General features: G+C 39.9%; 1 protein-coding gene across 2 annotated transcripts; it reads right to left on the reverse strand.

The window, feature by feature from the left end:
- Positions 1-69,430: 69,430 nt before the first annotated feature.
- On the reverse strand, positions 69,431-231,076 carry si (sucrase-isomaltase (alpha-glucosidase)). 2 transcript variants are annotated; one of them, XM_052017236.1, is made up of 49 exons: positions 230,856-231,076; positions 215,082-215,189; positions 209,192-209,338; positions 208,706-208,794; positions 196,389-196,509; positions 196,178-196,287; positions 195,573-195,724; positions 192,143-192,314; positions 185,652-185,751; positions 175,841-175,953; positions 175,515-175,640; positions 173,639-173,770; positions 168,688-168,804; positions 168,273-168,386; positions 168,089-168,173; positions 163,617-163,734; positions 161,406-161,577; positions 161,050-161,166; positions 160,759-160,913; positions 159,173-159,257; positions 157,878-157,934; positions 156,188-156,312; positions 155,982-156,070; positions 155,445-155,494; positions 148,162-148,335; positions 146,658-146,801; positions 139,003-139,218; positions 136,921-137,075; positions 134,783-134,951; positions 131,174-131,270; positions 129,255-129,367; positions 127,286-127,411; positions 126,158-126,289; positions 125,954-126,064; positions 125,713-125,775; positions 121,038-121,172; positions 120,859-120,943; positions 119,663-119,801; positions 118,223-118,356; positions 116,998-117,032; positions 116,770-116,886; positions 90,314-90,462; positions 90,138-90,222; positions 89,988-90,044; positions 86,506-86,630; positions 85,575-85,663; positions 83,983-84,032; positions 74,036-74,209; positions 69,431-69,633 (listed from the first exon to the last, which is right to left on the reverse strand). In XM_052017236.1, the coding sequence occupies exons 3-49, from the start codon at positions 209,316-209,318 to the stop codon at positions 69,556-69,558; spliced, it is 5,478 nt and encodes a 1,825-aa protein (XP_051873196.1). In that variant the 5' UTR covers positions 209,319-209,338; positions 215,082-215,189; positions 230,856-231,076; the 3' UTR covers positions 69,431-69,555. The 2 variants fall into 2 exon arrangements, 1 of the variants encoding a protein (XP_051873196.1); XR_007956451.1 differs by lacking the exon at positions 69,431-69,633 and adding an exon at positions 84,294-84,365 and having other exon boundaries at positions 74,134-74,209.
- Positions 231,077-288,358: the final 57,282 nt, after the last annotated feature.

The following is a 288,358-nucleotide window of genomic DNA, read 5'->3' on the forward strand; positions in this document are numbered from 1 at the left end:
CACAGCCCAGCACATCACAGAAACTGGCCTCCCGCCAAGGACTCTGTCTATACCTCTCGTTGCCTTGGTGAAGCAGCCAGCATAATCAAAGACCCCACCCACCCTGGTCATTCTCTTCTCTCCCCTCTCCCATCAGGCAGAAGATACAGGAGCCTGAGTGCACATACCACCAGGCTCAAGGATAGCTTTTATTCCACTGTGATAAGACTATTGAACGGTTCTCTTATATGATGAGATGGACTTTTGACCTCACAATCTACCTTGTTATGATCTTGCACCTTATTGTTTACCTGCAATGCACTTCGCTGTAGCTGTGACACTTTACTCTGTACTATGTTTTTTTACCTGTATTACCTCAATACACTCTGTGCTAACTCAATGTATCTGCAGTGTGTAATGAATTGATCCGTATGAATGGTATGCGAGACAAGTTTTTTGCTGTACCTCGGTACAAGTGACAATAATAAACCAATACCAATACCATGTTGTAACCTTTTTGATTCTGTGAGTAAGTGAATATGAGAGTGACTTAATGAATGAGAGTTTGAATAAGTAAATGAAGAAGAGTGTGAGTGAGTGTGTGTGCTCAAAGGAATGAATACAAGTGTAATTGATAGAGCCATTAACCAGGAAATAAAGAGAAGGCTGCAGTGGGTTCCAACCTGAGTTCTCATCTACTTACTCTTTGGAAAGGTGGTGAGCTGGTTCTTTTGATATTTTGTTTGGCTTCACTGCTTAACACATTTCTGAGCTGCCTTACAGTCTGCACATTGGCTATTCGAGACCATCATAGGAACAGCCTTCTCTTGTACTTTATTAGATCACGGCTGATCTGTAATACACTCCATTTAGCTAGCCTTGTTCTTCTGATTTGATAATTTTACTTAACAAATATCTACCAACAATTATAACAACTTACATTTATATTGCACCTGCAATATAATGAAAAGTTCCAGAGTGTGCAACACAGGTATAATAAGCTATAACTGGATAAAATTTGATATTAAATCATAGAAAGGAATGATCTAGACAAATGACTAAACACTCGGTCAAAGAAGTTTTAAGAGATGGAGATTTTGCTGGAGGGAATTCCAGAGCTTCTCAGCAGATAAAACCATTAAGACTGTGGAGGAGGATGGAATAGTGGGAGCAAGAAATGTAAAAGGTTTGTTGGGATGGAAGAGATTTCAGGGATAGGGTGGGCACATGGAGGGCTGCAGGGATGGTTGGGGAAGTGAGGCTGTTCAGCAAAATTAGGGTGAGGGGTTGTGTATGAGGACTTTAAAACTGAGGTGTTGTTGAAATGGGAGTCAATAGAAACACAGAACACAGAACTGCACAACATGGGAAAAGGCCTTTCAGCCCACAATGTCTGTGCTGACCAATGATGCCAATCCAAGCTAATCCGATCTTCCTACACATGGTCTATATACCTCCATTCCCTGCCTGTTTATGTGCCTGTCTAACTGCCTCCAGAACATTGCATTGTACCTGTGTCCAGTACTTCCCCTGGAAGCATGTTCCAGGCACCTACAGGTAAGATAAGATATCTTTATTAGTCACATGTACATTGAAACACACAGTGAAATACATCTTTTAGCGTAGTGTTCTGGGGGCAGCCCGCTAGTGTCGTCATGCTTCCAACGCCAACATAGCATGCCTACAACTTCCTAACCTGTATGTCTTTGGAACGTGGGAGGAAACCGGAGCACCTGGAGGAAACCCACACAGGCACGGGGAGAATGGACAAACTCCTTACAGACAGTGGCCGGATTTGAACCTGGGTCGCTGGCGCTGTAATAGCGTTATGCTAACCGCTACACTACTGTGCCTGCCCCTTATCTTATCTTATCTTATCTTATCTTAAAGATCTTATCTTATCTCCTTGCAGAGTTCCAGAAAAATACAACATAGGATTAGGAAGATGTTTTTTGCATGAGATTCATAGGTTGTGATTTGATAAAGAATGGAATTAAGCAAGGGCAGTACCACCTATCTGGACAATACTTAGCTGGTGTTGAAGGTGGATGATGTGGTCAATCCTGTTGACAGGGATAATTAAGTATGAATGAGGAGGGAAAGTTTACCACAGTCAATGTTGTAAAGAATGCCATTTGGGACATTGATAAGGGATATTCCAGCAGCAGAAGAACCATTATCCAGTTTGGGAGGATTCAAATATGGAATTGGAGAGAAAATGAGCATGGGCTTCGGACATCACCTTTAAGTCTTTGGATAAGAAAAGGGATGATAATTGTCAAGGGTATTGGGTTAAACTGTTTTGGTTTTGAATTAGAGTGGTGATGATGAGAGACCTGAAAACGAGGGAAATTGCCTGAGATGAGGGAACTGTTAACGTTACCAATTAACATCGACCCAGCTGGAGTCATTGAGTGGTCAACTGATAGGGCAGAATAGTGTTGAACAAAGTAGGCAGAGTCAACAATTAGTGGGCTGACCTCATGATGCAAGAGATTTATTCACATGCATGTAGGGAAATAGCTTGCAGGCTTTCCCACTGAATTACAAGTGGTTATGGTTTTTATACAGAAGATATAGATACACACCCCATACAGGTGGACAACTGGCATTTGATACAACTATTGCCTCCTGAAGGTTGATTGTCCATTTGGTCAATTGCTCCTTGTCATTTTGTATATTTATTTTCCTGTATCCTGTCTTCTGCATGGCCTAGAAGTCAAACTTCACATGTGTCCTTCTATTACCACATTCTCTTCAATATTCTTTGCTTCAGTGCTCTGTTAATCCCTTCAATCTCTTGTTCAAATGAACTGATTTTTCATCCCTATGTAGCATAAAAAGAACAAAGGACATAATCTCATGAAAGACAAGATAAAGATAAGATCTCTGAGAGACAAAACAGGAGAAAAAGAGTTGATTTCAAAACCAGCTAACCTTTCAACAGGGAACAATTAATCCAGTTGGAAAACAGCAAAGGCAGATGAGTCTTTCATTTGCATGACAAAGAGAAGTCCATGTGTTTCCCATACTTGTTATTGGAGATGAGGGATGAATAAAGAAGGATTGTTGCGTGGGTAAGAGGGTGGATAATGGCAGTTTAAGAAGAAGGGTTATGGTAGAGATGAGAAGCTGAAGTTTCATTCTTTGAAACATGATCAAATTTGGTGATTATCCACATGAAGTAATAATATGGTAACTAAACCACATCTTCTTCCCTTGGAGCAAACCTTGGTGACCTACCATGAAGAAAGACCAAGAAAAAGAGAATGGCCTTAAAAGGTTTAAGAACAACACCTGTCTCAGAAAGTATGCAAATTAGCAGGTCAATAGAAATGGAAATGTCATGATTAATGAAAGGTTAGAAGCTGGATAGATTGGACTTTGGCATTGCAGTAGAGAACATATTAAGAGGAAGTTTTTTTTCCCCATGGATGACTACTGAAAGAGCTGGGCTTTGCAGTGGAAAGGCAATGTGGGTAGAATAAGAAACATGTAATTGATCAGAAATATCCTAATCAATGATCGTTACGGTAGGTTAAGAATCGGCAAGATTGAGGGAATGGCCATGAAACAAGACCAGAAAGTTTATATGTAGAGGGAGATTTAAGGAGGAAAGGTAAGCAGTGAATTTAGAGGAGTGGGTAAATTCAGTTGACGGGAATCTCAGAATCAAAATTTGCAACTGAGCCATTATCTGCAGTCTTTGTCTTTTGGAGGTGGTTTCCAAAATGCCTTCATCGTTTGATTAAAAGCTTACTTTGATTTCATTCTAAATATCCTAGGTCGAACTTTAAGATTTGATCTTTTCTTCTGAATTCCCTGACCAGAAAAAATGGTTCCTCCATAGACACTCTTAAATTCTTTAATCATTTTAAATTTCTTGATTAAATTGCTCTTTAACATTGTGAACTTAAAGGTTTGCAAACTACGTTTATGCAAACTCTCCTTATATTGTTCTGTGCTATGTGCATTGTGAAGCTCCTGTCCTGATATGTCTTTCCTAAATTATCTTTGAATTATGATTCACTTGAGAGAAATTCCACCATTCTATTAGCTTTTTTGATTACTTTTTGTATTTGAGAAGTAGCACTTGGTGATTTCTGTATATGCACATCTAAATCCCTTTGTTTCTCCGTAGTCTCTCATCTCCAACATTAAGGAAATATTCTAATTTACTTATTTTCAGATCCAGAGTGGTACTCCTGACTCTTTCCTCATTGAACTCTACCTTCTGAGTTTTGTCAACTCACAGATTCTGTTTATATCATCGGACAAATTCTTGTTCCCGTTCAGACAACTTACTGTGCTTCCTAACTCAGCATTATTGACAAAACTTGAATATGTAATTCTTATTCCTTATTTATATTGATTTATCTAAGTTACTAATGTATATAATAAAAAGCTAAGGGCCAGTGCAAATGTTTGGGGGATATCCCCTGTCAGAAACCACCAACTATGAAGAAACAATTTACTTCTATCATCTGACACAAATCAGGTTGTTTTATGAGTAATTTCATATGATTTCTTATTTTCTAATAATCTTGTGTATGGTAACTTGCCAAAATGCTTTCTGTAATTCCTGATGAATAACATCCAGAAACACTTCTTTATCCCCATGTTAGTGACCTCCTCAAAAAATGACTTACTTTTCACAGTTTACCCACTTCTGGATTAACTGATGTTTGCCCAAGTAAGCTAACAGCTGACTCCAATAATAAATAGTGACCTCAATGAGATATACCAAATTATAACAGGTCCTGGTAGAGTAGATGCAGAACTAGTGTCTATAACTAGGGATCACAATTTCAAAATAAGGGATCAGTCCTTCAGGACAGAGATGAGAGACAATTCTCCATCCAATGGTGAACCCTTAGAATTCACTACTCAAGGGGCTGTGGAAACTCAGTGGCTGAGTATTTTCAAGTTAGATATTAAACGCTTTTTATATATAATGGGGAACCAGAGAAATGGGATTAATGCAGGCAAATGGTGCTGAGACAAAAGATCAGCCATGATCTTGTTGAATGGTGGAGCAAGCATGAGGGGCTGAATGGCCTCATCCTGCATCTCCTTCCTACTTTTAAAGCAGATATTGGTAACCTCCACACAACTGATGCCAAATCAACAAATCAAAAGTTTTCTGGTTTCTCCCTTCCTTCTTTCTTAATTAAGAGTGTGGTATTGCATGTTTTTAATTTCTGGGTACATTTCCTGAATGTGAGGAGTATCAGAAAAGTGAAAAGTGATGAAAGATGTTGTCAACAGTGATATCGAGCACTGTTTACTGACCAATAACCTGTCAGGATCAACTCACACTGGACCTCATCATAGCCTTGGTCCAAACATGGATTCCAGTGATGAGCTGAGAGTCACTGTCCCTGAGGCAACATTTGACTAAGTGCAGCATCAAGGCATCCGGTAAAACTGAAGTGAATGGGCATCATATGGGAAGCACTTCAATAGCTGGAATCATACGTTGTCCGAAGGAAGATGGCTGTGGTTGCTGGAGATCAATCAACCAAGCCCAAGTGTGCCACTGCTGCACTTCCTCAGAGCAATGACCTAGGCTCAAGCATCTTCAGTTGCTTTACTAATGACATTCTTTCCATCATAAGCTCGGAAGTAGAGAAGTTTGTTAATGATTATACAATATTCAATTTCATTTGCAACTCCTCCGCAAAAGAATCAGCCCATACCCGCTGGCAGCAAAATAGAGACAACAGTCAGGCGTGGGCTGATCAATGGCAAATAACATTTGTGCCAGACAAGTACCAGGCAATGACCATACAAGAGAGATTCTATCCACCGATATTATTATCACTAAGTCCTCCACCATCAAGATCATGAGGGGCACCATTTACCAGAAACTAAACTGAACCATCCACTTAAATATTCTGGCTACAAAATCAAGAGTGACTCACCTCCTGATACACTCAAGCCTTTCCATGATCTACAAGGCATAAATCATTTTTCATCATGAAATAATCTCCATTTACCCGGATGAGTGCAATTCTAATGACTTTCAAAAAACGTGATGCCATCCTGGACAAAACAGCCCAATGGATTGCTATCCTATCCCTATTATAAATATTTTTCTCTCCATCCTCAGTGCCTCATGGCTACAGTGTGTGCTATCTACAAAATGCACTGGCAGTATTTGCCCAGGCTGCTCTAAAAGCAACTTGCAGACCTGCAACCTCAAACACCATGAAGGACAATGAAGTGGATGCATGGAGATATACCATCCTTCCTTTATGATTGCCGACTCTAAATCCTGGAGCTCCTTACCCAACAGCATTATGGGAGTACCCTCATCAGAACTGCAATGGTGCAAGAAGCTGGCTTGCCATCACCTACTCAAGGGTAGTTAGGGCTGGGGAATGAATATTGGCTTTGCCAGGAATGCTCGTACCTGAAAAATAAGTTGAAATATCCAAGAAAATTTAATCTGGAATTTCCAGTTTTATTGCAGAATCCTGCATTGAAATCATCAGCTCCTGAGGAAATTTTTGCTCTAAATCCTTTTATTTATGCCATTAACATTTTTTTATTTTTCCTAAGTTGACTAAACCCCTACTTAAATCATTACAATTACTTGTTGTGGCTCACTCTCGCATTTTCCACAGTATCACTTCTTCCACTGCTTTCTATTCTATATTTCTGTATGTCATTTCACAACCATAAAAGTGTAAGCTGACATCAGATTAAATAGATTATTTCTGGCATCACTATCAAATAAAATGTACTGTATACAAAGTGTACTAACCTTAATCTTTACATCGGGCCTGAGAGCAAATATCTGAGAAAAGATTTCATTCATCGTCTACGCTCCTTTCCGACAGGAGAAAACAGGCCAGCATTGCTGCATTGTAACAAATGAGCAATATTAGTAACGTTCATTTACATTTATTGAGTGGGCACAGACAGAAGAAAGAAAGAACAAATTGAATAGAATTCAGCCTGTCCTTGATATTTGATAGGCTTAAAAGCACATCTATTGTCTCAAGGACCAGCTGTGTGGATTAACTGCAGAGTACGCAAAAAGACAGCAGGTTTCCAGAAAGAAGATCAGTAAATTACACAATCCAGTGGCACTGAACCTTGAGATGAAATCCACAGTTAATCCATCTCTGCCCGCATGCTCCTAAAGTGCTCACATTCCGAATTTATAAGGATCGGGGTCACTCCAAGCTTGGATAGGTTGGGTGACTGGAGTGGATCATTACTCAGAGTGGTGCTGCAGCCTGAATTTCAACTTTGCCTCTGCTAAAGCATGTACTGTAGTTTGAATACTTTGGCACCTATCCATGGCAACAGACATCGAGACATCAAAGGCTCTTTGAAATAGTTCATTTCCCTACTGTGCAGAGTATCATGAATCGTAAATGTATGGTAATTCAGGGAAAACATCAGTGGTAGACAAGAACATCAGTCAATTAATATACAAACTAATATGCAAATATCAAACCAAGTATCCACTGTTGTAGTGTCAAAAATGTGAAATGGTTATTACGTTCAAGATTTATTCCACAGAAGTAGCAAAGTTAAAGACCTCCACAGGGATTCTGGTTACTTTCAACTTTTACTGCGTCATCCAACAGGGTAAAAAAGCACTTTAGTAGCTTCTTGCAAAAACTGGGGTGTATAATTAACAAGTGTTTATCAAATATCAAGTCAGTAATATTGTTGCTGGATCAGTGATGGTATGCTGTATACTCCATTGCCAATGAGGGAGACATAAACAAGTGGTACACCAGTGAGTACCAGTCACCAAGGAATGGGAAAATGAAGAGGGATTTGAAATATAGCCATTGAAGAGGAGGTGTTGCTGGCAGGCAGACAGCAGAATCAAGAATTAATTGACACATTCTTCAGGTGAACTGGAGCACTGTCACTTGTGAAATATCTTGAGATAAGTGATGACTGTACCTTTTGCTTTTGCTGTGCTATTGCTTCCCTTTGGCTAACTGAAAAGCTTTAATATTTTACAGGAACTGAGGGTTAACAAGCATTTTCTAGCAATTGGAAACAAACATTTATGGTAGTAAGGGTGCTACTGTTGTTATTATTTTACTTAATTCTACTATGGTATCCACTCTGCTGAATGTAGGCATCTCTACATAGGTAATCTGCATCTCTCAGAAAGGCACAGTTTCATACATGGATGACTATAAAAGCAAGTCGAAATACTATTGTGTACATAGGACAACCAATTGGTCAATGAGCTATGCATTTAACAGGAGGTTTTCTGAGGTAGCCTGTTTTGGTATATACTTGGAAGAATATATACTCCAAACATAAAAAGCAAGATGGCGCCAGAATGTGGTGACTCATTGCAAGCTGCTCTCTGCAGATCTACTCATTACTTTTACTAATAATTGTTCTATATTTTAAAATTCAAATTCTATGTCACTAACTATTACTACTAATGTTCTTTTAAATCTTACGTTGAGATGGACTCTTGACCTCACAAACTACCTTGTTACGACCTTGCACCTTATTGTCTACCTGCAATGCACTTACCTGTAGCTGTGACTCTTTACTCTGTATTCTGTTATTGTTTTTACCCTGTACTACCTCAATGCACTGTGTCAAGAATCGATCTGTATGAAGGGTATGCAAGACAAGTTTTTCACTGTACCTCGGTACAAATGACAATAATAAACCAATACCAGTACCAATACTTCTATGTACTCCTCAGTCTAAGGATATAAAACAAAGTAGTGTGATGCCACTTTTGCTTCAGTTTGAGGTTTGCCATTTAGTCTCTTGCATCAGTTCAAGAATTATCTGTTGGTGTTTTTGCTTCACTTTGTGAAGATTCTGAGAATATTGAGTTTTTCAAGGTTCACAGCTACTTAGGAAACTGACCAACAGGGACACTTGTGATGTCGACCTAGCATTGGGGGTAAATATTGATAATTTCCTCATGCGTGTCTCTTTTCTTGCTTTCTTTCAGCTTTTCAATAAAATCTCTGGTTCAAAGCAGTTGTTACTTGTGGAAAATAAGCCTCATGAATCTTCTATTTAAAATACTCACACTATTCAATGTCAGCTTTTCCAATACTGTATCCCATTCCCCTCCTCCCAACATTTTCTGATCCAGATAGAGTACCCTTCTCCAAAACTCCTGGTAGACATTGTCAAGGCCAGGATTTAATGACTTTCTCTAATTGCCTTAAGCTACCACCTTCAATCATTGTTATCCTTGTGATGAAGATAATCCACAGTGCAGTTAGATAACAAGTTCTAGGATATTAGGTGTAGGATGTGGACAGTTGTGTAGGATGTGGAGTGTGGGAGCTGAAGGGTGGAATTTGCGATTGGTAGTATTCCTATGTCACCAGTGCCTTTACTTTCTAGGTGGCAGAGGTCTGATTTTGGGGTTCAGCACATCAGACGAGCGGAAGGCTTGGTATTGCACAAAGTTATAGATTAACACAGATCACAAGAAGCCACAAATTAAACATACGTAGGCACCAATCACTCAAACAAGCAACCTTTTAAGCCTTTCTGGAAAAGGAAACAGGATTGATGTGGTTGATATTAGAAATGAAACACAGGAATAGTGAGTGACAACATGATTTCATCAAAGAGAGAAAGGCCCTGTATATGGAAAAAAACCTGCAGATTATGTGTAAATTCAGCCACTGGGAGAAGATGTGCAAAGCAAAACTGGAAGCATATAGAAGAAGTGTGAAAGGAAGAATATTGGGATTAATGGAAAAGAAACAAAATCAGAACATTCATACAGCAGAAGATGACAGAGAGCTTGTGATGCACTACATATTGGAACTATATATCTGTGTGGACTGAGTGGATATGACAGTTCCCAGAATGTTGAAATGCACTCTATCATCCAGATGAGAAAAAGGATGAGAAACAAACCTGTACCATTTGTGCCTTAAGTAATAATCGGGTTGAGATCAACTCGGGAAGTGAGCCAAAGAACGGCAGATGAAATTTTATAACTCGGGCAAGTGCGAGGTGTTGCACTTTGGTAAGTTAAACCAGGGCAGGACTTATACAGTAAATGATAGGGCCCTGGAGAGTGTTGCTGAATAGAGAGACCCAGGGGTACAGGTACATGGTTCCCTGAAAGTGGAGACACAGGTAGACAGGGTGGTGAAGGAGGCATTCGGCATGTTTGCCATCATTGGTCAAGGCATTGAGTACCAGGAGTTGGGATGTCATGTTGCAACTGTATAAGTCATTGGTGAGACCACACTTGGAGTAATGTGTGCAGTTCCAGTCAACCAGCTTTCGGAAGGATGTCATTAACCTGGAAAGGGTGCAGAAAAGATTCACAAGGATGTAACTGGAACTGAAGGACTTAAGTTATAAGGAGAGGCTGGATAGGCTGAAACTTTTTCCCCTGGAGTACAGAAGGTTGAGGGGTGCCTTATAGAGGGATATAAAATGATGAGGGACATAGATAAGGTGAATGGTCTTTTCCCCAGGATGGGGGAGCCTAAAAGTGGAGGGCATAGGTTTAAGGTAAGATGGGAAAGATTTAAGAGGAACCTGAGGGGCAACCTTTTCCACACAGAGGGTGGTGGTTACATGGAACGAGCTGCCAGAGGAAGCTGTAGAGGTGAGTACAATTATAATATTTAAAGGACATTTTGACAGGTTCATGGATAAGAAAGATTTAGGGAGATATGGGCCAAATGCAGGCAAATGGGACTAGCTCAGGTAGACCACTTGGAAGGAATGAATGAGTTGGGCCAGAGGCCCTGTTTCTGTGCTGCATAACTCTGTGACTCTAATATTGGTTACACCTTGAAGAATTGTATCTTTGATCACAAATGAATAGAATCCAGCCTCATCATTCACAAAGGTCAACATCAACCTTCTCTCACAGTCTTACCACCACGCTGGGTTAAAGTTTTTAACTAGGCAAAATTTGAAATGCCAGATATTGCACTTTGAAGTGTATTGCTTAAAGGTGGATGTCATCCCAGGCCAATGGAGGCAAGTTCTGATTCTACAAATACAAATGTCTCCATGTCAATATGACTAGATCTACATGCAGCACAGATGGTACTGTAAGTTTTTGTTCTTTGAATGTCAGATTACCTTGTATTGTCAATACATCATAAAAATCAAAGTGAGGATGGAGATATTCGGGCTCTTCTAACCCCTGCTGAATAACAACAAACAGTTGTTTCTGAACTGGATCTTCTATAGCTGTGTGTTAAAGCTGTTTTTAATGTGCATTTCCGACTGAAAGCATTTCACACGAACACATAATCTAAATACATACTAATTTCTGGCAGATATGCCCTGCTTAGAGTATCTTAGTACCATCTTTTGTCTTCTATTGTGCAGTATTTTCAAATAAATCTTAGCAGCATTCTCTGAAGTCTCTCAGATGGAATGTTTGATAGTTTGAGAACAATTGGTTCCCACATTCCATTTCAACATTAAGCAATGTTTGTCTATATGTCGTTCATAATTGCCACAAGATTGTTCTCAAGTTTTGTGTTTTTCATCTGAGTTTCTGTAAATATCCCTGAAGAAAGAACAACAGGTGGTCCATTCTTTATTATTCTTCTCTAACTCCAAAGTGAGACGCATCATATTCCAAAATACTTCTTCCTTAAAATTGTAGTAGCTACAAACTGGTGGACAAATGACTACTACTTTAAGTCTTTCAGTGCTATTTTTTGGGATTCTTTCCAATAAGACTTACTATCTTTGCTCGCTAAATCTGTGTCACTTCACTGTATTTGATTGATGAGGGAAAGACTTACTCAGATATTGAGCAAGTCCCAACAAACATTGAACCCCTGCCACATCTGTTGATGTTGGCATCTCCAAAACAGTTTTAACTTTGGCTGGATCTGCATAAAATCCTTGGCAACATGTCCAAAAAGAGCAATTTCTTACCTCTGAAGTTTCACTTAATCTTTATTTAACAAAACACCATGCTACCTGTACCCTTTGAAGAAATGTTTACCATGGTGTTCAACTTTTCCTTCCAGCTTTTCTCCAAAAACACCAGCAATTACTTTTATTCCCTATAGTCCTTCTGCCTTCTCAGGTATTTGCCTATGGAAAACTTCTAATTTAGAACTGATCCCAAATGCATATTCTTCCAGTGGTGCTTCCCAATAGGTGTATGGAATGTAGTTAAATAAGATCTAAACACACACACAAAAACCCATTTTGAACATTTACAAACATAAAAAAAGGACCATACTGACATGTAGCTATATCTTCTATTGTTGTCAGTGAATAACTACATTCTTTTAATCTTTAACTATCTTTTAATAACTTCAGGATCTAAGCACAGTGATTCATTTGTCTTTGATATTGCTACTGTTAAATTCATCCATGCAGTTACTGTTGTTACTAGAACAGGAATACCTTGTCTGCCCAGACCATTTAGTGTTTACTTCAGTTTATCCCTTAAAGCCACTTGCAACTGACAAGATAAATGTGGCATCTGATTTACTGTTTCATCAAGCTTGACTTGGTAATCTTCATAAATTGAACAAGTCTATCACCAAACAGCTGTAGATATTTCTGAATCAATCACTTTTAGCTACTACATTATAATCACAATGCATGTATCAATACTCCAGCAGATAGTGTTCTATTAACTGCAGTATCATTAATTTACTTGATAATTTTTATGTTCATACTTGCCTTTCTGCCCAACAGAGGTCTTATAGTGATGTTATCCACAAGCTTGCATTTGCAGTTGCCACAATAATTCAACAAATGTACCTGCACATGTACAGGAACAGGTTCCATCATGAGCTATTACCACAGGCATAAATAATTCCACTTTTGCATGTTTAAAATCTTTGGTTGAATTTGTCTTGTGGAAAGTGCAGCAGAATTACAATAGATTGGAATCCTGGATGTATTTGAAACCTCAGGTAGTTGCCTGACACAAATTTAAGTGTAACGTGTTCCTCATCATCCAAACCATTGGCATTGACCTGAATTAAAACAAGCACTGTAGCTCTTGGTTCATCATCAATTGTTCTGTCTTTCTTTTTTTGTGCAAAGGATTATTTTCCATTGCATTTATTTGCAAATTGATTGCTATTTCTACAATTTTAACAAAATTTCCCAAGGTACGGACACAATTCGTTTTTGTGGAACTTGTGTTTCCTCCCACAGTTCTAGCACTCTTGTTTCCTTGCAACTTCTTTGGCCTGTTTGAAACTTTGTTTTGTCATCACTGGGATTTTATTGGGTTTATGTCCTGCACTCCCACTCTATCCTGATAATTTGCTAATTACTTTAAGTAGTATTATCACCTGACAATTTTTTTTTCTGTTTTGTGTAATGTCAGATTAGTTTTGTGAAGCAAACTTCCTCATATCCTCTACCCTGTAATTCCAAACATAAGGTGGTTTTTGAGTGTTTCTTTCCATGTAATTGCTTAAAACTTCCACTCTTCACAACACCATTCTGAATCGACCATGCAATTCACCAACCTTTAGCCTTCTTCCGTTAGACTTACTCCCCTCAAAGTGAATAGGTATTCGTGGTTGGCAGTACTGAGAAAATGTCTACATTTACCCATTCTTCAACTGAGACTGCTAAGTAGAATAAATTTCACAAACTTTTACCCCTATCCTGATAAAGAGTTTTCTACCTGGACTTGTCTAATCATCTGTTCCAGCTTCATTGCTACTGGAATTTTTTGACCAAGCTAACTTGAATATCCTCCATTTTTATGCAACACTTCCCCCTTATGTTTCAAGAGCTGGTGTAGTGATAGAGTTCGATTAATTTTCAAAGAATTCAACCAGTTCCAAGAAATTCATCAAAACAAAGTGAAAGTTGTTTCGAGCAATGACCATCACTCCAACCGTGTATCAATTCTTCCATTGCCACCATACCAAAGTTTGTAACAAAGAGTAATTCTTTCTACCATTAAAGTGAAATAAAATATCTAGTAGAAGTCAGGGATGAGAGGATATTGCAGATTGCTTACTTTGCTGCACCAGAGTGACAGAGCCCAGAACTCTGAAGGAAAGTGTAAATAAGCAAAATCTACATGTAACCAAACTGACCACTGCAACAGTCCTTACTCTGTGAGGTCATAACTCTCTTTACAGTGACTATTGACTCTGAGAGCAAATTTATAAGAGAAGCCAACGTAGAGCACCAGCAAGACAGCAAAGATTACTCTTGGGACTTTGGAGTTATGATTACACTCTGAACTACAAACCAGGAAAAGAAATGGTGAAGCAGATGCAGTGTTTCATCTGTTGTCACAGGAGAAGCAAGAGATGAGAGATTTAGCTATGAAGATATACTACCTAGGGAATGTAACACCAACAAAACTGAGTAAGATCAGAGAAGTGACTGACAAAGATGAGGAGTTACAAATGCTTTTTCAGTTACTGATACAGTGGTAACCTGAGAAGGTCACAGAATGGTTACAGCAGGAAAGGAGGCTATTTGGTATATCGAGACAGCACTGGTTCTGTTCAAGAGCAATCTAGCTAGTCCTTTCAGATATATTTCAAGCCAAAATGGGTCTTTACTGCTTGGCAAAATGTAACGAGCGGCATGGCACAGGGATTGGTGCTGGGGCCTCAACTTCTTGCAATTTATATTAATGAAGGTTTTGAAAGCATGGCCGCTAAACTTTGATTGACACAAAGACAGGGAGGAAATTAAGTTGTGAAGAGGACATAAGGAGGCTACAAAGTGACATGGAAACGTTACGTGAGTTGGTAAATGGAATATAATGTCGGAAAATGTGTAATTGTCATTTTAGCAAGGAAAATAGAACAGAAGATTCATATTAAATAAATAGGGAGAGATGGTTGAGCTCTGAATGCCAAGGATCTGAATGTCCTAGTGTGTTAGTGAGAGCTAACAGAATATTGTTTATTGCTGGAGAATTGAATGCAAAAGTAGGCAGGTTATGTTTCAATGATATTGTGCATTGGTGAAATCATAACATCAGTACAGTATTGGTCTCCTTATTTAAGAAAGAATGTTAGTGCTTTAGAAGCAGTTCAGAGAATGTTTGCTAGACTAATACCAAGAATGGATGGGATGTCTTTGCAGGATAGGTTCAAAAGGCTAAGCTTGTATCTGCTGGAGTTTAGAGGAATGAGAGGGAGTGTGACAGAGTAGATGTAGAGACTATGTTTACTTTTGTAAGAATATCTGAAATTAGCGGTCACTCTTTATAAATAAAGGACCACCTACTTAAGAATGAAATGAAACTTTTTTCCTCTTGAGGTGGGAAGTCTTCACAGCACACTTCTTGAAAGGGTAGTGGAAGTAAAATCTTTGAATATTTTTAAGGCAGAGGTAGATAGGTTCTTGATAGGCATGTGGTGGAAGATTACTGTGGGTAGATAGGAATGTGGAATTCAGGTTTCAATCAGTTCCATCATAATCATATTGAAAGGTGGAGCAGCCTTGAGGGACTAAATAGCCTATACTTGCTCCTAATTCATATTCTTGTATATTTCCTCAGCTCCCTTTTGAGTACTACAATTAATTTACCTCCACTACGAGTGCTGGTAGTGCATTCCAAACCCTCACAGCTCTCTGCATAAAATCATTTTTACTCATGTAATTTATTTCCTCATTGCCTTCATTTTCTGTCCCTTAGTTCTTGATCCTATTGACACTGGGAACAGTTTCTTTCTGTCTACCATATCTGTTCCCTCCATGATTTTCAATATCTTTATAACAACTCCTTCCAACCTCCTTCTGTTTCAAGAAAAACAACTTCAGATTATCCAGCCTATTCACATAACTCACATCCCCCGTCCTGGAATCATTTTAATAAATCTCTTTCAAGTCGTCTCTGAAGCTTTAACATATTTCTTGAAGTGTGATATTCAGAACTGGACACTATTATGGTCAAATCAATGTTTTAGAACGGTTCATTATGACTTTCTCTCTCTTGTACATTGTGTCTCTGTTTATAAATACAAGGACCCAAGTGCTTTTCGTTGACCAGTTTTTCAGCCTGATCTGCCATTTTCAAGGAGCAGTGAACCTCCACCCCCAGCTCTCTCTCTGTTCTTGTACCTCTTTTAGAATTGTGCTCTCAAGATTGTATTGTCTCTTCCACTTCATACCGAAGTGCATTATTCTAATTCCTCAGAATCAAATTTCATCTGTCAGCTATTCCACTCCTTCCCCCCCCCCCCAGCCATGACTCTTTGAAGCCTCCTCACAGTTCACTACTCCTCCAAAATTTTGCATCATCTGCAAAGTTGGAAATTGTGCCCCGTGCATCTAAATCAAAGTCATTAATAGATATTAAGAAAAACAGAGCTTTCCAAGCCCTGGGAAACACCACTGTACACTTGCCTTCAGTTGGATAAAACGGCCTTTCACTACTACTCCCTACTTCCTGTTGCTTAGTTAACATTTCCCATGTTGTTACAGTCCCTTTAATTCCATCGCCTTCAATATTAATGACAGGCCTACTTTGTGGCACTTTATCAAAGACCTTTTGAAGGTCATATACTACATCAACCACAGTTTTCTCAGTGACTCTCTGCTACTGCATCAAAAAACGCTTTCAAATCTGTTAGACATATTAGACATGCTGGCCTTCTTTAATCAGTCTGCACTTGGTACAAATGACTGATAATTCTGTTCCTGTTTCTAGAACTTATTCCATCATAGAGGTCAAACTAACTGGTCTGTAGCCACTGAGTTTATCTCTACACTCTTTTTATGTGCAAGAATGTAACAATTGCAGTTCTCCAAAAATTTCTGAAAAAGTGAAACAATCACAGCCAGCAATAGATGTCACTATGAATAAGAGATGACATTGCATAGGAAGATGGTTCCCGCTTGGCTGGGTGCAGAATTATCATATCCAAGAAGATGAAAGGAGAACTATTCCAGAAGTTACACGAAGGCCAAATGAAATTCAAGCTGAGAGCTTGATCAGCTGTACATTGTTTCAACTTCTACAAAAGTATAGAGGGAATGATGTTCAATAGGACATGTAAGCCAGAAACACAGAATTATTCCACATAAAAGAGGTAATAGCTACAAGCAAAATATATCCACTGCAGATTGTATAGTGAAGGTACAGCCATTGAGCTGTTAGCTGGGAATATCCAGAATTTTGAACCAGCAGCAATAAATGAAGTGTAGTATATTGCAGGTCAGAATGGTGTGTGAATTAAAGGGAAATTGAAAAAGGTGGTGTTCACATAAGCTTATTATCTTTTGCCTTCTAAATAGCAAAAGTCATGTGTTTGAGAGGCATTGTTAAAGAAGCCTTGCTAAGTTGCTGTAGTGCAACTTGCAGATGGTACACAGTGCATGTATGATGGATGCGGTAAATGTATCGTGGGATTATCTGCTTTCTTCTGGTTGGAATGTAGTGTTGCTGGGGCTGAGTTCATCCACACTGGTGCAGAATATTCCATCACATTCCTGAAACACTGTGATGATCAGGAAAAAAAGGCTTCGAGGAATCAGAAGGTGTGTCAGTTACTTCAGAAAATCCAGTGTCTAATGTTTTATATTTACCTGGGTTATCCATCTAAGATGTGGATTAATGATGACACTCAGAATGTTGATAATAGTGCCATTAAATATCAAGCATAAACAGACTGTTATCTGAGGTGGTCATTGGCTTGAACTTGTGGGTTCCAATTTACTGCTTATTTATCAACTCAGGCTATTTATCAACTCAGCTTATTGTCCAGGTCTTACAAAATTATCTGAGATGTTTTGAGGGTAAATAAAGATTGTACAATCATCAGGGAACATCTCTGCTTTTGAAATGATGGAGAGGTGGTCATTGATAGTATATAGATTATGCCACGTACGACAGTGCTGGATAAAACCCCAGCTTATTCCCCTGTCCCCCTGACTCCTAGTGACATCAGCTTAAGTAGATCTCCTTGACACCATACTTAGTCAAACATTACCTCAATTTGAGAGAAAATATTTCCACTTTATTTTTAGAAATCTGCTCTTCCTCCCAAGGCTGTACTTAAGTCTGAAGCCATGTGGTCCTGATGGGACTCAGTGAGCACTTTAAACAAGCTATTAGTGACACAGCACTGCTTAATAAAAGTATTAATGACATCTTCCATTAGTGTGATAAAGGTTTAGAGAAGTCTGATGGTGCCGCTATTGGTCTGATTGGGATTTGTCCCACATTTCATGGATATTTCTACCTGTTCAATCCTTCACTTTGTCAGGTAAATTCCAGTGTTGTATCTGTACTAGAACAGCTTGCCTTAAGGTGAAAATAGTTTTTCAGTGCATATCTTCTTTAGGAGAACCAGGATATTGTCAGCTTTAAACGACTATATCTCTTGTGTATTCAGCTGTTGCTTGATTTCACAGGGAATGAACTGAATTGGATGAAGCATCTAAGATGGCAGAGACTTTAGGAGAAGACTAAGATGAATCATCCACTTCTGTTGAAAATGATTGTGAATGCTTAAGTCATATCTACTATCCTCTTATGCTTGGTTTGACTATCATTGGTAATGTTTACGGAGCCTCCTCCACCTGCTCTTTGCTGATTTATTGTCCACAGCCATGTGCAATAGCAGGTGGCATGACTGCAGAGTTTTGAACTGATGTATTGGTTATGGGATAGTTTATCACTGTCTGAAGGAGGTTGCTTGCATGTAAAGGATTTGCCATATCATGAGGTTATGGATTGTGATGGAATACAATTTTGTGGATGCTAGTTCTAAGCTGCTAGATCTGATCTGAATCTTTCTCATAAGCCACCATGGTTATACTGCATCCTTGGAGTAAAGAAGGACTTTTTCTCCAGCAAGTATAATGGTAACTCCCACAACTACTGTCATGGACGGGTGCATCTGTAACAGGAGATTGGTGATGCTGAGGCTCTTTTTCTTCACTTGCTGCAAGCCCAATTTGGTAACAGTCCTTCAGTTCACCCAGGACACATTTTGTGTGAATTTCAAATGATGCTTAACTGGGAATATTAATTTATAGGAGATGGTAATCTTTACCTATGTTTGGTTTTAAAGTTCATGCAGTTCAGAATCAATGTTGAGGATACTCAGGGGTTCTCCCTCCTGATTTTGTTACTGAACCATAACAGCACTATTGAAGATCCCAGTCTACGTAGGAGCTAACTATCGTAAAGGGTTTGGGAGAAAGATATGATTCTCTGAATGTTTGATTATTCTGTGTATTAGTTCTTTCAATTTTGGCACATTACCAGATTTTACTGAAGAAGACTATGCAGTGCAGTTACTTTGTTGTGTCCAAATCCAACACCCAAGCCAATGCTGAATTAGTTCTTGTATTACTTTCTGGATCAGCTTGATACAATTATGTGGCTTGCCCATTTCAGAGAGTAATTAAAAGCTCACTAACGCACATAGACCAGGCTATGGAAAGATGGCAAATTTTGCTTCCCTTAAGCACATAACTATCTGGTAGATTCATGGACATGATTGCAAATAGAACATTTTTGTTCCAAACTATGCTTAATTCAATTCAAAAACTACTTTGATGGGATTTGAACTCTCAGCTCCAGAGTACTATTCTACTAATATAGCCACTGCACTATCACAGCTAAATGAAGATTTAGTTCAATGTTTTGGATTATTGGTATCGGTTACAGGCTTGTTAAACCCAAGCCAATTATTGCTTATTTCCTCTTCAATATGTATTATTGTGTGACTTTTTAAACTTCTATCATATTAATGTAACCTGTATATTTATGCATGCAGAAAATTATGCTGCAACATTTAGGATTCTTGTCTTTAGAATGAAGGTCAGTTTGTGCATTTTATGCAAGTCCATCAAAGTTATTTGCTTTTGATGTTTATTTTTCAGTTCCAATTGTGCTTTGCAAACATCTAAAAAGTTGCATCTTACAACATTTAATGTCATTCGTAGGTAACTATTTGAATGTAAGGTATTTGAAAGAAAACACTGAGCAGTAAAAACAACTAGCAAATCTTTATATTTAATTGAAGTACCTCTTCTGCATCAGTGCAAAGAGGTTTCAGGTGCACATCAAATCAAAATTAGCAGTAAACAACTCAAGAGTCAGGTATCAATTTGACTTCAGAGTACAATAATGTCAAATGGGGTTGGACCTCTCCAGAAGTTATTCCTGTTGGAGTTCAGTGTGAAGATGGAATTTTGCAAGTAATAATGTTTTGAAATTCTTAAAGATTAGTTAACAATTATTGGAACAATATTCCTTTTAATTTCAATAGTCATTTGTAATGGCACAGTCATTAATATAACTCCAGGATAAAAGAATCCCAAGGCATAATGGTGTGTGTGCTGAAAAAGTATTTTTACTGGTTTTATTTATTTGTTCTGCTGTTGCTAGGGTAAATAATGATTTAATTCAATTTTTTGGCTACATCCCTGACTTTACAATATAGATGTGTAGAAGCTAGCTTCACTTCTGACATTTTTTAAAATCATCAGCTGGTGATTGGTAGAGGACACAAAACTGCTGGATTTTCAGTTGATCTCATGAGAAGGAAGGGTTAAAATGGCAGAATTATTTTGGGTAGTTCCCACCCATACCACACCATCCTGATTTTGTAAATAGCTTGGAGTTAAAATCAGGGCTGCAATTTTGCAAAAATTCATTTTGCTTACTTTGGTTAAATATTAACAATGTGAAGTGCCTAGTTTTCAATGTGCAAGATGCTGACAATACAGCTCCTCTTAAAGAGTACAAGTGGAACTAATGAGCGCAGGTTTCACACCCCCAGATGTCTGCATGAAATTAGATTTTTACGTCAAGCAGCAACTAAATATCATGCTGAGTTTGTTAAATTAATTTGAATTTTTTTTTCATAAAACTATAGATTATTTTGAGTTTGGAAAGTCAAGTGACAAATAGATGAGCTAATTGATCAAGAAAGACAAAAAAAAAGTGAAGAGGAGGTTTTTAAGACATTTTATAATTTCCCTGCATTGACAACAATGAGGCAATGATGCTCTGATATTTCCTTCAGTGATTCCTCTTTTCTTTCATCTGTCCAAGGTTTCTCTATTTCTTGCAAAGAAATCTGCCGTGCTTTGATTTAAAACAAATGATACTGTGCTGTATTGCATTGGATTTTAATTATTAAAATAACTCTCTAAAAATAGAATATTTGGAGGCACTTGTTGAGTGAGACCTAACCATATTACATAATGACACATTCTACAGGAGGGAAATTTGGATTCTGTTAGGATTGTGATGCCTGAATAGCCAGTACCATTTTGAGCTGTTACACCAAAAAAAAAATTGAGATATCACCTCAAATATGATCAGAGCTTTCAGCCAGCACCAAGCATGTTGTTTATTCAATTACCACTTACTCACAATGTCGAATTTTGGGAGTCACCAATGCAAACTGAAATTAGCAGGTGCTGACTGAGTCACACACACACACACCTCCTGACTTTCAGTAGCAATCTGAAGCTTTGGGAAAACTTGCTGGAAATCAGAGAGTAGATACCTTTGACTTTTTTTGATGCTGCACTGAATGTGAAGTGTAGGAGAAAGGTCTTGTATGTCCATGAATTTCCAAAGGCATGGAATGACATGAGATCAATGCAAGGAGTAATATAATAGAAACTGAATGCAAAACCAAGAAAATGTCTGATAACTGTGCATACATGGTCAATGCCAGTAAAAACATCGGCAAATCCTCCTTGCTTGTCTTGTACACTGTTCTAATGCAACAAACCCCATCAGTCAGCTAATGACAATATCTATAAAAGACGTGTTTAAGAGGCTCTTAGACAGACACATAAATATGCAGAGAATGAAAAGATATGGACCATCGGCAGACAGAAGGGATTAGGTGTCATTAGCTTAATTAGTTCTGTAGAACATCATGGGCCAAAGGGCCTGTTCCTGTCCTGTACTGTTCTATAAATCATGATCCCTACTTCATACTCTGCACCAGCTGCTTCTCCACACTCATAGAGTTATACAGCATGGAAACAGACCCTTTTGCCCAATTTGTATATGCTGACTAAGATGCCTATCTAAGCTAGACCCATATTCTTGCATGTGGCCGTATCTCTCTCAATCTTTCTTGTACCTGTCCAAATGTTTTTTTGTTAAATATTATAATTGTACCCACCCCTACCACTTCCTTGGGCAGCTTGTTCTATATACTCGCCATGAGGGGGGGGGGGGTGTGTGAAGAAACTTGCCCCTCGGCTGCCCTTTTTAAACCTTTCCCCTCTCTCGTTAAATCTAGTTTTGGACCCTCCCTACCCTGGCAGAAAGATTGCGACTGTCTCTCCTATCTATGTCCCTCATAATTTTATAAGCCTCTGAGGTCATTCCTGAACCTGCCTCGCTCCAAGGAAAACACTCCCAGCCTATCCAATCTCTCCTCATAACTCAAGCCCTCCAGTCCAGGCAACATCCTTGAGAATCTTTTCTGCATCCTTTCTCGCTTAATCACATCTTTCCTACAGCATAGCAACCAGAACTGCACACAATACTCCAGATGCAGTCGAACTAATGTTTTATACAACTGTAATGTGGCATCCCAACTCCTGTACTCACTGCCACGGCTAATGAAGACAAGCATGCCCTATGTCATCTTCACCACTTTCAGGGTGTCCCTTTCACTTCCTGGGCACCAACATCTCCGAGGATCTATCCTGGATCCAACACTGCTACAATCATGAAGAAGGCATGCTAGTGGCTCTAGTTCATTGGAAGTTTGAGGAGATTTGGTATGTCACCAAAGACACTTGCAAATTTCTATAGATACGTGGTGGAGAGCATCCTGACTGGTTGCATCACAGCTTGGTATGGAGTTCCAATGCAAAGGGCTGCAGAGTGTTATAGACTCAGTCAGCTCCATCATGGGCACAACCCTCCCCACTATCGAAGAGCGGTGCTTCAAGAAGACAACATCTATCATTAAGGACCCTCGCCATCCAAGACCTGCCCTCTTCTCGTTAGAACTGTCAGGGAGGAGGTACAGGAGGCTGAAGACCAAAACTCAACAATTCAGAAACAGCTTCTTCTCCTCCACCATCAGACTTTGGAACGAGTGATGAACTCATGAACGCTGCCCCGTTATACCTTTTGTTTGCACTAATTTATTTTTGTAATTTATAGATTTAATGTCTTTGCATTGCACTACTGCCACAAAACAACAAATTTCCCGTCATATGTCACTGATAATAATTCTGATCCTGGAACTATCTACTTGTATCCTTAAGTCTCTCTGTTCCAGAACACACCTGGGTGCCCAGACACTGTGTATGGCTTGATCTGGTTTAACTTGCCAAATTACATCACTTCACACCTGTCTGAGTTGAATTCAATCTGCCATACCTTTACCCACTTTCCCAGTAGATCAATCTCCTGTTGTAAATTTGGACAACTTTCTTCACTGTCCACTGTACCATCAAATTTGGTGTCACCAGCAAACTTGCTAAGGTCCGCATAGACAACATCTGCTACCCTGCCCTCATTGATTATCCTATCTCTTAGTCACCTTTTTAAAAAAATCTCAATCAAATCTGTGAGACACTATTTCCCACACACAAAGCCACACTGACTATCCCTTGTCTTTCCAGTCCTTGACTTTCCAAAAGCAAATAAATCCTGTCTTTCAGAATCCCTTCCAGTAAGTTTGCCACCGATGTTAGGTTCAGTGGCTTGTCCTTGCAGCCCTTCTTAAATAAAGGCACAATTTTAGCCATCCTCCCGTCTTCTGATTCTTCACCTATGATCAAGGAAGATTCAAAAATCTTTGCCAGGGCCCCAGCAATCTCCTCCCTTGTCCAGGGATATACTTGGTCACACACTGGGGATTTATCCACCTTTGTGCTCTTCAAGACTGTCAGAAGTTCTTATTTCATAATGTCGATATGTTTCAGGATATCCTTCCCCTGAATTCAATAGCTTCCACAACCTTCTCCACTGTAAGTACAGACGAGAAGTATTAATTTAAGACCTCGCCCATTTCCTGCGGCTCCACACATAGATTACTTCAGAGATCCTTAAGGGGACCTAGTCTCTCCCTAATTACCCTTTTGCTCTTAATATACTCATAGAATCGTTTAGAATTCGCCTTTACCTTATCTGCCAAGGATATTTCATGCCTTTTTGATCTTCTAATTTCCTTCAGACCCACATCTCGCAATATCTGCGCATTGCCAGTTATTCAACCACAGCGGGAATGTCATCCAGATACGTCGTCAAACACTTTTTTTACATGCTTCTCTTGCTTATGGATGCAACAACAGACTGATGCTGGACAATGATGTGTCTATTGGTTTAGTAGGATGGAAAGAGACCATAATTAGAAAGCCCAGAAGGGGCACAGAGTTTGTGAAGATGGCAGTATGCTCACATCACCCTACTTGTGTCTTCCATCCCCTACCTCACAATCTCTTCTGATTTACAAGATACAGTTGATGCAAGATTGAATCTCTTATTTGTAACCTGCCATTTTTATCTTGACTGCCTTTGATTTGTCTCGGAACTAACCGTGTAAAATATGGTTGCCGAGCAACAAGAGAGTGCAGAAGAAAGCACTCCAACACTGACTCTGGCATTCACAAGCACCACCAGCACTCCACACACTGTAGAGGGTAGTTTAGATGTAGGATGTACATGTGGTGTGTCCCAGTATGTCCAGCCCTCAGCCAGGAGAGGGGTAAGGAAGCCCAAATACCAGCTTTCCAGTGGGTGAGGTGACACCCACTGGAAATTCTGCATTAGGTCTTTCAAAAGAGGGACCACTTTCAGACCAAAGTTATGGGCTTGTTGCATACCCATCAGCTTGCCCTCAAAGCCAAATACTGTAACCACATGGCAAGTCCATCTCCTATCTTGCTCAGGACTTTGCATGCAGCCTGGAGCCCATCCCTTCTGATATGGAAAAGATGGGCAGCTCCCTTTCAACACTTGGTGGATGCATCATCTGATGGTCAATGCCACAGATAAAAACCACCCAGTGTTTGAGCACTGCACTGGATACTCAGATTATTGTCAAATCATCCAATGTGGCCCTAGATACCAGTGTTCAAAGAGGCTTTGAGGATGATGCAACACCAAATGTCATTCAAGAGATTAAACGTCTGTTTTTTCAGCTAACTAAGGTAACCTTTTTCAGGATGATGACATCCATGATACCAGTACAGCTACCCTTCTAGAATCTTCACTGTCAGCCATCCCTGACTGCAGCCACTTAAAGTAGGGTGGTGCAGATAGAAAGTGGATCCTCCTGGACTGAAGATGTAGGAATGCTATTATTCCAGTACATGTGAACAGCTGTCAAGCAATGGGACAACCAAAGGTGCTAAGGATATGCATAGTGTAATGAACTGGTACTTTTCTATGGTGATAGTAAATAAAATGTTGACTGTTGATTTGGATTGGTTTTATATTCTTGTGGTCAAGCAAAGACTTAGTCAATCAACAGCAAGAAGAAAGTAAGATAGGGATCATGAAACAGTAAGAAACTTTTTCTTTCACTCAAGGATGTGGGCAGTTTTGGTAGGTAAATGTTTAATGATTTCTTGTAATTCTCCTTGAGGAAGTGGCAGCAGTCCTGTGTGTAATACCTTGGGTGTTTTTGCTGTGTTAAAAGCACTATGTAAAGGGAGGTTGTCATCGCTGCTATTCACATAGTGCTGATGGCTACTGTGTTGCAAAATTTTGCCCCTTCAGCAAATGAGATTGGCAGATGTATTTCCAAGTCAGAATGGAGTGGGAAGCAAAGGTGCAAGTGGTGATGATTCTTTGTTTACTCATCATATGAGACATTTTAGATTTTTCCAAGAATTTTCAAAAAACCTTTTTCAATATGCTACAGTGCATTTTGTACACATAGTATTCATGATGCTCTGATTGTGAAGGGAATGAATGTTTAGATTATTTGGTTCAGTGTCGATCAAGAAGGCTGTTTTGACCTATAGTTGTTGAGCTTAGGTGTGCACTACTTATTGAGTGGTGACAATCTATAATAAAGCTGCAGTCAGCCAATGGAGGAGACTGGTATGACTTGTAAATGATGGAAAAGATTTTGGGAAGTCAGGTACCTGAGATCCACTCTGCAAAATACCCAACCTCTGATGTGGTCTTGCAACCACAATAATGATGTGACGGACTTCACTTGCCCATTCTGTAAATGGCCCCATCCACCACTAATGTGTCAATCCTTTTGTAGGACAGATGTGGAGGACATAGAGGGCAGGCACAGTAGTGTAGCAGTTAGCGCAATGCTATTACAGTGCCAGTGACCCGGGTTCAATTCCCGAGTTTGTGCGTTCTCCCCATGGCTGTGTGGGTTTCCTCTGGGTGCTCCGGTTTCCTCCCACATTCCAAAGACGTACGGGTTAGGAAGTTGTGGGCATGCTATGTTGGCGCCGGAAGCATGGCGACACTTGTGGGCTGCCCCCAGCGCATTCTCAGTAACGCAAAAAGATGCATTTCACTGTGTGTTTTGATGTACATGTGACAAATAAAGATACCTTATATCTTACTGGAGTTCAGCAGCATGGTCCAGCACATCTTGAGGAGGTGCTTCCCTGAACATTACTAATAATGAAGGACTGATGCTTTGCTGATTATAATTGCTGCAATTGATTTTGGTTTTTTTTAAATTTCTTCTCAATGATAGTCAAAAATGTAACTGAAAGCATAAACAAGTTTTGGAAAAAACTGAAAAAACCATGCCTTCCCACTTTCATCTTAATGTTTAATCCTACAATTTCTATTGAAGGCCTCAAGATCTTGGACTGATGCCAGATTTAAGAGGGCTTTTTACTCCTGGCAGTTACTCTTCCTCAGTATTGATCCTGTGGAATCACGACTAGACTGGGCTCTGTTACTGCAGCGATCCCTATGGAGTTCACCAGAGTGGAAGGAAGGGGCTTTCCAAAAGTGACTGTTTGTCAGATGATGGGAAGCCCACGGCTTTTTGCATTCCAATGGCTAAATGTTGGTGGCTTGAATTGGATTGTTGCTGATAGTCCCTGACATACAATTGACCAGAAATGTTGGGCTGCTTGTTTTATCCTCCATGATTTTAACATGGAGGTTTGGTGAGATTAAAGCTATTGAATGATTAAGGGAAGTATTTAATCCTAAACTAATTGGGCATGGTCATTGCCTGGTGCCCTGTGGCATAAGTACTGCTTGCCAATTATCAGCACAGCCCTGAATGTTGCCCAGAACTTTGTTCATGCTGGCATGAACTGCCTTGTTCTCTCAGCTGTGCAGAGGGTGATCAAACTCCTTTGGTGAAGTAATGTTCTTTTTTAAACTGCATCCTTGCAGAATATTCAGAGAAGGCTTCTTATTTTTGCCTCCTGCCTTGATCCTCCTCATATCCTCCTGATCCCCATGGTTGGGCGAAGCTCCCATCGTGACTTGATTGTGCAGGTCACAACTAGCAATGTCAAAATGAGACCTGGCCCTGTCTTCACTTCTCACACTGGATGTCCAGGCATGGGAACCAGTCATAGAAACATAGAAAACCTACAGCACAATACAGGCCCTTCGGCCCACAAAGTTGTGCTGAACATGTCCCTACCTTAGAAATTACTAGGCTTACCCATAGCCCTCTATTTTTCTAAGCTCCATGGTGATGGTCTCTAATATGTTGTGGATAGCTCTCATTGTAGGTGCTCACTGATTGCAGTATCCTTTAATGCCAAAGAGACAACGATTGAAGGGATAGTCATGTTCTCCAAGAGCTCAGCATGCCATCTGATGTGGTGGGATGAATATGACAGATACATGAGACTACCTCATGTCATGGAACTTTCCACATGCAAAGCACTCACCACAGTGATTATCTGCCGATGCAAGGCAATAATATCCCCAGTATGAATGTTTAAGGAGTGACGTGGTTCAGGTACAGATCAAGGTTCCAATGTGAAAAATAGCATAGATTTGTTCTCAATCAATCTTGGCAATGAGGAAGCTAATAATATCAATACAGAGGCAGGCCTGCTGTTCTTGTACCATGCATATGAATGTGATTTTCTTGATCTTAAGTAAAATGGCTTTCATCACCTTTTTGACCTGAGCAGTGGGCAGTAGACAGAAAACAAACATCTGACGATTGTAGGTCTGAAGAAAATGACAGGCAAAGCAGGCGGAATTAGTATTGTGGTGTTGTTTTAATACCATGCAAATGGTCCACGTTGAATACTAATGGTGCAAAAATATTGTGCTTTTGGTTTTTAGAATGAATTTTGCTAAGTTATTCATTAATGGGGATTGTGAAAAGATATGTGTGATGGTTTTGGTAAATGATCATAATAGCTTTGTGTTTAAAATTGCCACTGGGCAGTTAGCATTAACACTGTGGCAGCATTAGAAAATAGAAGTGAGTTTGAAGCTATAGCAATGGGATTTGAAATGATAGCAATGAGCAAAGGAAACAGTAAATATGAAACAAACAACTAGAAATCAAGGGAGCAGAGCAGGTTTGAAAACCAAGAGAACAAAGGGGTAGCAGATGCTATCTACACCATGTTCATATGTCACAATTAAATTGCATCAAGTCACCTTAATCTAATGTGAACCTTTCATATTGGGCAACAATTACATTTTGTCCAATATTTCCTTCTCTTTTTTAATCAAATCTTTTCGTTGGAAGAAATGTTGAGACAGAAGCTATGAAAATGTTACTCTGGTAAATTGTTAAACTGCAGCTCTGCTGGATCCCCAACTAGCAATGTTGCTATAATTCTTGAGGCTTTTTTTTCCCTTGTTGGGAGATTCTGGGAATGGGAAGACGTGTTTAAAAGGTGGAAGTTAGGTGGTGGATTGGAAGCAGTTTCCTGGTGTTGGGTTCAAAGAAATTTGAATGAGAAATTAGTACCAGAAATTGTATTGATTTGCTGAGGGCATCAAGCACTTTTTTTCTTGCTTTGAAATTTAAGTGCTTATAATTATTTACTAAATGTTTAAATTGTTCTAAATCTGGTTTGGGTTAACTTATAACCTCTCCATTGTTCAGTCAAGCTTCAACCTAAACTGGATGAATTTTAAACAAAAGTGTTTTTGAAACTTAAATTTCAGTGAATTGAACATAACCTCCAATTTTATCAAACTTCAGTTTTTTAGATTTTGGTTAGATTTTTCACCCCAGTTTTAAGTCTATGTCACTGCTCTGTGCTCTTTTCCCACATGCTTTGATTGACATTGTTGGAATGGTGAATCTTTAGCCTCAAGCTCGTGAATTGTAATAGAATTAAAGGATCGATTTTTAGGGTATCCCACATTTGCAACATATTGACCATGATGGTGGTTTCAAAAGATATCCAACCCTGAATTTATGCATAGGAATTGTTCCAAGCTATATAGGGCAGGTGTTGCTTTTAAAGAAAATAAAGAATTTAAACATCATTTACTGTCCCTGCCTTTGGGAAGAATGCATCTTTGATGTTTATTGTTCAGTAAATGTTTATTCGCTGAACATATCTGTCAATTTATCTTTCTATCTTTTATTAAGTTTTGACCATCCATCTGGAAAGGATTGAGTAAATAAGCAACTATTACATTAGCAGTATTAAACATTGCAGAGAGAGTCTGCAGTCTTGACCTTGTCTCTGAGTGGGTGCTCAGTCCTGGATTGAGACAAGTATCCCAATTTGCCAGTTTTCAGTGTCATGGTCCAGGGTCTGACTAAACTTGTGAAACTGGCAGAGAGGGCAGGATTATTCATTCCAAGAAAGGAGAATCCCAGAAGAGTCTGAACATTCTCCCCAAAGAAACATTGTCCCTGTCCTAAATTTAAGTAGAACAATATTTTGCCTTTCTTAAAATTACTAATTCTTCGTTGTTGCCATTTTTGTAGATTTTAACTGGAGTAATTCCTGAGGGTCTGGAGGTTCTATTAAACACCATTACTGCTTAACGCATCCTACAGTTTTATTTGAATCACTTCTAAGTTTGCCTGTATACCCAAGACTGTTCATTTCTTTCCTGGAGAAACTTTGACAGAAACAATAGACCTAGGCATTACCTCATTAACACCTGTTTTAGGAAGTTAAAATCATCTTAATATTTCAACAAGGCATGTTGTGCAAGGCAATACCATCTCCAGCTGCATGTAATTGTACTCCTCTGACAATACCAAAGAGCATGAATCTGGAGCAGTATTATAGATAGACCAACTCTTCTGGCTGGTTTATTTGGCACTTTTCCAGTGGTTCTTGTTCAAGTGATGATTGTGAGCAATGAAATTTCTCCTGAGATTGAAGTCTTTACATTCTTTGCTCTATATAAGGCAGGTTATGATGCCATTTTGGATATTTCCCAAACAGGTAGCAGAAATTGAAAAAAACATTCTAAACCTTTTGGAATATATCTTTTAAAAGTACTTGATATACTCTCCATGGATCTGACTCTGGATTAGGGACCAAAAGAAAATGAACATTTGAAATTATTGTTTCATCTTTAGACACAAACCTTTATACAAGTTCAAATGAGAGAACGTTATAATTTTTGTACCAAACAATGAATATTGCAGGAAAATCTCTATCAACTGAACCACACAAATCAATTCTGCTGTTAATATGAAGCTAAAAGCAAAATACTGCAGTTGCTGGAAATACTCTTTTTTTTAATCTTATTTCAGAACCTCATAATTTCACAAAATGAATGCATATAAAATATTCATTCCACTGTTAATGCCATTCCTCTTTCCTCAGATGCCACCTGTCTTGCCAAGTGTTGCCAGCATTTTCTGTTTTTATTTATATGAATCAATTTGATTCATGATTTATTTTTCTCTAATGGAATCCAGACCAAATCAAATCATTAGAGTTTTGTTATTGTAATTGTGTGGGATTTAGTTTAAAGTAATAAAAAAAAACAAATCTTTCTGAAAATAGGATTTACAACAAAATTACTCCATTTTTGTTTTAAAATATCAAGGCTGAAGAATAAAATCTGTCCCCACTTGGCATCAGATAAAATTTCATCCATGACTTGTGCTGTTAAAAAAAACCTATTGGGTTGAGATTTTTGCACAGCTTTATTGTTGAGATATTTCTGGATGAATGTGGTATTGAGGGGAGGGTGGAACTACCAAAGTGTTTTTTTTAATGTTATTTTCATTTATTGCTAGTAGTCCTGTAAGGCCTCCTCCTAATTCCCCTTGTGAAGGGGATAGTGTGGTTAAGCGGTTAAATTACTGTGCAACATACCCTGAGGCTTGGACCAACAATCCAGAGAAGTGTGTTCAAATCCTACCATAGAAGCTGTGGGACTTAAATTTAGTTAAAAGTTACCTGGAATTTAATAATGATCTTAGTCTCTGTGATGGTGATGGCAAGCCTATTGGTTTTATTCTCATCAATCAGAGGAAATTTTCCATGTTTGCCCAGTATGGGCAAAATGTGAGGCACCTTGCACTTAACTATGCCAGACTCTTAAGTATCCTTTAAAATGGTTTAGCGGTTGGATTATAATTGCTATGTTCACTAGAAAAATGGGGAAAAAAAGAACACAAAGAGCATCAAACAGGAAGCAAGGCAATGAATTTGGACACAGCACAATCATTCCTGGCACTGCTAACCTTGCAAAGCCCTCTACATGTATAAGTAAAAGTTTGATCTAGTCATATTCACAGCCTAGTGCCTTACAGCTAATGTCCCAGAACCTTGCTTCCCAATCCTTGGGTAATTCATATCATGCTGCCAGGACAGCCCCACCACTGTGGGAAGGAGTAACTGTGGGAGCCGAGTAACTGTGGGACCACAGAAACTGACTCTAGATGCCTTGAAATCTCAGAGTATCAGGTGAAACATAAGGCTAGGAAACATTTTCCTGATTAACCCTCGGCAGACAAATCAGTGCTCCTGAAGCTGAACAATAGTTGGAGTAAGAACTGAATAATAAGGGCATAGAATGTTCTTTGGCTCGGAGAACTTTAATGTCTATCACTAAGAGTGGCATGGTAGCATCACCACTGGCCAAGTCTTGAAGGGTGTAGCTGCTAGACCAGGTCTGCAGCAGGTTGTGAACACACCAATATGAGGTTTAAATTTGCTTGACATCATCCTCACCAAGTTATATATTGCAGATACATCTATCCATGAAAGCATTATTAGGAGTGATCGCCATGCCATCCTTGTGGAGACAAAGTCCTATCTCTGCATTGAGTATACACCATGTTTGGCACAATAATCATTCCCAATACTCATTCCCTACTCAAGATAGATCTGGCAGCTTGCATCTCGGAGTGCTGTGGAGCATTAGCAGCAGCAGAAATGTATTGCAGCAGAAATGTATTGCAGCAGAAATGTATTGCAGCAGAAATGTCACCTTAACCATTCAAACCAAGCCAAGGGATCAATCCTAAGGTGCCAGCCTGATGAACGTGCAACACAGGACTACTTGCATACTAAATCACAAACCCAACATGAGACAAACACAGCTGAGCAATCCTGCAACCAACCTCACAGCTCTGTCATCATGCCACACCATTTCCCAAATGATAGGGGGCAATTACACAACTAGTGGAGGAGGAGGCACTGAGAAAGCCTTGACCTTCTATGACAGTAAAATCCAGCACATGAGCTCTCAAGGCAAAGTCAAGGATGCAGTTGAAACATTCATAATGCTATTCAACCAGAAATGCCAACTAGATGATCCATTTTAGTTTCCAGCTGAGATCACCATGATTACAGACTGCAATCTTTCAGTAACTCTATACCCTCCACATGAAATGGCTGAGTGCTGCCCAATCCGTTGATATTGTCATCAGCAAAATAATGGAAGCTGTCACTGACAATGGTATCAAGTGGTGCTTGATCACAAATCGCCTGCTCTCTGACGATAAGTTTGAGTTTGGCAAGTTTACATTTTGCCAGACCCACTTGTCTTCAGACCTCATCACACCTAAATTCTAAAAGTGACTTGAGAATGATATTAAGGGTGGCATTTGATTGCCCTGATAAAACTGAAGTCAATGAGCACCAAAGGGAGAATATTCCAATAGAAGAAGGTGTGGTTGTTGGAGGCAAATCAACTCGGCCATCGGACATTGTTGCATGAGTTCCTTAGGGTAGCATCCTGGGTCCAACTATCTTCTTCAGCTCCTTCATAATGACCTTCCTTCCATCAAGAGCTCTGAACACTGTGTTCTATTCCATTTGCAGCTCATCGAAATGAAGCAGCCCTTGCCTGAATAGAGTAGTCCCTGCCTGCATAAAGCAAATTCTGAACAATGTTTCGGTAATGAGCTAATAACTGGCAAGCAATATTCCTGCCACAAGATTGCCGGACAAATATGATCTCCAAAAAGAATTTAACCACCTACCCTTGACATTCAATGGCATCACTCACTGAGTCCCCCACCATAATAATGGGGAGGGGAGGGGAGGGGAGGGGAGGGGATGCTCCTTTTGATAAGGATCTCATCTGGACAAACCACATAAATGCTAGCTACAACAGCAGATCAGAGGCTGGGTATCCTGCAATGTCACTCACTTCTTTACTCTACAAAAGCTTTTCACTATCTACAAAGCACCTGTCAAAGGCATGATGAATTATTATTTATGGACTTGGATGAGTGCAGCTCAAAAAGCACGAGATCCTTAACATTTCCTGGACAAAGTAGCTTGTTTCATTGGCATCCCACATCACACCCCAAACTTTCATTCCCTCCACCAACAGCATTCAGTGGTTTTGGTGTGTGTCTTGACATAATACACTGCAGTTACTCAGCCTTGAATACTCTGACAGCACCTCCAAACTCTCAGGCTATACCATCAAGAAGGGTAAGGGCATCTGAAACATAGGAATACCACTCCTTCAGCTTCTCCCAAAGTCACGGATAATCCTGACCAAGAACGGAATTGCCATAATTTTGTTGTTACTGAACCCAGATCCTGGAGCTCCCTGCCCAATAACTTCACCAGAAGGACTCCAGTGGATCAAGGCGGTTCACCTCCATCACTTGTTTTTACTGTTACCAAGTTAATGATTTTCTAAAATCTTATGGATGAATTGAGTTGAATTTTATTATAGTAGTTAACATAGACTTACTGGTACTGAAAAGAATTTGCATTTTCAATGTTGGTTTATATTTCAGCACAAAGGTCATTAACATTGGGTAAAAGAAAAATTACGTTAATGGAGATGTGTAGAGTGCTTGTCACCCATCTTGATGACTAAAATTTCAATTGTTTTTTCACTTCATTTTTAAGTGAACAATGACTCAAAGCAGACAGAGGAAACTAGAGTAAAAATGTGCCATTTTAATCTGTGAGGTTTCTCTTTTTCATTGTCTGCCATTATTTCAGAGGAAGATCTTTTGAAACACCAGGTAAACAGGATAAATGTCTCTGAATATTTATTCACATCATATGGGCTTTATGATACCTTGATCCAAAGTAACCCCTCATTAACATTGCAGCCATAGTTTAGCCTTTGCAATATAATAACAACTGTAGAATGAAGATCAAAATCTGGTGTATGTAGGAAACAATATTCATGGGAATGCAAAGAAGTGCTGCCTTGCTATTACTTTACATTATTTTACACAGCCTATATCAATCCCGCTGCTTATTGAAAGAAACACTGGGAGTAGAAAGAAGGATTGACTTTTATGCTTCAGGGATAAAGGAAGTACATATTAGAAACTTTAGATGCAGTGGTGTTTGATTTTCTAATCACTTTAATTGTCAAGTAGTTGTGCAGAAAACCTGTTTAAATTTCAGATGTATAATCTCAGTGGCCAAAAGTCAATATGGTGAAATGTCTGTCCCTGCTGGTGCATGCTTGTACCAATTTAGACCTTTTCTGTACAAAATCTTGTCACATCTGTAGAATTACAGGCCAAGAATTTTGTGTGATAGTCTTCTGCATAAATTAGTTTGTTTTGTGCTGCACTGCACACAGATTATTCTGAAGGTGATTTCACTCTGTGTTTTGATTTCTACCCTGAATCTGAGCAAAGGATAATGTTGATCCTAAGTATAATGCCTTTGTATTATATGGTTCAATTATCCAATTCTTTCAGGATTTCTCTTTATATAGCTCTACTAAAGTAGGTGATATTGAGACTGCTGTGTGCAGCTTTCATGCACTGAGCTGAATTTGTGGCATAATGCGTGGTTGTGTTTTTATTAATACCCTTTCAGTGCACCATGCACAGCCTACTCAAAGTAAATGGTATCAAAGGGTTGGGATATAAGTGCAAGATCTCTTGTCATTTGCTCAGAAAGCTGTCTAGAGGAAGAAGTGGCAAGAACAAGTTGTTTTTCCTTTTCAATAAAACTGATTTGGAGACCTTGCTGGAAACAGGCTGGTTCTTGGTGCAGCTAAAAGTCAGTTTGCAGACAGAAATCAATGGCGCCTCAGTTATATTGAAGCTAAGTGCAGTGGAGCAAAATAATTGTTAATCTATAGGCAGTTGTTAAGGTAACTACTATTCAGATCTTCCTTCACCTGACCACATTTGCCTTACAATGCACTCTAACAGTATTTGCATGAAGCTTAAAACAGGAATACAGAAGGATGATAGATAGCACTCTGCTAACAGTCAATGTTCTTCCTAATGTAGAATCATGTGTACTTTTAACATGAGTATCCAATATTGCTGTTATGACAAAATGTTTTTCGATGTTACATTAATTGTGAGAAGCAACAAAACACAAAAACATTGTTTTGACTTGTATTTAATGTCCCTAATGCATAATAATTTCATATTTCTACATATTCCTGGATTAATATGACAGGAATTTTGTGTTGGATATTTAGTTGTCAACTATCCCCTCTGCAGATTTGTGTCAACAATTTTCTTTCCCTTTTCTATCATATAGGAGAAAGCTGTAGTAGCAAACCAGATGAATGACCCTTGACTCCTGGTGAACAAATGGACTCTAACATTTCTACTATGGAAGTGAGCAAGGACGGAGGAAGTTGGAGATTGCCCACAAGATTGAAGCTAAAAAGACTTTAGGGAAATGTTCTTGCTGCATTCCTGTGAAAAGGAGCTGGGACTATTTCCAGTTGGAGCAGGGATCACCTAAGATAAAAGGTCGGTACTTGGAATATTATTTGGGGCCAGAACGGTCTCCTGCTCTGTTTTGATGGGAGGGAAATGTCCAAGATTGATTTCTGCTGATCCTAGGGATCATAATGCTCTATGATGGGGTGTGGTAGGCATGCCTCATCTGTATTGGGTGAGATTTTGGACTACAAACACTGTTGTTTGCATTATTGGTTTAAATTATGATCTACATTCCTCAAATGTCATTGATTTATTTCTTTTTAAGGTTGAATTGAACTTATTGGTGCAATTTTTAATGTGAATTAACACATTCTACTCAAGTCAAAAATTCTGATGCCAAAAACAAACTGCTGGAGGAACTTGGTGGAATGAGCAGTATCTGATGTGTGTCCTTAAGTTTAGTTTTTTGGGCAGGTATTTTCTTTAATCTGACATAATATGTAACAGAAATTAACACAATTGCAAATATCAGCTGGCATTTGTAGCAGCTGCATTGTCTTGTGTATTTGAGTTCTTTAAACAATAAGCATTGCTTAGAAATAGCAACAATCTAGTTTCCATTGCATCTTGCTTTGCATTTAAGTTGTTGATTTTTTTTCTGGAAAAATATAAAACTAAGGAACCAATTCTATAGAGATGTTCAGAGATTTGGGAAAAATTGTATTTGAATGTGAACATTTTCTGACTTGTTTAATCGGTGTTTCCTGGAATCTGCCAGCTTATTCCGGTATACTTTTCTACATGCCTGCATTCTCAGTTTTACTCAATTTTAAGCCTTTTGCAGCACAGTTATTTGGCATCAAACACTGCCCACAGGATTTGTGATGAATGATTGGTTAATGCAGCCTGAGGGCTGACTTCAAGTTTTTATACTCCGCTTGCTTCAGTCAGCCAAGTGTACTGAGAAGTAAGGTTCTTCATTGCTTCTCATACACAGTTCTGCTTTTCAAATGTTGTAAATCACCAATGCAGCTGGTTACATAAACTTGGAATTCAGATCGATTTGACATTCTCTCTTGTGCTCTGCAGGTTGATGTAGAATTGCTTCCCCAGTTGCTTCACATCATGCTTGATTTCTATCCAAAATTTCTTCTTTCTTGTCGCCTTCAAGGCTAAACCAGAGCAGTTGGAAAACAGTTCATTAGAGACTGTCTAAAATAATTCAAAAACTGTAATTATTTTATAATTATTTCAATTCCTCACTGTCATTCAAAGATATCTGACCTTTTTATTTGTTAAGTCCCATGTTTCAGTAATTTGACATCTGTTAGAAATTTACTGATCCACCTTTTCTCAGTCTCCTGATTCAAATTGGATTGTTGCCTTTTGAGGGCGCAATTAGAAAGTTATTGCACCCACCTACCTTTCCCCCCCCCCCCCCACCTCACCTGAATTCACCTGTCACCCACCAGCTTGTACTCCTCCCTGTCCCCCCCCACCCTTTTATTCTGGCTCTGCCCTCTTCCTTCCAGTCCTGATGAAGGGTCTTGGCCCAAAATATTGACTGTCCATTTTCCTCCATGGATGCTGCTGGACCTGCTGTGTTCCTCCAGCATCTTGTGTGTGGCTCCAGACTTACAGCATCTGAAGTCTTTCTTGTGTCACAATTAGAAAATTTCTCTTTTCATAATTTTTCTTGAGGTTTTTTTATTTTGTGTCTGCTTAGAGCCAATGGTGATGGACTCTTGTGAACAGCACACTGTTTCTGAAGCAGGCAGATTGTTATTGAAGCATTTCTTGTCATTTTAAGATTTAATGTAGAATCTTCCATCCAAAAGTTCAAGACAAACAAGATGAGTGTTAATATATTAGGCAAAAAGTATATAATCTGAACAGCAGGATAATACCAGATTTCAAACACTGCATTGACATAGGTTTGGTGGGGGAGAACAGAGGAAATGTATCATTTTCCATTTCATCATAATTTCCACTTCTGTGTATTCTGTAAGTATTCCCGTAACTTGTATATCAGAAAATGCAACACTATCCAGAGCAGAAAGCTTGATTCTGATGTTCTTGTTGTTGGTCTAATGACATTCAATTTTTGTTGCAGTGAGACCCACATATGGATCTAAACATTTATAACCCATTCTGCTTTTCAAACATCAAGATAATACTCAGGAATGTTTCTGGTTTTTCACCAGGGCTCCAACCTCTTGGATTTGCTGTCTGTAAAGTAAATAACACTCAACTACTTTTCCTAATATCTACAAAGGTTGGAGTACAACAGTAAATATATTGATCTTAAAGCCAATTCCCTTGGATACCTGCCTTCAGTCTGAAAAATTACTATGCACCATAGCCAATATTATATCAACATTATCATTGCCTCTTCAGTCCCATGGGCCTTAATTTTGCTCACAATTCAATTACAAAGTACCTTTCCAAATCTCTATTAGTCCCAATGTATATTAACCACAGTAATTCATCAATTCTTTTTGTTAATTCATCAAAAAAATCTAATTGTTAGGTGAGCGTATTACCTTTAGCAAATCTGTGCTAGTTTTCATCTTGTTCTATACTTTTTGAAGTGCCATCTGATTCCTACTTTTGAGAATGTGCCCCTTTTCTGAAGGCCTCCTATTGTTCAATTTATACTTCTGCCTACCAACATTTAATTCCAATCCACCTGGTTGGGCCAGGTCTGTTCTGCCATTCATCAAGATCATGGCTGATTTTCTACCTCAAACATCAACTTCCTGTCATATCCTCTTATCCCTAGACTCCATTTTATATCCAGAAATTTATCAATCTCTGTTTTGAATTCAATCAATGACTAACCATTCACAGCCCTATGGAGTACAGAATTGCAAAGATTCACCACCCCTTGTCTGAAGAAAGTACTTCTTGTTTCAGACCAAAGTTTCTGACCTCTAGTTCTGGATTTCTTAACCAGAGGAAACATCTTCCTTGCATCTACCCTCTTGAGCCTTCTAATAATTTTGAACATTTCAATGAGGTCAACTCTCATCTAAACTGCAGAGAATAGAGGCCTGTTCAATCTCCCCTCATTTGACAGACCTGTCATTCCAGGAACCAGTCTGGTGTATCTTTACTGTATTCTCTCTATAGCAAGTGTAGCCTTTTTTAAGATAAGGAGACTAACATTGTACTCAATAATCCCATGTGTGACCTTGCTAAGGTCCTGATATAATTGCAGGAAGATTTCTGTACTCTCGTACTCACATCCTCCTGCAATAAAGGCCAGGATACCATTTACCTTCCTAATTGCCTGTGGGATCTTCATGTTAGCATTATTTGCCAGTTGAAGTTTCCCTATACTCATTGCACAGAGATTTTTGTCTGCAACTTCTACTTCAGCAAAGGGGTTATATTAAACAATACACACAAAATGTTGGAGGAACTCAGCAGGTCAGGCAGCATTTCAGTAAGATATCACTGAGCTTGAAAGAGTGCAGAGAAAATTTACAAAGACGTTGGCGGGGCTTGAGGGCCTGAGTCATAGGAAAAGGTTGATTAGGTTAGGACTTTATTCCCTGGAGCGCAGGAGAATGAGGGGAGACCTCATAGAGGTCAGACATCATCTATGGAGGGAAATAAATAGTCGATGTTTCAGCTCGAGACCCTCCACTAGTCCTTTTTACAATATTTTTATTAAATCCACGAAAAAAAATACAGAGTACATGTATCGAAAAAGAGGATAAAAATACTACTGAATACATTGTGTTAAATCATACTTAAGATCACAATACTCTAAATTAATTATCACATGTGATAGTTAATACAGAAAAAAATTGGAATATTTTTATATAAAAAAAAATCTACCCCCACTACCAAAAACCGAAGCTGTTTGATTTAAAAAAAAACAAGGAAAAACCCTTGAAACATAACAATGTCAGCCAATGTTTGTATTTTAGTCACCAAATCAAAGGCTTTGAAAATAGTGCAAAAAAGGACCCCACAGGGTTACTAGTCCTGATGAATGGTCTCGACCCGAAATGTCCACTGTTTATTTCCCTCCATAGACAGTCATAGAGCACTACAGCACAGAAACAGGCCCTTCGGCCCATCTAGTCCATGCTGACCTGATCTTCTGCCTAGTTCCACCTACCTGCACCCGAAGCATATCCCTCCAAACCCCTCCCATCCATGTACCTGTCCAAACTTCTCTTAAATGTTACAATTGAACCTGCATCTACCACTTCCACTGGCAGCTTGTTCCACACTTGCACCACCCTCTGAGTGAAAAAGTTCCCCTCCAGGTTCCCCTAAAATATTTCACCTTTCACCCTAAACCTATGTCCCCTAGTTCTAGTCTCACCCAACCTAAGGGGAAAAAGCCCGTATGCATTCACCTTATCTCGACCCTTCATAATTTTGTACACCTCTATAAGGTCTCCCCTCATTTTTTTGTGCTCCAGGGAATAAAGTCCTAACCTAATCAACCTTTCCCTACGACTCAAGTCCTCAAGTCCCAGCAACATCTTTGTAAGTTTTCTCTGCACTCTTTCAAGCTTAGTGATATCTTATTGAAATGCTACCTGAACTGCTGAGTTCCTCTAGCATGTTGTGCGTGTTGCTTTATACTCCAGCATCTGCAGAATCTCTTGTGTTGGCGTTGTATTAAATTTCTTTTTATATAATAAAGACATTGTCTCAGCTGCATTTAGAGTATTGCATCTGCTTCTGGTGACTGAATGATAAGAAAGAACTATAAAGACTGGAGAAGATGGAATTACTCTTCTTGGAGCAGAAATAGTGAGAGGTGATTTGATAGAAATCTTCAAAATCATCGTGTGAAGACTAAGATATCTTTATTAGTCACATGTACATCAAAACACACAGTGAAATGCATCTTTTGCGTAGAGTGTTCTGGGGGCAGCCCGCAAGTGTCGCCACTCTCTCAGCAGCAACATAGCATGCCCGCAACTTCCTAACCCATGCGTCTTTGGAATGTAGGAGGAAACCAGAGCACCAGGAGGAAACCCACGCATTCACAGGGAGAACATACAAACTCCTTACAGACAGTGGCCGGAATTGAACTGGGGTCGCTGGCACTGTAATAGCGTTACGCTAACCGTCACACTACCAAACTGTCTCCATGACAAAAGGAGTTGTAAACAGAGATTTAAGTTTCTTTTGTCAGAAAGGAAAATTGCTTTCAGGTAGTGGCAACTCCTGATCTGGAATTCTGTGCTTGGAAGGGTGGTGGAAGCAGGCTTGATAAAATCTCCCAAAACTAAATTGAGAGAGAGACAATTTTAGGTCTATGGAAAGAGCTGGAAATCCCCCTGGATTTCTCATGCAGACTGCTTTTATGGGTCTAATGGGCTAACTCGCCTCGTGTGGCAACAGTTTTATGGTATGTATATAATATTTAGAGTTTTGCCATTGTTTACTTCTATTGGTATTGGTTTATTATTGTCACTTGTACCGAGGTACAGTGAAAAGCTTGTCTTACAAACCGATCGTACGGGTCAATTCATTACATAGTGCAGTTACACTGAGTTAGTACAAAGTGCATTGATGTAGTACTGGTAAAAACAGTAACAGTACAGAGTAAAGTGTCACAGCTACAGAGAAAGTGCAGTGCAATAAGGTGCAAGGTCCCAACAAGGTAGATCGTGAGGTCATAGTCCATCTCATGGTGGAAGGGAACCATTCAATAGTCTTATCACAGTGAGGTAGAAGCTGTCCTTAATTATGGTGGTACATGACCTCAGGCTCCTGTATCTTCTACCCGATGGAAGAGGAGAGAAGCGAGAGTGTCCCGGGTGGGTGGGGTCTTTGATTATGCTGGCTGCTACACCAAGACAATGAGAGGTAAAGACAGAGTCCAAGGAGGGGAGGCTGGTGTCCGTGATGCACTGGGCTGTGTCCACAACTCTCTGCAGCTTCTTGCGGTCCTGGGCAGGGCAGTTTCTGTACCAAGCCATGATACATCCAGATAGGATGCTTTCTATGATGCATTGGTAAAAGTTGGTGAGAGTCAAAGGGGAATTTTCTAAAGCAAAAGCTATTGGCTTTGCTCCTCAAATTTATCATCACCGTCCAGTGCTACAGTAGTTTTAAGCTAGGTCTTGGTTATTGTTCATAGCAATAGCAACTGGTGTCTGAACCTCACCAACCTTATTTACCACATTGCCTGCAATTGTGCACATGCATTGCAAAAATCGCCCCAGACTGTCTCACAGTTCCACCACCACCACCAACTCCCCATCTAATCCTGTCTTGGTATCTTTGCTCATTCAGTCTCTGTACAGATTTTAAAGATCTACCTCTGCTAAAGTGCTCTCTGACTATCCCAGTTGTTTCCTTGTAGTCATTCTCCTAATGCTCTAGCCAAGCTCTCGTCACCATAAATTTTATTTACAGCGTGGTAACAAGTCCGCGCTGTACATTTTAAACCCCAAATTAACCTACCCGTACGTCTTTGGAATGTGGGAGGAAACCGGAGCACCCGGCAGAAACCCACGCAGACATGGGAGAATGTACAAACTCCTTACAGACAGCGATGGGAATCGAACCCCGATCGCTGACGCTGTAATAGCGTCGCGCTAACCGCTATGCTACTGTGCCGCCCTTTAGAAAAGGAAAAGGGCATGCATTAAACATCTCGAGGACATTGGTTCCAGCTCCACTGAAGTTCAACCTGTCCCATTTGAAGCAGCTCTGTCCTGTGCTGGAAACGGTTCCCATGAGTCCTCCCTTCTAGACCTTAACTCCAGTCAAGGGTTAATGATTTTTTTATTCCTCTGTTCTCCCCCACTTCAGGAATTAAAGGTTTTGGGTCCTGGCTGTCCTATTATTTTAAGTATAGGTATCTATAGATTTTTAATTTAATACAGTTTTTATGTTTTATTTACTTCATTTCCAGTTTACCCCTTCTAGATCTAATTAATTACTCTATAACTTGTATTTGTTGCAGATGTTCTTGCTTTAAAATTGCCTTTCTGTTTAGGTACACACAGCTCTGGAGCTTCTAACAATGATTTCTATGAGAAGCTTGTGCCTATTTGAAAAAGCCTGAATATGATGTATGTGGGAGGTCCAAAGCTATTTGTCTCAGCTGGTGATATAAAAGTAGCAGACCATAGCTTCCAGCAGGTGTTTGTGCCTATAACAGCAAGATTTCTTTTTAGGAGTGAACATAATATTGGCTATTCACAGCAAGTATCTGGACATTTTGTTGTATTTCACTTTGCAGTCTCCATTTCTGTGCATCAATGAGATTTTACAGTGGCAGAATATCCATAGAAACCATTTTTAAGAAATTAATTACATTTTGCTTCAAATCAAAAACAAGATAAGCCATAAATTCTTCAGGTTTTTATGAAGAAAGTCCCCTGTAAGCCAGAAGTATATTGTACCAGCTGATCTCCTGCAAGCACATTGTTGGGCTCTGAAAGAGAAGTAAACAGCTTACACAGCTGATGGAGACAAAGGATAGGCCTTGAAAAATGTCTTTTTTTTTACAGAAAATAGTTGTAATGGCAAGTTTTAGTATTGTACCATTATTTGTTCGGAAGGAAGTTCAGAAAAAACTATTAATGTTGTAAATTCATGGGGATTTTGTCAATCTCCCTGTTACAGTTTAGGTTACTATTTGGTGAATGTCCCTTTAAAACATAGTACAGTAGTGTGTGTGTGTGTGTGTGTGTGTGGCGTGATTATGACAACAACAGGAAATAACGATGTGCTGACGTTTTGGTTCAGTCAGAAAAGAGAGAGAGGGAGAGAGACACCCTGCCTGCTGATCCCTGTATCGATGGATGAAAAACAGTAACTGTGTCTGTCACTACAATCCATGTATGGAATTTTGGAATAATCCAGTGGAGTCCACTTTGTCGTTAACCTGCAGAGGAAAACAGGTATTTGTGTGGATAGCCATGTCTCGAATGCCTTTCAGGGTGGCAGATACTTCGGAACAAAGGAATGGAGATCATTAAGGACTGAGGTGTTGTATGGGTTCCACCGTGGAACATTTGGATTTCGTAATTTCTCTCTATTCTCTCTCTACATCTTCTCTTCAGTCAACAGTCGTTTTGAAAAAGCCCTTGCTCATGGTTCACCTTATGACTTGCTGAACTGAACTTTGAGAACTATTCCTGAACTTGGAGTTTGGGAATTTGCCACACACACACTTCGAGTTTATTTTGGGGTTAATGTTTAAGATCTAACATTTTTAATTCTAACATTCTAACATTTTTACTTTTACTTATTATCATAAGTAGTTACTAGTAAAATAGTTTCTGACACTTATACATGACTCAGTGTGTTTCTTTTGTTGCTGGTACGTAACGTCCCTAAGCAGCACAGGATATTTGGGAGATAAATTAGACCTGTCACGTACCAGCAACAAAAGAAACCCACTGAGTCATGTATAAGTGTTAAAAACTATTTTATTAATAACTACTAATGATAATAAGAAAAAATAAAAGTAAAAATGTTAGAATGTTAGAAGTAAAAATGTTAGATCTTAAACATTAACCCCAAAACTAAACTCGAAGTGTATGAGTAGCAAATTCCCAAACTCCAAGTCCAGGAATAGTTCTCAAAGTTCAGTTCAGCAAGCCATAAGGTGAAACGTGAGCAAAGGCTTCTGCAAAACCATCGTTGACTGAAGAGGAAATGTAGAGAGAAAATAGAGAGAAGTTATGAAATCCAAATGTTCCACAATGGAACTCATATGACACTTCAATCACTGATGATCTCCATTCCTTTGTTCCAACGTATCTGCCACCTCGAAAAGCATTCGAGACGTGGCCATCCACACAAATACCTGTTTCCGTCTGCAGGTTAACGACAAAGTGGACTCCCGGATTATTCCAAAAATCCATACGTGGATTGTAGTGACAGACACAGTTATTGTTTTTCATCCATCGATACAGAGACCAGCAGGTAGGTTTCCCCCTCCCCCTCCCTCTCCCCCTCTGACTGACTGCTCCAAAAACGTCATCACGTCCTTATCTCCTGTTGTCGTAATCACACCACACACACACACACACACACACACACACACACACACACACACACACACACACACACACTACTGTGCTATGTCTTAAAGGGACATTCACCAGTAGTAACCTAATCCGTAACAGACTGCTTTCCTGGAGGCTATGTCTGTCTCTCATCTGAATTATGGAGGAAACAATTAAGAAATCTTGGAATTTGAGGGCTATTATGGTGAATATTTTAATCACTGTATTGTGAACAATGTTTGACAAAGTGACAAATTTGACAGTATTTTCAGTCATTCATGCATTTAAACTTAATTAGGTGTATTATAAAGGCCCAGTACTACAGATATCTGTATTTATTTCTCATATGAGAGAGGGAGGATTCTGTGAGTTTAACTGCCAATAATGACAATTTTTAAACATTATTTCACTTCCTCAACAAATATCTCCTGATTCTAATTCCAACACTACCATTCCTTGTAGTAGCAGGTTTTCTGAATTTATCTCCAGCGTGTTCATGGATGATCTTGTGCTTTTAAAAATATTGAAAAATTGCTCAGTTATGAAGCCAAGATTTAAATAAAGGAGTTGTTACCTTTTGGATGTGCAATGATTTGTTTCCCTTTCTTGAATCTATTTTGTTGATTCTTAATTATAAGGATTATGTTGCTCTTGAGATTTTGTTTTATACCCCTGCCTCTTGTCATTTTTTATAATTTTCTGAAAATTTCAATATATTGAGAGCAGGGATGGGAATCTTGTGCGTCTTTCCAAGTACAGCATAGTTAACACCATCTCTACCTAGGAATCTTCCACCATTCCGCTGAGTTAGGGCTGACCCCAGATTTGGAAACTGCATTGTAAGCCAAGAGTTTACATTGGTTTCTGTTTAACAACAGACTTCAAGACTTTAAAATGTGTCATGTGATAATGTTGAGCCTTTCTGAAGGCATTCATTTTTGTAATAAGTTCTGATTTACTCTCATAACAATGCATTGGTTTTCCAGAGGGTGTTGGAGACTGAGGTAATGATCTTTTATTATTTGAGAAATTAACTTAGTGCCAATTATATTTGATGGCTCAAACAGTTTTTGGGATGTGAATGTGCAGATAGCAAAGCCACTCATGGATCATGGAACTGTGGATATTGCTGACTAGAGTCACATTTTCTTTTATGCCATGGCAATATTAAGATGATCAGCAATAACCTGAGTAGTTTTAGTTTAGTGACTTGACTTGGAATGAATTGGTAGCACACTGACTTGCTGCTTGGTCACTCATTTTGATCAAAATCTTGGAATTCATAGTGAAGGCTCCAAATTCAGCTCTTTTAATTTCTTTCCAGACACTGTTGGCCTGCTGGTATTTTCAACATTTTCTCTTTTCAGGTTTCCAGCATCCAAAATATTTGGTTGTTTCTTTAATTATGTATGCTTTGACATTTAATAACATTGAATCTTAACTGGAAAATGCCACCTTGTATTTTTTGTTTAATTATTGAAATTATGGTAGCAATATTTTGGCCATTGACTCCATTGTTCCAGAATTATCCTTGCCATCAGAATCAGGTTTATTATCACTGTTATATGACATGATTTTTTTTGTTTTGCAGCAGCAGTACAATGCAAAGACATTTAAAAAAAACTAAATTACAAAATAGTGCAAAAAAAGAAAAGATGAGGTTGTGTTCATGGATTCATGGACTGTTCAGAAATCTGATGACAGGGGAAGAAGCTGTTCCTGAAACACTGAGTGTGGGTCTTCAGGCTCCTGTACCTCCTCCCTGATGGTAGTAACATGAAGAGGGCATGTCCTGGAAGGTGAGGGTCCTTAATAATGGTTGCCACCTTCTTAAGGCACCGCCTCTTGAAGATGCCCTTGATGGCAGGGTGGGTTGTGCCCGTGATGAAGCTGGCTGAGTCTACAACCCTCTGCAGCCTCTTGCAATCCTGTACATAGCAGGCTGTGATGCAACCCATCAGAATGCTCTCCACCCTACATCTATAGAAATTTGCAAGAGTCTTTGGTGACATACCAAATCTCTTCAAACTTCTAATAAAGTAGAGCTGCTGGTATACCTTCTTCATGATTGCATCAGTGTGTTGGGCCCAGGGCAGATCCTTGGAGATGTTGACACCCTGGAACTTAAAGCTGCTCACTCTTTCCACCACTGACCCTTCAATGAGGACTGGTGTATGTTCTCCTGATGTCCCCTTTCTGAAGTCCACAATCAATTCCTTAGTCTTGCCGACATTAAGTACGAGGTTGTTGTTGTGACACCATTCAACCAGCTGATCTATCTCACTCCTGTATGCCTCCTCAAGCTGTGCTTAGCCACACAGTAATGAGTGTAGAGAGAATAGAGGAGAGGGTTAAGCACGCATCCTTGAGGTGCACCTGTGTTGATTGTCAATATACTTGCTGCAATATATTTAAGTTCTCCAGTAAAATATGCTATAACTTTACCAATGCAGCAATCTGACTGATCTTGGCCAATTGTACCATTGGAGAAATATCTGGAACAAGAATTGACTCAAATTGTATGCAGTTCTTAGATTCATAGAGTTGTACAGCATGGAAATGGGCCCTTTGGCCCAACTCATCCATGCTGACCATGATGTCTTCCTGAGCTAGTCCCATTTGCCTGCATTTGACCCCTGTCCCCCTAAACCATTCTTATCCATGTACCTGTCCAAATGGCTTTTAAGCATTGTAATTATATCCACCTCTATCACTTCCTCTGGCAGCTTGTTCAATACTATACCACCTCCCTCTGTGGAAAAATCTGCTCATCAGATCCTTTTTTAAATCTTTCCCTTCTCACTTTAAATGTATATCCTCTAGTTTTTAGACTCCTCTACCCTGGGAAAACAACTGTGACCTTGTCTACACCCCTCATAATTTTATAAACCTCCTGTAATGTCAGCCCTCAGCCTCCTTCACTCGAGGGAAAACAGTCCCAGTTTATCCAGTCTCTCCTTATGATTCAAGCCCTCCTGTCCCAAGAACATTCTGTGAATCTTTTCTGCACCCTCTCTAGCTTAAGCACATCATTCCTGTAGTAAGGTCACCAGAACGGCACATAGGTGCAGTCTCACCAATCGTCTTCTACTGCTGTAACATGACGTACTGACTTTTGTACTCAGTGTCCCATCTGATGAAGACAAGTGTGCCATATGGCTTCTTTCCCACCTTGTCTAGCTGTGTCACCACTTTCAGGGAACTATGTACTTGTATCCCTAGGTCTCTCCATTCTACAAAATTCTCTCCAGGGCCCTGTTATTCACTAGATACTGTGCAAGTAGTTCTGCTGCAGCAAAAAAAGTCCTATCATAGAAGATTGCTAAGCTATATGAAAATATTCCAATACAAAATACTGAGCAAAATTTGTTCCTGAGTGATCTTCCTGTTATTATTCAACATTTATCTGCTACAAATTTCACTTGAATATTAAACTAATAAGTTACATGTACAATAATCCTTATGATAAAGAAAAATGCCTCTGATGTGATGCCATTTAATTATCAGTGTTTTATCAATGTCCCCCATTTACTATTTTTTAGAATTTTAAAATCATAGCTGCAATGGGATTGAGATGTAATTGGTAGAAATCTCCCCATTCTGACCATAAAAAGTTTTGCTGGTAATATATTGTGAATTGGATGGAGAGATTTGGGTTGTATTACTGATGTCATGTAAATAGCCTGAATATTAGAAGAAGAAATTGGATTTCGACACAATGTTATTTTGCTTCCTACAGCCAACCCTTTAAACTCCTGTTTCAAACATTTACTAATAGTATAGCAATTAAAAATATTGGCTTCCTTCACAACAACAATCAAATTTTATCTATTCAACTTTACCCTGATGCAAACAAAATACAGGCTGCTCATATACAAACCTTTTCTTTCCTGACATTGTGCTAACAAGTCTGGAATCACTTGAGATAAAACATAAGTTTACATAAGCCATCTGGTCAATTTGTAAACTTGCAATTTCTGGCACTTCCATCGTGGCTGGCATTTTAACATGATTGCCACTTCAATGCCTGATTTTATTTGCATTGTGTAGAGCCTTTACATGTTATAAAGCTAAATTGAGTCAAACAAAATCTTCAACCTTTATACAGCATAGGAGTTATTCCTGTAATCTTCATTTAAGAACCTTGGTCAAAAAAAAGTCAAAACTCAAGCTTCATCTTGTATTGGCTAAACTTTGAGTAGATGCTATAAGCTAATACTTTTTCCTTTTTGTTCTAAAATGTAAAGGAATTTCCACACTAGACACTGCTCTTAACAAAAATGAAATGTTTAGAGCCTGAACATTGTATATTGATGAAATGGCAGAAATATGTTAACCTAAATAGACAATTACTTTTTAAAAATATAACTAATGTTTATTTAAATGGCAGAACATTGTCCTTAATTAGGCATGATACCTTTTTTTTAAAATACCACTTTATTAGAACAATATACTAGGTTCTGTTTATCTGCCACAGTAAGATCAGAGTGTAAATCACAATCAAAGGTGATCAAAAAAATACTGATCTTGTTTGTATTTGGACATGAAAATTGAAATGCTAAGTCCAGTGGAAACTCATTAACAACACAGGTTAAAAAAAAATCTTCTTTCCTCTGCCTTCTCACACGGTGTTCTCAACAAATCAGTCCTTGCAAATGGTTTGAGAAAGTGGAATGAGAATGACTTTGGAAACCTCCTGCAAATTTATGGCTGCCAACCATTTCTTTACATAGCCCAACATTTGAAACTTCACAATGAATGCAGAATTAGCTTCATTCACACATCCTTTTTATATTATGCCATTCATGTCCTCTGTACATTCCAAAGCTGATGAAGCATTTTGAAGTGCAGACTGCACGCAATTTGGAGGAATGCAGCAGCTTATTTGCACTCAATAATGTTTCACAAACTGCAGTGAGATAAATAACCAATTTGTTTTCATGAAGATGGTTGAGATGTAAATGCATACTGCCAGACTTGTTGGATATAAAAGGTATCATTGAACTTTTCAAAGAAAACCAGAGAAGATTCCCTATTGTAAGCGTGCTTTTCATCAGTTTCTTCTGCCTCAAAATTTGAGTGCATTGCACCAAAAAATAAAACCAGAAAATAATAATAACCCAGAATAAATCATGTATGCAATTAGTTTTGGTGAAATAAAAATTAAGTGCTTCTGCGTTCTATGGCAAAGATATGATGTCATTCCTCGTGCACTATGAACATACAAATTAGGAATACCTGTCTGTGGCTGGGTGAGTTTCCCACCACATCCAAAAGACAGGTTGATAGATTAATTGTCAACTGTACAATGTCTCTAGTGTAGTGAATGACAGGAAAGTTGGGGAGAGTTAATGGGCATGTGAGAGAGAATAAGCTGCAGGGAAATAAAAGGGGAAAGGTCTGAGAGCTAGCATAGACCCAATGGGCCAAATGGTCACCTCCTATGTCATAAAATCAGGATGAAAACTTAAATCCTGATTTTACATCCCACCTTTGTAATTCGTGGTATTAGAAGATGTGTAAATGTCTTGTATGTCTCTGGCCCTCCTTCTGGCATGTTTGCATATGGCTACATTTCTCTGTTCTGCATTCTTGCATGAGGATTCAATATTTCCACTGATTTCACAGATGGGACAAATAGCTGAGTATGTTGACATTGTTTGAGCTTGCCAAAATATCCATCATGTCCACTACCTGCCATCATCACTGCTCTACTTCCAAAAACCTGTTCTCACTGTCCTTCACACTGGGTCACTGTCCTGCTGCTCCCTCAAGCAGCAACATCCCAAAATCACAGCCAATGTGACGTCTGTTGGCTCTCTTGCGTTGCTGTTTCCAAAGGAAATAAAAACAGAGTTATCAACAGGATATCCTCTACTGAAGACAGTGATTCACAACAAATAATTGTGTCAGATCTAGCACGAATCTAGTCATACCACTTAGTGCTATCAGTTATTCAATATACAATTATACCTTGTACTTCTCATTTGAGATTTATAATTGTATTTGTTCACTGGATGTGGGAATTAGCAGATTGGCATTTATTGCCCATCCCTGATTGTCTCTGAACTGAGGAGCTCAGAAGATGATTTCAGAGCCAATTACATGGGTAAATGTGCAGTCACACACAGACCAGACCAGGTGAGGGTGGTAAATTTCCTTTCCCGAAAGATATTAGTGAAAGAGATGGATTTGATGCCAATCTGGTAGTTGTGTGGTCACAATTATTGACACTAAATTTTTATTCTTGATTTATTTACTTGGATTTAAATCCCATAACTGTTCTGGTGGGATTTGAACTGTCATCTCAAAATCAATAGTCCAGGGTTTGTGGATACTATAATGTACTTTGTACTTCAGAATGCTTTTATTAGCTTTGGGATGAACTGAGGAGAATTTTGGCTGTATTTTGTGACTTACTGCAGATACTGGAAAAACACTATTTAGTTTTGTACTCCAGGTTTTCCCTTGGAAAACATTCTATTTCAAGAGAAGTACTGATCTTGGGGTTGAGAACTTGGCAGTCCCATTTTGTATGATCTATACTGGAGGAGGAGGAGGAACTGCTGGAGGGCTCAGGGAACTAGATTAATTGGAAACACAAGGAGGGAAGCAGGTTCTTTCACCATCACCCTCTAATGGGATGTATGGACACATTTTAAATATCACTAATTTTTTTTAGGAGCTTTTGTCACAGAGTTTGTGTATCAGTCTTGAAGTTATTGGAAACATTGTTAGTTGCAGTTAGGTCAGCCAACCATGCAGGCAGCAAATGTAGAATTATAGCACAGAAACGTATCACTCAGTACAGTCAATGCACACCAACGATTTTACTCCATACAAGCCTCTTCCCACCCCACTATCATCTAACCCAATCAGCTCAAACTTTCTTCCTAATTTGTTTAAATGTTTCCATTATATTAACCTTAATGTTTCTATTATATTTGAGCAAGAAATTGGTTCATTGAAAAATATGGTTGACGGTATCTTCAAAATTTCCTTGAGAAAAGCACCTGAGTTTCCAAACCAGTGTGTCCTAATGTTGTGTTTCCCTTAGAAGAGGTGCTTTGGAAGTCCTCTTTCAAATGTTCTAACTATCTTTATTTCTGGCTGCCATCAGTATTTTGAATGCTCCATTAGGAGTCATTATTTCTTATGCTGATGACCTTATCTCCCTTCATTATTGCCTCAATTTAAATCCTGAGGTTATTGGATGCTTTTGTGGGCTGTTTTCTGCTGGAGGGAGAAATTCTCATGAGTGCAACAGTTTCCCGTTTCCAGTTTACAAAAGTTGGAATCTTCCACACACAGGTACGTGGACACGCTGTGAAGACCAAGAAGAAATGGTAATGGTAATATCTGGCAATGTTAAGAGAAGGTTAAGCAGGAGAAGCAAATTGTATCAAGGAAGAGACAAGTGAAAAAGGAATGGATGACAATGGAGGGAGAGGAAGTAAGAATGGATATTGATGGTGATTGGGTAGAGGCAATAAAGGAGAAAGGAAGGCTGAAATGAGAAGTTGTGGAATGAGCCTGAAACTGGGTACAAAATTTTGGATGAACTATGTCTGCATTAACTGAAAAGACTTGTGTGGGGAGAAAGGAAGCTTGCAATAACTGGAAGTGGAATAATGCTGGTTTTATTTATATAAAAAGGTTGGCAGTTTTGCTTTTATAGAAGAAACAGTATAAACAATCAACTGGATATTGTCCAATGGAGTCCTGTTGGATCCTACCTTCATTTATCTGAGCTGATTTTGTATTTAAACTTGCTCATCATCCTTCCCACAGATTAACATAAAGCAGTCAATACTTTGCCCTCAGCACAGTTTCAACCAGGATTTCTGATTGTATTAATGCCTTTGTTGATATTCTGATGTTTTATTTATCTGTGAGGCTGCTTTGTCTACCAGAGAATGATTCCTAATGTTTTTGATGGACAGCATTGGACAGAAAGAGATCAAAATATGTTAGCAAATGCCAGGCTTGTCAGTGATGTGCTGATAATCGGGATGTTCAGTGATCCACTGTATTGACAAATCAAGCTTTTTCAATCAAATAGGATTTAGTGTACTCTCAAACCTCTCAAATTGTCCGAAAGATCTTTGCAATGCACTTCATTTTCCCACCTCCAGTCATAGCAGAATATTTCCTCAGGGCAAAAAGTGATTGGAACGCAATCTACCTGTGCATCATTGAATGGCAACTTCTGACAACCTCCACAATTACAACAATCTTGGCCTCCTGTGGAGTCAACTCAACCATGAAAACCTACACTCACTTGTAAGTCCCACTGAGAGCCACAACAGACAACCACAGTGTAACTTACGATTCCTTCCTAATATATCACATAAATGAATGACAGACCTGATTATGTAATGCACAGAGTAGATGCTTGTTTCATCTCACTTATGTTTAACCTGTGGATTAAGTAATAGAGGTGATTTATAACTCTTACTCACTCACTACTTAACCTGAAAAACAGTCAGCAGTTGAGAATTTGCCTCCCAATAGATGCCTAATGCTGGTCTGTTGTAGTTTTAAGACTGGCTTGCAACTGGACAAGTAGAATGCTTCTGTATTTCAAGAAAGACACTCCTTTTCAACAGGATTGTCTTTGGAAATTTTATCTTATCAAGCAAGGTATTCTTTGCCCATACCCAGGGGCTGTAGAGAGATTCATGCTATAGAACTCCAGTAACATAGATTGTTTTTATATAAGATATTTATTTATTAGTCACGTGTACATTGAAAAACACAGTGAAATGCATCTTTTTGGCAATACTGAGAATGCGCTGGGTGCAGCCCGCAAATGTCGCCATTCTTTCCGGCACCAACATAGCATGCCTACAGCTCCTAACTTGTATGTCTTTGGAATGTGGGAGGAAACTGGAGCACCTGGAGGAAACCCACACAAACACACGAGGAGAACGTACAACCTCCTTACAGACAGCAGCGGGAATTGAACCTGGGGTCACTGGTGCTGTAATAGTGTTACGCTAACCGCTACACTACTATGCCGCTGTACATCCAGACCCTGGTTGCTGCCTGTATGGAGTTTGCACATTCCACCTGTGAGCCTGTAGGTTTTGCCTGGGTTTTTTTTGTTTCCTCCCATACCCCAAAGACATGATGGTAGATTAATAAGCCACTACAAGTTACATCTTGGTTCTTATACCTTGCACTGCTCAGCTGTGACTTCTAACTGTACTTGTTCACTGGATGCAGGTATTGCTAGACCAGCACTTATTTATTGCCCATGCCTGATATGGTTCTGAACTGAGAGCTCAAAAGGTGATTTCAGAGCCAAACATATAAATGAATCTGCATTTATTTACATGCCAAACCAAATAAGGTTGGCAAATCTTTTTATGAAAGACATCAGAATAACAAATGGATTTTGATGTCATTCTGGTAGTTGAGTTGTCATATTACTGACACTAAATTTAGAAGGGTCCTGACCTGAAACATTGACTGCCTGCTTTTCTCCAGGGATGGTGCCTGGCCTGCTGTGTTCCTCCAGCATCATCGTGTTTTTCAACTAAATTTTCAACTCCTGATTTATTTAGACTCACAGAGTTAATACTGCACAGGAACTGGCCCTTCGGCCCAACTCATCCATTCTGACCAATTTGCCTCCTGAGCTAGTCCCATTTGCCTGTGTTTGTCCCAAATCCCTGTAAACCTTGACTTGAACTTATTTGAATTTGAATCCCACAAATGTTCAAGTGGGATTTGAACTGCCATCTCAAAATAAATAGGCCAGGGATTGTGGATGATACAATGCAGTATCAAAATGTTTTGATGAGCTTTGGGATGAAATGAGGAGACTTTGGCTATATTTTGAGACTTGCTGCAAATATTGGAAAAATATATATTTAGTTCTGTACTCCACAGTTGGATGGCAGAAGAGCCAGTGGGGAGTTAATGAGCATGTGAGAGAGAGAATGGGTTACAGTGAAATAAGTTGGACATGGGATTGGTAGGTAGCATAGACCTGATCAAATGGAAGGCCTCCACTGTTGTCAGAAAGAAATATAATAACACCAGCTGATAAGGGCACAACTAATGATTTTGGAAATGCCATCTAAATGTTACTTGAGCAAGGCTTCGAGCATTTTCAGAGAAAACTGTAGCTGGGGGATCAAAAGCTGTTTGCATCTTGCTCCAAGTATATTGTGTACTGCCCCCTCTGAGATTTGCTGTTAATTTTTCATCTCTCTCTACTCCAAATCCCTCACCCACCCCCTCAACTTAATTGTTGGATCAAGAGTGGGTAAACATCTAATTTTTCATTCCACATGCAAATGCTGAGATGTAGCATTTTGATGCCTCCAAATTAAGTCAACTTAAACCATGCCATACTTGAAAATGTTTCTGGGGTCCCGAAGTCTTGTTGACTCATGGACTTTCCAATCATCTTACCTGGAAGCTGACACTTTCCATGGGGCTGCTGTGGGGTGTTAGCAGTTAGATGCAAATTACTGTTTGTGCTGCAGTACAAAATGGAAGACAGTCAACTTCACTGGACCTTTTCTCCTCATTTACATTTCAAAATTAAAAGATACGTATATGCAGTATCTTTGAAAAAAATGACAATAATATTGGACTTGTTAATGTTATTATTGTTCAAAATTTATCAAACTGTTGACCCAATGTTAATAAGAATCTTTATGTAAGCTCTATGTTTGAATACTAGAAGACCTAAATAACTGATGTTTGCAGATTGGGAAGAAAATACTTGGAACATATGGTCTAAGGATTGTCAATCAATGACTGGCATTGGGGCAAATCTGGCAGCCCATCTACAGAGCCAAATCACCAGGAGAACGTCACACAGAACACAAGGTACTGCACATGCTAGAATCTGGAGCAATAAACAATCTGGAGGAACTCAGCAGGTTGAGCAGCATCGGTGGGGGGGGAGGAGGTGGGTAAGGAATTGTCGATGTTTTGGGCCAAAACTCTGCAACAGGATGGAGTGTGAAGAGGGAAGATAGACGGTATAAAAAGGAGAAGGGGAGTGGTGAGACAGGTGATTGGTGGATCGAGGAAGGGTGGGAAGAGGGGACAATGAAGGTGGAGACAGCAGCTGGAGGGTGATAAGCAGGAACACAAAGGTTACTAATGCTGGAATGTGATAAGTAAGGAAGGTGATAATAAGACAGAAAGTTAAGACAATATAACAAAGAACATTACAGCACAGTACAGGCCCTTCACAAATGTTGTGCTGACATTTTATCCTGCTCTAAGAGCTATCTAACCCTTCCCTCTCACATACCCATCCATTTTTCTATCATTCGTGTGGCTATCTAAGAGTGTCTTAAATGTCCCTAATGTATCTGCCCCCACCACCTCTGCCAGCAGTGTGTTCCATGGACCCACCACTCTGTGTTTAAAATAACTTACCTTTGAGATCCCCTTATACCTTCCTAGATGTTAGCCACTTACGTCCCGAGAAAATGTCTCTGACTGTCCACTCGATCTGTGCCTCATCATCTTGTACACCTCTATCATGTCAGCTCTCATCCTCCTCCTCTCCAAAGAGAAAAGCCCTAGCTCGCTCAACCACTCCTCATAAGACATGCTCTCCAATCCAGGCAGCATTCTGGTAAATCTTCTCTGCACCCTCTCTAAAGCTTCCACATCCTTCCTATAATGAGGCAACCGGAACTGAACACAATATTCCATGTGTGGTCCAACCAGAGTTCTATAGAGCTGCAACATTACCTTGCGGCTCTTGAACTCAGTGCCCCAACTAATGAATGCCAACACAATATACGTCTTCTTAACAACCCTATCGACCTGTGTGGAAACCTAGAGGGATCTATGAACGTGGACCCCAAGATCCCTCTGTTCCTCCACACTGCTAAGAGTCCTGCCATTAACCTTCAGCCTTCAAATTCGATCTTCCAAAGTGTATCACTTCACACTTTACCAGGTTAAACTCCATCTGCCACTTCTCAGCCCAGCTCTGCATTCTATCAATGTCCTGTTGTAACCTACAGCAACCTTCTACACTATCCACAACACCACCAACCTTTGTGTCATTAACAAACTTACTAACCCACCCTTCCATATCCTCATCCAAGTCATTTATAAAAATCACAAAGAGCAGGGGTCCCAGAACAGATCCCTGTAGAACGCCACTGGTCACTGACTTCCAGGAAGAACACTCTCCATCTACCACCACACTGTCTTCTATGAGCGAACCAATTCTGAATTCACATAGCCAAGGTTCCCTGGATCCCATGCCTCCTGATTTTCTGAATGAGCCTTCCATGAGGAACCTTATCAAACACCTTACTAAAAATCCATGTACACCACATCCACTGCCCTACCTTCATCAATGTGCTTTGTCACATCCTCAAAAAATTCAATCAGGCTCGTGAGGCACAACCTGCCCCTCACAAAGCCATGCTGACTGTCCCTAATCAGTTTGTGCTTCTCTAAATGCCCGTAACTCCTGTCTCGAAGAATCTTCTCCAGTAATTTGCCCACCACTGAAGTAAGACTCACTGGTCTGTAATTCCCAGGGTTATCCCTACTCCCCTTCTTAAACAAAGGAGAACATTTGCCACCCTCTAATCATTTGGCACTACTCCTGTGGCCAGTGAGGACGCAAAGATCAATGCCAAAGGTACAACAATCTCTTCCCTCACTTCCTGCAGTAACTTTGGATATATCCGGTCCAGCCTCGGTAACTTATCTATCCTAATGTTTTTCAAATGTTCCAGCACATCCTCTTTCCTCACATTGACATGCTGTAGCGTATCAGCCTGTCAAGGTCTCCCTCACTGGTGAACACTGAAGCAAAGTATTCATTAAGGGCCTCCCCTACCTCTTCCAACTCCAGGCACATGTTTCCTCTTTTATCCCTGATCGGTCCAACCCTCACTCTTATTCTTCACATACGTGTGGAGCGCCTTGGGGTTTTCCTTGATCCTACTCACCAAGGACTTCTCATGCCCCCCTCTAGCTCTCCTAAGTCCATTCTTAAGCTCCCTCCTGGCTACCTTGTAACTCTCCAGAGCCCTGCCTGATCCATGCTTTCTAAACCTTAGGTAAGCCTGTCTGATCCATGCTTTCTAAACCTTAGGTAAGCCAGAATGCTGAAGATTTCAGATTTTATTCACATTTTATAGCCCCCACCACCTTCTTTTAGCCAATCCCATCAGCACATTTGAGATTCGAACTTTCCCGTCAACACCCTTTCGCAGACCTTTCTTCCCCACATCTCCCCCACTTTTCCACAACTTCAAACCTTTTTTTTTAATACTAACTCTTTCCAGATCTGATGAAAGATCACCTACGTGATACATTAACTCTGTTTCTTTCTCAATGGATGCCGCCTGAGCTGCTGTTTATTTTCAGCATTTTCGGTTATTACTTTGGTTTCCAGCACTTGTAGACTTTTGTTTCTAGATTACATTCAAGATGACATGGTTTGTAAGGGACAGGGAGGCAAGGCAAGAATCTGGAGTTCTTTTTTTTGAAGGTATAAGAAGTGTTACCAAAAATGTTTCCATAAAACTTACTTTCCACTTTGACTGGCTGCCAGCAATTGCATGCTTAGCTGCTAACTCTGCATTCTGGTTTATAAATGAAATTGAAAAATTACCTTGATTAGCATGTGATGTCTCTATTTCAGTAGGACATTGGTACCAATGTTGGGGTCTTTTTAAAACTGCTCACTGTTGGGATGGAAGACGAGTTGGTGTTTGTTAGGTTATTTTTATTATCTTAATGTTGCCTTGTTGCCATCAAGTCCTTAAACCACCATCAGATCACAGGTGGAATCATGAACTATGAAATTACTGTTTAAAAAAATTACTTCAAAACGTATTGGTGTCAGAAGGAAGTATGATTTGGATTTAGAATGCATGTGCATGGGTTTTCTGTATAGAAAATGTGTGATTGTGATCATAACCACTAACTAGAAACCTCTCACAAACTGAAATCTATTCAAGCCTCTTGCTACCCATAACTTAAAGAGTGTTATTCAATGTTTTACTTTGAAAGATGCAAAACATTTGCAGAACTAATTTTTCAACTGAAAATACTTGAAGTGTTTAAAAGCAGACTTAGACACATTCAATGGCAACCCATTCTTTTCCTCTGACAAATTATTTCTAGCCGTAAACAAACCAAGGCTAAGATGAGAGTACAGAAATCCATAAACGAATGAATGAATACAAGTAATTTGAGTGCTGGTGAAGCAGCAACATTAACAATAACAGTGTTAGCCAATACGTTTGGTAAGACGTTTATCTAATCACTGATGGCGCGTTAGCACATGAGTCTTTTTGCTACAATTGCTGCATGGTATTCACGTGGCTAGGAGGTGGTGAGGTAGTGTGGATGAGAAGAGCAGGAAGCAGCTGCAGTGACGATGAAAGCTGATTTCAGAAGGCAGATGTGTGGCTGCTGCTCAGCTTTATTTCTTCGACAAATGCTGTCTGTCAATACTGATGGGACAAGAATGTGAGACGTCACTTGACAATGTCCTCAAGGTATTCATGTTCTCATGGAAAATTTACTGAACTGAAAGAAGAATAAAACAAAAGCATAGGCTGTGAATTTGCACATAGACAACTCTTCATTCGTTAAACTGTGACCCTTCAATGAAAGATATGGCAGATAAGTAGAAGAGTATTCACTGGAATTCATTTGTGGATCTAATGAGAAAGTTCACCGAATGATTACTTTGAATCATGGGTCACGTATCTCCTTCAAGTTGGAGGTTTCTCCTTTGCTCCATTAAATAATATTGAATTCTCTAAGAGGAAATACATGTGAGATTCCTACATCTGTCCTTCTTGCATTCCCACAGGTGTAAAATTGGTACAAAACATATATGTATAAATGAACTGGCCGGAAACTGATTTGCAGACTTTGGCTGTTCAATAGCCCTCTTAGCAGCAGACTAGGTAGAATCAGAAAAGAACATTTATACTAATGCTTTCGCAATAATTTTCATGTTGTTGAGACATAGTTTTTTTTCAAGATCATGACTGTGCATCTATGATTAGAGGGGAGTGTAGTATCAAGGAACCCTGACCCAAACACATAATTTTCTTTGTTTGAAGTACCAAACCCTCTTCTGGCCAATTGAAGTCTCTATTATGTGAAGCACTGCATGATTGAACCTTTTACCTTTTTGATCTGCCCCATTAATTCCAATGAACTATAATTCACCCATCATTACCTTTTAACCTTCCCTGCTAGTCGCCCACAGCAATAAGAGCAAAGGAGAAGGATAAGGAGTCACTTTGAAAACTTTGCATTGATACAAGGACAAGGACTTTTCAAAAGTTATGGGAAATATGGAGATTTCTTTGTTATTAGATGTAATACAAATTGATAGAAAGAAAATACCAGGAAGGTTGGATGCCTTATTCAGAAGAGATGTGTCAGAGTGTTATGCTGAATTAAGTAACTAGAAATTGAGGAAGTGCTCACCATTGTCTTTCCCACAGATCTGGGGCTGTTACCCCAGAGCCGCAGACTTCAAATATCAAGTGAAAACTTGGTGGTAATAAATCAGCCTGTTTAATGAAGGTGGCAAGAAGCTTTTTAGAAACCATAATCTGGAGAAATTTGGATAGACATGGATTAATAAAAGTAGAGTGAGCATGGTTTTGTATGCACATTGTGTTTGACTAATTCAGTTGAGCTTGTTGATCAGTCCGGTTTCAAAAGGTGTTTGATGAAATACCACACATGAAGATGATCAAGAATGAAGCCATGAGATACAAGTGACTGTAGTATGTAGAAACAGAATTGATTGGGGATGGAAATCAGAATGGTGATGAACAGCTTTTTTTTAGACCAGCTGGAAATATACAGCAACATTCTCAAACTCTCAGTGCTAGAACATTTTCAGTCTTTTATAGACATTCATGAATTCAGGACATGATTTCTAACTTTGCAGCTGAGATGTAATTTTGAGGTGAGGTAAGGAATGAAGAAATTAATTGCAGGTCAAAAAGACACACGCAGGAGGAAGATAGGTTTAAATCAGAAAGATTTTGACCTATTTCTGGAGTAAGTGGATTTTTGGAGATCAAGTTCAACATAAAAGCATGAGGTAAAAATGAACAATAAAAGCTAAATGCTGCAATTTTAAAGGCAAGAGCAGAGTGATCTGGAAGTGTTTGGGCAAAAACCTTTGAATGTGTTGGGATGGGTTAATGAAACAATAAATAAAGCACACAGAATCCTGGGCTTTATGGACAGCTGTAAAAAGGGCTAATTTGGAGAACACCAAAAAATGGGCTCGGAGATTTTGATGTGTAATTAACCCAGGTTTATTTTAGCCAATACAGACAGTGCAGCAAGCTTGTGCTGTCTGCTGTTTAGTGATCTTAGAATCAAGGCAGGGTTAACGGTGCTGCTGTTTTAATTTTGGCCAAGCACAGTTCAGTTTAGCCTGCGCCTTTTATAGGGCATGTATTGGATCTTCAGAGGATGCTAAAAGTATTTGTGCAGATGATTACAGACTGGTAGAAGATTCAACATACTATGGGATAATGTGGGCTCCATATTTTCAGAAGCTGTATTGGAGTTCTGGGTGGATGTGAGACATCCATCCTCAGAAGATAAAGCATATATTCAAAGAGCTATTTGTGGAGACTTCTGTCTGGTATCGGATCCGGTTATTTTCGAATCCGCAGGTTCTTTCAGGAGTCTAAGAATGTGTTGAAAACAACTTGGTGCTTCACAAAGTTTTATTGGAAAAATTTAAAACAAAGAAACAGTCACAGAGCACATGGTACTAGCTTTACTACTGGGAGATAAACTGGAATAAATGGAACTAAAGATGAGCTAGGGGTGGGGGTGGGGGGGCCGTGGAAGAGAGCAAGAGAGAGATTAACAAAAAAAATGACACCTTTTATACCTGAGATAAGAGCTACTCCTTAGCTAACAATAGTCCAATCAGGAAACCTATTAGATACCTGTGGCCAAACCAACCAATGAGAACACACATATTCACCTGACGGATGAACCAATAAACTAGGAAGCGGCCATCCTTTGTGCAGCCACTTGACGTGTATTAAACATTATATATGTTAAAAAACTAACTAAAACAGTTGAATCCAACACTAGGTAATGGATAGAAGAATTCAAGCCCGAAGGACCTGGATGCAAAGCTGCAAGAAGTTTGTTGACCCCACGTGTGTAGTCAAGATCAATGATTGCATCTTTTTACCCCATCTTCCTTTGCACTTCATCTATTACTATTTCTTCCTCACTCTCAAGCAGCAGCTCAAATTCCTTCACCTGGGGAAGTTGAGTAGAATTAGTTTGACCAGGCACTCAGCATAGGAACCAAATGACTAGTAGGTGAGTCTAGTGTTAGTGGTGTGCCTTCTTTATAGCAGAAGCTGATAAAAATGCTGGCCATGGATTAGAAATCATAGGGCACAAAATTCAGCTCTGCTTGCAATGGAGGATTTTAAAGTGCTGGATATTATTATTAAGGCTACTGTTCTCCTCTGCAGAAGATTTTGGTTTCCTTATCGTTACCAATGGAATGATCAGCAGATTCTTTGCAATCTGCAGCAGATTCCTCGCGGTAAGGCAACAGTCATAATCCCCACCTCTGCTTCTGGTGATAAGTCTTCAAAAATGTTTCCAATATTTTTTTGTATTCATTATTTTACCTACTGCATTACATAAATATTTCAATTTGAAATTAAGACAACACTTGGCATTCCCTTTTTCTCTGAAACTAGATTCTCATTGCCTCAAATTGTTTTGGCCTCTGACAACAGAAAAACATATTCAGATAATGAGAGGGGAGCAACAAAGTCTACTTATTGAATGCAGAGCACAATCAAATTGTATAGTGATATAACCACAGCTTGCATTTTTATGACATCTTCAACATGGCAAAATATCCCAAGGAACTTCACAGGAGAATTATCACGTACAATTTTTCATTGTTACATTTTTAAGATATTAAAACAAATAAACCTTGACCTAGGATATATGTTTAAGGAGCATCTTCAGAGGAGGAAAGAGAGGCAGGAAGATTTAGGAAGGAATATCCAATGTTTTAGGTCCCTGAAGGAGCAATCGGGAATGGTGAAGCATTTAATTTGGAGAAGAACGAAAGGCCTGAATTGGCAGAGTACAAATATTTTGGAGGGTTATTAGAAAGTACGGAGATGGGTGAAAGTGACATCATGGAGGGATTTGACAACAAGAGTGAGAATTTTAATGTCTGGCCAACACAGATCAGCAAACTTAGCTTTGGAATTGTAGCAACCTTAGAAGTGATGGATAAACATAACTTACTATGTTAGGATTTAGATGGAGTTTTGGATGACCTTGTTTGCAGATGATTAACTGAAGGAGGTAGGCCAAGTATGTGTTGGAATAGTTTACTCAACAGATAATAAAGATTGTGATGAGTGTTTCTGCAGTGGATGACCTCAAGAAGGGCAAACTCAGACAATTTTGCAGAGAATACTAGTGATTGCTTGCATGTGTGATCTGTAGCTCATGTTGGAGTCAAATGTGACACCAGTGATGTGAATAGTTTCAGGGCGAAGCTAGCAAGAGAAAATGAGTCAGTGGATAGGGATCAGACTTTATGATAGTAGAGTTTGATCTCAATATTCAGTCGGGGTAAATTTCTGCTCATCTAGTGCAAGGTGTCAGAGAAGCAGTCTGATAATTTAGCACCAGTAGATTAAATTCTGAGACTATAGATTTAAGACAAGCGGAAATGTTACTAGAACCTTTTTAAATAATAAAACATTTGTGCTGTAATATTTATTGTAATTTAACATTATATCAAAGTTGCAGCAGATATTACTCTCAAAATGGTAATTTCACAGTGAGGCTCAAGTACATCTTGTGTGATAAATAGAAAATTTCACACTGGTGTGTTGGCAAAAAAGGATAATAGGCTATTACCTGCAAATCCTTAACAATTTCTCTCAGTTGTTCTCTACCGATTTTCGGTTTATCTAAATGGATATTATCAATTTCAATACATTTGTAACAGATTTGGAAAGAGATTGCAAATAATTCAACATTACAGAAAGAGTTCAAGTTTTCAGACAATCATGGCGTGGTAACAGGTTTTATCTATTTCATTCACCGGTTGCAGTGTTCCTCTAATTGTAGTGGCCTGGATTTTGCTGAGTGTGGTTTGCCACCTGATCTAGCTGCTGAAGATGCACAATTGCTCTAAACAGGACTGCACCAACACACGCAAAATGCCGGAGGAACTCAGCAGGTCAGGCAGCATCTATGGAGGGAAATAAACAGTTGACGTTTTGGGCCGAGACTCATCATCAGGACTGGAAAGGAAGAGGGCAGAAGCCGGAATAAGAAGGTCGGGGGAGGGGGAGGAACACAGGCTGGCAGGTGGCAGGTGAGTCCAGGTGAGGGGGGAAGGTAGGTGGGGGGGGGGAATGAAAGGGAGTGACGAAAGAAACTGAGAGGTGATAGAAGAGGCAAAGGAATGAAGAAGAAGGAATCTTGTTGAAGAGGGCAGTAGACCATGGATAAGAGGAAGGAGGTGAGGAATAGATGGTTAGTTCATGAGGGTAGGGGAGGGGAAGGAGAAGAGATAAGGGGGCCACAGGGAATGAGGGAAGACAAACACCAGCCACATCCATGACATTGCTGAGGAAAGCTTGACCAATGGCAAATCACAGCCTCTATTTACTTTTAAAAAGCTGTTAAGCTTTTTGGTGCCTCTGAATAAGAATAGTTTAAAACAATTAAGATATCTTTATTAGTCACATGTACATCGAAACACACAGTGAAATGAACATTTTCCATTGAGTGTTCTGGGAGCAGCCTCAAGTGTCGCCATAACTGAATTCAGAATCAGAATCGGATTTATTATCACTGACACATGACGTGAAATTTGTTGTTTTGCGGCAACAATACAATGCAAAGACGTAAAAATCTATAAATTACAAAAATAAATATAGGGCAAAAAAAGCAATAACAAGGTAGGGTCCATGGGTTACCACGATACCACAAAGTCCTAATGAAGTAGAGCTGCTGGCGTGCCTTCTTCATGATTGCATCAATATGTTGGGTCCAGGCTAGATCCTCTGAGATGTTGACACCCAGGAGCTTGAAGCTGCTCACCCTTTCCTCTGCTGACCCTTCAATGAAGACTGGTGTGTGTTCTCCTGACTTCCCCTTCCTGAAGTCTATGATCAGCTGCTTGGTCTTGCTGACGTTAAGTGCGAGGTTGTTGTTGTGACACCACTCAACCAGCAGATCTACCTCACTCCTGTATGCCTCCTCATCGCCAGCTAAGATTTGACCAACAACAGTAGTGTCATTGGCAAATTTTTAGATGGATGCTTAGCCACACAGTCATGAGCGTAGGGAGAGTAGAACAGTGGGCTAAGCATGCATTCTTGAGGTGCGCCTGTGTTGATAGTCAGCGAGGAGGAGATGTTATTACCAATCTGCATTGACTGAGGTCTCCCTATAGGGAAGTCGAGGATCCAGTTGCAGAGCGAGATACTGAGGCCAAGGTTTTGAAGCTTGGTTATTAGTACTGAGGGAATGATGATTTTGAATGCCAAGCTGTAATCAATAAACAGTAGCCTGATGTATGTCTTGAGGTTGTCTAGGTACTCCAAAGCAGAGAAGTAAGCCAGTGAGATTGCATCTGCTGTAGACCTGTTGTGACGTTAGGCGAATTGCAACAGGTCCAGGTCCTTGCTCAGGCAGGAGTTAATTCTAGCCATAACCAACCTCTTGAAGCACTTCTTCACAGTAGATGTGAGTGCTACTGGGCCATAGTTATTGAGGCAGCTCACCCTGCTCTTCTTGGGCACTGGAATGATTGCTGCCCTTTTGAAGCAGATGGGAACCTCAGATTGCAGCAGTGAGAGGTTGAAGGTGTCCTTGAACATGCCAGCCAGTTGGTCGGCACAGGTTTTCAGTCCCTGGCCAAGTACACCATTGAGGCCTGACACCTTGTGCGGTTCACCTTCTTGAAGGATGTTAGGACATCAGCTCCAAGACAGTGATGACAGGGTCGCCAGTTGCTCTGGGTGTAGTAGTGTTCTCCCTTTCAAAGCGTGCATAAAGGGCATTGAGCTTGTCAGGGAGTGAAGTATCACTGGCATTTATGCTGTTATTTTTCGCCTTATGGGAAGTAATGGCAGGCAAACCCTGCCACAGCTGTCGAGTGTACGATTGTGCCTCTAGCTTCACTCGGAATTGCCTTTTTTGCTCTCAATGGCCTTCCGTCGGTCGTACCTGGACTTCTTGTAGGATTCTGGATTGCTGGTCTTGAATGTCACAGATCTAGCCCCCAGCAGACTGTGAATCTCCTGGTTCGTCCAGGGCTTCTGGTTTGGGAAAATTCGGTAGATTGTCAAAGGCACACACTCATCCACGCAGATCTTGATGAAGTCAGTGTTGGCTGTGGCATAATCATTCAGATCTGAAAATGAATCCCTGAATATGGTCCAGTCCACCCCTTCAAAGCAGTCCTGTAAACGTTCCTCCACCTCTCTTGACCATACCTTCGCGGTGCTCACCACTGGTGCTGAGGTCCTCAGTCTCTGCCTATATGCTGGGAGTAGAAGTACAGCCAGGTGATCGGACTTGCCAAAGTGTGAGCGTGGGATGGCATGGTAAGCGTTCTTGATGGTGGTGTGACAGTGATCAAGTGTGTTGTCTCCTCTGGTTCTGCAGGTGACATGTTGGTGGTAGTTGGACAGAGACTTCTTCAAGTTAGCCTGGTTGAAGTCCCCCACAATGATCAGGAAGGCATCAGGGTGCACTGTCTCATGACTGTTGATCACGGTGCTCAGCTCCCCCAGTACCAGCTTGACGTTTGCCATGGGTGGAATATACACTGCTACGTGTGTGTGTGTGCGCACTAATTTCAAAGTAAAAGGTGTGTTTGACACGAGCATATAACCTAAATATAACTTGACTTTCCTACTTTTCTTCCTTGAGGCAGTAGCAACATCTGCTTTCATGTGATTGGGTTCATATATCCTGTGCAGGTCTGAGCTGGCACAGGATGTTCAGCAGATACCCGTGTGTGAATGTATATTGCAGCAAAGTGTGCAGATTTAATATTTGTGACCAAAGGTAAAAAGAGAATGAAAGGAAGATATTCTTTCACTCAATTCACTGTGATCTGGAATTCATTGCTGGTAAAGATGGTGAAAATGGAAATGATCAGTGCTTTCAAGAGAGAATTGGATAGGCATTTGAGAGTGAATCATTTGCAGGCAATGGGACTGCTGTTTTCAGAGCTGGCAAGGCATCAACATGCCAAATGGCCTCCACCTATGCTATAATGATACTCTGATAGGAACATCAAAGCTGATATTTATCACTCAGTTAGTCAATGTCACCAAACCATGTTATCTGGTCAATATATAACATGGTTTGTCATATATTTGCTGCATGCAATTCCGTACAACAGTGACTGCATTTCAAAATCAATGGTTATAATCATGCTTTGGAATTTACCTGAAAAGACTATGTAACAGTCAATCTGCCTTTTCCTTTAAGGACACTTTAGAAATGAAGTCAGTTCCAGGAAAACAGAGTATAACAGAGAATATGAGGAAATATAAGGAATACTTTATTTGATTTTGTGAAAAATACTGATCATAGGAAAGTATATTTTGGTTAGAGGGAAGAATTTACAAACTGGATATGTTTGAGTTGACTTTAGCTGGTGCAGAATCATTTTCATGAGCCAATAAGAATGCACTAATTTACTCAGTAGGTTAGTGGTGGTGCTTGTACTGATAATTCTTGTTGGGATAGTGAAGAAAATGCACCAGTTTGTTGAATGTTAGTGAGTGTCAAGAAAGCACTCAAAACACTTCAGGGTAGACAGTTTGCATCATTACCAGCCTTAAAACAGAAAAATAACTGGTAGTAAAAATTGAAAGAGGGCCCTTTGTTGGTCTGCAATAATTTCCAATTTATCAACAAGTCAATATAACTACAAAGCTAGGTCCTAAAATGGCTCTAGGATATACTGAGGAGTAACATCATCTCAAGACGATAGTCTCTCACTACTCATCTTCTGTTCCATATGTAATATAACAACACTCAGCGGCTAGGTCACATATTAACTGTCCAGAAATTCCAATAGACATTAGAGCATCCAACGCTAACCATATCCATGCAATTCTGTTATCTTGTCTTTTCCTTTTTTTTATTTTCAGTGTTTGAAAATATTTAATATGAAATTGATTTGATGGCACATTAAAATTAAATGCTGACTTGAATTTGAGCAAAATGTCCAACAGAGAGTCTAACCACAACCCTTTGACATTTGTCATTGTCTAATCTGTCATTGTCAGTTATATAGGGGTGAACACTGACCACAAACTTAACTGAGACAATTGTGTAAATACTATGGCTGTAGTAACACACTAGGATTTATATATTTTGCAACAAGGGACTCCAGTCCTGACTTTCCAAAGTCTTTGCATCATCCAGAAAAGACTCTCCATTTACCTGGATTAGTGCAGATCCAACAAAATTCAAGAAGCTTGGCATCATTCGGGACTATGCACTACCCTGAAGGATCCTCCACATCCTGTGCACCGTGATGGCATAGTGTGCCAGATCCAAAAGCATGACTGTAGCTCACCAAAGCTTCATTGAAAGTGCATGTAAAGTCTGATATCTCAGGGTGGTAAAGTATAAGTGGACTGCAGTAGTTCAAGAAGGCAGTTCACTTAAATTCTCAAGAGGGATTGGGGATGTGTAAGAAATATTGGCCTTGGCAGAAACTCCTAATGCATTAATGAATAGATAGTAATTCTAATTTGTTAGACAATTTTTCTGACTGTAATCTCACTGTTGGCTATTTCTGTATCTTTTCAATGGCTCTCATATCCTTGCTGATATATATTTTCCTTGCTTTATATTTTATGCCCATAACTGATGAAATCCAGAATCCCATTTCCCTCTTCCAATGTGCTTTTCTATCTTCAACCTTTGTGCATCTGGACCCTCAGAGATTTCTGCATTTCAGTTTAAGAATATCATTTAGGGTGTTTCTTGTGCCATTGTATTATCCTTCATAAATACATTGCTTCATGTTTTTCTCCATGGAAGTGTATTCTACTACTAAACAGCTGTATTCAGCATTTCTTCTCATGTTTGATAACATTAGCAAACTGCTTTTTGTACTTAGACTTTAGAAAATGTATATAACTTAGTATAGCTCTTAGTATAGTTGTGGTTACATGATGGTACCCTTTCTCTTAAAAACTGATACTAAAGCACTTTTTACTTCTAAAGGACCAAGCCATTAAGAGAAAGCCGAATTTCTCTTGAACAGCTCTGACCAACTGTCATTCCTCCCACATGCACAGCCAACAAAATATCATCATATTTATGTACACAACACTGCTGAAATAACTACAACTTTGCAGACAAACTTGTTGTAGCAATGCAAGCATAAAAACAATTCTGGTGAAATTCCAGTAATGATGATGAACTCCCTATTTCAAAAGTGCAATAAAAGAAAGCTTATTTACAATCATTAAAAAAAATTCCAACAGTTAATTATTGTACTCTGTTTATTTTCTTCACAAAGTTCCTTGTAAGTCTTCATTCATCAAAATGTAATAATGAAATTTTTCCAAAAAAATTATCTGCATGCCAATAGTGCTCCTTAATGTTTACTAAATTAATATTCATGGTTCTGTTTTCCAAATAATTGTTAATGGCTTATCGATGCAGAAGACTTCGTCTATCATTTCAATAGAGAGTTCCTGTCAATGAAAAAGGACAGTTAAATGAGATTAGCTGTTTTCTTTAAAGTGTAAAGTCCATTATTTGAGTGATATTGAATACTTTTTTAAAATGCTCCCATTAAAGAATTAGTGAAGGAAGAGGAATGTGTTAATGCAGAGCAGATACCAAAAATTGGTACTTTTAATTTTCAGTGTAATCATTACTTTAAGAGATTCTTTTGTTGAAATTGCATGAGGAATATCCCAGCATAATGGGGGCAAGCTTTGGTTCAATTAAAGCCTACTCCATCATTTCATATTCTTTCCCTTTACTATACAGTCTTTGCATTATTGGCTTTAATTGGCAGAATATTTCATGTGACAGACAGAAATGAAAGGGATTATTGCCATTTCCTGTCATTCCTCCAAAAGACACGTGGCTTTTTGGAGTATTGGACAGGAACTTGAATGACCTTGTCCTGGGAGTGCAAAGTTCTATTGGGACAAAGTGGTTTTTCCAGCACAATGCTGCAATGGGGTGCCTACCAGGTAAGTCAATATCTTCATCTCTCAGGTCCACTCACCCATCATCTTTGTGGTGCTGGAATTCTGATCTGTTTCCTGTCTGAATTCTGAGACCACCCCTCAACCACTCCCACCAGTGGCACAGTAAGGCCCATTATCATCCTCAACCTGCCCTTCAAAAGTAATACTTCAAGAGGGAGGAATGTGGAGAGACTGTCAGCAATCAAAAGTCATTGGCATCTTGCTCCTGTGCTCACCTAGTAAATTCATCATGGTGCATTAGACTTCTCTGAGTGTTAGCTTGGTCATGGCATCATCCACCAAAATGCCCCTGTTTTGGCATGTGCATGCACGGCTTAAGTCATAGAGTCATAGAAGAGGCAGAGAGTTATACAGCACAGAAGCAGGCCTTTGGTCCAACTCGCTGACTGAGGTGACTACCTGAGCTAGTCACATTTGCCCATATCTTTCTAAAAACTTTCCTATCCATGCACCTGTCCAAATATTGTAATTGTACCCACCCTACTACTTCCTCTGGCAGCTTGTTCCACATACCCACCACCCTCAGTGTGAAAAGTTGCCCCTCAGGACCCCTCTAAATCTTTACCTGCTCACCTTAAATCTATGCCTTAGTTTTAGACTCTTCTACCCTGGGGAAATGATTGTGACTCTACCCTATCTATGTCCTTTATGATTTTATAAACCACTATAAGGTCACCCTTCAGCATCCTTCAAAACAGTCTTCACCTATCCAATTTCTCCATATAACTCAAACCCTCCAGACCCGGCAACATCCTTGTGAATCTTTTCTGCACTCTCTCTAGCTTAATCACATCCTCCCTGTAGCATGGCAACCAGAACGGCACACAATTCTCCAAGTGCAGTCTCACCAATGTCTTGTACAGCTGTAACATGGCATCCCAACTCTTGTACTGAATGCCCTGACCGATGAAGGCAAACGTGCCATGTGCCTCCTTCACCGCCCTGTCCAACCATGTCACCACTTTCAGGGAACTAAGTACTTGTACCCTTAGATCTCCTCTGTTCTGCAACACTCTCCAGGGCCCCGATCAGCCATTCACTATATATGTCCTTCCCTGGTTTAACTTCCCAAAATCCATCACTCTGTACTTGTCTGAGTTAAATTCCATCTACTATTCCTTTGCCCACTTTCCCAAAATCCTGTTGTAATCTTTCATAATCACCTTCACTGTCCACTATACCACCAATTTTGGTCATCCACAAACTTACTCATTATGCCACCTACGTGGCACCAACACTGTCTTCAAGGCAGACTTCTCTGCAGCTGTCAATTGCAAAGTGATCGGTTACCATTAATATCTTCAGCTGCCACATCTGGCACCCTAACACTGTGGTGTGGGAAGATGCAGAAGCTAGTTTCTTCCTGAATCTCAGCTGTGCCACAAATGGTAAGCTTCCTGGAAGTTCAGTGTCAGGGTGCCTGGTCAATGGGCAGAGCACTGAGGGGACATGGAGCCTGACATACAGAAGCTGGGAAAGGCCATTTCATTCCACCTGCCTGCTCTGTCATTCAGTAAGATGATAGCTGATTGTCTTGTGTTGGTAGTACTTTTCTGTATCAACTCTATAACCCTTGAGTCCTTTAATATATGAAAACCTTTCAATCTTTTTCTTGAATATAATCAGTGACTGAATCTCCACAGCCCTCTCGCATAGTGAAGTCCGATGATTCACTAGCCTCTGAGCGAAGAATTTCTTTCCCATCCAGGCTATTTTGAGACTGTGACCCTTGGTTCCTACTTCCCAGCCAGGGGAAACCTTATCCCTGCAACCAACCACCATAAGAATTTTACACATTTCAACGAAATCAAATTTGAATGAATGTTAGTCAAGCCTTGATCCTCTGGTTCTGTCATGTGCCATCTTGTGGCTAGAAACATGCCAAAATGAATTTTTAACACTATTTGTGCTAATTGCACAAGATTCAGATAAATGTTAATTGACTCACAACCTAAGACAACAATTACTCCCAAAATCCCTTAATTACGTAAAGGATTATGATTAACTGCATTCATTATCACGGTTTGTCACATAGATCTATTATCCATTAATGTACATTGGACTTGATTTGTTTTATATGAATTTATTACTTGTGACATCATCTATTTTCTATAAAAAGATAGTAAGATCCTGATATTTATAATTGTAGGTCCAGAGAGAGCAAATTATGCGTGAAAGTTGATACCAACTCAGTTGCATCTCTAATTCACAAAGCCTCTATTTCAGATTCTAGCAGCATTCTGCTTTTTATTTTTTTATAGAATTCTTTGACTCTCTTTTGTTTCGAAAGTTACTTTCTTTCTCACAATGTATCTGAAACATTATATTCCTATACTCCAGTCAACAGCAGTTAAAAGGGACAAATAATTGTAGCATTCAAATAAGTTAGAAATTTTCCCCAAAAAATAATTTTGAATTCATTCAAATCGATGCTAATTAGTTTTGCTCAATGGGGTTAATTTGGTAAATGGGAATGATTTTATTTTATGAGGAATATATAATTAATAGGCTTTACCTGCATTCCCTTTACCACTTACTACTATATAGTTATCAGCATCTCATCCTTTCCCTTTGTTACTGTATTTTGTATTTCAAAACTAATGGCTAGCTTGCCAGCAGTCCAGAATGGGTGGACAGTGTGGTAATATTTTCTACTGGAAACATCAGTGAATTGGAATCGCATGGTGTCACAACAGGGTAAGCTCTGCACAATGAAGTAAAAGTTCAAATTCAACATGTGTAACTGAATCAGCAGCAGCCTGTTTTTATGTCCAACCTAACAATCTTTTCAATTGACATCTAGGCTGGCCAGACTCTGTCCATTGGACAACTTAAGTCAAGGCTCCAGCACTACCTGGATAGGAGATGTGAATAACTTTGTTGCAGATACTGGGAGAACAGGAGATATGGATTACTCTTCAACCATCTGTTGTTATTAGCATTGAAACTTATGACACAATTTGATAGAATTTAAAGATCAATAAGAGAAGTTTTACTGTTGGTTATAGCTTTAAAATAAATTGTTACAAAGAAATCTAATTAATATCATCTATTTTGTTCTGTCAAGATATGAGTATCTTGTTTAAAAAATGAGTGCTGGGATATTAAAGTGTTGTTTGGAATGATTTACTGAAGCTACCTGTAGGAGGCTGATAGAACATGAGAAGAAATATAGTAACAAACTGAGGTTGGATTCAGTATGAATTCTGTGTGTTTAATGAATGTCCACCACATTGCTAAACTAAGTCATTATCCACTGGGGAAGATAATAGGGTGAATTTTGAGATTTCGCTGCTAGCTTGGTATATCACATCATGGGAATAAAAAGTGTAAGTCTGCCGTTCATTCAAATTACTGAATTTAAAATCCAAAACCTGCAACCAGATGCACTGACTTCTATAATAAAAACAGAAACTGCTGGAAAAGTGCTCAGCAGGTCAAGGCAGCATCTGTGGAAACAGTTCTGAGACCCTTCAGCACTGATTTCTGTGTCTGTCTTCCAAATCTGTGTTTCTGTAAATCAGGACTACAACACAGGGAAGAACGTCCCATAAAAAAGATCATTTATTTTTAAAATGAACAGTATAAGAATTTGCATAGTTTACTTTTTATCTGGATGGAATTACATATTCATGTTAACTGAGAATCTTAGCATTTATTTGCCTTTAAAAGTTGGCTTAATATTAAAACACATTGAACATCACAATATTATACTAAGTACTGCTCTCTTTTGCTTTCATATGATAAAAGCATGTAATCATAGGTCTATATGGATGGATAATTTATCAGTATATCATGAATGGTCAATTAAAATCTAAATAATGTTATGCACAGTGAGAGGCTATATGAACATATGGCAGTTTTGTTTCCTTACCTGTGACTGAGGTTCATACTGAAAGTTGATGTTAGTATATGTTACATTTTCATAAGTTACAGTGACATTTTTGATTGGAATAGTTCCTGCTCCCCAGACCTGAAGATAACCCAGTTTCAGCTCATTTGCTGTACTCGTTTGATTGAAGTGCAATATTTTAGTTTTCAGAGTATTCTGTAATTGGACAAACAAACAAAAAATCGCAGGTTTCATACCAAAAATTAGATTTTGACATAGCAGCAACGGTATTGGATGTAAGACACCTAACATTATTTCATGAAACTTAGACAAGGTAGTGAAGGATTAGTCATTCAAGACTCCTACAATGTAACATTAAGATAAATCCATGAACTTAATTTCAGTGCTAACAGAACATACAGCATAGAACAGTACAGTTCTATGTATAGAAGGTCCTTCGGCCCACAATGTTGTGCCGACCTTTAGACCTCGTCTAAGACTATCTAACCCCTTCCTCCCACATATCCCTCTATTTTAAATTCCTCCATATGCTTATCTAAATTATACACTTAGCTAGAAATACAACATGTGGAATCAGTGATAAATAAATATATGGGGAATAATTTTCTACAGATTAATGACAAAATATCAAGATTAATTTAATAGATTCTAAAAGAAAAATACTTTAACTGGTGTGCAAAAGTCAGAAAATCAGGCCTATGTTGCAGCTCCATCTCTGGCAGTGTCCCTCAATACCAATGCTATGCAGAAACACCAACTTGCAAAATTACACTTTTTTTATACTATCAATAATGAGAGTTGTAAATGATACTAATAAAGTTTAGCATTTAAAATACAGTTGTACTAATTTATATATTTAAAGAATATGGATGGACAGAGATAACGAGTCATTGGGGGTAGGTCTTCAGATATTTGGAATAACTGGAATCTTTTCTAGGGCAGGAGTGACCTGTACAAGAAAAACAGGTTGTACCTAAACTGGACGGGGACCAGGGTGATTTTTAACTTTCCCAGTATTGACTGGAATTGCCTTAGTGTAAGGGGACTAAATGGACTAGAATCTATTAAACGCATCCAAGGAAGGTTTTAAAGCAGTATGTAGAGTGTCCTACTAGGGAGGGAGCTGTATGCAATCTTAATTTAGGGAATGAGGACGGGCACGTGGTGGTAGTGTCTGTGGTGGTAGTGTCTGTAGAGGTACCCTTTGTGAACAGTGACTACAATTTGATATGCAGTAACGTAGCCATGGAAAATGATAAGGTTGGACCTAGAGGGAAAAACAACATCCGATAAGTGGGAAGTGTTTAAAAGCAAATTGGTAAGAGTTCAGATTCGACATGTCCCTGTAAGGATAAGAAGCAAAGATGGTAAGATTAGGGAACCTTGGTTAACAAAGGATATTGAACATTTGATTAGGAAAATGAAGGAAGCGTATGTCAGGTATAGGAAACTATATCAAGTGAGTCCTTTGAGGTTTATAGAGGATTAGAATTAGAAATGGAATCAGGTTTATTATCACTGATGTATGTTATGAAATTTGTTGTTTTGTGGCAAATAGGAGATATACTAAGAAAGCAGTAAGGAGGTCAAAATGGAGACATAAAACATCCCTGGCCAACAGAACAAAGAGAATTCCAAAATCTTTTATGAAGGGGAGGGAGCTAGGGAAAGAGTAGGTCTTCTCAATGACCAAAAGGGAAGTATTTGAATGGAATGGTGGATATGTGTGGTGTCCTGAATGAATACTTTGTGTCAGTTTTCACCAGGAAGAAGGATGGAGAGTTATGGGAGGTGTGTGCTGATAGTTTGCAACATGTGTGTATCAGGAAGGAGGAAGTGTTTGAGATAGTGTCGGTGCACATTAAGGTGGATATATCCCCAGGGCCCGGTGAAATCTAATACAGGGTGTTATAGGAAGCAAGAGGGGAAATTGCTAGGACTCTGACAGCCTCTTGCATCATCTTTAGCCACAGGTGAGGTATCAGAAGACTGGAGGGTAGCTAAAGTTATTCCAACATTCAAGAAGGGTGGTAGGGATAAGCCATTAATAGGCTGCCGAGCGTTATGTCAGTAGTAGGAAAACTTTTGGAAAATATTCTTAACGATAATGTTTATGATCACTTGAAAAGGCACGAACTGATTATGGGTATGGGAAAACCTGCCTCACAAATCTTGTTGAATTTTTGAGGAGCTTACTAAAAACAAATGATGAAAGCAAGGCAGTAGATGTGGTGTACGTGGACTTGCACAGTAGGGTGGTGCAGAAAGTTAGGCTACATAGGGTCCAAGGTGTTTTGGCAATTTGGATCCAAAATTGGCTTGGCGATAGGAGGCAGAGAGTAGTGGCGGAGGGTTGTTTTTCTGACTGGAAGTCCGTGGCCAGTGATATACTGTGGGGATTTGGGCTGGGATTGTTGTTATTTATCACACACACACACATATATATATATATGATTTGGATGAGAATGATCTGTAGTCTGATATGTAAGTTTGCTGGTGACACGAAGATTGGTGGAGTTGCAGATAGTGAGGGTGGTTGCCCAAGGATACAGAGGAACATAGAACAGCTGGAAGATTGTGCAGAGCAGTAGCATAAGGGAATTCATAGACAGGGGTATTGAGTATTGCAGCTGTACAAGACACTGGTTAGCCCACACATGGAATACTGTGTACGGTTCTGGTCACCACACTCCAGGAGGGAAGTGGTAGCACTGAAAAGAGTGCAGAAGAGATTCACCAGGATGTTGCCTGAAATGGAGGGCTTTAGTTACAAGGAGAGACCAAATAGGCTGGGAATGTTTTCACTGGAGCACAGGAGGCTGAGGGGTGACCTTATAGAGGTTTATAAAATTATGAGTGGCACAGATAGGGTAGATAATCAGTCTTTTACCAAAGGCATGGGAGTCTACAACTGGAAGACATAGAGTTAAGGTGAGAGGGGAAATATTTAAAGGAGCTCTGAGGGGCAAGCTTTTCCACACAGAGGGTGGTTAGTGTATGGAACGAGCTGCCAGAAGAGGTGGTAGAGGAAAGTACAATCACAGCATTTAAAAAGCATTTGGACAGGTACATGGAGTGTGGAGGGATATGAGCCACATGCAGGAAAATGTGATGAGCATAGAAAAGTGTGCCTAAGTTGGGTGGAAAGGCCTATTTCCGTGCTGTACAAGACATTGACTCTGGCTCTGTTATGATAACTGGATGTTTTTTGTCTTCTTTGTATTTGTGTACATTTGGGGGATGCAAAGTTCCTCTGGCCATTATTTAGCACACCAGCAACCTCTATTGATGGTGTCCTCTCACTGAGTTAAAAGTACCCTAAGTGCATGAGTACTCTTTTAACTTACTGACTCTGATATATAAATTCAGAAGCAGTGAAGTGTTGTTTTCTGTGTAATCATTGTCTTGAAAGAAAATGAGAAAATATGTTTATTCCAGATAATTGAAGACTCTGTGAAGACGGCATAGCTTTTGTTCCTACTGGGAAGGGGGAGATTGGACTGCGAGTTATTGTATAACTACCTTCAATTAATATTACTCTACAGTCACCTGGCAGTGCACGTTTCAACTGTGTTTGAGGGTTAAAGTTTGCTTGACCAAATTTATGGATTAAAATCAATACTGCAGCTGGTTGCTCGGAAAAAACAGTTCAGCTACTGGAAGGAAGAAGCAGTTATAGACAGCAAAGCAGTCATGGTTTTGGACAGCACAGCAAAGTAAAAGCTGGGCACTAAAATTTGTTTTATTCATTTACAAAATGTGGGCATCATTGGCCAGACCTGCATGTAGTGCCCTTAAGGAGCTAGTGAGCCATTTTCTTGAATTGCTGTTTCTTCCTGATTAAGGTTCTCTCCCCATAGTTTTGTTCAGAAGGGAGTTGCAGGAGGAAGATAAGATTTCTTTATTAGTACGTGTACATCGAAACACACAGTGAAATGCATCTTTTGCATAGAGTGTTCTGGGGGCAGCCTGCAAATGTCGCCACGCTTCCGGCACCAACATAGCATGCCCACAACTTCTTAACCTGTACGTCTTTGGAAAGTGGGAGGAAACCACAGCACCCCGAGGAAACCCATGCGGACACGGGGAGAATGTACAAACTCCTTACAGACAGTGGCTGGAATTGAACCCGGGTCGCTGGTGCTGTAATAGCGTTACGCTAACCGCCACACTACTGTGCCTGCCACAACACCTAGCAACGATAAAAGAACAAGGAAACCTGCAGGTTGTGGTGTTCCTTGATACCTTTGTCCTTCTTGGTGCAGAGGTTGTGGGTTTGGGAGGTACTGTTGGAACAGCCCAGGTGAATAGCTGGAATCCTTTTGGATGCTATACACCACAGCCGCAATTCAAGGGTGGTGGAGTGAATGAATATTTAGTTACAGATGGGTGCAATCAAATGGGCTGCACCTTGAGTCTTATTGTTGCTGCACTCATCCAGTGAAGTGGAGAGTATTTCATTCTACTCCTGCTCTGAACATGGTGGAAAGGCTTTTTGGTGTCAGGAGTTTGAGTCACTAGTTGCAAGATACGGAATCTCTGACCAATTCTTGAGGCGACAGTATTTACAGTACATAGCTGGGCCAGTTCAGTTTTGACTACTGATGCCTCCAGGATAAAACCATTGAATGTCAAGGGGAGGTGGGGATGGTGACTGCCTATCAAGGGTGTGGTGTGAATGTTACTTGTTAGCCCATGCCTGAATGTTGACTGGGTTGGCTGCACACAGACATTGGATCGCTTCATTTTCTGAGAAGTTATGAATGACATTATGGAATCATCAGTGAATATCTCCACTTCTGACCTTGTGCTGGAAGGGAGGTCATTGATAAAGCAGCTGACGATGACTGGGCCAAGGACACTGCCTCGAGGGCTGCCGGGAACGACAAGCCTCCAACAATCACCGCCACCATCTTCCTTTGTGAAAGATGTGATTTTTGGAGTGTTTTCCTCCTTGACACCCATTCAGTTTTACCGGGGCTGTTTATCCCACACCAGTCAACAGCTGCCTTGAGCTGGAATTTAGTTATTTGTTCCATGTTTGGACCAAGATCATGATGAGATCTGGAGCAGATTGGTTCTAGTAAAACCCAAATTGAGCATTGAAAAACAATTTGTTGGTTGATGGGACTGTTGCTGACAACTTCCATCACTTTGCTTATGATTGAGAGTTGACTGATTGGGTAGTAATTAGTCAGATGGGATTTTTTGTGTTTTTTGTGGACAAGACACACCTTGGCAATATTCTGTATTGTTATGACGAAAAACACGATGATGCTGGAGGAACTCAGCAGGCCAGCCAGCATCCGTGGAGAAAAGCAGGTGGTCAATGTTTCGGGTCAGGACCCTTCTTCAGGACTGAAGATAAGAAAAGGGGAAGCACAATATATAGGAGGGAAAAGCCGAGCAGTGATAGGTGGACAAAAGAGGGGAGACGGGGTGGGCACAAGGTGGTGATAGGTAGATGCAGGTAAGAGAGAGTGATAGGCAGGTGCAGGGGAGGAGGGGAGAGCAGATCCACTGGGGGATGGGTCAAAGGTAAAGTGAGAGAGAAAAGGGGGTTAGAAAAAAGAGAGGCTAGGAAAGGGAATAAAAGAAGAGGCATGTTGGGGGAGCATTGAGGGCGGAGGAAGGGGTGTGGGGATTACTTAAAGTGGGAGAATTCAATATTCATGCTGTTAGGCTGCAAGGTTCCAAGACGGAAAATGAGATGCTGTTCCTCCAGTTTGTGCTTGGAATTCTCCTGGCAGTGGAGGAGACCGAGGACTGATATATCTGTGATCATGTGGGAGGGGGAGTTGAAGTGACTGGCAACGGGGAGATGTAGATCATGGTTACGGACAGAGCGCAGGTGTTCTGCGAAATGGTCACTTAGTCTGTGTTTGGTTTCACCAATGTGGAGGAGGCCACACTTGGAGCACCAAATGCAGTAGATGATATTAAGGGAGGAGAAGGTGAGTCTCTGTCTCACCTGAAAGGACTGTTTGGGTCCCTGGATGGAGGTGGTGTAGGGACAGGTGTTGCACCTATCGCAGGGGCAGTGGAAAGTTCTCGGGGTGGGAGCAGGATTTGGGGGGGGGGGGGGGGGGGTGGGGGGTGGTGGGAAGATATGCTTGGTGGTGGGGTACTGTTGGAGATGGCGGAAGTGGTGGAGAATGATGTGTTGGATACGGAGGCTGGTAGGATGAAATGTGAGGACAAGGGGGACCCTATCCCTGTTGGGTCTGGGAGGGGTGGGGCTGAGAGCTCTTTAATATTGACCGTTGAAATGTTGACCGCCTGCTTTTCTCCACGGATGCTGCCTGGCCTGCTGAGTTCCTTCAGCATCATTGTGTCTTTCATCTAGATCCCAGCATCTGCAGTGCTTTGTTTCTCTTCCATATTGTTGGGTTGATGTCAATATAGTAATTGTGCTACTTCTGGAGTGCAAGTCTGCAGTACTCTAACCTGCATACTTTCTGTCCCTGTAACCTTTCCTGTACCTGGTGCCCTATCACTTCTTGATATCACTTGGAGTTATTTGAATAGGTTGACTACCAGCTTCTGTGATGGTGGGGATCTCAGAATGAAACTGAATTGGATCATCCAGTTGGCAGTAAATACTTCTGCCTTGTCTTTTGAACTCTCAGGGGGCTATGCATTGACTAAGGATGGGGGTGCTTTTGGAGCCATTTCTTCCCATTAACTGTTAATTGTTGAACACCATTTGTAACTGGATGTGTCAGGATTGTATTGCTGTAATCAGATCCATTGGTTCTGGGATCACTTGCACTACCTAGCAGGCAGCTTTTGCTGTTTAGCACATGTGTAGTCCTGAGGTGCAGTTTCATTATTTTGGAGCCCATAACTCCTGCACTCCTCTCTCAACCAGGGTTGGTCCTCTGCCTTGATTGTAATGGCAAAGCGAGTGATATGCCATGCCACGAGATTACAGGTTCTGATGGAAACATTTCGGCTGTTACTTGCCCACAGTGCTGAATAGATGCCTAGTTTTGAACTCCCAGATCTGTTCTGAGTCTAATCTCATTTAGCAAGATTACAGTGTGACACGGCATGATGGCTGGTGTTCCCATGTGAAGACAGGACTTTGTCTCCAAGGACCATGTATTTATAGCTCCTACTGATGCTGCCATAGATAGATGCATGTGCAACAGATAGACCAACGAAGACAATAGTAAGTAAGTTTATCTCTTATTTTGGTTCACTCACCACCTACTGCAGACCCGTTCTGGCAAATAATTTCCTTCAGGATTTGGCAATTTGGTCAGTGATGTTTTTAGTCAGCTGCTCTCTGTGGTGGATATTAAAGTACCATCCTCCTCCCTGTACGTATGTGTACACACACAGACACACATGCGCACTCTCCTCCAGCTTGTATACCCCTGTACCATACCCTCTGGTGAGCTTGTCCTCAGTCCTCCCAGTATAACAGGACATACTCGGACATTGTGACAGAGGAGTCAGGCTTGATGGCTGGAGGAAGTGATTCTGTGATGTTCAACCATTATTTGACTAGTCTGTGGGACAACTCTCCCAATTTATACAGCAGTCCCCAGATGTTTGTAAATAGGATTTTGCAAGTTTGACTAGACGGTTGGTAAAGTTACCAAGTATGAATTTGGTGCCTGGGTTGATACTGGGAGATCTGTTCAGTTTTATTCTTGTTGATTTAATGTTGCAGTTTTGATGCAATTGAATGGATCAGGAGTTGCATGTGGGCAGACTAGCGAAAGGAATTTTCATCTACACAATGCATGCCTGCATCGTATGTAGGACATTAATGAAACTCGGTAGGTTTTTATGACTAACCTCATCATTACTGAGACAATCTTTTTATTAATTCCAGAATATTAAATGTATTTAAATTCCACACTTTTGTGGTATAATTTAAATTCATGTCTCTTGATTAATGGTCCAGTAACAACATCTCAAATTGTTCAAATTTCCCTTAAAATTATGTATTAATGTGTTGCTGTGTTGTCACTGGAACTTAGTTTTCTGTCAGATTTCTTGTGGAACATGTCTTAAATGCATGATGCATTGTTGTTTTCTGTCATTGCAGATTATGTACTTGTTCATAAGTGAAACTGCGCACCTATGGTACCAGTGGTTCTTGCTCTTTGCCACCCGGTACCCGAAGCATACCTCTAATGGAGCACTGAAACACCCATGACAAAGTCAAAACTGGATAGTTTGACACCAGAATTCATTTTTGCAGCCTTTAACTCCAATACTGTGCCTCCTAACAACGTCCAAGTCTAGGGTTAAATAACTTCCCGATAAAAGTAGAAGTGATTATCCCCTTTAAATAGTGCAGGTGCAATGTATGGAGCAATGTGCAAAAAGCTCATTCCCTCATTTCCTAATAAGAAAATTGTGAGAGAATTTCAACAGGGGATTAATGTCCACTTGCATGTTCTGCTGTGTGTTCTATTGCACCACGTCCTGCTGTGTGTTCTATTGCACCACGTCCATGAAGGTGCTGGGAAGAGTTTTGTGTGCTGCACAGTGTACATTTCAAACAAGTTAGCACTATGTATGCACAAAATGGAGAAATTCAACAGAATTTTTAATCCTGTGTATTCATTTAAGGCAAAACTTCCACATTGTGGATAGACAGTGAAGGGACCTGCACTATTGGCTGAAGGAGGAATAGGCTGCACAGCAATACGGAAGGAGCAGGGGAATTGTCCCCTAGCAGAATAGCAGCGGATAAGGGAAGTGGGGCATGTGAGGGAGAAAAATAACACATGATAAGGCACAGTGGAGAAAACAAGCAATGGAGATTAGCAAACATGAAGAACATATGAACCGGGAACAGGAGTAGGCCATTCGGCCCCTCAACACTGGTTTGCCATTGAAGAAAACTATGGCTGATCTGATTGTAATCTCAACTCTGATTGCTACCTACCCTTAGTTAACCTATCACCATCAAGAATCTTTTTACCCATGCCTTAAAAAATACTCAAGGACTGTTTCCTTTGTCCTTTGAGGAAGAGGGTTCCAAAGAGTCATGACCTTCTGATAGAAGAAAATCTTTGGCTCATGTCTGTCTTAAGAGGGTGACCCCTCTTTCTTAAACAGTGATTCCCTCCCAATTTCTAGAAAGACACAAGAAGAGCATGCACACGAATGGTGGGGATCATGACAAACTGAGAACATGAGTAGAAGACTGTGATCTAGTAGATGAAGAGAGTGGAATAGCTCACTCTTATGCCCTCTGCACCTGAAATGAAAAAATCTTGTCGTCTTTTGTCAGTCTTTCGCTTTCCAAGGAATCAGATACACTGGTAATATAAGCAGGATGATCTGGTGCCATAGTACAGTGAGACTGTTCTCCTCCCCTCTGATTGCAATGTCCTTTTCCCTTGCTATTGGCTGGAATATTTTATTTTTGGAAAAAGCCAATGATATAAATTCACTTGAAGGAGGTGCAAGACATCGCTAGAACTCCATCTCATAAGCTAAGGGATCTGAACAATTGAACTTGCAACCATATTAATATTTACAGAGAGGATTAATCAATGTTTATGTGCAGAGAACATTAGAGAAAATTTGCGCTGCATATTTTCACAGACTTGAAAACAAATAAGTTGCGCCATCCTGAAACATTACTTATCACGACACATCATTAAGTAATTTACCCAACTCAAGTAATTTATATGAATAAGTACAATAATAATGCTTTATGACCACCCTGGTGATATGGTATGCCATACAGCTAGCTATGTGAAAAATAATTAGCCCTCATAATTCTATGAACAAAAATTAATCATTTTATGAAACCTGGAACAATTCAATAAAATAATGGATCAAGAGTTAAGATTAAAATTATTATGTATCCCATTAAATAAGGCTTTCTGGCATATGAGTGGTTTTGTAAGAAAAATGTTCCCGTTGTATAAATTCTCTACTTCAGCCGATTGAAACAACATTGGGAATACTGAAAAGCAAAATGTGGCACATACCTTATCAACAGTGAATTCAGCCAGGAAGTACTCATTTCTTTCAACTGTATCTGCAGTGTAGAAGTAAAATATTGATAGAAGTAATATCAATGGAACTTCAGATGTTTATGAGGATTATAAACAGCAAATGGTACTGATAACTGTGCACTACTGATTTTCTTTGAGATTCAAACATTCCCATATGTTATAAAGTTAATTGGCATGGCTGAAACAACTTCAATAATACATCACTGTTATGTTGCAGATTATATCTAAACAATGACAGTGAGCTACTGCCCTTCCTTCACAAGCGTGAAGGACCCATTACTCACAAGCACAGCAGTCACGAGTGAGTTATGATGGCTTTCCACAAGTGAAGGAGAGTCTGAAAGCACTCAGGGATCCTACAGAAATAAAATAATCACTGGAAAATTTGCCCAGTTCAAAGGAGTCATAGAATGCGTTGCTTTGTTGCTAAATCTGTATAAAAGTTGATGACTTGCATTTCTATGCACTGTTAAATAGTTTGTGGCAATGATAATCTCCTGCAGCTCATTCTTGAACACATATGATCATCACATATAATTCAATGAACTATAAAACGTGGCAATTTGAATGAATGCGGCATCAACAAGAATAAGCAAAATTGAAGTTATTGTGAAGTGGGGAGAATGCTTGTGATTTAAAGAGACAGCTCAGGCCCAGTAATCTTCATCTGTGCAGATGTCAAATACACAGAGGAACAAAGCTGAATTTACAGAAGTGCACTGTGCTGACAGAAAGGAACAGATCACATTAGGCAATCAGGCTTCAGGTGAAAATCAGTTGGGTTGTGCTGGACAAGAGAATTCCTACTCAATTTTAAAGTGAAACATGACAAAAGATGCAAGTCATTTGTTTACACGCACAATATTATATTGAAATTGTTCAGAAAATATGACAAATATGTAAATTGAAAATGCCATCTACAAGCCCAAGTCTGATGGTAGACAAGGTGGCATTTGGTTTATCAGCTTGTATCAACATCTCTGGTCTAGAGGGGTCACAACTTCTCAGGTTCCTGAGTAGTAATCAGTGACTTCTACAGTTTAATGGGTATTGATGTCATTTGAGCTTGGTATTAAGTGACTGCAATAGCTGTCAATACTAGTTTTTGAGTCACCTAAGAAGATTTGCCATTGGTTAAGGTTCTTGTGTCAATGGAATAAACTCTGCAAGAAGTCTTCAGGGAAGAAAAATAAATTACAGCAAAATTGTTCAAATTTGCTACCAAAGGAAATAAGCAGCACCGGAAAACCATCCAGGCTTTCCCCACCAAGCAGGGGCAGGGCAGATCTGCCGCTTGAGGACTAATACTTCTGATGGCGCCGATGTGGACTTAAGCCAGCAGCAATGGCATCTTCTGTACCCCACACCTCACTCGTGGACTCCCCGAAGGAGTGCAGTGGGGTATCACAAACCTCCGTAGACTTCCCAGCTCTCAAGACGGATGGAAAAATATTATTGTCCAATACCCTGTGGCCAATGATCTTGGGGCAGTGGAAGATCTGTCTGAAGACTTCCATGGTACATTTAACAAAGAATTTGGAGTGAAGAATTAAAAACTGTCATACCTATGCTCTGACCATCATCCCAGTAAAGGCGACCTTTAGCAGCTTGATTGTCATCCAAAGCAACAACTAATCCTAGGAAGTTCTTGCGGCTGCAAAATATTTTTTGTTGGTTTTAGTTACATCTGCAGTTTGTGGATTGTTGTGTATATATTCTCAAAGATCAGTAACCAGCAAACAAATGTGCCTCCTTCAAAATGCATTAATACCAACAAAAACTCCACTCTAATTTACAAAGTACAGTTAGGTTCTCAAACACATTCCCTCCCATCCTGCTCATGCCTCATCAAGTTGTCCAAATTCATTCATTCATTCATTTCATAACCCATGGTCATGGTGTAAAAAGGACACGGTTGCTCTGGAGAGGGTGCAGAGGGGAATTGCCTGGATGTTGCCTGGGATGGAGTGTCGCATCTATAAGGAGAGACTCCATCCCAGGTTAGATTGGGTTTGTTTCTTGGAGCAGGGAAGGCTGCAGGGGTCCTGATAGAGGTGTGCAAAATCATGAGGGTAGGCAGTAGTAAACTTTTCCTCATAAGTAGAGTTGTCTATAACCAGAGGACATAGGTTTAAGGTAAAAAATTGAGAGGGGATATAGAGAAGAATTTTTTTCACCCAGAAGGTGGTTGGAATTTGGATTGCAGTGCCCGAGAGGGTGATGGAGGCAGGTAATCTCAACATTTAAGAAGTAAATAGATTAGTACTGGAATAGCCAAGGTTTAGAAGGCTATGAACCAAATGCTGTTAAATGAAATTAGCATTGATGGGTACTTGATGGTCAGCATGAAGGGCCTGTTTCTGTGCTATTTGAATCCATGACTGTTTCCCAAAACTCACTTTGTTGAAGATCTACCCCGCCAATAGTGTACAGTTGAAAAACTATCAGAGATTTGTTTGCATATTTATTAATCTATCCTGTAATTCACACTCTTACCTGTAATACGTAGTGTTCCCTGGTACCTGCCAGGGAATAATGGAGCCTCCTCTGACATGAACATTGATATGATCAAGTGGCGTTGACATTTTAATCCACTTCCTTCTTTGGAGGATTCTTTTTCCCTTTAGGAAATAAGCATTACTAGTAAAGGCTGCTATTTTGATACTATTGTTGGCATTAAGAATTATTCTGAATATCATAACTATCAGTTTTTGCTTCTGATTTTCTGAACAAATTACAAAGATGCAAACTAGATCTTTCAATTTCTCAGTTACCAACAAATACCTTTGTTTGGGAGACTGGCATAAAATAACTGTTGTATCTGGAAATTAAAACAGCTACCAAATCCCAATCAGGCTATGTTTACTTAAAAAAAAAAGCAAGTCAAAAGATATTGATCAATGGCTGTGGTACAAATTGAACTACTAGAGAATTGTTGGGCCTTCTTACAGTGCCTTTTACGTATGGCAATGTTTTTATTCCCAGTCAATAATTTATAGTATTAGCTACTTCCAATTTCTCAGTTTCATTAAATGACAGTATAACGATGGGTGACAGTCGTATGGGCTTTGTATATATTTGATTATAAATAGGCAGTGCACAGGTTATCACAGGGATTGAATCCAGCACAGAATATTGGCATGAAATAAAATAGGGTTGAACAGTTTTAACAAGCAAGAGTTCAAAGCATAAAATGGCCCAAAACATACAGTACCATTTAATGCCGAAAAAGAGGTAAACAAAACAAAAAGGCTATAAACTATTAATGCAATGAAGCTGGAATAGAGACCTAAGCCTCAAATATGTAATTTCATGAATATAGATATAGATAAATTAATAAAAATAATCAATAATATATAAATTAGAATAAAGCCATAATAAATGTGTATATGGTAATGTCTAGCCATTGTCTGGAATACATTGTGCAGTTAATGGCATAAAGAACAATACCAAGATGAGGACATGATGAGCAGCAGTTATTATGAAAGTACTTGATGTACCATCACTCTTTGATCTGGGCCAAGAAAGGTATGGAAAAGGCTTTGGAGATTTTGTTTTAAAGTTTGTCTTGCATAGCCATTTTCCTCACAACAAGTTCGGATAAAGAACAAGAGCCTGCTGTTCCATTCTTTGATACTGTCAGTTGGGCAGAGAAAAGTAACCAGGTTGATGGGAGATACCAATTTTTTATGAACAGTAGCAGAATTATGGTCCATGCACACTTCATGGAATCAAATCAGTGACAATGAGTCTGTTGGAGATTGAAATTCACTGCAGTTTGCATAATGGACCAGATCACACGAATGGTTAGCTTGGAAAAGAACTGGCTACTACAATGCATCCATCAACATGTTCTGGACTTCTAGCCTGCTGCAGTGTGCAGGCACAATATAGAATATGCTGGAGGTCATATGGTGACATATTTGACCCGTTCTGTCTGTGGATTCACCGCAGAGTTGAGGGTGTTCTATAATGCACTGGCTGGGGTATCATTTCCAGCCCCATGGCTATATGGCAGTGATGTCTGATGTACCTGTGGGTTCACCAGCTTTCACTAAAAGAAAGTTGAAGGTAAGTGCTTTGTTTTTAACCTTATTTTAATGTATTGATATTTGGTATTTATATAATAAATTTAAATTCACATTCATGCAAGCATACAAATTATAAACTGTTTATTACTAGTTATCTGATATTCAATTGATTTACATTTTATTTTTTAATCCCATGAGAGATGAATGCAAAATGTAGACTGGGTCAACTGTAACCTAGCCCTGTATCTCTCAATGTTCACCTTGAATCACCAGAATGTACATGGGCCTCAAGTAAATGCAGTATCAGACATCAAAATATGCTTGGTACATCTCGGGACTGTCATTCTAAGTCACACATTTTAATTGTGGAGTGAGTACTGAAGCACTTTATCTCATGATCCAGTGGAAAGAGAGATCCAACCAAGCAATTCTTTCAGATTAGTGTAATTGCTGCCTTTTTCCTCCCTATTTGGAAATAAATGTCCTTTAATAAGTAATATGCCTTGGGTGAAACCTCGAAGGATTAAATATAAAGACTGGCACAATCACAGCTATTGGAGTCACTCCCTCACAGTTTCAGCAACCCGGGTTCCATCTTGACCCCCGCTGCGATGTGGAGTTTACTATGTGGGTTTCCTCTGGGTGCTCAACTTTCCTCCCACACTACAAAGACATGCGGGTTAACTGACCACTGTAAATTGCCCTTGGTGTGTCGGTGAGCGGTAGAATCTTGGCTAGTTGAGGGATGTGAGAGGAGAATAAAATTGAATAATTGTACATGGGTGCTTAATGGTCAGCACAGACTCAGTGGGCCAAAGGGCCTGTTTCCAAGCTACATGGCCTTGACCTATTTGTGCAACTAATGTTAACAATTATGGGCATAGCACGCATGGGGTCTGGCAAAGGCTTTTATTAAAAGACATTAAAAAGGACCAGCTATTCCTAGTCAAAGTGATTGTTCAGCTTTGCCACCACCTACACAATTTCTACGTTGAAGGTAAGATCAGATAATGTGAGAAAACAATGTTTAATTCTGGATAGACTGTGGTAGCCTTCTCTTTCTTTCACACCATATTATCATCCACCCATTGACTCTTGTAAATTAAAAGCAAATTCCAGGCCCAAATTGTCTACATCTTGCATGCAAACATGTTTTGTCACATTAATATGTTAACCTACATAATATAACTTGTGCATGATTTTATATGGAAAAAAGATCTCCTGTCTCTTGACCACGAACAAGGGAATGAAGGTAACAATTCAGATTTTAAAGTAATCAGATTGACAGTTCCTTTCTGAAGATGGGGAAATCCAATCCAAAGAATGTATCCAAAAATTAGAACATGGATCACTTTGACAAAAAGGAATGATCTATTACATCAGCTTATAGATACTAGGTAACATTTGGTCAGTATGTTTGTGTCTTTCATGATTCCAGGGCTGTTCTTGGAAGGCAAGTGCTAAAATATTCCTGTTTGAACAGAAATTTAAGTAAAAAGACTATTTGGCAAAACATCAATAAAATTAGTTAGAGTTTAGAAAAAATGATTTTTCTTTGGAAATTTTTATAGAATTTCTATACAGATGTTGAACTATATCAGAGAGATCTAAAATTATTGTTTCTGGATCAAGTGGCTTTACACATTCTTTAAGCAAGTTAACTATGGAAAAAATATGATGCATGTCATGGAAATGCAATCAACCCACCAGTCAGTAACTATTTGGGTCTCACTGCACTGCATTATCTCTCATCCGGATTATCATTGTATCTTCATTGCTGTGACAGTAACATTTTTGCTTTGTTTTCTAGTTTGAAATAACAGCAGTTTTGCATAATTTGTAGATCACACAAAAGAATACTTTGATGTTTTATGGTCTAAACTTTTGAAAATTCTTCTGAATTTTATTCTGTATACTATTACCAAATATAATGTCAAAATAACTTACTGTGAACCAATCATACCAGCGAGAGTCAGGGATATATGCATGCACAGTGGTTACCCCCTGAAAAAGAGTATGTTTGTGAAATATTACTTCTATGCATAATTAAAAATAATGAATTTGTGAGTGTACAATAAAACAAATCTAGATTACTACCTCCTCCAATGCAGGAGTAATCATCAATGCTCCACCCCAAAGGAATTGCCGATCAATATCCCATGTTGTTCTATCCTCAAAAAACCTTCATTAGTAGACAAAATAATATCTTTAATTATGGTAAAACTAAGCAATTTTCAAATCAGTCGATATTGGATTCTTTTAAATTGACATACTCATGAAGCAGTGGTCTTATTACTGTTGTACCATTATGATGAGCTTCATACATCAGTGTGTAGAGAAATGGCAGTAATTTGTAACGTGTTAAAAGAATATCCCTTGAGATATTTTGGAATGTTTCATTCCAGGCCACAGGATCTTGTCTCTGAAAAATAAATAAATAACTGCATTAGCAGCTAAGTTATAGTCACACCTTATTTAGTCAACATTTTGTCTTTTCTCCAAGAATTGTTTTGGCTGTCTTGTTTCCTTTCACAATCCATGGGAGAGTGGGGTAAAATCCTCTTAAAAGTCCTGCATAACCACTTGGTGTAACCATTGATTTCACTGATACAAAAATTACAATTGAATCATCCACTTAGATTGGTTGCAAGTTTGGAGTGAATTTCCTCAAGGTCTCCCTTGTTTTCTATATCTTTCAAAGAAGAGCTGTAGAAAAGATGGAAATAGCACAACTATCCAAGGACAATGTAGATAGTCTTTCACATTTTTCAATGACTTCTGTAGTTTAGAGAGACCCAGTTGGATCTTAATATGCCCATATTGGGGGTACAGAGCAATAACAGACAACATATTTATGCAGGGGATCCTGATGCACTTCAGAGGTAATGAGGTACTTCTGAAGCACAGTTATGTTTGCCAACAAAACAACTTGAACACACGCCATGTCCTGGATGCACTAAGGATGCAAATAATACACATAACCTTATTTCAGGTGGTGTCAATTGAGATGTAAATGTTTTTTTGAATGTTGCTATCTGATCATTTACATCAACTCCAGAGAGAAGGCAAGGTCCCAGTTCAATATCTCATCTGAAAGATGGCATCTCTGGTGCAGCTGCCCCTCAGTAATGTACTGATTTCCATTAATTTTACTTAGTTAATTTTTTCCTAAAGATGATAATTTCTGCTGAGTCTTCAATAATGTCCTCAGCAGGGCAATCAACAACTCAACACCAGAGGCATCAAACTGAAATGCAAAATCGTTAAACACACAAATGCAGCTGTTTCAATTATTTTCTGAAGCCTGTTGGCTGAGATCATCTAAATGAGCCCAAGATTATCAACTAGGCTACAGGTAGAATGTGTTCCGGATTGGCCTTGATACTAAAATTTAAAAATTGATAAATTGGTTTACTATTGTCACATGTACCGGAGTACAGTGAAAAACTTGTTTTGCATGCTGTCCGTACAGATCATTTAAATACAACAGTGCATTGAGATAGTACAAGGGAAAACAATAATAGAATGCAGAATAAAGTGTAACAGTTACAGAGAAAGTGTAGTGCATGTAGACAATAAGGTGCAAGGCTGTAACGAGGTAGAATGTGAGGTCATGAGTCCATTTTATCGTACTAGGCGATTATTGAATAGTCATAACAGTAGGATAGAAGCTGTCCTTGAGCCTGGTGGTATGTGCTTTCAGGCTTCTGTATCTTCTGCCCGATGGGAGGCAGGAGAAGAGAGAATGTCCCAGGTGGGTGGGGTCTTTGATTATGTTGGTTGCTTTACCGAGGCAGCAAGAAGTGTAGACAGAGTCCATGGAGGGGAGGCTGGTTTCCGTGATGGCTGAGCTGTGTCCACAACTCTCTGCAGTTTCCAGCAGTCATGGGCAGAGTACTTGTCATACCAAGCTGTGATGCATCCGGATAGGATGCTTTCTATGCTGCATCGATAAAAATTGGTGAGGATCAAAGGGGACATGCCAAATTTCTTTAGCCTCCTGAGGAAGTAGAGGCGCTGGTGAGATTCCTTGGCCATGGTGTCTTCGTGGTTAGAACAGGACAGGCTATTGTTCACTCCTAGGAACTTGAAGCTCTCAACCTTCTCGACCTCAGTACCAATGATGTAGACAGGTGCATGTACACCGCCCCCTTTCCTGAAGTCAGTGACTGGCTCTTTTGATTTGCTGACATTGAGGGAAAGGTTGTTGTCATGACACCACGTCACTAGGCTCTCTATCTCCTTCCTGTACTCCGACTCATTGTTATTTGAGATACAGCCCACTATGGTGGTTATCATTTGCAAACTTGTAGATGGAGTTAGAGAAAATTCTGGCCAAATGATCATAAGTGTATAGGGAGTAGAGTAGGGGGCTAAGGATGCACCATTGTTGAGAATAATCATGGGGGGGGAAGGTGTTGCTGCCTATCCTTACTGATTGAGGTCTGTTGGTCAGGATATCAAGGATCCAGTTGCAAAGGGAGGTGTTGTCCCAGGTATAGGAGTTTGGAGATGAGTTTGCTTGGAATTATAGTATTGAAGGTGGAGCTGTAGTCAATAATCCAACACAAGTGTCTTTACTGTCCACATGCTCCAGAGATGAGTGTAGGGCCAGGGAGATGGTGTCCGCCGTAGACCTGTTTCAGCAGTAGGCGAATTGCAGTGGGTCAAGGTTGTCAGGGAGGCTGGAGCTGATGTGTGCAAGTGGCCAGCCTCTAGAAGCACTTCATGATGGTGGATGTCAGAGCCACCGGGTGGTAGTCATTAAGGCACGTTACCTTATTTTTTCTTAGTGTTACGGACTCAGTGAAAGTCCCTTTAAGATAGAGAGTGTGTGTGTGTGGGGCGTGCTTACGTCAATAGAAGATAAAGGACGTAATGACGTTGTTGACGAAGGAGAGAGAGAGAGAGAAGGGAGAGAGACACCAGCCTGCTAGTGTTCTCTATCGATGGATGAGAAACAATAACTGTGTTTGCCACTGAAATCCATGTATGGAAGTTGGAAGTAATCCGGTGGAGTTCACTTTGTTGCTGACCTGTAGAAGGAAACAGGTATTTGTGTGTGGACGACCACGATTCGGATGCTTTTCGGGGTGAGGAAGTCACTACCGAGTAAACACTGAAGTGTCGTTTGGGTTCCATCGTGGAACATTTGGATTTCGTATGTACTCTCTCTCTGTTTCTCTATGTCTACATCTTATCTTCAGACAACGGTGGTTGTTGAAGAAGCCCTTGCTCATGTTTCACCTTATGGCTTGCGGAACTGAACTTTAAGAACCATTCCGGAACTGGGAGTTTTGGACTTTGTCACACACACATGAAGAGTTTAGTTTTGGGGTTAACGTTCAAGGTTTAACATTTTTGAATTCTAACATACTAACATTTTTACTTTTATTTTACGTATTATCATAAGTAGTGATTAATAAAATAGTTTTTAACACTAAATCATGCTCAGTGTGTTTCTTTTGTTGCTGGTTCGTGACATTAGGTACTGGGATGATAGTGGTCTTCTTAAAGTAGGTGGGAAGCTCAGATTGAAGCAGGGAGAAGTTACAATCTCAGTGTTTCTAATGCACTTTTACAAATATATGGGGGTAAATTTTGTTGGCCAGATGTGCAGCCTGCATTACCATCAAGCTCCCACTTAGCAAACCTAATACGATGGGCCAACTGACCTTGAGTATGTCTGATTCCAACAACATACCTAACCAACAACATTCCCACCCCACCCCCACCGCAGAAGAGCACTGGAGAAGACCTTCCCTGCGACAGCTCTAAACATTTTGCCACATGGCAAAGCTGCAATGAATTTATAACTGTTTATAAGTGTATCTGAAAACTCAATAATGAATTACATAAAGAAAAATATCTTTTTTTTTTAAAGTAAAATGACCCAAAACATCTATTAGGCCAGTTGCCTTAATATGTGTCATTGGGAAAATGTTACATAATCAAATGCATTTTAGTAGAGCATGTAGAAAAATACAAAATTATCAGGCCAAGTGAAAGTGATTTTATGAGAGGTAAATCATATATAATCAATTTACTGGAGTTCTTTGAAGAAGTAAAATGTTCTATGGATAAGGGGAATCAGTAGATGTACTGTTCTTAGTTTTCTAGAAAACGTTTGATAAGGTGAATCAAAGATTATTGCAGAAAATAAAAGCTCACAGTGTAGGAGGTATGGATAGAAGATTGGCAGGCTAACAAGAAACAGAACACGGATAAATGGATCTTTTTTTCTGGTTGGCGAGTTGTAACAAATGGTGTGCCAATAGGATCTGTGCTGAAGCTTCGGTTTCTTGCAAATCATTGAAATGACTTGGATGAAAGCATCAAAGGAATGCTGATGATACAAAGATAGGTAGTAAAGTAAGTTGTAAGGAGGAAAAAAAATAGGCCACAATGGGATATAGATAGAATGAGTGGACATAGATCTGGTAAATAGAGTATAATGTGGGAAAATGAGAAATTGTTTATTTTGGCAGTAAAATATATGGGAAAAGAAAAGCATGTTTTTTAAATGATAGGAAATTCCACAGCATTGAGTTCCGTGATCTGCAAAAGGCAGTATTGAGAACAAACCTGGAGTGCTGTGTACGGTCTTGGTCTCCTGAAGGGATGATGTAAATGGGTTAGGAGCACTTCTAAGAAGTTTTACTTGAAGTAATACCTGGAACTGGTGGGTTGTGTGAGGAGGAAAGGTTACAGACTAGGCTATCAGCTAGATTTTAGAAGAATTACATGTTTGCTCATCGGAGAATCCAGAACAATGAGTCATTGTTCAGGTTATAAGAGTTGCCCATGCGTATCAGATAAGGCAAAATTATTTTCTTTTAAGGTAACAGGAGAGGTTCCGGAGGATTGGAGGGTTGCGGATGTTGTTCCCTTATTCAAGAAAGGGAGTAGAGATAGCCCAGGAAATTACAGACTAGTGAGTCTTACTTCAGTGGTTGTTAAGTTGATAGAGAAGATCCTGAGAGGCAGGATTTATGAAGATTTGGAGAGGTATAATATGATTAGGAATAGTCAGCATGGCTTTGTCAAGGGCAGGCCCTGCCTTACAAGCCTGATTGAATTTTTTGAGGATGTGAAAGTAAGGAGGCATGGGATCCAAGGGGACATTGCAATGTGGATCTAGAACTGGCTGGCCCACAGAAGGCAAAGAGTGGTTATTGAAGGGTCGTATTCTGCATGGAGGTCGGTGACCAGTGGTGTACCTCAGGGATCTGTTCTGGGACCCTTACTCTTTGTGATTTTTATAAACGATCTGGATGAGGAAGTGGAGGGATGGGTTAGTAAGTTTGTGGATGACACAAAGGTTGGATGTGTTGTTAATAGTATAGAGGGCTGTCAGAGGTTACAGCGGGAAATAGATAAGATGCAAAACTGGGCTGAGAAGTGGCAGATGGAGCTCAACCCAAATAAGTGTGAAGTGGCTATAGAGGAGATGTCAGGAGTAAGTTTTTTTTACTCAGAGTGGTGAGTACGTGGAATGGGCTGCCGGCAATGGTGGTGGAAGCGGATACGATAGGGTCTTTTAAGACACTTTTGGATAGGTACATGGAGCTGAGAAAAATTGAGGGCTAGGGGTAAGCCTAGTAATTTCTAAGGTAGGGACATGTTCGGCACAGCTTTGTGGGCCAAAGGGCCTGAATTGTGCTGTAGGTTTTCTATGTTTCTATGTAACAAATAGAACATAGAATATAAAAACACAGCACAGGGATAGGCCCTTTGTTTCACCATGTCTGCACCAACCATGATGCCAAATTAAACTAATCCCATCTGACTGTATATGGTCTGTATCCTTCTGTTTCCTGCCTGTTCATATGTATGACAAATAACCCTCTTAAATGATGTTACAGTATCTGCTTTTACCACCTCCCCTGGTAGCATGTTCTGGGCTCCTACCACTCTGTGTAGAAAAGTGTTAATGAGCAAGGGAATGAAAGGTTACCATGGTTAGAAAGGGATTGGGAGCTGAGATTACAATCAGATCAGCTACAAACTTATTCAATGGTGGATCACACTCAAGAGGTGATTGGACTAGTAGAAGTCCTGATCCTAATATATATGCATGATTATATAAATATATAAACATTAGAATAGCTTTTCCTTTGTAACCATAGCCCTACAATCCCTATTGAAATCAATGGGGACTTTGATTGAACTGGGGAATCTCAGCAAAATGAATTTCTGCCTCTGGAGTCTTTGGGAAGTCCAGTGACAAAGGTTCTTGACAGATATGGTGCCCAGTATCATTAAATAAATTTGGGACTTATGAGTAAGCATGACTGTGCGTGTGTGGAAATCCTGGACTTTGTGCCACTCAAATAACAAAACATTGGCAGTTCTGTTCATAACTTTAAGCATTTGGCATCAATCGTCCTGTCTTTTTTTCTCAGACTGCATTCGAATCAATAAACCTCTCCCTGGAGCTGTAATCTGGTGTCCAAGGTACATTGGTTTAAAATCGATATGCATCAATTTAAAGTAATGCTTCTATTGAAAAAAGTGGTATTTTGAATTGGACAGTTTTACAATGACTTTCATCAATTGAAACTAGTTTGGTGATCTGTTGTTACAGATTTTTAAAAATTCTACTTGACGTGATTCAAGTCATTTGATTTATTCAGATTCACAACCACTTGAACCTTTGCTAGTTTAACTTATTATTAGTCAAATTAAATATATAATATACTAAAAATCATTTCAGTTAAACAGTATGTGAAAGGAAAGTACTGTAGATAAAGCAAGATTTATCAATATAGAAAACTTAGCCAGAAGGCAATGTGTGTTTGTGTATCTTTATATTCTTTCAAAGGCTATTGTAATGCCATTAACAGAACATTCATTCATCAAAGTATATTATTTTACTGACAAGGCCAACAGAAAGGCCAGTAAACAAATCCATGGATTGCTTCTTGGAGGCTATGCTCCTCAAATTACTTGTTTTCTGTTACTGGTTGCTATGGAATTACAAAAATCCATGATTGTCATTGGTTTAAACTAGCACTCCCTTTCTTCTGAGTAAGGAACAATGTGCTATATTAGACGTCCTTTGCAATTTTATTATATTTGAAATAGAAATAGATTACGTGTTACTTAACGTAGCATGTTATTTATTTAACATTACCTGTTCAGGCAAAAGCTAATTAATATCTGTGTGTATAAAGGGACTAGGGAGGTATTTATAAATTAACTGTTTCTCTAAAGATGCTTCATGTGGCCTTACAAAAAATTAGGAGCCTACTTGGAAAAAAAAATTAAGTTCATTGATGATGATCTTAAGTTAATGCATCCTACATATTAATATTGCTAATAGGACTGGCACCATATTGTGAGGGGTTAGTAAGTAATAACCCATCTCAGGCAGTGGGTCAACACAGAAAATGAGGGATTGAGGATCACATTACCAATTTAGGTTGCAACTGGTTGGAGTGAGCACACCTTACCAGCGTTGATAACTACCGATAGGGCGATAGAGCTGGAGACTCAGCAAAAGCAAGTTCTAACCCTCATTGATACAGAAGTGTTTGTCTGACTTCTGCACAATATTCTAGGTTACAGTGGCCCCAGGCTTCCATCAGCTGGCACACAGCACCAGTTGGCACAATTTCTGGGCCAGTACACTTGAACGGTCAAGGACAAAAAAATTAAATCAACTGCATTACGGTTCCTAAACAATAGATCATTATACCTTAATTCATTTTTTGGTATCTGACCACAGCATAAGTGGCCACTGAGTACAGTGCCTATGAAATGTGGATTTTGGTAAAGGGGGCGGGGGATGCAATTTGATTGAAATATTTATGAGTTCTATTTCATTTTATTGTTGGATTTTCTCAACCTTGTAACTTTTATTTACAATGGTAAACTAGTAGTATATAGTTATAAAGCTGTAATCTGCCAGTCTCCCAGGTTATGAGGTAACCAACTAGAACTGGCTAATTCAGAACTTATAGCTGGGAATATAAGATTGTGGGTTTTTCTAAAGCAAAGCAGTGCCCACAGGGTCCATACAAGGTATGGACTTGGGTGAGTAAGGTTGCTTTATATTTAAATAACTGTGTTAAGAAAAGTATGGCAGGGCAAGTTATGTGACAGAGCTGTAGTCTGTGGGATCCATGGCAACTACATCAGCAATAAGTGGCAATTGCAATATATAAGTGGCCATGGATCAGCCAACTCCAGTACAGAATTGATGTCCGAGTTGCATTGGGTGGGGGGCTGGAATTTGCCTTTATTTCAAGAGACAGTCTCACCCTTTAGATAAGGTATTACAGAATTGGTCAGTCAAGAGAGGCTGGAGAGTAGATATAAGTAAGGAAGGTATGGGGATTTGTTGAGATGGTTTCAGGTGATTTGGGCTAGAATCAATGTCAGTGAATTGAATAACTAAATAATTTAAACTATATGTTTGGGAGAAGGTCCTGATGAGGGGAAATTTAGGAAGTTAAAATGGGAAAAGCAATAGTTTAGGATAACAAAATGAGCCATGACAACCAGAATTAGGAAGGTCCAGTGCATAGGAAAATCCATAAAACTACTGATGCTAAAATAAAAACAGATCATCATGGAAATAATCATCAAATCAGGCCCCATCTATGGTAAGCGAAACAGAGTTAATGTTTCAGATCAAAGACCCTTCATCAGAGCATGAACATGACTGTACACCTCCAATTAAAGTCAGAGGAGGGAAAATGGAAAACTGAAAGCTCTTAATGCACATGGTGTTCATAACTAGATATTATTGGATCAAATACTAATAAATGGGCGCAAACAATTCACAGTAATGATATTGTTAGTAGGTTAATTGTCCTCTGCAAGTTGCCCTTGTTGTGTAGCTGAGTGGTAGTATATGGAAGTGTCGATGGGAATTTGGGAAGAATTAACAAAAATAGGTGTTGAAGATCACCACAGATTCAGTAGGCCGAAGGCCTGCATCTGTGCTGTACGATTTCAGGACTCTATCACTCTGAGTTGTCGGTGCAACATGATGAAAGTGGGAAATTAAATATTCCAGGATGCCTAATTTTCCCAAGAAATGCACTAAATGGAAACGAAGGAAGGCTAGCCCTGATGATTAAGGATGGTATAAAAGAAGCAGAGACAAATGTCCTTAGCTCTGAAAAATGAGAAGTAGATTCAGTTTGGAGAGACCTAATCTACAGGCTGACCAACTGCAGTGGTGGCATTTAAATCAGCAAATTAAGGCACATGTAACAAAACATTGGGACTTGACATTGGCTGTACCCACCAAATTATTAGTCTGTATTATTAGTCAGAGTAGAGGAGGGTACACACAGTTTTACCCAAGCACAATACTCTACAAAATGTAGATATAGTATTGTTTAATGAGAAAGGTTATTTTGGAAGCAGTGTTGTGCAATGAAAAAGGTTAATTAAACTCATAGTTAAGTGGCATTAAGAGTGACCTTGACAAGACAGCATTCGGAATAAAATGAATGGCTCTGGTCTCCTTAGCTAAGGAAGGATATACTTGCAACTGAGGGAGTACAATGAAGGTTCAACAGGTTGATTTCTGAGATGGGGAGGATGGAGTTTGTTTGTTTTATGAGGAGAGATTAAGCAGGCTGAGTCCATGCTCTCAAGTGTAGAAGAATGAGCAGTGATCTGATTGAAATGTACAAAATTCTTGAGGCTTGACAATGTATGTACAAGGGATAATGTTTCTCCAGTCTGGGGTCTCAAAAAAAGGAGGCTATCCATTCAAGACTGAGACAGGAAGACACTTCTGGTAGTGAATCTCTGGAACTTGTTGTGGAGACTTGGATGCTGAGTATATTTCAGACAGAGATAGATTGATTTTCAGATATGAGAGTTAATGAAAGAAAATGTCAGCTCTTATCAAATGGTGGAGCAGTCTTGAGGGACCAAATGTCCTATTCATGCTTTTATTTAATTATTGCCCATCTGTAATTGTCCATGAGATGGTGGTGATGAACTGCCTTCTTGAAAGGCCTACCGTACTTCCCAAAATGTTGCTGGATTGGTCGTTTCAGGACCTGGATCCAGCATCAAAATAGGAATAGAATATCTCATGAAATTCTGCCGATGCTGGAATCTGGAGCAATACACAAATAGGAATGGTTATGTATTTCTAAGGGCCTTGTTGTGATGTAATGGCACAACAGTCGGTGCTGCTGTCTCAAACTTCTGGCATCCAGTATACAATCTGGACCTTGGGGTGCACTTGGTGTGGAGTTTGCATGTTCTCCATGTGACTGCAAAGGTTAACTCCCACATCCCAAAAATATGCTGGTATGTTAATTGGCTACTGTAAGTTACCCCCTTAATGTACGTAAGTGACAAAAGAATCAAAGGGAAGGTGATGGACATGTGAAAGAGAAAAAGTTGTAGGGTAATAGGAAAATAAGAGGGAGAAATGGGAATATGGGAATGATCTGATGGCAGTTGGCATGGACTGAGTGGATTCCTGTATTGTAACAAGTATTTAAGTCAGGATGGTTTGGTGTATATGTAATGAATATCTATAGCCTATATAATACAGGAGAAAGCCAATATTAGCATTTCCTGGGGCTAGAATTGTCCTTTTCCTTCACTTAGTCGCATTGTTTTCTGCATAATATCAGAAGCTGAATTACAGTTTGAATTCTCCAATTGGTTATTCTATTGAAATTGTTAGTGTTGCATTCAATGATTACTTCAACAAAGTACAAAACATTTTCTCCAATTAGTCATTTTCATCAGTTCACTCTAAACTTAGATGTCTGACTAATTTCAAAAGAATATGAGAGTTCAGAATCTCAACATCTGAAAAAAAACAAAATATTATGAGAAATTTCAAAGTTTAAAAACAATAGCCGATTGAATCTTTTTTGTCTTTGGAACATTGTACAAAGACATTTTTATTTTTACAGATTTCGCTGAATTGTCTCCAGGCTGCCTTTATATTTCTACTTGATTAAGTTGGAGGTTTATAAGAGATACACAGGAATATAATAGTCTTAATTTTATTTCTTAATGTAACTCACAGGTACTTGGATGATTTTATTTGTCATCGGGGGCTAAAAACTTGTGATGCTGAATTGGCTGTCCATTGTATAGCAAATTCTAAAATTAGTCCCCCATTTGCTATCACCATTTCTTATTTGATGATATAAATTAATGTCCCATTTATTACTTTTAATATCCTATTTGTGGGATTGAGGGTAATATGTTAGCATTAGCGCTGAATGAATATTGAAGACAAGGAATGTGTGGATCATATCTGCATGAGGAGGGTGTTACCAGTGGGGTACCTCAGTGGGTTGGATCACTGTGTAATGGCTTGCTGGAAAACTGAATTACTTGCATTGGTGTGTTCCCAACTTCTGCAGCCATGCTCTGAGGTGTGGAAGTGCACACTGGAAGTTGGATGTGGGCATTAGGGTGCTCTTGGACTTACCACCAAGACCAGGTGAATTTCACAACTTAGATGAGTGGATGGATATATTGTGTCGGTCTGCTCAGCTTTATGCCAGTAATAGCTGGCACATCTAGCATAGCTTGATTGTCAGCCTTAATTAAAGGTGTTTTGCTGTTTATTAATTTTTTTCTTGATTTCTCTGTGCATATATTGAGAACATTTAAACCAATTAAATTAAAATTATTAAAAACAATCAACCAACATTAATTTAAGAAATCAAAAAAAAATTAAAATTTAATCTCAACTATTTTTAAATGTTCTTGATAATCAGAACAGTAAAAGAGGCCTTTAACAGCACCAGTAAAGTTCAACAGGGCAGTGCTGGGGTGGACCTCTGGATGTATTAACTCGAGGCCTGATCACCACCTGTCATCCAATCCACTCACTGGATGGCTGCAGAATCAAAGTCTTTTCGTTGGGAGATTTGTGGCTGCAAAAAGCAAACAGGGATGTGAGACTAACATATAGGGCAAGTGTGACTGAGTATTACTTTGGCCTCAGCTGCTTACAGAGTGGTCTGTACCCACACTACAAAGCTAGCTAAGAAAGTAAACTGTATGATGCAGGGAGATTTCAAAAGGGCTATAGGTTAAAAGTGTCTGAGATAGAATATGCTGTGGAGATATGTGATGTTATTGACTTTGTAAGGAAAAATAAAAGGAAATGTTGGTGACCTTGTACACAAATCACAGGATGTTAACAATAGATCCCAAATGTTGCAGGTTCAGCAAGCAATTAGGAAAGTAAATGAGATGTTAGTGCTTACTGCTACAAAAGAATTGGAATGCAAGAATAAAGAAATTTTGTTCTAACTCACATAGGATGTTGGCATAATCATACCAGGAGCACTGTATACAGTTTTGGTCTCATTATGTGTTAGAGGGAGTGCAATACAAATTTGCTAGATTTGACAGCTGGCATGGATGTGGTCACTGCAGGGACTGTTCCTCTGCTCTATGACTCTGACGCTACGAGATTGATTCCTGGGATGTGGGAGTTGGATTTTCCAGGAGAGATTGACTATCTCTGTTTATCAAGAACATGTAAAAATAGTTGAGATTAATTTAAACTTAATGAAATAATAGGTTCAATCTTATTAAAACATAAAAATTTGCAATGTGCTTTACAGGGTATTTACTGGGTAGCTGCTTCCTGTGGGTGGAGTCCAAAACTTTGGATAGCAATCTCATTTAGTATCAAGACAAGATCACTTGAATCCTTGATTGTTAATCCTTGGAATTCTCCACATAGAGGTCTGTGGCTGTTCAGTCAATGGAGAATTATAGATTGAACATCAGGGGAATCAAGAGATATAATGATCATACTGAAAGACAGCATAGTCTTGAAGAAACACATTGGCTCATCCATACTGTATTTGTTAACATAATGTTGCTTACACAAGAAATAAAGTATGTGTAAACTATGTAGAATTCCCCTTGCCATCCTTTCTGCTTCTTTTCTAAGAATGTTTGGGAACACTTTTGTCTGTATCATTTCAAATGAATGCATAAGCAAGGTCAAGAGGAGAGTACTGCAGACTCATTGGATTATTGAAAGGAATGATCTTCTCCACCCAGTTTTTAATTCGGCATCTTCACCAGATATTTTCGATTTGGCTTGTTCAGGCAAAAAAATCTACCACGTCATAGATCTCAATATTTATTTCTCAGAAATGCCTAGTTCCAATTAAGACAATTGCCCACATAATATAAACACTGACAGTAAGAGCCTCTACAGGTAATCTATTCTCTTCCTTTTTATATTAAGTATTAGTCCCACAGAGGATGAGACTGGGAAATTAATAAGTGGAACTAGGGAGAAGACATATATTCTAAACAAGTACTTTCAATCAGTCTTCACAGACGAATACATCATAAACTTTCTGATAATAATAGATCATCAAGGGGCTGAAGGGAGGGATGAACAGGCTGATTACAAAAGGATCAGACGGGATGTGAAAATTAAAGAAAGAAATATAAAGAGAGAGTATGAGAAAAGATTAGCTGCCAACATCAATGGGAATCCAGAAATATTCAAAGACATTTAAATAGTAAAAGGGTAGTACATGGTGGAATGTAGAAGGAGCTAAATTAATCTATCTTCCACAGGGAAGAAGTTTCTTCCAAGATGAAGGAGGAGATAGAAGAGACATTGGATATGTTAAAAATTGATAGCATGGAAGTGTTAGAAAACTTGGCAGAACTTGAGTCAGGAAGTCATCAGAACCAGATAGAATACATCCCAAGATATTGAGGGAAGTACAGGAGGAAATTGTGGGGGGGCACTGATTATGATTTCCAGAGCTCTTTTGATACAGGGAGTGGTTCAAGGGAACGTAGAATAGCAAATCTTACTTCCTTATTCAAAAGATGGAGTAAGGTTGAGCAGAGCAACTACAGGCTAGTCAGTTTAACTTCACTGGAGGGAAAACTTATAAAAATATTGATCCAGGGCAGAATTAATTGCCATTTGGATGAAAATTGATTAATTAAGGCAAATCTGCATGGATTTGTTGACAGCAAATGGTGTTAAACAATTTAATAGAGTTATTGACATAGTGTATGCAGACTTCCAGATGGCTTTTGATAAGAGGCTTCATGACAGACTCATCAGCAAAGTTGAAGCTCATGGCATAAAAGGGACATTGATTGCACGGAATGTGAAACTGGCAAACTAACAAGACAATAAAGGGTCATGGTGAGTGGTTGTTTTTCAGACTGGAAGATGGTGAATAGTAGTGTTCCCCAGGAATCTGTGTTGGAGGCCATTGTTTTTGTTTGATCAATATTAATGACCTGGACTTAGGCAAGCCACAATTTCTAAATATGTGGATGACAGAACTTAGCAGTATTCTGAACCGTGAAGAGGACAGTGATGGATTGCAGGAGGATATAAACAAACTGGTTCAATGTAAAGCAGATGACATTTAATATGGAGAAATGAAAGGTGTGCAATTCGGTAGGAAGAAAGAGGAGAGACAATATTCAATACAGGATATTATTCTAAAAGGGGTGCAGGAGCACAAGAGCCTGGGTGTATGTATGCATAAGTCATTGCAACTGGCAGGCAGACTGAGAAAGCAGTAAATAAGGTGTACACAATTCTTTCCTTGTTAATAAAGTATAAAGTCACCCCTCATTCCTTTAAACTCCAAGGAATACAAACCAAGACATTCATTTCGAGAGGACTAGAACATCAAATCAAGGATGTAATGCTGAGGCTTTATAAGGCATTAGACCACATTTGGAGTATTGTGAGCAGTTTTGGGCCCCGTATTCAAGGAAGGATGTGCTGCCATTGGAGAGGGTCAAGAGGAGGTTTACGAGAATGACCTGAGGATGAAAGGGTTAATGTATGAGGAGCATTTGATGGCTGTGGGCCTGTGCTTGCTGGAGTTTAAAAATTTAAAAGGATGAGGGGGGAATCTCATTTGAAACGTATTGAAAGGCCTGGATAGAGTGGACATTGAGAGGATGTTTCCATTCATGGGAGAGTCTGGGACCAGAGGGCACAGCCTCAGAATAAAAGGACATCCCTTTAGAAGACAAGATTTCTTTATTAGTCACATGTACATTGAATCACACAGTGAAATACATCTTTTGAACAGAGATGAGGAGGAATTTCTTTAACCAGAGGGTGGTGAATCTGTGGAATTCATTGCCACAGACGGCTGTGGAGGCCATGTCACTGAGTATAGTTAAAGTGGAGGTTGATAGGCTCTTGATTAGTAAGGGCATCAAATTTACCGGGAGAAGGCAGGAGAATGGGATTGAGAGGGAAAAATAAATCAGCCATGATCGAATGGCAGAGCAGATTCAATGGGCTGAATGGCCTAATTCTGCTCCTATGTCTTATGATAATCTACGATAACCTTCTTCACTATCAACAATACCTCCTAATTTCATGTCATCAGCAAACTTGCTGATCAAGCCTTGTGCATTCACATCAAAAGCATTAATATAAATAAGAATAATAAGGGTCACAACACAGACCCCTGTGGCACACCACTAGTCACCGGTCTCTATTCTGAGAAACAACCTTCAACCACCACCTTCTGCTTCCCAGCTCTGAGCCACTTTTGAATCCACCTAACTAGCTCTTCCTGGATTCCATGGGACCTAACCTTTCAGACCAGCCTGCCATGCGGGACCTTGTCAAAGGCCTTGCTAAAGTCCAAACAGACAACATCCACTGCCCTATCCTCATCTACCTTTTTGGTTACCTCTTCAAAGAGCTCTAAAATATTCGTCAAACACAACTTCCACAGAAAGCCTTGATGACTCCTAATCAGACTCTTATTCAACTGCTGGTAGATCCTGTCCCTCAGAATTCCCTCCAGTAACTTCCCCACTACTGCTGTCAGGCTGACTGGCCTGTAGTTCCCTGGCTTGTCTTTGCTACCCTTCTTAAACAACGGAACAACATTAGCCACCTTCCAGTCTTTGGGAACTTCACTAGTGGCTAATGAGGAAGCAAATATCTGCAAGGGCCTCTGCAATTTCTTCTCTAGCCTCCCACAAAGTTGAGGATGCACTCAGTTGAGCTCTAGGGATTTATCCGATTTAATGTGCTGTAAGGCTGCAAATACTTCCTCCCTGGTAATATGAATATTCTCCAACATATCACTTTTTTCCCTTATCTCTTGAGCAATCACGATTTTCTCTTCAGTAAACACCGAAGAGAAAATATTTGTTAAAAATCCCACCCATCTCCTTGGGCTCAAGATGTAGGGGACCGACTCTCTCCCTAGCCATCCTTTTCTTCTTAATATAGCGATAGAACCTCTTGAGATTTTCCTTAACCTTACTTGCCAGATCCATCTCATACCTTCTCTTTGCCCTCCTGATTTCCCTCTTAAGAGTATTCTTAATCTTTTTAAAGTCATCAAGGGATCCACTCATCCCTAACCTAAACACAATGTATGCTTCCTTTTTCTTGATCAGAGCCTCAATATCTCTCATCAGCCAAGGTTCCCTAAACTTGCCAGGTTTACCCTTCATCCTAACTGGAACATGCTGCTCCTGGACTCTTGAAATATCATGCTTAAAAGCCTCCCACTTGCCATTTGTTCCTTTCCCTTCAAACAGGCTCTCCAATCGACCTCTGCCAGATCTTGTCAAATTCCCTCAAAATTATCCCTGCTCAGTTTAGGACCCTAACCTGTGGACCCATCCTATCCTTTTCCATCATGATCTTAAAACTAATAGAATTATGGTCGCTAGAGCCGAAGTGCTCCCTGACTACCACCCCAGTTACCTGCCTTGCCTCGTTCCCCAAGAGGAAGTCCAGTATTGCACCCTCCCGAGTAGGTCCCTCTATATATTGACTCAGGAAACTTTCCTGGACACATTTCAAAAATTCCACCTTGTCCAAGCCCTTAACACTCTGTGTGGCCCAGTCAATACCAGGGAAATTAAAATCTCCCACTAATACAACCCTGTTATTCTTTACAACTATGAGCAATTTCTCTACACATCTGGTCCTCAAGTTTCCACTGACTACTGCGGGGGTCTATAATATAGCCCCACCGGAATGACCCTCCCCTTTTTGTTCCTAAGTTCTACCCATATGGCCACACTGGACGATCCTCCAAGGATGTTGTCTCCAAACACTGCTGTTACGTCCTCCCTTATCAAAAAGGTAACACCCTTTCCTCACTTATCTGTACCTCTGTCATGCCTGTAGCATCTGTATCCTCTCTTACTAATGGAAACATCCTCTGCACATCCACTCTATCCAGGCCTTTCAGTGTCTGGTAGGTTAAATCTTGCCCCTCTCATCTTAAACCTATGCCCTCGAGTTCTTGATTCACCAACCCTGGGAAAAAGACTGAGTGTATTCAACCTATCTCTGCCCCTCATAATTTTATACACCTCCATAAGATAATTTCTCAGTCTCCTGCACTTCTAGGGATAAAGTCCTAGCCTGTCCAACCTCTCCCTGTAATTCAGCCCCTCAAGTCCTGGCAACGTCCTTGTAAATCTTTTCTGCACTCTTTCCAGTTCAATAACATCTTTCCGATAGCAGGGTGACCAAAACTGAACACAATACTCCAAATGCAGCCTCACCAGCATCCTGTACAATTGCACCACGACCTCCCAACTTTATACTCATTGTCCTGACTTATGAAGGTCAGCGTGCCAAAAGCCTTCTTCACCGCCCAATGTACCTGTGACTCCACTTTCAGGGAACAATGTACTTGTACTCCAAGTTCCCTCGGTTCTGCAACGCCTCCCAGGGCTCTGCCATTCACTGTGACAGTCCTAAATGGATTTGACTTTCCAAAATGCAACACCTCACACTTATCCGACTTAAACTCCATTTGCCATTCCTCGGCCTGCCTACTCAGCTGATCAAGATCCCCCTGGAACTTTTGATAACCTTCTTCATTGTCCACTATACCACCTATTTAGTGTCATCTGCAAACTTACTAAACATGCCTTGTACATTCTTATCCAAATCGTTGATATAGATGAGAAACAACAATGGGTCCAGCACAAGCCTGAGGCACACCACTAGTCACGGGCCTCCAGTCCTGTATACTGAAGTCCATATGAACAATGTCTACCGCCCCGCCCTCATCGAATTTCTTGGTCACATCGTCAAAAAACTCAATCAAGTTTGTAAGACATGATCTCCCACGCACAGAGCCATGCTGACTTTTCCTAAGCAACCCCTGTCTTTCCAGATGGATGTATATCTTATCTTTTGATGACAGATTATTATTAATTTCTCAATGACAGATGTAAACCTCACTAGCCAATAGTTTCCTGCTGCAACAAACAATGTGCTGGAGGAACTCAGCAGGTCTGTGGGAGGAAATAAATTGTCGATGTTTTGAGTTGAAACTCTGCACCAGCACTGAGAGTGGAGAGGTGAGATGGCTAGCAGAGAGAGGAGAATGGGAGTGGCAAGAAAGGATTCCGAGGCAATTGGGTGGGACCAAGGAGGGTGTCAGATGACAGTCAGGTAGTGCCATGTAGGGGAGGTGATCGGGGGTGGAGATGGAAGACTGTGGGAGGTGAATGATAGATGGAGGCAGCCAAAGAAAGAAAGAGCAAAAAGAAAAAAAATCCTTTGTCTATCCTGCCTGTTAGTTCCTCAAAGAATTCCAACAGATTTGTCAGGCAAGATCTCCCCTTAAGGAAATCATGCCGACTTCAGCCTATTTTATCACATGCTTTCAAGAACCCCAAAACCTTGTCCTTAGTTATGGACTCTAACGTCTTATCACTTTTAAACTTTTTAAAAGTTTTAAATCAGACAGGGGGATCTTGATCTGTTAGGCAAGTGGGCCGAGGAGTGGCAAATAGATTTTGCTACAGATAAGTGTGAGGTAATGCATTTTGGAAAGTCAAACCAGAGTAGGACTAGTGTAATGGAACAGAGGAACCTAGGAGTACAAGTGCATAGTTCGTTGAAAGTGGCATCACAGGTGGACAGAGTAGTGAAAAAGGCATTTAGCACACTGGTCCTTATCAGTCAGGGCACTGAGTATAGGAGTTGGGACATTATGTTCTAATTGTATAAGTCATTGGTGAGGCTGCACTTGGAGTACTGTGTACAGCTTTGGTCACCCTGTTATAGGAAAGATGTGGTTAAGCTGGAAAGAGTGCAGAAAAGATTTATGAGGATGTTGCCAGGACTAGAAGGCCTGAGTTCTATGGCGAGGTTTGCTAGGCTAGGTCTTTATTCCTCGGAATGTAGGAGAATGAGGAGCGACCTCATAGAAGTGTTTAAAATTATGAGAGGCACAGATAAGGTAGATGTTAACAGGCTTTTCCCCAGGGTAGGGGAATCCAAAACTAGGCTGCATAGATTTAGGGTGAGAGGGGAATGATTTAAAAGGGACCTGAGGGAAAACTTTTTCACACAGAGGGTGGTGTGTATATGGAAAGAGCTGCCAGAGGAATTGGTTGAGGCAGCTACAATAACAACTTCTAAAATACAGTTGGACAGGTACATGGATTTGAAAGGTTTAGAAGGATTTGGGCCAAATGCTGGCAAATGGGACAAGCTTGGATGGGGCATCTTGATCAGCAATGGACCAGTTGAGCCAAAGGGCCTGTTTCCATGCTGTATAACTCTATGAATTCTATTTCAATGCTGGAATCTATTATTAAGAAGGTAACAACAGGACAATAAGTAGAAAATAATATGATCAAGCAGAGTCAACATGGTGTTATGAAGGGAAATTGTTTTTTGACAAATTTGCTAGTGTTTTTTGACAACGTAACAAACTGGCTGGCGAAAAGGGTATCAGTATTTGGTAGTTGATAGACTGAGTGAGAGAGAGGCATAAGAGATGGCAGATGCTGGAATCTGGAGCTACACAAAAGGCACTGGAGGTACTCAGTGGGTCAGGCAGCTTCTATGGAGAGAAATGGACAGTCAACATTTTGTGCCGAGACCCTTCATCTGGACTGGCATTTCATCAATATACTTTACTTTTTTTTCCCCTTAGTATTATAGTTTATGTACATCCTTCCTTCTTTTGCTCTCTCTCAGACCACTTTCAACATCTTTCCCAAAAAGAAAAAAACAAAACCTACAGATGTTGGAAATGTGAAATAAGATGAGAAAATGCTGGAAAGACCCTCAAAAATGCCATTAGTTTGAAACATTAACCCTGATTGTCTTTCCACAGATGCTGCCTGACTGCTAGTATTTTCTATCTTTATTTCCATGTCACTTTTCTCTTGGCCTCTTCATTATCATTTGATTTTTCGTTAATATTGTTGAAGTCTACTTAATTAACTAATGTCTTTGGCGTGTTAACTTTGAGTTTGTTATCTGTTTCAAGTTAACGTACAATTTCTTTGATGAAAACCAGAGATAGCATCTTCAAATAGTACATCGTACTCTCCCCAACCTCGAACACCCAATCTCATTTCAAGAGAGCAGGCAACAAAGAAATACTGGCTCCAGGAGAGTTTGCATGCAATACAGGAAGCAGGTAAGAGTTGAAGTTAACTTTGCACAAGGCTTGTGACAGAGGTGAATAAATCCATCCACACCTGGTCACACAAGGAAAAACTGCATAACGTCTGGGTTGTGCAGTGAAGGCTCTGATATGCAAGAGCACCTTGCTGACATGTGAACTCAAACTACTTTCGTTCATTGCTGCCACAAGACTTCCAAAATTCACTATTCAATAGGACCCCAAGGCATCACTGCCATTCAGCAGTGTATCCTGAGCCGGTTACTGGAATTGTGGAGTGGCTATCCCGGGGGAGTGAAGAATGGAGTTGTGCTTGTTTCTTGGGATGATGGCATTTATCTGACCGCTACAACTACTCTGTCAGTGCCTTTTTGACAGCCAGCCCAGACTGCTGCGCCGCCTATGCCAAGATGGTACAGGGCAAAGTTCCTAAGGTTTAGAGCTGATCAAAAGCCCTTCCATTGAAAGTCAGCAGGTGTGCACCAGCCATTGGGTTAGTTCCATATAAGAGCACAAGGCTGGCTGAAGGAACATTTTTATGGATAAGACACCAAGGTTGAGATTGATCTGCAATATGGAATGATTTGATTAAGAAATTTTACCTGGAATGTTTTTGTTTCAGCTTTCAAATTTCTATTGCTGACAAGTAGATATAACGTTAGTCAGTCACAGGGTGAAGTCTTGGTAAATTGGGAACAGAGGCTGTGTTTACCGGTATCATAGATCAAGAGTTGTTTCCAAATACAATAGCCAGAATGGATCTATTTAGGCTGCCTTCTTCCCTCCTCCTCTATCATGTTCTGCTCCACCTTCATTTCATCCTCCTGCTACTTCTCAGTTGCTTTGAGCTTAGCTGTTGATAAGCAATCCTCCTCATAACGGCGAGGTACTGCAGCATATAGGGTGCTGTAGTGCTTCCCAGAGCAGTCCAGGCTGCAGAAACAGCTTGATGGTGGCAATGATCTGCTGCATTGCATTTCGTGAGGCAACTTGGCTCCTTTACCCTCCTCCTCCTCCTCCTCCCCACTCATTCCCCCAGACATGCTACATCCTACTGGTAGTACCCCAAGTGGGAGCAACCATTTGTGTAGAAAGCTTGAAATCAGCACCAAGTCCTTAGGCACTTGCCATCTCTCTCTGAAGACATTAACAACTTGTTAACTCTAGAGAGCACAAAATCGTTGTACAATCATAGGACGGCCTATACAACCAGTTCAACAGTCAACTGGAAAATGGTTGGCAATACCTATAATTAGCACAAGTGAAGCTTCTACCTGCACACTTAGTCTTGCATGATTAAGAGATGTTGGAAGAGTCCCAAGATATCTTTAGGTACTGATTGATGTCATGATCTACCATTTCTGTGAATTCAGATGGAGATGCCCTTACCAATGTGATATGACTTGTGACCCAGGCACAAGTGCGCATTTCTGGACCAAGTGTCATTCTTAAGCGATAAGAACACTCAGTGCTCAAAGACTGATGCAATGGATCAGAATATTGTGCATCATGTAATGTATTGGCCCAGATTTCTCTGTGCACATAACAGTGAGCCTATTGACACCCACTGTTACCAAAGAGAAAATTCAATAGTAACTTATGTTGTACAGACATACACTTTTAAATTGTGGGAATTAAAGAAATATTCTGATCTTCTGTAGGATGTGCTGTAGTCAGTTTTGCCAATAGACTCAGCAGTGAACTGAACCCATGCTGTTAATTTGGTGTTCTTGCTCACTAGTAGAAGATTCAAATTGGCTGTAGAAGTTGGGACTGGTATATACAAGAGCAGATGACTTTTAAATGGCATAATGTAATAATTATTGCTGAACAATTTCTATAGCCCTAAAAATAATTAAAATTGAATCTATTTCAGAAGAAAATTACTGTTGGAGATTTTGAGAAATATTTTTCTTGTACTGCCTTCCCTGAAATACATCTGCAGTTGCCAATCTCTTTGTTTCCCATACATTATTTAAATGTATTTAATACTACTTCGATAGTGCTGTTGGGAAGGTTTTAAACTAATTTGGGACAGAGTAGATGTACGGTCAAATATAGAAGGAAAACAGTCAATTCAGCAGGCAGAGCATACATAGGTGTGATAAAGCATATGGAAGGAAAAGCAAAATTCCATCTATTTTAATGCAAGGAGTGTAACTAGTAAGGCAGAAGAGCATTGATTAGCACATGGGCATATGATACTGTTGCTATCACATGGTTAAAAGAAGGGCAGGACTGACAACTCAAAATTCCAGAGTATAGAATCTTCAGACATGACAGGGGTTGGGGAGAGAGGTGGGGGAGGGGGGTGGTGGGGGGAAGAAGGTGGATGGGAGGAGATGCAACGGAGGGAAGTGGCATTGTAACATTAATTATGGAGTCGATTACTGCTGTAATCAGGGAGGATATCCTAGGAGGTCTTCAAATGAGGCCAGAGAGAGAGAGATGAGAAACTTTCCTAGGGGTGTACTACAGGCCTCTGCACAGTCAACGGGGAGAGGTAAGAAAACAGGGTTGGAGTGGTAGAGCAGTTGAAGTGTCTGAGAGCATTTTGGAGTTTGTGACCATAACTCTAAGTTTTGAGGTAGTTATAGAAGTGGATAAGGATGGTCTGGAAATGAAGGTTCTGAATTGGGGTGAAGGCTGATTCACACAGACTAGAAAGGCTGAATGGCCTGTTTTCTGTGCTGTAGTTTTCTATGGTTCAATATCATAAGACAGGACTTGGCAAAAGTCGAATGGGAGCAGCTCCTTGTAGCTAACTCTACATTGGAAGTTAATTGAAAGTGAAATGAGACTTCAGGGCCAAAGTGTTCTTGCAGGAGTGAAAGATACAGACAGTATGTCCATGGAACATTAGATAGCAAGGAAAATTGAGGGATGGATAAGAAAAAGGAAGTACATCATAGGTATAGAGAACTGAAAACAGGGTAGGCCCTTCAGGAGTGCAGAACATGTAGAGCAGTACTTAAACCTAAAATTACAATGGCAACGAGGGGCAGGAAATATCACTGACAGACTAGATTAAAGAAAATCCCAAAGCATGTTACAAGTATATTTAGCTCAAGAAGCTACCAGGGGAAGAGTAGAGTCCATTAAGGACCAAATAGCAATCCGTGCATGAAGTCAGAAGTTCTAGGTGAGGTCTTAAATAAATACTTGTCATCTGTATTCACGAAGAAGGATATTGTAGTTGGAGAATTTGGGGGTTCAGGGCTAGAGGGAGGTGACATTCTAGAACATGTTATTATTAAAAAGGAGGAAATGTTAGATGTCTTAGCAGACTGGATAAATTCTCACAGCCAGATGTTATGTATACCACGCTGCTATGGGAGGCAAGGGAGGAGATTTCTGGGGCCCTGACAGAGATTTATAAATCTTGGCTTGCCACAGGTGAGGCACCAGATGACTGTGGGCAATACATATAGTTAAATATAGTACCTTTATTCAAGAAGGACATCAGGGATTAGCTATGAGTCTAACATCAGTGGTGGGGAAGTTATTGAAAACATTCTGAGGGACAGGAATAATTTACACTTGGAAACGTAGGGTTTATAGTCAGCATGGCTTTGTTCGGAGGAGATCCTGCCTGATTTATTTGACTGAATTTTTTGAAGAGGTAACAAAACATATTGATCAGGGGAGTGTGTGTGGTTGATATGGTTTCCATGGACTCCAGTCAGGCTTTTAACAAGGTCCCACATGGGAGGCTGGTCCAAAAGGTTCGTCTATTGTATCCAGGGCAAATTGGATCCAAAATTAACTTGGTAATGGGAGGCAGAGGGTGATGGTTGTTTTTCTGATTGGAGACTATTGAGCGTTGATATACCACGGAGACTGATGCTGGAACCTCTGTTGTTTGTAATATACATTAACGATTTGGATGTGAACATTGGAGGTATGACTTTAAGTCCACAGATAAACTAAAATTGGTGCTATTATTGATATTGAGGAAGTTAGTCCCGTGACTGCGTGGGTTTCCTCTGGGTGCTCCGGTTTCCTCCCACATTCCAAAGATGTACGGGTCAGTAGGTTAACATGAGTGTAATTGTGCGCCGTGGGCTCATTAGGCCTGTTACCATGATGTATAAATAAAGTTTTTAAAGTTGATAGATCGGGTGAGCCATGCAGATGGAAATTAATCCTGATAAGTGTGAAGTGATACATTTTGGGAGGACTAAGGGTAGAAAAATGCTTGATGAATGGCAGGGCCCTAGGGAATATTGAGGAACAGTTGGACCTTGGTGTACAAGTCCAAAGATCCCTGAAGGGTACGCAGATTAAAAAAAAACATACGGAATACTTCCCTTCATTAACCAGGGCATACAATACAAGAGCAGGGAGGATATGGTTAAAATTTTCTAAAACAGTGATAATTCACAGCTGGAGTACTGTGTGCAGTTCTTATCGCCACATCATTGGAAGGATGTGATAGTACTGAAGAGGGTGCAGAGTGGATTCATCAGGATGTTGCCTGGGATGAAGCATTTCAGTTATGAGGAGAGACTGCATAAACCAGGTTTGTTTTTTTTTGGAGCAGAGGAGACTGAGAGGGAACTTGATTGAAGTATACAAAATTATGAGGGGCATAGATAAGGTGGACGGTAAGAAGTGTTCCCCATAGTAAAGGTTTATAAAATCAGAGAATATAGGGCAGGCTTGGTAGTGTAGCGGTCAGCATAACGCTATTACAGCACCAGCGACCCAGGTTCAATTCCGGCCACTGCCTGTAAGGAGTTAGTACGTTCTCCCTGTGTCTGCGTGGGTTTCCTCCCACATTCCAAAAGACGTACGAGTTAGGAAGTTGTGGGGATGCAACGTTGGCGCCGGAAGCATGGCGAAACTTGCCGGCTGCCCCCAGACCACTCGACACAAAAGATGCATTTCGCTGTGTGTTTTGATGTACATGTGACTAATAAAGATATCTTATCTTATTAAAGGGTAGGAGATGTAGAGGGAATCTGAGGAAGAATATTTTCACCCAGACAGCGGTTGGAGTCTGGAACACATTGCCTGAGGCAAAGACTCTCACAACAATTCAATTGCCAAGGCAGAGAACGCAATAGACCAAGTGCTGGAAAAATGGGACTAGTGTAGTTGCTCAGTGGTAGGCATCAACATACTGATCAAAGGGCCTGCTTCTGTGCTTTATGACTATAGTTTGGCCTGCACTTGTCTCTGAGGCTAATGAAATGTGATTTGCTAAAGATTCTCACTCCTGCTTCTTCCATTTAAAGATAGTGTAGAGCCTTTATTGAGGTTTCCATTCCTGAATCAGATGTCTTCTAAAGTGGGGAGGAATCACTGCTGATAAGCAAATAAAATGACTGACAAATTGTCAGTTAGGTGGGAGCAAAATCTGAACCATTATAATTTTACATGTAAAAGCAATGAAGATATTTTCACTATCAGATTTTCTCAACTACGTTCCTTGTGGATGTCACAAACAGGATGAATAAAAGGGAATAGGTAAATGTAATATGTTCTAAGTTTCTGAAGGAATTCCATAAAAGGTGATCTTGTGACCAGGATTGGATTAATTTATTGCCATGGATAAGGGTGTGGCCAACTACCGAAACCAAAAAAAGACAGCTGGATAAATGGATCATTTTCAGTTTGGTAATCAGTAATTAGTGGGGTGCCAGAGATCAGGGCCAGGTTCTATAATCTACATTGACGATTTGGATGAAGGGACCAAGAGTACAATTGCTAAAATTTCTAATGATAAAAAATTGGTAGGTTAATAATTTGTAAGAAGTTCACAAGCATCCTGCAAAGGATAAAGACAGGTAAAGTGAGTGAGCAAGATGTTGAGTTAAGGAGTATAATATGATCAAAAGTTACCTAAAGTGTACAGTTCTGTTACCTGCATTAATTGTGTGAAACTTTAAAATCAGCTCAGAAATAGCTGGAAAACATTTTTCATTGTGTTGTTAACTTTAAAATTCAAAGGCATTCCAAGGAGCATTGTTCAGACTTTGTGGTAAATCAATATTGCTAACCAATATACCTAATTGTGGAAAGAAAATTGTGATATGAGGAACAAAAATAAATGAGTTTCAGGATAAGGTTGCAGCAAAAGTGATTGCTGAAGATAATTTCTAAACTGCAAATAGTCAAGAAGTGCTGATGGGTTTGCTTAAAGCACTGTTCATTTTTCAAGCCTTATTGGCAAACGCTGACGGGAAGTATTTTATATCCTGTGATGTTCCCAACCTAATTGTTACCATTTTCTTAGGTAGCCATATGTTTCTGTCCCTGTTCTTAATGCAGAACAGGAGATTAGACTTCCCTTTCTAAGTTGAATTGATTGTGACCAAAAGATGACTTACTTTACACCCTATTGAATTGTGATTCCTAGAATAGGGATAGAATGCTCCAAGCTGCATCCATCGAAGGCAGAGTTCATAGGTAGTGTTCTTAAAAAAGCCACATATGTCTGCTCCTGTCTAAAGGCAAATGAAATATATATCATTACACATGAAATTGCCAAATTCCTCATTATATAACAAAAATACCTTTACTATATTCTGCAAAATGAGCTTTTTAAGTGGACTTACATAAGAAATTCCAAATAGACTGAACTCCATCATTCCTAAAATAGAAAATGATTTTTATTACATACGACTGGGAATGTGCCAGTAGAAGCAGAGCTTGATACCATAAAACAATCAGGAACTTCTAAAAATCGTGTGCATTAAACCTCTATATCCAGATCTAAGCTATCTTTCAGTAATGCTCCAGGTTGTGTGCCTCACCTCAGGAAAACAAAATGGCAGCTTTATGCAATCAAGCAACATATAAACTCTTCCCCTCCACTTTTGGCATCCTGAATTGACCATTCCCTCGATGACTCCCTGGTCAATCTCCACTAATCGCTTCTTTTCTCAGAGAATATTCTTGCATAACTTGTCCTTTCCCCTTCCCACCATCTAGGGAATCAAACATTCCTTCAAGGACTTACATGCAGTCTTCCCATTTAGTGTATTTGATGGTGAATAGTGGTTTGAGATAATGCAACAGTTTGGAAGGAATTTTCTGAAAAGTGCTGATGTGAATTGATGTTTCTGAATTTGAAAGGATTTTAAAGGTTAGAGTGGATACAGTAGCTAAGGAAAGGGAGTCATTAACAATGCAATCCTGCTTTGAAGAGCTCATTGATTTTTATAGAAGCATTAGTGCTTGCTTTTGTGGAGATGATTCATTGACAACATTATCCAGGGATTTATGTTACATCCTGTGTGTTGTTTTTTAATGCAATCTAATCCAATACAATTACATTAGAAATGGTTCAAAATAGCTCAATGAATATATAATGGAGTATGACAATGAATCCACTGAGATTGGGAAGGTAGGAAACAGAATCCCTGCTCTGTAATGTGATGTAACATTACAACTGCCCTCTGTATCATTTGGATAAAAGGAAAATAAAAACCTGCTTAAGTTCATGTTTGAGTTGGATCCAATGAAGTGACCTCTGTCAAATGCATACATAGATGTTAGGCAAGGACAGTTTCATTGTCCGTTATAATGTTCCTACTTCTGCCAAATTCCCACAATCCCATAAACAAATTGTCTGCTTAGACTTTCATTGTTCAAGTAACCTGTCTTCATATTAGAGGCAACACAGGATCAGGGTGATACTAGCACAACCAGAATTCTACCAATGCACTTCTCCAGAAAAGATTGGTTCAAAAAAATGCAGAAAAGGAGAAATAAACGAAAATAACAGTAAAATTACATTAAGTATTCTAAGGACCTAGGAAGTTTCCACTTTTTTTTTACCAATGATTGATTTATGCATCTGGTCCCAGGCAGCTGTGTTGTCTCCAAGCCAGTGCCCTGCCCATTGTCCACTAGTTGGGAAAGTTGAACGAGTCACCACAATCCCTCGCTCTCCAGTTATGTTCTGCAAAGATCTATGAAACAAATCAAATAATATTAATTGCAATGACAGCAGTAAGATTTACTTTGAAATCATAAACATGGTTAATCACTTGAGAGCAGGATATTTTCCAAAAATCCTATTTAGTTAGAACTTCCTATTTTGCTCAGAATATGGTATATATATGTGGCACCAAAGGGCCAGATATTACAGGATTGCACCGCTTCAATTAAATCACCTTCAGCCTACATATTGAAAGCTTCAACTAACTTCAGATTAAACTACTTGCTTGCATCAAACCATCTTGGGTGTACTTTTTCAGATAGATTCTTCATCTGGTATCAACAGGAAACTATATGCATATAGTGCCAAATGTAGGCAAGACTGTCACCATCTGCACCAATCCCCACCTCCATGAGTATTAAATAATGGCCTCCTTTCACAAAGGAACTTGAACTTTTTGTAATCAAGATTTGGTATTGAACAGCTGCCTATATAGGTCTTATTGGTAAGGCAATCTCAAATTAACCCCATGGATATGCAAAGCTGCCTCTTATTTCAAAGAAATTGATAAGATTATTTGCACAAGGATGGCTGCTATGTAAAGCAATCCACATTTGTGGTTAAGACTCATTTGAAGGTCCTAAATTTAATTCCACAGTAATATAATCTTTATATTTCATTCAGAAGGAAAATGTTGAGTTACAACAGACATCATCTTATTGGAATGGTGAGGCAGGCTCCAAGGGCCCAGTGGCCTAATCTTGCACCTGTTTCTTATGTAGTTGAAGCCTTTAGATTACACACAGATCCCTTTGCTTCTCAACTGGAAGCACAACAGTTTAACCGAGTGCTGGTGTATTATTGTACTCAAGCATATTGTACAGCTGACACTCTCTGCTACAGAATCATACATTATTTCATAAAACCACATTGATTTTTTTTCTGTCTTCAGTTCACTGAAGCTATTGGCCTTCATTTCTGAAAATACATGAGCAATTGGCCTGATTTTCCTGACTTTTTGTCACTATTGTAATTCATTTCAAGTGTAGTGGAACCCCAATTTACAAATGTAAATGGTGAGTCTACCATCTCTCTGAGATTATTGCAAGGGAACCATCAAGGAAATTTGGGTGCTTAAGTTCTCCCAACATGTAGCTTCCTGTTTATATAAATATACAGACATGGCAAACCAAACACATAATTTGATACCAATTAAATCAAAAACAACAACGTTTCCCTTTATCCACTCCATTCTTTAATATCACCCACACTACCCTGGATGCTTTCATACAATTTTCAAATCGTGAATTATTACAAGAGAATTTTCTACAACTTACTTCAATGTTGGTTTTGTTTGTGACCATCCATAAAGATTATGCACATCATAGTGTCTTACAGAAGTTCCATCTGCCAGAAACTGCTCGCTCTCCATGCACATGGTTTTGTGATTTAGTCCCATGTGTTTTGACTCAAGTGCTTTGAAATAAAAATTATACATATGCTTAAAATAAAATGCAGCAAAAGAATACAAAGCTAAAATAATGAACCTAGTCTGTCCATTTCTGGAATTTCATACTGATAAATATACACCAGCTTCTAATTTTATAAGCAATTGTGTTCTAACCTCTGAACTAAAATTCCAATAGGCAATTCCTTTGTTGAAAGTGGTCATTTTTTTGTATCATTTATAAGTTCTAGGCTTGCATAAAAAAATCTTCCCAGTATATAATCATCCCTCCTTTCAGAGAACATTACAAAATCAGCTCTGTAGTCTCCATTCAATTGGCTCATGAGCTTAGATTCATTCACAGGATTTAGTGAGGTTTATAGAGATTCTCTCTAACTTGTGTTCTGCCTGTGTGATTATTGCCTGATCATGATTTATCTGAAGGACAGTTAATTAAAACTTGTATAAAAATTTACCTTGGGCAAGCAAACAACATAGAGATAAGCAAGAAAATGTGTTGATAGCAAGCTTGTCATTGGGACGTCAGCCAACAAGGAGTATTATTAGAAGAAATTTTACACTTGTATACCAGGATCTCCCACTTGCGTAATCAAGAAGCTCGACATTTAAAATGAGACATTCTCAAACATGATAACAGTCTGACTGCCATAGGAAAATCTTGATAAAAAAGGCAGGTGCCATTAACACTGCTTATAATTTGCACTGACCTCAATTTGAGGCTATTCCTACACTATTAATGTCAATCTGGCCGAATGAGTCAGCCTGACTATGGCTGAAATTATACAGTTCGTCAAAATAACTGTATTCAAAAAAACTGCAGATCAATCTGGGACTGCTGTGTATCAACTAATGCTCTTTGGTTCATCACTTGATACATTTTACAACCTATTATTCAACAGATCTGAGAAGATAATGCAATTCCGAGTTACACTAACTGCAGGTAAACTGCTTTCTGTTTAAATGACAAGACAGCCTGCAGCCTATACATCTCAAACCTCAAATGACTCTTTTGCATTCACTTGCAGAGACACATTTCAAGAATTCGTTAATTGAAAATGTCCTAACCCGGCATATAGGGTGGTTTGTTCAATTTGGTATCAAGACAGCCTGTAACGGATCCATGAACAAAGCTTGCTGGTTCATTCATATCCTAGAAAGAAAGAGCCATAGAGGAACAATAATTTCTTTTACCGCTAATTTGAAATCGGACTTGCTGGTAAGTGAAACAGAAATTGGACACTCACAATCCAAAGCCCATCAAACTTCACACTTCTATTTGGATCAGTTGGATTGGTGTAATAATCTCTAATCGCTGCCTGCCACCACTCTGCTGTTGTGTTGCGGAAGAAGTCTGGGAAAGCAGTATAAGACCGATAATGCTGCAACAACATGAAACCACAATTTTAGAAATAATTCTTAATATATTTTATTAAGAATTGTTCTACCCCTTAGCGTTTTGTTTCCAATTTTCTCTTGCACATTTAAACTCTAGTTCAAACTAATCTTAATCTTGTGAGTTTCACCTTGCAGAGTCAGGAGTTGAGCGTGATTTGGAGCGGGACCTTTGAAAAGGGGCGAGTCTCTGTGCCTGAGCTGGTGAGTTTCCCCTTGCAAGAGTCTAAACAAGGCACATTTGCAAATTGTTACCTGCTGATTGGCTTATTAACAGCAGCAAATAAAGGTAAGGCAAGTGTAAACGGAGAGGCCATTGTGTGAGTGGCCAGTGTTAGAGTGGTGAGAAGAGGCGAAGGTCAGTCTCCAGTAAGTTTGTTTCTTTCTTTGATTTGGTGTTTCATTTAGTGCAGAGTAGTGAGAATGGCTCCAGGGTCACTGGTGTGTTCAGCTTGTGAGATGTGGGAGTTCTGGGAGACATCCAGTCTCCCTGATAACTATATCTGCATGAGGTGCATCCAGCTGCAGCTCCTTACAGACCGTGTTAAGGAACTGGAGCTGTAGCTGGATGACCTTTGGCTCCTATGGGATACCGAGGAGTACAGAGACGAGAGCTACAGGGAGGCAGTCACTCAGAAGCTGCAGGAGGCAGGTAGCTGGGTGACTGTCAGGAGAAGGACGGAGAATAGGCAGGTAGTGTAGACTACCCCTGTGGCTGTTCCCCTCAACAGGTATACCGCTTTGGATACCGTTGGGGGGGTGAAATGACCTACCAGTGGAAAGCCACAATGACAAGGTGTCTGGCACTGAGCCTGGTCATGTGGTGCAGAAGGGAAGGGGGGAGAAGAAGAAAGTGGTAGTGATAAGGGGATTCCATAGTAAGGGGGACAGACAGGAGATTCTGTGGACATGAAAGAGACTCCCGGATGGTATGTTGCCTCCCTGGTGCCAGAGTCTGGGACGTCATGCATCGGGTCCACAGCATTCTGAAGCGGGAGGGTGAACAGCCAGAGGTCGTGGTACATATTGGTACCAATGACACAAGTAGGAAAAGAGATGAGGTCCTGAAGGGGGGAATATAGGGAACTAGGTAGGAAGCTGAAAAGCAGGACCTCAAGGGTAGTAATCTCTGGATTGCTGCCTGTGCTGTGTGCTAGTGAGGGTAAGAATAGGATGATTTGGCAGATGAATGCATAGCTGAGAAATTGGTGCAGGGTTTCAGATTTGTTGATCATTGGGATCTCTTCTGGGGAAGGTAAGACCTGTACAAAAGGGATGGGTTACACCTGAACTGAAGGGGGACCAATATTCTTACGGGCAGGTTTGCTAGAACTGTTGGGGAGGGTTTAAACTAGTTTGGCAGGGGGATAGAAACCAGAGTGATACGTCAGAGCTTGGTTTATTTAGTGTACAAGTAGGTGCAGAGTGTGCAAAGACTGTGAGCAAGGATAGGTAGTTGAAAGGGCAAAATGGCAGTCATTTGGATGGACTGGTGTGTTTACTTTAAATGTGAGAAGTATCAGCAACAAGGCTGATGAACTGAGAGCATAGATAAGTATGTGGAACTATGACGTGATGGCCATTCCAGAGACTTGGCTGTCACAAGGGCAGGAATGGCTGCTGGATATTCTGGGGTTTAGATGTTTCAAGAGACAGGGATGGAGGTAAAAGAGGTGGGGGAGTGACTTTGCTGACCAGGGACAGAGTCACAGCTGTAGAAAGGGAGGATGTCCTGGAGGAATTGTCCACTGAGTCAGTGTGGTGGAAGTCAAAAACAGGAAGGGAGCGATCACTCTATTGGGAGTATTCTACAGAACCACCTCCACCTCCCCCCCACCGCCCCCCCAATAGTAGCAGAGATGCTGATGAGCAGAACGGAAGGCAGATTTTGGAGAGGTGCAAAAATAACAGGGTTGTTGTCATGGGTGATTTCAACTTCCCTAATATTGATTGGCACCTCCTTAGTGTAAAGGGCATAGATGGGATGGAGTTTGTTCGGTGTGTACAGGAAGGATTCCTGACACAGTATGTGGACAGGCCAACTAGAGGAGAGGCCATACTGGACCTGATACTAGGCAATGAGCCTGATCAGGTTTCAGATCTCTCGGTGGGAGAGCATTTTGGAGATAGTAAAGGTCAAGGAGTTATAGTCACTATAGCCTTAGAGGGATAGGAGCAGATGATATGGGAATGTATTGAACTGGGGGAGGGGGAATTATGATGCTATTAGGCAGGAACTTGGGAGAGTAAATTGGGAAAAGATGTTCTTGGGGAAGTGCACAGTGGAAATGTGGAGGTTGTTTAAGGAATACTTGCATAGGGCTCTGGATAGGTTTGTCCCATTGAGGCAGGGTAAGGATTGTAGAGTGAAGGAACCGTGATTAACACGAGATGTAGAATATCTTGTCAAGAGGAAGAGAGAAGCTTGCCTGAGGTTTAGAAATCATGGATCAGACAGGGCTCTGGAGAGTTACAAGGTAGCCAGGAGGGAGCTTAAGAATGGACTTGGGAGAGCTAGAAGGGGGCATGAGAAGGCCTTAGCAAGTAGGATCAAGGAAAACCCCAAGGCGTTCTATACGTATGTTAAGAATAAGAGGATGACTAGAATGAGGGTAGGACCGATCAGGGATAAAAGTGGAAACGTGCCTGGAGTTGGAAGAGATAGGGGAGGTCCTTAATGAATACTTTTCTTCAGTATTCACCAGACAGGGAGACTTTGGCGTTTGTGAGGATGGTGTACAACAGACTGGTATGCTAGGGGCATGTCAATGTGAGGAAAGAGGATGTGCTGGACCCATTGAAAAACATTAGGATGGATAAGTCACGGGGGCCAGAGGGGATATATCCAAAGTTATTACAGGAAGCGAGGGAAGATATTGCTGTGCCTTTGGCGATGATCTTTGCATCCTCACTGGCCACAGGAGTAGTGCCAGATGATTGGAGGGTGGCAAATGTTGTTCCTTTGTTTAAGAAGGGAGTAGGGACAACCCTGGGAATTACAGACCAGTGAATCTTACTTCAGTGGTGTGCAAATTACTGGAGAAGATTCTTGGAGACATGATTGATGGGTGTTTAGAAAAGCATAGGTTGATTAGGGACAGTAAGCATAGCTTTGTGAGGGGTAGGTGATGCCTCACGAGCCTGATTGAATTATTTGAGGATGTGACAAAGCACATTGATGAAGGTAGAGCAGTGGATGTGGTGTACATGGATTTTAGTAAGGCATTTGATAAGGTTCCTTATGGAAGGCTTATTCAGAAAGTCAGGAGGCATGGGATCCAGGGAAACTTGGCTGTGTGGATTCAGAATTGGCTTGCTCATAGAAGACGGTGGTGGTAGATGGAGCGTATTCTGCCTGGAGGTCGGTGACTAGTGGTGTTCCACAAGGATCTGTTCTGGGACCCCTGCTCTTTGATTTTTTTTAATATAAATGACTTTGATGAGGATGTGGAAGGGTGGGTTAGTAAGTTTGCTGATGATACAAAGGTTGGTGGTGTTGTGGACAATGTAGAAAGTTGCTGTAGATTACAACATGACATTGATGAAATGCAGAGCTGGGCTAAGAAGTGGCTGATGCAATTCAACTCTAAGTGTGAAATGATATGATTTGGGAGATTGAATTTGAAGGCAGAATACAAGGTGAATGGCAGGACTCTTAGCAGTGTGGAGGAACAGAGGGATCTTGGAGTCCATGTCCATAGATCCCTCAAGGTTGCCACACAGGTTGATAGGGTTGTTAAGGTGGCATATGGAGTGTTGGCCTTCATTAGTCGGGGTATTGAGTTCAAGAGCCGCAAGGTGATGTTGCAGCTCTATGGGAACTCTGGTCAGACCACACATGGAGTATTGTGTTCAGTTCTGGTCGCCTCACTTTAGGAAGGATGTGGAAGCTTTGGAGAAGGTGCAGAGGAGATTTACCAGGATGCTACCTGGATTGGAGACCATGTCTTATGAGGATAGGTTGAGCAAGCTAGGGCTTTTCTCTTTGGAGAGGAGGAGGATGAGAGGTGACTTGACAGAGGTGTACAAGATGATAAAAGGCATAGATCAAGTGGACAGTCAGAGACTTTTTCCCAGGGTGACAATGGCTAACACGAGGAGACATAATTTTAAGGTGATTGGAAGAAGGTATAAGGGGAATGTCAGGGGTAAGTTTTTTTTTTAAAAACACAGAGTGGTGGGTGTGTGGAACACACTGCCTGCAGAGATTGTAAGGGCAGGTACGTTAGGGACATTTGAGACTCTTAAATAGACGCATGACTGAGAGAAAAATAGGGGGCTATGTGGGAGGGAATGGTTCGATAGATCTTAGAGCAGGATAAAATGTTGGCACAATATTGTGGGCTGAAGGGCCTGTACTGTGCTGTAGTGTTCCATGTTTTTTGATATTATCTTGTCAATGCAAACATATGACAAACCATTTAGCTTTAGATAAGTATTACATTTATATATTTCAGCTGAAGGTGTAGATTCTTTTGAGAAAACAAACTGAATCAGATGTGCAATGTTTTGATAAATCTGGCTTACTTTCACTTGATAGTCCCAGTCCTTTGATGTATCCACTGTTACATTTGGAAAATCTGGCCATACCTACAATATTGATTCAAAAAAGTTCAAATGCTTTATATATAATGCAACTGTTGAAAACTGAATTACAATTATGGCAGAAAATCATAATGAATAAAATTGCCTTCAATTACTGTAACTGAAATCACTTTAAAATACTGCAAAATTTTAAACATCTTCCAAAATTAAAAATGTTGATTACCTTCCCCCACACGATATCAGAGCTACCTTTCCAATTAATGAATACATTTTTATCTAGTCCACTTGTAAATGCTTTGTAGGACTGGGTTTCATTTCCTGAAATTGCTGGATCCTGAATGGTTAAAAGAGAAGTTATATTGAAGTGTACATTAACCCAACTGAAATTAGAATTCAAAATTAAAGAGAGGATATATCAGAGACTTGCCAAAATGATGATAGTTCTCATCCCTTCACTTCTCATTTGCTTGAACAAATTTGGCAAGTTCTGGAAGTCATCCTCATCAAGAGTAAAGTCCAACTGCCGCTCCATGTAATCAATGTCAACATACTGAATGTCCTTCAACAAAACACTTAAAATTATGAGAGACTTATATAGGGCAGATAGTAGGAAATGAGAAATCTAAAACCAGAGGGCATAGATTTAAGGTGAGCATTAAGAGGGTTAGAGGGGATCTAGAGAACCAGAAGAAAAAGATCTAGGGTTAGAGGGAAAAGATTTTCACCTGGTGAATAGTTACAATTGGGAAAGCACTGCAATGAAAAGGTGGTGGAAGCAGAAACTCTCTGGATGGATACTTGAAACACCAAGGCATAGATACCTACTGACCAAGTGATGGTAAATGGGATTAATATAAACAGTTAAGGATGTGGAGGCTTTGGCGAATGTGTAGAAGAGGTTCACCAGGAATGTTGCCTGGATTGGCATGTGTTAGCTCTAAGGTGAGGTTGGACAAACTTGGACTGTCTTCTCTGGAGAGTCAGAAGCTGAGGGCAGCCTAGTAGAGGTGTATAAATGGAGGCCTAGAAAAGGTAGATAGTCTGAGTCTTTTTCCCACAGGCTGGAAATTTCAAATACTAGAGGACATAGCTTTAAGATGAGAAGGGGGAGGTTTAAAGGAGATTTGCGAGGTAAGCTTTTTTTTTAAAAAATACAGAGTGGTAGGTGCCTGGAATGACCTGCCAGTGGAGGTGGTAAGAAGCAGATATGATACCAGTGTTTAACAGGCATTTAGACAGACAAATGAATAGGAAGGGTCTAGAGGGATACACACCATTTGCAGGCAGATAGGATTAGTTTAGATTGGCATCATGGTCGGCACATACATCATGGGCCAAATGGCCTGTTCCTGCACTGTACTGTTCTATTTTCTAGTTGTCATGGATTTGGTGGACCAAAGGGCCTGTATTGCATCAATGTATGTCCAAAATCAATTCCCACAGGTGTAAGATGAGACATAATGGATCCTATTATATCAGATCCTCTTCCACTCTTGATTAAAAGAAATATAATTTGTCAATAGATCAATACAACATCAGGGCATAACAAACTTACATAAGGTATTCCCGCATTCTTCATGTCTCTGTACAAATCAGCTACTTCACTGTCATTCTTGTATCCATATTGACATAACTGGAACCCTAGTGACCAATAAGGTGGCAGGACTGGACGTCCAATAAGCTAGAAAGAACAAGTTAAATATTTGGTTATGTTCAAAACTGGCAAGATTCCTTTTTAATCACGTTGATCTCTTTCACTTTACAAAGTCATTCATATGTACTTTGGTTTAAAATGTCGAACATTATGTGTGGGACTCTGCCTCTTATATATTTTGTTACAACATAGGCCATTGGGCCCATCAAGTCTATGTCAGCTCTGAGCAATCCCATTCTCCTCCTTATTTCCCTGTAAGCTGTTTGCTCAACAATTCACCCCGATTCTCCTACAACTCGCCTATCCCTCGGATAATTTACAGTAGCACCCAATCTACCAAGTGGCACTTTGTAATTAAGAAACTTGAACACCCAGAGGATACTCGCATGGTCACATGGAGCATGTGCAAACTCAACCCTGACAGCAACAGCAGTTAAGATCAACACTTGGATTCTGGAGCTGTGAGACAGTGGCTCTACTTGCCACTATACCAGTTTGATGCAGGAATAGTGATCTCTGCCATATTGTTTGACAATATTAGCCAAGTTTTAAGAACTTTTGGGTGCAGGTTAGCTGGCACCTGTGTGTTTTTATGACAGTTTGTTGATGTAGCTGTTGGCCAACAACAGTAAGCTAAAACTAGATTTGGAAATCTTTCTCCTGGCACATATATTTGGATTGGGCCATTTTCCATATTACTTCACTGCATATTGCTTGGGTAATAGAATCTACCAATCACAACCTCAACAAAAGAATATACATACCCTCTTGGTTGAAGTTTACCCACAAATCATTTTTCATGGGCGATGAGTATGATTGCATCAAAATCCTGTATGTATTATTTTAACTTTATCGGACTATAGTTAGGAGGAAATTCCTTGATAGTTAATTCACATCTTGTGTTAGAAAGTGCAAGGTTCAGAATTCAGGGAGCTTGAATCAGCTGGATTACATTTGCTAACCTTTTAAATTCTATGAATCATATTTGCCCACCAGTTTAGAATTTTGTGTATAATGAGAAAATGTTAAAAATCTTTGCCCAAGCATTGTGGAGGTTTGGGAGTCCTGTTTGAGTAAGCAAACAGCTGCATAAAGGTCAGTAATCCCCTTTAACTTTTATTTTGCAACCTACTACTAAAAGGCATGCCTTCCAAATTCACCCTCATATCATCATATAGCATTCAATTCAATCTGGATGCAGTAATGGAGTGGATGTGTGGCTGGACTAGTAATCCCGAGACCTGGTCTAAAGGTCCTGTGACAAGAGTTCAAATTCTGTCACAGCATCTTGGGAATTAAATTTGTAACAAAATCATAATGACATGTAACTACCTATTGTTCTGAAAGGCCATCTGATTCACCACTATCCTTTACGGAAAGAAATCAAATATCAGTCTAGTCAACATGACTCCAGACCTAGAGCAATGTGATAAACTCTTAATGTCCTCCTGTAGTTGCCAATAAAGCTTCTCGAATGGGGAGTAATTAGGATCAACAATGGATGCTTGCTTTATCAATGGCACCATAATCCCATGAAATAATAAATTTGTTGAGACTTCACATTGGGTACCTTTGTATTTGCTTTATAAAATCGGATATCATGACACAGGAGTCCATTTAACCCAATGTATCCATGCAGAGTTGTTATAACTAATTCTACTTCCCAGATTGAAGTCTGTAGCCTTGTAGGTTCAGCACATAAAATGCTTATCTGGGTACTTTACAAATTTTAAGATTACAAGCTACACCATCATTCCTTCCAGTTGGTCCATAACCTCACCATCTTCAAATAAAATAAAGCTTCCTCAACTCACCTCTAAGTCCATACTCCCTGGTTATTAACTTTCCACAAAGGAAAATAGATACTTACTGACGTGTATTGTTCAACTACTTCTTCTGGAGTAGAACCAAGAACCATATAAAAATCTAGGATTCCTCCAATAGTGCGATATGTCAGAGCAGGGTCTGGCTGAAGTGTTACATCTGGAGGAAAGTGACATATTTGCACAATCTGTATAGAAATACAGACAGAACATAACAGCAGCACTGGCTATTAAGAATAATGCCCTGGATCAAGTACTGTCCAAACAAATAATCTTTATTTAATACAAAAGCAAAATACTGCAAATACTGGAAGGATGCTCGTCAGGCTTATGTTAGTGAAACAGTGAGTTTCTTGTACCTCTGTGAATTATCTGGTCTCCTCCTTACTGGGGAGGCAAAATGCAGATTGAGTGGTTAATTTCCAAACAACTCCATTAAGTGCAAAATGTAATCCTGAGCTTCTGGTACTTTTGTCCCAACTCTACAAAGATTTTTCAATCCAATGAAACTCAACATGTCATCACTTGACCAGTACTGTCTTTTGGAATCAACATTGAATCGAAGAATTTCAGATAATTGGTATTTCCGTGTGTTGTTTTGTGTTTAGTGAACTGTGGTTTGGAGACAATGACCTAGAAATTCAGTCATTTGGTACCATTTTACGTGTACCTGATAATCACATTTCCAGAACCACACTGAGCATTTTTAGTCAGAAATTACTCCTGTGCTGAAAATGCCATACATGGGATGATGTCATTCCCTGCAAAAACATCTGTGGAAATTAAGTGACATTGTTTCAAGGAATGGCAGTTGCTGGTCGCTCTGGAAGTACCAAGCTTTCACACTTGTGTGACAACATTGTTTAAAAGGACCTCCTGCAACAAGACTCAGCCAAGCAATGAGAACCTAACACAGGTTTGTCCATTTTTTTTAAATGTTATCTGCTCTGACTGGGCCTCCCACCTAGTACTCCTCAAGGACACCTGATAACTCCTCCAGTTCTAACTTCCAGATGAAGGCATTGATCTGAACTCACACCCCCTCCTACCAGGCCCCAATCTCCAAATGCAACCCCCCCCAACACACATGACACCAACATCCAGATTCTTTCCCTGCCCTCACCCCAGGCTCTGATCTACCAGTCCTCAAAGTGTCCAACCAGCCTCTGTTTCACTCCACAGTTCTGGATTCTCAGTGCGGTCCTTCACATTGCCTCAGAACCAAAATAGTCATTGGCATGCCACACAAAGACACTTTAAAGATGCAAAGGATTTCTATGCCAGTTAATGTTGGTGAAATAATTCCAGAGATTTGTTTTCACACTTTACTGCTAAAGTACTGTTTATTGCTTAATTTAATTGTGTTAGTCAAATGCTCAATTTTACTATTTTAATATCATTTAGTTGTTTTAGATTAGCAATTCAAATTTGATAAATACATTTTGTAGACTACGTCACTGTCCCATTGCCTTGTTTTGTGTTTCATGTAGTCAGTTTATTTAAGATTAATGGAAATTTTTATGTTTTGGATCTTTAACCTTCTGATTATCATCAGCTGTAATTCTTTGGATCTTGGATTGCTTATTAGTTTGTTGCAATTAACTTTGGTGTTTGTATTGACTATATTGATGGCCATAAAAATCAGAATCTGGTGCATTACAGTAGAAGCAAAGTCCACATAGACCTTGAGGTGACAACATGAGTGTATGGAACAATCTTCAGTGTTATTTATTTACAGCACAGAAATTAATTTAATAAAATGTGCTTCATCTTTTGCTTTGAGGATTACAGTATAAGCAGTTTTCAAAGAATAGAAACGCTATTAAAATAAAATATGTAAACTCAGACTTTCATTGATATTCTTATCATATTTTAGTAGAACTGTATTGCTGTTTGAATTTTGATGCAAAAATAAAGCTCAGAATGATTAACCTATTTTTTTAATCACAAAGGCAGGTTAACTTACCCATTGCATTGCTGTTCAACAGAAATACACCATGTGCTTTGTAATTCTCTTCAAGACCCATATAAAAGGGATGGCTCCCATAGCTGTTCAGTTTATACTGTGAATATATATTAAAGAGAAGATTTGAAGAAAGTCTTTACATTCTAACCAGTGGCCATGTTTCAAAAAAAACCTCAAACATATTAATGTTAAACTGAAGTCCATTGGCTATAAATTTGTTCACATTGATATTATGTGAACAATCTGTAGAGAGAGTTAAATGGAATCAACAATTAATTGTTGATTCCATTTAACTCTCTCTACAGATGCTTCCTGGTTGCTGAGTATTTCCATCACTTTGTTTCTGTTGTTATTTTTCAGACTCATATTAAGTTATTAAAATGGCAACCAGGCGGCAAATACACATTTCCGACTGAGTTTTTTTACTACATTGTGATGGGAAGAAATGGATATATACACAGGGCCCACACCTGAAACTGGAATAACTCCCCCTTTGCATTTGTGAATAACATCGGGTTGCTCTGAGGCAGACCAGTGTTGAATCGACAGAGCATCTGCATGATCCTACTGAATAATGGAGCAGATGTGGGGATTTGTGGCCTAATTCCTGTTTCTACTTTCTGCGAGGCAAGCTGCATCCACCTGCAGCTAAAATGTAGTTCACCAAATTTACTTATCAGAATGCATAGCTGAGAGTAAAAGTGCACCTTTGGGACTAAGAGCACAAGCTACTGCTCACACCTTCCTCCCATGTGCACCTTTCTCCTCTGCCACACACCAGACTTTGATCTTCCAACCCAAAGCCATAGATCCTCTCCTAGGCTCTCAACTTCTGAGACCTGGTCCCTAAATTCCCCATTTACTGGGATCCAACTTACTCACTCCCAGGTCTCCTCAGAAATACTTGAGGGTCACTACACCACAAGCAGCAAAAAGTATTAACTTGACTTCTTCTCCCCTCAACATTCAGATGCACAGAATGTTTCTGCAATCCCCATGCTCCTGAAAATGACTTTTTTTCCCCCCCATCAGAGCCCTTCAGGAGTTCAGATGAATAGTTCATCTAAACATTAACATATTTCTTTCTACATTCTGAACAAGTTGTAGTGTATTCCTTAGCACTTTATGCCTTATTTCAGATTTTTAATACTCTGATTTAATTGATTTAACTCATTAATAATTTACTGCTTCTGTGTAATTGGGAAAGATGTAGAATTCTTCATGTAAAATTCACATATCTCATTGTGTTGGATAATGATCCTGTGAAGTGCCTTAGGGCACTTGATAACAGCAATGTCTTGAACGTATTAAGGGTAAATTGGGTGCATTCTCTAATCAGAGACAATCAACAGTATCTATTAAAGAATCACAGATGAAGTTTTCTTTCAGACATTATATTGTAACATAACATTGATGTTTTTAAAATACAGATCTACTTATCACATTTATTTTAATAAGCCATTTACACTTTGACAGAAAATTCAATTCAGTGGAAGTTTTTTTTTCCCCATAGTAAAGACAAGATATTTATAATTGTCCAGTAGGGAATAACCAAAGTGCAATGAGTATGAGATTCTATTACAGAATGATGCCATTTGAGCTCTTCAGATGAATCACATGCTCAGTGCACACACTGATCATAATAGCTCATCCCTCACTGCCTTCCTGTGACCTGAGAAGAATTTAGATGGCTGCTATTTAAAACAGGAAAATGACTCCACAATCTCGGGACATTTCCAATAACACCAAACCCAGATTCATTTATTGTGTTTCCATGAGTGTGCGGAGGTGGAAGTTAAGTAGATGTTTCCTAATGTCAATGTGTTTCTGATCTGAGATTAGATGAAATATTTTTGCTGCAGTATATACATCAACAGAAAGCCACTGCTGTCACTGCTTCAAGAATCAACCCTTCTCTCATTTTTTTTTGACTTTTCGTTCCTCTTAAATTACATTTGTTTTCCATTTAAATTTTTCTGCATTTTCACATCTTTCATATTTCTCATTGCATTTAATTCTTCTCAGACTGATATATTGATTTTTTTATTTCCTTTCCAGCATGAACTACATTTGTCATCTGAGTCCACTTTAAAACATCCTCAAAGCAGTCACCTTGATCGCAGGTCATGGAAGATTCTAATATTACTGCTCTTTCTTAAGAATATAATGTGAAGTGAAGCTTCATTTTATATTAGTGACATAATACTTTTACTCTGTGACTATGCAAGATGGAAAGGGGCTGCTACAAAAATATGTTGTCATATACTTGAGCATTGAGAAAGTAACTAATGAAGATAAATTACTAAACAATATATTGAATATTGGACAGGAAACAAATCTAAAATTCCTTGCATGTCTGCTTCTGGTTTGCTATCAGGAATGCCACTATGAACAAAAGGGAACTGTAACAGGTTAGCTGCAGCTTATTCTTTGCTGCGCCTGTTGCCTTTGTTTCCATAAGAGAATAGGGCAGGTTTTATTAACAGAACAACAATATCTTGAATGTACAGACAGCTACTGAAAATATGTTTCTGCTATGAATTGTATGCAAGATTGTAGAAAATTGTTGGAAATATGAAATGAATAGTTTACAAACTGATATGATATTTCTCCGACAAACGTCTTTGACTTTTTTTTTACAGCTTGTAAGAGACTGAGTTAGAAAACCCTAATGCAGTGCAGAGCAGGAAAGAACATGCTAGTTTTGTGCAAGGAATTCAGGCAGCCAACTTCCATCACATTCAAGGTCCAAGGTGTTGTGCACTATTGAACAGACTTTGTGCAACTGATCATAAAAAATAACCTTTCTTTTGCTAGCTCTTCCATAGAGTTTGGGTACAAAGATTGGAGGAAAGGGGACAGTGGAGAGGTAGGGAGGGTGGGAAGAAGGCTAATGGGGCTCGGAGTCAGGAAAGAACATTGGGATGAAGCACTGGTAGGAGGAGGCCTCGGTGGTCAGGCATTAAGTGATGGAGTGTTGGCAGTGATGATTCATGCATGATTGGGGGTATGAGTGGGGTGGGTGTTGATACACAGTCAGATGATCACAACGTACAAAAGACCTCATTGTGTTTTATTGGATTTGTAGTTCATTTTGTTTAGACTGCTTGGGTTAAAATTCTGAATGCCATCCAAAGCATTCATCAACTAACTGTTTCTAGCCTTCTGTGATCTAAATGCAATTATTGTCAATAAATAGCAATTTATGTCAACTCAGGAGTGGTCTGTATTCTATTCCAGAAAGCAGATATGAAAGTTATGTTCACAGCTCTGGCACAAACTGGTTTTGAATCAAAAACAAGCTTGCTTTTCATGTACAAGCCTGCATTCTACCATAAAACAAAGAACATTTGTATCAGTCATTTGCTTCATGGTTTTGCAGACAATAGTCCTGGATGGGAGAGATAAAGTGTTACAGTAAATCAAAGCTCTGTGATTTATTTGTGAATGGCTTCTGTTGTTCTTCACTGTAAAACTTCCAGCAATTGGAATCGCTTTGACTTACAACACTGAATCCCAGGTTTGATGTGTAGCTAGGCTAATTCAATTTTTCACAGCACTTGATGTTAGTAATAAAACACAACCAAGGAAATAACTTCATAAACTTACACCAGGTGGCTGATCCTTGGCAAACATTCCCCATGTATTCCAGTTCAGATCATGTCTAAAACTCCGATGTTCATTTTCTCCGAAACCATATATATACTTTGAAGGGAGTAGAGTTGTAATTTGAATGAATTGATCAGTAAATGTGAAGCCACCAACTTGAGAATTCCAACTGTTAGAAAATAAAACAAATTCCTTCTTAGTATTTCAAATTTAATTTAACCAATGACATTTTGAAATTAATTAGCTGTACTTCAAGCAAATTTAACCTCATTTCTAATCTAGCATAAACTATAATCAGGTGCAAGAATTTAAATTGTTACTTTGTGTGAACTCTTATGATGTAGATAGGGAGAGAGTAAGGAAAAAAAATGGTGAGCATAATCCAGGGGAATTCAATAAACAAATGTATTTAGATGGTAAATATGAGGATACATATGGTATATATAATGCAAAATAAAATAGAAGTTAGTTACTTAAAAGGTATTCCATTAGATTACAGGTTATTTTTCTGTGCCCAAGTCATGAGCAAGCTACCTCATCTACCTTGTTGCTTACCAGAAGATAAAAGTATACAAAATACAGCTCTAATCTTCAGATCTTTGCTAGTCTTGGGTTTTTGTATGGAACACTCTGAATCTGCACAGTCAATTTATCAATAATCATGCAATGATTGCATGAGAGATTTTTCTCCTAGTTTATTGAGAATTTTGTAATAACACCAGTTTAGAATGGATAATGTACTTGTGAAAACAGGGGAAGACAAGGAGTAAGTGTCACCAGGAATCAACATTATCATAATGGCACCTGACAGACTGGAAGTACACGTTGAAAATGTGAATCATTTCAAAATAAAATACATTTTCTATTTATTTAATAACTTTAACAGTGAAAAATATCCCAATTCCTTTTATTGACATTGAACAAAACATGGTGATATTATGAGGAATAATGAAAAACTTGGGCAAACTGATGGGTTACAGAGAGTGCCTTAAAGGAAGAGAAATGAACTGAAAATGTTATGTTAAAACATTGACAGCATGGCCACCAATGACAGAGCGGAAGATGCACAGGGGTTAGTAATGAAGGAATGTAGAACTCTTAAAGGGTTATTGAAATAGAGCAGACCATGGTGAGGGGGGAGCAAAGTCTCTTGAGCACCAGGATGAGAAATCTGAATTTGAGTTATTAGCCTAGTCAGAGCTAATGTGGGCCATTGAAAGCACAAACAATGGACATATGGAACTTGGTGTGAAATAGGATTCAGCTTTGGATGGATGCAGAACCATTAGGGGAATAACAAAGTTGAGTCTACACACGACAAACATACAGAGGAGGTTTCAGCCACAAATGTTGGGTTAAGCAATGAGACTGAATTGAGCAATGTTACAAAGGTGAAAAATGGGGATCTTTGTGTGATAGTCAGAAGCTCAGGTTAAGATCCAAAAGGATATTGAGATTATAAGGACTTTGGTTTAATTTGTGACTGTAGTCAGCAAAAGGAACTGCAATAACAGAGAGCATACATAATCAGAAATGATATGAGTTGAATGGTTCTATTTGCCTACTCTTTAACTCCAGTCTTCACAATGACAGATTTCTATGTGTAAGTCTTGCTTTACAGTGCAAGTATTTGCGATTGCTGGGATTCATACAAAAATGTCATGATCGTCACGTTCCCATACCCCTGTACAGTCTTGCACTAACAAGTATTTTTACATGAGTTATATTGGGTTAAAATTTTATAATTTGAAGACAAATAAAAATTTATACATTTATTACATTTTGGTTTATTGGAACTCTCTGATGATTGCTTCAGATATCCTTGTTTTGTAGCAACATTTTATGTTATAAAAATCAAATGAAAACATTGAATTTTCATGCAAACAATGCAAAGTAAGTACAAAGCTTCCAAAAATGAAAACAGCTTTAAGGGGTATTTAGTTCTGGATATTGCTTAAGATGCTTATTTTGGCAGAAGGATAATTTTCAGTGATGGGACTTCAACTTGTTCTACTGGTACAATGATTGTTTACATTTTCTCACCATTTTTCTCTGTGTGAGGATAGGATCTAAAGGCTTTTATCTGCACTGACAGTGAGAATAGGGAAACAAAATCAATTAGAAAATCCACCACTTACATTGTTGTACCAGAACTCTTTCTTTTGACCTGGATCCCAAAAGGATAATTGACAAACTCAACCTCATAAAGTCTTGAAAAACCATTTCCAGGTGTCGGGTTGGGAATATTCAGTTGGATTGGAACTTCAAACCTCTTTATCAGAGGATCAAAAATCTGGGGAAATAACAGAAATTTATTAATGATTTTATTAAATACTAGCATCTATCAAATATTGGCTTGTCTACATTTAGCATGATCTGTTCAACCAATTCAGGATGCAAAAGATCCAAGACTATTGGGAAAAGTCTTTATCTCACTATAAAAACAGAAAATGCTTAAAGTACACAGCTGTTTGAACAGCTACAGTCAACATGATTATGGTATGGCCAGAATAGTGTTAAAAGTGGTCAGTAATGCAATAATCTGCTCAATTTAGGAACACCCAGTCTGTGGTGGTCTTCTCAACCTATTGCTACTTTTGCACTTTGTGTTATTCGAAGTCCCAGGAATAGAACAGCTATTGAAATAACTTTGATAAATTGCTACACTGCATCCTGTAGATCACACTACAGTCACGGTGCACCTGTGATGGATGATGTATAAATTAAGTCTGAAGACAGAAGCATTGGTCAAGTGAACTCCTGTGTCTTGGATAACGCAAGTGCTTCAAGTTCTTTGGCTACTCCAGTCCACATAAGTGGTGAATACTCTATCACTTTCCTCATTTAAGCTTCGTTGAGGGTGAAAAGACCCCAGTGGAATAGAAGGTAAGTTATTCATTGCAGAGCATCAGGTCTTTCAGTACTTTTGTAGCCATGCTGTTGACATGACACAACCTTCCACTAATGGCATAAGACATGAATAGAGGGTATTTGTTAATGTGGGCACAGGCAGACAGAGCTAGACTTTTTTTCCAAAACATTAAATATCATAACATTCATCCAGTCATAATTATATCTGTCATTGTCAACTCAGAACTGCTTGTTATCCAAATCCAAACAAGCATCACTTCAGATTTGTTATAATAGAGCCGAACATAGTGAAGTCATTGGTGAACAGCTTCATGACCGACTTGTGATGGAAGGAAAATTATTGATGAGCTGAAGAACATGTGCCCAAAAGTACTTCTGCAATCATCTTACGGGAGTGCATAACTGACATCTTCCATTACTCAAGCACAGCACCAACCATCGGGGCATTTCCCCTCAAAATCCAGTTCTGTTACAGCTTTTTTGAGCTCTTTTCAGTTAAAAGATCTGCCCTTTTGGTGTCCACGTTCACCATTCATTAAATAATCATTTTTATATTTTTAATGACAGCTTTCACAACTTAATTATCTTTCCAAACAGACGAGATAATTGACCTTTGTAGGACATATGAGTACAACATTTGGTTTGACTCTGTAATGTACCAGATATTGCTATCAGTTCAGCGTCAGCTACCTTTAATAAAGAATGTTTTATTGGTAGCTCTGAGTCATATTTGCCTTAGTAAACTGGAACAATAAAAAATCTACATGCCCTAGACTTGTTCTGTCTCCCATTTTAAATATAGGAATCTGGCATATTCTTTACTGCCTCTTCTAAAATATACCAAAGCAATCTATCCAGAGCAGGAATTTTTCCCTTTGCAAGTTTGATTAGTTTATTATCATTCATTTCTACCTTAAATATCATCAAATCATCATGCCAAAGCATGTATTCCTGTCTTGTCTCTAGTACATATCTCAAGCTTCCTCACAGATGTTTTTTGTTAGGAATGAATAAAAGATGTTATTGTTTCATTGGTAACATTGTGTAAATCTGTAGCTGAAAGACTTGCTTGAGATAGACCAACGTTTTCCAGCAATCTGTCTGAAACAAAGTTACAAGGAAGCACCACATTATTGCAACAATCTTACAATCTGCCTGTAGAAATGTTTTGCATCAAATTTCCACTGTTTACATGATGGAAAAGTTCACATTTGGAACTCAAAGAATTGGTTTGAATTATCAGGAGTAAATTGCAATGTGCCACCTGATTGGCCACAGTAATGCTCAATTTCTGTTTAACGATGTACTTTCAAAACTCCTTGGGTTTTATATAGCCATTTGAATCTTACCTTAAAATTTAACATGTGGTCATTTAAGTATGTGACATCGACCTGGAGGGTTTCAACAGTTGGTGTCTGGCCTTTGTAACGCTCCGGATATGCTGTATTCCTTTTAATTTCAACACTCTTACTATTTGCTGTTTGCCTAATCCCTTTGGCTACATTCATTATGTAGCCATAATCACTTTCATAGAAACACCAAGGTTCAGCATGATTGTCAGCCCTCTGCAAAAAAAATTCACATTTCATATAAAATAAATTGAAAAGCAAACATAATTTTGCTGCAAGGTAGTGTAGAGCAAATTCATGAATCTAACTGTGTGTTTATGCTTTCCTCAACAATAAGTCGAGTAATATTTGAAATATTGTCTATTTCTTCAGGATTTATTATATGCTTCATATATTTGCTTTAATTTTAGTTCATTGATAATTATTCTACTAATGAAAAGCAATACTTAATTTTACACATCATGAGTTAGTCAGTACAAGGGTACATTGGCCCTGAGTACAATCATTTGGTGAAATTCACTATCCATTGTTCAGACTCATTTAAAAATAAAACCTATCACTGTATTTGAGTGCTTTCATCCAGCCCATTCAATTAAAGATCTAGATCTCCAATCTTATTCTCATCGGTATTAGTCTCATATCTTAATTATTTGCTCATTTACGTTATATCTAATATATGTACATAAAGGAAAGATAAAGTCAATGTAGAAGAATTAAACTTCTTGCTTCTTTTCACTCACGATGCTCCACTTCCTTGCTTCCAATTAGTATGTTATTCATGGGTGTACGGTAGCACTGGTTATGTTACTGGAGCAGCAATCCAAAGGTATGGACTAATGATCCAGAGGCATGCGTTTAAAACCCATCTTGATATTAGGAATGTAAATTCATTTTCCTCATTAAATTGCTCTAAGTTTAAAAACTTAGTTTCATGGCCAATATTTTTACCGTCAAATTTCTATAAAAAATCAAATTTGGTTCACCAATCTACATTAGTGAAGTAAACCTACTGCATGATCTGGTCTACATGTGATCCTGATACCCAGTTTGACACTAAACTGCAGCAAGACCCCCAGTTTAAGGGAAACTGGAGTTGGGAAATAAATGTTAACGTTGTCAAATGGCATCCATATCCTGTGATAGAGCTTTAAAGGCACACACTACGCAACACCTTGTTTTCTTCATTCAGTTACGTTGGTTTTCCAACTGTTTTTCATCCAACTTCATTTTTTTCCCCATTGCCAATGATTCCCTCATGGCAGGCAATTCTTTAAACACTTCACATGACTGTCATTAACATATTCCCTTCCTTCTTATAGAAGCTTATTATGCAGAGCTCCTTGCAACTATAGTTACGTCCAGCTTTGGGACAAAACAATGTAAAACACAAGTCCAGCATAAGGATAGGACTGTTATTTGAAGATTTTTATTCATTATTTTAAACAACTTAGATGTAGGCTCTGGATCATCTCAAGGCAATGTGATCTGAAGTTACATGTAGGCATCCTTTATTTCCTGCCAACCTCCATCCTTTCAATCAGATATTTTGAAGCAAATTTGCACTAGACACGTAACTGCAATATCATCAGCTTACTAAAGCCAAATCTTTGAGTGATATTATAAATACAGTTGTTTGGTACCCAGAATTATTTCCACATTCAACATTGTTCTTCTCAAGGATGGATTTCAAACTGGGGCAAAATATTTACAACCAAATCTCCAATTCCATGATTCCACTTATTTTGTCTGGAGCTGCTGCTCTGCCATCAATCAAATCTCTTTCATATTTTGTGTGTGCAAAATAACAAAGCTGGCAAATGTACACACATTTATTTTGTCCCTGTAGAATTTAGTCTGTATCTGCTTGCTATCTATCCTGCTCCACCTAGAGCCAGGAATGGAAACCAAAGGTGTATTTATTCAGCCAGAACTCAATATAAGCATAATGTCAACTCAGCTAACATGAACTCCAATTTCCTTTAAATTGAGGAACTTTATACATCATTAATGGCCCAAGAAAAGTTCAGCTAAGATAACAGTTCACAGACTGGCCTGAATGCCCAGCTTCATCAGCATTTGGTTCAGAAGTTAACCAAAGTTCAGAAGCAGAAACCACTTGAGAGGTTTTTCCAAACTGAAGGCACCTTGAAGAGGCCTCCCACAGAAGCCATTGCTTGTGGCTTTTTTAAAATCTGATCTTGAATTCCTTTCCTCTTCTGGCTATCAGTGTTAGGATTTCAGGCCACCAATTAACCTTGCTAGAATGTACAGCACTTAATCATCTAAAATGGCTACCATATAACCTGATAACATTTAGGTTATAACCACATTTTAACCTACTAAATATTAAGGTGATAAATTAGTTAATGGACCTATAAGCAGAACCACTAATCAGAATATTTTTATTTATATTTTGATTATTGGCTGTACAAGAAAAATAAAAAATCCAAACATTCAGTTGATCATCAGTTTTGGTGGACAGATACAGTGCACCCTTTAGGGTAAGATGAGTCACATAAACCTCCAGCTAAAGACTGACGTATATACAGACTATCGCTCTGGGATTGAGATAAAATTTAGTCTCCTACTGGAACTCATGGATAGGAAGATTCCTCCCTCAACAAGGAACAATAGTTCAGAAGAATCATGGCCAGCCAAATGAGGTAAACTCAGTCAAAGCCTGTCCAAAGAAATGGTCTGATTAGAACAGATAAATAGTTTGATATTGACCATGTTGTATGCAACCTGGTCCATGCAAAACCTAGATTAATGGGAATAATTAATGCACAAAATAGACAGTTGCTGTGGGCTAAAATCTGCCAAAAGGTGGTCAACACCACCTGATGGATTTATACCAGTCTAATAATCTGAAGGGGACCGATCAGGAAGACAAGACAAAGTGAAAATACTTGCCTCAACTGGGCATTCGTTACCTATGAGTCATATTTCTGTTGTGCAATTCAGTGTCATAATTTACCTGTATTCACATTAAAGTTAGATCTAACATCCGCCTACAGAAGCTTGCAAATAATTCTTTGTAATCTTATCTTAACTTTCTTTCCTCTGTTGGCTGTCAGGGTAGTAATTGCTATTTGGTTAACTTTCAACTATCACTGGTTCTTTTTATATTGAACCTCACACCATTCCCACTGCCTGCACATTATAATAGAGGCTGGCTTCCTACTACATACCAGTCATATGCCAATGGCTCTCTATATACAGAGATACAGCATGGAAACAGGCCCTTTAGCCCATCCAGGCCAAATCAACCATGCAGCACTTCTTTTTAGGCTAATCTTACCCAAACCCATTTTATTCACCCCCACCCCACCTTCCCATCAACTTCCCCCAGATTTGACTACTTATTTACAAATACAGGCAGTTAACAGTGGCCAATTAACCTACCAACCTGCATAATTTTGGGAACGGGGTGGAAACCAGAGCACCAGGAGAAAACCCGCACAGTCACAGGGAGAACATGCAAACTGCACACAGACAGAACAGGAAATCAGGATTGAACCCAGGACACTGGAGCTGAGAGACAGCAGCTCTATTAGCTGTGCCACAATTCCTCTTTCATGTTGTATATCACCCTGAATTCCACATTTCCAGCTCCCAATTTCCTCTCCTCACAATCTCTAGATCTCATTTTGCTCTCTTGACTTCTTCTCTCTACCCAGCCCTTTTCATGTGCTCAAGTTCCAGATGCCCATCCCAGATTCCTCAATTTCCGCATGTACTTACCTTCCCAACCAGCTTTCTCTTTAATGATTAAGTTCTTTAACCTCATTCTCTGATTGCTTCCCTACCGAGACAAAGGATGGAAATCTGGTCATTGCTCCAACACATATACCTCCCTACTGCATTTGTTCTCTCAGGAATTTAAAGCTTGCAACTTATGATTTAATTGTGGATGAATCAATGATCGTCGTTGGCACCAACATAACCTGGCTTATACATGGGAATTCCTCCCCTAAAACTGAGCTTCCCCCCCCCGCCCCCCATCCCCATCTGGATGTGTTCTACACCATCTCCAGCCGAAGTAGTGTCACTTATGTGGCTCACTTTGGGAAATCCTACCTCAGCCAGTCCCCTTTCTCCTCCGGCACTTTGAAAGAGAAGTTTGTCAACTGCTCATTTTGCTAAATCAGTTCCGAAGCTCAAGTGAATTTCAGAAACAGAATACAAAGTCAGCCGCTACTAGATTACATGTTCATTGCAAACAGCAGAGGACAATCCTCCATCCCCTTATCCTCCCTCAAGTGCTCACACTCTTTTAAGCCTTCCCATTCAACCTCTGCTGGTGAAGCAGAAGGGCAAGTATGGAGTAACTTCCATATATTTCAACTGACTGAATTTCTTTTAATACTTTTAATCATTTGGAAATGATTTATATTTAATATGTTAATTGTTTAATTTATTTTTAATAGTTTTTAGATGTTTCTGATCAGGGACACTCAAAGACTTTCAAAATCCTTGACAACTCTAACAACTGGCAAAGCCTAGGATTTTGCTTGTCAAAGCCTTTTTAGCCATTTCCTTGGCAGAGCTTGTTCTGCACCTATTCCCCTGCCCCATATCACCACACAAGGCTCTGCTGCCACACAACACCACGTCACTTTAGACTGGGGTAGCATTTACCAGCAAGGTATTAACATAGGATCCTTAATAAGTAACTTTGCTGGCCCAATATTTCTAAAAATATCCATAATCACACTTGCATCACCTCTAAATTCAATTATTCCAATTGCCCTCGTTCCAATTTCCCTACAGAATCCCTCTAATTTAACCTGTCCAAAACATCTTGGAGTACAACCTCATTCACCATATGCTCCCATTAATCATTTGCTCTTCAATCGGTGTATATGCTTTAAACTCCTTTTGCCTTCATTTACAAATCACTCCATGGCTTCAATTTGTCTTCCTTCTGCAATCCATTGCTTCCACTTATTTGTACATCTGCCCATTCACCCTCTCATCTCCTTGGACCAACTGTCAAAGATCTTGCAGCCTTCAGCCAACTTGCCATTCACTGGAACTTGTTCCCTAAACTTGTCTGACTGCCAACCGTTAAAAATGTCTCAAAATGTATCTTGTAATTGTTTTCACTTACTCTTCTTCATCTTTCAGTCTATGATATTCACATTGGCAATGATTCTCATGGGACGAATTATACCTTAAGGATGATAATACAAACTCAACACCTTGTTGGATACTAAAGCCTGCCAACATCACGAAAATAGGAAAATCAGTGGAGACACAAGCCTGGGAATTCATGTCTTGGCTTGTGGCACAGGAAGGAAAGGGGAGCTGGAATACTGTCTAGTAGCCTGGGAGCTCTGGAGACCGTCCCAGATGGTGCTCCTGAAAGCTTCATCACTCTGTTTTGCTGCAAATCACAAGTAGCAACCACTTTAGGAGGTGCAAAGATACAAATGATGCTATTTTGCGGATCAGGGTGTTTTCCTTTACAAAGGTTTAGCATCTGAGATCTCAACGTATTTTAATATGATTTTGGCCCTGCAGATTAGGATGCAAAGTGGTATTTAAGGTATTTATCAATTGTTTTGCTTTTATTTAATATTGCTAATTATGTTCCTGTTTTAATACTTTTAATTAATTTTCAAAGTTTGAAACTGCACTATTATTTTCAAATATTTCCATTGTTTCTGTGCTGTGTTACTATTAACTGAGGCGTTTTCAGATCACACCAATTCTGTCTCCTTTGTTTTCTGACATAGGTCTTACTAGAATATCACTTTCTTTCTCTGCAAGTAAGATTATGAATTGGACAACATATTGCTTCCCACACCCTCTTCATAGTTTTTAATTCATGAGAGCATTTTTCATCGAAAGTGCCAAAACAAGTGAACTGTGCACAAGCAGACAGCAGCAGAAATGGGCATACAAACACTGTGGTGGCAAAGAAATCTATTGAGCATTTCATTAAGTGTTCATTAGTATTCTCTTTGCTGTTTGTAGTAATTGTCAAGACCCTGCCAACTGATTCCAGGAAGCAAAGAGCCAATAACTTAAATACCTTCTGAAATTTCGAATACTATTGCAGCTCATTGAAAGGATTACAATGTCCACCTGCAGCTAATTGCCCTTAAAGGTGGTGTTTAATACAAAGGGTTTAAAAATATGTTGAGGCCACAATGATTGAAAACAAAAATTAAAGGGTTAAGTTCAAAGCACTGAGAACCAATAAATCTGTGAATATCAGACAGCCCTGGGTTATCTTAAAAGAGAAAGCAATTTATTTTCATGCAATTTAACTGCATATTCATTTCATTATACACACATTTAAAGTTAGATACACAATTGAGACTTCCAATAACGCAATGTTATTATATCAAATGCCTTTGGAAAAACATAGTACAGGGCCTCACCTACACCACCACGCCAAACACTGCAAGTAACTTCTGCCTCATTCTTTATGATGCAATGAAAAGACAATGATGACTTTGGAAATACATTCAGTACATCACAAAATGATGTGCAATTATCTGTCAAAGCATGATCTTGGTAGAACTATACAAGCCATCCTTGCAGTTTGCCTTTTCCTTCAAATAAACCTTTCATAAAAAGAGTCATCGAGTCATGCAGCACAGACACAGACCCTTTGGCTCAACTCATCCATGCTGACCAAGGTGACTTCCTGAGCTAATCTCATTTGCCTGCATTTGTCCCATTATCCCTCTAAACCTTTCATATCCATTAATCTATCCAAATGTCTTTAAAACATTGCAATTGTACCACCTCCTCTGGCAGCTCGTTCCACATACGCACCACCCTCTGTGTGAAAAACGTGCCTCTCTGGTCCCCTTTAAATCTTGCCCCTCTCACCTTAAACCCATGCCCTCTAGTTTTATACTCCCCTACCCTGGGAAAAGGACTGTGACCATCCACCTTAACTACACCCCTCAGAATTTTATAAACCTCTGTAATGTCACCTCTTAGCCTCCTTCACTCCAGGGAAAACAGTCCCAGCCTATCCAGTCTCTCCTCATAACTCAAGCCCTCCAGTCCTGGCAACAAACTTGTAAATCTTTTCTGTATTAAAATAGAATCAGTCTGTAAATATTTCCACTGCTGCATCAAATATTCATCATCAAAAGCACTGTGAAGTTATCATTTAGGCCTTCGCATATTAGCCCAGTGATCTGCAGTCACATGCAAACCTTGCTACTGAATCTGGATTTTGGGAATCATGCTCTGCAATAATATTGGGCAATTGTATCATGGTTCTGCCAGAGGAGTTCCAAGTGCTCCTTGTAAAACATTCATTTGTTGGATAAGTTTGTGCATAGGAAATCCTTGATGACCCTGACTACAGTTAGTTAATTAGAAACCACCTGAAGACGCAGGTAAAACATTGGACACAACTCCGCAATTAACTCTAAATACAGCCTGAACCCATGGAAGTAGTTCCCCTGGCTGATGGCATGAAATTTTGACCTTTGAATTCCAGTTTTATCCTACAGAAATGCAACTGATTGGAAATTCGTTTTACATTTGGTTTTGAAAACTACAAGATGGAATCTTAGGAATAACTGGCTCAGGTTACAAAGGTAACAATACTTAAGCAAATATTTGTAACATCAGCCAGCTTTTTCCTCCTCTCAAAATATTTCTTCCTTTGGATTACTTACAGCCCATATACAGCCTCGATCTTTACAGACAGATTTATTTGCATTTTCTTCTGGGTGACAGTCGATTTTTAAAATCTTTGAAGAATTCCACTGTACTGAATATGGCTCTCCAAATATAAGCTGTAAACCTGTCAAATGAGCAACCTATGGAAAGAAAAATACGTATTTTATCATTTATTAGGAGCCAATTATAATTGTCCTAATTAGAATTTTACTTTTAACAGTTTTAATTACTGTTTTTCAGATATCATCAAGAATTTTTGTGCTTTGATAATACTTAATTCTCAAATCTTGAACAGGATTTTTTCCTGAGCGTCCACTTTTGAAAACTTCTTGATAGGCTATTCAATATCCTGTTCGTTTTTTAAAAACTCTGGAAAAATACCTACCCAGCTGAATGTAAATCATAAAGGAAGATTTAGTCCAACATACCTCTCATTATTAGCACCATTAGCAATAGTGGTTTTCACATTGTGAACTTTCATCCAATATGATTAAGTTGTGCAGGAAGGAAGAATAGTTATAAATTAAGTGGTTGTCTTGATCAGTGCAATTGATCTGTGAACTTGTAACTAAACACGTATTTATATATTTTCAACTATTTTGCTTAACACTGCACCATCGCTAATAAAAGCCTTCCTCCCCGTATCCAATGCTGTGGATATTGTTCTCAGAAAATGCTGCTGCTGTAACTATGTTCAAATGATGCTGCCTTTGAGGAAAACCTAGTGGGCAGGTACTTCACCTTACTGTTTTTCCTGGCTAAACCTCTATCACAGAGGAAATCTAGGTAATGGTGACAAAACAAAAATCCTTTAATTTTAACATTAAAGCCATGGCAAATGTAATAAACATTTATTCTTTACTGGCATTTTGCATTAAAATGTAATACCTACTAAAGATCAAGCACTGAAAGGCATGCATCAACCTTATAAAATAACATATTCAATTTAATGATAGTTTATCCTAAACCTCTATCAAACTAAAGAATGTCACGAAATATTTTATGGACTGTACAGGACAATTATAGAACAAGTTGTCCCCTATGTTTTCCTGTTAAAGCAGGCTATAATTTGGGATATATAAAGATTTAATTTTTCAGGCAAATTCAAATTGTTCCATTTCAATCACAATGTCCAAAACAATGTTGCAAACCAGTCTTATTTACAGCAATTCAGTAAGGGCAGCATTGAATTTAGTAAGATCTTGTTGTATATTACAAGCATTACTTTCACAGATCCTAATTTTGAAAGCATTTCTGGTGTTACCATCTTCCCTCATGGGTTAGTTATTTTTACTTTGAATCTAATCTTGTACAATGAGTACAAAGTTTGAGTTCAGAGTTATGCCTGGAATCAATTGACTTGCTATGAATAATATCCAGTAGAACAACAATAAATTATCACTACCTTTTACCCCTGAAGAAACACAATAGCTCATGCTGTGTAGCAAAAACAGAATGATAGACCAACAAGCTTTGTAATTATAAGGAAGTTTGCATTACCTTAGTTTCTGCATCATACTTGATATTTTCTGGTGGTAACATTGTGACTTGAGTACCGTGAATCACATTGACTGATGTTGGAACACTCCTGATGCCAAGAATTCTTATTTCTTCAAATTTAAGCTGGTTTGGATCAGTGTATCCTTTCTTCACTACTTTGATGTGCAGAGTATTCTAAAAGAAAACAAAGAAACTGATAAACACACAGCAATTTCCATGGTTCTTTTACGAGACAGCACTGCAGTACCAGTGCAAAAATCTATTCTAGGTTGTTTTGTTCACCCAAAGCAATAACTTGTTGTCTACTAAAAGACCAACCACAAACAAAAAATCAACTATGAAAAAATTCTAAAATCATTTTGATCAGTTTCTCATATATTAATGGCCCCAGTTTTACTGTAATAGGGCATCTAATGGTGCCACTGTTAGTTAGACTTATTCTTGGGTTTTCACTTTTTTTTGCTTGCTGAAAGTGCAAGCTGATAACTTTGCATTGAGGGAAATAGGGCATCTGGAACCTGAATGAACTTAACAAGCAACTGTGTACCTTAACAAACCAGATTCAAGGACGTAAGTCTAAACAGTACGAAAACTGAGAAGCAAATGCAGAGTAGGTGAATTTATATTCAAATTAGAATCAGAGAAAGAAATAATGAGGTCAAAAGAAAGACTGTATTATCAAAGAGAGAAAGGGAAACAGAGAAATAGAGTAAAATATACTTCCATAAAAAATATCTCCAACAATACCTGAAGGAATTAGACTCCACACTTGTACTTATAAACTCGCAGTGCCAGCGAGGTTCATTAGCGTAATTAATACTTACTATATTGCTTAAAGGAGTTCTTCCACTTGACAGGACTCCAGTGATGACAGTGGGCTTAGTTCATATTTAGTTCCCATTTAGTTTGTATTGTGCATATGTGGCAACTATACCATGCAATAGCAAACTCATCTCCAAACTCCTAGACCTGGGACTCAACTCCTCCCTTTGCAACTGGACCTTTGACTGCCTGATCAACAGACCGCAATCTGTAAGAATAGGCAGCAACACCTCCGCCACAATTATCCTCAACACTGGTGCCCCAGAAGGCTGAGTCCTAACCCCCCACTCTACTCCCTATATACTCATGGCTGCATGGCCAGATTCTGCTCTCACCCCATCTACAAGTTTGAAGGTGACACCACCGTAGTAGGCCGAACCTGAAATAATGATGAGTCGGAATACAGGAAGGAGATAGAGAACCGAGTGACATGGTGTCATGACAACAAGCTTTTCCTCAATGTCAGCAAAACAAAAGAGTTGATCACTGACTTCAGGAAGGTGGGGGGGGGGGGGGGGCGGCGGTGCATCTGCTGCTGTTTACATTAATGGTGCTGAGGTCAAGAGGGTTAAAAGTTTCAAGTTCCTAGAAGTGAACATCACCAATAGCCCGTCCTGGTCTAACCACGTAGACACCACAGCCAAGAAAGCGCACCAGTGCCTGCTTCCTCAGGAGGCTCAAGAAATTTGACATGTCCCCTTTGACCCTCACCGATTTTTATTGATGCACCATAGAAAGCATCCTATCCAGATGCATCATGGCTTGGTATGGCAATTGCTCTGCCCGTGACCACAAAGTGCAGATAGTTGTGGACACAGCCCAGCACATCATGGAAACCAGCCTCCCCTCTATGGTCTCCATGTCTACACTTCTTGTTGCCTTGGTAAAGCAGCCAACATAGTCAAAGACCCCACGCACCCCAGACATTTTCTCTTCTCCCCCCTCCCATTGGGCAGAAGATACAAAAGTCTGAAAGCACATACCACCAGGCTCAAGGACAGCTGCTATCCCACTGTTATAAGGCTATTGAATGGCCCCCTCCCCCCCTCCCCCCCCCAGTACAATAAAATGGACTCTTGACCTCACAGTCTACCTTGTTATGGCCTTGCACCTTATTGTCTGCCTGCACTGCACTTTCTCGGTAACTGTGACACTTTATTCTTCATTCCATTATTGTTTTCCCTTGTACTACCTCAATGCTCTGTTGTAATGAAATGATCTCTATGATGGCATGCAAAAATATACCTTGGTACATGACAATAATAAACCAATTTACCAAATATTTACCAATATACATCAACAGTGAGGCAGATAATGAGATGCCAGTTTTGCAAAGCTAAAGTTGCACAACTCAGACAGTTGCTGTACCATTTGCCTTTAAGTATCACTATTACTTTGATGTTAAAATCTGGCATATATTTATGCAAATTTCATTGTTCTTATATGAAGAAAACTAAGGCATATTGACAAACACAGTGTCAATTTAATTTTCCATCTAACTGTTGTTCTTCTGTCTCCAAGCAATCTAATAAGCATGGAGCCAAAAGCAGTAAATCTAGCCCATATTATTACCACCAGAAATTACACAATTTGTCATCCACTTAAAATGAGGTGAATTGAGTTATTTTCAGGGTTGCAAGTTATGATTCTGTGTTTTGAAGTTTGGTCTCTTTCAGCAAAATTAGAGAAAAGAGGACAGTCAAGAAGAATCCAAATCCCACAGTGTCAGACTACGAGCTGGTCTCATGGATCCAGTAAAGCTCAATTATTTATTATTTAACTTGCTAACCTGTATGATTTTAGATTTATTTGGAGAGCTTAATGAGGGAACAGATACTTCAGAACTGAACCAGGCAGCTACAGCTCAGAATGATGTGCTACATCTTAATTGTAACTGACCTGTATGGGGAGCTAAAAGTGGCCAGTTTTTCAATCACTATGAAGATTACATGAAGGGAAGAATTGCCAGGTCTAGTACAATGAAATCATTAGTGTTGGTAGTCAGGTGTGAAGAATAGGGTCTATTTGACTTTCAAGGATATTGTTCCTACAACATGACAGTACACTTTATCTTGAAAGCGATGACAGCCAAGATGATTGCTGTTAACAAAAGCTTGCTGGATCTGGGAACAAATGCGTGAAAGTATTACACACATCAAGGGAAAATTATGGTCGGAGTTACTTCATTGATGGAAGCAGAGGGTGATAACAGGTGGACTTTTCTTAAACCTGGAAGATGGTTAGTAGTGGTGTTCCCTTACAGTTAGCTCCATCATTCCACTCAGTTTGAATGAATAATCCAGACTCAGGCCAGGGAGCACAATATAAAGTTTGTGCTCCAGAACTCCGCCACCTAGTGAAGTAGTTTGTATTTTTTTCCCCGATAGCAACACAGACAAAATTGCAATATGGGCAGAGGTATGTCAGATGGAACTCAATGCAGAGAACTGTTAAGTGATGCGTTTTGGGAGATTAAAATGGAAAGACAAAAACCTTGAAGTTCTATTTAGACCCATCCCAGGTTTGTGTAAGGTTTACAAAAATAATTTCTAGCCCAGTATATTTCAAGAAATGTAATCACTGAGCATGTCAATGAGCAAGCGTCCATGAAATTCATATAAATTCTTAAGTTTATGCAAAGAGATTAGTAAATAGAAACAAGCAAATCGATTTGGTACTTCATATTGCCAAATTCTGTCTCCTGATTTCTGAAAGGAGGTGAAAAATTTTTAAAAAAGCATAAAAGGGGGATTAGAAGGAAATTCATGTTATAACCATTGTAACAGAGAATGTCCCAAGACCACTTTTAAGGTGATTAGCATTTTTATGGAGAAAACCCATTCCCTCCAGTGAAAGGTCAAAAATCAGATCTAAATTTGAAGTACATGGTAGAAGAACTGAAGTGGAGATGATGAGAACTTTTCTCATGCAGGAGATTGGTCAGGATCAGGAATGATCCACTTAAAAAAGTAGTGAAAACTAACTGCAAAGATAACTAAAAAGAAATCAGAGAATGCTTGAGAATAAACAGGAATGTACATACAGGCAGGACCAGCACAGGCATGGACCAATAGCTTTTTGTGTGCTGTAAATTCCTCTGATACTGTGATTTAATAATCAAGGAATTTGTCAAGACCAACCAATGTCAGTTTGCTGCTACGTCTGACAAACCTTTCAGATTTCCAAAAATCTGCAATATTTTGCTTCTGTTAATTTGAATCCTATTTATGGTTCACAAGATCGCAAGACAAAGGAGCAGAAGTAGGCCATTCGGCCCATTGAGTCTGCTCCGCTACCTCACCATGAGCTAAACTATTCCCATCTAGCCCCAATTCCCAGCCTTTTCATCAGTGCCAAACTCTCACATAAATCTACAGCCCTCTTTGTACACATCAACTGCAAACAAACATTTGAACAAGGTACACGCTCGAGACACAATGCCTCCATATCTTAATTTATGCTACAAACCCATCTTCCAGAGGATTTAGATTAAACACATGAGAATTATCTGTGACCCTTATGTACTTTGGAAAATGCAGAAGTTGGCTTCAAGTAACAAAGCTGATCGTCAGGAAGTAGAAGTGGTTCTCATGAGACCTCAGTCAAATAGGTGCATTTGGGTTCACACATTGATTTTGAGCATTGGCAGACAAAAGCAAAATATTGTGGCTGCTGGAATTGATTGTCCTGGAATGTTACCATTGTTTCTTTCTGCACAGATGCTGCCTGACCTGATCAACATTTCTAGCATTTTCTGTTTTTTTTTGAGTTCCATTCTTCTTGGAAAATTTTGTTTCAAACACGAGCTTAATTTGTTGTTGTAAGAAAAGTACTTACTAACTTTTTTCCTGACCAATTACTACACAATTCAGAGATATGGAAAAATGACCTTTAAAAATGTTTCATAAATATAAAACAGGCAACATCTTTCCTCCCACTCCAAAACAGCTCACTAGAAAATCATGCTGCAGCTTTACTACTCTGTCTTCTCTGGGCACCACAGCTTGTGAAGCATATGTTGACTCTGGAGGTGGTGAAGTATAAATTAGCAGAACGATGCCTAGACTCGAAGGGTTAAACAAAAAAGAAAGATTTCTGAAGATATGGTTCGGTTTCTTGGAATTTAGAAAATAGAAGAGTGACTTGATTGAAGTTTAAGTAGTATTAAGGGTAACTGCTAGGATAGAGAGAAACTATTTCACTGGCTGGAAAATATAGGTCCAGGGGGCATAGTCAAAAAATTAAGGCCAGTCTGTCAGGCATGAAATTAGAAAACACTTCTACAGAAGGTTGAAGAGGTTTGGAACTCTCTTCTGCAAATGACAATTGATGCTAGGTCAGTTGTTAATTTTAAATCTGAGAATAATAGATGCCGATAACAAAATAATTTAAGGGATGTGGAAGAAAGCTTGGTGTATTAAGCATCTCACTGAATGGTGGAACTGGCTCTGAGGACAATCTTACTTTCCTCTGTTCAGATCTGGAGACTTAATGAGGTTTACACATAAAATGGGTGCAAGCCTGTCAGCTCACTAAAAATAGAAGGGCACAGAGAAAAAAAAACTGGCCCAGGGCCAGCTCTCCCAATTTAATGTTCCCACTGCAGCAGCTGTGATCCTAATTCCAGCACACAAGAATATCGAATTGACTCTTCTGATATGTTTTGCTATTTCTCCCCCACCCAGCTGTTTTTGTTCAATTTCATTAATTTTTGCTGATAAATATTCAGAAGTATATCTGCTAAAAGTGTACATTTGAGAGGTGGTTTAAATTAGTGTACCAGTCTGAAGGTCAGTACTGGATAAGGAGGGAGGGGAGTATACTGGTCTCTGTCCAAGCTCACTTCTCCTCCACAATTTGACATGGGACAAGTGAAGCCTCCACTGTCAGTCTAGAATGCAGGACTCAATGGAGTTTGGAATTTGTAGCCGTTCTACCAGATTCTCGCCACTGTTACATCTGCCAGATCTAGTGCGGTCATCATTTATCATCACACATTTAATATCTTCTCTGTTACTTATCCAAAGTTTGAGCTGACTTCCTTTCCAAGAAATTAAATCTGAGCATGTTCACTTTCACCACCTCACTGAAATAAAGTAATTTCCAGTCCAGAAATTTGACCTTGGATTCTGTTGCTTTGCCCTTCACTTTACCAATTTTAAATGTGAAGTTTATGAAGCTCTACTACTATTGTCTGATATAACTATATTTGTTAGCTTAAGATAATTTATTCCTCCTGCTTTATTATTTGTAATCAGAGTTAATGGGACATCTTAGTTAGACATAAAGCATACCAAAGAAGGAAAGAGATTTTGAATGTATTACGAGTTCTTTGTTCAAAGGCTTTGTTTTAAGATATTTAAAAATTCCAACCATTACAACTTCATAATGTGTGCAAAATTCTCTTTATTACCTGAATGGAACATTCATAATTTTTCCTGCTATTCAAATGGTTTATTAAATACTTGCAATTTGGTAATGGGCCCTTGCAAATAGAGAAAAAAATAATTGGCAAAGCTGATAAAGGTAGTCAGACTGCTGACAATTTCCTGAAAAACTACTTTAACATGATAATTGAGGCCGTGATGATTAATCACTGATAACTACACTTTTGCTACACAAGGCAATAACTTCATCCACTGCAGGAATTCCTGTGTGACCAGCTCAAAAACTTGAGCTTTGCTAGGGCTTCTTGGTGCAGTACTTACTTGATGACTGCCAATGCTGGGCATGTAATGACAACGTTAAGCACACTTAAATAATGTTCAGGATAATCAAATGCAGAGTTGAAACTTGGAAATCATTTATGGTATTACAATTGTCTGTCCTGTTTGAATTATTTTATTCCCTATACTTAACAAGGAATTTATCTGTTTAGTTTAAAGCTGCATAAAGGGACAACGTCATTTCTAGCCAAATTGGAGATGACTGGGTCATACTCCCATCAATCAAACTTGGTGACCAAACTGTGCAAGTAATTGATATTAATTTTATACTATCCTTCATTCATTGAATTTTTCTGGAGAAATTATCTGTCACATATTAGGAAAAGTTGCAGCAATTTCTGCAAAATTACCACTTTCCCCCGCTCCTTTTAAATAGACTACACTTTCTTATTAAATTGCCTATTTGTTGTACAATAAAACTGTTTGTAGGAGACCAATTGTACGATCTGATCTGCCTCCAAGTAATTGAATCGGTTTTGCTGATAGACACTTCGGTGTGTTATCAAATATTAGAATTTCCTTAGAATGGAGAATAAACTCATCCTGATATACTTACAGACATTTCTAGAAACATAGATCTTCCCAACAACAGGTGATATTTATTCAGCTTAAAGGGATACTGATATTTCCATAACACATCTCAACTAACAATGCATAAATGTGTTCCCTGTGTAAACTGAGCAGCAAGGTTGTAATAGAATAACTTTCAGAAACTGTAATTGAATCAAGACTAACCTCCACAACTGTAAACTGATAGTCAGTGTAAAGGTTCTTCTGGAAAGTATCTGCAAGGTAAAATTAGTACAAATTACTGTTCAACAATCCTGCGTGTGCATCAGAAGCATTGGTGATAGTGATGCATATTTTGAGATTAAAGTAACAACTGTATTATATTCTTGTGATATTTAAAAACATTCAGTACTAATGATGAAGAAAAAGTAAAAGATCATATAATATAATTTTGTAATTCCAAGGTGAAATAGCTTACCAGCCAAGCGATTCCCTAAGCATATTTTAATATTACTTTTGAAATCACAATCTGGGTTATTAAATAACCATGGGGGCTCCAGCAATATACGTGGAAATGGTTCTGTACAGTATTTGGCAGCTAGAAACAGTGATAACAATTAGAAATGATATCTACATCCTTCATAACAAATGTTTATTGAGGGAAGTTATTTATCTGATCAGAATTGGTTTTTGTTAGATGTTCAGCATTCAAAGCAACTATTTACTGTGTATTATCACATGCTGAAATATCTAGTATCATACCTCTGGATTCTCCATCATCCCAGAATAACTCTCCACTAGCCTTCCCTTGTTCATCAAGGGCAATGAGGAGACCAAGAGGATTCTTCCGGCTAAAAATGAGCAGAATAGTTATTTGATGCAATTCAATGATAATTTTGTTTTCTGTGATATTTTAGTCAAATGTGTTGAACTTCAATAAAACTAAGCATAAATCCGGCTATACCTACCTATAGAATGTAGTATTTGCTGGCTGTTGTGTTGGAAAGATAAATCCCCCTCTGACATGAAGTCCCAGTTTAGCTGCTGGTATATGCATATTCACAAACTGCTTTCGAGAAGTTATGGCAGCACCCTAATTTAACAATAAACAAATTCTTTAGTTCAAAGGTGCAGTGTATTGTTGTAATTAATTAATTTGCATGGCACAGGGCTCAGAGAACTCTGATGCACATGTGAATATTTAACATTGTTAACCTTAATCTCTATCTAATTTATTATACTTATGCCTATTCTATTATCAACATTAGTGATTATCATCTGAAAGAATGGGCATATTTTGATGTTAATAGATATGTCATAATATAAATTGTTATAGGAATGTCTGTCAAGAACATAATTAAAAAATGAATATTGTCCATCGAATTCAGTTTTGGTGCATTTAACACCAATTTATAGGCAAAAAGCTTGAATTTTATTTTAAACCAGCATACCATTACTGAATGCATTTGATTGGTTTTCAACTCAGACACAATGTGTAATTCCTCATTGGGATACCCAGTTTCAACACTGGAGGAGAGAAAATATTGGCAGAAGTAGTCCACCTGCTTCCTCCCAGCTAAAATGATGCCCATCATAATCTCTATCTTTTATTTTTTTTCAATAAAAGAAAATAGCATGGAGGCAGCAGAAGTAATATTGGATCAAGGGTTACAATCTTGGCTTTCTCTTGCGGTAGATATTATTTTATTATTAGAAAGGGCTAAAATTTACTGCAAGTGGTGATCCACTCATACTTGCTGATAACCTATGTAGTAAGTTTGAATCTGCCTTTACATGATCCAAAATGGCAAGCCCCTATACAGTGGCAGGACCTTACATGGTGTGATGTTAACATGTAGGTAGGGTTTTTCCTAGCTGCTTATGAGACAGCTGAAAAAAAATTGACAGCTGGCTAATCCACAACCCCAAGCTAGCCACCTATCAAACTTGCCAAGGATATTGAATGAATCTGAATGTTCCCAACATTTAAAATGTTACAAAGACATTCAAAAACTGTTTGAAAAATCAAGTAATATAAAAATTAAGATTTGTAATAAAAATTCAAATACTCACAGACACCTTTAAAAAGCTTAAAACATTTAGTAAACTGAATTAATTCAGTAATCTATGAGTTACCTTGCACACTGTTTCTCTGCCAAGTCTAACCCAACGGACAGATTCTTAGCTACTGGATCGTATAAAATTTTCACTCCACAACTCAACTCCATGAGGAACCCAAGGTCGGAGTGCAGTTAGAGAAACATTGGCAAAGAACAGCCAACAAGGTTGGTACTTCCATGTTTGTGAGTGAATCCCAAACCTGGTGGGACATGCTGAGAACGTTTCCATTTATCAGCCCATTTCAAATCATTATTAAACTAGTTTTTGTGAAAACTATCACTAATCCCATGTCTGGATACTCCAGTAGGAAATACTAAACTGCAAATAGCAGGCAGGAAAGTCCGATTTGTTATCCATCAACTTAAATAAATTGAAAATCTGACACTATTGATCCGTCATAACCTGATCAGTGACTTTTTTTCCCTTAAGCAAATGCAATTTTAATAATGAGCTGGAACTAGCTCTATTCAATGGCAAGGATGTTCAATTTTCAGATAGGAATGCATCACAACAAAATTAAATTAAAGGGATATTTACTGTTTCATAATCGTACCAAACAGCATCAGGCACATAGGCATTGACAAATTCTTGGCCCTGAAAATAAGGAAAAGTGGAAACATTATTAAGTAAATTTTATCGCTGATAAAAATAGTTTGTAATTGCAAAATAAAGGAAGGAGAACTTTTTTTTTAAATTAAAGCATCCAGCTGAAATCAGTCTTATGGTATAGCATAATACTGCACTCATGTTACCCATAGATCATAACACTCAACTCTGAGTCACAACAATGGATTCAAGATCCACACTAGAGACCTGTGCATTAAAAGGATGACGGGTCAGTATAAAGTTCAGTGTAAACTGCTTTGCCAGATGTGATATTTTACAGGTGTGGTCTTAAACAGTAATTGTCAAAAAGTAATCAAGAATAGCTTTTGTCATCTGTGTAATAATAAGTCTGAATTGCAATTTTTCACAGGATTATTGCACTTCTAAATGAACAATTTACTTTAAAAAGATAAACTCAGGAGATAAAGAATAAAGTGCAGTCCATAATCACAGGTGGACTTAAAAGATCCCACAGTGCTATTTGAAGAACAGCAGAATTCTTCCAGTATATTGAACAGTTATCCCTCAGCCAACTTCTAAAATATTTGAGCAGCATCTCATTGCTGTTTCAGGAACTTGCTGTGGGCAAATTGGGCATTGTTTCATGCAATAGTGACCACACTTTGAAAAGTATTTCATTAGCTACAATACACTTTGTGGTATCCTGAGATCATGAAGTACCTCTAAAAATGCAAGTCCTTCTTATATTATGACATGAATGCAGGTCATGCAATGAAGGTTCCATCTTAGGTCAGAAGGTTCTAAAGGCAAGCCACCTACTCCATTTCAATTTATTCAACCAGAGTCCTGAGAGAGGCACCACTTGCCACATCTAGATATTCCTGAAAAGATTCTACCACACTTCCCACAATTAGGTTATTGGGTAGACACTGTGCTAAAAATAAGGTATCTGCTCACTTGATGGACCAGTGAATCAAATCCCAAGCGAGCCTGATTGCCTCAGAGAATAATCAGATAGAACCTTACAACCAAGCCTAAAACTGGCTGCCTATTAGTTAGGAAATAATGAATGACTTAGATGATCAAAATAGTACGGGAATACAAAAAGAAAGCACGTAGATTTTCAATTCATACAAGTATCTGAAATGAAAATCATTCTTATTCTTCAATATTGAAGCAGCAAATATGCTCAGTTGAAAACCTTGCTATAATTAGCTTGCTAATAGCTTCACACTAAAAGAAAGGAAAGAGTCTAAGTAACGTACAGGATCCAACACAGGAGTGATAAGAAGAGCAGGTCCCCATAGAAACTGACGGTCAACAGTCCATGTTGCATTGTCTGAAGGAAACCTTATAAAAGATAAAGCAATTCATTCCATTATAGAATATTTTTATGCTGAGAAATGAAATAGTCACCACTTTACTCCACATTACAGCAGATATTAATTATTACTCAAAAAGCAAATACAATCAACTCGTTTTTATATCTCTTGAAAAACTAGTTTAAATTGAATGTCAGAAACACACTATTTTACCAAAGCACAATAGAAACAAGGTTTCTCTATTGTTCCCTTAAATAGCAAAGTCTTCCAAGGCATTTTGCAGAATCAAGCAGGAGTTGGGGGTAGAGAGAAAAGAAGGAATTACATGAGGGAAAACAACATTGGAAAAAATGGAAGGAGTGGGCAATTAAATGGAACTTACAAAGGCAGAATTGAGATCATGAAGTGATTTGAAGATGAGGAGAAGGATTTAAAAAAAAATCACTGAGCTTAGATTTTCGAAGCTATGTGATAGTCACAAGAATCAAAAGGCAAGTAGAACTTTATGTGGGCAGATATGTAGCTGTGAGGTGTATCCTAGATGAGTTGGTACTGGAGTGGACAACAGGAAAGTCAAATCTAGATGTGGAAAAAGACAAACTTGACAGCTTGACTGGCTATGGCATCAAAATGGTTAAAAAGATGTGAAATACTGCAGAGGGGTACAATGTCAAGGGTTAGATGGCATTGGTCAGGGGTGGGAAAGCAACTCCAATAACCAATTCTCTACAGTATTTTATGGATATGACTAACTCTTCAACAAGAATCAATACACTCAAATTGAGTTTGTTCATTGGTAAATGGATTCTGGGTCGAACTTATTTTGTCTGTGAACTGTAACTACCAAGATGAAAATAGAGTGCATCCACTTATTTAAGAATTGTTAACATGACCCTCAGACATGAAAAATACATGTCATAATGGCAATCTTCGCAGATTACATCTATGCAAATCCTGCCCAAAAACCTTACTCAGAACCGTTCATTTGTTTGGATCCATTTCTATCCAGCCCATCACCATCTAATCGGTTGCTTTCTTTGTGCACCCAGATCCTCCTGCACTGTACAATGTTCCTCTTTTATTGACTGAGACAGATAGCTTCTTCCCAGGTCCCTGACAATTCCATTCTAACCCACTTGCTGGAAGGTTTGCAATAATAGCCTAAGGTGGTGATTTTCAGAGAAGAAAGATGTGGTTCTAAATTCACATCATCTGTGGTTGCTATGGTCCAGATCAAATGAGTATAATAATGATGGAGAGGAAAAGGTCAAAGCCAGATCAACTGGAAAATCAGAAAATCAACCTAATTAGCAATCTATTTGGCCAATTGGCATTGATTAGCTTTACACAGATTTATCTTCCCTCTTAATTTCAGCAGAAGTCATTCAGTTCAAACTATCCAAGCAGAAAGACCATAATGTTCATTGAACTTTTGTCTACAAAACTTCTGTGTCCAGGAAAATGGATTCATACTATCCTGATATGTCTTTAATAATCATCAGCATTCATTGACTTTCCAAAAAACTTACTCATGAAGCAGTGGTCGAACGACGGTGTCTCCATAGACATGAGCCTTGTGAAAGAGGGTGTAGAGATAAGGAAGCAATGTGTACCGGATATTCAGGTAATGTTTGGAACTGTTCACTAAAAGTGAGTTTTCACCAAAAGCAGCTGGATCTTGAGGCTACAGAAATGTTTGCAATAATAACAAAAAGAGTTGTGTTACCGTAGTTATTAATAAAATCTAACCCCATACCACAGTGATAAATTATTTCCTCCTATTGCAATAAAATATTCATAACTAGCTTTTGAAAACTTACTGCATAATTTTCAGCATTGTGGTTCCGACAAAATGGATAAAAAGCTCCGACCTGCATCCATCTCCTACACAGTTCTTCAGTTGAATTATCAAAGAAACCACAAATGTCTGCCCCAATCTGCAAAGGTGAAGTACAGTTGTAACTCTATTAGTACTTTAAAGAATTGTGGTTGTTCAGCTTCTTTAAACACACAACTTCTCTATAAAACAAATATTTATTTCAATTGGCATTCTTCAGTTTGGATAATGCATGTCAAGTATTACACAAAGATATGCCTTGAAAACTTGCACACAAAATGAATACGTCTTTTATAGCATTCACTGTAACTTCACCCATGTGTTCTTAAATCCACTTACATATGGAATACCAAAGAGATTAAACTCTAGCATTCCAGGAATTGCCCATTTGATGTCATTCCAGTTTGCTGCATTATCTCCCAACCAATGTCCTGTGTATTTTCCTGAGCCAGCAAAAGTTGATCGAGATAGAATAATACTACGTTTCCCAGGGAACACATGGTTAATTACTCTGCAATATTAAACAAAGGAATTACTGTTGGAATGTAGGCAGAACATGACATACTTAAGTATGATCTAATGGTGAATACTCATAAATCACATTCATATTTTCTGACATAACTAGAAATGTATTATAATTTACCAATGAGTTGCTTTGAAGTGTCTGTGCATCACTAACTTTTATTCAGCTTTACCAAAGGTTCAGAGGGGTTTATATGGTGAGATTCATCTTTTGGTTGCTGACATTAGTATATGAGGAAGTGTTGGCCTGGATGGAACTGAACATCAGGAAGCAAGAACAAATGGGGACTGATTGCACATGTTCACTGCTAACAATCAAGGATACGTTCCATTTCTTCAGTGTCTAAGCAATATAAACAATTGCATAATAGGCATGGAGTTCAATGATCCAAATTCATTGTTAATTCTAGGTCTCTCTCCACAGCTGTTGTTTGACCCAAGAATGTCCAGCATTTTCTGTTTTTATTGCAGTTCCTGGAAGTGTGAAATATTTTGCTTTTTCAATGAGCCTTAATTCTCAGAATTTGTTGATCTCAGCTGACCTTTAGTGCTGTGCTATAATTAACCCTGGTAAATTTGGTGGCCAAAGAAAATTACTAAGGGTTGCTGCTGTTGATCACTGCCCACTGAGCTCAGCTGGAAGTGTACAAGTATTAAGTTCAAGTGCAGACAGAGTTTGTCTTAGCTGTCACATTCCTCCACATTATTAGTTGAACAGAACTTCAGCCTTCACTCCCATTCTAGATTTCTAGCACCAACCCTCATGATGCAAGGGACTTGAAATTCTGTGGTTTCTCATCTCCTACTTAACTCCAATAGACGCCAAGAGGAACCACTTTCAGTTATATGTGTTATTTATTTGAGAGCTCTGGTCTTCAACTAGAATTTGGAAGGAAACTGGGAACATCCTTAGAGTCAAGGCAGTGACAGGAGCCATTTTGAACAGAATGCTGGAAGCAAAGAGGGAAAATGTCAATGTTTTGAGGCAAAATGATCAAGAGACAAAAGAAGAAACCCTCTTTTTGTAGACAGAATCTATTATTCTTCTGTTCTGCAATGTTAAGTTTCTACCTAAAACCAACACATATCACTGTTTTCTTATTTATTTCAGTAAAATAGAGCTGGTCACCGTTGGAGTGAATTTTTTTTTGAATTATGTGAACAACATTATTTAAGTCAGAATTTTAGATTATTGACAGTACATTATTAAGTTCCAAACTGGAAAAGAAAAGCAGTTCAAAAGCACAAGCTCTTTACTTAAGAATGTCTTCAATTTCCATTTTACTTTCATATAGTTGTACATGAAAGTCTGTCTGTCCTTACATATTAACGTGTTTTTTTAAAAAAAAATTCCCAAACAGGCAATGCCTATAATCTGCAATGAACAGGACTGGGGCACTCATTTTCAATGTAGTTACAAACTCTCTAAATCAGAGCATTGAAAGATGTTTTCATGCAACTATATGGAATGACTTGAGAAAGAGTCATGACGACAGGATGTGCATTATCTCTTAAACAAAAATTGTTTCAGCATTTGAACAAATAAAATAGGAGAGGTCCCAACTAACATTTTAAGAGAGTTCACAAACATATCATGTCTGAATGCTTTTCATCTATTCTGTAGTATTCTATAGTTCCGTGCAAAAAGAAACACAGAACATATCTAGTTAGTGGTATATTCTTACAGTAATTGAGACATACGTAGGAATATTCTGTTCGGAATGCCGAATACATGAATAGAGTGCACGTAATTTTGTAAGAGGGCTGATTTTCAATGCTACTTACAAATAAAAATGGCTCAATGGATTAGTCACCTAGATCTTTCATCCAAATGTTTAGAGTAGAACTGAATATATGATAACAGCAACATGTAAATGATTACCTACAACTCTGCTCCATGTATCAAAAAGCATAAAATTGGGATTGAGTCTTTTGTTTCTAGACAGTATTGTACTCTCTAGATTGTTCTGATCCTGTGGAAGAGACTTTCATAATCACATTAAAACATACTCTATATTTAATACTTACTGTTCAGTAGCTAGTATCATCGAGTGACCATAAAGACTGTGTAGATCATAATGTATTCCCTGAGTTTGTTGGGCATCCATGCAGAGAGTCTTGGAGTACATTAATTTGTCAAGAATCCCTTCAAAAGAAAATAATACATTAAAAATATTTGTGATTTACAAGCACACGTATTAAATTCATGGCTTTAGCCACAATATTCATCTAAAATAGTAACAGCATAAAGTGAAAAATTATGGTAAATTCTATGGTATATGAATTTTATTTCTACACCCTATTTTTGATTCCAGTATGCAGTAAAATTTTACACTTTAGTTTACAATCTCTCACTCTCAAGTCTCAAAGGCAAATCCCATGCAGAAATGCAGAGAAACCATTAAATATTCCCCTCGTAATTACTCCACTGGGAATAAAAAACTAGGTAGGAAAAGCCACCTGCATTTTACAAGAAAGGCCCTGTTCAGGCAGCAGTCTCTCAAAGGCAATGACTTGACATACTTGCAAAAGTGTGCATTAAAAACATATATATATGCACCAATATAACTGTGGAAAAAAATGTTCATATTGAAAGGTTCAAATAGTTTGTAGCTTTATCAAGAAACCAGTAACCAATACTTGTTTTTTTTTCAATTGATTTCTCCATTAGCAATCTTATCCTACAGGACCAAAAGGATAAGTGATGTTTCTGGAAAGGGAAGATTACTTCTAAGATAAACAGACTTCTAACAACATGCTCTGAATAATAGCATACTTAAAACAAAAAAAATGTTTCTTTTATAAACTGAGTTTTCTTCCCTAAGGTGTTGTCTAAAGTTAGCATAACGCTACTACAGAGCCAGTGACCCAGGTTCAATTCTAGCCGCTCTCTGTAAGGAGTTTGTACGTTCTCCCCATGTCTGTGTGGGTTTCCTCCGGGTGCTCCAGTTTCCTCCCACATTCCAAAAAAAGACGTACGGTTAGGAAGTTGTGGGCATACTATGTTGGCGCCGGAAGCATGGCGACACTTGTGGGCTGCCCCCAGAATACTCTATGCAAAAAGATGCATTTCACTGTGTGTTGCGATGTACATGTGATGAATAAAGATATCTTATATGTTCATACAAAAATATAGAAATATAAATTGAAGAACAAAAATTGCATTTGCTCAAAATCTGAACTAAAAACAGAAAATGCTGGAAGTGCTCAGCCAGGCAGGCAACACCTGCAGAGAGAGAAACAGAGTTAATATTTCAGGTTAGTGACCATTCAGAGGAGATATGTATTCTAAAACCATATTACCAAATGTGGAGTGAAAACCATAGTTTGGACCCAAGTCATTGGTTTGGAAAAATGCTCCGGGGGACCAATATCCTGGAAGGGAGGTTTGCTAAGGCTACTGGGGGGGGAGTTTAAACTAGAATTGGGGAGTGGGATCCAAACTGGAGAAGAGGTGTTTGGCTCTCAAATAGAGAAAGCTAGTAGTAGGTACGAGAGGGATGATAGGCAGATGACAGAGAAAGGACGTGCTCAGACCGGTTTGAGATGTGTCTATTTTTTTTACACAAGGAGTATTATGAACAAGGTGGATGAGCTTAGAGCTTGGATAAATACTTGGAGATATGATGTGGTGGCCATTACAGAGACTTGGATGGCTCAGGGACTGGAATGGTTACTTCAAGTGCCCGGTTTTAGATATTTCAGAAAGGACAGGGAGGGAGGCAAAAGAGGTGGGGGAGTGGCACTGTTGATCAGAGATAGTGTCACAGCTGCAGAAAAGGGAACGTCATGGAGGGACTGTCTACGGAGTCTCTGTGGGTGGAGGTTAGGAACAGGAGGGGGTCAATAACTTTGCTGGGTGTTTATTATAGGCCGCCCAATAGTAACAGGGATATCGAGGAGCAGATAGGGAAGCAGATCCTAGAAAGGTGTGATAATAACCTTTGTGATGTGATGGGAGATTTTAATTTCCCAAACATCAATTGGCATCTCCAGACAGTGAGGGGTGTTGATGGGGTGGAGTTTGTTGAGTGTGTTCCGGAAGGATTCTTGACACAATATGTAGATAAGCCTACAAGAGGAGAGGCTGTGCTTGATTTGGTATTGGGAAATGAACCTGATCAGGTGTCAGATCTCTCAGTAGGAGAGCATTTTGGAGATAGTGATCATAATTCTATCTCCTTTACGATAGCATTGGAAAGAGATAGAAACAGACGGACTAGAAAGGTGTTTACTTGGAGTAAAGGGAATTATGAGGCTCTCAGACAGGAAATTGGAAGCTTACATTGGGAACAGATGTTCACGTAGAAAAGTACAGAAGAAACGTGGCAAATATTCAGGGGATATTTGAGTGGAGTTCTGCATAGGCATGTTCCAATGAGACAGGGGAGTCACGAGAGGATACAGGAACCGTGGTGTACAAAGGCTATAATAAATCTAGTCAGAAGGAAAAGAAAAGCTTACAAAAGGTACAGAGAGCTAGGTAATGTTAGAGATCTGGAAGAGTATAAGGAGAACAGGAAGGAGCTTAAGGAGGAAATTAGGAGAGCCAGAAGGGGACATGAGAAGGCCTTGGCGGGCAGGATTAAGGAAAACCCCAAGGCATTCCACAGGTATGAAGAGCAAGAGAATAGGGCCTATCAAGTGCAGCAGTGAGAAAGTGCGTATGGATCCAGAAGAAATAGCAGAGGTACTTAATGAATATTTTACATCAGTATTCACTACAGTAAAAGATCTGGGTGATTGTAGTGAGGACTTGCAGCAGGCTGAAAAGCTTGAGCATGTAGATATTAGGAAAGAGGTGCTAGAACTTTTGGAAAGCATCAAGTTGGATAAGTTGCCGGGACTGGATGAGATGTACTCCAGGCTGCTGTGGGAGGCGAGGGAGGAGATTGTGGAGCCTCTGGCGATGATCTTTGCATCGTCAATGGAGACGGGAGAGGTCCCAGAAAATTGGAGGGTTGAGGATGTAGTTCCCTTATTCAAGAAAGGGAGTAGAGATAGCCCAGGAAATTATAGACTGGTGAGTCTTACCTCAGTGGTTGGTAAACTGATGGAGAAGATCCTGAACATTTGGAGAGGTATAATATGATTAGGAATAGTCAGTATGGCCTTGACAAGGGCAGGTCCTGCCTTACAAGCCTGATTTAATTTTTTGAGAATGTGACTAAACACATAGATGAAGGGAGAGCAGTAGATATAGTGTATATGGATTTCAGCAAGGCATTTGATAAGGTACCCCATGCAAGGCTTATTGAGAAAGTAAGGAGGCATGGGATCCAAGGGGGACATTGCAATGTGGATCCAGAACTGGCTGGCCCACAGAAGGCAAAGAGTGGTTGTTGAAGGGTCATATTCTGCATGGAGGTCAGTGACCAGTGGTGTACCTCAGGGATCTGTTCTGGGACCCTTACTCTTTGTGATTTTTATAAACGACCAGGATGAGGAAGTGGAGGGATGGGTTAGTAAGTTTGCGGATGACACAAAGGTTGGATATGTAGTAGATAGTACAGAGGGCTGTCAGAAGTTACAGCAGGACATAGATAGGATGCAAAGTTGGGCTGAGAAGTGGCAGATGCAGTTCAACCCAGATAAGTGTGAAGTGGTTCATTTTGGTAGGTCAAATATGATGGCAGAGTATAGTATTAATGGTAGTACTCTTGGCAGTGTGGAGGATCAGAGGGATCTTGGGGTCTGAGTCCATAGGATGCTCAAAGCGGCTGCGCAGATTGACTCTGTGGTTAAGAAGGCATATGGTGTATTGTCCTTCATCAATCCGGGTATTGAATTTAGGAGCCGAGAGGTATTGTTGCAGCTATATAGGACCCTGGTCAGACCCCACTTAGAGTACTGTGCTCAGTTCTGGTCGCCTCACTACAGGAAGGATGTGGAAGCCATAGAAAGAGTGCAGAGGAGATTTACAAGGATGCTGCCTGGATTGCAGAGCATGCCTTATGAAAGCAGGTTGAGGGAACTCGGCCTTTCCTCCTTGGAGCGACGGAGAATGAGGGGGGACCTGATAGAGGTATATAAGATGATGAGAGGCATTGATTGGGTAGACAGTCAGAGGCTTTTCCCCAGGGCTGAAATTGTTGCCACAAGAGTACCCAGGTTTAAGGTGCTGGGGAGCAGGTATAGAGGAGATGTCAGGAGTAAGTTTTTTTACTCAGAGAGTGGTGAGTACGTGGAATGGGCTGCCGACAACGGTGGTGGAAGCGGAAACTATGGGGTCTTTTAAGAAACTTTTGGATAGGTACATGGAGCTGAGAAAAATAGAGGGCTATGGGTAAGCCTAGTAATCTCTAAGGTAGGGACATGTTCAGCACAGCTTTGTGGGCCGAAGGGTCTGAATTGTGCTGTAGGTTTTCTATGTTCTATCACAGCACCATTACAATTTAAGCCAATAAACCAGCTGAATATTCACCATCCCCATTGTTAAGCCTCTCTAAATTCCTGTGGTTCAAGTAAAAAGCTCATTCTTTTCAAGAGACGAAACCTACTTGGAATGAAAGGAGGATGGTTCCAATTGTTTTTAATACATCCTTTTATTGAACCTGGTTTGAAACTCGACACTTCATTCATATCCTACAAATAAGATACAGAAGAAAACCATATCAGCCTTTAAGGAGATTTACAATTGGACTTAAAGGGGAAGAATTATTAACAAGATAAAATGGAACGTACAATCCAAAGCCCATCGTATTTTATGTCTTGATAGAATTTATCACATTCGCCTACCCACCACTTAACGCACTGGGGATTTGTATAGTCTGGAAAGACAGTTTCACCTGGCCAGACCTAAATGAGAGAGAAAATACAACTGTACTATTTATAATATAATGCATGTTATCTTTATAAAAAAACATGCAGTAAAACACAAATGATGCTGTGAATCAGGTAACAATCCATCATTTGTGTACAAGTTTCTTCTAATTTATACCCAATTTTTTAATTTGAAAATTTACAGTAAAATAATGCAATATTATAAACAGGAAATTATAATACATATCTCCATTCCATTTAGAGTTCATATTTGTCAGATTTTATTTTTCCACAATTTCTCACCATCATTTTCAGAACCACAGCTTATTTCCATTACCTCCCCCAAAAGGGGTGTCCTTCCATCAGATTCATTGATCCAGACTCCCATTTCCGTGCCTCTATCATAAGAATGGTATGGACCATTAATCAGCTTCTGGGTGCTTATGGCTGGGTCCTGGATTTGAAGATGAAGAGACCAATGAACAGTCAGGACCCACAACCTTCAATCATTTTTCCCCAAAATGTTAATATTTAGCACATACTGAATCAGGAAAATATGGAAGAATTTAAATAAAACTGTTTTCTTGGAGAAATGTTTGAGACACACGTATCAAATAGATGCTCAACCTTAACGTGCTTAATGATTGTTGGTGGGGAGGGGTGCACTCTGCTGCCTGTACTCCACCTTGTTTAAGGATAAAGGTGAAATTGACACCAGTACAAGTTATAACTAACCTGAAGTTCCTATTCCTGAAGCATGTTAGTGAACCTGTCGGATTTTTAAGGTGATCTGGCAGGTTTCTTTGTTATTTACTGAAACCAGCCCACAAATTTATTGAATCTCACTTTATTACCCACGTTGCTTGGGTCAGAATTCAACAATTCAGGCTTGCTAGTCTGATTCCAATACCAGATGTTGCTGTACTTCACAATGTGCAACCTTGGATGCCAAATTGCTTTCAGTGGTATGCTCTCGAAAGCCCAGAAGTGTGCAATTTTGATGTTAACATCAGAAATGAAATAATTGAGCAGCTTCTTCATAGTTATGTGCATTGTGATAATTAATGTGTTATTATTTCACTGGGATAATTTATATTCTTAGAGAAAAACTCCAAAAACAGCCAACATGGGTATGAGAGTTGGAATGCACAATTGACCTGCAGGCAGCATCCAAACTTCATGCTCTCTTCTCATTTGCACAATAGCTCAATGCAGCCAGACCCAACACCACCAACAAGTGGCCAGTGGCACCTAAATTCAGGTTTTGCCAGCTTGCTCCTTGGGGAGGAGTAGTGGAGCTGTAGCAGGTTCTATCAATCACTCCAAAATACACTGTAAACTGGGAATAACTAAAGAACGATGTTGCAGAGGGAGGGTGGAGCATCGAGGCTTGGGTGGAGATGAGGTACAGAAGGAGAAATGGCCTGGGATGCCCTCCTGCTGAAGCAAGTGAGCAGATGTCTTTGCTGTTCAATGCAAAGAGACAACCCCCAAGGACCTGGATGCTGCTTCACTGATTTCTACATTTCAATAGATTCAATAGTCTCGCTCATGATCAGGTCAATGACTGCACCTTCAAATGCCATATGAGGCCAGCTATCCCACCACTGTCTCACAAAGCTTCATGCACCCCACCTCCATCACTCACCTACCAATCATCACTGTTCAGAATTCAGATCTAACAGTCTCATTCATTACTATTTACTGAATCATACGTTCACTCCACTCTCATATTTATACAATGGCAAGTCTCATGCCCACATCACAGTAACATCACCTAAACCAATTATTCAGCTCTCTCTTATATACTTCCCCTTCTCCTCCCCGGATAAGGTGGCAGATAACAGGAGACAAGCAGCTTCAGCTGACAAGCAGGTGGCAGGCGTGTCTGCATGCCCTTCGCTGCAGGAAAGAAATAGTCCTCACAGTCAGTCACTGGGGCAGCCATTGCCACAGAGCAAGTTTGAAACAATAAAAGGTGACAGCATTCTCATACCTATTCCTCACACATCACTCCCTCATCCTCTCTTCTGCTGCAACCATACATCCATTATCCCCCCAGTCAGTCTCACCCAACGCAATCCCTCTTACAAGCTGTCCTTCTGTTATGTTTCTCTCAAATAGTAAAAGTCTCTCTCAAATAGCAAAAGTCAGTACCCTGGCCAGGCACTTCTGGAAGAGCAAAAAACAGAGTGATGAATTTCATACTACATGCAAGTTAAAAGCAAGCCTAGAGGCAGAATCCATACATGGTGAGGCAGGAGATTCCTTTAAGTCAATCAATCAATACTCAGATGCCATTTGTACTCAACAGACATGTTATTCCAACCCAAATTCTATCTGGTGACCACGTGCTTCCCACAGACTTGTCACCTCTCCCTGCTGCTCTGCAGAGATGAACTATCTCAGGAGCAAACATGCAGGGGATATTTGTATCGGGAGAGACTCATTATCTCCACTCCACATTCTTTTAGGCACCTTCTATCCCATGAACAGACTCATTAACCCAAAGCCTGTGTATTCTGAAAGAACATGGTGTATACTATTGACTTCAAAGTGTCAATCAAGTCTTCATCTGTTTTGCTCTTGTACTAACCCAGACCCTAATTGCCAATGGAGTTGCAACAAAGGTTGTTGTAATCCGGTGATTTTTGGTGGAGAGTTTTTTTTTTAATGAGAGATTCCAGTAGAATTTTATTCCTTATTTGTATGGCCGTTCCTTTTAACTCAGCTTCATAAACTAAGTCTAACTTTTGTAGGGCAGAAGCACACTTTTTAAATTCTGATATGCAAATTAATCCCAATTGCACATCATATTCAGATGTGCAACTGGGATTAATTTACATCTGCAAACCCATATTCAGATGTTGCGATTAAATCAGCTATAAGATACAAGGCAGGGTTTTATTGGAATACTCTCCAGTTGCCTGAGTGAGTTCAGTTACAACACAATTCAATCCAGGAAAAAGCAGTGCTCTTGATTGGTGTCCCATCTACCACAGAAAGTATTCATTCCCTCCACATGATGCACAGTGACTGCAGTGCACACCATCGACAAAATACACTGCAGTTATTCATTTATGCAACCAACAGCAAACTTAAACAGGTGATCCCCACCATTAAGAAGGACAAGGGCAGCAGGCACATGGGTACATTGTTATGTGCAGGTCCTGTCCAAGTTACATAGTATCTGGACACAGAAATATATTGCTACTCCTTCATCATCACTGAGTCTACATCCTGCCCAACAGCACTGTGGAAGATCATTCACCACATGGACTGCCACAGTTCAAGGAGATAGCTCGCTATCATCTCCTCAAGGGCAATGAGGCATAGATAGTAAATGGAGGTCTTGCTGTTCATGCCTGTGTACTGAAAATTGAATAAAAGAAAAAAAAATTGCTACCATGGTTGGATATGGATTCATGCTGACAGCCACCCTCCCACGCATCTTTTCAATCAGTGCTTCCTGCTCGGAGAAATTCTTTGGCCAAACTCCCATTGTATTCCGAGGGGAATGTCTACTAATGTACCAATGGCAGAAGCAACTGATTTATGCAGAAACCATGAAGTTCAGAAAAATAATTTTATTAAAGAATGTAAAAACTTTAAAAATCTCAAGAAAATAAAAAAAAAGAAATATACCTTTATCGGCAACAACATTACTTGATCAAAATACAAACTGGAGGAGCTCAGCGGGTCAGGTAGCATCTTTGGAGGCAGAGGAATGGTGAACGTTTTGGGTTGAGACCCTGCATCAGGACTGAGAGTGCAGAGGGGAAACAACCAGTATAAAGAGCTGAGAGGGAGGGGTGAGGCATGGGCTGGCAGGCAACAGGTGGAACCACGTGAGGTGTGGAACGATGAGCAGATGGAACCAGGTGGGGGAGGGGAACGAAACTGGGTAAGTAGGGGCTGGCGGGAGGGGTTTGGAGAAGGTGGGTGAGAGAACCTGGATGGATGAGAAGGAGAGAGAAAAAGAACATAGGGGATGCAGATTACCTGAAACTGGAAAATTCAGTGTTTATACCATTGGGTTGTAGACTACCCAAATGGAATAAGAGGTGTTGTTCTTCTAGTTTGCATTTTATCTCACCCTGGCCATGGAGAAGGCCGAGAACAGACTGGTTGGTGTGTGAGTGGGGAGGGCAATTGAAATGACATGCAACTGGGAGGTCAAGTTGGCCACTGCTGACAGAATGCAGGTGCTCTGCAATACGTTCGTCTGGTCTACACCTCACTGATGTAGAGAAAGCTACGTCGAGAGGACTGAATGCAGTAGACAAGCTTGAAGGAGGTGCAATGTGAATCTTTGCCTGACCTGGAAAGGCTGAATGGTGTTGAGGGAGGTATATGGACAAGTGTTTACACCATCTAAGGTTGCACAAGAAAGTGCCAGGGGATGGGGAGGGATAGCTGGGGAGGGATAAGTGAACCAGGAAGTCATGGAGAGTGTGGTCACTGTGGAAAGCAGAAATGGGACTGAGGGATTGGGAGGGAAGATGTGGTGGGATCCTGTTGCAGCTGGCGGAAATGATGAAGGAAGATACACTGGATGTGGAGGCTGGTAGAGTGAAAAGTGAGGACCAAGGGCTCTCTGTTCTGTCCGGGGGAGGGGGGTGGAAAGAGGGGGAGTAGATGTCCAGGAAAAGGAGCAAGTGCTAGTGAGGGCTCCATCAACAACAGAAGATAGGAACCACATTTTCTGAAAAAGGAGAACAAATGCAGCAGAGACGGAGAAACTGAGAAAAATGGATGGCGCCCATCATGTCCAACACTAAAAATGTGCTGGTGGGGCGGGGAAGGGTGGGTTCCTTCCTGCTGCTTAAGATCTCCTGTGGTACGAGGTTAAGGCACATCATTATCTGGAATATGAAGCTCCAAAGTGGCAAGCTGGCATCAAACCAGCATTGCACACTGACCACCTTCATGAGCTGTCTACCTTGCATACTTCCATTGGATGTTAGTTGGTATGCGTTGATGGCCTCACCCATAGGTGTAATGTGTGACCCATGCCACAAGTGGACACACACATCAGATGCCAGTTTGGAACCCATTATGCTCAAAATACTTTCCATCTACAGCCAATTTCTTCAGGTTTCGTGATCTTCTTTCATGTGTCAGCATGATTGTAATAATAAGCAAAATAACTGAATGTGCTCCACTCATACTTTTAAATTTTTTTCTGTGTTCAGTAAAAGAGAAGCTTGCTTTTATGAACTATGCATTTTAATTTCCTGCATTTTTTTCAAAAAATGACAAGGATGGCAGAAAGATCATAAACTTACCAAAATGATGATGTACCTTTGCCCATGGTTATGTAAATCATGTGCAAATTCAGGGAGATTGCGATATTTTTCCCTGTCATAAGTAAAATCCTTTTTGTTTTCCATGTAGTCAATATCAGTGATCTGGGTGTCCTAAAGAATTTTATTTAAACTTTTATTAGTCCATTTTCAAATAATATCTATACTCTTTTAATAAAAATAATTCTAACTATATTTGTTGAAATACATTCAGTTTTCCTGATATTGGATCAAAATTATTACCATTTATAATTGTCATCCGCCTCAGTTGCATTGCTGTAATAAGCTTTCCCAGAGAAAGTCATAAATACTGTTTACTAAGAGAATCAGGATTTATTGATGGTGTTGGAAACTGCACTGTTGCATATTTGTTTCTATTTTACACACAAGCCAGCTTAATTGAACAGGACTGTCAGTTCTGTGCCTGGCTCACTGACAGGCAAGGCTCCCGCCAATAACAGGCAGTGAGATAAAGGTTCAGGCAATGTGTCGATGGACCTGATTTGCCAGCAGGAGGGAGGTCAGAAGGCTGGCACTCCACTGAGCCAACCAACTTTCAGCCCAAAATATATGCCCATCTCTGCTAGCCTGTAGTTTGGATGATCTGATGCAATAGTAAAGAACTTGTCAGAGTGTAATAGTTGTGTATAATCCTGCTGAACAAAAAGAATGACTACGAGTGATCTTCAGTCAGTTAACTGATCCTCACCTGCCTCCTTTAGATGCTTATAGACCAGACTGATTCCTGGGATGGCAGGATTAGTTTATGAGAGCAACAATCTGCTGGAAGAACTCAGCGGGTTGAGCAGTGTCTGTGGGAGGAAAGGAACTGTTGATATTGCGAGTCGAAACCCCGCATCAGGACTGAGAGTGGAGAGGCGAGATGGCTGGTATAAAGAGGAGAGGGGGAGTGGTGAGAAAGGATTCCGAGGTGATTGGTGGACTGAGGAGGGGTGTGAGATGACAGGCAGGTAGTGTCAGGTAGAGGTGAGCGGGAGTGGAGTTGGGAGCTCACCTCCACTACCTGCCTGTCATCCTATACCCCTCTTCAGTCCATCAATCAGCTAGGAATCCTTTCTCTCCACTCCTCTTCTCCTCTTTATACTGGCCATCTCACCGCTCCACTCTCAGTCCTGATGCAGGGTTTCGACCCAAAACTTCGACAATTCCTTTGCTCCCACAGATGCTGCTTGACCTGCTGAGTTCTTCCAGCAGATTGTTTGTTACTCCAGATTCCAGCATCTGTAGTCTCTTGTGTCCCTATTTTATGAGAGATTGGGTTTACTACGGCCATATTCACCATATTTTCAAAGAATGATAGGGAATTTCATTAAGACTTACAAAATACTGACAGAGTTAGACAGACTGGATGCAGGATGTTCCCCTAGATGGGGATCTACAACCAGGGGTCACAGTCTCAGGACATGGGGTAAGACATTTAGGATGGAAAAGAGGAGAAATTTCTTCAATGAGGTTGGTGAACCAGTGGAGTTTTTTTTTGAAACCAAAGACAATGGAGGTCAAGTGACTGAATATATATTTAAGGAGGAAATAAATACATTTCTGCACACAAAAGGCATCAAGGGCTATGCAGAGAGTACAGGAGTATAGTGTTGAAATAGAAAATCAGCCATGGTTGTATTGAAAGATGGAAATAGGCTCACATGACCACATTACCTACTCCTGCTCCTATTTTCCTATGTTTCTAAGACAATCATTACAACACTTTATACTTCAATTACTTCAATTGTGCTATAATACTTCCTGAGTGAAAACCTCTTCAAGGAACAGAGGTATCACACTATTTTCATTATGTGACAGATGAGCCTTTATTGTAAAACAAATGTTTTCTACTCACATATGGGAGATTTATTTTTCTGTTCCTTTCCACTGTAGCTTTAACTTCATCGAGGCTCTTGTAACCCCAGCGACTAAGTTGGAATCCCAGAGACCAGTATGCAGGCATCATGGGTTTGCCAATCAGCTACATTATTATAGCCCAAAACAGAAATGGAAGAATTATATTCAATATCATAGATACCTGAAGCAAAAATAAATACATGTAGCAACTGCAAAGACTCTCCTCTGAAAATAACAAGAATGGTTTACAGAATTGTGTTAAAGTTGTCATTGTGTAACTTTCATTCAGTTCCAAACAGTTTCAAATAACGTCTACGTATCTACCGTTAAGTATTCTCGAACAACATCTTCAGGTGAAGAACCCAAGAAGATATAAAAGTCCAGAACTCCACCAATTGTCCGATATGTTATTGATGGGCTTGGTTGAAGTTCGACCTCTGTCAAAAAGAAGAAACAGAGTCAACACCTGTAAATCAGGTGTAGCCATCATGGCTGATGAAAGTATGTCAGAGATGGTCAAAATAAATTGTAATGTTGAATTTAAGTACTGTTTTTTTGGTGGCATTTTCAATAATAAAATGCAATTATACTTAGCCCATTAATACACATTATAACAGATGATTTTCAGAAAAACTAAATTGGAATCATTTAGAAAATTAATTGTGCTCATATATTACACTCAAGGGTTTGAAGTGGACTTCTGTACCAGAGAAATATCTTGATGCAAAAGATAACGCATCTAAAGTCTGAAAAACATTAGCATTTAGTGTTCTAATAGCACCAAGATTAATGTATTTCTGCAAAATTCCTTTGCATGCTATCATGATGTAGTTATTAGTTTGTTTAAAGTGTACATGTTATTAACTGTTATTGATAGCACACAAATATATTTTATCCAAATACTTCATGTGAATTGCTACCATAATGAATCAAATACAATTTATTCAATCATGTTTCATCAACACTAGGGCCGAGTGCTGGTGCCTGGAACAATGATTGGCCTCATTTAAAAGTAGGCCACATTGAATATGTAAATGATGATGCCAATGAAAATTCTTCATTTTAAACTGTGCAGAAGAAAGTAAAGGATGAAGTTAAGATCATCTAAAATTATGCTCATAAAGTGGCTTTCCACAGTGTTTATAAAAGAGTCACTGCATCATTTATGGTGTGAATGTGAGACATTTACTAGATTGCCAGTAAAACAAAATGCTAGAAAAATACAAGTTTTAGGAAAATGACCTATTGCCTGCAAGTCCTCCTTGGATTCTGGTTGTGGTACAATATATTTTACACATCAAAGTAAACATTTGTAATGAATAAACTGAATTTATTTAAACATCTCTGCAGTTAATTACAAAAGGTGATAGACAAGATCTGATATCTTGTGCAAAAATGGGCAACTTAGAAATTAAAGTGCATAATGCTGTTATTTTTAAATGAGCAAATTGTTTCTTTCGCTGGAGTGAAAAATCAGTAACAGCAATTTCTGGATTGTTTCCCTTCATTCTGGAAGCCCTTCTTGCCTCGAGCACTCCAACACTATTTCCAAAGTGGGCACATGCAGAAAGATGTCAATCCCTGTGAGCACTCCATTTGGTGCATTGCAGGGGAATTTAGACCAATGGCCTGGGAGCACCTATTGTTGGGCATTCCTAGTGTTAGCCATGCTGCCTCACAATTCCAATGACGTTGACCTCCTGTACTGTCTGTATGGAGTTTGCATGTTCTCCTTGACCTTGTGACATTTCCCCAGCTACTCTATAGTTTCCTCCCACATCCCAAAGATATGCTGGTTGAAAGGTTAGTTGGCCACAAGTGTCGATGAAACATGATTGAATAAATTGTATTTGACTCATTATGGTAGCAATTCACAAATTTTTTGGACAAAATATATTTGTGTGCTATCAAATAACAGTTAATAACATGTACACTTTAAACAAACTAATAACTACATCATGATAGCACACAAAGGAATTTTGCATTAATCCTATCATGCAGATGGCTGGGAGGAGAATCATAAGGTGTTAATGGGCACCTTGGAGCGAGCACATTGCAGAAAAATTAGCCAAGGAATGGGATTGCTGTGAGACAACATAGACCTCGTTGGTCAAATGGTCTCTTTCTATGTTGTCAAGTAATATGAAAACCCACTCCAGCGTTGCACTAAGCCTCCCATCATTCCCCAATATCCAGCACAATTGCACCCCATGATCTACCTCCCTATCATCCAAACAGTGCTGGTCTCCCACGTGTTCAACCATCCCTCCTACTCTCTCCACCACTCAAACACTACTGGTCTCCCCTACAGCCACCTCCCCAACTACCTATCCCCCATCACCCAAACAAACAGTCTCCTATTTTCACTAGTCCTTCACCGTTCAAATATTGCCAGTTTCCCAACCCCATTAGTCATAGCATAGGCCTACCTGGATTTGTTGCAGCCTACCAACCTGAACCATTTCCAATATTATAAAATGCACATTTGGGTACACTGGAATTTCTAGGCAGAAATGTTTTCCATAACAGCAGGATTTAATGGAGAAATGCAATTGTCCTAAAATACTTGAGTTGTACGGGATAGCTTCGGATACTGACCACCAAAGCCTGAAATTTATCCCCATGTCCCTATCTGAGCAGCAGATACAAGGAATATAAAGAGCTATATAAAAACAAACTGCTGGAGAAACTCAGCGGGTAGAGCAGCACCTGTGGGGAGAAAAGAATTGTTGACATTTTGGGCTCTCCCCCTCCCCCTATACCCTAGCCCCCAGATACTGCCCCCTAGTCCCTCCAGCAGTTTCTTTTTTTGCTCCAGATTCCAGCATCTTCAGTCTCCTGTGCCTACAAAGAGGTATAAATTATGCATGTGGCTTATTAGGGCCTTAGTTCTAAAATGAGTGCCATCAATTGTTGTATATAAGATAATATATCTTTATTATTAACATGTACATCGAAAAACACAGTGAAATGCATCTTTTGCGTAGGGTGTTCTGGGGGCAGCCCGCAAGTGTCGCCACGCTTCTGGCACCAACATAGCACGCCCACAACTTCCTAACCCGTACGTCTTTGGAATGTGGGAGGAAACCGGAGCACCCGGAGGAAACCCACGCAGACACGGGGAGAACATGCAAACTCCTTACAGACAGTGGTCGGAATTGAACCCGGGTCACTGGCACTGTAAAGCGTTACGCTAACCGCTACAGAGTTTCATTTGCACAATACCCATAAGAAATGGATGCTGAATGGGAAAGTGACTTTCAATTTAAATGAAATGGGGCACCCTCGTCCCTTATTCCAGTGGCACAGCAGCACTCACCCAGTAGCCAAATATTTTCTTTTCATTTTCTTTGCCTTCCCACCTACAATGCAACTGCCTCTTGGAAACCACCAGCATTATCCTGGTGATCCTGGTACAACATGAGAAACTGCCTGCAGAATCATGCAGATAGCCTTACAAAGCTGTTGCCACTTATCAAGCATACAATTGAATTTATGGTGGTCAACTAAATCCTTCCTTCCCTATTGCAAAATTGTGGCATCAGTGGATGGAAGTGTCATACTTTGTTACCAGGCTCTTAGATACCACTATCATTGAAAGCTGTCAGGTCAGAACACAAAAGCAATGGTATGGCAAGCCCATCAGTGATTATATGCTGGCATTGAAGAACTTTTCATTACATTGCACTTGTGAGTTTCTTAAGAGCTCTAAGAGATAGCTTGTGGGTTGACAGATGGAAGGATTCAATTAGAGTCACTCAGTGAATCAGAGGTAACTTTTGAGAAAGCTTGTCAGATAACAACTTTGACAGAAATGGTGTTGTTAAATATAAGAGAACTTCATTCATTCCAGACAGCTTGTGCTGTACGTAGTTAGTGTTCTACAGTGCAAAGTACATCTACTTGGAGCCTGAGAGAGAAAAAATATATTCAGATCAAGTTGTTGCATTGGCAATCACCCAGAACAGTGATGCAAATTCAAAAGAGCCATCTGCTATAGGTGCCAACAGGAGGGTCATTTTGTATCAGTTTGCAAGTCACAACCCAAAGTGAAGGCGAGGTCAGATGCTCATGTTAAACTTCACTGCATGGAAGTTGACAAGAAAGAACAAAAAACAGAAAGCAGGATAATTAAGATTCTGAGGCAAAGGTTATGATCGCAACAAATATAGCAAGATGAAGACTGCTGCAGACTACTCTATAATGAATCAGAATATTTATTTACAGAATTTCTGCATGATATCTTCAAGGAAAATCACAGACCAATTGAAAATGTATTCAGGAGGAAATTTTTCAAACATTAGAACAAATGGAATGCTTAGTGAAGTGCAACAAACAGCATGTGCTCTATAGGAGCAAAATAATATAATACACCTATCTTGATGGGGAAGGGCTAAGATACAAACCAAAACTGAATTCAGAAAATGTATTCCATTCACAGATGGCAAAATCACGTCTCAACACCCTATTGCATAAAGTATGTAACATATTTAATGATTCCAGTGATGGTATTAAAGGCCATTAGGTGTACACCTATTTAAATCAGGTGAGAGACCTGGTTATTGCATGCAACAATCTATCCCCTACGCATTGAAAGCAGAGTCAAACAGGAGTTGAATAAACTGTAGAAGCACGGAATTCTGCTGAAGACAAATCACAGCAATGGGGTCATGATGATTGTGACAGCTCCAAAAGAGAATAAGACCAGAAGATCACACTCAATGAAACAATCAACAACTAACAAAGGCCATCACCAACAACAAAGATATTTAGGCTGAGCTGGCTGAAGCAACGTTATTACATTGTCTCATGTGTATGCACAGCTAAATGCTGATTAACTCACACAAAATGCTAGAAGAACTCAGCAGGTCAAGCAGCATCTATGAAGGGAAATAAACAGTCGACGTTACGTGTTGAGATCCTTCATCAGGACTAGAAAGGAAGAGGGCAAAAGCCAGAATAAAAGGGTGGGCAGAGGGGGAGAAGCACAGGCTGGCAGGTGATAGGCGAGTCCAGGTGAGAGGGGGAAGGCAGGTGGGTGGGGGAGGAGGGATAAGAGGGAGTGATGAGAGAAGCTGGGAGGTGATAGAAGAGGCAAAGGGCTGAAGAGGGAATCTGATAGGAGAGGAGAGTAGACCATGGAATAAAGGGAAGGTGGAATACCAAAGGAAGGAGGTGGAGGGGAAAGACAAGGGGTGAGGAGGCCGCAGGAATGAGGGAAAACAAAAGGGCAGGGGAAAAGGGGAAAATAAAGGGGAGCGGTTATCATAAGTTAGAGAAATCGATGTTGATGCCATCAAGTTGGAGACTACCAAGTCAGAATGTGAGGTGTTGCTCCTCCAAACCGCGTCTGGCCTCAATGTGGCAGTAGAGTAGGCCGTGAATAGACAGGTCAGTACGGGAATGGGAAGAGGAAATGAAGTGGGTGGCCAACGGGAGATCCTGCCTGTTGTGGCAGATGGAGCGAAGGTGCTTGACAAAGCGGTCACCCAATCTGCGTCAGGTTTCACTGACGTAGAGGCCACTGCACCAGGACCACCAGATACAATAAATGAGAGCCTTAGATTCGCAGGTGAAGCACTGATTAAGACAGCTAATAATATTTAACCATCAACAAGCAAAAGGGAATCCATTCCCACGCCACACTGCCAAATGGTGTTACGTTGTCCTCTAAACTTTTCCAAGCCACTCTTGACAAGCTTTAATAAGGAATAAATCACTGCTTGTGTAATCAGGATGACACTCTGATTACTACATGCACTGAGGAAGAAAATCTTGAAATCCTAGTAGAGATATTCAAGCAATTACACAAGCATAATGTGACTTTAAAGAGAAATAAATGCAGTCTTGTGCAACATGAAATAGTTTATCTTGGCTTACAAGTGGATGCACATGGTCTGCAATCTAAAAAGAAAAAAGGTACAAGGCTCTTAAACCGGCAATTATTCCCAAACTTAGGTCGTTTTCTGGAATGGAACAATATTACATGTTTTCCATTTTTTTTTGGCAACAGTACTATTAACCCTTTGCTATTTAGTGGAAAAAAAATTCCTCTAGATCTGGAACAAAGAGCAACAGTGTGCTTATGAAGTGATCAGTGATGAGCACATCAAAATGGAGAACAACAATGCTACTATGAGCCAGGATATTTATTTACAGAATTTCAGAAGGATACATCTATGGAAAATTGAAAACTTATTCAGGGGGAAATTGTTAGGATTATTGGAATGCTTACTGAGATACAACAACCAGTCACAACTCTATCCATTGTAGCAGCAAAATATTATAACAGACCCATTCTGGCAAGAAGAGTTTTACTACCTAATTGTACCTTAGTGTATGATATGTCAGGCTAGTGTCTGAAGGTAGTTACCAGCCATGTGACAGATTACACTTTGCACCCCTCACCCCATCCATGCTCCCACTGATGCAACAGAAAGTTCCTCAATTATCCCCTTGGCTGTGTCTTCCTCCAAACTGTTCTCTGGTTGATTTGAGTTAAATCTGTCAATCAGGCTGATCAGCAGGCAGGGATCAGATTGAAAAAACAATGTTAAAGAATCAATGCCCAGTATCAATCCATTTCTGGTGAAAACCCATTGACTTGTGACCTGTCTTCCTCTCCATACAAGTTGTTTGACTTGATGTCTTATTTGTCTTCAACAAATTTTCTGAAAACATTTTTGTTTTAATTATGGTGACTATGTTCACGACCAATTACTGATGTATAATCTGAACACCAAAGAGCCCTGCTGAATATAGTTCTCAGCAACAAAAATTTGAGTAGACTATTGCCCTTTTCTCTTCAGTCCCATAACTTCCCTGTTCAGCTTATCAGAGGCCTTGCAAAAATCTACGTACACATCATCAAGTATGTAACCTTCTAAGATCTTCCTTGGTATCTCCTCAAAAAAACATCTACATAGTGGTCCACACCTCACATACATTGCTACAAGGCTCACTCTGACATTTGGTGCATCCAGGAGAGCTTCTAGAGCCAGTATGTAGATAGTTCAACTAGGGCAGGGGCCATATTGGACCCAATCTCTGGGAATGTAACCTGGCAAGTGGTTGGAGTATCAGTGGGAGAGTACTTCAGAAATAGAGACCATAACTCGGTCAGTTTTAAGACGATTAAGGAAAAGGATAGGAAAGTCTGGAAATTAAGGGCCTGAATTAGGGGAAGCCAACTTCAATATCATAAGACAAGACCTGGTAAAAGTAAACTGGGGCAACACACACAAAATGCTGGAGGACCTCAGCATGTCAGGCAGCATCCATGGAGGGATACGAACAGTTAACGTTTTGGGCCAAGACCCTTCATATCAGTCCTGATGAAGCATCTCGGCCCAAAAAGTCGACTGTTCATTTCCCTCCATGGATGCTGCCTGACCCACTGGGTTCCTCCAGCATTTTTTGTGTGTTGCTCCAGATTTCCAGCATCTGCAGAATCTCTTGTGTCAAAAGTAGATTGGGAGCAGCTACTTGTAGGTGGTTCTACAGCTGACAGATGGGAAACATTTAAACATGAAATGATGTGTGCTCCCATAAGGGTGAAAGGAAATGACAGCAAGATGTCAAGGGATAGAGGGCTGGATAATAAATGAAACCATACGGTAGATATAGAGAACTGACATCAGGGGAGGCCTTTTAGGAATATAAAATGTGTAGGAAGATGCTTAAGAGAGAGATGAAGGCAGCAAAGAGAGGGCATGAAATATCACTGGCAGGCAGCATTAAGAAAAATCACAAAACTTTTTATGTATATTAAGGGCAAGAGGCTAACAAGGGAAACATTAGGGCTCATTAGAGAGCAAAGTAGCAATCTATGAGTTGAGCCAGAGGACAAAGGTGAGGTCTTAAATGAATATTTCTCATCTATTTCCCAATAGATTGGCAATTGAATCTGAAGAACATTGAATCTGAAGAATTCATGGAGGGAGATGGTGAAATTCAAGAGTACATTAACATTATAGAGCTGGTATTAATATTAGCAGATTTTGCTGAATTAAAGATGGATAACCCCAGGGCCTGGTGAGATGCAATTCAGGCTCTGCTGGGAGGCAAGGGAGGAGATTGCTGGGACCCTGATAAAGATTCTTAAACCTTCACTGCCCATAAGTGAGGTAGCAGATGAATGGAGGCCAGAAAATATGGCACCTTATTCAAGAAGGGCAGCAAGGATAAGCTTGGTAATGACAGATCTTTGAATCTAACATCAGTGGTAGGGAAATTATTGGGAAAAAAAAGTCCTGTAGGAGAGGATTAGTCCATCTGGAAAGTAAGCATGATTAATAACTTTGCAGAGGACATGAGAAGATTGGTGTTATTGATAGTGAAGAGGATAGTCTTGGGTTACAGGAAGATATTGATCAGTTAGTAAAATGGGCAAAGAAATGGTAGATGCAATTTAATCCTGATAAGTGCAAGGTGATGCACTTCGGGAGGACTATTAAATGTAGGACATTCACAATGAATGGCAGGCCCTAGGGAGTACTGAGGAACAGAGAGACCGCGATGTATAAGTTCAGGGATCTCTGAAGGTGACAGTGAAGGAGGTGAATGGGAAACTAGCTTTCATTAGCTGGGCATATAATATGAGAGCATGAATGTTAGGTTACATTGGCTAGGCCACAGCTAGAGTACTGCACTGGAAAGAGGATGCACCAGCACATTGCCTGGGATGGAGCTTTACACTTACGAGACTGGATAGGCTGGGTTTGCTTTCCTGGGAGAGAAGGCGGCTGAGGGTGTGTTGTTGGAGAACCTGACTGAGGTATACGAAATTTTGAGGGGCATAGACAGGGTGGATAGTTTAAAACTTGAGGACAGGTTTAGGCTAAAGGAAAAGGTTTAGAGAGGATCTGGTTGGAATCTGGAATGTATTGCCTGAGTGGGTGATGGTAACAGACAATTTCACAGCATTTAAGTATCTACATGAGCACCTGAATTGCCAAGGCATAGAAGACTACGGAGCAAGTGCTGGTAAATGGGATAAGCATAGAAGGGTAATTCATGGTTGGCATGGACATAGTGGGCCAAAGGGCATGTTTCTGTGATGTATGGCTCTATTTCACGGCCTGCATGTATTGCCAGTACCTCAGCAATGATGGGGACATTACCAACTACCCTGCACAACTGTGTCTAACAGTCCTCTCCATTTTAGGATAAGCTGATACATATTTGCCAGATGGGGCTGGTCCATCTGTACCATCTCAATGTGTGCTCACTCCATCTGCTGCTCTCTTGAAAGCCAACTAAATGCATCTCATTCTCTCCTGCAATGGAGAATTTCTATGTTCCCCATTAGGGAGGAATGGATGGCAAACTGGGATTTGTTGCACATTTCTTCTGATCCTGGCTGGAAGGAAGCAGATTCATAAAGGATAATGACAAATATTACCTTGATTGCCATTAAACTGGCTATGGTGTCAGAGCTGTGGTTATAGCAAAGTGGTCCTTCAAAAGGGTTTCTTTGCTAAATCATGGCACCTCATGCATTGTTCCTCATGAGATGAATATGGCAGAATTACTTAATGAAGAACATCAGTGGAGGTCACTTCCAGCTGACAACCATCTACTCCTCCTCCCTTCTCTTCCCATGTCTATTATAGAAGCTTTGAAGTAAGGCAAAATCTACAGCAGCTGGAAGTTACAAACACCTAGGAATACTGGAAGAACCACACAGTGCAGATAACACTCACTACAAATTAATCAACTTCTAAGCTATAAGAAATTGATAATCCTTTTAAATATTAGAGGGAGTCCTTCCTACCATTGAACACATGTTCAGTTGATTGAGATTAACACATGACATTAGCTGCACTGTAGAAGCCTAATTTAGCACTGAAAGCATCGCATGAGGATTGATATCGCAAGCCTATACTCCTCGCAAGCACCCTTTTCAATAACTGAGCCAGGGTGACATGCTATAAATGTGTGTCCACCCTTCAGATGCCATCTTGGACTCAAAGTGCCATTCAATATGCCACAAAGCATCCAAATTTTGCAGACATAATGTATCCGTTCACCATTCTTTTGAATTATTGTTCACAGAGCTCACACCCATAAAAAATTAGAAAGAACAGTCTGTGTTTAATTTACTATTTTGTCATTGTTATTGTGAAAAGCTTACCCATAGCATTACTATTCAGCAAAAACACACCAAAGGCTAAGCCACTGTCCCCTTCCAGACACATGAAGAAAGTGTGGTGTCCATAGAGATTATGCATTCCCTGTAAAGAAAAACAGTTTGACTATCTTGAGAAAATTTATATCACACATTTATTGTATCAATTTCAGTTTAATCTTGACAACAGACTCACAAGCCCTCTGGCAGCTATATTTTAAAAAAGTGTTTAAAGCAGTGAGCTGAACAACAATTTATACTCTTCAGAGCAACTTTCCTACATTAAAATATCTACAACAGCTTTGCAACAGTAGCATGGATATCAAGCAGAATGCAAGAGAGAGATTAGGATCAGTTATAGTTGAGCAACATTCCAACCCATTTTCTTACGAACAATATAAGGAACCATTTCCAACATGCCCATTCTTCCTAGGAACCGAAGTGTGTTTAGAAATCAGATTGCATTCATAATAAGGGCATAATTACAGCACATTTCCCACCTCCAGCAGCTACATGTTCAATGACCTTGGCTAAACGTTCTCCAGTTCGTTATACAATCCCTTCTGCTGTCTCACCTTCTTCTCTCTACTTAAATCTCTTTTAAAAATCGAATGAGGGAAATTTGATATCCATGCTACTGTTGCAAAGCTTTTGTAGATATTTTATTATAGCAAGGCCATGGGTAAATGTCACAAGCATAATGATGCCAATGTGAAATTTACCCATGGCCTTTTCTTCTAATGCAGGCAGAATGCTTGCAAAGTAAGATGACTGCAGCATGACCAATCATGCTGTTGAGAGGCCCAAAACTGTGATGGACTGCCTGCTCCAAGTTGAAACCACCCTGCACTGCCCAAGTGGGAGGTGCCCTGCAACTTCAGCAGGTTTCACTGAGTGTGATCTTACCAAAGTGCAGACATCTCACACACAGTTGGTTTAACTGCAGGTTTTGTGAACACTTTAGATATGAATTCTTAACAAAAGCTTCACTCTCCCCCCTTCTCCTCCCATCTCTAGTCATTTAGATTCCTTATTTTCCCAGTCAGGCCACTCTATAAGGAAAGTCCTTACTAATGTACCCAGGTTTAATAGCAACTGGTTTGAGCAGGAGCAATGAGATCAGGACAAGGTCCTTCAGTAACTTGTACACCCCTCCTTGTAAACTTTAGTAACTTTAAAGAAAGCACCACATTCTTGCACAATCTTAGCAACAGCCAGTAAAAATAACTTGGCAACCAACCTGAGAATAGATCACAAGACAAAGGAGCAGAAGTAGGCCATTCAGCCTGTTGAGTCTGCTCCATGAGCTAAACTAAAACTATTCTTATCCAGCCCCAATTTCCAGCCTTATCCCCATATCCTTTGATACCTTGGCTAATTAGATACCTATCAATCTCCTCCTTAAACACCCCCAATGATTGGGCCTCCACAGCTGTATGTAGCAAAGAATTTCATAAATTCACTACCCTCTGGCTAAAGAAATTTCTCCTCATTTCTGTTTTAAACCGGTACCCTCTAATTCTAAGATTGTGTCCTCTAGTCCTGGACTCACCCACCAAGGGAAACAGCTTAGCCACATCTACTCTGTCCAGTCCTTTCAACATTCTAAATGTTTCTATGAGGTCCCCTCTCATTCTTCTGTACTCCAGTGAGTACAGTCCAAGTGCTGACAAACGCTAATCATATGTAAGCCCTTTCATTCCGGGAATCATCCTCATAATTCTTTTCTGAACCCTCTCCAACATCAGTACATTTTTCCTAAGTTAAGGGGCCCAAAACTGCACACAGTATTCCAAATGAGGTCTCACTAGTGCCCCATAGAACCACATCAACACTTCCTTACTTCTATACGTTATACCTCTCGAAATGAATGCCAACATAGCATTCACCTTTTTTTAAACCACTGATCTGACCTGGTGGTTAACCTTTAGGGTATCCTGCACGAGGACCCCCAAGTCCCTTTGCACTTCTGTACTTTGAATTTTCTCCCCATCTAGATAATAATCTGCCTGTTTATTTCTTTCTCCAAAGTGTACAATGGTACATTTCTTAACATTGAATCTCATCTGCCATTTCTTTGCCCATACTCCGAAACTATCTAAGTCTCTCTGCAGCCTTCCTGTTTTTTCAATACTCCCTACTCCTCCACCTATCTTGGTGTCATCTGCAAACTTAGCCACAAAACCATCAACTCCATTATCCAAATCACTGATGTACAATGTAAAAAGAACTGGCCCCAACACCAACCCCTGCGGAACACCACTGGTAACCGGTAGCCAACCAGAACAGGATCCCTTTATTCCCACCCTTTGCTTTCTGCCTATCAGCCAATGCTCCACCCATTCTAATATCCTACCTGCAATTCCATGAGCTCTCATCTTATTAATCAGCCTCTTGTGTGGCACCTTGTTGAAGGCCTTTTGAAAATCTAAATACACAACATCCACAGCCTCTCCCTTATCCACCCTACCTGAGATTTCCTCAAAAAACTCCAATTGGTTGGTCAGGCAGGATCTTCCCTTCATGAAACCATGATGGCTTGGACCTATCTTGCCTTGCACCTCTAGGTATTCCATAACCTCATCCTTGAGGATCGATTCCAATAACTTTCCAACCACCGATGTCAGACTAATAGGTCTGTAATTTCCCTTATGCTGCCTCCCACCTTTCTTATAGAGCGGAACTACATTTGCGACCCTCCAGTCCTCCAGAACCATGCCGGAGTCTATTGATACCTGGAAAATTATCACCAATGCCTCTGCAATCTCTAAAGCCACCTCCTTCAGAACCCAAGGGTGCACTTCATCCGGTCCAGGAGACTTATCTGTCTTTAGTCCATTTAGCTTCCCGAGCACCTTCTCGCTAGTAATCTTGACTGAATTCAGTTCTATCCTGAGACCCCTGACTATCAGGTATATTGCTGATGTCCTCCACAGTGAAGACCGATGCAAAATACTCATTTAGTTCCTCTGCCATCTCTTTGTTATCCATTATAATCTCTCCTGCACCGTTTTCAATTGGTCTTATATCAACCCGTGTCTCTCTTTTACTCTTCATATATTTAAGAAAACTCTTAGTATCCTTTTGAATGTTATCTGCCAACTCCCTTTCCTAATCCATCTTATCTTTCCTAATGACTTTCTTAGTTTCTTTCTGCAGGTTTTTAAAAGTTTCCCAGTCTTCTGTTTTCCCACTAATTTTTGCTTCCTTGTATGCCCTCCCTTTTGCTTTTATTTGAGCCTTAACCTCTCTCATTATCCACATTTGTGCCATTTTTCAATTCATAACCTTTTTTCTCGGAACATATCTATCCTGCATTTTCCTTATTTCTTGTAGGAATTTCATCCATTTCTGCTCTGCCGTCCCTCCAACTAGATTACTTTTCCAATCGATTTGGGCCAGTTCCTCTCTCAAGCCACTGTAATTTCCTTTGTTCCACTGAAAAATTGATGCACCTGCTATCAGCTTCTCCTTTTCAAATTTGAAACTAAACTCAATCATATTGTGATTGCTAGTTCCTAATGATTCCTTTACCTTTAGTTCCCTAATCACCTCCAGTTCGTTACACAGCACCCAATCCAAAACAGCTGATCCCCTGGTGGGCTCATCAACAAGTTGCTCCAAAAAGCCAGCCCGTAGACATTCCACAAACTCGCTCTCCTGACATCCACTGCCTTCCTGGCTTTCCCAATACACCTTCATGTTAAAATCCCCCATAATTATCTTGACGTTGTCTCTCTGACACGCTTTTTCTATTTCTAACTGTAACTTATAGTCCACATCCCGGCTGCTGTTAGGGGGTCTATATATCACTGCTATTATTGTCCTTTTACCCTTGCATTTCTTAGCTCCACCGATAAGGATTCCACTTCTTCTTCGTTATATTGATTTTATATCATTACTAATCATCAGGGCCACACCAGCCCCTCTGCCTACCCGCCTATCTTTCCTATACACTGTGTACCCCTGGACATTCAGTTCCCAATCACATCCGTCATTAAGCCATGACTCGGTGATTGCCACAATGTCATATTTTTTAATCTGTAGCTGTGCCACTAGGTCATCCACTTTATTCCTAATGCTACGTGCATTTAAATATAGTACATTTAGACTAGTATCTGCTACCAATTTCACTGTATTTCTATTGTTCAGCAAATTATCCTGTCTTTTCACCTGCCTGTCCTTCTTACCATCTTCACTGCACACTGTCTTGGACTTGTTCCAATATACCTCTTCCTCTATCCTAACAACCTGGTTTCCTTCCCCCTGCCAAATTAGTTTAAACCCTCCCCAACAGCTATATTAAACATACCCGCCAGGATACTGGGCCCCTTGGAGTTCAGGTGTAACCCATCCTTTGTGAATAGGTCATATCTCTCCCAAAAAAGGTCCCAATGATCCAAGAATTTGAAGCCCTGCCCCCTGCACCAGTTACTCAGCCACACATTCATCTACCTGATCTTGCTAGTCTTACTTTCATTAGCACGTGGCACAGGTAGTAATCCTGAGATTACTACCCTGGAGGTCCTGCTTCTCAACCTTCTTCCTAGCTCCTTGTACCCTTCCTTCAGGACCTCCTCTCTTTTTCTACCTACGTCATTGGTACCTACATGTACCAAGACTTCTGGCTGATCACCTTCTCCCCTCAGAATATTCTGGACCCAGTCCGAGACATCCCATACCCTGGCACCAGGGAGGCAACACACCATCCGGGTATTGTTAGCGGGTTCGCAGAATCTCTCATCTGTTCCCCTCACTATAGAATCCCCAATAACCACTGCATTTCTCCTTGCCTACTAGACCACAGCACCCGGCACAGTGCCAAAGTTCCGTTTGCCGTTGTCTTCCTCTGTCGGGTCATCCTCTCCAACAGAATCTAAAATGAGATACCGATTTTTGATAGGATCTCCCTAATCAGCTGAAGGTCATCGAGCTGCAGCTCCAGATCCCTAACATGACCCCTGAGGAGCCGCATCTCAATGCACTTTGCGCAGATGTAGTCCTCGGGGAGGCTGGTAGCCTCCCAGCGTCCCCACATCTGGCACTCCAAACATAAAACTAATCCCAGATGCATACTGCTATGGTACTGTCTAATGCTACTAAAATAAATAAACTAGTGACTTTTAAATACCATTGTTGGTGAATGTTGGGGATGGAGGAGGAAATGCTCTTTACACTGCAGAGCCTGTGTTCCAACAGGCAGAGGTCACTGACTGAAACATTGAGCTTTACAATGTCAGTGCTAATGTCTAATCAGTATTGCACACTAATTAATGTCAAGTTCACTGATGATGCATACTTCCAGCAGGCTAGTGCCTCCATTTCATTCAGTGTGACTTGTTCCACAAATGTGCATGTGTGTTCTATTTCCATTTGGCAACCAAAACAGAAGCAGAAGCACCCAAAAAGCATACATTACAGTTCTAAATCTTGTCCCCCAAGCCTTTAACTAAGCTTTTGATCATCCGTCTTAATATCTTCAGCTTGCCATCTATTTTCTCCCCTCACACTGTTGTGAATCAACATGCAAAATGTTCCAGCAAAGATCCTGTAAAAATACAAGAGGTTTTTCTTTTTGTTGACTGAGCTCATGCTTATTGAATATTCTCCTAGGGAAGGCACTGGAAAAGCATTACTGCTTCTATTATTATACCTCAACCTGAGGCACAGTCATAGGAGAAAAAAAAACAAGAAGCGCAATTGTCAAGGTGATGACTGCAGGAAGGAATAAAACTAAACAATAAAATGTACCTTGGGCAGTTCTAAATAAAATAAGTCATCCACGTTCCATCTATCCATTAACCACTTCATATTGAAGAACAAATTCTATTACCAACTACCTATTCTATTTAATGCTTTTTCATGTTGAAATATTTTGCATATGTTCTGCAATGGAAGGAAGGACATGCATTTATATTGTGGCAATCACCATTTCAGGATGTCCTGAGTACTTACCAGCCAATGAATCACTCTTCAAGATTAGTCACTCTTATAACACAGGGTTATGAAGCAGCTAATTTGTTTACACTATGACTGAAGAAGAAATAAATAAATGATAAATTCATCTACTTTAGAGGTGCTGTTGAAGGATAAATGCTGTCCAAGGAAACTGTGACCTTCTTCGAATAATGCCATGAGATTTCTTGTGCCCACTTTGAGAGAATGCAGTGTGCCTCAGTTCAACATCTCAAAACAAAAAGGACAGCGCCTCCAACAATGCAGAATACTCTAATCGTGCACTAACCCATTAACTTATATTATGTAAAGTGTGGCTTGATCTCATGGTCTTCTTATTCAGGGACCTATACTTATGAGGACATACAAGAATTTTTAACACTACATCACTTCCACTAAATTTGGAACATTCTTTGCAGTGGAACTGACAAATTGTTCCATCAGCAGGAAAAGAAAATAAACACAGTTTGTTTTTAAATGACAGGTGAAACTCCCTGATGGCATCACATAAAATGAAACTGGCATGAAGAATGCTTTCATACCCCATTAGGAAATGCATCTCTGGTGAAGATAGGCCAGGTCTTCCAATTAGTGTCATGGCGAAAGTGTTTATGAACATGCTCTCCTAGTCCATAGATGTTGTGACTGGGAAGTTTGGCAGTTATTTGTAAATACTGATCAGCAAACAGCAGGGGTCCTACTGAAGTATCAAACCTAGAAAAAGAAATGCCATTATTCTTCTACTCTGCATGATGTACCACCGAAGCATCAGGACAGCAAAATGTGCACGTGTGCACGTACACACACACACACACACACACACACACACTCTATTCATTTATGATCAATCAATACTAAATACCTCAGTATTTTAATAAAATTAATCTGTGGAAGAAATAATTTAAGTTTGTAGAAAATTCACTTTACTTTTGTTCTTAATATTTTGTTCCATGTGGTTTGAGTTATTAATCATCAGGTTCAAATAGAAATGTAAACAAAAATCTAGCTTCCAACTGGTGAGGCTGAATGCTTTTGAGTTAGTAAAGTATTTACTTGATGCTATGCCACATGCTGGGTAAAATAATTGAATTCAAAGATAATTAAAATATTCAGAACATAACATTATTATTGGGAAATACAGTATCCACAAACACATGCTCATTTAACACTGTTCACCATACCATATGTCCTCTTATAAATACAGCAGAGGTAGGGGTTAAATAGGGCTCCTTAATCCTCTGTGCAAAGGTCAAAAAAGGTTTGACGTGGAAATTCTAATATCTTCCTTGCCTCACTTTAGCTTGTCTTGTTGATTATAAAACTAATTGGTACTTCTTAAATTAATGGCAGCATTTAATTAATCTAAATCATAGGTCAAAGCAAGGCAAGGAATACGAACATAGTGCAGCTGGCTAAGGAGCTGGTGGAGGAGGGAGGGCTTCAGGCACATGGATCACTGGCTCTTTTCCAGAACAGGTGGGAGCTGTACAACAAGGACGGGTTGCACCTAAACTGGAGGACCACCAATGTTGTTGCAGGGAGGTTTGCTAGTGCCACTTGGGAGGGTTTAAACTAGCATGGCAATGGGGTGGGAACCATAGTAACAGGGCAGCAGGTGAAAGGATTGACGAGAAGGTAGGGGTTAGACAAAGTAAGCCTGATAGGGAAGACAAACAGGACCAAATAATTGAGCACAGTGGGACTGATGGGCTAAAGTGTGTTTATTTCAATGCAAGGAGTATTATGGCTAAGGCAGATCACTTCGAGCCTGGATCAGTATGGAACTATGATGTTGTGGCCATTAAGGAGAGGCAGACAGGACTGGCAGTCATTGTTCCAGGAGTTTGATGTTTCAGACATGATAAAGAGGAATGTAAAAGAGGTGGAGGAGTTGCATTACTAATCAGGGAGAATATCACAGCTGCACTCAGAAAGGACATACTGGAGGGCTCATCCTCTGAGGCAATATGGGTAGAACTCAAAGAAAGGTGCAATTACTCTGATGGGGTTATAGTATAGGCCTCCCAGTAGCTGCCAGGAAATGGGGGAGCAGATGCATAGGCAGATTATGGAAAGATGCAAAAGCAACAGAGTTGTCATAGTGGTAGACTTCAACTGCCACAGTATTGACTAGGACTTCCTCAGTAGAAGAGGCTTACATAGGGTGGAATTTGTTGTGCATCCAAGAGGGTTTCTTGAAACAGTATGCAGATAGTCCAGCTGGAGGAGAGGCCATACTAGACCTAGTACTGGGAAATAATCCTGGCCAGGTGACTGGGGATTCAATGGGAGAGCATTTTGGGAACAGTGATTACAAAAACTCCTTAAGATTTCAGATAGTTATGAATAAGGATAAGCCTAGACTTCAAGGGAAAGAGTTAAATTGGGGGGTGGTAAATTACAAGTTATTAGGGAGAGTAGATTGGGCAAGTCCATATCTGACATGTTGGAGTCATTTAAAGACCAACTCCTTCACCTTTTTAATGAGGATCTGCACCACAATTTCACTTTTATTTGCATATTCACTGGAAAAAATTTCTAATAACTGTCTAATTGGTCAACTGATTGGATCACAGTGGTTCACTTTTTTTTTGCAAAATTCATTGGCATTTTTAAGACTGGTAATGAGTTCTATTAATATAGCAGAAAATAAATTGAGTACAGAAAAGAAGCATTTTAATTAGAATGTCTAGTCTTCCACTTGTGAGTAACTAAATTTTAATTACTGGAAATTGCTCTAAACTATACTGAACATTTTATTAGTTTCAATTGTGTATGCTAATTAGTATTTTTTTAAACCTGCTCACTAATGCCTGTGTGCCTGAGATAAACAAGCTCATTTAAAGACCCTTTTAAAACAAGCATAATTGGTAGAAATATGTCATGCTGATTACTTAGATCCAACAACAAGGCCAGTTGTTTTTAAGTCAGAGCTGCCTTCCTACATGTTCTTTTTTCAAAATCAGCATTAAAGATCAAAGAAACATAATTTAAAATGCAACTTTCTTTTGTGCTGACTTGGTCAATTTCAACAAGATTTCCATGCTGAAATCAATGCAAACTAATGGACATTCTAGACTTTGTGGGGTAGCACCTCAATTCACCCATTAATAAATTCTAATCTATAGGGATAGTTTCATTTTCCTCAATTATGGCATGGTAATTGTATTTCTAAGGTTACTGATAAGTGTGCTATTTTTAAAACCTTCTAAAATATTAACGTAAAGGAATTTCTTTCTTTCAAATCTTGCATGATCAGCTTTTGGAATTTATAGTCTGGTAATATTTAGCTTATCATTTATCTTGTATCATAATTACAATGGAACAATCTTGCTAAATGGCCATCATGTGAATCTGTGATGCAGAAATGCCATTTTTGCAAAGAGGGAAAATGGTCAAATTGCTTATGGAGGAATAAAACGATGTTCCATGTTGCAGAATAGTGACTTGGGGGGGGGGGGGGGAGCAGTGGAAGTGCTAGGACTTAATGAGAGAACAATGTAATTCAACCTGATTATTGGGGTGATGTGGTTGGGAGAACAACAATGGAGGAAGGGATTGGTAATCAGTTGAGGAGTTTAAAAATCATGCAAGACCAAAGGCTGGGAAGTTTTTGCTCTTCACAGAGGATTAATGCTCTGAATTTATAGGAAAGGCAATGGAGATGAGAAAGCATGAGCAGAGAAGGCGAAAGTGGAGATTAAACATGAGGGACCATGAACAAGAGAACATGTAAATACAGGTGGAGCTTTGGAAAACATACCACAGAATGTCTACACTTTTGCCTTGAAATTGTGATAGAAAACTTGATAACATAAAAACATCTGTATAAAATTTATTACTATATATTGTTTCTTATTACCATAAAATAAAAACAGTAGACAGAGGAATGTCATATTTATGCAATACAGTGTGTGTTAGTAATAGACTATGCCAAAAATTATTACATGCATTGGCAAAAAAATTGCTTACAGAACAGTTCTGCTGGACTTTCTGGTGACCACAATTCCAAAAGGATTCTGCTTAATTTCAACTTCATAATTAGGATTTGATGTTGCAGGGCCCTTAAATGGTTTAATGTTTTCATGTGGAACTTCATACCGACGTTTCTTAGCATCTGTAATCTTAGCATGACAGTCAACAAAATAACAAGTTGTCTATTAGAAGAACAAACTAAAGAGATCTAAAACAAGTCTATTCACTGAGATAGCAATCTAATAATAACAAAACAATACTTTTAATTAATGGTTTTAGTACCTTGTTTTGTTGAGAATCAGATATTAATTAGTTGAGTGAAAAATTAGTATTGTAACACATTCTATTATATCTTGGTCAAATGTGTATTCAGTGTTATCCATTAAGACCAAATTAAAAGAAAGTCTACTTACAGCTGTTGAAGTAAACATGTTCTAACAAATTAAAAACATTACTTAAGTTTCTGACTATGTCAAGGTCAAAAAGTAACTGATAAAATCCATATTAAAAGAATGCTGTGCTGATCATTCATTGGGTAGTTAGAATATAAGGCTGGTAATAAGAAACAACAGGGTTTCAGTTCTCTAGAAAACCACGCCAACCTTGAATCGAAAGCGATTTGTGGTCTGCATTTCTGCAGTCAATAGCAACGTTTCAATATCCTTTCCATAAAGGGAGGGAGAATGCAATCGATTCAACTGAGTTTCAAATCCTGTTTCAAAATAAGATCCTGGTTAAATGCACTCATCAATAAAATCATTCACATCTTGTGATAAAAGCAGATAGACAAATCATTTCAGCTGCACTTCAGACCTCTTGGAGTTTTCCTTGGGCTTTCCTGAACTCTGTATCCAATGTTTGAAGCAAAATAGCACCAAGGGCCATTTCCACTTGTCACTGGTTTCCAGCAACAGCCTCGGGCTTCGCAGTCTTTCTATGGAAAGGAAAATGGAAGAGGGTAGGCCGGAGTTCACTGCAGAAATAATAGCATCGTTAATGACACTCATTATTCTGTACATGAAAAACGAAACAGCAAACTAAAAAGGTACTAAAAATTACTAAAACTAGAAACAAGCATAGAAGCCCACCAACAGGCTAGATTATTGCCTGTGTCATTCTCTGTAAGCCTTGAGAGGGAGAAAAAAGGCATCTTGCTGTCTGGCTCACTGTTCAATGTACTGCAGGTTGTAAAATTCCCACACAAATATCACAACCATGCTCTAGACACACTACAGAGAGTGAACTTTTAAGCCTAGGCTTATTTTTTTTTAATGTTTTGATGAATCTTAATAAGCCAAATAAACTCATTGACACTAAAAATTATAAGAATGAATATCTCTTCTAATTATTTGAAATCTTTTCAAAAAGCATAAGCAATGTTTTAGAACATAGAACACTCCAGCACAGTACAGGCCCTTCAGCCCAGAATGTTGTGCCGAAATTTTATCCTGCTCTAAGATATTTTTTCACTCATCCTTTCCATATTTTTCCCCCAATCTGCTTTTTATTTTAATTTTTGTACTTGATTTGACTTTGAATCAACTAGTCTAACTTACATTTTTAGGTTTGGACACTGGGACATTCTGTATAGAGACCATAACTATAGCAATACACAGCTGAGTGCATTACCCACACAGACCCCAGATTGCCTTTAATCACTGCTTTACTTGGATCCCTAAAATATTTCCTGTGCAAAAGCCAATCAGCTAAATGACAATAACCTCCGCAAATAAGCATGAGCATTGCAGTAACCCATGGCCACCATCTTCAATGCAAGCAATGTAGTGCCATTATGTTGCCTGCTGATTAACTTGAATGCTGCTGGTAGCCAGCTCTAACCACACTGCTGAGTTGCTGCAAAGACCTGGACTGAGAATTACTAGCACAAAATAAAGTTAGACTGCACTTACTAAAACCACCTACACATCTTTAAGGTGCATTCTGGATGGCACACATAATGGAGTGAATGTTGCAAACATTCTGATGTGGGGAAGTACATCATGGTGGCTTGTGATGTGAGTGACAGGTCTCTAATATCTTGGAGAGAACATGCTCTCTCCGAATGTGTCCTGGAAACTCAAGGATCAAACTCCCAGATAGTTGTTGAGATGGTCAATAACAAGTACCAAATCAGAAGACCTAGGTGAAGTAACGCACACAAAATGCTGGAGGAACTCAGCAGGCCAGGTACCGTCAATGGATGGAAATGAACAGACGATGTTTCGGGCCGAGACCCTTCATTAGGACTGGAAAGGAAGAGGGCAGAAGCCAGGATAAAAGGGGAGGGGGAGGAGCACAAGCTGGCAGGTGATAGGTGAATCCTGGTGAGGGGAGGAAGGTAGATCGGTGGTGGAGTTGTGGGGGGGCGGGGGGGGGGCGTGTGTGGAAAGAAGTGGGAATGATGCGAGGAACTGGGAGGTGGTAGGTGGAAGAGGCAAAGGGCTGAACAAGATGGAATCTGATAGGAGAGGACAGTAGACCATGGAATAATGGGAAGGAGGTGGGGAACCAGAGGGAGGAAGCTGTGGGTGATAGGTAAGTCGTGAGGCAGGGGAGGGGAAAGAGAAGGGGTAAAGGGGCCAGAGGGATAAGGGAAAACAACAGGGGGGAGGGGTTACCAGATGTTGATGCTGTCAGGTTGGAGACTACCAAGATGGAATATGAGGTGTTGTTCCTCTAATCTGCGTTTAGCCTCAGCTTGGCAGTAGAGGACAGACATGTCAGTGTGGGAATGGGAAGTGGAATTAAAATGGCTGGCCACCAGGACATCCTGGCTGTTCTGGCGGACAGAGTTAAGGCACTTGACAAAACGACCCCCCCAATCTGTGTCGGGTCTCACCAATGTAGAGGAGGGAGCACCAGGAGCACTGGATACAATCAATGACACCGATGGATTCATATGTGAAGCACTGCCTCACCTGGAAGGACTGTTTAGGGCCCTGAATGGTGGTGAGGGAAGACGTGCAGGGGCAGGTGTAACACTCACTGCACTTGCAGGATTAAGTGCCTAGAGCGGGATCGGTGGGGAGAGATGAGCGGACAAGGGAGTCACAGAGTGAGCGATCCCTGTGGAAAGCGGAGAGGGGAGGGGAGGGGAAGATGTACCTGGTGGGATCCATTGGAGATGGCGGAAGTTGCGGAGAATGATACATCGAATACAGAGGCTTGTGGGGTGATAGGTGAGGACAAAGGGAACCCTATCCCTGCTACGTCGGGGGGGGGGGGGGGGGGGTGGATGGAATGCGGGTAGATGTGCAAGAAATGGAGGAGGATAGCATTGATAGTAGTGGAGGGAAATCCCTGTTTTCTGAAAAAAAAAGGAAATCTCAGATGTCCTGGAATGGAAAGCCTCATCATGGGAAGATATGGTGGAGATGGAGGAACTGGGAGAAGGGGATTGCATCCTTGCAAGTGACAGGATGGGAAGAGGTGTAGTCAAGGTAACTGTGGGAATCAGTCTGTTTGGAAAAGATGTCAGTAGATAATCTGTCTCTGGAGATGGAGACAGAGAGATCCAGAAAGGGGAGAGAGGTGTCAGAGATGGACCAAGTAAATTGAGGGCAGGGTGGAAGTTGGTGGCGAAGTTGATGAAATTGACAAGCTCAGCGTGGGTTCGGAAAGCAGCCCCAACGCAGTCGTCAATGTAGTGGAGAAAGGGTTGGGGAGCGTTACCGGTGTAGGCTTGGAACATGGACTGTTCTACATAGCTGACACAAAGGCAGGCATAGCTAGGGCCCATCCGAGTGCCCATGGCTACACCTTTGGAAAGTGGGAGGACCCAAAAGATACATTAACAGCGAGTACCAGTTCTGCCAGATGGAGGAGGGCGGTGGAGGGAAACTGGTTGGGTCTGTTGTCGAGAAAGAAGCGGAGAGCCTTGAGGCCTTCCTAATGGGGGATGGAAGTGTACAGGGACTTGACATCCATAGTGAAAATGAGGCAGACAGGCCAGGGAACTGAAAATTGTTGAAGTGGTCAAGAGCATCCTAAGTGTCATGGATGTAGGTGGGAAGGGATTGGACCAAGGGGGACAAGATAGAGTTGAGATACGAAGACACGAGTTCAGCGGGGCAGGAGCAGGCAGGGACAATGGGCCTACTGAAGCAGTTAGGTTTGTGGATCTTGGGTAGGAGGTAGAAATGGGTAGTGCGGGATTGGGGAACAATGAGGTTGGAGGCTATGGAGGGGAGATCTCCGGAGGTGATGAGGTCAGTGACGGTGGAGGAGATGATAGCCTGATGTCGGGTCCTGGTTAAGGGGTACATAAAAGGAGGTGTCCAAGAGCTGCCGTCCGGGCTGGGCAAGGTAGAGGTTAGTCCGCCAGACTACGACAGCATTACCCTTGTCTCCGTGTTTGATGGTGAGGTTGGGATTGGTACAGAGAGAGTGGAGGGCAGTGCACTCAGAGGGGATGAGGTTGGAATAAGTGAGGGGAGTGGTGAAGTCAACACAGTTAATGTCCCGTTGGCAGTTAGAGATGAAAAGATCCAGACCTAGGTGAAGTGCTACTAAATCTTCAATGTGGTCAAATTCATGGTTAAGGGCCTTGAATCCATGTTCAAGGCCATATACACCTACTGCACCATCTTCCTCACCCACTATTCAAGGCACCACACTCCCAAATGCATTAAGCAACAATCTCTATCAATCTCGAAGCAGAATCACTGAATGAACTGGGTGTGTACTCTGCTCAATAACATTTTTAGCAACACATGGCTTTCATTCGTTGCAAGCTCCACATTTCCTCATCAAAGCCACGAGCTACGCTTTTGCAGAAAGCCCTCATCACCCTATGTCTGCCATTTCTATTCTCAACAGCCCCTAGCGCCACCCCTCTACTGCTTTAATTGGTGTCGATGGCTCAAATGTCACAAGGACCTGATGTTAGGTATTGATCAGGTCTCTTCTGTCTTCTGTGCATTTGTAACACTGATCAGGTATGGCATCATAAAACATAAGAAAATCAAAGCAGGAATAGGCCACTCAGCCTCAAGACTATCTTGCCATTCAACCTGATCATGGCTTATCTGCCCCCTGGCCTTAACTCCTCTTTTGTACCAGTTCCCTGCGGCCCTCAATTACCTGACCTTACAAAAAAATTATCAACGTCCTACTTAATTATCCCCAATTATCTTGTCTCCATAACCCTCCATGGTAGAGAATTCCAACTATTCACCACCCACGTAGTCACTAAACTAGCATCCAGAGGTATGGACCATTGATCCTTGATTCTCCTAGCTTGGCAGCTGGGGAACTTAACTTCAAGTAACGAAATAAATCAAGAATTCAAAAACTGTTATCAGCATAAGTAACCAAGAAACTACCAGACTGTTGTTAAAAATCCCAACACTTGTTGGAAATCTGAAATAAAAAAAACAAAATGCTGGAAAAACCTCAGCAAGTCAGCCAGTACCTGAGCAAAGGCAAACAGAATTAATGTTCAACCTGAAAATTTAACTCTGTTTCTCTTTTCATAGGTGCTGCATGATCTGCTGAGTGTTTTCAGCATTCTTTTTGTTCTTATGCTCTATAAACCCATCTGGTTCACTGATGTCCTTTAAGGAAGGCATCTGTCATCTTTGCCCAATCTGGCCTCTATGCGACTCCAGACCCACTCTTAACTAGCATCTCAATCCAAGGGCAAAGAGGAAAGGACAATATGTGATGACATTGCCAGTGATTCCACATTCCATGAATGAATAAAAAATGCTGCTTTTAGTAACATTAACTACAATGCATGACATAATTCTCTTGACAATTATTTAGATAGACAGTCAAATACAATTATTATTATAATAATCAGTCTATATCATTCTGACCAACTTTGTCAGGTCCATTTGAAATTTCAGTAAAGATAATTTTGCAGTTTGCTGCATGTCAATTCACAATATTTGATGCTTCCCATTTTTGAATTGATTGTTCAAGTTAGGTCATTCTGACCTGCTTTTGCTTGCAACAGCACATTACTGAACAGAAAACATTTTTTACACTTGACATGGAAAACTTCGTACCTCACTAATTTAATTTCCTAATGGATGGATCTACAAAATGAATGGGATAATGAGGCATAAAACATAGCTGCTTCGAAAAATAGTTCTGCAAATTGAATCTGTGCTCTCCAACCATTAAACTGCCTTGTTAAAAGTGTGAGGTGGTTTAATAGCTGAAATGATACTGAAGAACTAATGCTGACAGTCAGCACGAGGAGCAGTCGTCTGGCTGCTCTCTGCTATGTGTTGATAGTTTCATTGTCACCGCAGAGCACAGGGCTTCTCAGGGCAGTAGGGAAGCTGTTGAGCCCAAACTTTAAAACAAGAGGCATTGAAAATCTTTAACCAAATAACAATGTACAGATTTTTAAAAAACAGCAGCTTGCACCTCTTGACTTCCAATTTAGTCACTGTTACAATTTTTCTTTCAATCAAAATTTTAATCTTATCCCATTGACCTAATATTGAAGTGGCATTCCTTCATTTTCAAGTGGCCACTATACCAAAATTGTATTCCTATCACAACTTGAGTGCAGCAGTGAAGCAGCTTCCATTTTACAATCTCAAGAAATGTGCAATAATCATCAGGGGTCTCCATTCAATCAGACACCAAAGGGAAGTGTCAACTTGAAGAAGATAGTCTTGCACCATTTAGGAATGATAAACAAAAGCCAATAAATGTCAGCTGAACTTCCAGTACAGTGTACACAAGTGGGTCCCATTGGTGTTTTAAACCTACAGTAAATAAAGTATTGACCTAATATGGGCATTCCTGATCTAAACAGCTCAAGAGTATTAGGATGGGAGCTTCTCACAGCCAGAAGAGTACACCTGCATTATGTTAGGGGCTAGGGAACCGGAGTTACAGCTGGTGGTGGTGAAGTGGACGGGGGTGGGGGCAATAGGGTTGCTTGGCTGGATTCCTAGTCTAGGCACCAGTCTCAGCACTGATGCAGCATGAAACTTGCTTTGAAATGATGGGCTTGGAGGATAAAAGTGTAGAATTAGCAGTTAATTTAGATAATATGCATCACTGCCATTTTTACCTCATTTCTTTCAGACAGGTGCCAGAAATCATACCAAGTTTTTTCAGATCCCTCTTTTACCTGCACAGTCTGTTAGTCTGCCTTTCCACTGCAGTAACTTATAGCCTTCTTCACAATCATGGTTCCCATTTTTAAAAAGATGTTGATAATGTATCTTATTCACAAAAGTTCAGTTTGTTCATATGTTAATCCTCACCCTGATCTCTAGAAAATCCCATTATTTATATCCCTTTTCTCTGAGGAACAAACTGTTAATTTTATTTTCCCAATTTGTCCTTTACTTATTATCACTTCCCTTTCCATACTAGATGAGCCCTAATTATATTGACCAGTTATCTACCTTCTCATCAAATTCATTTCATAAACACAAAGTGCATGATGCATTTCCTATTAATATACACCATTCAAAAAGAAACTATCATACCTAATTCGTCAGCACAGTTAAAATGATAAACAAGAGACTAAAGTTCTCTGGACTTTAACACAGGTACAAAGTGCAGAAGTAACTAATTAATTAAACAGAGTGCAAAATAATATTGGAGCTTTTGTGCAACATGTACTACTTGTTTTATGATCAAAATATGCAATATATAACCATTACTGCACCATCATCTGTTATGGGTAAAAGTCCCTCTCATTTTCTAATGATAAAAAATTATAACATTACAATATCAAGAATTAAGTTAATTTGTATTTAAACAGTAATATTTTGCACATAACAATGGAATGCTGGAAACAGTCAGCATCTGTGGAAAGAGATACAGTGTAAATGGTTCAGGTCCAAGACCCTTCTTCAGAACCAGTTCTGATGAAGGAAATCAAACTTGAAATGTTACTTCTTTTCTCTTTCCACAGATGCTGCCTGTGCCATTGAGTGTTTTCAGCATTTTCTGTTATTATTGCAGATTTCCAGCATTTGCAGTTCTTCAAAAATTTTCAATAGTTTGCACATCTTAGTTTTATCTATTATCTATGTCTGTTCAATGGATCTAGAAAAATGTAAATATTGCTTTCATTTATTACTTATCATCACTTCTACTTTCTGTTCAACTCTCCCTCTGACCTCTGTCATTTGCCTCTAATGCTGTTCCAATGAAGTTTAATGAAGACACAAGTAAGAGGAACTTATCCTTTGATTACAGTCATTCATACACAGCACTGCGTCAATTACATCAGATAATTACTGGTTCCACTTATTTTTACAGTAGAAGTTGGTAATTATTTTTATTCCTATATCCTGTAGATATCTTTTGTTTCTTTATTTGTCCCATTATAACTGCCTTTTCCCTCATATCATTAAGATGTTTTACACCTCTAGTTTTTTTAAATCCTCATGAAAGAAACTTTTAAATCAGTTTCTTCTTCCACAAATGTTACCTGACTTGCTGACTTTTTCCAGCTGGTTCTCCTTTTAATTTTATCATCTGTTTGCAGTTTTGAGTTATTCTCCTCGTAAGTAAATATTGTTACCACAGGAGCATTTACTTTGAGCTTTACACTGCTGTACAGTAAATGCCTAAGTTCCCAACAAGAATCCTCTGTGGGTAAAATTCTCTCTGGAAGCACGAGGAAGGAAAATTAACACACATGTATCAGTTGGTGCAAGTATATTTTAAATTTGATTCTCAAATCCAGGCACAAGCATTAATTAATATATCAAGTGCATGGAAGGACTATTTAAAGTGAACTTCTATTGATTGCAATTGAACTTTTTTTTGGACTTGATTGCCATAAGATGGTAACTGAGATTTTAAATGAAGTTGTTGATTGTTACCAATACTTGTACTTGGCATAATAAAGTTATAGGTTAAATAACATACTGAAATTGTTGAAATGAACCTGTAATATTCTGCATAACTGTCAAACTTAAATTTATTTTTACAACAATAACAGAAAATAGTGAGATCATGATCCAAAAATATTGCATATTAAACTTCATAATGATAGACATGTGTTGGTCATAGTATTCTATTTCTAATGGGCACATGTCCACATAGAAGAGAGATTCCATAAAATATTGTGAATAGGAATATTTTCTATGAAAACAAGATCTCAGATAGCAGACTGATAGAAGTCCACAGAACCACTGAACATGGAAAGTTAGATCAAAACTGGTATATTGGCAGAAGGTAACAGTCAACAGGAATTTTAGTGGTTGCAAGGTTACATGCAATTCAGGGCTAAATTCAATGGTCTTTTTTTCCCACTGGTATACGTTAATGTTTGAACTTCAAATCAGGAGCCATGATCAGGAAGCCTGCATAGTCAAAGCCTGCATTACTTCAGTCCTGATGCTAGGTCTAGACCTGAAACATCAACAACTCCTTTCCCGCGACACATGCTGCTCGACCTGCTGAGTTCCTCCACCAGTTTGTTTTTAGCTCCAGATTCCAGCAGCTGCAGTCTCTTGTGTCTATATCATTACCAGGATTTTCCCTGCTGCCTTTCTTAGTGTAATGCTATTACAGCACCAGCGACCCAGATTCAATTCCGGCCACTGTCTGTAAGGGGTTTGTATGTTCTCCCCATGTCTGCGTGGGTTTCCTCTGGGTGCTCCAGTTTCCTCCCACATTCCAAAGACGTACGGATTAGGAAGTTGTGGGCATGTTATATTGATGCTGGAAACATGGTGATACTTGCAGGCTGCCTCCAGCACACTCTACACAAAAGATATATTTCACTGTGTGTTTCGATGTACTTGTGACTGATAAAGATATCTATCTATTTGCTGTCCTCCAGACATCTGGTACCTTACTTGTGTCCAGGAAGGATTTAAGATTTTCAGCCAGAGCCCCTACAATCTCTTCCTTTGCCTCCCATAGCTCCTGGGATAAATCCCATCCAGTCCTGGGGATTTATCCACCTTTAAGCCCACTGAGGCATCAAGCACTTCCTTTTTATTTATGGAGACCTGCACCAGAGTTTCACCTACCCCTTAACCAAGTTCTACAACTACCAAGTCCGTTTCCTTTGTGAATACAAATGAAAAGTCTTCATTTAGGATCTCAACTATACCATCTGGCTCCACACACATTTTCCCTAATGGGCCCTACTTATTCCCTGGTTATTCTTTTGCCTTTAAAATACTTACAGAACACCTTTGGATTTACCTTAATCCTGTTTACCAGTGATTTTTGGTGTTCCCACTCAGCCTTCCTAATTTTCTTTTCAAGTGCCTCCCTACATTTTTTATACCCTTATAGACCTTCCCCATCCCTGCCAAATACTGTTTTTCTCCTTATCCAGCAGTTCGTTTTTGCTCCTGGTACCTATAGACCTGTCAGTCTAACATCAGTGGCAGAGAAGATACAGGAAAAAATTCTGAGGGAGATGATTAACGATCAGTTAGAAAGGCGGGGACTGATCAGAGACAGCCAACGTGGCTTTATCAAGGGCAGATCTTGTCTGATTTGATTAAATTCTTTGAAGAGCTAACAAAGTGAACCAATGAGGGTAGTACAATAGATGCGATTTACATGGACTTCAGTAAGGCCTTCAACAAGGTCCCACATGAGAGGCTGATTCAAAAGGTTAGGGCCCATGCGATCCATGACAATTTGGCAAACTGGATCCAAAACTGGCTTGACATTAGAAGACAGATGATGATAGTAGAGGGTTGATTTTGTGATTAGATGCCCATGACTCACGGTGTCTCACAAGGATTGGTGCTGGGACCCGCTGTTTGTAATATAAGCAAACAACATGGACGCGGATGTGGGAGGCACAGTAAGTTTACAGATGTCATGAAGACTGGTTGAGTTGTTGATAGTGTGGAACGTACTGTTAGTGTGCAGGTGAAACAAGCTGAAAAATGGCAGATGGAGTTTAATGCAGACGAATGCAAAGTGGTGTATTTTGGGAGTACCAGTGAGGCTAGAACATACACCATGAATGTAGGAAGTAGTGAGGAACAGAGGGACCTCGGAATACAAGTGCATAGATTCTTGAAGATGGCAATATAGGTATATATTGTGCTTAGGAAGGCATATGGAGTACTGTCCTTCATTAATCAGGGCATCAAATACAGAAGTAGGGAGCTAATGCTCCAACTTTATAAAACCTTGGTCAGCATAGACAAATTGGGCTATATGGCCTGTTTCTGGACTTTATAATTCTATGAATCTATAAAGATACCAAAATAGCAGGATGATGAGGATGAAAGTTATAGGCTGCAGGAAGATATCTATGGACTGGTCAGGTGAGGAAAGTAGTGGGAAATGGAATTCACACCAAAGAAGGTTGAGATAATGTATTTGAGAGCAACATTCAGAGCAAGGGGAATGTGTGATAAATTGTATGACACCAAAAAGGTCAAGCATCAGAGAGTTCTAGAGACGTATGGCCATTGATCCTTGAAACTTTGTGGGTAAGAAGCCATAAAATGTAAGAGAAAGAAGGCCATTTGTAAAATGTCTAATACACCAGTTGGGCCATAACTAAAGTAATGCAAGCAGATCAAATCACTTTACAGGGGGTAAGTAACAACATCAAAGGGGATTTAATGCAAATGTTGACAGTGCTGGAAAAATTTAGTTTTGAGACACTAACTGGACTAGAAAGTGGATGTTTTCCTTGCAGTGGAGGAAATTGAGAGGAGATTTAATTGAAGTATAAAAAATTGAGGGGCCTGGACAGAATGAACAGGAAGGACTTCACCGGAGAGGTCAATACTTAAGTTAATTGGCAGTAGGATTGAAGTGGAGCTGGCAATTTCTTACCCCCCACCAAAGAATGGTATGTATCACTTCTTGAAAGGGTGGAGGCAGAAACCCTCAATACTTTAGAAAAATACCTGGGTAACCCACTTGCAGAGCTTCACATGTAGCTGTGAAGTAATGACTTGAATGTCTTGCTGCATTATTATTTTTTATTATTCCATAACTCAATGGATGTGAAAGGTGTTATATAATTGCAACTCTTTCTTTCAGTGCACAATATTTTATATGGTTAACAGATTCATAAAAATAGACATTGGGAATTACACAAGTATGCTAAACATTAAAGTGTCGAGATCATCAAGCAGTATTTCTGATCTCAAAATACATGGTTTACTAATTTTGGAAGCTATTTTAGCAAAGGAGAAAAGCTAAGCATTTTGTCAAAAATGCAATGGAGCAATAAATTCAGAAAAATGTATTAAAATCCATTCCATTTTGGGACTCTGATCTAACTTTATTAGGTGTCACTATAAGATAAGACATTGTCATTTCATCATGTGAGTCTTGGCTTGACATTTCACCAAGCGCTGCCATTACTTAAAAAGCTATGTCAAAACTCAAAAAGCCCTGTCATTTCTCACAATGCTATGCAATTTCTCACCAACCACTGTCAATCCTTACCACTGTCAACCTTCACCCATGCAGCGTGAACATCACTACTGTCAACCCCACCAAGCAAAGTAATTTCACACCAGGCATGCCATCCCTCGTCAATCACTGCATTTCCACATCAATTACAGGAATTTGTGCACAATTTGGAAAAACTATACTGTATCTTTATTTCCAATTTCATATGAATATCTTCATTGGTAGTAATTGACAGAGGAAGAACATATTGAAATCTAATACAACTTCATTAGTATTCCAAGAACCATCAGTCTCACCTTGTCCCATCATCAACTGTTACCGTCATGAAAAGGAACTGATAAGTTTCTAAAACACCCCTTCTTCAGTGAATATGTGACATCATCAGCTTCACATTTATTTATAACTCCCAACAGGGAAAAATGCTCCTTTCGGATCAAGATTAAAAGTAAAAGATCAGGCAAGCTATCTGCAATGAAAATGGATTCAAATATCTCACTTGCACCCTTTTAAGTTAAAAAATAAAACTTTATACATTACCGTTTAGATGACATGTCATTAACGTACACCAAGGAATGCGGACATTAACCTCAAGCACGTCTAGATAATACATTTGTTCCCAACATCCTGTGAATCATTTCTGGTGAGATCCATCAAGACGTAACAATAAATGTTAGGGCTTGCACTTTTAAAGTGGTATATTACCAATGAACTGCCTTGCGCAAAATAGTATGACATTCTTGTGCACAACAAGTTCACATAAAGTTTTAGAAGATAATTTGTAAACCAACCTTTGAAGCTCCATCATCTGGAAAGCAGTTAACTCGATCATTATCTTGAATGGTGTGTGGACAATAAGAAATGAAAGGCAGGGTTTCACCTGTGAAAGTACAGAGATTCAGCATAATGAAAAGCAACCAATGCAATAAACCTTAAAATATTTAATAAAGGAGATTCTCATATTATATTTTTAATAGCATTAACTGACAACAACTAAAAAGTTGGTAAACAAATCTCATCAAAATTGAAATCCTAAATGTATTTCTTCACGTCACAAGTAATTTAGCTTTTCAACTCTCACTAACATCTGGATGTTGATGTAAAATTATGTCTTACAAAGTATGGAACCCTACTGCTAACATAGTTTAAACTCCATCTTTCAATAGTACGCAGTAAAATCCACATTTCCTTTAAAGTTTAGACATACTATTCTCATTGCATAGTTGTTTTATTATAAAACAATAGTGATTAAAAATAGAAAATATGCTTTTTTTAACCTTTATCAGTAGTTTCTGGTTGTTGGTCAGTGGCTAAAAGTGCGATTAAGACAATGGCCACAATAACCACTAAGATGAACAAAACAATGAGTAGAACTTCCAATTTAGAAAACTGTCCTCTTGCCATTTGTCAGTGCAAACAAGAACCTAGTCAGGAAATAAATAAGAACAAGTTATCACATCATGATGTTTAAACAGAGAGCAGAGGCACACTTTGTTCACTTCCCTTTATCCACTTTATTAGTTTCTTCTATTACAATATTGGAAAAGGTAGGTTTATTTACTGCTATACATTATTAATCCTTCTCTCCATATTGTTTCAACTGATCATTTCTTTAGCTTAATCCAAATATAATGAAAGTACAAAAATAAACTATTAAAATAATTTGGTCAGGAAGTTCTGAGAGTGGAGTTGAAAGTCATTTACATATTATTGAAGACATAGTTCAAGGCACCCTCATAGCTCAGGTTAATATCTAAAGGCATACCAGTCAGTAACCACAATCACACAGCAAAACAAATACAGATGCGAGAAGCCGGAGATAAAAACAGAAAATCCTGGAAATACTCAGCAGGTTAAGTAACATCTTAGAGAAAGAAACCATTCAAAGAGCAGCAACCTTTCAGTGCGTCTGTGTTAATTAAGACATTTTCATTACTCTGAACTCAGGAAGCAGTAGGTTTTTAGAAGCTTTCAGTGCCAACATAATAGAATTGCAGAGCAATAATTTAAATTGAGGTCTGTATTTCACCTTCAGTTCATTGTACATTAGAGTAGACAATCTTCCATGACAATAACTTCCTATGTGCTTTAGTTTTTCTTGCACCTGCATCTGTTTAATGTCCAAAATTATGAATTAAATGATGAGCCCTGCTGAAATGAACAAGTTGAATCATGCTTTGCTTATCCTAATAGTAAGTAATAACATGAGAAATGTAAATGACTTACGATCGCATCCTTGCAAACCAATTCCAACCCTTTCATTTCTTCAGGCTCAGTACTTTTTTTGTAATTTTGTCATCAGTACTTAATGGTAAAGATCGAAAAAAAGGTAATGAATCCCTATTTGCAATGAGCCCACGTTCATTCTGTATAATGCACACAGCAATTCAAATAACAGTCCTCTGATCATTTTAATGATGGTAGCAAGCAGAATGCACAAACTGCATTGCTAATCAGCTGAAAAGCTTCAACAGATAGCCCATAACTTGAGGTTTTACACAAACTAAGTCTAACCTCAAATTTCATTTCCTCTCGTAAGCCGTCAAAGCTAGGGGACACACCTTGAAGTACCAGATTCTACCAGCTGCAGGATTGGCCTCGGCTCAATTCACCACACTACTTCCGTTGGTTACCAATAATCTCCATCAATCAGAACTCATATCAATCATCTGTTCCACCACACCCTCACATCACATTTCACATCTTGCACACAATCACAAGCTTCGAATATGCCAGCCATATCACCCAAACAAATGGGAAGATATCTACTTATAGATTTTTTTCTCTCCTCTTACAGATAAATGTAGCACATAATCGGATTGTGATGCCTGCATGTTATAACTCTATGGAGGAGCAAGTGCTCCCCATCATTGGGATGCTCATTACGGAGGCTGTGGTCAGCAGCTATGTTGCAAGCATTATAAATAATTGTATCCTCATTATCTGATTCTCCCTCTCATATCACCCCTGCGTTATTATACTACATACTCTTTTGATTGCAAGCTACCAATATTGTAAGTTATGCACCTCTTACTTTGGCTCTCACTGAACATCACAAACCTACTCAGGGGCTTCACTCGTCGCAAATCCAAGAAGTGCAAACTGACCACAAAATATAGGGAGAAAAAGAAGTCAGCTAATGATGAAAACACGTTATCCATTAACAGCAAAGACATCATTTAGGGGACAGCACAGAGATAGAACCTATACATGGCAAGCACCAGGAAGATAGACAATAACAGAATGCACTTAAGAGAACAGTAGTGTTTTTTTTTATTATTCTGGATAAAGGCATGGATTTTATTTCTAAATTTGGTTGGAAAGTTTACATTGAATTTTATATTTTTTGTGATGTTCAGAGATGCGGGTGGGGAGGAATGTAGAATTTTTGGTGAATGGGAATGTTGAAGTTGGATAATTTCTTCTTGCACAACCAAGTCAAGTTAGTATAGTCGGTAGTAGCCATCATGACATCATGAACAAGAAGCCTTGCAAACACAGCAGACTACTGTGAACCTTGATACATGCACGCCAGGTATTGCAGGGATCCTCTGGCGCAAGAAGGTTTTTTCAGCAGCCCGGTAGTCTGTTCTGTTACACTTGCTGTTGGAGCAAGTAATTTGTTGTCTGCATGGAGTCCATATACGCCTGGGCTCTTTTCATGCAATCTGTAGCCATGTCATCAGCAGGCTGTTTGCTGGATTCACCATGCTGGCTCAAATACAGCCAGCATAGTGGACTGTCAGAATGAATGACTACAGTCAGTGTAGCAGGTGCTGTTCTGGATGTCATGCCATCCAAGGTCTCAGAGTAGGTGGATACTTAGGCAGAGAAATTCCTTTTGATTCCAGTAAAGGACACAGTTAAAAGAGGAATCAAAAAGCAATGTACTTACTATCAATGGCACCCTGCACCATGGGGAGACCTGATGCCATAGGGTTATCCAACATGGAAACAGGCCCTTCACCCAACTTGTCCATGACTACCAAGTTGCCTACCAGAGCTATTCCCATTTGCTTATGTTGGGCCCATATCCCTATAAACCTTTTCTACCATGAACATGTCCAAATGTCTTTTCGATTGTCGTAATGGTACCCACCTCTACCACTTGCTCTGGCAGCTCATTCCACATACTCACCACCCTGTGGTGAAAAGCTTGCCCCTCAGGTCCCCTTTAAATCATTCCCATCACCTTACACCTACATCCTCTAGTTTTAGATTCCCCTACCCTGGGGAAAAAAGACTGCCCATTCACCTCATGATTTTATATAGCTCTATAAGGTCACCCTGCAGCCTCCTTTGCTCCAGGAAAAAAGCCCCAATCTGTCCAGTCTCTCCTTATAACTCAACTTCTCCAGTCTTGGTATCATCCTTGTGAATCTTTTCAGAATCAGAATCAGGTTTATTATCACTGACATATGGCATGAAATGTGTTGTTTTGTGGCAGCAACACAGTGCAAAATAAAGACATAAAAATTACTATAACTTACAAAAATAAATAAATAGTGCAAAAGAGGAATAACGAGATAGTGTTCATGGACCTTTCAGAAATCTAACGGCGGAGGGGAAAAAGCTGCTCCTGAAACATTGAGTGTGGGTCTTCAGGCTCCTGTCTCTCCTCCCCAATGGTAGTAACTTGAAGAGGGCATGTTCCGGGTGGTGAGGGTCTTTAATGATGGATGCCACCTTCTTGAGAGACCGCCTCTTGAAGATGTCCTCGATGGCAGGGAGGGTTGTGTCTGTGATGGAGCTGGCTGAATCTACAACCCTCTGCAGCCTCTTGCAATCCTGCAATACCAGGTGATGATGCAACCAGTCAGAATGCTCCCCACTGTACATCTGTAGAAATTTGCAAGAGTCTTTGGTGACATATCAAATCTCCTCAAACTCCTAATGAAGTAGAGCTGCTAGCATGCCTTCTTCATGACTGCATCAGTGTGTTGAACCCAAGTTGATCCTCTGAGATGTTGACGCCCAGGAACTTGAAGCTGCTCACTCTTTCCACTGTTGACCCCTCAATGAAGACTGGTGCGTGTTCTCCCAACTTCCCTTTCCTGAAGTCCATAATCAATTCCTTGGTCTTGCTGACATTGAATGAGAGGTCGTTGTTGCAGCACCGCTCAGCCAGCTGGTCTATCTCACTCCTGTATATGTCCTCGTCACTATCTGAGATTCTGCCAACAACAGTGGTCTCATCAGCGAATTTATAGGTGGCGTCTGAGCTGTGCCTTTCTATTTTAATGACATCCTTCCCACAGTTAAGGGATCAGAAATGCACACAATTCTCCAAGTGTGGTTTCACTGATGTCTTGTATGGTTGTAATATGATGTCCCCACTCTTGTACTTAATGCCCTGACCAATGAAGGCAAGCGTGCCAAACACTTTCTTCACTACTCTGTCTACTTGTGCTGATATTTTCATGGAACTATGTAGTTGTATCCTTAGTCTCTCTGTTCTATCACACTCTCCAGCACGCTATCATTTACTGTGCAAGTCCTGCCCTGGTTGAACTTACCAAAATGCAACACTTCACACTTCTCCGAATTAAATTCATTCCTTGGCCCGCTTTCCCAGTTGAGATATATCTCATTGTAAACTTAGATAACCTTCTCCACTGCCAGTTATTCCACCAATTTTGGCATCACCCTCAAACTTACCAACCACATCAACTACATTCTCATCCAAATCGTTAATATCGATGACAAACAACAGAGGACCCAGCACTGATCCCTGCAGCACACCGTTGGTCACAGGTCTACAAAGTGAAAAACAACCCTCCATTACCACCCTCTGACTCCTACCACCAAGCCAATTTTGTATCCAGATAGCTAGCTCACCTTGGATTCCATGTCATCTAACTTTCCAGACCAGCCTACCATGTGGGTCTTAGACAAAGGCCTTGCTAAAGTCCACGTAGACAACGTCTACCACTCTGCCATGTTCAATCTTCTTGGTCACCTCTTCAAAAATAACTCAAATCAAATTCATGAGACAAGATTTCCCACATACAAAGCCATGTTGATCATCTTCAATCAGTCCTTGTCTTTCAAAATGCAGAATCTCTCAGAATCTCCTCCAGTAACTTTCCCACCACTGATGTTCAGCTCACTGGCTTGTAGTTCCCTGGCTTGTCTTTGCAGTCTTTCTTAAATAAAGGCACAATGTTATCCAGTCTTCCGGTACTTCCACCATGGCCAACAATGATACAAATATGTCCCCCAGAACCCAAGCAATGTCTTTCTCAGGCTTTCTACAATGTCCTAGGTTACACTTGGTCTCTACACATTGTTGACAGACAATAAAATGTAGCCAGGTCTCTTAAACTAGAGTACAGCAGTGACCTCCTTTATGTAATAGAGAATGAGAAACAGTGGAAGTGTAGCAAAATTTCTGTTCTCAATCTGGAACAAGCTGAACACATCGCCACAGTAAATCTGACAGTCACTTTAAGTTTTTGCCCTTGCCCTGTTCTAAAGCGGCAACATGGCTACAACAGGTGAAATTTTCAATAAGCAAGCACAGATGTGCTCCCACATTGATCCTCAATGAGGTTCATGTAGGACAATTGCTCCATACATCCCTTGGTAAATAAGCCCCCAAACTTCCTTCTTCTTCCCTCCCTTTTCTAACAGCTTGCCTATCTCTGCATTCCCTCTACTCATTCTCCTAGCCATGGTACATCACAAGGGGAACGCTTATTAACGCATCCATGTCTGAGAATAACTAGCTTGTATAGAAACCAATAGATTGTGTCTTAGCATTTTATCTCAATTAGATGTACAAAACCATCTGTGATGGAGTTAAAACATGGCATGACTGTTAAGTTCCAGTTTTCTTGTGTCTTACATAATGATATAAAGCAATAGGGTTTCAAAGTCTCATGCCTAGAGCAACAAATCTTCGCACACTGACGGAACTTCAGAAAGGGAAATTTGGTTCAACAGCACAATTACAAACAGTGACACAACGCACTAAGTCATAAAACAAGCGATGAAGCCTAAATCATTCAAACATTTGTTCAAAAATGCCCTATCCTATTAAGTAAAATAATTCTCAAGACAGTATAACAAAAAAAAGACAAATTAGTCAGTGATCTGGCTGAGACCCAAGTGGAACGACATTGATTAAATAAAACAAAGAAGAAAGAGATAAGAACTAACTCTTACCTTTGAAGGAACGTCCTTCTTGCTCCAAACTTTGTCCGTTACTCGAGGATACCAAGTGAAGTTCAGGGACTTTGGATTTTTATTTTGAATCCTGAGTAACACTTCCTGCTACATAATGCAAATTGCAAATAAATGAAAAACAAGATGGGAAAAAAACAGATAAGATAATGAAAGAATTATAGATAGCTTATCTCCTGCCTCTTAGCTTTGTCTTTCATGGACTTAAACACTGATAGGAAGTTAAAATATTACATGGGTGTAATATACAATGTGATTTATGACCTATACCCAAGCATGTAGGAGGAGCATTACAGCACAAAAACTTAGACTGTTAATTATTCACTGTTGGCTTTATAACTATAAAATAAATCTGACAGGGTCACTGTGATTGCAAAGCACACCACTTAAAATAATAACACCTCATTTTTAAGATGTATATTTTAATATCTATTTTAGCTATACCTCGACATTGACAAATGTCCTTTAGAATACTAGCTACTCTTGAAATTGATCAGTTACATTTATACTTCCACCAAGCATGGGCTTCAGCACCAAAAGTCCCACAACTCTGTATTATTTTGTCACTGAGTGTTATCCAGAACTCAGTGATACAATTTCTGAAATATTGATTTCATTGGATCTTTGCTATTCTGCTTTGCCAGTAAGTGTACTGAGTTATACCTGACCTAGGCAAGCTTTTACTTAATCTCTACATCCATTAATAAAAAGTGCTGACAGAAAAGGACATTTAAATCAATATTAAAATATTTACATTTCACAATGATAACTTTAGCCTCACGCTCAGAAATATTCCGTTTGTCCTATCCAACGCCCCTCCACAATGCAAAGCTAATTTATCCTCTCACTTTTCCAATTCTGATGGGGGGTCTTCAACATGCATTATTAACTCTGTTTCTCTTTCCACTGACTGACCTGCTGAGTATTTCTAGCACTTTTTGTTTTTTTATTTCATGTGTCTTGTAGCTGCAGTTTTTTTTTGGTTTTCAGTTAAAACATTTTACAACAGTATTCTTTCACTGAAATCTAAATCTAAAATTATCCTAGATCAATAAGAAGAAAGCTCCTCCTGATAGATACAAGGTTCATCATCAACCAAAGTTCAAAATTACCAAACCAGATTCTTATAAATCAATTTCATGCAGTTTGTGATACTCTCAGAGGCATTAAAGTTCTTAGCTCACTAGCTACTTTGTTAAACTTTATCAATTTCCAAATGTGGTTCTGCCTTCAGGAGCCAATTGATCTTGTGTGATTAGCCAAACACAGAATTCTTCCTTTTGTGCCTCTGTCAGTTACCATGATGACTAATTCTGTGCTTCCAAGCCAGATTTTCCCAATGCACTTACTTTTGAACTTTCCTTGTTTTAATTTTGACGTTAGCATACTTCACTCTCGCCTGCAATCCTCAATCAACAGTTCTATTTAAATATTATTAACCCGAAGTGCTAGCTCTGTTTCTCTTCCTCCAGAGGTTGCCGGGTATTTCCTGTATTTTTATTTTTAAAGCATCTAAGCCTTATTGACAAATTGTCCTGACCTGTTAGTTAGTTGCCTTATCATTGTCATTCAAAATGCTGTATCCTCCCTTCCACCAAAATATCACCCGAGCAACAACAATTGCTGATGTTTAAAATTCTCTGTGGATTTTCATGTGCAACCAGAGATTCTATTGTTGGAAGTATTGACCTATATACAATTGAGAGCTGCAAAGTTTCAATTCTGTGAACATAAAATTGGCTATAAGAGAGTAAAACTCCATCAGTAATTACATTAGAATCATTGGAAGACATCAATTTTGAGAGACCATGGAAGCCTTTGTTAGACTATTGAGTACCACCACAGAGATTGAGGAATTTGATGGATAACAAGCAATCTTCAGCAAGCTGCATAAACAAACTCATGTCAGTGTGACAAGTTCTGATTCGCCTTGTCTGCCTCTGACACCTCTTCTCTGTCTCAATCATTGTTCCTCTTGATTTCAAAGTGACACAGGCCCCATTTCACAGCAACTTTCCACTTGCACATTCCAAAGCAATTGACTGTGCCCCCTCTCCTCATTCCTCCCCCCCCCCCACCCAAAACAATTGCAAATGGTCATGTTATTTTATTTAGATCATCACAGTACATTAGGGTTAGATATGGTTTATTAAGAGATGGATGATATCTTCCCTACAGCATGACCATGGTTTTATAGTTGTAACTGAGCTATCACTCAAAGCACTTAGCAGGAGATATGGGACATTTACCAAGTGGCAATATAGATTATCAGTGAAATACAACACAGGATTTTTGTCAGGTTGTAAACAGGGACAGTAAAAATATTTTTTTTTAATTGTAGGAGCATGTTCCAAAAAGGCATTTTCCTGCATACTGTAAATGAGGTTCTTTAAATGAGGTTCTCATGAGCACCAAGTATTAGTCTTGCCCAACACTGCACTAATTGTTTAAAGATTGTATGCAGACCAAGATGGAGCCATTCTGCTTCACATCTGCCCCTCAAAATTGGATCATGTATTCCCCCCCCCCACCTTTTTTGGATACAAAATAATAGTGGAGAAACTCTGACGTATACAATGCACACACACACACACACACACACACCCGTTGCATGGTGTCAAACTGGTTAGCATACCCTGAAGACATCCAGGGCATCCATCCTAAACAAGCAAATGTCCCATTGCCTTTTTTGCATGCAGGCCTCAGTCTTTTCCAGATCCCCTTTGGTGAGCTGGATTGTGTTTGACTGCAGTATGTGCTGTAAATACTGTAGTCAATATTCTGAGCTCAAAGCAGGCAGATTAAAAGTTCTTCAAAGAATAGCTGGAGGCCTTCACCAAAATGTTAAGCTTTAAAATGCAGACTAAGGGCAGCCAGGTTGCTTTAATTTATAACTCTGTATTGGAATCTTTATTTTGTATTGGATTTTATTTTTTACAATGTGGGATGGTCAGCAATGGAGAAATGGTGAAGCATTGATGGATGGCTATTAATACAGGTTTTGCAGTCAAGCAAGCTGTTCGGGGGCAGCCAACCAGAAGGCGATTGCAAAGAAAGCTTCCTCCCTTCTTCCCTCACTTGCTCCCCCTCCTATGCCACCACATAATTGATGCTGCACCCTCATGATGCTACGACAATGCAGCATAAAATGGGTAACCAGGATACCAATTCTGTCAAGAACTACATTGTTTTTTCAAAGTGGACAAGATATAGTAATCCATAGTTTATAATGTGTGTGGTCTTCTCTATTACATTTTGTGGGTCAGTTTTTGTTGCATCTACACCTCACCTGTGCACAGCTCATACACAGAAGGCGTGAGCAATGACATATGCAACTTGTCCTCATCACAGAGTAACTACCTTTTTAATTATTGGTGTGGCTCAAATGCAGAGAACATTTTGTACTTTCAAATAACTGACGATAGCCTAATATTGCAAAATATTGTTTTGGGAATTGTTATAATGGTGCAGGAGAATTAAAGTGGCAAGCAAGTTTCCCAAGGAACAGGTGCTGAGGGCTGCACTAAAGCTCAATTACTGCGATAAAAACTCTGTGGTAACAAGGCCACAGTTTAAGGCCCTGCCGCCATTAGGTCCTGAGGATTGGAACCGGGGTGCAAACCCCCCACACTACATGCTCTAGAAATGAAGGAAAATGGATATTGTGCTGATGTAATCTAAGTGGAATGGCTTGTAGTGAGAATAGTGATATAAGAATGCACTGTACGATGCAATTGCAAGTTTATGAAAAAAAGGTAAATTTTGGAAACCAAATCTTTGGATGAAAGGTACATGCTTCATACTGTCGAGGTTCAGGGAGGGGATATGTTCCCTGATAATCCTGAAGGCCTTCTACTGAGTCTTTCTCCACCTCCTTCTCCCGATTCGTGCAGTGACTCCTATTCTGTTTGGGATGTACTCATTCTCCTGGTCATGCTGCATTGCAAGGGGAATGCCTGATAATGGACCCAAGTCTGGAGGTAATCTGGTTTGTGCAGAAACCTGGTCATTTGGGCCAAGTATTCAGCCATTGTTGTACCACCTTCTGTAAACCTCAGCAACATCACAGAACTCTAAACATAACAAGCATGTAGAATCATAGAAAAGGACAGTAGAAATCAATCAGCAATTAACCTTAAAGAATCCAATAAACATTTTAAAAACAACTGAGGAGAACTTCCTGCTGCTAAGTGAAAATGAAAATTGCATGAAGGAACTACTCTCTTCTTGACTCCCTGGTCCACTCTTTCATGCACACCAATCATTCCCTTTAATGAGACACTTTCCCATGCAACCACAGGAGATGCAATACCTGTCTTTTATCTCTTCCCTACCCACCAAACTGGGCACAAGCAGACCTCCCAGGTGAAGCCACACTTCAATTGCACTTCATCCAATCTGAGATACTCCATTCAGTACTCCAGTGTGGTCCCCTCTATCCAGGAGAAACCAAACACAGATTGGATGTCTGCTTTGCAGAATACCTCTGTTCAGTTCACAGGGGAAACTTGCTTGCCACTTTAATTCTCCTGCACCATTATAACAAGACCCAAAGCAAGCTTGAAGAACAGGACACCATCTTCTATCTAAACACACTGCAGCCTTTCAGACTCAATATCTAATTTACCAACTTCAGCTAACTCGCTTCCTCTGTCTGTATCAGAACTGGAAAATTCTACTGCAAGTCATTCATCAGTGATATTGGCTCAGGCATTTATCCTTCCAATAGCACAGCCTCACACAAGACATGTCCTGCTATCCTGTATTTCACACTTCATTTGTATTCTCACTTTCTAACTGCCCCCATTAAGCCATCGACTGGGTGACCACGGTAGATTATCTCAATGGCAACCCTGGTCTCACCTTATCACAGATATTCACTTTGTCCTATTTATCCCTATTCCCCCCCCCCACCCCAGCACACAGAACACAGACACAGAACATAGAACAGTACAGGCCCTTCGGCCCACAATGTTGTGCTGAATTAATTAAACCAATGACTCCTACTTAATCTAATCCCTCTTCCCCACACATCGACCATATCCCTCCCTTCTTGCATATTCATGTGCCTATCTCAGAGGCTCTCAAATGCTCCTATTTTATCTGCCTCCACCACCACCCCCAGTAGTGCATTCCAGGCCCCCACAACTCTCTCTGTAAAAAAAACTTTCTTTGCAACATCTGCTTTGTACTTTCCCCCTCTAGTACTAGACATTTCGATCCTTGGAAAAAGATACTGGCTGTCTACTCCACCTATGCCTCCCATAATTTTATAACCTTCTATCAAATCTCCCTTCAGCCTCTGCCGCTCTAGAGAAAACAGCCTCAGTTTATCCAACCTCTCCTCATAGCACATGTCCTCCAAACCAGGAAGCATCATGATAAGCCTCCTCCGTACTCTTTCCGAAGCCTCCACATCCTTCCAATAATGAGGTGTCCAGAATTGAACGCAATACTCTAAATGTGGCCTGACCAGAGTTTTATAAAGCTGTAACATAACTTCCTCGCTTCTCTCCAACTTAAAACTAACTTGTTTTATCTCTTTCCCAGTTCTGAGGAAGGATCATTGACTTAAAATATTAACTCTGTTTCTCTTCCACAGATGCTTCCTTACCTGCTGAGTGTTTCCAGCATTTTATCTTTTTAATCCTGCTGCTAAATATACATTCAGCTGTGCAAGGTTAAGTGGGTGTGATACTTGGAGGAAGTGGGGAGGGGAGGGGAGGGAATGGGGGTTTCAATATAGCACAAGAACATAAGAAATAAGTGCAGTAATATGTCATTTGGCCTTTAAGGTCGATCTGTTACTCAAAAAGATCTTGGCCGATCTCTTGGCTTTAACAACAATGGACTCTTCAGACAATCCTCATCCATTCTTAAATCACAAGACTTCATTAACGTATATAATCGTTGACTCCCAGCGTTCTTCAAAAATCTGTCTTGACCTTGAAAATATTCAGTGACTTGTCCAACATTCACTCTGGGGAGAAAATTCCAATGACTGAGCCTTTTGACAGAAGAAATTCCTCCATATCAATGATTTGCATCCTCATCAATGTGGCATCTGCCATTTTGGAATTAATTTGAAATCTATAGCACCCAATAACACACAACGAGGAGCTGAATTTTGAAGAATGCTTTTTTAAAAAATTTGCCCTGAATTATTTTGACAATTTTGTTTTTAGCAATCAAAAATCCTAACAAAAATGTTGGCAATCAAAAGTTCTTAAAAAAAAACTTTTTATACCTTTTACATTTCTTTTTCATTCAAGCTTGTCCCTCAAATGTCAACCTCAACATTAACTGTGGGACAATCTGACTAAATAGATCCCAACTTTTTAATTTCTCTTTTAATTGTGGTCTCCAATAAACAATACTTCCATCTGATCTCACAATATTGGTACAGTTAAGAATTTAAAACATTTGGGCAAACTTCTTCCAATACGATCTAATTTTTTTTGTTATAATAACATTCACAAGTAGGCCTCAATTTAGGAAGCTAATGCTTCCGCTCAAAACAAGTGGAACCATAACCTATAGTTGAAAAAGGGTTCTAAAGTGATTTCAGGACACAGATACCATTTTGGAAGATCAGTCACATTGCTAATCACAGTTTAAAACTGTGGGCACTGTTAGTCAGGGGACAACTATTACAGTGCTTTCAAAGATACCTCTCCAGGTAAAATGTTGCAAAACATTCAACCAACAGTTAGCAGCAGTACACACTAAATTCTACAGCAAAGGTCACTGCAAACATCGATTTCTTTTCCAAACTGCCAATGTTTATCAAAAATATTAGTCAATCTGATGTTTATGCTTGTCACAAAAATGTAACTGACACTAATTCTGCCTGAACAAGCACACCCAGAAGCATCAGAAAGGATTTTGGATTTGCTCTTCTTGCAGGATTCTCCTAAATCCACAATGCTGACAGCACCTATTTCACCCCCAATGAACCCAGTCCATTCATAATTTACAAGAGATTATATTTCACTAATGTGCAACCAATGCAACGCCTAATGCCACATGCCTGGCAGCTGCCATGACGATTACATCTTTCCCCAAACCTTCAATCCACCCCATTCCTCCATCTCTGCTCTCATTACCCTTATTTCTCTGGCTCTGTATGGCAATGAGAGACTATCTACTTTGGGACAAGGACTATTCCTTATATAGACCCTCTTGTCATCCATCAACCCACACTGGCAGGTTCCAACAATATAGCCCTAAATATCACTGATTATAGCTTTCCTCCTTCTACATTTTTTCCTCATGAAGTAGGCAGTACAGAACAACTATGGATCTACATTGTACCTTCATTACCAACTATTAATACTATAATAAAAAAAACACATCTTGGTGAAATATCTTCCCAAATTTAATATAGACTATAGATATGGCATTCCATTAATTTGTAATATTAGCCAAAAAATTGTATTGTTTGTCAAACAATGTGAACAAATCCTATTCTTGATTAACTTGCATATCTTGTTCTAGTGCTTTCTAAGTTTCTCTGAAATGATGGATTTTACAAGGTTCTCTCAACTAACGTAGGATAAATTATGCTATTGATCCTTACTCTAGAACAGATTTGTTACACTGACTAAATTCCACCCACATTGTACAAATTTCTCTCTCCTCTCTGACATTAATCAACAGCAGAATCACTAATTTGAAACCTGCTGACAATTGATAACATGACTTCTTGATGATGTAAGCACAAGAATGGATGTATGTAGCTTGATGGGTATACAAGTTACTGCATCATACTGGACCCTTGACAAGCCATTCTGTGTTGCAAACCCTGCACACACTCCAGTTGGGTAAGTGGCTCCCCCAAGCAACCACTTACTTGACATACAATGAACTGAAGACTGTGTGTAACAACTGTCATTGGAGTCAATGCTTGGAAAGATTTTTTTTTGTTTATGGATGATTATTCTTGCCAAATCTGAACAGGAAATAGTGGAGCCTACACAGTGAACCAGGGAGACAGAGTGCAGGTGGTAGCACTATGGCGTAGACCTAGAACCATTGTCTCACAGTTCCAGCAACTTGGGTTCACTCCTGACCTCCAGTACTGTCTGTGAAGTTTGCACTTTCTTTCTGTGACCAGGTGGATTGTCCACCACGTGCTCCTGTTTTCTCCCACATCCCAAAATGTGCTAGTTGTTTGGTTCGCTGGTCACTGCTGTATAGGTGAGTGATAGAATCTGGGGCGAATGGAGGGAAAGTGGCTGCTTGATGGTCGGCATGGAATTAGTGGGCAGAAGGGTCTGTTTCCATTCTGTCTGATCTGTGGCTCTGTGACTTTGGTCTCTTCCCATAGACGAAATGGCAAGGTTTATATAATTGGGGCTTTGTGTATTATGAGCAGAGGACATAGTTCTGGCAGAGTTGCTGTTGAACTTAAAGATTTTGTCCTTTCATTTGTGTCTTTTATTTAACTCATAAAACATTATGGGAACAACCAATGACGATTTAATTGCAGCACAGTAAACACTAATTAGTAACTTAGCACCAATTACAGGAGAGTCTTACAGAGGGATCTTGATCAGCTGGGTAAGCAGGCTGAGGAATGGTAAATGGAGTTTAATTCAGATAAGAGCAAGGTGCTACATTTTGGGAAGATAAATGAGGGCAAGACTTTCACACTGAGTGGTAGGATCCCAGGGAGTGTTGTGGAAGAGGGACCAAGGAGTAAAAGTACATAGTTCCCTGAAAGCAGCATCACAGGTAGACAGGGTGATGAAGGCAGCCCTTAGCATGCTGGCCTTCAGTCAGGGCACTGAGTACAGAAGTTGGGACGTTATGTTGCAGTTGTACAAGATGTTGGAGAATCCGCATTTGGAATATTGTGTTAGTTTTGATCATCCCGCTATAGGAAAGATACCATTACGCTAGAAAGAGTGCAGAGGAAATTTACAAGGATGTTGCCGGGACTCGAGGGATTTATGGAGAGAGGTTACGTAGACTGGGACTTTATTCATTGGAGCACAGGAGAATGAAGGGTGATATTATAGGAGGTACATAAAATCATGAGGGGCACAGATAGTCTTTCTCCCCCAGGACTGGGGAATCAAGAACTTAAGGATGAGAGGGGAGAGATTTAATGGGAAACTGAGGGACAGCTTTTTCATCCAGAGGGTGGTCCATATATGGAATGAACTGCCAGGGGAAGTGGTTGAGGCAGGTACATTAACAGCAATTAAAGGGCACTTGGACAGGTACATGGATAGGAAAGGTTTAAGGGACATGGGCCAAATGTAGGCAAATAGGACTAGCTTAGAAGGGAATCTTGGTCAGCATGAATCAGTTGGGCTGAAGGGCCTGTTTCCATGCTGTATAACTCTATGGTGCATTGGATGCTACAATGCATTAGACTCCTCTGCTGTTAGTGTATTAAATGCAAGGAGACCTTTCACAGTTATTGGGTACAGGGCAATAGTGAAAGGAGAATTGGGACAGAAGTGATCCCTCACCAGAAGTCAGCCTGGACCCAATAGGTCAAATGGCCTCCTTCTGTGGCACTATAACTTCAAGCTAAGATAAATTGAAATGTGCAATGATGTTCACAGTTTGGCTTACACAATAAATAGAATGCCAGAAATCTGAGCTGTTGTGAGATTCTGTGATCCCTCTGCACAAATTTTGCCATCTCCTGTGCATGCCTTAATCTTTCTGTCTCCTCCCTTACCAATACATCCTTCTCCACTTATTTTCCTGAAGCCCTGCCCCATATTTTCATCTTTCATTTTACTTATGCAACGGCAATGGTCCAACTGCAAACAATGCAGTCAATTTCATGAGCACTAGAAATCTCCAGTTTTACATCTCCAATCTACACTGATCCTAGCTATGAGAATAAGAATCTATTTGCCAACACAAAACAACTAACAATAATGCATTAGTGCAGTAAAATATACCCTGCCACTTTATAGGAGGTTTACCAGACAACATTGTTGATGGTGTCGGAGAATGGGGCATTCGGTCAAAAGAGGTATATTTCTCTTTAGAAGCAGAAAGGTTTGGAGTGAGGTCCACAGAGCTTACTAAATAGGCAGCTTAAAACATGGCTGTCATTGGTGAGACAATGGAAATGCCACACTGCTTGAACTGACAAAATAGAGACATCATGGAGAATTGCAGGGCTCAAAGAGATTTCAGAGAATGGGGAAAAAATGAGGCTACAGCAGGGTGAAGAACTTAAAGTGGGGGCATTGGGTGTACAGCAGTGTTTAGCCAGCACAAGGGTGATGAAATGGAGGAAAAATAAAGGAAAGTGTTCATTTCCTTTTTCATGATACCTTTGCTTTACCACCAGTGTTTCATCAAAGGAACAGGCAGCAAAGAAGCTGCCTGACAAGGAGCTGGGTGGGTGGGTTATGCTGGCAGATGGTGCTCCCACAGTAATCAACATCTAAAGAGGAGTACATGTTCAATGCTATGTGCAGTACATTGCCATAAAATTCAAACCAAATAAAAGCCTCAAGATTAGTCATTGCCAACAAATAAACAATGTGTAATTAAAAGAGTACTACATGGTCCACATTATAAAAGCAAAGCCTTCTAAAGCTCCATTTATCATTTCATTGTGGTCATAAAATACTCCACAGCAACAGAATACAGCCTGTTAGAATATGGATTAACTGAAAAGAAGAAATCCATTATAATTTTATTAATGAAGACATTATAGCCCAATTAGCCAGAAATTGTGCATCCGTTGTAGAACAAAAGTGAAATGTTTTCTGATAAATATGGGTACGATTTATACTTTAAAAACAAAAAAGATACTGGAAATCTAAAACTAAATCTATAAAACTGCAGGTTAGACACCAGTTGTGAAGAGCAGAAACGTAATCCTTCTTTTCTCCCTGTACCCCCTACATTCTGCTTGACCTGCATTTTCAGTTTCCATTTAGGATTTAAAATTGATCAATTGGTTTGTATTTCTATTTACATAACTATCAGTCTTAAAATATCACTTCCTATAGCTGAGGGATAACTGGTAATCTGAATGTGTAACACAATCAATTTAACTTAATCTAATATGGCATCATCAGTTAAAATGGATTAAACACTCTGGACTAGATTTTGAAAGCAAGAGATAGGATGATAGAGATGGTTTTGGATTCAAATGGAAAATGGAAAACTCCACTGCCTACTACAACACAGCATTACAGAATGATTCCCAGGTTTCCTGATCAATCAATATCAGCAAACATAAGAATGACCAAAAGAATGCAATTTCATATCCAATATTTAAAGAGAGATTCCAGTGTTTTGCAGTCACTACTATAAATTGTCCACACTTCCGTAGCATGCAGGAAGGCAGGATCACTGCTGCCCAGTACATCATAAGCTTTCAGTGGGACTTGAGGTTTTGGTCTTTGAACACTTTTTCTCCAGTAGTCAAAAGCTGTGCTAGTGCACCAAAGGCATTGGTGAATTTCAGCATCACTCTGTCCTCATCCCGAGACGTGACTTCAAGATGCAGAAACTGATCCACGTTTACCGGGGTCACATCTTGGATGTTGATTGTTGGAGCTGGGTGGGGAGGGGAAGTGTTGTGCAGTGGGTGGAGAACCTTTATCTTTGAGATATTTAGTGAAATACCCATCACATTCCAATGAGCGAGTCAAATGAAGACTTGGAGCTCAGCCTCCAAACATGCACAAATGCAAACATCATTTGTATCCTGTAAATTGATGACGGAGGTTGAAGTGATCTTAGTTCTGGAGTGGAAAGAACTAAAGATTGAACAGCTTCCCATTTGTCCTGATTATCTCCATTCCAGTTGGAGTTCATTGGGTGCAGTATGCAACAAGGAAAGTCAGTGTGATGACACAGACTTGCTTGACCTCAGTTTGCAGTGATATTGGGTTTGTCGGAGAGCTGTTGATGAGAATCACGGCTTTCAAGTCAACACGTAGCAGATGTGGACTGGTAACAAAGTTCTTACAGCAGTCAAATTTGAAAAGGATTCTCCTTCAGCCCTGTAATTTGACAGAATCAAATGATTTTACAAAATGAAAAAAAATTGTTAAACTGGCTTATTATTGTCACATGTACTGAGGTACAGTGAAAAACTTTGTTTTGCATGCCATCCATACAGACCATCTCATTACAATAATGCATTGAGGTAGTACAATGGAAAACAATAACAGATTGCAGAATAAAGTGTTACAGTTACAAAGAACGTGTAGTGCAGGCAGACAATAAGGTGCAAGGTCACAATGAGATAGATTGTGAGATCAAGAGTTCATCTTATTGTACTAGGGAACTATTCAATAGTCTTATGACACTGGGATAACTGTCCTTGAGCCTGGTGGTATGTGCTTTCAGCTTTTGTATCTTCTGCCCAAAGGGACAGGGGAGAAGAGAGAATGTCTAGGGTGGTGGGGTTGTTGATTATGTTGGCTTCTTTACTGAGATAGCAAGTGGTGTAGACAGAGTCCATAGAGGGGAGGCTGGTTTTAGTGATGTGCTGAGCTGTGTCCACAACTCTCTGCAGTTTCTTGCGATCTCAGGCAGAGCAGTTGCCATACCAAGCCATGATGCATCCAGATAGGATGCTTTCTATGGTGCATCACTGAAAATTGGTGAGGGTCAAAGGGGACATGCTGAATTTCCTTAGCCTCTTGAGGAAGAGGGACTGGTGAGCTTTCTCGGCCATGGCATCTACGTGGTTGGACCACTTTAGGCTTTTGGTGATGTTTAATCCTAGTAAGGTGGAGCTTTCAACCCTCTCAACCTCAGCACTGTTAGTATAAACAGGAGCATTTGCACCACCCCCCTTCTTGAAGTCAATGACCATCTCTTTGTTTTGCTGACATTGAGGGGGAAGGTTGTTGTCATGACACCACATTGCTAAGATCGCCATCTCGTTATTTGAGATGAAGGAAAAGACCCCACAGTGCTTGATGCTGCTTTCTATGGGTTTCCTCCAGCATCATCACGTTTTTCATTTAGATTCCAGCATCTGCAATCCTTTGATTCTCATTGTGAACACTTTGCATTTCCTGTTACTTGGGAGTCATGAGATTGTCCGTGAGGTGCAAATTGTGCAGAACTATTTGTGTTTTTGAGTCCTCCAGTACTGAAATTCCTGCAACAACATAGCCACATCAATCACTGTTTAAGGACCATTTTAGGAGGTGGTCAGTCCAGCAGCCATCATTCCCATCACACACGAGTGATAAGGACATCCTTGCCATCTGTTGGATGATGGGGTCATCAAGTTGGAGTCAATACTTGGATTGAGTGAGCTGCTACAAGGTTTTCTATGTGTCTCTGATAAAACAAGGTTGGTCATGACAAGACCACCTTCTAAACATGTCATCACGAGGAGGACTCCATTGGGGCTAGCTTTCCCCACTTCCTTATGAATTGTAACTTTCCTGACTCTGGCACTGAAGCTGCTGAGGATTAGTTTTGCTCACAAAAAGCAAAAAAAAAGCTACAGATGCTGGAATTCTGAAATTTAAAAAAAAGTACTGGAAATACTCAGCAGGTCAGGCTGTGTGGGTGGGGACGGAGTCAAAATCTCAGGTATCATCTGTATCAGAGATACATTGGCAGATGCCACATTGGTGAGGATGCAAATCACTGTTGCGGAGGAATTTCTTCTATCAAAAGGCTGTCAGTCATTGGAATTTTCTCCCCAGAGTGCATGTTGGACAAGTCACTGAATATTTTCAAGGTCCAGACAGATTTTTGAAGAACGCTGGGAGTCAATGATTATATATGTTAATGAAGTCTTGTGATTTAAATGTCAAAATCTCAACGATCATCAACCCGAAATGTTGCCTTTATTTATCTCTCAACAGAACGCACTACCCAACCCAAGTATTTCCAGCTTTTTTGTTTTTATTACAGTGTATCTACTATTGGGGATTGAGCCAAGGTTGGGAGTCCTAGTCCTCTGATCTCCACCCTTGCTTTCAGCATTCTAATTGTCTGATTTCTATACCACTAGCCCAAGATCTCACTCTATCAACTGTGTGGTAGTTCACTGCACATCACCTTGTGTTAAAAACTCACACATAGTCATTGTCTAGTTCTCAAATTGAAGTTCAGAACCTGGAACACCAGGTTAGTTACAGGTGGACCCCATAGCAACAGATCTGAACTTTGCATCATTGTTATTCTCAATCCATGTGAGAGGGGTGACTGACTGGAGATGGTCAGCTCAAGGAACCAGTTGGCAGCTGCATCCTCTGCTGGATGGGTAAGCTGGAAGAGGTAAACTGGCTTCAGTGTTAATTTCACCATCAAGAATGAGCCAGACCGGTATGTCACAAACTTCTTATGGGATAGTTGACACTTCATAGCCTCTGGATCTCTCTAGCATGCCATGGTCATCGATGCTTAAGCACAACCCTGAAATCAATGGATGCATTTTGCAGGTAATAAAACAAAATAGAATGCTGGAAGTCCTCAGCTTTTAATGGTTCCTTTCTCCTCAAGTGCTGCCTGGCACTGTTCCCAACATTAGTTTTATTTTCCAAAATCCAGTTTTTTTTTTGTATTACCTCACATCCATCCCTTTTGTTGCTTTCTCACAAATCTAACCATTTCTCCATCACACCCTCTCAGCTCTGTCCAGTCGCACATCTCATAGTCACCCTCAGCAAATGCTCTCCATCCATCTGTTCAACATATGCCATGACTCTTACTCATGCCTCTTCCCCCCCTCCTTCAAGCAAAGAAAAGCAAAGGGCAAAAGGAAGAATGAGAGAACCAAAGGCCACTTTCAAACCATCTTGAAACAGATGATGCTGGAAATCAACCAAGTTTCAGGGGTGGGTGGAAAGCTCTCTGGGTCCACTCATTATTTCACGTTTGCAGTTAACACTGTCCTGTACCCATGGGAAAAAGGACTGCCCTTTCATTCTGACAACAATCATCACAGACAGTGCCCATGGGTACAGGACAACTGACAATGTAGGTTCACAGTGAGACTCTGGAAAACAGACAATCTCCCACGTCTCAGGAGATAGCTCTCAGTAAAAGCGGACATTGATCATGAAATTCATGGCTGCCTTCACTGCCCCAGCATAGCCATTGGTCAATTGAGCAAAAGGGTACTTGAAGACCTGGCGCAGAATTCATGGGCAGCAGTGATCCGTCTCCCTACATGCTTCAGAGGCCTGGACTACCTACAGCAGGCACCTCATGGCAAATGGAATAATACCACTGATGCTCTCTCTACAAAATCCTCCAAATTTAATAACCAAGATCAGGGCTCTCTTTGAGACCAACATTCCTGGTTGAGGTCCAAGTGTCCTAATTGCACTCAGTCAGCTCCATTGGACAGGCAATACTGAACTCCCAATCCAAGCACGGGCTCAAAGCCTTCTTGTGGAAACAAAATGCTACATCCCCTTTGACCCCCGGCAACCCTCAGCAAATTACCAAAGTGGTGGAATTTGGGACCACGCAGAAACCCTGTGTAAGCAGAAGGAGTGCACCACTTCACATACTACCCACCCCATCTGTGGCAGAATCAGTGGTTCCCAATTCAGCTTCAGTAGGCACTTCAAGCGCCCAAACCAGAAAAGTAGGGGAAGAAGATTACTGCTTGTGCAGATTGAGACACAGCTAGTAATGCTTTGTCTAGCGCATTCCTCTTTTACGGCACAAAGTCACCACCCTTTCTGACATAATAGATCCGAAAACAGAGTGCAAATCAGACTTCTATGTGTGGAAATCAACCTCCCAGCATAATCAGAAATGTTTATCACTGCAACAAACCTTTCACAAATCCAGGGGCGAGTACAGCTGCCAGTACTGAGCATGTGTTATTCCGCCAGCTCACTCTGTTCACACATTTTCACTCTTAAATTCTACGAAATCAGGGGAAACTTTTGGAGCTGCAATTAAGCTCCCAAACCAAGAGCAGCGGCGCTATGAACGAAGCAGTTAACACACTGAAATTGGCAAAGCTACTTTTTCGTGGGTTGTGTTTCCGCGCAGCGTAACCTATTACAATTAGGTACGGAAGTCAACTGGACGACTGCCTCCCAACCTTTCACCCCTGTAATTCCTCCCTCTCCCCCTTATCTCCACCACTTTTAAAGGCACAGCTCTAGAAACTTGCGTTGGGCCGCTGGTGTTAACAGCGCGCATGCAGTAAAGGCTGCGTACAGTACTCATAGAACAGCAGCGCTTCTCAAGGTACAGGAGGCAGTCGTTTTTTCCAGAGTCAATGTTAAAGCTGGAACTGCTTGGTCCACAGAACACAAATCCCTCACGGCGGCCCAGGAAGCTAAAATTAAACTTGCTTACATGAGCAAATCACTAAATACGGGTCTTCCCGGTAGGCAGAGGCGTTGTTCCCATGCGTCCGTTGGTGGTGTCTTGTGAAATAAAGCTTATTCATCTGGAATAAATCGAAATATTGTGGAAATCTGAAAGTGTTTGATATCTTCCTCGCATCCAAAAAACAAAGTGATAGAACTAAAACCAAAAACGTTAAATTAATATGCTCTACTCTGATAAGGTCCAAACGTTTTAACGAGTTAACCAGCCAGAAATTTTCAATTAAGATTTTCAGCATTCAAAAGCAAAGGTTCAAAGGAGGACGGCGAAAACAGCTGGTCAAGTTCGTCTAAAAGGGAACAGATCATTTGGAAATAAAACTTAAGATCTCCCTGAAGAGACTAAAGATAAAACTAGATTTTGTTTTGGTGATTGCATGGGACAAATGTTCAATCACATTATTTAAAATAATTGACCATGTCATGTAATGTTAATTATTTCATTGCATTGATGCTCATAACAATTTAACCACTGGAAAGAAGGGGTTAACATTACCACTACATATTGGAGGAATTAAAAATCTTAAGATTTTTAGAAAATTAGAATAACCTACATGGATCAAGAGTATATTCATTGAGACAAAATTTACTGTATTCATCCTGCACAATAATTATGGTTAATTTAAGGTAATTACAGCAGTCATAGACTATTAATAGCAGTAGTTCCCTAGTGAAAAGGGTGAAATCCCAGCTTTCTTAAACACAGAAAGAAAAAAAAACTGAGTTGGCCAAGACTATCTTTAACTGAAGTATAAGCAAAGGAGTTAAACTCGGGCTTCTTATATAAGTCTCAATGTTGATGCAGTAACTAGCTTAATTAGAAAGATATGTTCAGTCATTACTTCTGATGAGGCTTTTGATGGAGTTAAACGATGAGCCGATGCCAAATTAGACTGCTAAATTGAGGGGGATGTTAATATCAAATAATAAGAACAATCATTGTATCTGATGACGTCACTCTATATTAGTTCTAGTAATAAATGTTAAGATCTTATTCAATAGATATCACAGAATGAATGAAAATCCCCTGAAAGAAGTTGCAATCCAGTGAGCCTGAAAGGGAAGGTTAGTCTCTGATTAAAGGCAATAATATTCCTGAAGCTCTTGAATCATTAGTTTACAAAAAACAATGCAACAATAGTCCTGAATGAATATCTGTATGTATTCTTAAACCAAATCAAAATGCCTTTAGCTATTCATTAGTCACCTAATGGGATAGAACATTGGCTTTAAAAGAAATGAGTGATTGTGTATAAAATAACCTTTAAAGAAAGCTTGCTGCATTAACAGCATTGAACAGATCCATATAAGAATCTAAGTATTGACTGGAAGCATGAGAGGTGAGCCTAGGGCTAGAGAGAACACCATAGCATCAATCCATGACTATGATGTCATGGTAATGAGCCAGTCAGGTGAACAAGGGAATAGCACAGTTAGAAACCTTGGGGAATGGTATCTGGGGCTAGGAAGGGTTAGGCCAATAGGTCCCAAGCTTTTTTTAATGGAAGTCCCACTTGTTCACACTCAATAAAATGTCATACCCTCCCCATAAATGCCTCATAACATCACAAGTAATGCCTATTAAGGTGTTGGGGCTGTTTTAAGGAGTTCTGGAGACTGCTAACAGCCTATTGCCACTTCAGAAAGCACACCAATATTTATTTTTATATTTATGAATTTGTTGATTAAATTACTCCAAAATTATCAAAGCTCCATGGACTATCCCCACCACATCCAGAAGTTGGGAGAGGGAAATCTAGGGTCCAAGGTTTTTTTTAAAAGGGTTGGAGTCTTGTCTATAAGGAAGCTACCTTAAAAATAGACATGTATTTTTAGGTCCTTTTCTGATTCTTCTGCATTATTGTGTCTGGTATTCCAAATAAAGCCAGCAATGAGAACTATTTAATTCCAGGAATTAAATAACATCAAGGTCTGAATGACCTCATCAGACCCAGCCTTTGGAATTTCGTTGAGGTCCCTGCCTACCTACTGTACTGCTGGCTGGCTAAACCATCCCTGTTGAAATGGTACCAAGCATGAATCATTTAAGTGTGTCACTCCAAGACTTTTCACCCACCCCAACTCTGAATTCTCATTACTGTGAAACTCTGAGTGAAGACCACTATAGTTTCAGTGAGCTTCAGTAACTCGAAGTGAACACTTCAAAATTTGTCCTTTGTCAGTAGCATTAAATGTACAATTAGGCACTTACAGTGGATTATACATTTCTGGAATTGTACCATTAGAACCCAAATTTGGAAGTGGACTACAAAGTGCATTTGCTGACCTTCTGCGTTTAATGCAATCAGCTGAGGATGAATTCTTAGGCAAAATGTTATAAGTGTGGAAATGAGAACTCTTATAAATCCACATTGGGAGAGCCCAGCATGGTACACAATCAATCATGCGAAAGTGAAGAATTTGTGTTACATAATATTTTCACATCCACCCCAAAATGCCTTAGTCAACAAAATATATTTGAAAGGATTCACTGTTGCAGTGATGAGAGATCTAATAAAGCAAATGGGATAAAATATCACATAATCTGATGTAATGATGCTGATTGAGGAATACCCATAAACGTTGGCTCCAAAACCAAAGAAAATGCCTTTCTTTCTCTTCAAGTTGCAGCATGGAATGTGTTGATGATCTGAGAGGCTGACAGGAGAAAGTGGAAAATACCCCAGGTGGCGCAGCAGGATATTTGCGCCACACTGAAAAGATATTTTTGCTTTGTTTGCTGGAGTGTGGATTGAGCTGACAGCCTGTTGCCCCAGAAGCACACAAGGTCACATGAAAATAGGACCAGGAGTAGGCCACCAGGCCCCTCAAGCCAGTCCACCATTCAATATGATCATGGCTGATCTATGCTGGCCTCAGCAAAGTCCTCAGTTTCTTAATCCTTCAAATATTTATCAACCTACACTTTAATTACTTCCAGAGATCCAGCCTTCACAGCTTTCAATGGTAAAGAACTACAGGGATTTACCACCCTCTGCAAAAAGTAATATCTACGTATCTTCATTTTAACACTACTACAGCACCAGCGACCCGGGTTCAATTCCGGCTGCTGTCTGTAAAGAGTTTGTACGTTCTCCCCATGTCTGCGTGGGTTTCCTCCGGTGCTCCAGTTTCCTCCCACATTCCAAAGGCGTACGGGTTAGGAAGTTGTGGGCATGCTATGTTGGTGCCGGAAGTGTGGCGACACTTGCGGGCTGCCCCCAGAACACTCTGAGCAAAAAGATGCATTTCACTGTGTGTTTCGATGTACATGTAATTAATAAAGATATCCCATCTTCAATGACCAGCCCCTTATCTTGTAACTATGTTCCCTCATTCAAAGCTCTCCCAGGAGTGCTACCAGTGAGCCAGAGTTGGCTCATTGTAAATAGCCAGTCATAGTCCTTTGAAATTACATTGTTTTATTTGCTGGAAAACTTTGGAACACTAACCAGGTAACCTCCTTATAGAGAGGGTAACGTAGCAGTTGCAGGGAAGTTGCTGACCTCTTAACAAAGTGTGACCATCAAGTCAGGGTGCTGGCAGTCTTCATGCTACAGTCGATTAAAGTCACAAGCTCGCAGTCAAGGTAAGGATATTTATAACTCTTAGACAGGAGTCTGATGACTACAGGGTGAGCTTGAGGGAGTATTACATGGACAGCTCCTACCCTCAGCAGCTTTGAATATAAAGGATCTGAAGCTGGAGCATGCTGGCTGCCCATCGACTCATCAGGACAGTTGGGGTAACCAAGAGCTGAGGGCGTTTGATGTGGCATTTGAACAATTTCAGAGTAATGAAGTAGGTTCTGCTTTGCTGCGAGGATACAGATTTATTCAAAAAATGATTTTAAATCGTCTTTCCATTTTCTGACATCAATAATGGTCAATTGAACTCCCTTGTGTTAATGGCAATGACGAATGAGTTCAGTGTTTAGAGGCAAGCTTGTGACAAAAGCCACAGGGGTTGGAAAGATAATTATGCAGATTTGACATATGTAGTTAAATTACATGTGAGTAGAAGCTGAGGGTGTGTTGTACAAATAAAAGGTTTAATGTGAAAGGAAATGCCCTTCCGAAGTAAAGGCTGGACAGTACATGTAAATCGTATTCGTGCCAAACTCCTAAAAGCTGCGCTAGCAGCAAAAAATAAAGAAATAGTCTGAACAACAATCGCAAAGTCCCAACTTGTATTGGAGCTGTGCTTCTACACCTGATTACTTTGAGGCACATACACCCTTAATGTTCCAGAGCCGCCTTGCTCATCAATGTCCTTCAGGATACGGAATCTGCCGTCCTTATTTGGTCTGACCTCTACATGAGCCAAGAGTCCCAGGTATGTGGTTGATTCTTCATTGCTCTCTGAAATGACCTATCAAGCCACAGTTCAGGAGAAAAAAGGAATGAACGATAAATGCTGGCAAACCAACAAAGCCCATGAGTGAATAAATAGAAGAAAAATCCAGTGAGTGTTCCTCACCATGTGAAGGGTAACTGTGAACACAAAATTCCACAGCATCTTCACTAATATTACTGAGTCATCAAAATGATTCTTTGAATTGTCATGACTTGAAGTCAATAGAACAGAAAGGCAGTATTTAAATTTTGCTTTGCCAAGCTTTATGCATGTTCACAGAATCTTGCAACATTTAATGGAAACACCCTTCTGTTGTACCCACTGATTTCTATAAAACTGTGGCCTTATTCCTCAGGATACCCTTGTGAATAAGTTGAATTTTATCGAAGGGACCGACTCCAATTCTATGGAGAGTAGATAGAGGACTTCCTAAACCCATTGATCTGAAAATAAAAGGAAAACATTTGTGTATTTTGTTCATCTCATTAAATACTTCATCAGTGAGACAGTTTGGATGATTTTTGTGGCGTACGTAAATGAGTGACGCGTATATATGACTCATATGCAGTGTATTTAATCAGTCAAATAGAACAGTTGCAGTTTTTGCAGCTCTGTGTCTCTCCATGGACTCTACAGGTTTTGCAGCTCTGTGACTCTCCATGTACTCTACAGGGTCTGGTTTTAAAATCAGGAATATATTCATACACATGTTACAAAATGGACAAGGACAGAAACTGACAAATAAAAGGCAAAAGAAGATCAAAAATAAATCGTGTCTTTTGATGAGCTTGAGCAAACAGTTTGCGAGAACAGTCTGGAAGCTACGATGACACGCTTTAATCATTGTGAGAAGCAAAGATAGTTGCATATATACCAACAGTCATAGAGAAACAGCATGGAAAGAGGCCCTTTGGCCCATCGAGTCCATGCTAACCATCAATCACCCATTTATGCTAATCCTTCATTAATCCCATTTTATTGTCCCCACATTCGCATCAGCTCTCCCCACATTCTAACACCCACCTACACACTAGGGGCCAATTAATCCACTAATCCGCATTTCTTTGGGATATTGGAGGCAATTGGAGCATCCAAAGGAAACCCACAGGGTCACAGGGAGAATGTGCAAACTTCACGCAGATAGAACCCGAGGTCAGGATTGAACCTGGGTCTCTGGCACTGTGAGACAGCAGTGCTACTACCTGCGCCACCATGCTGGCCACACGGTGTGTAGCCCTTTAGCAGAAATTGCGTCACTGTAAGAGTGTGAACAAAAATGGCTACTCGGGCTCAGTCTCATTACTTTGGAAGGCTTGATGTATACAGAGTTACATGTTAGCAAATCTTTTGACACCATGGAAAGTAAAAAATTCTTTGCTTAACAAAGTAGTATAAAGGCTATAGGATCATATCTATGCAAAGCCATCAGAAGCTGGGATGTGGGGAGCTACAAATTTCAAATTAGGAATTTAAACTCAGCAAGCATATTGTGTCTTATTGAATGTCCTGCCTGAAGATTATAGTTTCATGATTTTAGAGTGCAAACTGTGTGAAACTTTGTTTGGTTTAATTGATGACCAAATTCAATTTGCTATTGATCACACAGAACCTTATTTGGATCTTGCATACAAAATGGCAACAACTATGGTGATGGGAGCAAGGAATGCTAAATAGTTTCAACCACTGGAAGGAACAAGTACTTTGTACTCAGACACCAGTACCGAAGGCTAAAATTCCAAAGCATGTCAGTAAGATTAGTGTGAATAGATGCAGTGGGAGCCATCCATCACATGTATGGCAATTCAAAACAACAAAATCTTAACTCTCAGAAAAGGCACATATCCTCAGCATGCAGGTTTTAAAAGCAAAGTAGTCAACCAAAGCAATTCTAATAATGTGATTTCTATATCAAAAGAACATTAACACAGCAAGAAGCCACAGAATGGAAGTCTCCATGGTTAAAGCTAGTAAGAAAAATGGAAAATTGGGCTTGTAAAGCATTTATGCCATCAGCACCAAGCCAAACAAGACAAAAGGTATATTTAAATGATTAATGCATTTATATGAATATCGACAGAGTAAAAGAGTGATCAATTATGGATAAGGATTCATATATAACCAAGTTCAGCTAAATACCACTGACAAAGAGTACAGTGAACAAAAATATATGCAAGTGAAATAGTGAAGACTTTAAGTCAGATATGGCGTTTAGTTTGGTATAATGGTAAGCAAATGAAACTAGCAATGGTTGGAGCTGATTTTATTAAATTAAACCAAACTGGAAAGATGTGTCCAGCATGGATGCTTCAAAATAATGGTTGTACATACTATTTGGAAAGTATGCACAAATATTCAAGGATACCTATGCAAGAATGATGCATTAAAATTCTCATATCCATATCAAGCCTGGCACAAAATCAATCAACAGTAATCCTCGAATGCTGCCACATACATTGAAAAACCAGGTAGAGGAAGAGTTAGATAAATTAAAGTGGAGATCTAATGAAGACAAGCCAGAGTGACAGCACAACAACAACTGAAGTAATGCTTAAAGCCTACAAGTTTCAAATGAGGTGATTTCAAGGTAACATTGAACTAAGCAATTGATGATGAGTAGTACCCATTTCTTATTTCATTGGGATCATATACAGAATTAGCAGGTCATAATTTTGCCAAAATTAGATCTGTTACATGTATACGCTTAGCTAATGTGGTGTAGTCTGGTTAACAATATTTGACAATTAATACAAACAAGTGTTTTTATGTACAATATCAGATGACCTGATGGGGCCTCTTGCAGATGCTGAACACCTTTCACAATCCATAGAATGTGCTTAAACCAATAGGAATTTAACTACTGTCAAAATCATCAAGTGGATGCTTGATGAGTGATAATTCTGGCAGAAATTCATCTTCGGAGATATCATTATTATTATTCCAAGCGGTCACAACAAATCTCTGCCATGACTCCCAATCTGTAGATCACTGCAGCGTCAGTGAGCGTATCCAGGTGCAGTACCCATGCAGACATGATTGCATGTACTTCAATACCAGTGAGAAGCAAATGACATCTCAAACGATGGAATGTGACTATTGTTGAATTAGCATGAAAGCCATTGACTGTACTCATGTCCCAAAACAGCTCTCCTTAATAACCAAAACTTTTTCCTCAAAGTACTGTTTCCACTACCTAATATGCAGGTTATAGTGAATCATAAGATTTTCTTAACATTTAGTGCCATCTTTCCAGGAAGACCAGACATTTTCTGCAGCCAGTCTCTCCCCAGTTGTTTGGATGCTGATAGACCAAAGGTTACCTTCTTCTCCCCTATCCCCATTGCAGTCCTACCACAGACCTTGTACCCCACTATGAGAGTGATACAAGATCTAGATTGATGTGGAAAACACCACTGGTCTTCTGAAAATGTGATCCCGGTGGCTGCAACAATCCAGGCACTCTGCAGATCAGATGTAGAATTGTAAGAATACATCATTGTCTTACGTTTCACAACAGAGCAATCTGGCAACCATGGCTGAGGCAACATGCAGAGCCAATTCCCAAAAGACATGATATACAGGTTGAAGAACTGGAACAAAGAGAGCAGGATGATGAGGAAGGCTACCAGGGACAGGTCCCATCAGATCACCTGCAGTCTCAAAGAGAGAGGCACTGACTGCAAAGGCAATAAGTGATTTCTTCAGAGAGAGATGCTTTTCATAAGGAGCCTGAGAAATTATAGTCTCCCATTCAGAATTTCTTTACATTCTAATCCTTAACACCAATATTTTTCACCAAATATCTGCCAAGAAAGCCCAGGTGACACATAATAATTCTTCACGTGCTCCTTTGCAAGACTACCTAGACTAATCATAACACATCAACTACTGAAATGGCTTCCCACACCTCTTTTCAGTGTTATGCAGGTCACCCTAACAAATCCAAAGAGGATATGAAATTTATTTTCTACATCGCTCAGGTCACAGGTGATTCCCACACCTGGAGGAGACAACTGGAACCTCTTCCTGCCAGGTTCTTCTTATGATAGTCCTGGTGAACGTTGTGCTCCAATGCTTGGCAGATAGGACCTCCCTCGTGACATTTATCTCATTGATTATAATGTCCACATCTCTTTCACTACATTCAGATGCTCTCTCCCGCTCCTCTACAACCTCCTTCTCCTCATTGGCAGTTACCGTATGTGTTGCTTGTGTTTGGATACCACGGGGATTGTGCCTTTAAAAGCTAATTCCTTCTCTGATTGGACTGCAAAAAAATGTCAGAAACTGTGTTCAGTTGAACCTAGTCCCTTCATGAATTGTGCAGGTCCTGTTTTAGTGCATGATTTTGAGTGTATTACCACCCTAATGCTATTTCAACTATTGTCTTGGCCAACTTAGTGATTTTTTTTGAAGGGAAACCAAATGGGCCTTATTGGTTTAGTGAACCAACAAAGGATGAAACACAGTAACATAATTTAATGAGTAAAATAACTATTTTCCTATAGCTGAAATTACCACAAAATAGAGTTTGCTAACACTAGATTACCTGTACCAGTTTTGTAGTTCATTGAATTAATATTGAAACAGAACTTAAAGTAAAGTCCTAAATGCAAGCTTTCATATAGAAAAAGAGCTTACCTGGCAGACTTGAGAATCTGCCAACTGACGGTAAGTTTATTCTATTTTAGTTACAGGACCAGGACTTGCATTTTTACAGGACCTCCAATGAATCTCCCCTATTATTTTCATTCACACAATATGAATGTCACTGGAAATGCAAACAAGAGTTAACCACCTGAGTAGGTCTAGAGTCACACAAATTAGGGTGAGCAAATTTCCTTCCCTGAAAGTCATTAATGAACCAAATCGGTTTTGATGACAATCTGACAGTTTCATGGTTATTATAACTGGGAATAGCTAAAATTCCAGATATAATTGATTGAATTAAATCCCTCAAATGTCTGCTGGGATTTGAACTCATGTCCTTGGATTAATAATCCAAAATTTTGGCTACCAGCCCAGCAACCTAATCTCTACACTATAGTAGCCCGTAATCTCTTAAACTCTTAGATTCTATGTCTGTCTGCCCACTGCCACAAGGTTATACAAAGACAGTTAAACATGCCCACATATGGTAAAGCTAATACATGAATGTATACTTTATCAATAGCTTAGCTAATGATTATAAATTCTATTCTCTATATCAAAGGGTGTTTATTACCATAATGGGTTTTTTTTTGCATCTTATTATCATTCATCACTGGGAACCCATTGGATTCTAAGTGTATTTTGAATCATGGAACTAGTTCCAGCCTGTCTTATCCATGAACTTTCTCATACCTTAATGTCATATTCCAGTATGAACTATTTACATTCTTAGAACAAAAGCTTTATCTTCAAATGCTTGTTTTGCAAGAGTCACCTGGAATGCATTATGTGCATAAACTAGTTCAGATTTAAGAGATGGAAGCATTGTCATCCTAATATTCATAAATTGCTACCAGCCTTTTTCAATGCATTTGTACTCATTTGTTCTATGATAAAAAAACACCACACATTGAGCTACTCTGGCACAACAGCAGATCAAGTCTCTATGAGTCCATAATAATAAGGACAATCATAATGACCCTGAAAATCAAAAACATGCACTGAGGGTGTAGCAGAGGAGTAAAGTGTTATGGCATGCATAGATCCTAATTTCTTCAATATTGCTCAAACCAAAGATTCACTATCACACAATTCTCCAGCAGTGAGAATGAGGTAAAAGCTAGCTTGAGTGTAGAGATTTTATTATCTGTAGACAGAACTAACCCCAACACCCCCACCTCCCGATACAACCTGCTTGCATAGGGAGGTTCTGTATATCAATATTTGATGCACCTCACAGACTCACAGCAAAAGAACACGGTCAAACAGCAAGTAGCCAGTTAGTGGTCTCACTGGCAATTTCCACCAAATCATTTAGTGGCATCCAAACTCCATTCTCCATTCCATCAATTTGGATTGGCGCCATCATACCCATTAAGGAACACCTACCTTGGTTCATTTGCACATATGTCTGTGAGAGTATGGAAGGATGTGAAATCACTGAATTTGAGAACTATTCCACAGGTAGTGCAATAAGAATGCAAGTCCTTCATAGAGAAACTGGTGGAGTTGCCCAAATCTCTGCCATTGGATTCACAGCTTCTTGCCAATATCATTGTAAAACAAATGAGGCCTTTACACACAATATCCCTGTCCTGATGAATGTTCAGTGACCTGAAATGTTTTCTCTGTTGCTCTCTTGATGGATGCTGCCTAATCTGCTGCGGACTTCCAGTATTTTCTATTTCACTTGGATTTCCAGCATCGGCTTTGGAACAACTTCATCTCCTAGGTTTTGGGTTGGTGGAGACTGTGGAGACACAGTGGAGCAAGATATAAAGGAAGTCAGAGACAAGGACAAGGAATCATAATCCAAACCATAGGGAAGCAGGAAGCTAGTGTAGATCAGGAAGGATGGGATTAAGTGGGAACAAGGCTTCCTGAAGAAGAGGATATTCCTGAAGAATCTAGTCTTCTTGGAGTTTATGAAAGTTGACAAAACTAATCTGATAAAGGGAACACTGAAGTAATCACATTTTGAAATGGCAAATGCAATGACATTATTGTTTGTTTGAAATGGGTGAGTTAGGGAACAGAGGGAGATCATGTTGTGGAGGATGTAATAACTGTGATGGATGGATTGTGTGGATTTTGAGTTCATTCATGATGAAATAGCACAAGATTATATACAGACCAGTCCAACCTGAAAGAGTAGCAAGGGAGGTGGACGTAATCAGTACAACAAGCTAATTGAAGGCTTTGAAGATAATTCAATAAGTAACTGTGGACTATATACTCGCATGAGGAAAAAGCAGCTGGCCTGCAAATGAAATTTGAAAGGGCATCTCACATCATCATCCAGGGCCCATCTGCTGTAATTGTCAGATGGGCCTGTAAAAGGACAAGCAGGATGTCAATCTGTTGCTGACAGGAGGCGGTATAAACGTCCAAATTGGGGAACTAAACAAGTTCTAAAATACTTGCAGTTCCCAAGTATAAATATGCCTTCAATATGGTGAGCAGCCTAACCAGCTGTCCTGAAAGGCACCATTTCAGAAATGGTCTAAAAATGCATTTGGAAGAATGGTTGTATAACCTGGCTGTCTTGGAGTAATCCTTGTGGTGCCATAAAAAAATTCTGGGCTGCTTCCATGCTCAACTTCCTTCACACTCAGCTTTCCCCAGTCTGCAATAATCTGTCATCTGCCTCATTGTTGAACCTAACTTACTTTCCATCCTCCCACAACAGCTGAACTGCAGAGGGATACCTGCTTTGTGCTTCCATCTCAATGGCTAAATTCAGTTGAGGCTCGTCTAATAATGGGTCTGGATTTTCAACATTGGCTTTAGGTTTAACCATAGTGCCAATTTTGTGCTATTTTGAATAAAACTTTGCTTTTCTTGATGGAACCTGTTATATTTTATTCAGGACTTGGTGTCAGTTAGACCATCTGACTATGGAAAAGCTGTTGAGTAGCTGAGAGAGAATTGATAGAAGAGTTGAATGTCAACAACATGCATATGAAAGCAAAACTTGTGCCAAACAAATAAAAGAAGCTTATGCCAAACACATGCATCAGTCATAACAGTTTCTTTTTTATACCAGGATCAATCTCACTCTAAATGAGTGAAACTCGACACATTTAGTAATAGAGTTGAAATGTATCACAATATCCTTTAGCAGGAAGATACTCTCAATTTCCTTTTGTCATGAATCTTCCTGTCTTGCAATGATACCAGTTCAAAAAGAAGCTATTAATACAGCAAATCGTCCTCTATTAATGCAATAATTGTCCCTGGCTATCCTCTTGTTGTGGGTATTTTTGCACTAAAATTGGAAATGAAAATGCTGAAAGTTTAATTATCTATTTCTCAAGGATAATTGCTTTTCCCCATAATGGAGTTGGAATCAGCAGCCACACTATGGGAAATGTTAAAGGCTATTCTCATGGGTGTCATAATAAGCTATGCAGAAGGGGCAGATGAATCAAAAGTATACTGAACTTGAGAAGAAAATAACATATCTTGTGGCACTACAAAGTGATTCACATTGTGAATTAATAAGTACAGTTAATGAAGGTTAAACATGAACTTAATATGCTCTTTACTAAGAATTCAGAGTTTCTCTACCTTCAGGCAAGATAAAGCTATAGTGATCAAGCAGACAAGAGAGATAAGCTCTGGGCCGTTGAACATAAGGACACAAAATGCTGCCTGTGAAATCCTTAGAATAATAAAAACATCAGGCAACATGCAACTAATTAAAGAGAAATTAATACAATATTTCATTCCTTTCATGAACAATTGTATAAATCAGAAAAGAACACAGATTCCTAGAATATAATTATATTTTACAAAAGTCAGTTCAACAAGGGTTTGAAATGATCACTGGATCTTTCAGATTACAAAGGACAGTGGATGGAATAAAAAAATAAAGAGAACCCCAGGGTTCAATATAATTGAATTCTGCTCCTAAAAAAATTGGTACAGAGATAATTAATGCTCAGAATTATTTGTTCTGTAGTCTTTCACATTCGGACTCATTAAAAACAGCTTTCATGTCAGTCCTACCTATGGGAGGATCAGATCCCAAACATTGCAGTAATTAGAAACGAACATCAATTTTGAATGTATATTTTAAACTTTTGATGAAAATATTATTGAATAGCTTGGAGGAAGTTGTTCTTATGATAAGAGAGTAAAAAATGAATGTTTTTCAGGCAGCATCCAGCATACAATATATTTGCTCCAGAAATTACTGGTAGGAGTTCAACTGTTTTGTCAACTAGTAGTGTTAGTGTGTTTGGATTGGAGGGCAACCATTACACACTGAGCAGGATTGGTTTGGTCTATCAATGGATTTCAAAATCACTCTGCTCCTCCCTTAGTTCCATGACTGTGAAATCCACCTTTTTAAAAAAACTCTATTTCAGATTGTACGATATTTCAAATAAGAACAGAGAGTGTCAGAAATACTCAATAGGTCAGGCAGCATCTGCAAAGAGAGAAGCAGAGTTAATGCTTCAGTTTGATGACCTTTCGTCTGAACTAGGAAAAGTGTTGAGCAAGTTTGCACAAATATTAGATGCATACTACTGACAATTGGTAAAGGTATACTTAGCTTTATTTAAACTCTTAATTGCAAAAAGAAGAACAAATACTTTGAGGGGATGGGTAACATCCTCAATGAATATTTCTCCTCTGTTTTTATCATGGAGAAAGATATGAAGACTTTGGAACTTGAGATATCTTGAAGATAGTCTGCATTACAGCAGAGTAGGTGCTGGATGTCTGAAAACATATGAAGGGAAATAAATCACTGGAGCCTGATCAGGTTTATCCAAGAACACTGTGGGAAGCTGGGGAAGAAATTGCAGGAGCTCTGCCTGAGATATATGCATCATTGTTAGCAACCGGTGAAGTGCCAAAAGGCTGGAGGGTGACTAATGTTGTGCCTTTATTCGAGAAAGGCTACAAAGGAAAACCTGGTAACTATGAATCAGTAAGCCTAACATCTGTAGTAGGTAAGTTACTGGAGGAAATTCTGAGGGATAAGATATGCATGTAATTGGAAAGACTGGGGTTGCTTAGAGATAGTTGGCACAACTTTGTGCGTAGGAGATAATATTTCACGAATTTAATTGAGTTTCTTGAAGAAGTAACCAAAAAGATCGACGAGGGAAGGTTGGTAGATGTAGTCTATATGGACTTCAGGAAGGCCTTGGATAAGGTAGGCTGCTATGGAAAGTTAGATCGCATGGGATTCTGGGAGAGCTAGGTAATTGGATGCACAATTGGCTTGTTGGTAGGAAGCAGAGGGTGATGGTGGAAGGTTGTTTTTCAGACTGGAGACCTGTGACTAGTGGTGTTCCCCAGGGGTCGGTGCTGGGCTCATTGCTATTTGTCAACTATATCAACAATTTGGATGAAAATGTACAAGGCATGGTTAGTAAGTTTGCAGATGGCACTAAAATAGGTGGAGTCGTAGACAGTGAAGATGGTTATCAGGAATTACAGGGGGATCTTGATCAGCTGGGTGAGTTGGCCAAGGAATGGGAAATGGCATTTAAGTCAAATAAGTTTGAGGTGTCACATTTTGGGAAGACAAATCATGATAGGACATTCACAGTGAACGGTGAGACCCTGGAGAGTGTTGTAGAACAGAGGGACCTAGGGGTGCATGTACATAGTTCCTTGAAAGTGGCATCACTGGTAGACAGGATGGTGAAGAAGGCTTTTGGCATGCTGGCCTTCATCATTCAGGGCAATGAGTATAGAAGTTTGGATGTTATATTGTAGTTGTACAAGACATTGTGAGGCCGCAGTTGGAATATTGTGTTCAGTTTTGGTCGTCGTGCTACAGGAAAAATACCATTAAGCTGGAAAGAGAGCAAAGAAGATTTATGAGGATATTGCCTGGATTCAAGGGACTGGGTTATGGAGAGAGATAGTGCAGGTTGGGACTTTATTCATTGGAGTATAGGAGAAGGGGGGGGTGATCTTATAGAAGTGTGTGAAATCATAGATTGAAGGCACACAGTCTTTTTCCTTGCTCAAGTAATCCTGCCATTATTCTGTGATGCCACCTGACAGGGCCAAAAATGCAATGACCATTGTGGGTAAGCCCAATGAGTTGAAGCTGAACAGCATAAGCAAAAGACTGGAGATGCTGGAGATCTGAAATAAAAACAAAAATTGCTGGAAATACTCCACAGAGCTGCTTAACTTGCTGTGAGAGAAGTTTCTGAGAGTTAATGTTTCGGGTCAATCATCTTTCAGCAGAATTGGTTATTGACCTGAAATATTAACTATATTCTGTCATTATTGTTGCTGTCTAATCTGCTGATTATTTCTAGCATTCTCTATATTTTTTTACAGAAACATCCACAAAGTCAGCACCAATCCTCTCAAAACTTTTCCCAAAGTTTCTTGGAGGAAAAAAAGCAATTTAACGCCTGCAAAGAAATGTTTTCTCAGAATCACTTAAGCGGCTGTAAGGCTGGAGAATTTATTGCCAGATTAGACTGTCAACTCCTCAGCCCACACTGAATGCCACTGTGCTCTCGCCATGGCTTCACTTGTGATTTCCCAGAAGCTGGTGAGAACCATCCATCCTCCATTAAATAGCACAAACCTATGTTAATATGACTTAATGAACAACAAAAAAAATTTTAATTCCCAAGTTGCCTCTCCCATGAGAGTCTCCAATCATAGCCCGACATGCTACAACTGAATCCAAAAGGATTGGTATCAAGATTTCAACATTCTGTCAGCTTTTATGGATTTAACCCTCTCCAAACCACCCACATGGCTTAAAATTCCCTTTCTAACTTTTATATAAGCAATTTATAGAAATGAAATTCCTTCATTCTGACATTGGAAAATAGATATTAGAAATATCAATATATCTTAAATCAATCCTATATGAACCACTTTGCCTTTAAAATACTGAAATTATTATTTTGATGATACTTGATCATATTGTTGTACCTTCTTTAGAAAATAAAGCACATTAAGCTATTTGACCTGAATGGAGTTCACAGGGAGATTTGGTTTTCCAGATTGTGCCTTTGTAATCTAATCTTGAATTTAAATTGTACACTTAATGGCTAGATCCTCTTGAGACCAATTTAGCAGAGAGAATTAGTCTAAAAAGAATGATCATATACAGGGCTTAGTCTGGCTAGAAGTCCGTGACTAGTGATTAATGATACTTATTTTGGCTGGAGGTCCATGACTAGTGGTGTTCTGCAAAAATCTGTACTGGGACCTCTGCTGTTTGTGATATATATAAATTACATGGATGAAAATGTGGATGGGTGGGTTAGTAAATTTACAGAAGACACAAAGATTGGTGGTTTTGTGGATAGTGTAAAAGATTGCCAAAGGATACAGTGGGATATAGATCAGTTGCAGATATGGGCAGAGGAATGGCAAATGGAGTTTAATCTGGCCAAATGTGAAATGTTGCAGTTTGGGAGATTGAATGTAAAAGGACACTACACTGTTAAAAGCAACACACAAAGGAGCTAGAGAAACTCAACGGGTCAGGCAGCATCTATGGAGGGAAATGGACAGTCAACATTTTGGTTCGAAACCCTTCACCAGGACTGGCTGAAGAAGTCCTGATGAAGGGTCTCGACCTGAAACATCGACTGTCCATTTATCTCCATAGATGCTGCCTGACTCGCTGAGCTTCTCCAGCTCCTTTGTGTGTTGCTCCAGATTTCCAGCATCTTCAGTCTCTTGTGTCTCCACTATTAATGACAGGACCCTTAACAGTTTTAATGTACAGAGGGATCTTGGGGTCCAAGTCCAAAGCTGCCTGAAAGTGGCTGTGGAGTTTGATAGGGTGGTAAAAAAGGCACATGGCATGCTTGCCTTTATTAGTTGAGGAACTGAGTTCAAGAGTCGGAAAGTTATGTTGCAGCTTTATAAAATTCTCGTTAGGCTGCATCTGGAGTATTTCATTCAATTCTGTTCATCCCATTATAGGAAGGATGTGGAGGCTTTGGAGAGGGTGCAGAAGAGGTTTACCAGGATGAGGCCTGGATTAGAGGGCATGTGCTATAAGGAGAGTTTGGACAAACTTAGGTTGTTTTCTCTGGAGCAGCAGAGGCTGAGGGGAGATCTGATAGATGTTTATAAGATTAAGAGAGGCATAGATAGAGTAGACAGCCATTATCATTTTCCCAGAGTCAAAATGGCTAACACTAGAGGGCATGCAGTTAAGGTGAAAGGAGCTAAGTTCAAAGGAGATGTGTGGGGCAAGTTTTTTTTTACACAGAGAGTGGTGGGTGCCTGGAATGTGCTGCTTAGGGTGGTGGTGGAGGCAAATATGATAGAGGCATTGAAGAGGCTCTTAGACAGGCACATGAATGTGTAGAGAATGGAGGGATATGGACACTGTGGAGGCAGGAGGGATTAGTTTAGTTAAGCATTTAATTAATAGTTTAATCAGTTCAGCACAACATTGTGGGCCAAAGGGCCTGTTCCTGTGCTGTACTGTTCCATCTTCTATTACTTTATTCTTAAGTCAGCATCTCCTGCATTTTTTTAAAATATTCATCCATATGTTTAGAAACATCTGCAGAGTACAGGAGGGGAGGTTTCCAAAAGCATGGCATTTATGTTACATCAACTGTTTCTTCAGAGTTTATATTACTCAGTTCATTTGAACAATTGGGAGGAAAGGAGAAATCAACTATACTAAATGACACAAGGTTATATTTTATGAATTTGCACTTTGTGTTTATCTTCATGTCCAGATTTCATATTGGGAATTGAGGTATTTACTGCCTCTTAAATTTAGTGGACAGAGTATATCCTATGCCTGTGTGCCTTTGCACCAGTGTGTATAATATAGGCTTCCAACAATGAAAGTCCAGGGAAGGGGTGTGGGATGGGGGAGGATGAGGTGTAGAGGGTAATTTATAAAACTTTTGTTTTGCAGGTCAGGGAGACATTAAACACAATTCAGACCCCAACAATATAGCTTAAAGTGCTTCTAAATTTGAGCCATAATTCATGATTGAAAGACTGAACATTTATGATACAAAGTTTTGAAAGTTCCTGGCTAATGCATTTAACAGGACAGATCAAGGGAAAATTTCAACCTCATTTTTCTGGATTTTTGGGTTGGTCACTTAAAGTCCAAGGTTGACAGTGTGGCTGAATCCTTGGGTCTGCCTGACTTTCTTCTGGGCACAGAGGCCTTTTACCAAATGTTCTGTTTCTCTCCTCTCCTATTCTGCTCCAAACATTTATACCATCTCAAACTCAGGTTTTGTTTCCACACTTAGCCTGTTGTCACCATCAAATGTGAACAAATGTGAACCATATATATAAATGTAACAGTTACCAAACAGACTGTCAAGAAGGAGAGTATTTGCAGTCTGCAGTACTTTGAGCCTGCTGCATGGATAATTAGCAGAATGATTTCAGATCATTGATCAAAAAAAGTGAAAATCCTTGATCTCATGAGCAGAATTTGGCTTGATCCCTCTTTGCCACAAAATTTGAATTTGGAGATTTGAAAATTGGCATTGCATGAATTTGAAACTATGATTTAAGAAAGCATAGGTAGTATAAGCCAATATAACTTTAAATGTGGCTCTTTTGGCAAAGACTCATACAGTGAAGGAAGTCAGCAACATGATAGATCTAGGTCTCTCTATTAATGCTCTGACATAATTGGATTAGCACAAGGGTTGAAATAAATGGATGAATTCTTTTTTAGGTCTTTCTCTCAGCATTGGTTATTTGCAACATTGAACTACATTATAAGCTAGAGTGAATGAAATCTATATGTTCACCATCAATCCTTCTCTAAAATCTGATAGAAGTCTGGGAAGATAATAACGAACAACATGCCTTGTGTGTTCATTCACTTGTCCTTCAAGTCTTGAGGATGACCGTGACATCCTAGTTTGGTTTCTATAAGTGTGTGAAAGGCTAATCAGGCCAATTTGTCCTTTGGACTCTCTGTGGAACACTGAGTAAGAGATGTTGCTTTGGGTTGGATTAACAGCAGGTGTGCTGTTCTTGTAAGATTTACTCCAGTTGCACTTCTGTTCTGCCTCAGCAATTTTACTCTGCTTATAGACTGCAGCTCTAGACTAGATGTGGCTTTGCCAGCTGGAACAATCAGCAAGTTCCTCCCAGGACATTGGGTTAATGTTGAAATGCTTCAGGGATAACTCGTAGAGTATCAGGGATACTTGCCAATTAACTTAACTTAGTTGATCACATTTAAGAGAAACAACAAAGAAAAAATATTGGCAGCAGTAATTTTGAAACATGGATAAAAAAAATCCTATAAGCTGTAATTATGCCACCTCTTCTCATGATGCATCATTTCCAATGTTGCACTCACTTAAGATGATAAAACCATAAGTAGGAACAAGAGTAGGCCATTCTGCCCCTGGAGTCTGCTCTGCCATTAAATGGGGTCATGGCTGATCTGACTATCCTTAAGTCCACTTTCCTGCCCATTCCCTATATCCCTTGGATCTCTCAGTTTAGAAAATTGTGTTTCTCATTTAATCATGCCTAAGAACATGAATGCATTGGAGAGGTCACAGAGGTGATTCACCAGGATGTAGAATTTCCATTATGAGGGAAGACTGGATAGACTGAGTTTGTTTTCCTTGGAGCAGAGGAGGCTGAGGGGAGGTCTGATAAAGGGACAGAGACAGGGTAGACAGTAAGGTTGGTTGGAATCTGGAAGAACTGCCTGAATGAGTGGCGGAAGCAGCTACTCTCACAACGTTTAAGATGTAGCTAGATGAGTACTTGAATTGTCAAGGCGTTGAAGCTACAGTTCATGTCCTGGTAAATGGGATTAGTGTAGATGATTACTATGGACATTGTGGGCTGAAGTGATTTTCTGTACTGTACAATTGTATGACTCTCAGCCTTAGGTAGGCACAAGAACTCTACCACCACAGCTCTCCATGGTAAGGAGTAGCAAAGATGTTCAACCCTCTGAGGGCAGAAATTCTTCCTCATCTAAAGCAGACACAGTAGTGTAGCGGTTAGCATAACGCTATTACAGCACCAGTGACCCAGGTTCAATTCCAGCCGCTGTCTGTAAGGAGTTTGTACATTCTTCCTGTGTCTGTGTGGGTTTTCTCCAGGTGCTCCAGTTTCCTCCCACATTCCAAAGACGTACAGGTTAGGAAGTTGTGGGAATGCTATGTTGGCACTGGAAGTGTGGCAACACTTGCAGGCTGCCCCCAGAACACTCTACGCAAAAGATGCATTTCACTGTGTGTTTTGATGCACATGTGACTAATAGAAGATATCTTATCATATCTTATCTTAAACAGGTGTCTCCTTATTCTGAAACATTGGTATTGGTATTGGTTTATTATTGTCACTTGTACCGAGATACAGTGAAAAGCTTGTCTTACAAACTGATCGTACAAGTCAATTCATTACACAGTGCAGTTACAGTGAGTCAGTACAGAGTGCATTGATGTAGTACAGGTAAAAACAATAACAGTACAGAGTAAAGTGTCACAGCTACAGAAAAAGTGCAGTGCAATAAGGTGCAAGCTCACAACACATGCCTTCCGGTCCTGTACTTTCCCATGAAAGGAATATCTTCTCAACATTCACCCTGTCAAACCCCCCAAAAATGTTTCAAGAGATTCCCTCTCATTTTTTAAACTCCAGTGAGTGGAGTCCCAACCTGCTTAACCTTTCCTTGTAGGACAAACCTTTCATAATGTGGATCATCCTGAAGAACCTTCTCTGAAGCACTTCCAATGAGATTGTTTCTATCCCTAAATAGAGGGACCAAAACTGTTTTCTAGATGCTGTCTCATTAGTGCCTGATAAATCTGCCGTAAAACTTTTCTTAAATATGATGAGTACAGATGATGAATTTAAGTAAGCATATATTTACACTGAAGATTTAATATTGATGACCAGTCAATGCTAGCACTATATTTCCAGTGTAAATCTTGAATTAGGCCCTTCCCTGACTCCAGAACAAAACAGAATGAAAGTTTCTTGAGAGGGCAGTTTAATGCTGCTTAATATTGACATAAATTAGAATTGAACACAACTTCAAATCTGGCTTGCACAAGTGGTACCTTTAGACCAGCTGGACATTGTACAGATTCTACCTTACTTCAACATAAAGCTTCAGAAAGCACTGACTCCATAAACTTCTGCATCTTTAATTTCTGATAGAGAACTTTGCCTGTCCCAGACATGAATCTGGGTTTCCATTAGGATGTAAAGAGGACGTAAAGACAGTAAAGAGAATAACAGCTCTTTGGTGGAAAATATTCGAATATGAAAGATGGATACAATATAGAATTTATTCCTATAAAGTGAAATAAGAGTGTTCTAGAGATTAAATAACAGGTAAAGCTAAACTGAAACTTATAGACATATGCTAACACTAGTGCTTCTTCCTATAGCAAAAGGCAATATGTTTGCCCTGACTGACATTAGGGGAGACCCTGAGTGGTTCTGCTGTTCCTCTGTTATCAGAATACAGTTGTTAATTATTGAGTTTCTAGAGGTGATGACAACGTTGGTCATTGCTGTACTGATGCACCTAATAGTGCACTACTTTCTTTGAGGAATGTCAGATGCAGCAGCTGCAATGTTTAGCCCAAGAGTAACACATTTATTTGGGACATTTGTTGGTGTTCTTCAAGATCTGTATGAGATCCGATGATAGAAATGGCACATTCCCAGAATGAGGATTGTGACTTAACTTTACAGTATGGTGCATGGCTAATGTGTTGATTGATAAGCAGGTTATTACTGGCAAACAAGCATGTAAACTTCCTTGCAGTTTTCTCGCTTGTATGGAAATATAGTGGCAGAATGTTTACCACAACAGGGAGCCGGGGAATTGTTGTCAGTTGTAGTGCTCCATTTCCCCTTTGACTCTCACCAACCTTTAACGATGCACCATAGAAATCATCCTATCTGGATGTATCACGGCTTGGTACGGCAACTGCTCTGCCCAAGACCGCAAGAAGCTGCAGAGAGTTGTGGACACATCCAGCGCATCACGGACACCAGCCTCTCCTCCTTGGACTCTGTCTTTACCTCTCGTTGTCTTGGTGTAGCAGCCAGCATAATCAAAGACCCCACCCACCCAGGACATTCCCTCTTCTCTCCTCTTCCATCAGGTAGAAGATACAGGAGCCTGAGGGCACGTACCACCAGACTTAAGGACAGCTTCTACCCCACTGTGATAAGACTATTGAATGGTTCCCTTATACAATGAGATGGACTATGACCTCACGATCTACCCTGTTGTGACCTTGCACCTTATTGCACTGCACTTTCTCTGTAGCTGTGACACTTTACTCTGTACTGCTACTGTTTTTACCTGTACTACATCAATGCACTCTGTACTAACTCAATGTAACTGCACTGTGTAATGAATTGACCTGTACGATTGGTTTGTAAGATAAGCTTTTCACTGTACCTCGGTACAAGTGACAATAATAAACCAATACCAATACCAATACCAATGATGAGCATCACAACTGAGAATCAGGTGGCTTTGTTAAGAACTGTCAGAGCAGGCTGGGATGCAGCATTCTGCCACCAGGCAGATTAGTGACAGGGTGACAGTTTGCTGCAGATAGCTGAGGTGCCCCACCTTGGTCTTTCCACAGAACTATTATGTGGAACTTGAAGAGCAAATTTCTGTCCAAGATGAATTACAGTTTATCTGGGAGTGAGCCATCAGAAAGTGATATGTCAAAGGGAGCATTTGCTCCAAGAGTGGTGAGGCGAAGAGCATTTGCAGTTGTTTGAAAGGTTATTTTGATAGATTGTCCAGGAAATGGAAGCCTTTTCATGGCCCATTTGTAAGTTTACATGCTTAAACACAAACTAGTACCATCAGATAAAATGGATGACAAAGCCAAGTTATAATGGTTTTTAAAACCCTGAAAATATCAGAAGTTTAGTGAAGAGCCAAGCACAGGCATAAGGAGGAATACATAAAAAGACAGCAGATAATATAAGGATAAACAAAACATGTACAATAAAGTAAAATAATAGCTAAGAGAGGTTAACAAATTTAATGATTAAAGGAAAACATTTAGTTATGGATCATAAAGATTTGGTGAAGAAATTAAAGAAATGTTTTAATTTTTATAGTTTCACTGAAAGTAAGACTGCGGTATACAAGAGAAGGTCATAGACAATTATTTATGGTAACGGTACAAAAATAATTGTTCATCAAAAGTAAGTGATTAACGGCCAACACATGTTGTTCTGTTAAAAAAAAGGTGTAAGTTGCAGACTGCCCAAAGCAAAATTATGATTGTTAAACTGTTCAGATAATGATATAAAAAGCAATTTGTACTTTAATTTAATTACATTTTGAAAGGGAAATGAGTGCCTTAGTGGTTTCAAACACTGCCTTTCAGTTCCCGACCTAGGTTTCAAATGTTAACCAATTTAAAAACACAAAAGAATTTTTGGCCATTAACTCGGACAGTATGTTGTAATTAATTTTGTGATCTGCTTGACAAACTCTTTTTAAATCCTTAAAATATTTGGTAATTGAACTTAACATGTCCTTTAAAACTTGAGAACATTATAGAGTGGTACATCACAGGAACACACCTGACAGGCCACCATTTTTGTGCTGACCATTGAGTATCCATCTATACTATCCCATTTTCCAGCACACTTTCCATGCCTTGATAATTCAAGTGCTCATCCAAATACTTATTTATGGTTGTGAGACTCTCCAGTTCCACTCCCCGCTCCCCCTCCCCACCCCCCAGGAATGCATTCTCCATTCCAACTTCCATTGGGGGTGAAAACATCCTTTGTCTGATCCACTCTAAATCTCCTACTCCTTACCTTAAACCTATACCCTCTACAATGGGGAGAAGTTGCTTATTATTTGCCCTATCTACGCCCCTCATAATTTTATATGCTTTATCAGAAACCCCCTTGGCCTACTCCATGCTAAGGAAAAGAAAACACAGCCTATCCAGTCTCTCCTCATCCCAGGCAACATCCAGGTGAATCTCCTCTGCAACTTCTCCAGTGTAATTACGTCCTTCCTATGGCTTGGTGGCCAGAACTACACACAGTACTCCAGCTGTGGCCTCATCAGTGTTTTATAAATCTGAATAACCTCCCTGCTCTTGTATTCTGTGACTCAGCTAACGAAGGCTGATAGCCCATACATCTTCTTCACTACTTTATCTATCTGTGCTGCCATCTTTAGGGATGTTGAGGCTTGCACACCAAGGCCCTCCTGTTCCTCATTCCTCCCTGGGGCCCTAACATTCACTGTCTACATCTTGCCCTTATTCATCCCCCCAAAGCTGGACAGGTTCTGAAGTGGCATATTTCATTACAGCTGGATCGCTTTGATTTGTAACTTTCTTTATCCTCAACTTGCCTGCTGTTTCTTTGGATGTATAAATCTCTGTTGTTGCTTGAATCTGAAAATAATCAATCTGCTTCATATTCCTGCACTGAACTCCAGATCCATGCTTCATTTGATCTGCTTTATTAAAATTTGCCCATGAATGAGAAATGTTGTAGTTCTAGTTAGACTTTGTACTGCAGCTCTGCATCTAGTTTCTTTTGGCAAAGGCTGATCTGTTCGTTCTGTTTGAAATTTTAAACTGTCTCCAACAAGCTTCACTTTCTTGTCAACTTTCTCAGTTTGAAACTCAAGTTCCTCTTTTGAAGTCTGTCTTTCAAGTTAGTTTTGCACTGCTGATCCTCTGTGCCTCAGAAGAAAAATGACTACCCACTGTTTTGAGGACATGGATTAGAATCATAGAGTCACATGAAATGTGTAACACCAAAGGAGGCCATTTGGGCACTCCTATCTGCACCAGTTAAAATAAAAGCTTATTTCCCACTTCCCAGCACTGGGTCTGTAGACCTGCAGGTCACAGTTCTGTAAGTACACATAGAAATATTTATTTTAAATGTTATGAGAGTTTCTGCCCCTCCCACCCATTAAAGCAATGAGTTCCAGATCATTATCACCCTCTGGATGAATAAATGATTCCTCATGTTCTCTCTAATCGATCTACCATTTGCTTTAAGTCTATGCCCCTCGGTTTTTGAGCCCACTCCTAAGGAAAATAGGGCCCTCCTATTTACTCCATCTAGGCCTCTTATAATTTTATGCACCTCAATTATGTCTCCCCTCGGCCTCTTCTATTCCAAACAAAAATTCTAGATTATAGAATCTTTCCACATAACCAATTTTTTCTAGCGACATTCTTGTATCTCTTCTCTGTGATGTCTCTAATGCAATCACATTTTCTCTGATGACAGTATAGCAGGGCACTTAAAAATATTCAAAGTAATCAAGCAAAGTCAACATGGTTTTGTGAGAGGAAAATTATGTTTAACAATTTATTGGAATTTTTTGAAAAAGTAACATGGATAAACATGAACCTATGGCTGTACCGTGCTTAGACATCCATTGGACATTTGATAGGCTGTAGTGAAAAATAAAATTTGGTGTAGGAGGTCACATGTTGGTGTGGCGTAGATAGAAGATAAACTCACTTACAGGAAACAGAGAATTGGCATAAATGGGTCTTCTTTCTGATTGGCAAAAAACAATGAGTTATGCCAGAGGAATCAGTGCTGAGGTTTCAACTTTTTATGATTTATGTAAATAATTTGCATGAAGAAGCTATAGTTACAAAATTGACTGGTGACACGAACAAAAAAGGCAAATAAGTTGTGAGAAGGACATAGGAACCCACTGATAGGTTGTGAGTAGGCAAAGATCTGGCAAATGGAGTTTTATGTGGAAAAATATGAATTGTCTGTTTTGGCAGGAAAATAGAAGCATATTATCTAAATGGTGAGAGACTGCAGTACTCGGAGATCCCACAGCCTGATTTGTGAAAGGCAAGTTTGTAGGTACAACATGTAATTAGGAAATTAACTGAATGCTATCATGGAAGCAGTGACTTTAAACATTCGTAAGCCAATGGTGGATAATTTTTGATAAGCAAGGAATGAAAGAATTGAAGTTACAGTTAGTTCAGCAGTTATTTTATTTGGCAGAACAGGTTCAAGGGGCGAGATGGCCTACTCCTACTCCTAAGTTGTTTGTTCAAATGTAGAAGACTACACAGTATGCAAGTTGTTTTACACACTCCCAATAAAACCTTCCTACCCTTATTGTGCTTCTGGGCCATCTCTCTTAATGACAAACTAAGATGTTTATCATATAATCACAACCAGTAAGAAGTTTCACAATAATAGTTAGTGTGCAAACCTGGGTAGTTTGCTAGTTGCATTCAAATAATATACAAGTTTGAATTAACTTCTTTGCAAAAAATACTCCATTATGTGTTTATTAAGAAAATAGTTATTATTTAAGATATCATCACAAACCTTTTAAGAGTGCAATCAGAGTTAGACAGTAACTATTCACAGTGATAACATTTCAATTTAGTCATTACTAAACTTACAGATCTCAAAGAGGCACACTTGTTAAGAGTTAACTGGTATCGTGCTTACTTGTGTAATTCTTCAATCAGCTTTGACAACATGTGCTAACACTAAAAAGAAGAAAATTAAATTGTACTTTAAAGTGTGGTTATTCCTGCATCTTCTCAGGTAGCATATGGATCTTTAAATTCAACAAAGCAGGTTTACATTCACTCTGCAAAATGATATTACAGGAGAGCTGAAGGTCAATTCTTCACTCAATGAAGGTGTTCACCTATGAATGCCATTCATTTATCATACCTTTTATCGATGAACCTTTCTTTGGCTTCTTTTGTGCATTGTGATTGAACTCTATGGTTACATGACAGTGGATTTGTTGGACCATAGTTATTATGCATCTTAAATTCAATTATTGTGTTTGCAAAAATTAGCTCACGTTAACTATCCCACCTTCATAGAATGTTGTTCTAAGTTATTTTCTCTTTCTTGTACAAGAACAATGACCTGCATTTTCACAGAACTTTTAACCAAGAGTATTCCCAAGGCACTTTACAACATTGTGAGAGAGAAAAAGAATCCTGAAAGTCATGGTTATCTGTCACATCTTGCTGCCAACTAAAGCTGGGCAGAGGAATATTTCGGGCAATGTTCAAATGAAGAATAGATTGGCATCAATCAAATCCTGAAAACCCTGGGTAGGACTGTCACAGTGAATGGCAGAGCCCTGGGGAGTGTAGAACAGAGGGACCCGGGAGTACAACTACAGAGTTCCGTGAAAGTGGCAGCACACGTAGACAGGATGGCGAAGAAAGCACTTGGTACACTGGTCTTCATTAGTCATGGCATCGAGTACAGGAGTTGGGATGTTATGTTGCAGTTGTACAAGATGTCGGTGAGGCCGCACCTAGAGCACTGTGTACAGTTTTGGTTACTCTGTTATAGGAAAGACATCATTACGCTGGAAAAGAGTGCAAAGAAGATTTATGAGAATATTGCCAGGACTCAAGAGCCTGAGTTATATGGTAAGGTTGGACAGGGGTTGAGAGAGAAAAACAAATCAGCCATGATCAAATGGCAGAGCAGACTCAATAGGCCAAATGGCCTAATTCTGCTCCTATGTCTTATGGTCTTATATTGAGGCTTCAGACTGCCCACCCCAAAGCTGGAGTCACCATTGACCTTTGTGGCAAAGCTGTATTCACCAAGGAATGGGTCAGGGTGCACTTTGCATCAACCCCTCAGTTGTATACGAGGGAGGCTGACATCCAAATGTCAACACCATTCACTTGGTTTAGGTAAATGCTTTCCGTATCTTAATGCTTTTAATTGTTTTTGTTGTGATAAAGTTTTTAATTTAAAAGAAAATAATTTAAATTGATTTAAAGAGCTTTAGAATTTTTCAGAGAAATTAAGGAAGATTTGAAAATGCTTTCACAGGCTTTAACAGCTGGCGAGCTGTCACAGGCTGTCAGGCTGTTCCAGGGACTGGGCCTCAGGATATATTGGCTTGGGGCCTATTCACAGCATGCCTGTCAGATATGGACAGTCAGCTCATCCAGTCCTCTGCAACTGGAAAATACAATTCCGGGCGAGTGAGGACCAGGGGCTGACTCCAGCACAATCCGCCCCAGTGTTTCAAGACAATGACCTCTATCACAGATACTCTATCATTGAGCTTCCTTATTATTCTCTCCTCCCCTTCTCCCTCATTGCATCTTAAAAATAATTTACATTTTAATTTTGAATTCTGATAAAAGCTTATTGAAGCATTAACTGCTCTTTATTTTTTCTGCAAAGATGAAGTCTGACCTGCTGAGTATTTCTAATATTTTGTTTTTATTTCAGATTTACAGCATTACCAGTATTTTGTAATTGTAAGTAAGATGTCTGAAAGAGTAGGTAGGTATGTCAAACTAGATGTACTAAACTGCTCTTCTAAACACTCATCATCTCTTGATGAGTTCCACCTAGCAGGGGAACAAATGGAAGCTATTACTTCTTTTTATGAAGATTGAATTTTACATGTCATTTCAAAGAGCTCACAGTTTAATAATGTGCCTGCTTTAAATTTACACCAAGAATCTGTAATTATTCACTGTACTGGAGACTATCCCTATCCTGGCACAGTAGCATAGCAGTTAGTGTAACGCTACTACAGCGCCAGCGACTAGGATTCAATTCTTGCTGCTGTGTGTAAGGAGTTTGTATGTTCTCCCTGTGACAGTGTGGTTTCCTCCGGGTGCTCAGGTTTCCTCCCACATTCCAAAGACGTACAGGTTAGTGGGTTAACACAGGTGTAATTGGGCGGTACAGGCTTGTTGGGCCGGAAGGGCCTATTATCATGCTGTATAAATAAAGTTTAATTAGCAACCAGTTCTTGGCACCTCACCTATGTTCCTTTCTCCCACTGCCTCATATGCATGTTTTTCTCTGAAGGTTGATATATTCACTGGTCATATACATTTAATTGCCTTCCTCCTCATGTGCATTTAATGGTCTCACATTGTTGATTCTTCGCCATATCTGTAGAGGCATTTACCTGCTGGCTGTGGATTACCTTCTTATGGGTAAGGAGTATACAAAGAGCAAAAATGATTGGTAAAAACAATTAATTTCATTCAGATGTCTATATCCCTGGCATTGTGGTTTTATTTCTTTAAGAGCAAGTTTACATTAATCAACATTGCTTTGACACTTTGAGGAAACCGGAGCATCCGGGGGGAACCCGCGCAGACACGAGGAGAACGTACAAACTCCTTACAGACAGCGGCGGGAATTGAACACAGGTCGCTGGGCTGTAATAGCGTCAAGCTAACTGCTACACTGCCGTGCGGTGAAGGGAGGAGATGGAGCAAGACCTGGCAGGCGATAGGTGGATCCAAGTGAGGAGGGGTGATGGGGAGGGGAGAGTGGGAATAGTGACAGAAACTGGAAGATGAGAGGTAGAAGTGACAAAGGGCTGAAGATGATGAAAATTCGCACCATTGTTTCAGAGATCAAGGAAGTTTCCAGATGAGACATTATCTTGTCATTAGCACATCAAACGTGGTCATTGTCTTATTAGTAATTGGGACATTTGTGTTCCCAGAGTCAGCTCTCACAACACGAATTTTGGGTGTAAAAAACAAACTGCTGGGGGAGTTTGGCAGGTCAAGCAGTCTCTGTGAAGGCAAAGTGATGGTTGACGTGTTGGGTCAAGACTTTGTATCAGGAGTCCTGATGTAGGGTCTCAACCCAAAATGTTGACCAAATCTTTGCCTTCGCAGATGCTGCTTGACCTGTTGATTTCCTCCAACAGTTGGTGTTCTCTGCAGTGTCTTGTGGCTTCACTAATTTTGTATGTCTGGGGTTTCAGTCCTCAGAAGCTTTTAGACAATCATGTGAATTACTTTTTCCAGCAAAGGTGCTTGAATATTCAGAGTTGTTGTCAGTTACAATGTGCTCTCATTGTAAATATATAATTCAATGGAATCATTTGTCTGCATGCAAATTAATGAAGTAAACTGTGCAAATATAATGACTGAACTTGTATTCAATCACCTGCTGCTATCTTTATTCTTAAGAGTGTGTAAAAAACTCAATGTAGTTTGAATTCAGGGAGATTCTACTGAGAGATTCTCCCCAGAGAGAGTCATCTACCAAGTCTCCTGAATGTCTGCTGAATAATGACTATTTACATCTACAGTTTATCTCTGTGTGGCTCATTCACTGTCACAACAATGTGATTGGGAACTGAATGTCCAGGGGTACACAGTGTATAGGAAGGATAGGCGGGTAGGCAGAGGGGGAGGTGTGGCCATGATGGTTAGTAGTGATATAAAATCGATAGAAAGGAAGGATATTGGGTCAGAGGAGGTGGAATCCTTGTGGGTAGAGCTAAGGAATAGCAAGGGTAAAAGGACAATGGTAGCAGTCATATATAGGCCCCCTAATAGCAGTCAGCAAGTGGAAGATAAGTTGCAGTTTGAGATAGAAAAAGCATGCCAGAGTGACAATGTGAAGATAATTATGGGGGATTTTAACATGAAGGTGGACTGGGAAATCCAGAATGGCGGTAGTACTCAGGAGAGGGAGTTTGTGGAATGTCTAAGGGACGTTTTTCTAGAGCAACTTGTTGAAGAGCCCACTAGAGGATCGGCTGTTTTGGATTGGGTGCTGTGTAATGAACCGGAGGTGATTAGGGAACTAAAGGTAAAGGAACCACTGGGAACCAGTGATCACAATATGATTGAGTTCAGTTTCAAGTTTGAGAAGGAGAAACTGGTAATTGGTGTATTGATATTTCAGTGGAACAAAGGAAATTACAATGGTATGAGAGAGGAGTTGGCCCTAATTGATTGGAAGAGTAAGCTGGCTGGAGGGACGGCAGAGGAGAAATGGAAGGAATTTCTACAGGAAATAAGGAAATTGCAGGATAGATATATTCCAAGAAAAAAGAAGGTTTTGAATGGAAAAAAGGCACAAATGTGGATAACGAGAGAGGTGAAGGCTAAAATAAAAGCAAAAGGGGCGGCGTACAAAGAAGCAAAAATTAGTGGCAAAACAGAGGACTGGGAAGCTTTTAAAAACCTGCAGAGAGAAACTAAGAAGGTCATTAGGAAAGAAAAGAGGAATTATGAAAGGAAGTTGGCGGATAACATTCGAAAGGATACTAAGAGTTTTTTTAAATATCTAAGGTGTAAAAGAGAGACACGGGTTGATATAGGACCAATTGATAATGGTGCAGGAGCCATTATAATGGATGATAGAGAGATGGCAGCGGAATTGAATGAATATTTTGCATCGGTCTTCACCATGGAGGACATCAGCAATGTGCCGGTTAGTCAGGAGTCTCACGAAATGGAATTGAGTTCAGTTAAGGTTACTAGGGAGAAGGTGCTAGGAAGACTAAATGGACTAAAGACTGATAAGTCTCCCGGACCGGACGAGGTGCATCCCTGGGTTCTGAAGGAGGTGGCTTTAGAGATAGCGGAGGCATTGGCGATTATTTTCCAGAAATCGATAGATTCAGGCGTGGTTCCGGAGGACTGAAGGGTCGCAAATGTAGTTCCGTTGTATAAGAAAGGAGAGAGGCAGCATAAAGGAAATTACAGACCTACTAGTCTGACGTCAGTGGTGGGAAAGTTATTGGAATCTATCCTCAAAGACGGGGTTACGGAATACCTAGAGGCGCAGGGCAGGATAGGTCCTAGCCAACATGGTTTTGTGAAGGGAAGATCCTGCCTGACCAACCTATTGGAGTTTTTTGAAGAAATCTTAGGTAGGGTGGATAAGGGAGAGGCGGTAGATGTTGTGTATTTAGACTTTCAAAAGGCCTTTGATAAGGTGCCTCACAAGAAACTGATTAATAAGATGAGAGGTCATGGAATTATGGGTAGGATAACAGAATGGGTGGAGCATTGGCTGGTTGGCAGGAAGCAAAGGGTGGAAATAAAAGGATCTCGTTCTGGTTGGTTACCGGTTACTAGTGGTGTTCCGCAGGGGTCGGTGTTGGGACCGCTCCTTTTTACCTTGTACATTAACGATTTGGATGATGGAATAAATGGTTTCGTGGCTAAGTTTGCGGATGACACCAAGATAGGGGGAGGAGTAGGGAGTATTGAAGAGATAGGAAGGTTGCAGAGGGACCTAGACAGTTTAGGAGAATGGGCAAGAAAATGGCAGATGAGATTCAATGTAGGGAAATGTGCAGTTGTACACTTTGGAAGCAGAAATAAGCGGGCAGATTATTATCTAGGAGGAGAGAAAATCCAAAGCACGGAAGTACAAAGGGACTTGGGGGTACTCGTGCAGGATACCTTGAAGGTTAACCACCAGGTCGGATCGGTGGTAAAGAAAGCGAATGCTATGTTGGCATTCATTTCAAGAGGTATAGTGTATAAAAGTAAGGAAGTGTTAATGAGGCTCTACGGGACACTAGTGAGGCCTCATTTGGAATATTGTGCGCCGTTTTGGGCCCCACATCTTAGGAAGGATGTGTTGACGTTGGAGAGGGTTCAGAGGAGATTTACGAGGATGATTCCAGGAATGAAAGGGCTTAAGTATGAGGAGCGTTTGTCGGCTCTTGGACTGTACTCGCTGGAGTACAGAAGAATGAGAGGGGACCTCATAGCGACATTTAAAATATTGATAGGAAAGGACAGAGTAAATGTGGCTAGGCTGTTTCCCTTGGTGGGTGAGTCCAGGACCAGAGGGCACAATCTTAGAATTAGAGGGTACAGTTTCAAAACAGAGATGAGGAAAAATTTCTTTAGCCAGAGGGTGGTGAATTTGTGGAACTCCTTGCCACGTACAGCAGTGGAAGCCAGATCAGTGGGGGCGTTCAAGGAGGAGATAGATAGATATCTAAATAGTCAGGATATCAAGGGATATGGGGATAAGGTCGGTAATTGGGATTAGAATAGTTTTCGTTTTTTTTTCTTCTTCTTCTTCTTCCCCCATTCCCCATTTCACATTTCTATTTCCCTTTCCTTGGAGCAGACTCGATGGGCCGAATGGCCTGCTTCTGCTCCCTTGTCTTGTGATCTTGTGATCTTGTGAAATGATTCAGTGTGTTCCAGTATGGTCAAGTGAAGTCCTTTCTACCATCATTATGGAATATTGATAGAAGTCCAGCAAAATGATACAATAGAATCATCTAAATCTGCAACATGACTAGAAATAATGCCCTCAGTATCTAACATGTTGATCATCTGACATAGTTATTGAGTACTCTTCCTGGAAATGTCTAATGTTGCAAAAGCAATTCTTGTGTGATCTCCATAGGCAGCATTCACCGCTTTTAAGATTTCTTCTATATGCTCTGGTTTGGAAACATAGTGACTGATCTTATGCAGATATGCCCTTTTCATTTATCTTTTTAAATTTCTAACATGTAAAAAATGTAGGTGTATATTTACTTCTTCTATCTCTTTACCTCCCCTTCCCCAAGGAAATTCTTATGAATTAAATTATCATTTCACTTCAGCACTGAAATATCTAAGGTCTCATTTCACCACCATCCTGACAAACAATGCACAGTTATCTCTTCAAGTATGTTCCCGTTCAATTTTACAGTTTTAGCTTTTGTGCAGAAAAATGTTCACAAAGCTATATTGCTGTTAGTTTTTTTTAGATTTACACTGTAAGTCTTTTCAAACATTAAGTATTAAGCCATGAAATTACCTGAAATCCTTACAAACTATATGAATGTGTGTAACTTTATAATGGATATAATGTTTTCTTATTTCAATTTTATTCATCTTTTGGAATTTGGCATTAGAGCCAAAGCCACCATTTATTGCCCATCCCTAATTGCCTTTGAAATGATAGTGGTGAGGCACCTTCTTGTACTGTTTTTAATGTCTGTATAAGGCAGTGGAAAACAAACAATTAAGAAGCTGACAATATATATTCTATGAATGGGCTATCTCATCTCCTTCCAGTACTAAGCAACTGTCATAGAATGACCTTTACATTTTTTAATGACTTCTTTCCCATCATTTCTAAGACTCCTACTTGATCACGGAATATGCACTCACGGCCGTGGTAGAGACAATCTGCCTCCCATCATCGAAACAAAGATCAAGTAATTTATGGCACTATGTATGCTGTTTGAATTCATCACAGCTATTAAATCGGAATCAGAATCAGAATGAGGTTTATTATTACTGACTTATGTGTCGTGAAATTTGTTGCTTTCCAGCAGCAGTACAGTGCAAAGACATAAAATTACTATAAACTACAAAATAAATAAATAGTACAAAAAAAGGAATAACGAAGTAGTGTTCATGGGTACATGGACTGTTCAGAAATCTGATGGCGGAAGGGAAGAAGCTGTTCTTAAATCATTGAGTGTGGGTCTTTGGGCTCCTGTACTTCCTTCCTGATGGTAGTAACGAGAAGGGGGCATGTCCTGGGTGGTGTGGGTCTTTAGTGATGGATGCCGCCTTCTTGAGGCACCGCCTCCTGAAGATGTCTTTGATGATGGGGAGTGATGGAACTGGCTGAGTCTATAACCCTCTGCAGCCTCTTACATATCACACACAGGAATAAACTGACCATGTTACATTAGGACAGAATTTGGGTAATTAACTTTACCCAGTGTAAGTCATGAATTAGCACACAGTTAAAAGTTCACAGTCGGCCGAATCAACTATAATGTTGGAAACTATGTTTAAAATCTCAGCTAACAACACTAATGGTAGGGCAGTGAGACTAATGTAATTAATGTACATGTCTTCTAAGTATGTTCGAGAGGAAAGTTTAAAACAAATCCTTTATATGCATGATCATACATGCATGAAGTGACATACGGAAACAATTATGCTGTTAACGCACACTGATACAAACAATTACGTTGTTAAAATATACCGAGGCAATGTGTGTACATAGGAATTTCTTTATAAGTTTTAGTTTTCTTTGTGTTTTGTTCTCTTGGCTTCCATTTTCTCCCATTTATATTTCTTACAGGTTTTCTCTCTTCAATCCCCTTTCATTCTTGTGATACCTTTAAATTATCCCATTCTCCTCGTTGTATCTCTATTTCTGTGTTATTTGTTTCTGTATCTGGTTCATTGTCCCTTATGCTGTTACTGAGACTGAAGAATAGGACACTGAAAATTCTGCCAAACAAATGCACAATATGTTTACAATTATGCTGTCTGCATTTAGACTCCTGTCCAAATTCCCTGGTGCCATTGCCAGTGCATGAAATTCAAAATCATTTGTGTAGCCCATAAAGTGTCGGTCCTTGCACTTTAAACTAATTTATATCCTTGAGTATACAAATCACAAAGATTGTATTTTTAATGAAGAAATATGAAACACATAACACTGCAAATGACAGTTCAGTTGAGTGAACCAGATTGTTTTTATTCCTCCTCCATAATGATTGAAGAAGTATATGATCCAAAATTAGGATTTCCATGTTGGAAAGCACTTATTCATGGAACATCATTGTAAACCTGTAACAACCAGGGACATTACAACTGTGGAAATAATGAGCACTTTGTGCTTCATAACCACCTGAGTAGGAGATGAGTATCAATTTCACAAGGCAGCATTGATGATGCTGAGACTCATAATAGTCAAGTGTGGGCCTCAATTTAGGCGAGTAGGTTTTCATGCACAATTTGCAACACCTTCCATAGTGAAAGGAAAGGCTAGCTGTTCAGAGACTGCATAAATAATTAATACTTCAAATGTAATTTAAAAAGGGCATACAGTGCTTTCCCCTGGATATGGATGCTCTGAAACAATCTGTAGTGCACTGCTGAAATCACATCTGGAATATCTTGTACAGTTCTGGTCTCCTTACCTACTTGTGATAAAGAGAGTGCAATGAAGGTTCACTAGATTGATTCCTGAGATGAAGATTCGTTCTAGGGGGAGATACTTAGCAAACTGAGCCTATACTGTCTGGAGTTTAGACAAATAATGTGATCTCATTGAAACATAAATTTCTTCCAGTGTAGATGCAAATATGATGCTTCTCCTGGCTGGGGTGGCTAAAACCAGGGTCACAGTCTTAAAATAAGTGATCGGACATTCCAGACTGAGATGAAAAGAAATTTCACCAAAGGGTATTCAAAATTTGAGATCCTCTACGCAAGAGGGCCTGGGAAAAGTCTTTACAGAGGAAGCACTGTAGTTCAACCAACAGCATAGCAGTCAGGGAAAGCACAGGACTGTAAACGTTTCAGTGTTTGGAGGGGCAGGAATGCATGTCCTCAACATAATGGAGTAAACATGTGCACCTGCATTCGTGACCTTGCATTAAGCATGTGGAGCAAGAAGCTTATGGGCTCAATATATAAAAAATTGCTTTATGGAGTTGAGAAATTGGATTGAGAGGAAGTGAAATAACTTTGGGCATGTTTCTAAGTGTCTTGACATTTAGGGCAGGCAAGGTAGTGTAGTGGTTAAGTGTAACGCTATTACAGCGCCAGCAACCCAGATTTAATTCTGGCTGCTGTCTGTAAGGAGTTTGTACGTTCTCCCCGTGTCTTCATGAGTTTCCTCCGGGTGCTCCGGTTTCCTCCCACAGTCCAAAGGCGTAAACGTTAGAAGCTGTGGGCATGCTATGTTGGCGCTGGAAGTGTGGCGACACTTGTGGGCTGCCCCCAGAAAATTCTATGCAAAAGATGTATTTCACTGTGTGTTTTGATATACATGTGACTAATAAAGATATTATCTTATTATCATTGTAAGCTCACATTTTGGCAAAATATTGATGTTTGTTCATGCTTCTTTTTGGAGCCAAACCTGCCCAAGTGACGTCAACAATAAGGAAACATCCAGAAACCACTATCAATGAATGCAGTTCCTATTTATTCTATTTTGTGATCTGGACACCACTGGTAAGGTCAGTATTTATTACCCATCTCTAATTACCCTTGAGAAGTGATAGTGAACAACCTATGCAAGTATGAGGCTGGGACGGCTAAAACCTGGGTCACTGTCTCAAAATAAGTGGTTGGCCATTCCAGACTGAGATGAAAAGAAATCTCTTCACCCAGAGCGTAGTCAATGGATGGAATGATATTCAGGATGGTGGATGGGGTGTCTATCAAGCAGGCTACTTTGTCTTCAATGGTGATGAGCTTTTTGAGAATTGTTAGAGCTACACTCATCGAGGCAAGTGAAGGGTTTGCCATTACATTCCTGACTTGTGCCTTGTAGATAGCGACAAAGAGTTTGGTATCTGGAGGTGAATCACTCATCACTGGAAAACCAGCCTCTTACCTATTCTTGGAACCAGGGTATTTATGTGGATGGTCCATTTGAATTTCTGGTCAACGTTGACCCCTTGGACATTGATGTTGCTGCACTAAGTGAAAATAATGCCACAGAATGTCAGGGGTAGATGGCTAGACTCTTCTTCATTGCCTGAAACTTCTCTGACATGAACGTTCTAGTCACCTAATTATAGGAAGGATATCAGTAAGATTGAAGGAGTGCAGAGAAGATTTACTAGAATGTTGCTGGGTCTTCAGGAGTTGAGTTACAGGGAAAGACTGAACAGGTTAGGACTTTATTCCTTGGAGCGTAGAAGAATGAGGGGGGATTTGATAGAGGTTTACAAAATTATGAGGGGTATAGACAGAGTAAATGCGAGTAGGCTCTTTCCACCTAGATTAGGAGAGATAAGTACGAGAGGACATGGCTTTAGGGTGAAAGGGAAAGGTTTGGGGGAACATTAGGAGGAACTTCTTCACTCAGAGAGTGGCGGGAGTGTGGAACGGGCTGCCATTTGACATGGTAAATGCGAGTTCACTGTTAAGTTTTAAGACAGATACACAAGATAGATAGATCTATCCAAGTTTTGGATAGATCCATGGACGAGAGAGGTCTGGAGGGTTATAGACTGGGTGCAGGTCAATGGGGCTAGCAGAAAAAAGTTTTGGCACAGACTAGAAGGGCTGAATGGCCTGTTTTCTGTGCTGTAGTGTTCTATGGTTCTATAGTTATTTGCCACTTAACAGTCTTGGCCTATGTCAGGGATTAACCAGGATTCAGGCATGGCCCTCTTTATTTGCCATGGAGCTGCCGATGGAATTTAATGTTGTGCAATCATCAGCAAGTACCTCCACTTCTTACTTTATGGGAGGAAGTTCATTTTTGAAACAGCTGAAGAGAGTTGGGCCCAGAATACTGCCCTGAGGAACTCCTACAGTGAAGTCCTGGGCTGACCTCCAACAATCACAACCACAACAGGGCTGGCACGGTAGTGTAGCAGTTAGCGTAACACTATTACAGCGCTAGCGACCTGGGTTCAATTCCGGCCACTGTCTGTAAGGAGTTTGTACATTCTCCCCGTGTCTGTGTGCGTTTCCTCTGGGTGCTCCGGTTTCCGTCCACATTCCAAAGACGTACAGGTTGGAAAGTTGTGGGCATGCTATGTTGGCATCGGAAGCGTGGCGACACCTGTGGGCTTCCCCCAGAATACTCTACACAAAAGATGCATTTCACTGTGTGTTTCAATGTACATATGACTAATAAAGATATCTATCTTATCTTCCTTTGTGTGAGGTCGGAGTCCAAATATTGGAATATAAGATAAGATATCTTTATTAGTCACATGCACATCGAAACACACAGTGAAATGCATCTTTTTTGCATAGAGTGTTCTGGGGGCAGCCCACAAGTGTCGCCATACTTCTGGCACTAACATAGCATGCCCACAACTTCCTAACCCGTACGTTTTTGGAATTTGATAGGAAACCGGAGCACCCGGAGGAAACCCACACAGGCACGGGGAGAATGGACAAACTCCTTACAGACAACGGCCAGAATTGAACCCGGGTCGCTGGCGCTGTAGTAGCGTTACGCTAATCACTAGACTACTGTGCCTGCCCATATTTGCCCATTAACTTGTTTTACTAGGCCCCCTTGATGCCTCACTGAGTCAAATGTTGCCTTGCCTGAGAATGTTACCTTTGCCTGAAAAATGATAGTCACTCTTTACTCACTGAAGAACCAGTTTTTTACTAATATTGGAACCTCAGAAACAATGTTACTTCGATGGCCATTCACAGCAAACCCACAAGTGGACCCAAACTGCTGTATAGTAACCTTCAGGCTGACAACTTACTTTGCACAATTCTTACACTGAACACCTTGTGTCTTCAAACACCTTACTATAAGCAGATTTATACTGGGGACCACTCCCTTAAAGGTGCAACAGAGACCTTCCAGGCAGCACAGACATATACAGGGGTCACATTGCAGGAAAGCTTAGTATCCAAGATCTTGACCACCCAGAGTTTACAGGGGCAATACTCTTATCTAGATTTCTCAGAGGCCCATTGTCTACAAAGGATCTGCTTCAATAAAATAGTCTTCATTGGAATTTGAAACTTCATAATACCTCATATTCAAGCTCATATATGGGTCTGTACTGCTCTCACTGTTGAAATCAAGATCACCCGCACTCTTAGCTTCTTCTCCTCGGGATCTTTCCTGGCCACAGATGCTGACACATAAGATAAAATAAGATAAGATTTATTAGTCACATTGACATCGAAACACACAGTGAAATGCATCTTTTGGTGCAGAGTGTTCTGGGGGCAGCCCGTAAGTGTCGCCACGCTTCCAGCACCAACATAGCATGTCCACAACTTCCTAACCCATACACCTTTGGAATGCATGAGGAAACCAGAGCACCCGGAGGAAACCCACGCAGTCACGGGGAGAATATACAAACTCCTTACAAACAGTGGCCAGAATTGAACCCGGGTCGCTGGCTCTGTAATAGTGTTATGCTAACCGCTACACTACCATGCCTGTCACATGCCAAATATCTGAGTTTGCTGCTCACCTCTGCAACCGGGAGGTCATCACTGCTTTTCATTATGGAAGATGAAACTTCATTGTCTCCTCCTTCAGACCACTGGAGCAGGTCCAAGAGTATTCCGAGGAAGAGGTGATGATGACACAAGAAAGTGACTTTGTACTTTTGTAGCACATGACAGTAGAGTGCAAATAGCATCTGTTTATATGGACATACAGCTTGTGCTTTGCAGTGATAGCTGCACAAAATACTTCAGTCCAATTGACTGACTTTCCTTGGTTGGTAAGGGAAATGAACTTAGGCATGAAAAGAGTGAACAGAATGGTTTCAATTAACAAATAGATCAACAACATATTTGATGGTATAAAAAACCTAAATACAGTGACCAAACAAGGTGCAAACAATGACTCAATATTAGATTTTGTCTTTTCCATGGAAACCCAATGACCGCTGTGCCCCCGTGGGCTTCCTGCAGTGGCTGTCACTAGCTGCTGGAAGGCCAGATCTGATAAAGTGAGTGAGGACAGGAATCTACGTTCCCACATGGCCAACTGCACTTCCATGGTACGGACAGACAACATTGAACAAATCTGGTGTTGCCCACATTGTACAACTTCCAGAACCTGTCAAAGACAGAAAATGGAACACAGAGGTCCCTGTTAGCAGCACCAGTGCCCTGCAGAGCAGCAAGCTGCTGTCTCCAGGAATCAGCCTGCTACTGATCCAAGGGTAAGCAGGGTTCAGGAGAATGCAAACTGGGCTTCAATGGAGTCAGGAACCTCAGCATGGCCACAGCCTCAGACAGAAGACCATATCACTTTGAACCAGTTCTCCTGGTTCTCCAGCAGCTCCTGAGGAAATGTGGAGGTGGTTTCCCCCATACTCCTGTTCATTGCATGTAGCCAGTTTTGACAGACCAAACATTCTCCAAGCATCTCAGAGTGCCTACACAGACAACTTCACCTAATTGCCTGTGTCCTGGGATCATCTGACCCCCTCCATCTCAGCGCTATTGTCTGGTCTCAACCTCTGTGGAGCTGAGACTGTGGTTTTCCCTTCTCTTCCTGCCCAACCACAGTCCACTAATGCCAGCTATTTCCACTTGTGAAATGCATGCCTCCCATCTCATCTCTTCTCTTGTGGAGCCAGTACCTGAACTGGTGCTCTACGGGAGGCAGTGCTGAGATGGGGTGCTCTTTGAATGCAGCACCATCTCCTCCTGCTCTTCAGGTGATAATGGCAGCACTGCCTGCAGCAGACTGCATCTCAGGGCTCTCTTCCCTGCCTCACTGAAGGAAGTTTCAACAGAAAAGAAAAAGTATCTTTGGTATTTTAATACCAAATATGTTTTTTTAATACCTGTAGCAATGTGATGCTGTAAATATCACCAAGCGTGTCTCATAACTGCCAGGAGAATGCTTGCAGTGTACTCCAGCTGCTTCTTTCCACAAATATTGACATCTGGATATGTTTGAAACCATTTGTTAATTGTATCAGTGACGAGCTCCTGCTGAAGCTAATGACCCAGAAAAGGCTGACATCACTGGACACATTTGTAAGAACCATGAGTTTGCATTGAAGGCTGAAATCATCCATGATCATCTAAGATCATGAGCATGCACATAATTGTAAACTTTGTCTGCATGCCTGTGACACAGGTGTAGTAAGAGTTCACACATTGCGGAAGCCGGGTTGAATATAGAACAGAGAACGGTACAGCACAGGAACAGGCCCTTCGACCCACGATATTTGCACTGACCATGATGCTAATCTAAATTAATCACATGGTCCATACCCCTCTATTCCCTGCCTATTCACATGTCTGTCTAAATGCCTCTTAAATGTTGCTATTGCATCTGCTTCTACCTCTTCCCCTGGCAGTGTTTTGATATGGAGCCGCATGTGGAGGTGATGGTTTACCCAGCATCTGCTTCCACATCCTTGCTACTTTTACAGCTTATTGTTTTAAACAAAACCAAAAACAAAAACTGGTGCAGTATGCAGTGATTCTAACAATACAAACAATGGGGTAAATGAACACGAGTTCATAATCATGACTTGCCCCAGGTCACCACATACAGGTTCCTACTGGAGGTTGAATTCTTTCTACAGAGAACAGCAGGCAATCTGAGGAACATAAGGTAGTTGGCTACAGTTTATAAGATAAGATATCTTTATTAGTCACATGTACATCAAAACACACAGTGAAATGCATCTTTTTGCGTAGAGTGTCCTGGGAGCAGCCTGCAAGTGTCGCCACACTTCTGGCACCAACCTAGCATGCCCACAGCTTCTAACCCATACGTCTTTGGAATGCGGGAGGAAACCGGAGCACCTGGAGGAAACCCATGCAGACACGGGGAGAATGTATGAACTCCTTATAGACAGTGTCCGGAATTGAACCCGGGTTGCCGGCACTGTAATAGTGTTACACTAACCACTACATCCAGTTTAAAATATAGAACATAGAACAGTACAACACAGGAACAGGCCCTTCGGTCCACCATGTCTGTGCTGACCATGATGCCAAATTAAACTTATCTCATCTGCCTGCACATGGTCCTTATCTCTCTGTTCTCCACTTGTTCCTGTCTAATTGCCTTTTAAATGTTGCTGTTGCATCTGCTTCCACCGCTTCCCACCACAGCTTGTTCCAGGTACCTACCACTCTATGTTTAAGAAAAAAGACTTGCCTCACAAATCTCCTTTAAACTTTCCCCCTCTCGCCCTAAACCCCCGGTGAAAGACTCTGACTATCTACCATATCTATGCCTCGCATAACTTTATATACATCCAGTCATCCCTCAGACTCCAGCAAAAACCATCCAGGTTTGTCCATCCTCTCCTTATACACTCCAATCCAGGCAACATCCTGGTGAACCTCCTTTGTGCCCTCTCCAAAGCCTCTGCATCTTTCCTATGGTGTGGTGATCAGTACTGTACACGACATTCCAAATCTGGCCGAACCAAAGTTTTATACAATCTGACTTCCTGAATTTTATACTGAATGCCCTGACCAACAAGCACGCTGCATATTTTCTTTACCACCCTATCCACTTGTGTTGCCACTTTCAGGGAGTTATGGACTTGCACCCCAATATCCCTCTATACATCAATGCTCCTTGGAGTCCTGCCATTTGCTGTATACTTTCCTCTTGCATTTGACCTCCCAAAGTATATCACCTCATACTTGTCCATCTGCCATTTTTCCACCCAAATTTCTATCTAATCTGTCCTTTGACAATTTTTCTCACTATCTGCAATTCCACCAATTTTTGTGGCGTTTGCAAGCTTACTAATTAGCCCACCTACATTTTCATCCAAATTAATCATATATACAGCATATTATAAACAACAGAGGTCGCAGCATTGATCCTTGCAGAACACCACTGGCCATAGACCTGCAGTCAGAACAACACCCTTCCACCACTACCATCTGTCTTGTATAACCAAGCCAATTTTGAACCCAACCTACCAGGTCACTGTGGATCCTAAGTGACTCAATCTTCTGGGTCATCCTACTATGAGAGAACCTTGTCAAGTGCTTTACTAAAGTGCTTGCAGGCAATATCCACTGCCCTACCCTCATCAAATATTTTTGTTACCTCCTCAAATAAGTCAATCAAGTTTGTGACACATGACCTGCCACTAATGTAAAGCTTATTGACCTATAATTTGCAGGAATATACAGATTACGTTTCTTAAGCAAAGGAACAACTCTAGCTATTCTCCAATCTCTGGGACCTTGCCTGTGGCTAAAAAAGGTACAACTATCCCAGCCAAGAACCCAACAATTTCCTCTCTTACTTCCCTCAGTACCCTTGGATAGATTCCATCAGACCCTTGAGTCTTACCCACCTTGATATTCTTCAAAAGAGCCAACACCTCCTCCTTCTTAATATCAACATGTCCTAGAATATCAACATACCCCGTCAACATCTGAACTCACTATCATCCACAACCTTCTCCTTGATGAATAACGATGTAAAGTAGTCATTTCGTGACCCACACACCTCCCCCATTTTCAGACACAAATTCCCTCCTTTGTCCTTGAGTTGACTTACCCTTTCCCCAGCTACCCTCTTGTTTTTAATACATGTATAAAATGCCTTTGGATTTTCCTTAACCCTGTTCTCCAAGGACATCTCATGGCCTGTTTTTGCCCTCCTGATTCCCTGTTTATTTCATGCTTCCTTTATATTCCTCAAGGGCCTTGTCTGATTTTAGCTTTCTAAACCTAACATATGTTTCCTTTTTCTTTTTAAACTTACAACATCTCTTGTCATCCAAGGTTCCCGAACATTGCCATCCTGATTTTTCATCTTCACGGGGAAGTGCTGGTCCTGAATTCTAACCAGTTGGGTCTTTAAAAGACTCCAACATATCAGATGTGGATTTACCCAATGACAGGTGTTCCTAATTTGCTCTCCCTAGCTCCGGCCTAATAATATGGTAGTCAGCCCTTCCCCAGTTTAGCACTTTCTCCAAGGTCCAGTCTTATTCTTATCCACAACTACCTGAAAACATATGGAGTTATGTCACTGTTCCCAAGATGGTCTTCCACTGAAGACTTAGCCATGCTCATTTCCCAATACAAGGTGTATTATAGCCCTTTCTCTGGTTGGGCTATCAACATACTGTTTCAAGAAACCCTCTTGGATGTCCCATCTAAGCCACTCCCACTAAGGGAGTCCCAGTCAATATTGAGGAAGTTAAAATCTCCTACTGCAACAATCCTGTTACTTTTACATCTTTCCATGATCTGCCTGTATATCTGTTTCCCTATCTCCTGTTGGCTAATGGAAGGCCTATAATATAACCATCATAGTGATTGCACCTTTTTATCCATATGACCTTTCTGGATGAGCTGTCCAGGATGTCCTCTCTAAATGCAGCTGTGATATTCTCCCTGATCAGTAGTGCAGCATCCTTCTCCATCACATCTGAAACATCTAAATTCTGGAACGTTGAGCTGCCAATCCTGCCCAAGTTTCTGCAATGGCAACAACATTATAGTTCCACATACTTATTCAGGCTCTAATTTCACCTGCCTTACCCGTTATGCTCCTTGCATTGAAATGAATACACTTCAGATGCTTTCAGAGTCTTGCATGGTGTGCCTCAACCATCATTAGTTTTCCTCCCTTATGATATTTGTATGGGAACGGTTTCTGAGTACATGCTGTGGTGGTGTCTGTATTAGATATGTTTACCTTGGACTGTTTACAAGCAGAGATATGCATTGATGCAAAACCCAAGCGTGTGGTACAGTCTCCTTGTCATGGTCTGCTGGCTTGTGAAAGAACTTGCTGCACTGCGTAAACCTTCAATGCTGTCTGCTTGTCCACGAGCACCTCAGTGATGTGTGTGCTACAGTCCACTCTTTGCACCTGGCTAATGTATCGATTTAACATTCTACTGATGTCTAAAGGTTCCATTAATTGACAGTACTTGGAAATTAACTCTCTTAGTTTTAGTTCCATTCCTTTCAGATAAAGACACCGACGAGTGAGGTGTTACTTAAGTTCAATTAAGTCATATCCAGCAGATTGCAGACAAGGTCTGTTTTCCCTGGTGCCTACAGTTGGGTTGCCTCGGCATCCAAATGGTCCAACAGCCTCTCCTCCAAAGGAAGTGAGTGCCAGGGTGTGCGAATCCAATGGGATTAATCGAGTAAAGGACGGATTGAGCTGTGGAGTCAGTGTGTGAGTGAATGAGTGAGTTGGCGAATTGATAGATTCAAGTCTGGTCCGTAAAGAATGTGAGAATGTGAAAGGGACAAGAGTGGTGGGAGGGAGAGAAGTAGTGTGTGTGACTTTGTGTGTGTGTGTGTGTGTGTGTGTGTGTGTGTGTGTGTGTGACTTTGTGTGTGTGTGTGTGTGTCTGTGTGTGACTTTGTGTGTGTGTGTGTCTGTGTGTGTGTGTGTGTGCGTCTGTGTGTGTGTGTCTGTGTCTGTGTGTCTGTGTGTGTGTCTGTGTTTGTGGGGGTATGTGTGTTTTTGTCTGTGTGTGTGTGTGTGTGTGTGTGTGTGTGTGTGTCTGTGTTTGTGGGGGTATGTGTGTTTTTGTCTGTGTGCTTTGTGTGTGTCTGTGTGTGTGTGTGCGGAAGTGTTTGTGAGTATGTGTGTGGATGTATGTGTGGGGGTGTGTGTGTATGGAGGTGTGTGTGTGTATAGGGGGAGTGTGTGTGGATGAGTGTGTGTGCTCTTCTGTGTGTGTGTGTGTGTGTGTGTGTGTGTGTTGTGTGTGTTTGTGGGGATATGTGTGCCTTTGTGTACTTGTGTGTGTGTGTGTGGGTATGTGTGTGTATGTGTTTGTGTGGGAGTGGATGTGTATGTGTGTGTAGGGGGAGTGTTTGTGTGTGTGTGCTTACATGTGTGTGTTTTGTGTGTGTGCATGGGTGTGTGTTTCTGTGAGAGACTCATGAGCAGCAGGGAATGGGAAGGGAAGAGAAATGCACAGAACATCGGGGAGTGTAAGAGACCACAAGGACAGCAGCATGGAAAGGATAAGGAAGCAAAGGGAAAGAAAATGGAGAAGGAAGGCAGAAGCAGCTTGTTTGTGTGTTTGTATAAATGAGAGAGTGAGGGTATTTTAAGGAAAAGTGTCAGCAGAGTGTGAATGGAGGTGAAGAGCTATCGATGTCATGAAGACATATACACTGTGAAGACTCACCTTGACCGATCTTGTGAGGTCATGATATTTTTCAGGACATTATTCAGCAGTGCAGGTAATGGCACTCCTAGGATAGGCCTACCAGTAACCTTCTGCCAATATCACCTGCAGATAGCCCTGGAAGGTCCTCATGGCTTCCTTAAACAGAAGGCATTTCTCTGGCAGGTAATTTGATCTACTGGCCTCTCAAGATCCAAAGAACAGTAAAGCACAGGAACAGGCCCTTTGGTCCACAATCCCTCTTAGTAAGGTTTGGGAGCATGTTCCCTGCCCTCGGGGATCACTCCGAGAATATATCAGTAGTTGTCATTGGTTACTCCATCTTTGGGTTAATTCCCCCACCCGCCGTGTCCTCTAAACACTGTGAAGCATGAGGGAGGGAGAGAGTTATGTCGGTGCTGTGCATCGGGAGTCAGTCACCCCCCCCACCCCACCCCTTTAGAGCAGGTACTTCTACGGTGCAGGAAGTAGATAGAAGGGTGACTGGCAGGGGAGAGAAAAAGAAAAAGAAAGAGAAAGGGAACAGGCCGATAGTGCAGAGGATCCCGGAGGCTGTTCCCCTCAATAACAGGTTTTTCGCTTTGGAAGCAGTTGAGAGGGATGACTTGCAGGGATCAAGCAGCAGTAGCCAGGTCTCTGGCATTGGGACCAGTCCTGCTGCTCAGAAGGGAAGGGAGGAGAAGAGGAGGGCAATAGTGATAGGGGACTCGATAGTCAGGGAAACAGATAGGAGGTTCTGTGGAAGTGAGCATGAATCCCAGATGGTATGTTGCCTCCCAGGTGCCAGGGTCCGGGATGTCTCTGATCGGGTCCACAGTATCCTTGAGAGGGAGCGAGAACAGCCAGAAGTCGTGGTACATGTTGGTACCAACGACATAGGTTGGAAGAGGGATGAGGTCCTGAAAAGTGAGTTTAAGGAGCTAGGCAGAAGGCTAAAGAACAGGACCTCAGGGGTAGCAATCTCGGGATTGCTGCCAGTACCACGTGATAGTGAAGGTAGCAATAGGAGGAGATGGCAGATGAATGTGTGGCTGAGGAGTTGGTGCAGGAGGGAAGATTTTAGATTTTTGTATCATTGGGATCTCTTCTGGGAAAGGTGAGACCTGTACAGAGAGGACGGGTTACACCTGAACCCGAGGGGGGCCAATATCCTTGCAGGCAGGTTTGCTAGGGTGGTTCGGGAGGGTTTAAACTAGTCTGTGAGGGGGATGGGAACCAGAGGAGTAGATCAGAGGAAGAAGTGGATGTGGAAAAGTCAGATCTAACATGTAGAGAGGCTTTGAGGAAGGAGAAGCAGAGTACAGGGTATAAAAGTAGAAAGTTGGATCGGCTAAAGTGCATTTACTTAAATGCAATAAGTATCAGGAATAAGGGTGATGAACTGAGATCTTGGTTAAGTACATGGGACTATGATATTGTGGCTCTTGCAGAGACTTGGCTGTCACCAGGGCAGGAATGGATATAGAATATTCCTGGATTTCAGTGTTTTAAAAGGGATGGGGAGGGGGGCAGAAGAGGAGGAGGGGTGGCGTTACTGGTCAGGGATACTATTACAGCTCCAGAAAGAGTGGATAATGTAGCAGTATGGGTGGAAGTTAGGAACAAGAAAGGAGCAGTTACTCTACTGGGAATATTCTATAGGCCCCCGGTAGCAGCAGGGATACTGAGGAGCAGATTGGGAGGCAGATTTTGGAAAGGTGTAAGAATAACAGGGTTGTTCTCATGGGAGACTTCAACTTCCCAAATATTGATTGGCACCTACTTAGTGCCAAAGGCTTAGACGGGGCAGAGTTTGTTAAGTGTGTCCAGGACAGATTCCTGTCACAGTATGTTGACAGGCCGACTAGAGGGAATGCCATATTAGATCTAGTATTAGGTAATGAACCAGGTCAGGTGACAGATCTCTCGGTGGGTGAGCATTTGGGGGACAGTGACCACCGCTCCCTAACCTTTAGCATTGTCATGGACAAGGATAGGAGCAAAGAGGACGGGAAGATATTTAATTGGCGAAGGGCAAATTATGAGGCTATAAGGCTAGAACTTGAGTTTGTAAATTGGGGTGACATTTTTGAAGGGAAATGTACTATGGAGATGTGGTTGTTGTTCAGGGATCTCTTGCAGGATGTTAGTGATAATTTGTCCCAGTGAGGTAGAGAAAGAATGGCAGGGTGAAGGAACCATGGGTGACAAGAGAGGTGGAACGACTAGTTAGGAAGAAGAAGGCAGCATACATAAGGTGTAGGCAGCAAGGATCAGATAGGGCTCGTGAGGAATATAGAGTAGCAAGGAAGGAACTTAAGAAGGGGCTGAGGAGAGCAAGAAGGGGACATGAAAAGGCTTTGGTGAGTAGGGTTAAGGAGAATCCCAAGGCTTTTTTCATGTACGTGAAGAGCAGAAAGATGATGAGAGTAAAGGTAGGACCGATTAGAGACAAAGGTGGGAGTATGTGCCTGGAAGCTGTGGAAGTGGGTGAGGTTCTCAATGAATACTTCTCTTCAGTATTCACCAAAGAGAGGGGCCTTGATGATGCTGAGCACAGTGTTGGTAAAGTTAATGTTTTAGAGCATGTAGATATCAAGAGAGGGGATGTGTTGAAGCTGTCAGAAATTATTAGGACAGATGAGTCCCCGGGGCCTGACAGAATATTCCCCAGGTTGATTAAGAGGAGAGAGGAGATTGCTGAACCATTGGCTAGGATCTTTGAGTCCTCGTTGTCTATGGGAATGGTACCGGAGGATTGGAGGGTGGCAAATGTTGTCCCCTTATTCAAAAAAGGTAGTGGGGATAGTCCAGGGAATTACAGACCAGTGAGCCTTACGTCTGTGGTGGGCAAGCTGTTAGAAAGGATTCTAAGAGATAGGATCTATGAGCATTTAGAGAATCATGGACTAATTAGGGACAGCCAGCATGACTTTGTGAAGGGAAGATCTTGCCTAATAAGCCTGATAGGGTTCTTTGAGGAGGTGACCAGGAAGATTGATGAGGGTAGTGCAGTAGATGTGGTCTACATGAATTTTAGTAAGGCGTTTGACAAGGTTCCACATGGTAGGCTTCTTCAGAAGGTCAGAGGGCATGGGATCCAGGGAAGCTTGGCCATGTGGATTCAGAACTGGCTTGCCTGTAGAAAGCAGAGGGTTGTGGTGGAGGGAGTGCATTCAGATTGGAGGGCTGTGACTAGTGGTGTCCCACAAGGATCGGTTCTGGGACCTCTACTTTTCGTGATATTTATTAATGACTTGGATGAGGGGGTAGAAGAGTGGGTTAGCAAGTTTGCAGATGACACAAAGGTCGGTGGTGTTACGGATAGTGTGGAGGACTGTCGAAGCTTGCAGAGGGATATTGATAGGATGCAGAGCTGGGCTGAGAAGTGGCAGATGGAGTTCAATCCAGAGAAGTGTGAGGTGGTACATTTTGGGAGGACAAACTCCAAGGCGGAGTACAAGGTTAATGGCAGGATTCTGGGTAGTGTGGAGGAGCAGATGGATCTGGGGGTTCATATCCACAGATCACTGGAAGTTGCCTCACAGGTGGATAGGGTAGTTAAGAAAGCTTATGGGATGTTAGCTTTCATAAGTCGTGGGATCGAGTTTAAGGGCTGCGAGGTAATGACGCAGCTCTACAAAACTCTGGTTAGACCACACCTGGAGTACTGTGTCCAGTTCTGGTCGCCTCATTATAGGAAGGATGTGGAAGCGTTGGAAAGGGTGCAGAGGAGATTTACCAGGATGCTGCCTGGATTGGAGAGTATGGATTATTAGGAGAGACTAAGGGAGCTGGGGCTTTACTCTTTGGAGAGAAGGAGGATGAGGGGAGACATGATAGAGGTGTACAAAATATTAAGAGGAATAGATAGAGTGAACAGCCAGCGCCTCTTTCCCAGGGCACCAATGCTCAATACAAGAGGGCATGGCTTTAAAGTAATGGGTGGGAAGTTCAAAGGAGATATCAGAGGGAGGTTTTTCACCCAGAGAGTGGTTGGTGCTTGGAATATGCTGCCAGGGGTGGTGGTGGAGGCAGATATGTTGGTCAAGATCAAGAGATTGTTAGTTAAGCATATGGAGGAATTTAAAATAGGGGAATGTGGGAGGAAGGGGTTAGATAGTCTTATGTGTGGTTTAAAGGTTGGCACAATATGGTGGGCCAAAGGGCCTGTATTGTGCTTTACTGTTCTATGGTTCTAACGCTCTCTGGGTTTTTCAGGATTGAAATTAAATGTGGTATGGTGTTGATCTCTTGGTACTAGTCCTGTCCACAATCAAGGTTGCTGTAGGAGTCGATTGGTATTGGTATTGGTTTATTATTGTCACTTGTACCGAGGTACAGTGAAAAAGTTGTCTTGCATACCGATCGTACAGGTCAATTCATTACACAGTGCATTTACATTGGATTAGTACAGAGTGCACTGATGTAGTTCATAGCAGATATCAGTAGCTAGTTTGTCTTCTGAGATTGAGACAGAGAGATCCAAAACAGGAAGATCCAAAAGTGTCAGCGATAATCCAGGTGAATTTGAGGGCAAGGTGGAAGTTGGTGGCCAAGGTAATAAAACTGATGAGTTCCACTCAAGTGCAGGAAACAGCACCAACGCAGTCATTGATGTAACAGAGAAAGAGCTGGGGAGGGTTGCCAGTGTAGGTTTGAAACAAGTACCGTTCCACGTAGCCAAAAAAACCATAGGCATAGCTGGGCCCATGTGAGTGCCCATGAATACACCTTTGATTTGTAGAAAGTGGAAAGTTTCTCCAGACCTGAGGCCAAGATCAGATCAACCATGATCTTTCACAATGGTACAACAGACTCAAGGGGTCATCTGGCACACTCCTACTTCATGTGATTTTATTAAATGCAGCAGCTGACATCTATACAACTAGTGGAATGAGGCATCATGTATAGTGAGTAGCCAATCAGATACCTTGGTACCAGAGCGCAAGGTGAAAACACATTTAGTCTCCTGAGGTCATGACTGATCTCTGACCTAACTTCATAAGCTTTTCCCCATATATTTTAACATATTTAATCAATAACAAAATTATCAATATTGGATTTAAAATTGCTAGCTGACCAACCATCTTTACATGTGAATTCACAGGTCTCTGAATCTACACTGTTTTCAGCTTTACATCATTTGGAACACACTCAAATCTATTGTTTTTAGGTCTAATTTTGATGATCTTGCAGTTTCATATATAGAAATCCATTTCTGGATTCATCTAATACATTTTTGTCCATTCACTTAGCATATTGATATCTCTGTTGTAGATAAGAGTCATAGAGTCATACAGCACAGAGAAAGGCTCTTTAGCCCAATACCACGTTGCCAACCTGAGCTGGTCCCATTTGCAAGCATTTGACCCATATCCTTCTAAACCCTCCCTATCCATGTATCTGTCTAAATTCCTTTTTTGCTTTCATCTATATTGGCTACAATGCCACACATCCTTGCCTCTTATAGACACACTAGGTCTTTTCTTAGCTAATGCAATCTCCCAGTACAACTCTCTTGAGAAAAGCCATCCTGAAGGACTGAGTCTGAAGGAATCCATCACATGATGGGGAAGAGCATAACAACGTAATAAGTATGAATAGGAATAGGCCACATGACCCTTGAGACTGCTTAGCCATTCAACAGGATCATAGCTAATCTCATCGTTAGCCTTTTCCTACCCCCCTATTACATCTCTTGAGCATTCCTGATTTTAATTCATCTCCCACTTTCAGATGAACAAGCTCTGGGTTGTGGAATTTTCCTTTTAAGCCAATTCTTCATGTCTCTTTGAATCTTTAAAAAGCTTCTTAAAATCTACGTCCTCAGTCAAGGATTTGCTTACCTGTTTTAATATCTCCATATTTAGCACATCAGTGTCAAAATTTGCAGATTAAGGCTCTTCTGGACATTTTAAAACAGTAAATAAGTGGCAGCTTTTATAGTTGTATCAGTTACCAGTGCGAAATAGGACTTGCAGATTACAGATGCTGCAGTGGATTGCCATATAAACACAGAAAGAGGCTGAGGTAGAAAAGTTGAAGTTGGGGGAATTGGGATACAGGTCAGCTGCAAGTGCTGATGCAGAGACTCCAGTGCTAGTTTTGCATTTGAGGATCTGTGACAGACAAAGGTCGAGAGGCCTTCATCGAATCTGCCAACTTTAAGAACTAGTGAAAGCTGACCAACTGCTTCAATAATGCTGATGCTATCCCAAAAATGTTGTTAGTTCAAATCAGGGCTGATCACAGGCTCTAAGGGACAGCAATGAAGTGTCGTAGCAGAACACAAGTTTTCCAGTTAAATTGCAACTATACAGCTCTGTTTGTTAGTTTTATTGCCAAAGCAAAGCTTAAACGAAGAGGCCATGTGCACCATGATGGATGCAGATACTGAAGAAGCACAAATTATTTCCCAAATGAAGTCCCCAATATCTTTCTTGGAAAGACATATAGGACATAACTGAGGGACAGAGTTACAGTAGGCTCAAATAAACAGTACATTGCAGTTGCTGACATGTGAGCCCACTGTAATTCTGTCCTTTAAGCTAAAATATTCTCCTTGTAATAGATACAGCTGCAGGATTATGAAAATAAATATAGCTAATGAACTTCTGCAGAATTTTAAAGAGTTCAGTTGCTTGCATTGGAATGTTTGTCATGTTCTTTCATGAATGACAATGCATTTGTACAAAAATCCAAATCTGCTCATCATTCTACACTGACTGGGAAACCAGGCTCACCATATTTCTATCACTGTTTCAGAACCTCATGGTAAAACAGAGCCAGGCAGGTATGTCCCAGATTGAGGACTGAATAAACAATTATGTTTAAATAACTTCAAAATGAAGGAAGATGAATCAAGCTCATGGAAGTGAAGTCTTAAAATCAACTTTTGATTAAGAGTTACAAACAAACATTAATCTATCTTTGCTTTGTTTTTAGGGTGTGCTCACCTTATAACTGTAATGCTGGTGCAAAGGTGAGAAAGTTAAAGTGTAAAGTTATTCCAGGCTGCTAGCAGCTGTCCCCTGGACATTCAAGACCTAATCTGGGAGATCCTCAGGCAATTCCCCAGGTGCTAGGGATCTATGCAATCCATGGGTAGCCAAGTCTCTCTCACTAACAAATCCATGGGAAACTTATTCAGGTGGCTAGGACCTAGCATGCATCAGAAGAACCATCAATTTTTGACCTCAACCACCTAGACAATGAAAGTAACATCTGATTGATTCTGACAGCCTCGAGTTGTGCCCTCCAATTGATTTGATTTGTTCTGACAGCTTCCAGTGTCACCTTCTAATTGACCTGATTGATTGCTGCTGACAACCTCCAATCTCCCTAAAATAAAGCTGATTTTTCTTGTGAAATGGCAACAAACTGACACATTGACTGAATTGCTGACTGTCAGCTTAAAGACTGATGGTTGGCATGTATGCTTCCTGCCTAGGTACAGCTAGTGAACTCCTCCAAACTCCAAGCTAGATGTTGCGCGGTATTATTGACAGACTCAAGCAACTCCTACTCAGACGGTAATCTCCTTTAATAATGAGGACCAGTGAGGTTAAATCCTTCAGCACTAGAGCTGATGAAAGAACCATGTTGGTCTTCTGGTCAGCAGGTTTCTGCTCCTCTCACATGTGCATTGAGACTCAATTTGGTTCTAACTCATTAAACTCATGATCAACCTGCCTTTGTATTATTTGGTCAGTTTAGGAATTTATTCTGACTTAATTCACAAATGCAGAAAACCAAACAACTAACAAGCATTTTAGTAAGCCTCTGAAGGCCTTGAATCTATGCTGAGATTTATTAGTGCATAAAATGTCAACACATTCAGGTAAAGTTCCTTTTCCCAATTTTAAACTGTTCATTGTAAATAAGACAAATCTGTCAAATGACAGACAAAGAAATTTCAAGAGCAGTACTGCATAATTTTGTGAGGTTTTACAAACTTTGAAGCAGCCAGCAAAAATTAGCAACTGATACACAGAGTGCAATGGGAACACACTAAGAATTGAATGAGATTGGGAATTCAATGAAGAGAGGGAAAGAGAACAGAAAGTTATGCATTTATGCAGCAACTTTTTTGTGCTGTATAGACAACAAACTACTTCTGTAGCATAATCACTGTTCCAACCACAGATCTCTCCTGTCACCAGAAATAATAAAAAATGTGAAAGTAAAAGAGGAAAGGAACAGTCTACTTTTCTGCGCTATGTTTTGCCTTATCTCAGTATCTTCAGACAAATCCAAACTACTGGAAAAGTCATGCAAGTTGATACACAATTAAGGTATTAAAGAGGATCAAAAATGATTTACAAAATTCATACCAGGACTGAAATGTTATGCTTATCAAGAAGGTATCAGGATCTTTTTCTCTAGATGGCACGTGGTTAAAAGGTGACTTAAAAGAGGTCTTTAGAACTCAGGAGGCATTTGTTGGAGAAATTGTGGAGAAGGTGCTTCCATTTAAAAGGAAGATCAGAACCTGGGGCTATAGGTGTAAGGTACCATTAATAAGTCCACTGGAGAATTCAGGAGAAACCTCTTTGCATAATAAGAGGGAGGAATGTGGACCCTACTACCACCAGAAGCAGTTGAAGTGAATGGTGTAAATGTATTAAAGGTGAACCAAGGTAAACGCTTGCAGAGAAAAGGGACAGATGGATATGTAGAAGGATTTGATGAAGATGGGTAGAGGTGGAGGAGACTCATGTTGAAGCACCTGGGACAAATACCCTGTTTTACTGATGTACATTCTGTGTAATTCTATATATGAAATGTCACACTTGAATGTATTGACATTTCATGCACGAGTTAATCTCAGCATATGTTCAAGCCTTTGGAGTCATGTTATATGTTTGTTTTTCTAGATTTTCTGTAATTCTGTGGCATTAGTTTTTAATTACAAAAAAAGTCCAGTTGCAACTTTCCACACACCACTTACACTCATGCAGTTGTTTCTGCACAACACAGTACAGGCTTTCTAACAGAAGTGATCTACTTCTTTGGCCTACTAATGTAGAAGATTTAATAAAGATGAGTCATACTTGTGTTCCTTACACCAGAGCCATTTGCAGTTGGACTGAAGCAAATTACAACTGCACTGTTTAGAAATAAAATAAAGTTATTGCTAAAAGAATCTTCATAAAATATTGAAATTATGAGTAAAAATAAAGCATAGTAAATGATGTGTTTCGTTAGCCACATTATCCTTCATAATACAGCAATGTCTGCTCCACTCAGTAGAAAATTGAAAGCAATAAAAGCGATTGTATGCTGCTTATATTTCCTTATATTCTACAGATGATAATGAGCAATAAAACATTGCTTGAATCATTTCCATATTAGGATATAGATTCTCTTTCAAAAATGTATTCACAGCCCCTAGCTCTTCATTAAAATATGCTAAAGAATCATCATCACATATTCAAGACTTCAACTAGCATGTGCACAAAACAGTCCAGCAGCAAAAACAGACTACATTGAGAAGAGTGATTTAATTTACAGAGAGCTGAAAATGATTTGGAAGATGCAGAGTATTTGGAATGCATCATCTGGGTAATTGTTTGAATCATCTTGGATCACCTTAAAATCAATGCAACCTTCTAAAGATGGAAAAAATTGTTCATACTTTAGCAAAAACAGGAACATGATGAGGGAGAGGGGAGTGCAGGTATGGGGAAAACTTGGGTCTATGAAATTAACACCAGAACCTTATTCCATATCCTGCCTGCCAGTTTGAAAGAAAAACAAATAGAAGAAGATCACAGCCAGCAAGCTTCATTGAGAAAGATCAAATGGAAGAAGGTAGATGGGTCAGACTTCCAATTAGGAGAGTGGGAGAGATTGGAGGGCGGAATGCCCAGTATTGCAGGTTTGGGAAGTTACTTGAATGGTCAGGAGGAGCACTGCTGCATTGAATCTGACATCTCCTGTCTCCATTTAAATGTTCTATTTTCTCAAGGGCAGTAAATTCAGCCCTTGGCTGTTAAGTCTAAAATAAGATAAGATACCTTTATTAGTCACATGTACATCGAAAGACACAGTGAAATGCATCTTTTGCATAGAGTTTTCAGGGGCAGCCCGCAAGTGTCTCAACACTTCCGGCGCCAACATAGCATGCCCACAACTTCCTAACCCGTACATCTTTGGAATGTGGGAGGAAACTGGAGCACCTGGTGGAAACCCATGCAGACGCAGGGAGAATGTACAAATTCCTTACAGACAGCAGCTGGAATTGAACCCGGGTTGCTGGCGCTGTAAAGCGTTATGCTAACCACTACGCGTACCTTCTTGACATTCATTAGCATTATCATCAAATCCTCACCACCACTAACATCCTGAGGTCACCATTGGCCAGAAACTTAATTGGACCAGCCATATAAACTAATGGTAGTCATACATGTCAGAGATCAGGTTTTACCAGCAATGGAAAACAAATCAAACTGCAAATGCTGGAATCTAAACCAAAAACAGAAATGTTGGAAGAACTCAGCCAATCAAGCAGCAACTGTGAAAAGAGATTTGGGTCAACAACCATTCCTTAGTTCTGAGGAAGGGTCGCTGACCCAAAACATTGGTTGGTTTCTCTTTCCACAGATGCTGCTTGACTGACC

The sequence above is a fragment of the Pristis pectinata genome, chromosome 6 (genome assembly GCF_009764475.1).
Source record: "Pristis pectinata isolate sPriPec2 chromosome 6, sPriPec2.1.pri, whole genome shotgun sequence".
Classification (NCBI taxonomy): Eukaryota; Metazoa; Chordata; class Chondrichthyes; order Rhinopristiformes; family Pristidae; genus Pristis; species Pristis pectinata.

Excerpts from the sequence above, each read along its gene's own strand:
- si (XM_052017236.1), bottom strand. The coding sequence starts at position 209,318 with ATGGCAAGAGGACAGTTTTCTAAATTGGAAGTTCTACTCATTGTTTTG. Across the intron at positions 173,771-175,514 it reads GAAAAATAAATCTCCCATAT|GACACCCAGATCACTGATAT; the intron begins GTGAGTAGAAAA and ends AAAATTCTTTAG. Across the intron at positions 118,357-119,662 it reads CAAACAAAACCAACATTGAA|ATCTTTGCAGAACATAACTG; the intron begins GTAAGTTGTAGA and ends TTTGTTTCATAG.